Source organism: Leopardus geoffroyi, chromosome B3 (assembly GCF_018350155.1).
Source record: "Leopardus geoffroyi isolate Oge1 chromosome B3, O.geoffroyi_Oge1_pat1.0, whole genome shotgun sequence".
NCBI classification, from domain to species: Eukaryota; Metazoa; Chordata; class Mammalia; order Carnivora; family Felidae; genus Leopardus; species Leopardus geoffroyi.
The window spans coordinates 69634269-69922626 of NC_059337.1; the positions used below are offsets into that span (position 1 = coordinate 69634269).

General features: G+C 39.8%; 9 protein-coding genes across 20 annotated transcripts in view; 3 read left to right on the forward strand and 6 right to left on the reverse strand.

The window, feature by feature from the left end:
* The window catches only part of AVEN (apoptosis and caspase activation inhibitor), a 202019-nt gene extending 197722 nt beyond the window's left edge, over nt 1-4297 (reverse strand). The window contains exon 1 of the mRNA XM_045450803.1: nt 4218-4297. Coding sequence (XP_045306759.1) covers nt 4218-4297 — 80 coding nt within the window. The remainder of the gene's footprint in view (nt 1-4217) is intronic.
* CHRM5 (cholinergic receptor muscarinic 5) overlaps nt 1-16185 on the forward strand; it is a 95882-nt gene extending 79697 nt beyond the window's left edge. Inside the window, exon 2 of the mRNA XM_045450804.1 lies at nt 14506-16185. Coding sequence (XP_045306760.1) covers nt 14587-16185 — 1599 coding nt within the window. The 5' untranslated portion in view covers nt 14506-14586. The remainder of the gene's footprint in view (nt 1-14505) is intronic.
* A 17323-nt stretch (nt 16186-33508) lies between these two features.
* On the reverse strand, nt 33509-49680 carry EMC7 (ER membrane protein complex subunit 7). Its single transcript, XM_045450142.1, has 5 exons — nt 49315-49680; nt 43476-43595; nt 39069-39207; nt 37720-37800; nt 33509-33972 (listed from the first exon to the last, which is right to left on the reverse strand). The coding sequence occupies exons 1-5, from the start codon at nt 49545-49547 to the stop codon at nt 33820-33822; spliced, it is 726 nt and encodes a 241-aa protein (XP_045306098.1). The 5' UTR covers nt 49548-49680; the 3' UTR covers nt 33509-33819.
* A 27868-nt stretch (nt 49681-77548) lies between these two features.
* Nucleotides 77549-143049, reverse strand: KATNBL1 (katanin regulatory subunit B1 like 1). Of its 3 annotated transcripts, XM_045450148.1 has the most exons (12): nt 143006-143049; nt 138380-138579; nt 136115-136325; nt 97676-97806; nt 96714-96754; nt 94998-95277; nt 91648-91766; nt 90462-90512; nt 90283-90372; nt 89828-89917; nt 88927-89020; nt 83371-86950 (listed from the first exon to the last, which is right to left on the reverse strand). In XM_045450148.1, the coding sequence occupies exons 4-12, from the start codon at nt 97790-97792 to the stop codon at nt 86918-86920; spliced, it is 915 nt and encodes a 304-aa protein (XP_045306104.1). In that variant the 5' UTR covers nt 97793-97806; nt 136115-136325; nt 138380-138579; nt 143006-143049; the 3' UTR covers nt 83371-86917. The 3 variants fall into 3 exon arrangements, with proteins under 3 accessions (XP_045306103.1, XP_045306104.1, XP_045306105.1); XM_045450149.1 differs by lacking the exon at nt 138380-138579 and having other exon boundaries at nt 143006-143048; XM_045450147.1 differs by lacking the exons at nt 136115-136325; nt 138380-138579; nt 143006-143049 and adding an exon at nt 130750-130900 and having other exon boundaries at nt 77549-86950.
* Nucleotides 143050-143087: 38 nt separating this feature from the next.
* Nucleotides 143088-148800, forward strand: EMC4 (ER membrane protein complex subunit 4). Of its 4 annotated transcripts, XM_045450150.1 has the most exons (5): nt 143127-143278; nt 143619-143733; nt 147165-147318; nt 147839-147999; nt 148229-148800. In XM_045450150.1, the coding sequence occupies exons 1-5, from the start codon at nt 143193-143195 to the stop codon at nt 148262-148264; spliced, it is 552 nt and encodes a 183-aa protein (XP_045306106.1). In that variant the 5' UTR covers nt 143127-143192; the 3' UTR covers nt 148265-148800. The 4 variants fall into 4 exon arrangements, with proteins under 4 accessions (XP_045306109.1, XP_045306106.1, XP_045306108.1 ...); XM_045450153.1 differs by lacking the exon at nt 147839-147999 and having other exon boundaries at nt 143088-143278; XM_045450152.1 differs by lacking the exon at nt 143619-143733.
* On the reverse strand, nt 148466-237583 carry SLC12A6 (solute carrier family 12 member 6). 4 transcript variants are annotated; one of them, XM_045450143.1, is made up of 26 exons: nt 235432-237573; nt 190061-190105; nt 177357-177454; nt 175742-175873; nt 174490-174636; nt 173105-173159; nt 171472-171602; nt 170540-170781; nt 168372-168586; nt 167411-167569; nt 167153-167251; nt 166825-166882; nt 163833-164007; nt 163228-163346; nt 161726-161824; nt 159934-160053; nt 159044-159148; nt 158450-158618; nt 156717-156912; nt 155553-155722; nt 154271-154402; nt 153566-153673; nt 153168-153352; nt 152643-152776; nt 150921-151707; nt 148466-150858 (listed from the first exon to the last, which is right to left on the reverse strand). In XM_045450143.1, exons 1-25 carry the CDS (start codon nt 235700-235702, stop codon nt 151616-151618), a joined length of 3456 nt encoding a protein of 1151 aa, XP_045306099.1. In that variant the 5' UTR covers nt 235703-237573; the 3' UTR covers nt 148466-150858; nt 150921-151615. The 4 variants fall into 4 exon arrangements, with proteins under 4 accessions (XP_045306099.1, XP_045306101.1, XP_045306100.1 ...); XM_045450145.1 differs by lacking the exon at nt 235432-237573 and adding an exon at nt 216354-216625 and having other exon boundaries at nt 150923-151707; XM_045450144.1 differs by lacking the exon at nt 190061-190105 and having other exon boundaries at nt 235432-237574.
* A 2799-nt stretch (nt 237584-240382) lies between these two features.
* On the reverse strand, nt 240383-241201 carry NOP10 (NOP10 ribonucleoprotein). Its single transcript, XM_045450154.1, has 2 exons — nt 241065-241201; nt 240383-240758 (listed from the first exon to the last, which is right to left on the reverse strand). Exons 1-2 carry the CDS (start codon nt 241116-241118, stop codon nt 240618-240620), a joined length of 195 nt encoding a protein of 64 aa, XP_045306110.1. The 5' UTR covers nt 241119-241201; the 3' UTR covers nt 240383-240617.
* A 443-nt stretch (nt 241202-241644) lies between these two features.
* NUTM1 (NUT midline carcinoma family member 1) lies at nt 241645-253014 on the forward strand. Of its 2 annotated transcripts, XM_045450156.1 has the most exons (8): nt 241645-241793; nt 243215-243309; nt 244934-245633; nt 247584-247712; nt 249071-249210; nt 249722-250011; nt 250281-250397; nt 250748-253014. In XM_045450156.1, the coding sequence occupies exons 2-8, from the start codon at nt 243294-243296 to the stop codon at nt 252758-252760; spliced, it is 3405 nt and encodes a 1134-aa protein (XP_045306112.1). In that variant the 5' UTR covers nt 241645-241793; nt 243215-243293; the 3' UTR covers nt 252761-253014. The 2 variants fall into 2 exon arrangements, with proteins under 2 accessions (XP_045306112.1, XP_045306111.1); XM_045450155.1 differs by lacking the exon at nt 241645-241793 and having other exon boundaries at nt 243185-243309.
* Nucleotides 253015-253580: 566 nt separating this feature from the next.
* On the reverse strand, nt 253581-262008 carry LPCAT4 (lysophosphatidylcholine acyltransferase 4). 3 transcript variants are annotated; one of them, XM_045450159.1, is made up of 14 exons: nt 261328-262008; nt 259902-260044; nt 259346-259566; nt 258857-258969; nt 258680-258740; nt 258336-258394; nt 258111-258145; nt 257503-257557; nt 257270-257352; nt 256886-257011; nt 256213-256345; nt 254978-255076; nt 254495-254651; nt 253581-254239 (listed from the first exon to the last, which is right to left on the reverse strand). In XM_045450159.1, the coding sequence occupies exons 1-14, from the start codon at nt 261439-261441 to the stop codon at nt 254085-254087; spliced, it is 1554 nt and encodes a 517-aa protein (XP_045306115.1). In that variant the 5' UTR covers nt 261442-262008; the 3' UTR covers nt 253581-254084. The 3 variants fall into 3 exon arrangements, with proteins under 3 accessions (XP_045306115.1, XP_045306113.1, XP_045306114.1); XM_045450157.1 differs by lacking the exon at nt 261328-262008 and adding an exon at nt 260563-261202; XM_045450158.1 differs by lacking the exon at nt 261328-262008 and adding an exon at nt 260563-261207 and having other exon boundaries at nt 253947-254239; nt 258336-258379.
* Between the last annotated feature and the right edge of the window lie 26350 nt (nt 262009-288358).

The following is a 288358-nucleotide window of genomic DNA, read 5'->3' on the forward strand; positions in this document are numbered from 1 at the left end:
GCAGCAGGCAGCTGGGATAGCACAGTGCAAAACTGGTGATGAGTGGAAGGGCTCTGAAGTCCTTGCGAGAACTTCTGTAATAATGACTACTTTAGCCCACACCTATTGAGCACCTGAGTGTTCTCCTGGCAGCCCTTTTAGGTAGATACTAGCGTCACTCTTATTTTGCAGATGAGAAGCAACCCTAGAGGTTAAACAACTTGCCTTATGTGGTACAACTGGCATTTTAACTCAGGTGGACTCACTACATTCTATTCAGTGTGTGTGTGTGTGTCATCACTTCTTTAGTAGAAACTTGTGCGACTTACCCATGATTGAATAATTATATTCCTTTTTATTGCTAAGTGGTAGTCCATTTTATTTATCCAGTCTACTTTTTTACCCAGGAGAAGAAGGGCAATTGGTCATATGGATACATGGGAGCCATTTTTAACTTTGTATTACTGAAACCACATAGAATAAACAAGGGCTAACTAAAACTCCCATCATCCAATCAGCATAGCAAAACAATTGTTTTTTTTTTTCCCCTCTTCTCAGTCCTTTCTTATATCCCTATGTACTTAACACTGTTCATTGCTTCTAATCGTCTTCCCTATGCCAGCCACACTGCTTTTGTCCTGGAAATTTACAAAAAAAAACAAAAAACAAACAAACAAAAAAAATCCCTGCCCTCAAGAAGCTCTTTTGTTTTTTTTTTTTTTTTTATGTTTATTTAATTTCAAGAGAGGGAGATAGAGTGCAAGCAAGGGAGGGGTGGAGAGAGAAGGAGACAGAATCTGAAGCAGGCTCCAGGATTTGAGCTGTCAGCACAGAGCCAGATGAGAGGCTCAAACTCATGAACCATGAGATCATGACCTGAGCCAAAGTCAGACACTTAGCTGACTGAGCCACCCAGGCTCCCTGAGTAGCTTGCTTTCTGTAAGGATAACCCTCTAAACAGATGATTGCTCTGGAGTGCTGAGTGCAGTGGGAGGTTCAAGGTGAAGGCCCAAAGGAAGAAAGAAACTAGGCCTAAATGAATAATAGCCCAAGGCCTCATGAGAAATACGACCTTGAACAAAGGCCTGATGGCTAAGCAGAAGTTTGCCTCATTGATAAGTGGGATCTGGGAGCTTTCTAAACAGAAGGAACCACTGAAGGATTGTAAACTGGAAAGAAAAAATCTAAACATAGTGATGCAGAGCATAGTTCAGAGTACAGTTCTGAGTACATCCTACATAGCACCTGATGTAAACCTCACAGCAGCATTAGGAGGTTGTACTAGCGTTGGCCTGGTTTTACAGATGAAGAATCTAAGTAACATCCAAGACTACACAGCTAGTACGTAATTGAAGGATTGGAACCTAGGGCAGTCTGAGCCTATGTTGTTAACCACTGCACTCAGAAAATCATTCTGTAGAGGAGCATTCAGACTCTAGGCAGAGCCATTAGGAAGCTACTAGAATAGTCCCAGCCACAAATGATTAGGGCCTAAATTAAGTTGAGAGCTGAGGAGGCAGATAATGAGAAAATTGATAGGACCCCTTGTCCAATTGTAATTGGGCTGGGGGGTGAGAAGTTGGAGGTGATGCCCAGGTTTCTTTCTTGGTAGTTAATGATGCCTTTAGTCAAGAGAGAATACAGTGTGGAGGGAGATGTGTCACGGAAGGTTGTCAGCATAACTATTTTTTAACATCATATTCTATATTTTTCTGTGTTAATTTGTTGTCTTCATAGTTAACATTTTTTGTTAGTGGACACTATTATGTCTTACACAGTACATCAACTTTTCCTTGTCCACTGATCTCCAGCCTTTCCCCCTTTTTTTTTTATTCCCCCATACCCTATTTTCCTCATTTTTTTCCATGTCTCTATTTGTGAAATGAGGACTGTCAGCACCCAGGATTAAGTTATTCATCCCCATGCTAAACTCTCAAAGTCCCACCTCTGAACACTAAACAGGAAGATGAGAATAGTAACAACAAATGTATCCTTTTCCCTGTGCACCAAAGAGGAGCTAACAGGAGATACAAACAGATAAGAAAGGCTTGTTTTAAGACTCCATTGGTCAGCCTGGACCCCCATCTTTCGTGTAGCCAAGAAATACAATGTTTTGGTACATTATCTCATCCTAATTCTACATTCAGTGACAAAGTTGGTAGCTTGGAATGGGTCACAGTAGGGATTTTTACACCACAGAAATTGGCAAAGTTTTGTACATAATTTGCTCAAACTTATACGTGACAGAACTGGGATTCATACCCATTCAGTCTGGTTGCAGAATCTGTGTTCTTAAGCCTATGCTGCGGATGCCACCAGAGGTCCAGAGCCTATATTACTCCCCTTCCCCTTCTGTCCTTTTGAGTTTTGTTTTGTTTTGTTTTGTTTTTAATTTAGCCAGGAGTATTTAGATATGGAGAATTCTTGTATTTTAATGTTTATTTATTTTTGGGGAGAGAGAGAGAAAGGCAGGGAGGGTCAAGTGGGAGGGAGAGAGAAATCCCAAGAATGCTCCACGACACTATCAGCGCAGAGCCCGACGCTGGGCTGGAACTCACGAACCAAATGGAGATCGTGACCTGAGCGGAAACCAAGAGTCATATGCTTCACCAACTGAGCCACCCAGGCGCCCCTAGATGTGGAGAATTCTGAGATCTCCCTGCTAACGCCTTCTAACTGGAAGGACACCTCTAGCTGAAGTTCTTCTAAGATGTTGACTATGCTTTCCTCATTTGATTCTGATCCACATGGTAAAGAGATCATCAAGGATAAAAAAAAAAAAAAAAAAAAAAAAAAAAATTCTTGCATTGCAAGAACCCAGAGACCTTTTGATTTTATAAATAACAAAAGGAAGGAAAGTTTTTCCTGCTATTGCTTTCACTTGATAGTCCTGATTTTAAACCTATGCCATTGCATGAATAAAAAATTCAGTTTTCCCTTAGGTAGTATTCATGAGATATCAAAAAGAAAATGCTGAATTACATAGGTAGCTCTTTAAGAAAATAAACTGCACTATTTGCATATTTTTTAATATTACATGACTTGATTTATTACAAAAAAAAAGGCAGTTAATTGCTTAAGGCAATAGTTTTCAAAATGTGGACCAGCAGCATAGCATTACCTGGGAACTTGTTAGACATGCAAATCTGCAGGCCTCACCCCAGAATCAGAAACTGGAGATGAGGCCCAGCAATCAGTGGTTTAACAACCATCCCCATCAGGGGTTCAGATGCATGGTCAAATTTGAGAACCACTGAATCAAGGTAGTATTTCAGCTGTCAAATATCACCCGGAAACCTAATTCCTAGCCCGAGCTTATACATTCTCACTGTTTGATAAAAGTGGATGTTATGATAGGACTTAAAACTCTTTTTTAATAATAAATTAAAGGGGCGCCTGGGTGGCTCAGTCAGTTGAGTGACTTCAACTCAGGTCATGATCTCTTGGCCTGTGAGTTCAAGCCCCAGGCTGACAGCTCAGAGCCTGGAGCCTGCTTCGGATTCTGTGTCTCCCTCTTCTCCCTCTCTTTCTTCCCCTCCCTCGCTCATGCTCTGTCTCTCTGTCAAAAATAAATAAAAACATTAAATAATAATAATAATAAATTAAAAAAACACTGTCCCTTTGCAAATAAATGTTCAAGGGATATGCATCTTCCTGATTCTTCTCTTCATAGGCAGATTTTCTAGTTTTGTTGATTTCTGGTGCTTAGTATATAAACAGTATAAACTGGAGAACATTGATAAGGTCTCTCCAAAAGTGGTCTCTGTATCTAGTAGATGTTTTTGAACAGCCACAGCCACTGTGGAAAGTGCTCCAGGACTGCAGGGGGAGGAATCTGGCCAGGAACTCTCCTTTCAGCCCAGAATCCTCAGCCTGGAACCTGGTAAAAAGATAAGAGCAAGTGAACTGCCTGTAAGGTCACAACAGTGCCCAGGCCTCTAAAGCTAGAGTCTCGGAACAACCGAAAATGAATGGGGCAAACTCCCAACATACAGGATTCACGACTTGCTCCCTCCTTCTCTCTCCCTCCATCCCCACTCTCAGCTGCTGACCTTGCTTTCTACTTCACAGAGAAATGAAAGCAATCAGGAAAGAATTTCCACTGCCATTACTCACAGACTACCTACATCAGTGCCCGTCTGCCCTGCCGTGTCCTCTCCGGGTTACTACAAAGAGGTCTCTGCTCCCGTGTGAAGCCTGGGGCCTCTATTACTGCACTAAGTCCAATCCCTGCTCACCTCCTCGAGGACATCTCTCCAGCAACTGCCCCCACTCTGTCCTGCTCGGCAGTTTTTACCTTCCAATGGATCATGCACATTAGCGTGCAAATATGCTATCCCTCTGCCTCTCTAAAACAAAACAAAAACAAGAAAACTCTTGGCCCCATATCCTATTCCATTTTCATAATGGATTTCTATAGCAAAGCTCCTCGCAAGAGTCCTCTGCGGCACTGTCTCCAGCGTCCTCCGTTCACTCTCTAATCCGCTCCACCAGGCCTTCACCATTACCACCTCACCAAATGACCTCCCAGGGTTGTCCGGGAGCCCCATGTAAGTAAGTCCAATTGTCAGTCCCCCGTCCTAGGCTCTTGTTCCATGCACCTCATCTGATACAGTTCATAACTCCCTCCTCCACGGACTGTCTTGCTGCTGCTTCCGGAACAACACACTACCCTCAGAACGCAAAAATAAATATATTCGCCATGGCTTTTAGTCTGTCGGGGGGAAGACTTGGACAATACCATCCGGAGCTCCTGGACTTCCAGATTCTCACATAAACCCGTCTGGGCAGCACCTCCCAGCCCGTTTCATGTCATGGCACACACAGGAAATGATATTATCCAGCACACTGGGATAACAAGACAAGGCTGGTCTCAGCAGGAGGAGTCCCTGCCCTGCAGAGGCAACCTCAAGGCGTGGTGGGGCACAGGCATGCAGCGAATGGCTCCAGATGATGCTGTCTTGTAAAGCAGTCCCACCCGTCTTCCTGTCTTACTCTGAAAATACAGTCATTTGATGTGCTCCATAAGACTTCTGTCACGTTGTCGTGGTATAAAGGCACGACTTCACTCTTCTATCCTCTTTTTCTTAGAACTGTAGACGTCTAACTCCTTTACTGCAAGGACTACTGTATATCCCTTTTATATGCCCCCCTGGAATCTAGCACAGTGGTGAACACAGAATATGTTTTTAAAAACTTATTACGGGGTTGGGGGGAAGGCGCCTGGCTAACTCAGTCGGAAGAGCATCTGACTCTTGATCTCAGGGTCATGAGTTCAAGCCCTACATTAGGTATAGAGATTACTAAAATAATAAGTAAAACTTAAAAACAAAAAATAAAAATAAAAAATTAGAACTTACTGTGTTATTAATAATATTGTAATAACTTTGTATGGTGACAGATGGTAACTATGCTCATCATGGTGAGCATTTCAGAAAATATAGAACTTTCAGATCACTATGTTGTATACCTGAAATTAATATAATATTGTATGCCACCTATGCTTCAAGTAAAAATAATAAATACATGGGGCACCTGTATTTATTGACTGAGGGACACCTCAGTCTGTTGAGGATCCGACTTCTGATTTCAGCTCAGGTCATGATCTCATGGATCATGGGATCGAGCCCAGCATCAGGCTCTGTGCGGACATCACGGAATCTGCTTGGGATTCTTTCTCTCCCTCTCTCCCCCCCCCCCCCCCCCCGATTGTATACACACATTCTCTCTCGCACTCTCTCTCTCAAAAATATTCTTAAATATTATTTTTTTCATATTTAAAAAATGTTTATTTATTTACAGAGCGCCTAGGTGGCTCAGTTGGTTAAGAATCCAACTTCAGCTGAGGTCAGGATCTACAGTTCGTGAGATAGAGGCCCACATGGGGCTTAGCATGGAAGGCAGAGGCTACTAGGCATTCTCTCTCTCTCTCTCTCTCTCTCTCTCTCCCCCGCCCCTGCTCATTTTCTCTCCCTCTCCTTCTGCTCCTCCCCTATTCATTTTCTCTCTCTCGCTCTCAAAATAAGTAAACTGAAAAAAAAATTTTTTTAAGTGTGTTTATCTTGAGAGAGAAAGATCAGGGGAGGGGCAGAGAGAAAAAGAGAGAGAGAATCCCAGGCAGGCTCTGCACTGTCAGCTCAGAGCCCGACCTCATGAACTGTGGTACCATGACCTGAGCCAAAATCAAGAGACAGACACTTAACCAACTGACTCACCGAGGCACCCCAAGAAAAGAAATTTTAAAAGAGTGTGCATTGCATTAAAATTTAGGCCCAGATATTGCTTCAACAACATTAAGAAGTCATTTCTTAATCACCAGAAATCTTTGGACAGCATTCTATTAATTGAAAGAGGTTAGATACACCTACTTTAAAATACAAACAAAAAAGGTAAGTTCAGAACCTCTTTTACTCCTACATTCCATCACTGGAAGTTCTTCCTGACATCTAACCCAATGTTATCATCTGTATTTAAGCTTACTTTCTCTCGATTTATCCTTGAAAAGGAAGGGGTTGGGAGAAGATCAGCTCATGAATACTCTGCATAACAACCTGAGCTGGTTATGATGATGTCCTGATATCACTAGATTGTAGATGCTATTGACATTTTCCACTGCAGTTGCTATAGAAACAGTAAAGCATAGTTCAGACATAAAGCTTCTCAGAGAAAAGGTATTTCAGAAAAGCAAGGTCTAAGCATATCTCATGCAAAACCTCAGAAGTCATCAAGGCCACCAGCAAGGAAAAGAATTAATTTGACACATTGTGTTACCTCTTTTGGTGTTTATGTTGGTTTCCTTCCTTTGTAACTTATTGATAGCAAAGAAGCAAGAAGCAATGTGCCAGAGTTCAAAACAAGGAGACTTTCATTGTTCTGGGTTTGTCTTCTATTTGGGGGTGGAAAATAAACCAGGGGTGACTGCTCTCTGCCTATGCTAGCACCCTAGAAATAAACATACTCTCCATAAAGTTGTGGAAAATGGGAACTTTTAAAATTTGAGTAACCAAAAAAGAGCTCAGAAGAATTCTCACCCCCTTCCCCAGTAACCACCACAACCCCCCAAAACAAGACTTACTCCTCCATAAACATAATCTTTTACTCAAAAACCTTTTAAAGGTTCAAATGTTTATTTTGGAAGACTGTTATGCTTGAAACTCAGTTTTCATACTCAACTATCACCCACACAAAAAAATCAGTCCTTCAAGTCATGGAACCTACCTCATGTCCCTACCTCATATGCCTTTGACTGTGACAAGATCTGTCCATTCCCACCAGCTTAGGAATCAGGAAAGATCACCCTTTCAAACATGAGGCGGGGGGGGGGGGGGGGGGGGGGGGGGGGGGGGAGGGGGGAGGATGGAAAGAACAGAGAAGCAAACCTGGTAAGGAAGTATGTATTAATTTCAAACAGGAGAAATAAAAATAACTCAAATGTCCTTGGAAGGCAGAGGGGGATCCAAATGTTATTGCACATTTCAGTCGGAAAATTCCAATTTTAATAGCACCTGTGTAAAGCTATGGTTGCCCTTTTCTAGGAAGATCAACAATTATCCTCTGTCTGGCTATTCATAGTACAGTTCAGGAACGCCTCTGACTTCAGTCAGTTAAGCCTCTGACTTCGGCTCAGGTCATGATTTTGCGGTTCATGAGTTCGAGCCCGTCATCAGGCTCTGTGCTGACGGCTCGGAGCCTGGAGCCTGCTACGGATTCTGTGTCTCCCCTCTCTCTCTGCCCTTTCCCTGCTCACGCTCTGTCTCTCTCTTGCTCTCTCAAAAATAAATGAACATTAAAAATAATAATAATAATAAATAAATAAAGTACATCTCATGGGTCAGCAGCATAGACAGAATGCTCAGGAGCTGTTGATATGGGGATGATGAAATGTAGGATTTTAAACTTCGCTCTTCTGCAGATTAACTAGATCCTCCAGGTAATGCACAAGCATGTTACATTTTGAGAAGCACCGATTCTAGTCCTGGGGACTTTTTCATTTCCAGCGTGCTCCAGGGTGGTGCCTGGCCATCAATCGACTGCACCTTGAGTAGCAAGGATCTAGAGAGGCCACTAGTGTTCCACCCGGCTTCAGGGGAGAATCACCTCAGGAATTTCAAAACGACATCATGTCCAAGTCTCTCCCACATAGACACCTGTTAACGGGGCTGGGGTGGGGTCTAGACATTAGTATTTTCCAAAAGCTCCCAGGTGGTTCTAATGAGCTGCCGGTGGATGAGATCCACTTACCTAGACTAACCCTTCATTTTATAATAATTACAACCCCAAACCGACATCAGAATAGGACGTGGTGGTTTCCCTACATTACCTCCTTTGGCAGTCCTCAAAACATATCTGTAAGATAAGAGAGAACAGATACTGTTACCCTAGCTTAACAGATGAGAAGACTGAGGACTCCCAAATTCGTTGAGAGCTGCTTACACTGCACTAACTTCCAGACGGTGGCTGACTGCTGTTTCTCTGGCTGACAGTAGAGGGAAGCGGAGGTCTAAAATTCCTATACTGTCCACTATTTCCCACAGCGAGTCTTGAAAGCATTTTAGACGGCAAATCATTCATTCCAATCTCTTAATTTTATATGTAGGGAAACTGAGGCCCAGAGATTTGTGTCAAATCACAAGATTTTAGCTGAAATGTGAACTCAGATCTCCATACTCTTGGTTCAGCATGTTTCCCACTAACATGCATCTCCCACCTGTGCTCCACGGATGCCACAGGATGCTAACAGTTGTTCCTCTGAAAAAAACTTACACTCGAAGCCACCTCTGTGTTAAACCAAATTCAATACTGTCCTTGACTTCAGGACTTCCCAGCCTTCTCTGGGCTCATGTGTCTTTTGAATCTCTGTGAGCTTTATATACTATAGGGTATTTTCTCAGCTTCTTTGACTATGCAATCATATCTTTTTTTAAATCAAGTATCTTGAGGTAGCCCTATTCTAATGAGCAGACTTTGAAGAAGACGGTTAACTTGGCTCTCTTCAAAGTTATTCTGCTTTAGTGGATGGGAACAATTCGTTCTGTCCCTAAAGGTGGAGCACAGCTACCAAAACTAAAGGGAAAGTATCATTAGCACCATGAAGCATCTAAAACAGCCACTTCAAGGTTGTGAGAGTATTGTCTTGTCATTTTATACCACTTTGTCCCTTAGTAGACCATGCCTCAGGGAGACCATGCCCTCTCCCACAAAAGGAAAAGTCATTTTGATGTCCTTCTGCGGGATGGCTACTTTGTAATGAACATTCCCCTGTGTCAGGCTCTATGTGAAACACTTATTGAGGATTATCTTGTTTAATCCTTAAACAACCCAATGAGGTAATAAGGACTCTTAGTATCCCCACTTCTAAGTTTAAAAATATGAGACCTAAAGAGGTTAAGTAACATGTCCAAAGCCATACCGTAAAGAGTGGAACTAGGGGTTTTTTTGTTTTAAAGATTTTATTTTTTAAGTAATCTCTACACCCAACATGGGGTTCAAACTCACAACTCCAAGATTAAGAGTTGCATGTTCTCCCAACTGAGCCAGTCAGGCACCCCTGGAGGTAGGTTTTGAACCTGACACTGCCTACTGCCAGATTCAGTTGTATGATTAAGAGACCACGTTAAGAGACCAGTTGTATGATTAAGAGACCACTATAAATGATCTTTACCCCATTTATCAAAATGTTTATTTCTTTTATGAGAGACAGAGAGAGGGAGAGACTTTTTTTAATTTTTAAGGATTGTGGAGTTTAGCAAGTCTAAAATGTGCAGTGCAGGTTAAAAGACTAGAAATTCCTTGGGGCGCCGGGGTGGCGCAGTCGGTTAGGCGTCCGACTTCACCCAGGTCACGATCTCGCGGTCCGTGAGTTCGAGCCCCGCGTCGGGCTCTGGGCTGATGGCTCAGAGCCTGGAGCCTGTTTCCGATTCTGTGTCTCCCTCTCTCTCTGCCCCTCCCCCGTTCATGCTCTGTCTCTCTCTGTCCCAAAAATAAATAAACGTTGAAAAAAAAAAAAAAAAAAAAAAGACTAGAAATTCCAGCAGGAGTCAGTGTTGTAGTCTTGCATCCAAAGGTAATCTGGAGACAGAAGGAACTCGGCCATTAGCTGATTAGATGAGCCCCACCCACACTATGGAGGATAATCTGCTTTACTCAAAGTCTACTGACTTAAATGTTAGTCACATCTAAAAAATACCTTCACAGCAACAGCTAGTATCAGGTGTTTGACCAAACAACTGGGAACTGTAGCACAGCCAAGATGGCACATAAAATTAACCATCACAACTGTATAACATACAAAATCACGAAAATGTATCTTGCATCCCATTAGTCAAACTTCCTTTTTTTACAAATGAGGAAACACATGGGAGAGCATGAGCCCCTAGTTATACACATGCGTTCACAGAACATGCACTCCCAAATTCCCAGAACTCTTCATAAATTGCTCACTACCTTCCAATAAAATTAGGTGGAAAAATTAAATCCTTCCAAAACACCATTTATTTCTATTTTGAAGACTTGACTAGAAAAAAACCATCAGTCAGTTCATTTTATTTCTTCTCTCCAGACTATCTCCCTCAACACCCTGGATGTTGGGACTACTTTCAGAGCAGATGGGGAGTCTGGAAATAGAAACAGGTGACACAGCTCTCCCAGAAGGTGGACTTCTTTGATCTGAAGTCCACTCCTGTCCCTCCTACCCCACCCCCTCAACCTCTCTAGTCTCACCTCTCATGTCTCTGGCTTCCTCCAGCTTGATGGCTCCTCTCTTTTTAAGTTTTTACTTAAATTCCAGTTAGTTAACATACAGTGTAATATTAATTTCCAGTGTACAATATAGCGATTAAACATTTCCATTCAACACCCGGTGCTCATGACAAGTGCACTCCTCAATCCCCATCACCTATTTAACCCATTCCCCTGCTCAGCTCCGTTAACCATCAGTTCTCTATAGTTAAGAGTCTGTTTCTTAGTTTGCCTCTCTCTTTTCTTCCCTTTGTTCATTTGTCTTGTTTTTTAAATTCCCCATATGAGTGAAATCATATGGTATTTGTCTTTCTCTGACTGACTTATTAGCATAATGCACTCTAGCTCCAACCATGTCATTGCAAATGGCAAGATTTCATTCTTTTTTATGGCTGAGTAATATTCCATTGTGTGTGTGTGTGTGTGTGTGTACATTTATATATATATATACATATATATATATATACATATATATATATATATATATATATATATATATATATATATATACCACCTCTTCTTTATCCATTCATCAGCCAATGTACATTTGGGCTCCTTCCATAATTTGGCTATTGTTGGTAATGCTGCTATAAACATCGGAGAGCATCAGAATTTTTGCGTCTTTGGGTAAATACCTACTAGTGCAATTGCTGGATCATAGGATAGTTCTATTTTTAAACTTTTTTTTTAAGTTTATTTATTTATTTTGAGAGAGAGAGACAGAGAGAGCTAGCATACATGGGGGACAGAGAACCAGAGCCCGACACAGGGCTTAAATCCATGAATCGTGAGATCATGAGCTGAGCTGAAATCAGGAGTCCGAGGTTCAACTGAGCCACCCGGGCACAAATTCTATTTTTAACTTTTTGAGGAACCTCCATACTGTTTTCCAGAGTGGCTGTACCAGTTTGCATTGCCACCAGCAGTGCAAGAGGGTTCCCCTTTCTCCACATCCTTGCCAACACCTGTTTTTGTGTGTGTGTTGTTTTTAGCCATGCTGACAGGCATGAGATGGTATCTCATTGTAGTTTTGATTTGCATTTCCCTGACGACCAGTGATACTGAGCTTGGTATCTCCTTTTGCCCCTGGGCTTACTACAAATAAGTTCATCCCCTCTGAGACTGAAACACTCTTTCCCCTGCCCACCCCTACATATCCCCCTTGCCTAGCCAAAGCCCATTCATGCTTCAAGTCTCAGCTTAGACATATTTTCCTCAAGAAGTGTTTCCCCCAACCCTCACAGGATTGGGTTACATGTCCTTCCATGTACCCTATGGCATGCAGTGCTGCCCCTTACATTTATTACCTGTTTCTTTATCTACAACCCCACCAGTGTCTTGTTCCACGGTACCCCCACCATTGGAGTCTGTCACAGAAAAGACATTCAATGCATATTTATTGGGGGAGGGAAAAAAAGATAGAATGAAGGAGACTGGAAGGAATTTCTGTGGGTCCTTTCTTGCACTGTGAGACTTAGATCTGCCAACTAGAGACAGCCTGGGATGGAATTTGCTCAGAGATTTGTACGGTGTAGAGCAACTTTCAGGTTGCGCCTTTCAGGTGTTAGGGAGTCAGTCTAGTGACCTGGCATCTGACATGCTTTGCCCTCTTTGGAATGTGGATAACAGCAAGGGGTTATCAGTAGAAGGTAACACAAGGCTAAGCCTGGGTGATAGAAGCAGGAACGTAAAGGGACCCATATGAGGGATATTTCATGGGTAAATTGTACTGCATCCGTTGGAATGTGAAGGAAAAGGGTACACGATCAAAAAGTCAGAAGAATCTAGTTTCTGGAACAAGACAATGTCATCAATTCAATTCCATATGGAATTTGAGGCATTAGAAAAACATCCAAACATGCAGTTGAAAATATAAAACAAAGCCAAGAAAATCCAGAACCGTTCACAAATTTGTCATCTTTATAAAAATAGAAGTGTCAGGACTGGTCAGTAGGCAGAGCAGTGATTGTCCACATGGCATGCTTTGAAAGGGTCATCAAGAAGATTCTCCCTTCATCATATCACGCTGCCTGGAATTTTGCAATTAAAATAGTATTTTTCAGGGGCACCTAGCTGGCTCAGTTGGTGGATCATGCGACTCTTGATCTCAGGGTCTTGATCTCAGGGGCTCTCTTATTGAGCCCCACAATGGGAGTAGAGATTACTTAATAAAAAAAATTAATGGTATTTTTCCTATATCATCAAATATATATTGCACATATTATATCTCTGGAAGGAATGATAAGAAATGTTGGTAACAGTGGTTACCTCCACAAAAGGAGGATTAGAAGCTTGGAGGTCAGAGATGGGAAAAAGACCTATCTTTTAGCATTTACATTTTTATACCCACTGAAGCTTTTTGTGATGTACATAGATGTTCAATCTGGAAAAGAAAATTTTCCTTTTCCTTTTAAAAGTTGGAATTTGTCAGTGAGTGTTGATTAAATTATATTACATCCATTAAGTGGGATAATGTGCAGTCATTAAAATGAAAAAAGCGCTTTGATCCAATAGACATACTGATACAAGAGATCTCCATTTGGGTACCTGGCTAGCTTGGTCAGAGGGACATGCATGCAACTCTTGATCTTGGGGTCGTGAGTTCAAGCCCCATTTCAGGTGGAGAGATTACTTAAAAAACAATAAATCTTAAAAAAAAAAAGTCCATGATGAATTGTTAGGTAAAAAACAAAATTCAGAGTGTAAACATTAAGAAGTCACCCATTTAGGGGCCCGGTTGGTTAATCCTCCAACTTTTGATTTCACCTCAGGTCATGATCTCTTGGTTTGTGAGACGGAGCCCCGAGTTGGGCTCTGTGCTGACGGCACGGAGCCTGCTTGAGATTTTCTTTCTTTCTTGCTCTCTCTCTCTCTGCCCCTCCCCCATGCTCATGCACTCTCTTTCTCTCTCTCCCAAAAATAAATAAACTTTTTAAAAAGTCACCCACTTAAAAATAATTGTATTTAACTGTTCGTTAATATGTGCAAAGGAGAAAGCATTGGTTACCTTTGCAAGATGGAGTCAGAGGAAGCTTGTTTCCAAGCTATACATTTTGACATTGCTTGAAATTTTACAAGAAAATATTACTTTGTAATCAGAAAATAATATAATTTAAACCATTTCTATTACATCACAAATAGCTCAAGAATAGATGGGGGGGAGTCAACATCAGCAGGTGGGTCCAATTTCAAACCCTCTAGATGAAAACCAGGTGCATGCAAGGAGAGTTTGTACATTAAGTCAGGGAGGAGTGTCATAATACAGTCTCGGCTCACAGCAGTACCTCAATAATGTTTAATAATTGGATTTGTAATTAAACTCAATAATGTTTAGTAATCAGACTATAGAGTAGATAATACCTGTCTCTTTCCCCAGCGCATGACAGAATAGGTACTTATCACTGGGAATCTAAAAATGAGTTTCTGGCCTCGAAGCCGTTGCAATATAAAGTAACTTCACATCACCTGCTTTCTTCTCTTTATTGCTCCCAAATTACCCAATTTCCTTTCCCTTCCCCCTTGTCTTCCCAGCCCTTTTCTTTAAATTGCCTACTGCAACCACAAGAGGGCAACAGCCTCAAGCACAAAAAAGGCTCTCAGGCACTGGTACTTGTAACAAGCAAAGGGATGATGTGGTTACAAAAATGTTATAAAAACTTTAGGGATTTCAGCATCTTGCTCTGGATATGTGTGTGACAACATTTAATATTCCATTTCAAATGATAAACAATGAGTGGGGAGAAAAATCTGTGCTGGTGAATGGAGCTAATATACTTCCCTCTCTTCCAGATGCTGGCCAAGAAGAGGTGAGATAGAAAAGAGACGGTCTAGAACCCAAGACTTAATCCAAATGTAAATTCTTGCACCAGGATGGAAGGAGAATCTCACCACAATACAACCATTGTCAATGACACCCCAGTAAATCACCAGCCTTTGGAACGCCATGGGTTGTGGGAAGTCATCACCATCGCAGCTGTGACTGCTGTGGTAAGCCTGATCACCATTGTGGGCAACGTCTTAGTCATGATCTCCTTCAAAGTCAATAGTCAACTGAAGACAGTGAACAACTATTACCTGCTCAGCTTAGCCTGTGCAGATCTCATCATTGGGATCTTCTCCATGAACCTCTACACTACCTACATCCTCATGGGACGCTGGGTGCTTGGGAGTCTGGCTTGTGACCTCTGGCTTGCACTGGACTATGTGGCTAGCAATGCTTCTGTCATGAACCTTCTGGTGATCAGTTTTGACCGTTACTTTTCTATCACAAGACCTCTGACATATCGGGCCAAGCGTACCCCAAAAAGGGCTGGCATCATGATTGGCCTGGCCTGGCTAATCTCCTTCATCCTTTGGGCCCCGGCAATCCTCTGCTGGCAATACCTAGTTGGGGAGCGGACAGTGCCACCAGATGAGTGCCAGATCCAGTTCCTCTCTGAGCCCACCATCACTTTCGGCACTGCCATCGCTGCCTTCTACATCCCTGTTTCCGTCATGACGATCCTCTACTGCCGAATCTACCGGGAAACAGAGAAGCGAACCAAGGACCTGGCTGACCTCCAGGGCTCTGACTCCATGGCTGAAGCTGAGCCAAGAAAGCCAGCTCATAAGGCTCTGCTGAGGTCCTGCTTTAGCTGCCCTCGACCCACACTGGCCCAGAGGGAAAGGAACCAAGCCTCCTGGTCATCCTCCCGCAGGAGCACTTCCACCACTGGGAAGCCATCCCAAGTCACCGGCCCAAGCACCGAGTGGGCCAAAGTCGAGCAGCTCACTACCTGTAGTAGCTACCCTTCCTCAGAGGATGAGGACAAGCCCACCACTGACCCTGTCTTCCAAGTAGTCTACAAGAGTCAGGCCAAGGAAAGCCCAAGGGAGGAATTCAGTGCTGAAGAGCCCAAGGAAACTTTTGTGAAAGCTCACACTGAGAAAAAGGACTATGACACCCAAAAATACTTCTTGTCCCCAGGTGATGCTCATAGACCCAGGAGTCAGAAATGTGTGGCCTATAAGTTCCGATTGGTGGTAAAAGCTGATGGGACCCAGGAGACCAACAACGGCTGTCACAAGTTGAAAATTATGCCCTGCTCCTTCCCAGTGTCCAAGGACCCTTCAGCGAAAGGCCTGGATCCCAACCTCAGCCACCAAATGACCAAACGAAAGAGAATGGTCCTTGTCAAGGAGAGGAAAGCAGCCCAGACCTTGAGTGCCATCCTAATGGCCTTCATCATCACCTGGACCCCTTATAACATCATGGTCCTGGTTTCCACCTTCTGTGACAAGTGTGTCCCAGTCACCCTGTGGCACCTGGGCTACTGGCTGTGCTATGTCAACAGCACTGTCAACCCCATTTGCTACGCCCTCTGCAACAGAACCTTCAGGAAGACCTTTAAGATGCTGCTTCTCTGCCGATGGAAAAAGAAAAAAGTAGAAGAGAAGCCGTACTGGCAGGGGAACAGCAAGCTCTCCTGAAAAGTAACAACTCCTCTCAAAAGAGTGACCATGGTCAATTTCTTTTGAGGACGGGTGAGCTGATTCTGGCTTATTTGTTTTCAAAAAAGACATATATCATTTTGAGCGCCTGAGGACTTTGTAAAGGCTTCAGATCTGTCACCGAAAGGGAGGAGTCACAGCTGCCACAAGTGCTGCCATATTGAATGATTCTTGTCTATGACCAAGGTCTCCTGATGCCACTGGAGTTCGCTGTTGAAGTGAGGAGACAGACTTGTGTCCCTCCACAGGGGGAGGAACACTGGATCACAATGAACAGTGACTTAGGGAACTTCGGTCCCCTAACCTCTGCAGAGCAGCAGGAACTGGGTGGAAACCTTCCCTGTGGAAACCTGTATTCAGGTTTTGTGCAATATGTGTGTGTCTGTGGGGTTGGCTCCTGTCAGTGAGAATTGGGAGACTGTAAGTCAGTGTTACCTGTTAAGAAGAGTGATATTCAACTGGCGTCTAAGACTCCATTTCTTTATAAACTGATCAGTATCATGCCGATGTTATGTGTTCTGTACTGTGGTATGTTCTTCTGTCCCTACATCTGAGTGAAGCTTTCACAACCGATGCCAATTCCTGGTACCCACTGAAACCCTGCTGGTCTCCATGGAACCATCCTTTCCCCCAGAATCCTGGGTCTGGACTGAAACCTGATCCCACCCAGTCAGATAGAGGGGCCTCTACTCTGCTAATAAAGATCAAGCCTCGGCAGCTGTTTTAGTTTCTACCAATGGGATTTTTTTTCCTTTCATCTAAACAGATATTGTGTATTCTATTTTGTGACTATTTGGGCCTATTTATTCATGCTCCATTCGTGCATAAAGGTCTTCTCTGGGCTATTTCATCACAATTCTTTTAATTGTTTTCAGAGGCCTTGCTTTCTAATCTCTTCACAAGGCAAACCTGAGGCAAACTGTAGAAAACAAATTTGGTTTCACTCCATGCTTTTGAGCTTCTTCCAAAACTCTTTTGCCAGCCCCCAATTTCCCTCATCCAGAGGCAATTCACAGCCAGGCTCAAGCAGGTCACCATGCAGCCTCCAGCCAGAAGTGCTATTTGGAGGACAGCAGGGGAAAGACTTTTTTTCTTTCTTCTTTATTTTTATAAGTCTTTCAACTCATGGCTCAGAAATGACTTATTCATTCATCTCCAAATTCACCATCAAAGATGAGAAGCTCAGAAAAGTACAGTTAAGGTCCAGCGAAGCTGGCAACAGTCATTAAAAATGAAAGCCTCTTGGGGCGCCCGGGTGGCTCAGTTGGTTAAGCGTCTGACTTCAGGTCATGATCTCACACTCCGTGAGTTCGAGCCCCACATCGGGCTCTGTCCTGACAGCTCAGAGCCTGGAGCCTGCTTCGGATTCTGTGTCTCCCTCTCTGCCCCTCCCCTGCTCATGCTCTGTCTCTCTCTGTCTCAAAAATAAATAAAAACATTAAAAAATTTTTTTTAAATGAAAGCCTCATCTTTAAGAACAAAATGTATATCATAGTAATAAATAAAAATAGAAGTTATCAACATAACATACATTAGAGTATCAAAATGATCAAAAGCAAATTTGATTGGAATTTCTCTTCTATGTATATAAACAGTGTATATAAACAATTTTTTTTGAAAATTCTGAGAATAAACCAATGTGCAAGAAATGGAAACTATAAAACTGCATACAATTAATAAAGTGGCAGTGTAGTAACACAGGGTTTTAGAGATGAAGTTCTCCCGTCAGACAGAACCCCATTATCTAACCTGTTGACAACATCTGCAGTTGTGTTTTAACACCTCCAGACTTCACTTAACGTAGGCCAGTCGTAATTCAATCTCATTTGCTAAGAGGATGTATAAATAGCTGCTTTAGTTGTCCTGGGAATTACATATGTACTTGAGTATAAAAGAACTTCCCCCTACTACAGAAGAAGGAATCAGTCTGTTAAACCAGATCCCAAGACGGCTTCAGGGCGGGACACACAGGTGCACCCAGGTCTCTCCCCCACCCTTATGGGGACTTGATGTTGAGATGAAACATTTTAGAAGCAATGTAGCTGCTGAGACTTTGTGAAGGGCAGGTTGACACCCGCCAAGAATTTCATAAAGAATATTAATTAATTGGCTCAGTTCTCCAGGAGAGAGGCTCCCAGGCCTGCATGATGCTAACAGGGTGTGACTTCATAAGCAAACCTGTTCTACCAGCTCTAGATAGACAGTAGATTCTTTTAGTTTAAGACTTTCATTCCTGACAAAATCGCAAATCCCTCCAAGAGCACTTTGAGCCAACACTGGGCATTTACTGTTCACAGCAGAGAGAGACACAAGCTAATTCAAACAAAAGAATGCAGAGGTGGGGGAGGGGAGGAACACTGGGGCACATTTTTCATATGCCACAATTGCCTAGGACTTAGCCTTTTGGGTTTATCTTTTGTGAAACTGAGAGGGCTATGCTTTCCTTTTTTTGTCATTGGATTTGGGAGGCAGCCCATTTTACAGACTACCAACACCCCTTGACATAGACAAAAAAAAAAAAAAAAAAACAATCTAGGAGAAACTATTCTTTAGAATAGGGCCTATGGTAGGGCCCTTGGAATGAGAAGATCCAATTGTAAACTATAGGGACCTGGCGGGTGGGTGGGTTGGTTGGTGAGGTGCGGGCTGACTTTGGATCTTAGGCTTTTTATGCCCCCAGTCTCCCAAGCTCTGTCTATGGTAAACTGTGTACAGCTTTGACTCGTCACCTATTGAATGCTGCTATGTTGCTAACATTGTGGCTTGTTTCTCCTTGACTGTGAATTTGATAGCTTGTCGAGGAATCTGTTTTCACTCTGCTGTGCTCCTTTAGGGAAATGTCCTTTGACAGCAATGCTGATGTTTGCCTCTTTGTAACTGTGAAATCTGTACCTAATCTCTGGATGGGAATATCCACTTGTCTACTGTAAATACTGGAATTACAACTAACGATGTGGGGACTAGGCTGCTTTTTCTGTATCGTGCTAGTATTACTCTGGATATTAAAGAAATTTAACCGTACACTAGTCTAATGGAAAGTGTTTAAATAAGAAAACGTGGGGCAACTGCCTAGCTCAGTCGGAAGAGCATGTGACTCATGGGGTCTGGGTAGCCCAGTTGGTTAAGTGTCCAACTTTGGTTCAGGTCATGATCTCACTGTTCCTGAGTTCCAGCCACGAGTCAGGCTCTGTGCTGACAGCTCAGAACCTGGAGCCTACTTCAGATTCTGTCTCCCTCTCTCTTCCCCTCCCCCTTTTGTGCTCTCTCTCTCTCTCTCTCACACACACAAAAATAAATAAACATTAAGAAAAAAAAAGGAAGAGCATGCAACTCTTGCTCTCAGAGTCATGAGTTCGAGCCCATGATGGGTGTAGAGATTACTAAAAAAATAAATATACATACATAGGAAAATGGTCTTCATGCCTGGCTGGCTCAGTTGGTAGGGCATGTAAGTCTTGATCTCAGGGTCTTGAGTCTGAGTTCCACACTGGGTGCAGAGGTTACTAAAAATAAATAGATAAAAATGAAAAGTGTTTTTTAAAAAAAGAAAGAAAATGGTCTCAAATTAGCTTGATAGATCCATCTATATGAGAGATCCTACACACACTTGCACATTCTGGTCTTTTAAGAAGGGAGGGTCTAGAGACTCTTTTTTTTTTTTTTTTTTTTTTTAATTTTATTTTTATTAAAAAAATTTTTTTTAATTTGTATCCAAGTTAGCATGTAGTGCAATAATGATTTCAGGAGTAGATTCCAGTGATTCATTGTATAACACCCAGTGCTCATCCCAACAAGTGTCTTCCTTAATGCCCCTTATCCATTTAGCCCATCCCCCCACCCACAACCCCTCCAGCGACCCTCAGTTTGTTCTCTGTATTTAAGAGTCTCTTATGTTTTGTCCCCCTTCCATTTTTATATTATTTTTGCTTCCCTTCCCTTATGTTCATCTATTTTGTGTCTTAAATTCCACATATGAGTGAAATATGATGTTTGATATTTGTCTTTCTCTAATTTTGCTTAGCATTATCCCCTCTAGTTCCATCCATGTTGTTGCAAATCTTTTTTTAAATTTTAAATGTTTATTTTTGAGAGGGAAAGAGAGCACGAGCACAACTGGGGTAGGGGCAGAGAGAGGAGGACAGAGGATCTGAAGCAGTAGAGAGCTCAACTGACTGAGCCACCCAGATGCCCCTGGTGACAGGTTAGAGACTCTTAAAGACAGAGAACTGAGGGCTGATGGAGGGAGGTGGGTGGTGGATGGGCTAGATGGATGATGGGTACCAAGGAGGGCACTTGTGATAAACACTGGGTGTTGTATGTAAGTAATGAATCACTGAATTCTACTCCTGAAACTAATATCACACTGTATGTTAACTAAAATTTAAATAAAAACTTGAAAAGAAAAAAAAAAAGCAGGCGGGGTTGATAGACAGTGTGGATACAGGTCCTTCTTGCTACCCTTATGATTTCCCCCTTTCCTCTCAGCTACCAATGACTAAACGAAGATGAAATAATGATGACAAGATTCCTGTGACTAAAAGTCTTCCCTTTCCCTCCAAGACACGGGAGGTAGGGCAGACCCTGCAACAGAACAGAACAGCAGCATTTCCTCTGCAGCTACTCAGAGCTGGTGCCCCAGTCATTCATTTCCATTATAAATGGTTCTAATTTCCATCTCCCCCACACCATTTCACCAGGAAAGTTTGAGAATATGTGCACTCTTGCCCAATAAGGAATCCAGATTGTGAGTGGGAGGAGAAGGGAAAATTTTTTTTAAGTACCAGGGAAGGAGCCAGAAGGAACTTTAAAAGAAAAACAAAATTTTTTTTCGAAATAATTTTAAACTTAAAGAAAAGCTGCAAGAATAGTACAAAAAACTCCTTAAACTCCTTATTTTTCACCCACATTCCCCAATTGTTAACACTTTGTTACATTTGTGCTCTGTGTGTGTGTGTGTGTGTGTGTGTACACACATGTATTTTTTCCTCAACCATTTGGAGGAAGTTGCAGACATCATGTCTGTTGACTTCTAAATACTTCATTGGCGGGTGGGGCGTGGGGGGCAGGTAGCTGCTTGGGTGGCTCAGTTGGTTGAGCGTCCAACTTCAGCTCAGGTCCTGATCTCAGTTCATGGATTCGAGCCCCTCCATCAGGCTCTGTGCTGACAGCTCAGAGCCTGGAGCCTGCTTCAGATTCTGTCTCCCTCTCTCTCTGCCCCTCTCCTGCTCGTGCTCTGTCTCTCTCTCTAAAATAAATAAATGTTAAACAACAAACAAACAAATAAATAAATACTTCAGTGGCTATTTTTTTTTTTTTCAACGTTTATTTATTTTTGGGACAGAGAGAGACAGAGCATGAACGGGGGAGGGGCAGAGAGAGGGAGACACAGAATGGGAAACAGGCTCCAGGCTCTGAGCCATCAGCCCAGAGCCCGACGCGGGGCTCGAACTCACGGACCGCGAGATCGTGACCTGGCTGAAGTCGGACGCTTAACCGACTGCGCCACCCAGGCGCCCCTTCAGTGGCTATTTCTTAAGAAGAAGATTATCTTATATAACCACAACACAAATATTGAAAAATCAGGAAATTTAACATTGCTACAATATTTTTATGTAATACATAATTACATAACTGTGTAATACATTGCATACTCAAATTTTGGCTGTTGTCCAAAATAATGTTCTTTATAAGAATTTCTTTTCCAGTTCAATATTACACACTGCATTTTGTTCTCATGTCTCTTTAAACTCTTCTAATCTGGAAATGGTCCTCAGCTTTCCATTGTCATTCATGACATGGTCATTTATGAGTGCATTCGATCCAGTAAAAAAAAAAAATCATCATTTCCATCGATTTGGGGTTGTCCGGTATCTCCATATTAGATTCGTTTTAATTTGTCTGCTACTTTTGATTTGGGCAAGAATATCACAAATGGATATTGTGTCCTCAGTGTATCACATCAGGAGGACATGATCTTTTATCCCATCATTGGTGATGTTAACATTGGTTACTTGGTTAAAGTGCTCCCCACTGCCTACCCACCCCAGTTTTCTCTACTATAAATGTACTATTTTTCCCTCTGCAATTAAAAATTTTTAAGGAAGAGACTGATTCTATGTAAATTTCTTATGGATTTTCACCCAATAATGGCAGCATCTACTTATTATTCTCACCCAAATAAGTTATTTCTATAATAGCCAAATGGATGGCATTCTACTATAAGGAAGACTTTTTCCATTTATTTATTTATTTGCTTACTTACTTACTAATACTATGGACTCCTGAACTCATTTTAGTAATTGGTTAAAATCCATTACTATCATTATTTCGGTGCTCAAATTGTCATAAATGTAAGCACTGAGAGCCCCTTCCAGATGACTCCTGTGACCCTTTGACATACCCATATTTATTTTCCAGAGAGAGACAGGGAGAGAGAGCCCCAAGCAGGCTCCGTGCCATCAGCACAGAGCCCGTGTGAGGCTCCATGTCACTAACCATCAAGGGCATCTGGTGGTATGAGGCTTATTCAAGTATAAGAAGATGAGGACTTTTTGGAGAAATAGACTGCCATAAGGCACACTAATGTAGACAAGTCTGGATGATGGTCAAGCCCAGTAAGCAGAACTAGACCTTGGCTTTCTTTGCCTCATCACAAATAAACTTAAGGTTGTAGCACCTCCCCCGCACCCACATTAATTCATCAAAGGAGATGGGGACAAGACAGTTCACTGGGAGGGTAATTTACCCTGCTGGATGTGTCCTCTTTGACTTTAATGTGAATATTTAAGTGTCAGTCTTTTGCCTGTTATTACTTAATGTCTCTAGACATTAATGCCCTTATGTTCCTGCTAAGGGCAGTTCTCCAAAGTTTCACTCCCAGGCGTTGGCAATGATTTTCCACGGAGAGCTATCTTGCATAAATGTATCTGCAATGGTGTCCTCATTAAAGGAATGGGGACTCTTATCTTCAGCAAAGAGCAACTCATACTCAACCCACTTATTGCTAATATCAGTAGCTGGGAGCTTGTGCTTATTTTTTAGTAGTCCCACATATACCCAAGGACAAGTTTACAGTGCAGCCACTTTCCATTACAATCCATGAAGCTATTGACCATGATATGCTAACTATAGCCAAGTCTTCCTACTATATGGTACAGTAGACTGCAGAAGAAAAAGCCACCAGCCAGAAGACGGCAAAGAAGAAACAGTACAGATTACACCTGGGATGTGGAGAACCATTCTTCTCCCTAAAAAACTAGATCACCATGGTTGAACACCTTTTAACAGGTCCTTTATACCCAGAAGTAGGGCCTATGCAGGAGAGTCTGAAACAAAAAATAAGATACTAGGTTGTTGGGTTTGTTTTTTAGGCTTATTTATTTATACTCAGAGAGAGAGAGAGAGAGAGAGACAACAAGCAGGGTAGGGGCAGAGAGAGAAACCCAAGCAGTCTCTGTGCTGTCAGCAGAGCCCCAGTGGGGGCAGAGAGATCATGATCTGAGCCAAAATCCAGGCTGACGCTTAACCGACTGAGCTACCCAGGGGCCCTCTAGGTTTTGTTTTATCATTATTATATTTAATAATATAGTGACTAATAAAATAATACATATTTTCACGGAAAACTTGGAAAATAAATAAGGAAATAATAAAAAACTACCATCAATTCTATAACCTCTGCTAGGTATCTCAGTGTCTGTCCTTATAGTCTTTTCTTCCAAGTATAGACATACACTTTTTAAATTTTTTTTTTCTCAACGTTTATTTATTTTTGGGACAGAGAGAGACAGAGCATGAACGGGGGAGGGGCAGAGAGAGAGGGAGACACAGAATCGGAAACAGGCTCCAGGCTCCGAGCCATCAGCCCAGAGCCTGACGCGGGGCTCGAACTCACGGACCGCGAGATCGTGACCTGGCTGAAGTCGGGCGCTTAACCGACTGCGCCACCCAGGCGCCCCAGACATACACTTTTTAAAACTCACAGAACTGCTATGTATGGTCCAGCAATTTTCATGATCAGATCTTGCAGAAAATATCTGGCGACTCAAGCTTTTCCTAAGCAGAAAATCTCAAGGTTTCAATTAACATGGGGAGCTCCCATCCATAACTAGATTAGAAAGAGGTTACTTCTGTTCTTTTTCATCTTTGATAGATGCACACAATACAGCTTAGTCCTCTACAGTTTGAACTTTGAGATGAACCAATCATTATCCAGAGATATTTTTCTCTAACTTATACAGTCTAATTTTTTAAATAACTATATTTGTTTCCTAGGGCTGCAGTTCGACAAACAAAGTAGCATAAAACAATGGAAATGTGTTATCTCAGTTCTGGAGGCCAGAGATCCAATCGATACCCAGGTGTCAGCAGGGCCATGCTGCTAGGGAAGGCCCCAGGGAAAGATCTGTTCTGGGCCTGGTAACTTCTGGCCTTCCCTGGCTTGTAGGTAGCCATTTTTCTCCCGGTGTCTCTTCAATGTCATCTTCCCTCTGTGTCTAGCCGTCTCTGTGTCCAAATTTCCCCTTTTATAGGCACACCAGCCACACTAGGTTAGGGCACACTAAAGATCTCATTTTAACTTGATTACCTCTAGAAAGATCCCATTTCCAAATAAGGTTATATTCTGAGGTACTGGGGGTTAGGGCTCCAATATTCTGGGGGGACACAATTCAACCCACACAATAACCAAGAGAGAAAAACACTTTCCTATTTTATAGATGGACAAACTATAGACCAATGCTGGGTAGTATCAAATGCGAAATCACTACTGAGAAGATACGTGGCGTCAACTGCCTCAAAGAGGCCTGGCAGGACAAAGTGGTCTTGACTGGCATAGGAGAGTTACCAGTATTTATCTATCTATCTATCTATCTATCTATCTATTTTCCCAGACGTATTTTTTCTTATTTATTTATTTATTTATTTATTTATTTATTTATTTATTTATTTTTATGTTTATTTATTTTTGAGAGAGACAGAGACAGAATGTGAGTGGGTTAGGGGCAGAGAGAGAGGGAAACACAGAAGCAGAAGCAAGCTCCAGGCTCTGAGCTGTCAGCACAGAGCCCGACGCGGGGCTTGAACTCACGAGCTGTGAGATCATGACCTGAGCCGAAGTCGGACGCTCAACCGACCGAGCCACCCAGGCGCCCCTATTTTTCTTCTTTTTAAAATTATTTATTTAGGGCAGCCTGGATGGCTCAGTCGGTTAAGCGTCCGATTTCGGCTCAGGTCACGATCTCACAGTTTGTGAGTTCAAACTTGGGATACATGGGAACCCTGCTCCCCAAGAACACGGACTAACAGAATGGGTTACGGAACAACTACAGTACAGAGAATCAGCCCAGTGATGGCTGAAGGCCCTTCTCCTTCTCAAGCACCAAAGTTTCCCTTCTCCAGCCTTCTTCATCCCTCCTGTTTGGCACAAAAGGGGAAGCTTGCACCTGAATTGCACAGGCTAGACCTTTATATGATTGAAGAGAGATGATAAGTGAAGAATGATAAGATGAATGTGGATTATATCCAGTATTTTACTTAGAAGCTCTCAGGAGCACAATCCTCTGGTCTCTTTTTCCAATGTGGTTCCCAGTTCCTGGGCTACATGCCGAGATGATATGCCTTCTAGAAAGGAGCCTTGCCCTGTCTGGATATAGCCCAATCCTCCTCTTCCATAATCCAACCTCTTCTCAAGGGCAGAGGTCAGGTAAGAATGCACAAATTAGAGTGGTCAGTAGGATCCTGCAAAACCAAATACGTACAATCACACATCTATTTACATACATACAACTTGAAGTAGGGAGGACAGAAAAGAGCCTGAAATTCAAGGTGGGGGCAGCTAGTTCAGAGTGGGAGGGCTAAAAGCCTACCAGGAACTAAGAGCCCTCTGAGATCTTGAAGAAGAGCAGCAACCTCCTTCCCAACCAATCCCCATCAGCTCCAAAAAGGATGAAGCGGAAAGAGAAGTCATCTTCATGCCAGCCTCTGCTGGACTACATCATTTAAAGATTAGAGGTAGGGCCAAATGTGGGCAGGGAGCAAGGCAGGAGGGAAGACCAGGCTTCTTTTCTTCCAATTAACATACTATCTCAATATGTGGGGGACCCTGACATTTCAACTAAAGAGTTTGGGGCGATGATTTTCATGTTCCTCAGTTTGCTCAGACTGATTATCAGTAATAAGTCATAGCCAGGTGCCTGTGGAACGCCGCACATGGGCCTCTCCCTCATGATCTGTCCCGAGAGGAGCAAGCATGTCCAAGGGAAGATGAGGCAAATTCAGGCTGTGACACCTCCAGGCGGCCTCGGCCTACCCAGGTGTCCAGGTGCTCTCTCTTCCCCTGGAAGTGCTTTATCTACATTGTTCTTTCAGTTCCTTCTGGAGCCTACCTCCCTTCTACTTCAGCTCAGGCTGGGAAGCTCCTCACTCTTATCCCCCTTCTTCTCAGCCTCAGCCTACTTAACTCCCACGCAGTCTTTCATCTTACCTCACAGGTCACTGCATTTGCCTTCTACCCTCCCATCCAGGTGCCCGTGTTATAAGCTTTTCTGGCAGCTTGGATTTTCCTTGGAGTACCTATCAAGGTTTTCATTACACATCAGTATGTGTTTTGATTAGTGTCAATTTCTCCCACTAAACTCTTAAGCTCTGAAACCAGAGATCATGCTATTTTGTCCATAACTGTGTTCTCTCACCCAGTAACCCTTGGCACATTCAATAGTATAGATGCTTCGCATATATTCTTGACTAAATAAGTAAGTGCAGACCTTAACATAGGAAATAGTTGCAAGACAAGGTTGCTGGGTTTTGGAGGGGGGCGGGTTCTGGCGTGACTAGCATCTTTGTGGTTCCCTGAGAAGAAGCTTAATTCACCATGAGTCTGTGATCTCTATCTTTGCCTAATGATTTGAGTTGTGATCCCAACAATGCAAGTTGAAGCTAGGTTCAGTTGCAAATGGCAGCCACCACAGAATTATTTTATTTTATTTTATTTTTTTTTTTTAATTTTATTTTTGAGACAGAGAGAGACAGAGCATGAATGGGGTTGGGGCAAAGAGAGAGGGAGACACAGAATCGGAAGCAGGCTCCAGGCTCTGGGCCATCAGCCTAGAGCCTGACGCGGGGCTCGAACTCACGGACCGCGAGATCGTGACCTGGCTGAAGTCGGACGCTTAACCGACTGCGCCACCCAGGCGCCCCCAGAATTATTTTAGAAGAGAAGTTAAGATTCCTTCTACCTTTCCTTGAGGACAGGACTATTACTAATGCCTTACAGTCCAAGCAGCTTAGGGTCCAGAGAGGGAACACAGAGAAGTAAAAAGACAATCCAATAAATTGAGGTGCTCTAATGGCTTAAGCACAGGCAGGAAGGGGGGGGGGGACAGAAAAGAGACTCTTATCTAAGCTTTGGGGGCATCTGGAAGATTTCTGTCAAACGTAATTTCTACACTAAGTCCTGAAGAAGATGTAAGAGGTAGACAAGAGAATGGGATAGGGGTGGGGCATCGAGTTGAGATGAAGAAATACTTGAAAAGGCCCAGATCAGAGGTGAAAGGGAGTATAACGCATCCAGTAAACTGTGGGAAAACTTAAGATGTATGCAGGAAGGAAGTGCAAGAGGTGAGTCTGGAGAAAATGTGACTGGGGGTGGGGGGTTACCTAAAATCCATAGAGTCCACAAAGGATTTTAATAGGGGGGTGACCCTTAAGATTTGCCTTTTAGAAAGATCTTTAGCCTCATGGTGTTGGAAGCTCTAGGCACCAGATACTAGGACTAGAACCGCTTTCTCTTGGAAGTCAATTTCTCTTAACTACACCACGCTTCTCTCTGAGAAGTGTTTGGAAGGAGAAAGGCAAGTCCCTAGATGATGCCAATAAACGCAGGCAGAGGGTGGCAAGTTGGAGTAGATGTATATCTACGTGTTGGTTATGGGTATAGAAATATTTAGTTTTTTAGTTTAGCTTGTGAGAAGCCCTAGAGGAAATAGCAGGATTCACACCAGGGGACCAGTTGGTGAGCCTGGGAAATTTTTAACTTCTGTTTCCTCATCTGAAATATGAAAATACTAATAATTACAAACTTTTACTGAGGACTTAGGCATAGGGTTGGTGTGGATATTAAATAATACCTGCGAAGTTTTCTGAAAAGTTCTACTCATGAAGCAGTTATTTCCCCCATTTTACAGTTGAAGCTTTTGACCCATTTTACACATAAAACTGAGGTTCAGAAAGGTTAAGTAACTCTCCCAAGGTCCGAAAATTAGCAATAGGACCCATTCATTCAAGATGGACCTGGAGGCAACACGGTCAATTTGGCACTGACTGAGGGAAAAGGAGGGGCTTTCAGCAGGCTGGAGATCATTTTGGTCAGTTCTGGAAAAGTGTGTAAATGAGGACACTTGGATTCAAGTGACAGAAACCTACTGTACAACTTCTGAAACAGTAAAACACAGAAACACTACATTATAAGATCCAGCAGAGCTCCGTGGAACCCGGGGACAAGAACACAGGCATCTCAGGAAAGAGTTTGAACAAAGGTTCGGTTCTCAAAATTCATCTTGCATTTCAGCTCCTCTCTGTGCATCTGTTCCTTTCTATTTTTTTCTCTTTGGAACTGTTTTCCCTTTTTGTGTGTGTGGTTTGCATGATAGAATACATAGCCATGAATACCTTGCAAGTTTATACGTTGCCATTTCTTCTCTAGTCTCTCGGTTTTAATTTCCAATTCTCAAGGAACAGCCGTCGGCCTAATCTGGGTGAGATGCTCTTCCTAGAAAAATCAGCAATACCCATAAAAGCAGGGCCACCTGCCACAAACGCAGCTGCTCAGAGAATACTCCTGTGGGCTGCACCCAGTGCTCAGGGGAGAGCCAGTTACAAGGGGCAAAGTGGATGACAACCCTACAGATAGATGTACATTAAAGAAAAGAAATTGCTTATTTTCAGTTTTTCCTCTCCCTTCTCCACAGCCCAATTTTGCTGGTATGTCTCATTTCCTTCTCCATTAAAATATCGATCTTACCGTGCTTCACATTCTGGGGAAAAAGAATTCACTTTTTGGGATAGGGAACTGTCAAGTGGGTATATATATAAGCCATCCTCAGAGGTGACTTTTTGCCCAGTGTGTTAACTCCAAGAAAAGCAAATCTCATAGTCACTAGCATTTCACAATTTCGTTTACCATGCCAAGAAATTCTTCACAACAAATTCCTTCTGCTGCGATTTAAGTTCATTTCCTTTCTCAGACCGCATGGAGTGGTACACAGCTGATTAGAATTGGCTTTAAAGAGATTAATAGGCACTTGAGAACCCCTCAGCATTCTCTTCACCAAACTGCAAAAATTACAGACCCTTCAATACTTCCCAAATTAGATCTAACTGATATAGTCATGAGGTTAGTAGAACCAATATATGAGTATCACTCACTGGCACGTTTTCTCTCAGCCTTCTTTGAGTATCCTATTACAGAGGATAAAACTGCACGCAGGACTCACCTCATCAGGAGAGTTGATAAGTAAGGGGTTAGGGCAGAGGCAGTGAGGGAAGGGATTCAAGAGGCCTTCACAGAATCCACTGCAAGAAGACCAAGTGTGCCTCCATGTACCTCCATGAATCCAGCAGCTACTCTCTCCATCCCTCCCTGGGGGTCACCATGGTCCTGGGCATTTGCTATCCTCTTTGTGGGTCGGAGTCCTTACTTTGGTAGATTCCACTGTTGATTCTGCTTACCTGTGGCTCAGGGTCAACGTACTACTTCCTCTGATCCAGTACCACCCAACTGATTGGCCAAGTCCCACCCTCAGTCCAACCAGCTGTGGGTGGGAAGGCAGGTCCATCCAGTCCTGTGGAGAGATGAGCGCAAAATGGTATTTCTCCTTCCTTCTTATGTGTAATGCACAAGACTCCATGATAGCAGTTTTTTGCAAGGAAGCTTTCCTTATACATCTTCTCACGGTCCTTTATGGATCATCTCATAACGGTTCTGAATGATTCCATTTCTCACTCTGCATGCTGAATTTTCATGATCATTTAATTCTAAATATTTTCTAATTTTTTTAGAAAAAAATTAGTTATTTAGAAGTGTTTTTAAAATACTCAAATTATGTAGTAGGAGCTCATTAAAAGTGAGTACATTATACATTCATATATATGGAAAACTTGATTTCAAAATTACCTGAGGAGGTACACTTATGAATCTTCAAAGTTACTAGTTTACTAAATTTTAGTGGAATTACATGCCCTATCAAACGCTCTCTGTTGGAAATGCTGTGCACAGCTAGTTTTTATGCCTTTACTCATTCCTCTTATTTACTACTTGACCTTCTTAATTTACTCCTCCCTGTTCTCAGGCATGCTAGCCTGGCTGGCTCAATCCTACTGGACTGTAGCCATCATGAATGGCTTCAGTTCCCCTACACTCCCATAATAAAGTTATGTTACAAAGAAAAAAGAGATAAGCTAATATTTGAAGCTATTTGAGGAGGGATTTTTTTTTTTTAATTTTTTAACCTTTATTTACTTTTGAGAGACACAGTGTGAATGAGAGAGGAGCAGAGAGAGAGGGAGACAGAATCCAAAGCAGTGTCCAGGCTCTGAGCTGTCAGCACAGAGCCCAATGCGGGGCTCAAACCTATGAACCATGAGATCATGACCTGAGCTAAAGTTGAACACTTAACCAACTGAGCCACCCAGGGGCCCCTAGGAGGATTTTTTTTTCTAAAATAGTTCTTTTATTCTCACAGACCTTACAAACTAAAAAAAATCTGATGCTAAATGATGACAACAATCATATATACAATGCTAAAAGAAGAGCACAGTACAACTAGGTCCTGTTTCAACATACTCCTTAAACTGAACTAAAGGATTTAGCCACTAGTTTCTATTGTATTCCCTTGAGATTAGTACTTAGAATTTTTGTTGGGTTTAAATACAAAATGGCACATAAATAATTGTAAACATGCAAAAGCAGGTCTATACGTAACCTGGAAGGCAATAAACAAAAATAAAAATAGTTGGATTAATTTTCTAAGATATTCAATAAAAATATTTTCAATAGATTTTTTGAGCACTTCCTGAAAGTTTGAGTGACCACTTAAATGACATTATTGACATTCCTCATCAGGACCTTGAAAGCTTTCCAATTACTGAAAAGTATGGTGAATGGTTGCTTCTTCTCTCCCATTAGAGGAAACATAAGAGAGAAATAAGATATTTTGCTACTCTGGGCAAGCTAGGTAAAATCCTGAATCTTTTCAAAATGTTTACCAGACTCAAGGTGAGTCCTGAGGTTTTGACTCCTAAAACACTGCTTGAAAACTTAGGAGGTATGGATCCTCCCTGGAAGTTATTCTGGGCACTGAGGACTTCCTGGCAAGAAAAGACAACAAAGATCTGTTTTGCATAAAGTCACTACTCAGGTTTAACTTAGTAGATGTGAAAAATTTTAAAACACAAAGCTTTTATTTAGGAGATATATGTAAACTGAATCTAAGAAAGGCCCTAAAGAAGAGCAAAATATTACTTTGCCTCCAAATGATGAATAACAGCAAAAAGAATCAAAGGAAGTGGGAAAAAAAGAAAAATTTGGCACTGATATATGGTTTTTGTGGATAGGAAATAATAGGACCAGGTTAGAACTATAGTGGATTTTTAGATCTTGAAAAGGAATTTACAGGTTTAATCCAAATCCTTCAATTTACAGATGAGGAAACTTAAGGCCCATTATTTTATTCATTCAACAAACATTTATTGTGTGCCTATATATACGCTCAATGCTGGAAATACAACAATGAACAAAATAAAATATGGTTCAAAGAGGGAAGTGACTTGCCCAAAGTCACAAAATGCAAGTTAGCAGCTAAACAGTCTCTTTGCACTGAACCCAATATTGTCCAATAAAATACAATAATTTCTTCACTTGTAAGCACAATAAGCATTTGACGAAGGTTCCATGCAAAGATAAGATGTTCATATACAACTGATATAATAATATTCCATAATATAAGGGATGTATATATATTATATTCAGATGGTTTTAGAATCTATGTAAAATAACCACAAACTTTCTTAATTAAGATATGAAATCATTTCCTTGAAAGTTCTTTTTAATTTTTTGGTCATTAGATATTCTATGTGCAAATTTTGACACCCCAAATTTTCAAATTTTTCAAGATGATTTCCAGTCATATAACTATGACTCTCACTATATCCTGTCTCCTTTAAATTGCAACTTTCATTCAACTAGCATTCTAATATTTAAGTTATTTTCAATAAATGACTCCATTTCCAAAGACCTACCTAGTTCTACCATTGCCCAGTTTCCCCCCTTAATCATTCATAGCTTAACCAGTTTGGTAACTTTAGCATATAATAATACAAACACTATATGAGTTAATAAAATGTCCTGTATCAAAGCTTATGTCTTTAAAAGAAAACCTATGAACCTCATTTCAAAATGAACAATTGTACCTACTACAAAAGGGTAAATACGAGTTTGGAATATTTTTTTGTCATTCTGGCAGACTTAATAACCTTAAGAAAGCAATAGGGGAGTTCTTTATCATAGAAGAGAATAGGAGACCTTTACTACAGTAATACTATAAATAGTCTGAGTTCCTTTTTAATTAAAAACAAAAGGTATGAAATTTTTATAACTTATTGACATAAACTTTTTGAGATAATCCTGATTGGAAAGTAATATTTACACTCCAACAACTCTGAAAATCAATGATGAGAGAGACGAGAGGATTTAAAAGGTACCTGTGCTACACTACCAACGTTACAACGTGGAGCTCTGAGGTTGATTTTCCATCCTCAGTCTCCAGAAGGCTCTCCTACTGCTGCACTTCCTTCCCCTGGCCACGCATTCCCTGTTATTATTTGGGCTTCCTCTTTCCATAATAAGCTCTGTTGAGGACAGCCACTGACATTCTCCATCTCTGAATCCCTCCTTGAAGTACAGCACATAGCTGATACTCAATGAATCCCAATGATGGTAACAAAAACTTAAAAACTGGTAACATCTACTCTAATTCATATATCCATACTCTGAAACTAACTGTAATAACACAAATTAAGACATCAGAATTTGGTTCTACCTCAAACATCAGGAAATGTTAAATGCAGGGCAGGGCTGATAATTTTCAAGGTCTGGCCATTAAAAAACCCAATGGTTCATGCTGCTCTAAAAATAGCAACCACTTCTTTTTAGATAGGAAAGATCAATTTCAAGCTTCATATAATGAAAGAACAAAGCTGTCTGGAATAAAAGAAATATCAAGTAAAGAAGAAATGACAAGATAATTCTATCTCTGGATTAAGACATTTTAATATACATAATGTATAGAACTTCATATAATTTATTAATGTCATTTTCTATAGGACACTGTAATTAATTCAGTGACATCAATATTGACCTTATACAGACAAAAGATGAAAGCTGGGTTTTCTTGTGCACCAAGTACAAAACACGTGCTAAAGAATTACCACACACAACAGTTATAAGAGATCAACTTTAAGGATGACTCAAGTTTACAGTAGTTGCTTCACGGTTTTCCCTCAAGGCTTGGATGTCACCCAGTGTTGCCATGTCTGTGCAAATGCAATCTCTGGACTGTCCAACTACCTCCTTTTGCCAGCCCCACTTTTGCCTGTTTTACTGCTGCCGCTGCTCGATTTGCCAGATGATTTTGAAGAGAAGAGTCTTGTCATGAACTCAGAAACATCAGGCAATTCATGGTTGGAATTCAGCATATTCATTGACTGTTCCATCTCCTGCAAGAAGACAAAGTACAATAATACAAAAGGCACTGGGATCCTTCAAGTCATTTAACAACTAACATTTCCATCAAGGAAGAAGAGGAATAGAACAAGTAGAAGCTACTGGTTCTCAGCAATGTTATACCCAATAGGACTTCAGAAACCACGTTTCTTTCTTTTCTTCTTTCTTTTTTTCTTTTTCTTTCTTCCTTTTCTCTTTCTTTCTTTCATTCACCTAATTTATTGTCAAGTTAATTAACATACAGTGTACATAGTGTGCTCTTGGCTTTGGGAGTAGATTCCCATGATTCTTCGTTTACATACAACACCCAGTGCTCATCCCAACAAATGCCTTCCTCAATGCCCATCACTCATTTTCCCCACCTCCCCAAGCCCTGCCCGCCCCCGCTCCCCCCATCAACCCTCGGTTTGTTCTCTGTATTTAAGAGTCTCTTATGGTTGGCCACCCTCTCTGTTTGAAACTATTTTTCCCCTTTCCCTTCCCCCATGGTCTTCTGTTAAGTTTCTCAGGATCCACATAGGAGTGAAAACATACATCTGTCTTTCTCTGACTGACTTACTTTACTTAGCATAATAACCTCTAGTTCAATCCACGTTGTTGCAAATGGCATGATTTCATTCTTTCTCATTGCTGAGTGGCATTCCATTGTGTATATAAATCACATCTTTTTGATTCATTCATTCATCAGTTGATGGACATTTGGGCTCTTTCAGTAATTTGGCTATTGTTGATAGCACTGCTATAAATATAAGCATTGGGGTACATGTGCCCCTATGAATCAGCACTCCTGTATCCTTTGAGAAACCATGTTTCATACCTCCTTTATACTACTAAGCATTGTGATCCTTTAATAAATGTCCAATAAATCTTGCCTAGGGTTTGATTTGGCTTATGTTTTCATAAACAGTACTTTCTATTATTATATGTGATCATATTCCTGTCATCTCATTTTATGCTTTTCTTTTTTTAATTTTAGAGAGAAAGAGAGAGAGAGAGAGAGAGAGAGAGAGAGACCATGAAGTGGGGAGAGGGGCAAAGGAAGAGAGAATCCTAAGCAGGTCCCGTAAGTTCCATGCTCAGTGCTGAGCCTGAAATGGGGCTCAATCACATGACCCTAGGATTACGACCTGAACCAAAATTGAGAGGTGGACACTCAACCGAGCCACCCAGGTGCCCGTTATTTTATGTTTTCTGATTAAAATGCTTTCTGGGGCGCCTGGGTGGCTCAGTTGGTTAAGCAGCCGACTTTGGCTCAGGTCATGATTTCGCAGTCCATGAGTTCAAGCCCCATGTTGGGCTCTGTGCTGACAGCTCAGAGCCTGGACCCTGCTTTGGATTCTGTGTCTCCCTCTCTCTCTGCCCCTCCTCTGCTCACTCGCTCTCTCTCTCTCTCAAAAATAAACATTAAATAAATAAATATGCTTTCTTACTGTTTTAATGGGTGTTTTCTTTCCTTTTTAATTTTTTTTTTTTTTAACCTTTTGAGAGAGAGAGAGTGTGAGCACAACCAGGGGAGAGGCAAAGGGAGAGACTCTTAAGGGGGCTCGATCTCATGACCGTGAAATCATGACCTGAGCCGAAATCAAGAGTTGGACGCTTAACCTACTGGGCCACCCAGGCGCCCCTAAATGAGTGTTTTCTTAAACTCATGCTTTCTTTAAATGCATATAAATAAGAATATCAGAGGTGCCTGGGTGGTTCGGTCAGTTAAGTGATCAACTGTTGATTTTAGCTCAGATCATGATCTCATGGTTTGTGAGTTTGAGCCCTGTGTGGGGCTCTGTGCTAATAGCACGAAAGCCTGCTTGGGATTTTCTCTCTGTCCCTCCCCTGCTCGTACTCTCTCTCTCTCTCTCACAAATAAATAAAAAATCATTTAAAAAAAGAATATCAATCTTTAATTATATATCAAGGCTATTAGAAAAGTTCGGAAAATAACTACAGTATTTCCAACACTTAATTCCTAAGGCCCTTAGTAGTAAATCTATGAATACTACTATGGACCTTAACAGCATCTAAAGCCAGCAATAAAAATGTTACAAACAAATCACTAGCAGGACCTCATAAGGATCTGGCACTTTTATTTTGAGGTTTTGTCTTCTCTCTATTTAGCCAACAATCAATAAAGTATTGTTCTACCTTCAACAATATTGATGTAACATATGCTACATATGAATTTTATGTAACATTCCAAAAATGAACTTAAAATAGTATTAGTTCACACATGGAAAAAATAGCAAATATTATATTATCTCTCATGTAAAGTTGAACACCACTAGGATATTAGCTTAGGCTTTCTCTCCAAAGGTAGAATTTATACACGGGTTCTCAAGGAGAATGTGCTTTTACAGATATGGACAGGAAAAGAAACATTATAAGCATAAACCAAAAATGCTAACATGCTCCCCCCGAAAAAAAAGTTAACATGCCCTCATAATCAAATATATATCGTAACAAGTCTTGAGACCCTGCAAAAATATATCATCAAATCTATGTTTTAATCTGTTCAATTCTGAAGCTCTTGAATAAAGAACTTTTTATACTGCTTACTATGTGCAAAGCACTTTGCAAGGAATGAACTTTTAATCCAATGTGACCTCTAATGTTTCCTTCTATTGATGCCACAGAGAGTTACCTGGCTTAACAGATACCAGGATTACACAGGATGTATACTTTCTGACCAACACTGAAGCAAAGATGTCAAATTTGGCAATGAGACATCATGAAATATCTTAAAACTTTCTTTAATCATGAAGCTTTTTCTGCTGTTCCAGCTTGGAATAAAATGCCTTGCCTTCTACAGAACTTAATCACCTACTACCTCAGCAAGTATTTTTATTTATTTTATGCATATCTTATTTTCCCATTTAAAACACAAATACACTCCCTCACCCATACACCCACAATCCTCTGACGGCAAGAGAAAGTATTTTATAAAGCCATGCTATTTCCTACTCTTGACTCTGAACTCATTGGCAACAGGGATGATATATAATTCATTTTTGTATCCTCAGTATCCATAACCTAAATACTGATTAATAAATGTTCATTCAGCAAAAATAAGGTGTCAACACATCAATATATTACATACAGTGGAAAAACTCAGAACTCAGGAGGTATTTGTTAATCATTTCCAGGTGGAAGAAAAACAATGGTTTAAAAAAAATTCTGAAGATTTTATGGAAGCCAATATTTCAGAGAGACAAAGTAGTGGCACTAAATTTGAAGCATCTTATTTGGCAATCCTCTGCCCATTGCCAAACCAGTATAATTTGAGGGTAAAGAGTCTGGAAGTCGCTATTCTATTTTCTTCCCTTGGTTATCCAAATTTGTGTGCGTGTGTGTCTGAACGCATAAACTAAATGTGTACTCTGAAGAGTTTTGTAAAGTAAAGGTAAATTGTAAGAAGCTATCATTTTGCAAACTATTTGGATTGGACTACCAGGATTATTATGCATTTCAACTATTTAACAAGTGAGGCACAAAGAGAGCAGTACTAAGCAGTGTTTTAGCTGTACGAAGAGACCCAGGCTTTTATCAGGCAGAACCAACTGAATTTATCTGGTCCAATGGAAACAACTAACTAATACCAGGAACATAATATTGTATTAATACAACCTCTGAATAAATTTGGCTTGGGAATTAGGATAAAGCTAAAAAACCCAAGCCATTCAGCCACAATGAATGATTCAGGCATTGGAATATGGTTCAAAAATTCACAGTGGGGGCAATCACCTTACCCGTCTCATGTCAGGATCACTTGTGTTGACCACTTTGGGCAGAAGCACAAATATCAATAATGGAAGAACCATCATCATAACCTATGGAAGAAAAAAAGAAATCCAGAAAATGTTTTTCCCCTTTAACGGCAGAATAAAATCTGCATTTCACAACCCATGATGAAATTAAAGATTCATATGTTATATACAGAATAAACCTAGCAGCACCACCCCAAATCTACTCACTCAGCCTGTGTGATACAGGCGCTAATCAATGTCTGACTACTGTAGAGAAGAGCCTTATCTATGTGGATTTGGAATTTATAGACACCTCGCTTTATATTTGTGCTTACAGTTTTAACACAAACCGTTTGCAAACGTAACTATCTATTCACTTTCTTCAATCTGCAGTCTGGCATTGGGAATAGCGACTCTGATGGCCAGCTGGTCTCTTTCCAGATGACTTTATGGTTCTTGAAGAAAATATTATATTGCCCCTTTAATGTACATTCTCTCGAGACTGCAATATAGTACTAGGTGACTAGTTTTGAAAAATGACCTAGAAGCTTTAGCACTGTATAGGTTTCCATGAATTTCAGAAATGAGAACATGGAATCTATTTCTCAATAAACTTTGGAATCTCATTGCTGGTTTCTCCTATCCACTCTACCTTTCTGCTTCTTTACTCCTGATAGCAGATTCTAGGTACTATTTATTCCTCTCAAAAAATGTACAGTCCTCAAATATTCCTGTTTGTGATCTAAATAGCCATCAGCAAGGACTATGATCACCACTTAGACAATTACAAGATAATAATTCAACTTCCAGAAGCAGGAAAAAAAAGTCAATTTGTTTCTAAAGAATGTATTCTATTAGTGATTTATTATTAATGGATACCATAACATCATTTTTATACCAGGGATTTAAATTACCACAGAAAAAATTCTCTGTTTACCACACATGTGAAAAAAGGAGAAAGACCCTTACTCAAGCCATCAATAGTAGCTGATTAATAAATGATGGCACATTCATCGGTGGACTTATATGCAGGTAGTATGAAGGATGAGACTGCTAATAGGACTTACCACATACTCTTATTCCATTTAAATTTTAAAACATTTCATCATAAATAAGTATTTATCCCATTTCTGTTGCACATTTCAATATCAAATCTATTGTGCAATTCTCACCATATTCTTTTCATTAGTATTCCTAAAGCTACTATTTTTATGAAATCAATAAACTTCACATTTATCCTTTCATCTAACAATCTGACCTCAGCTTTCTTTCTCAGAGGGGCTAGAAATTTTCAAATTCCTAGATTCAAATTAGAGATTTGTAAAGATGTTTAACTGTAGCCTGATACATACCATTGGGTTCATTAGAAAGTCTGTCCAGCCCCACGATTCCCTTTTAATAAAGTAAGAAGGTGGGCCTGAAGATTTCATTTGGAGAGGATAGGGAAGTCTGACCACTTCTGATGTTTTGATGTAATTCACATATCTTGCTCTGATGAAGCAACATGAAAAAAGCATCAGTAATTTTATCAAAAACATTACTAGTTAAAAGAACTGCTTATATTAACAATGCCTTATAATTACCTTTAAAATTACCATTTTTCTAAAATGCTTTGGCATCTAAACTTTTGATCTTAAAAATTGGATTAAAGCAGCTTTATCTGTATTTCTAAAATATTTAGCAAAATGTAGAGAGAGAGTCTTAGTTTCTAGCTGTAACTCTTGTTATTACCTAGTCCTGTGGGGCTAGACAAGTTCTTCTCTGGATATATCAAAAGCTCTTTTAGAATTCTTTTAACTCTAAAGCTCTTTGATTATATTTAATAATAAATTAATTTTGTTATAAATATACAAAAATGTTGTATTTTATTTCTTTGGCTGTCTGGAGATATGCATTAATGAGCACACCCAATTTTTAAGTCTAAAATTTTGCAGAAAAAAATTATGATTTAAGAAAGTCCTGCAACAGTACCATAGGTAACACTACATTTTCACCAGAGATGTCACTAATTTTAATCAAAACTCTCAACATGTTCATACATGTTCCAGGCTACTTTTTGAAAACTGCCTCCTCTTTTCTCTCTCATTTCCTCCCAGAACTTCTATTTGACACCAGTTAGAACTTTTTCTTTCTTTCTTTTATTAAATTTTTGGCAGAGCACAAGCAGAGGAGGGGAGGGGGGAGACCAGATCCAAAGCCAGCTCTGAGCTGACAGGCTGACAGCAGCAAGCCCGATGTGGAGCTCAAACTCACGAACCGCGAGTTCATGACCTGAGCCAAAGTCGGACACTCAACTGAGCCACCTAGGTGCCTCTAGACCTTTTCATTTTTTACTCTGCATCTTGTTAAATTCTTTCACAGTGCCCATTCCTTTATGTGTACTGTATTCTGGGTAAGTTTTTTCCTATCTGTCTTCCAGTTCACCAAACCGCTGTTCAGTTGTTTAACATATGCATTTAATTTTGTATTCCAAAGCCTGTATTTATTGTAGAAGTTCTATTTTATTCTTTTTCAAATATCAATGGTCTGTTTTTGTAGTATCTTACTCTTACAACAATAGATCTTTTATTTGTTTAGGCATTTTAAATATACTTTAAACTATTTCATAGTCCATATCCAATAATCCTATTATATAAGGTTCTTATATATCTAATTCATCTGCTGACTCAATGTACATTGTTTTCTTGGGTATTTGATAACTTTATTTATGTGTGGGCCTGAATAGAGAATATCTCCCTGCAGAGAGTTTATGCATTTGTCTTCACCAGGAGTTCAGGATTATGACCAGGGATGATCTTGTTAATTACACAGCTTGAAAGTTTCTGGATCATGCAGGAAGTAATAAGTTCACACCCCAAATTTCAGTGAGGGAGGACTGTGACTATCAAATTTCAGGAGAGATTTTCCCCTTCAAAAGGCCAGGGCTAGATTGGGAGACTAGTGGATTTTAATGCCAAGAGTCAAAGGGGGAATCGAGTCTTAGATCTAATTCTCGCCCAAAGCAAGCCTAAGGCTTACCTCTTACCTACATACTGCTAATAAAACCTAAGCATTTTGGTTAGAATATCAAAACCCCCAGGTAGGAAAGTGGTTTATGGTTTGTCCCCCAGGGATTTCCCTTGCTCTTCTGGGAGCTATATATTTAAAAGGAAATGTCTGTCATGTTACCATGCATGCTTACAAAATACTGGGTCAAGAATATGAGGATTTTATATGAATCCCATCTGCTCTCTATTTTGTTCCACCCCCAATTATTAAAATGATAAGAGCCTCATTTTTTTACCTATGCTTCAGGCATCCAATCATCAGGAATGGAACTGAGAATATGAATCCCACTGCTGCAACCAGTCCTTAAATGCTAGAGCAGGAAGTACTCTTTACCCAAAGCAAAAAGCAAAAAACTTTATATACAGAAAAATATTTCTATTTGCTTAAACTACTTAATGCAAAATTCAGAGCAAAAGTAAATAAAAATTATAGGTGTTAACAGACAAATACCCCCTTTTAACAACCTTCATTTCCTCCAGTACTGTTTTCAATATTAAAAAAAAAAAACTTAAATATGTATATAAGTATAGTGCAATCAACACACCGACCCATCTCCAAGCTTCCAATTCTAAAATATATAAAAAGTCATAAGTCCTTTAAAGTTTAAATTTAACATTAGAGAATTTTACCTATATATTTCCTTAAAAATCTTTATGCCTTTAAGACATGAGAAATTTGATACCTAATAAGGTTCATCTACTCTGAAACAATTCATTTATTCTATCAAAAAATATTTATAAACATATTTACAAGACATTACCTTCAATTCAAGTTTCACCCTTGCTCTAAATAGCCAAGAGCAAGAAATACGATTAGAATTTGGACAAACTAGACTATTCTAAGACAACAATTTAACTTCAAATGGGGGGGGGGGAAAGTAATTTGTTTTTAAAGAATGTATTCTTAGTGGCATCATAATATTAGTTTCATGATAATGTCAAGAATTTAAATTACTACCAAATAATCATCTCTGATCACCACACATGTTAAAAGAGGAGAAAGAAAACCCTACCTGTCCATTAATGGGCATCAGCATCAATGGACTAATATTCAGCTGATATAAAGGATGAGACAGTTCTATGTGTGGCTCACTCTATGTGAACTATACCATATTTACATATACTTTTCAAACTTTCAATGTCCAAAAAAAACCAAAAAAGGCAAAGAAAGAAGAAAACATTTTAGGCATAAACATTAATGCCAATGTAAATGTTATGGTACTAACTGACCATATCTCTATTAGATGAGCTCAACTTGGAGTCTCTACAAATCAACCTAAATATTTTTGGAACATATACCAAAAAGGTCAGTCATAAAACAGAGTTCCTCGAACCCCAAAATTATTTTTGCCTTTGCGAGACCTGTGCTTTATTACTGCAACAAAGAGTTATTTTGTGATAATTCAGAGAAGAGACATAACCACTTAAAAATCTTTCATATTTGCCATCATACCTCAATAAAGCTAGAAAAAAAAAGCAAATAAATAAAATTGTTTCATATATTTCCTGGTCATTAGGCCAAAGAGACAACTACTGGCATGGGACAATAAAAAAAAATAAACCAATAAACTGGAGTTACAACAGAAGGAATCTGAACACTGTGGACATCTATACAACGGATTCCAACTGCAAATGGATTTGTGGTATTCCACACACAGCCTGAATTTGTCCAGCATTCTTTTCTCCTCAACTTCAAAGCATGTGTTCATCTACTTAGAAATTCTGAAATTTTTTCCTAGTGTGCCAGCCTCTGATACAGCCCTTTCTTCTCTTCTTATCATGATCCTCACATAGATATAAACTTATATCTTATATATAATCTTATATAAAACTTATAAATCTTATATAATCTTATATAAAAACTTATATATAATCAGTTTTCTCAAACAAAACCAAATTTCCACTGCACACTAAATATTTCAGAAAGAACTGTAGAAATTTCTAGATCAATACAACTATTACATAGGTATTAAGGGTATTATGAAAATATCCCAATGAGAAACAGGGGACGATTAATATTTCTAATTTAGAAAAGTTAAATTATTTCCCACTTTAGGAATCCCATTTCAATTACAACTTCTATAGGGCTTTTGCTCTCATAGTAGGTAATCTTGCCTCTTCTCTATATACTCATATAAAGGAGCTTTAAAATAAATTTTAAAGCAGAGAAGGAGGAAGTTCAACTTTATAATATTATCAATGCACAGATTAAAACAACATAAGGAGGGCACCTGGGTGGCTCAGTCGTTAAGTATCTGACTTCATTCAGCTCAGGTCACGATCTCATAGTTCGTGAGTTTGAGTCCCAATCAGGTGAGCCTGCTTCAGGTGAACACCAGCCCCGCTTTGTTGGGTAAAAGCCGTTTTTCTCTCTCTCTCTCTCCCCCACCCCTCTCTCTGCCCCTCATGGGATTCTCTCTCTCTCTCTCTCTCTGCCTCTTGCTCACTTGCATCCTCTCTCTCAAAACACACACACACACACACACACACACACACACACACACACACACATATCAATATAAGGATATTTTAGGGGGAACAGAGTAAGAAAAATTTTTAAATTAAAAACAATATAACGATATTTTAATTGTTTTAAGGAATACCTGTAATTTAAATGAGAAAACTTTTCAATCCTAACTATAAAATCCAAAAGGAATATAGGAGGTATTCAGTAGTCTATCCTTTAGTAAAAACTACATCAGGTACCCTTACCTCATTTTTCCTTTTGAAGTGATATCCACCCGGACAGGATCAAACCTGTAAGCTGGAGATATAACTTCTACTACATAAGATCCAGAAGGTATATCATGAACCACAAAACTCCCATCTGTCCTAGAAAAATGAAAATCGTATTTAGACACTTTGGATCAATAGCTTGTATTCTTCTTTTAAATCATGTTAACTCCTAAATCAACTCCCCCCAAAATGACGTTCAGAGCAATTAGCAAAAGAAAAAACAAACAGACAAAACCCCACAAAAAACTGGCAAGAATTGTCCCTACACTTCAGCTTCCATAATCACACTGCCAGGCTTCTGAAAATAGCCCAGAGCACTCCACAGGAGCAGAGAATCCTGACATAGAAAATACTTCTAATTCCTTCTATGAGACAGTGATATAACAGGAACACAGTTCCAATTCTGAAGCCATATCTTCATTCAAGGGAAATTACCACTTTACATTATTACTACAGTATTAGGGTTCCCATTTTGCAATACCCTGCAACAACTTCTTAATTAAAAAAAAATGGCTGGCACAAAAACAGATACTCAGATCAAAGGAACAGAATAGAAAACCCAGAAATGGACCCACAAACTAATCTTTGACAAACCAGGAAACAATAGCCAATAGCCAAACAAAGACAGTCTCTTCCAGCAACTGGTGTTGGGAAAACTGGACACAGACATGCAGAAAAATGAATGTGGACCACTTTCTTACAGCACACACAAAAATAAATTCAAAATGGATGAAAGACCTAAATGTAAGACAGGAAGCCATCAAAATCCTCGAGGAGAAAGCAGGCAAAAATCTCTTTGACCTCAGCCGCAGCAACTTTACTCAACACGTCTCCAGAGGCAAGGGAAACAAAAGCAAAAATGAACTACTGGGACCTCATCAAAATAAAAAAGCTTCTGCACAACGAAGGAAACAATCTGCAAAACTACAAGGCAACTGATGGAATAGGAGAAGATATTTTCAAATGACACATCAGGTGAAGGGTTAGTATCCAAAATCTATAAAGAACTTATCAAACTCAACACCCAAAACCCAAATAATCCAGTGAAGAAATGGGCAAAAGACATGTATAGACACTTCTCCAAAGAAGACATCCAGATGGCCAACCGACACACGAAAAAATGTTCAACATCACTCATCATCAGGGAAATAGAAATCAAAACCACAATGAGATACCACCGCACACCTGTCAGAATGGCTAACATTAACAACTCAGGCAACAACAGATGTTGGTGAGGATGCAGAAAAAGAGGATCTCTTTTGCATTGCTGGTGGGAATGCAAGCTGGTGCAGCCACTCTGGAAAACAATATGGAGGTTCCTCAAAAAATTAAAATAGAACTACCCTACAACCCAGAAATTACACTACTAGGTATTTACCCAAGGGATACATGTGTGCTGTTTTGAAGGGGCACATGCACCCCAATGTTTACAGCAGCACTATCAACAATAGTCAAAGTATGGAAAGAGCCCAAATGTCCATTGATAGATGAATGGACAAAGAAGATGTGGTATATATATATATATATACATATACAATGGAGTATTACTCAACAATCAAAAAGAATGAAATCTTGCTGTCTGCAACTATGTGGATGGAACTAGAGGGTATTATGCTAAGCGAAATTAGCCAGTCAGAGAAAGATAAATATCACAGGACTTCATTCATATGAGAAATTTAAGATATAAAACAGATGAACATAAGGGAAAGACGCAAAAACAATACGAAAACAGGGAGGGGGACAAAACATAAAAAAGACTCTTAAATATGGAGAACAGAGAGTTACTGGAGGGGTTGTGGGAGGCGGGGTGGGCTAAATGGGTAAGGGGCATTAAGGAATCTACTCCTGAAATCACTGTTGCACTATATGCTAACTTGGACGTATATTAAACAATAAATTAATTGATTTTTAAAAATAAATGGCTTTTTTTCTAGTTTTTGTTTGCATTTTGTTGTCTTTCTTTCTAAAAAATGGGGTATTAAGTACCATTTGTTCCACTTGTTACAAATAGCTCCCATCTACTTTGGTTACTTTAGTTTGGATATATAAAAGTCTAACGTGTTTATGTAGTTAAAATCACCTGCCTTTTCCTTAATGATTTCTTCTAAGTCTTCTAGACTTAGAAAACCATCCCATCAAGAGCTGATAATTTCAGGTTCATAGATCAAAATTAATTTGTTTTGATAATGAAAACTGACATTCTGAGGAAAAAGAAGTTTCTGTTTTAGGAAACAAATGATCCTAAAAGGATTGGCTTTATCAGATAATTCTTAGCATAATATATTAAATAATCCTTCTTAAATCATTAGACTCTCTCAAATTCTGAGGAAAAAGAAGTTTCTGTTTTAGGAAACAAATGATCCTAAAAGGATTGGCTTTATCAGATAATTCTTAGCATAATATATTAAATAATCCTTCTTAAATCATTAGACTCTCTCAAAGCTAAAGCAGTAATTGATTCTGCAACATGCACAATATTTACTAAAATGTAAGAGGAAAACATATTCCTTGCTACTTCAAAATACAAACTAAACTAAAACAGAATCGAAATAAAGACACCAGCATGCCTGGGTATCTCAGTCGGTTAAGCGTCCAACTCTTGATTTCAGTTCATGTCATGATCTCACTGTTTGTGGGATCAAGCCCCTCGTCGGGCTCTGTGCTGACATTGTGGAGCCTGCTTGGGATTCTCTCTCTTTCTCTCCGCCTCTCCCCCACTCTCTCTCAAATAAATAAACATTAAAAAAAAAAAACGTAAAACATCAAGTTCACTTATTACTAGGCTGGATGTCTTTCATTTGCCCTTTGGACCCACTCTCCACCCTTCTCTTTGCAGACTGGAGGAAGGAAAGAAAGAACATGAGCTTAGCGTATTTTTCCCCAGCTTTCTCCCTGAGAAGCCACCTGTGACTTGTTTTGTCAAGTGACACTGCTCCTCTCAAGGCAGTCCTTTCTTCTACGTCCCAGTAAACTTTACTTCCCCTACATCCTTCAAGCTCAGAGGTGATAACAGCCTTGAGGCTGTAAACTCTAGAGTACTGTACAGTCTGGTTTCCCTACACCATGACTATATTGTTTAATCCTTTCATTCGATTTTCCTGGAATTATTCTAATTTGAGTGTATCTTCTGCTTCTTCACAGGACCCTCAGTGAACAAAATTTCACAGCATTTTTCTAGGTCCAGAAAAAATTAATTAAAGCAATGACTGTGCAATGCAAATAAGAGAACTAACTGCCCAAAGGAAAAAGCAAATCTATTTTTCAACCTACAGTAAATATTTTACTTTAGAAAGATAATATACAAATTTTATAATGAAATTTTAAAACTTGGTTTTACAAATGGACTCTGCAATATGTAAGCCTTGTTGGATCCTGATTTAAAGAATACATAAAAGCATTTTTCAGATAAATGAACGAGGTATTAGATGAAGTTATAGCATTATTATTTACTTTATTAAATCAATAATAGTATTGTGCGGTTTTTTTCAAGCCCTTATCTTTTAGAGACACATAATTATGTTTTTTCACTTGAAATTATATGATGTTTAGGATCATATTTAAATATTCCAGGGAAAAAAATTAAGTACAGAGGAGACACTAAAAAAAAAAATGGTAGACTGGGATGGGTACCTAAGTATTCACTAAACTACTGTTTATTTTAGCGTATGTCTGAAATTTTCCATAATAAAAAGTTCCAAAAAAGTATCATGCAGAATTTTACTATGTCAAAAAACTGAAAACTACCTAAATGACCCCAAAAAGAAGATGTCTAAATAGATTATGATTTATGTACACAGTGATGAGAGCAAGCAGTGGCACGAAGCATCCTCAGTCAAAACTCCCCTCATCTCCATTAGCCAAGACCAATGCCACCTCCAACAAACATAAAACTGCATGCTAGTTATGCATAACATGTACAAGAAAAATTACCTATCCCTCTTTGGACAAGTTCCCACCATAAGCTCCTCACATTAATTTTAAGCTTTCTACATACAAATGGAAGAACATGAAATGGTATCAGAAGCTGCTCACAAAATATTAACTGAAAGAAAAAAAAAACCAGGTTACAAAGTACTATATATTTTACTATTAAAAACAGGTCATATGATTACAAAAAGACTGCAAAATATACACCAAAATGTTAAGGCTTGCTACCCCTAACTTGTTATGTTTTCTTCAATAAACAGAATATTTATACATATTTTAATTTTTTTTAAGTAGGTTTCAAGCCCAGTGTGAAGACCAATGCCAGGCTTGAACTAAGAAACATGAGATCAAGACCTGAGCTGAGATCAAGAGTCCAAGGCTTGTGGCGCCTGGGTGGCGCAGTCGGTTAGGCGGCCGACTTCAGCCAGGTCACGATCTCGCGGTCCGTGAGTTCGAGCCCCGCGTCGGGCTCTGGGCTGATGGCTCAGAGCCTGGAGCCTGTTTCTGATTCTGTGTCTCCCTTTCTCTCTGCCCCTCCCCCGTTCATGCTCTGTCTCTCTCTGTCCCAAAAAAAATAAATAAACGTTGAAAAAAAAAGAGTCCAAGGCTTAACCAAGCCACCCAGGTGCCACAGCATACACATTATTTTAAAATTAAAAAAAAAAAATTTATGGTTTTTAAACTAATTATATTCTGCACAAAAGAGAAGCCAAATGGTCAATTTAGGCTAGTTTTCCAAGGCTTAAGAGAGTTTTTTCATTAAAACATCATTACTTAGGGCAAACTCTAAAGAATACCAAATTCGCAAAGACAAATAGCATCAAAATACTGATTGTAACCTTGTTGTCATTATCTATTAATCTGGGATTCAAATTCTCATTCAACAGCACCTGGATGATCTGAATATCTGCAAATCAGATTCAGAAGTGTCCACATTTAAGTTGTCTGGGTTTCAAATATCATTTGCTGGTGGACAAACCTATCAAAGAAACATTTCCTTTCCTAAATATTTTCTTTCAGTTTGTAGTTTCACCTCCCAAGAAGTGATTGGAAGATACAAAACATCACATTTGTACCTAAACATCTGAAAAGCAGGCTGCTGCAAAACTGGAGTGCTAATAAATTCACCAGGTCCTTTAATATAGGCTGAAATCCTATTCTGCTAATAGCTAGAAAAGACAGAAGCATATAAGCAAATGTAGAGAAACCCCAGTCTCACATAAATACCAGCAAGTGTAATGTTGCAAATCCCTCGATGAATTCAACTGTAAAAAAAAAAGAACAACAATCCCACCTCCAGGCAAAAAAACGGTGCTTTGATTAGGGACTTCAGGGCCCATTAATTTGAGAAGCGGCAACGTTAGCCTCCCAGTCTATGCCATCATAGAAGTCCCTTTGGGCTTTGAGAATTCCCATTTGTTTTTAGCATCTTTCTACACAAATCAAGCTGCCAAAAGACTGAAACGAATGCAAAAAAAAAAAAAAAAAAAAAAGGCCAGATTCCATGGAAGCTAGATGAGATGCAAAGAATTCAGCATGAGACAAATAAGGGGCCCACCTGTCCCCAGTGCCCAAGAGTGGTCGACCCCGTATGTGGCAAAAATGGAATTGAAGAAAACTGACCCCACTGCGCTGGCCCGGGGGCAAGCACCTGCCATCCTCATTTCCGAGGTCCAGGGAGTGGAGTGAGGGGGAAACGGGGGGGGGGGGCGGGGAGAAAGCGTCGGGCTGCCCCCCCCCCAAGGTCTCCCGGCACACACCGCTAACGGCGCCCGCCCCTTCACCCTCTGACAGCGACGTCGTCAGCTCCTGACACCTGGCTCTCCTAGAGGGAATTCCCTTCCGGCTTCCACGCCAACCTCTTTCCCGCTGCCCACAGGATGCTCACTTAAGGAACCCGACGTGCTCTTCTCCGTCTACCAGCACTCGGGCTGCCGAGATCCAATCCTGGGGCTTCACCCCTGGAACAACCGCACGTCCCTCAATCTTGAAGCGATCGCCTATGCCGACCCCAATCCCTCCTGACCCATCGGCCGTAGCCCCAGGCAGCTCCGAGCTCTGGGCATCCCCTGATAGCAACAGCAGAAGGACGAAAAAGAAGCCCCACAGAATGGCCGCCATGACAGCAGCTCTCAGCGGCCAGGCCGGCCCCGGAAGCCTTCCCAGTCTCCCAGTCGTCGCCGCCGCGGCCCGATGTCGTCATCACTGCGCACCGGGTCTTGGCGCGAGCTGTGGGCTCAAACCCGAGGGAAGGACTCTTGGGCCAACCGCTTTGCGAGGCGGAAATGAGGCAAGGTACTACCGCGAATCCCCGCGCTCGAGATTGGAATGCGGTGAGGAAAGTGTCAAGTGCCTTGGAAAGGGGGCCCCCCACAAAGTGAAAGTGGTGAAGTGTGTTGCTGTGGCAGCCGGGGTCGCGCTGGAGTAAAAGACGATAAGACTGAAAGCGACGACGATCTGAAGTAGTGTCTGCAAATGAGGCCCTGGCTCTGGAGAAACAGGCCCAGAAGAGAACGTTTAAAAAAGTTCTAAAAAGGGGCGCCTGGGTGGCTCAGTCAGTTAAGCATCCAACTTCGGCTCAGGTCTTGATCTCGCAGTTCCTGAGTTTGAGCCCTGCCTCCGACTCTATGTTGTCAGCTCAGAGGCTGAACATGATGGGACTTCTGTTGTCTCCCTCCCTCTCTGCCCTCCCCTGCTCGCGCTCTCTCTCCCTCAAAACTCAATAAACATTTAAAATATATACATATTTAAAAATATTTTTTAAAAAGTTCCAAAAAAAAAAAAAAAGAAGAAGAAGAAATTCTAGAGATTCCCTAAGACGTGTGAGATGAAGTCTCCCATTTGTAAGTTTAAAGGAGATAATGTTTCGGCATAGAAAATAGCTAGAAAAAGACGTGAACTATTTGCTAAGGGTTGCCTCTGGTGAAAAGGCAAGAGTTGAGGGACCTTTATCAGGTACTACACCCTTCGTTCTGATTTGAATGCTTTACCGTAAACATAACAGCGTTGGGGGTGAGGGACTGCCAATGTTGATCATGGGGGCTAAACCGAGATTTCAGAGATCATCCGCTCCAATCTTTTCCATTTTCTTGATGGTACAAAGGGAAGGAACTTGCCCACGGTTTCTGTTGGCCATAAACGTTGCCTTCTCTTACAAATCTCTGTTGAAGATTATCGAAGGGAGTGCATGTTTTTGCCCTGTGAACTCTTTAGACTTAGCCTCCCAAAGAAAAATAACAAAAATTGGGGAAAGGGATACAAGAGATGAGTACTCTGAGTCCCTGGCAAGGGGTAGAGACGCAGCAGCTGGGGCCAACCATACTCTGCAGTGTCCTGAGCATCAGCAACCGCCAATTGGAGGTACTTTCCCTCTGAATGTAGCCATTTCTTCACATTTGACCGTTGGAAGAAGCAGGGCTACTGTAAAAAGGTTATCCTGTGCTACAACGCCATCCACTACCACGACGCCTCAAAAATACACTAAACTATGAAATAAAATTTCACTTTTCTAAAATGACACAAAAATTACAAATATGCTGAAATAAAAATAGCTTCATCCCCAAATTTTCTGATAATTCACATATTTTTGGTGACCCTGCTTTGTTGGTGTCTTAGACACATGTTCAATTTGATTAATAAGTAATCCGTGTTGGTCTTCATACCTCAAGTAGGAACCGGGGAGTTTCCTTTTACAGGGAGCAAAGAGTGGAAGAGGACCAGCTGCAAACAGCAACTAAGCTCTCTGCATCCCTTTCCTCTTTGTTCCCCTACCTTATTGTCACTCTAATACCAAACAATCCAGTGATTTGAACCCCTCAAATGCAAGGCTGATATTTTTACAGCATAGATGAAGTAGAGAAGCCTAAACAATGCTTTCTGGCAGTGTGAAATTCTATGGCCTCTGGTGTTTTCCAGGTAGACCACAGGAACTACATAGGTATTCAACTGTATACAAGAGTTATTCCATAATGTATCCCTTGGACTGATGCCTAATAAAAGAAACTATACTTATAATGAAATATTTCAAAAAGATTTTGCACTGGACTTGCTCTGTTTGCCCAGCCAGATCCACTTTCTAGCCTCTACTCTGCTTTGTGCCTTGGAAGGCTGGATCTTGAAGGATTGCAAAAACTTGGTTCCTTTGACCTCTGGAAGCTTCCAGTTGGGTCCGGCCAATAGGAGGTATATGGAGGACACCTTATTATTCAGTTTCCCTTACTTCTGCCCATACTTGCAAGAAACTTTAATGAAGGGATCATTTATAATAACCCCTTCAAGCCTTGCATCTATTTCCTGCCAATATCTTGGCCAATATAGATTTCAGGCAGACCTACTTATCTCAATTATGGAAAATACTGTTAAAGTGAGGTCATCAGTTTATTATCCAGTCCCTTTGCTTTTCTCTCTTCCTTTTTTGTTGCCCGGCTCTTGGCTTCTTCATAGCGTGGCCACAAGGGGGTGAACAAGGATAAGGACAGACACAAAACTCAAAAACTACACAAAGCGTTTTTATAAATAGGGTTTGTACCAGCAGAGGTTAAGTCTGGGTTTTACAGGTGGTATGTATTTTCTTTTTTTTTTTTTAAGTGTTATGTTTCTGATTTTTGGCAATATTTTTGTAATATAAGTGTTTCATCAATATAAATATAAATTACAAAAATATAAACCTATTTTTAAAAATAAAGGGAGAAGCTAGCTAACATTACTATAAATATATAATAGAATTTTCTTTGAATTCTTAATGAACAAGCCAAAAAAAAAACCTGTTGCCATCCTTATCTAGAGTTTTCATAATCACTTTAAGTGGCGTCTTTGATGGTGGTTTTGATCTCTTCCTCCCTCTCAGTAATCTGCTTGTCAGCATCTTTCAGTGTCAAGGTGCTTTTCAAACAATTCTTTATACATTGATTGTTATAGAAGAGGTAATAGGTTATAAGTTGTGACTACAAAGTAATGAGGATCATACCCTTTGCTGCTTCTCTCATATTTAAGCCAATGGGTATTTATTTATTTATTTATTTTCAACAGGTTTGTTTTTAAACCATAGAGTAATAGTAGCCGAATGCTTGGAAAACATCAGCTGTGCTGATCCCCAAACACCCTGCTATTTTACTTTAAGTGATTTTTGTCCTTTGAGTTCTCAAACTTCATTTACCTCAAGTAGATCAGCTAATGTTTTTCACTCAAGTAAACTGGAGCCAATTTCCTTAATATTTAAAAATGCCTGTCATCCACTGGGACTCCAGGTTTGGCTTTCTGAAGTTGCCTGTAGAGTCGTCTGAAATGGGATGCATCATCCACCATTCTCAGAGGGAGTCCCAGAAGCATCTAACTTGCCTTCATGTCCTGCAAAAATAAATCACAACGGAGAGATTTCACTTTCCATTTTACTCTAAATTCTCATCCCTTCCACCAAATTCTGTAAAAAACCATAAGTAAAATAAATTGGAACAGTGTGAAGATAATGCTAAACAACTTACAAGCATGAGGAGGAAACAATTATCTTTAATATTAAGAAAAAAAGGCAAAATTCTCAACATCCCAAGAACTTCTAGGGAAACTACTTTGTTGTGTTTTTTTTAACTTTTTTTTTTTAACATTTATTTATTATTGAGAAACAGAGAGAGACAGAGCATGAGCATGGGAGGGGCAGAGAGAAGGGGAGACACAGAATCTGAAGCAGACTCCAGGCTCTGAGCTCTCAGCACAGAGCCTGATGCAGGGGTTTGAACTCACAAACCGTGAGATCATGACCTGAGCAGAAGTCAGACACTTAACCAACTGAGCCACCCAGGCGCCCCTAGAGAAACTGCTTTGTAAACACAAAAACATAAATATTGTTAGTTGTTGTGTTTGAACACCAGTGAATAAAAAGCTAAAGTGTTAGAATGAAGGAGTTATGTAACACTACCCTCTGTGCATTTGGGCTCTCTAGGCCTGAGGGACCCAGCTTCTCATTGGCCTGTGGCTGCAGGATAGCAATGTTCAATGCACCACAGGGACCTAGGCTAAAGGACTGGCTCCAAAACCAGTCACAGAACTTGAGAAGTACAGTAGTTGAACTCCAGTTTCACACAAGGTATCTCTAAGCCCTCTTTGCAACATCCCTGTTCTGTCTGACATACGCACCAGTGTTTATAAAAGCAATAGCCCTCTAAGTACATCTGTGCATAATAATTGTAAAAACTGGATCTTCTTGATTTGAATCTTACCATCTTTTAAAAAAAGTTGTGGTAGGGCCACTTGGGTGGCTCAGTCAGTTAAGCATCTGACTTCAGAGCAGGTCATAATCTCACCGTTGGTGAGTTCAAGCCCACGTTGGGCTCTGCGCTGACAGCTTGGAGCCTAGATCCTGCTTTGGATTCTTTCTGTGTCTTTCTCTCTGCCACACCCTCCTCCCCCACTCATGCTCTGCCTGTCTCTCTCTCTCTCTCTCTCTGTCTCTCTCTCAAAAATAAATAAATAAACATTTTTTAAAATGTGGTAAAATACACAGAACACGAAATATACCATCTTAACCATTTTCAAGTGCACAGTTAAGTTCACATTATTGTGCAACCAATCTCCAGAACTTTCTCATCATGCAAAATTGAACTCTATACTCATTAAATAAATTCCCATTTCCTTCTGCCCCCAGCCCCTGGGAACCACCATTCTACCTTCAGTTTCTATTAATTTGACTACTCTAGCTAGCTCACAAAAGTGGAATCATACAGTATACATCTTGTTGTAGCTGGGTTATTTTACTTACTATACTGTCCTCAAGGTTCCCCCAAGTTGTAACATATGTCACAATGTCACAATCTTCTTTTTTAAGACTGAATAATACTCCATTACATATTTATACTATTGTTTTTGTGCATTCATCCACTTATGGACATTTGGGTTGCTTCCACCTTTTAGTTCTTGTGAATAGCACTGCTAATACTGCATGGGTGTATAAACATCTGTTCGAATCCCTGCTTTCCCTTCTTTTGAGTATGTACCCAGAAGTGGGATTGCTGGATCATATGATATTTCTATGTTTAATTTTTTGAGCAATCTCCATACTGTTTTCCACAGCAGCTGCATTTTACTTACATTCCTACCAGCAATGGACGAGCGTTCTAGTTTCTCTATATCCATGAAACACTTGTTAATTTTTTTTAATAATAGCCTTCCTAATAGATGAGAAGCAGTATTTTATTGTGGTTTTGATTTGTATATCCCTAATAACCAGTGCTATGATCTGAATGCTTGTGTCCCCTCAAGATTCATAGGTTGAAATCCTAACTCTTAGATGGTACTAAGAGGTGGGGACTTTGGGAGGTGGTTAGGTCATGAGGGTAGAGCCATCATGAATGGGATTTGTGTACTTATAAAAGAGACTCCATAGAGATCTCTAGCCCTTTCCACCACACGAGGACACAAGACAATGGCCATCTATGAACCAGGAAGTAGGCCCACACCAGAATGAGACCATGCTGGTGGCTTGATCTTGAACTTCCTAGTCTCCAGAAGTGTAAGAAATCAATTTCCGTTGAATATAGACTATCCAGTCTGTGGTATTTTGGTAATAGCAGCCCAAATGGACTATGACTACTACTGATGTTGAGCATCTTTTCATATGCTTATTATCCATTTGCATATTGTCTTTGGAGAAGTGTCCATTCAAGTCCTTTGCCCATTTTTTAAGATAGTTGTTATTGTTGAGTTATAGGACTTTTTATATATTCTGAATATTAACTATTGAATATATGATTTACGAATATTTTCTCCCATTGTGTGGGTTGCCTTTTTCATTCTGTTGATATGTCCTTTGTTGTACAAAAGGGTTTTTTTTTTTCGATTTTTATCTAGTACATTCATAAACATCAATGCAATAAAATTGAGAGTACAGAAATAAACCCTCACATTCACATTCACATTATTTTTGACAAATCAATGGGGAAAGAATAGTGTTTTAAAGAAATGGTGCTTAGGCAACTAGATATCCACATACAAAAGAATAAATTTGGACCCTTACCACACACCATATACAAAAATTAACTCAAAATGGATCAAATACTTAAATATAAGAGTTAAAACTATAAAAATCTTAGAAGAAAATATAAAAATCTTCAAGACCTTGGGGTAAGCAATGGCTTCTTAGATATGACACCAAAAGGACAAATAGCCAAACAAAAAAATAGATAACTTGAATATCATCAAAATTAAAAACTACTTTGCTTCAAAGGGCACCAACAAGAAAGTATAAAGATAATTCAAATAATGGGAGAAACATTTGGCCAACTATATATCTGATAAGGGACTTGTATCTAGAATATATAAAGTAGTCATACAATTAAAGATGAAAAGACAAATAATCCAATTTAAAAATGGGCAAAGGATCTAAATAGACATTTCTCCAAAGAAGAAATACATCTAGTCAATAAGCACATGAAAAGATTCTCAGCATCAGTAACCACCAGGGAAAATGTAAATCAAAACCACAATGTGATGCTACTTCACAAATACTAGGCTATAATCAGCGTCAGATAATAACAAGCATTGGTTAAAAATGTAAAGAAGTTGAAACCTTTATATATTGCTGATAGGAATATAAAGTGGTGTGGCCGCTTTGAAAATAGTCTGCCAGTTCCTTGAAATGTTAAACCTAGAGTTGCCATAAGACTCAGCAATCCTACCCCTGAGTATATACCCAAAAGGAATGAAAACATATCTCCAAATAAAAACTTGTACACAAGCGTTCATAGCACCATAATTTTTAATCGTCAAAAAGTGGACACAACTCAAAGTGCATCTACTGATGAATGGATAAGCAAATGTGGCATAGCCATACAATGAAATATTATTTGGCGATAAAAAGGAATGAACTACTGACACATGCTCTAATATGAATGGACTTTGGAAACATTATGCTAAGAGAAAGAAATTAGTCAAAAAGGACCACCGATTATATGATTTCACTTATATAAAATATCCACAGTAGGGGGCGCCTGGGTGGCTCAGTCGGTTAACCGTCTGATTTCAACTCAGGTCATGATCTCACAGCTTGTGAGTACGGGCCCCACATAGGGCTCTGTGCTGACAGCTCAGAGCCTGGAGCCTGTTTCGGATTCTGTGTCTCCCTCTCTCTCTGCCCCTCCCCTGCTCATGCTCTCTCTCTCTCTCTCTCTCTCTCGCTCTCTCTCTCTCTCTCTCTCTCAAAAATGAATAAACATTAAAAAAAATTTTTTTTAATACCCACAGTAGGTAAATCCACAGACAGAAAGATTAATGTCAGGATCTGGGGGGAAGTGAGGAAAGTGATTACTGACAGATAGGAAGTTTCATTTTGGGGTGGCCAAAATGTTTTAAAATCATAGTGATGGTTGCACAGCTCTGTGAATACACCAAAAGCTTTAAGTGGATGAATTGTATGGTATGTGGCATATCTCAGGAAAGCTGTTAAAAATGTTCATGTAGTACAATTTGTCTATTTTTACTTTTGTTGCCTGTGCTGTGGTGACATCTCCAAAAAATCAGTCCCTAATCCAATGTTATGAAGCTTTTCCCCTGCATTTTCTTCTAAGAGTTTTATAGTTTTCTTACTGTCTTTTTATGACTCCTCCTCCTCCTCATTTGTTGGAAGATTCCTCTGCTTCTTGTGGGATCCGAACTACTTATTTTTTGATGGGTTAGAGGTGTTGATCAAGGATTTCTCTCTCTCTCTCTCTCTCTCTCTCTCTTTTCACTCAATCATGTCACTTTTGGAGAGTTCCTCCCTACGAGAGTGCTGAATAATTCGTAGGTATAGATTCTTCTAAAATGTATAGTGCCTCTCGATTTTCCCAAGCATACTTATCACTTGAGGATTTTATAAAAAAAAAATGTGCATTCTGATTATGAATGCAGAATCTGGGTAGGGCCTAAGGTTCTGCATTTCTAACAAACTCCTTTATGCTCCTTTATGCTATGGGCTACATTTTGAGTAGGGAGGTTGTGGGGGAGAGCTGTAATCATTAAACATGTCCCTCCATTCATGGGTGGACTTATAAGTATCCTCCAGTCCAGAGGCTAAAATACAAGTCCTTTCTTTAGTTCTTATGATCACATGGCAAGCAGTTCCATAGGGTTTCGTGTAACACCAAATGCTATATTTTGTAAGTTACTAAGAGCCATTAAAGTTTGGTATCCATGGGCTACATTAGCAGAGTATTCGAGTTTACCACAGGGCCTTATGATCTGGGGACGTCCTAGGCACTTTTGCCTTTGTTGACTCCTTCTTCCATAAAAAAATTGTAAATTTTATTTTATAACTGCACTGGTATAAAGACAAATACAATTTAGGGAGATTCATCATTGTCTTATTTATTTTCTTCTTATTTTAAAAGAAATTAAGGGGGTGGGGGGGCGCCTGGGTGGCTCAGTCGGTTAAGCATCCGATTTCAACTCAGGTCATGATCTCACAGCTTGTGAGGACGGGCCCCACATCGGGCTCTGTGCTGACAGCTCAGAGCCTGGAGCCTGCTTCGGATTCTGTGTCTCCTCCTCTCTCTCTGCCCTTCTGCTCATGCTCTGTCTCTCTCTATCTCTCAAGAATAAATAAACTTAAAAAAAAATTTTTTTTAAAGAAATTAAGGGGTGGGGGTAAAAAAAATAAAAGAAATTAAGGTATTTTTGTGGGCTCCTAAAAGTATCCTGGGCCCTAGGCATTGTGCCTACCGTGCTTAATACATAAGTTGGCGTTTGGTTTGCCAAAGACTCTAAATCAGAATTCCATGAGGACTCCTGGCAGTCATACAATACTTGGCAGGCGGCTGAGCTCCCACAGTTAATGAGCAGTCAGATAGTTAGAATTCCTACAATTTCCAGACAGGATGCTGTCTGAAACAGTGCATCAGCAGTGCTGTGAGTTGGTCATAATTTTCAACTGCTGCTCTTCTTTTTAATTATAAATCACTGCCAGTGTAGTTTATCTGTTAATTTGTGTGAGACTTAACCCTAGGAAGTTCAGTGGTACAAATCCGTGTATGTTTTCCAAAAACCAGACTTTAAGACACGCATTATTGTAGTTCCAAATGTCATTCAGTCCCTTTTGCTGAAACAGATATGTAATTTCCCACAGTGTAACTTTCAGTTGTCAGGGAATGTCTACACGTTCATATTGTTCTCTTATAAAATAAAGACAAATGACCCAGAAGTGGGTTTCTGTTATTGTTGTTCTTTGTTTTACATCTGCAGAATCAACTTGCATGTTGAAGAGAGGTCATCGATGATGATAGGAGTGTGGGTACAACCAGATGCTAAAGAAGGGGTGGCAAAATATCTCGGCTGGCTAAGAGCCACAAAAAGAGATCACAGTGATTTCAGGAAAGGAGATCTATGCTAGAAGGTCAAAAGTCTGGAAGCATCAGGAGAGACAGAGGAGAACGGTGGCCTCTCATTCTGGCCCCAGGAAAAGGATACTGGAAAAATGACTGTCTCAAGTTCTGGTTTGTAGAAAGGATGAGGAAAAGGAAACATACACCTCAAAGGAATGTTAGAGGCAGAAGTTCTTGGGTACTACACACACATAAATGTTCTTTTCCTTTCAAGCTTCAAAGGAGCAAAGCAATCACAGGAAGCTGGAGTATATTATATTTCTCATTTAGAGGAGACCTATTAACACCCACCAGCTTTTTAGAAGATCCTGAACATCTCACAGAGAAAGTAAACAACATCTTAAGCTTCAATTCTGGTGGCTACATCTAACATATCATACTAGAGATATTAATATAAAATGAAACACTTAGAATGCTTTGAGAAAATGTAAGATCACATTCCTTTTTCTGTCCTTTGGACCTCTACACTTAAATAGCCCCCATAAATTTCTCTATATAGAATTACAAAAATTTATTTGTTTGTTTGTTTATATGTGCAGAGGAAAAAATTAGCTTTTTTTTTTTTTTTTTTTTAATTCTCAAGTTAGTTAACATACAGTGTAGTTTTGGCTTTAGGAATAGAACCCAGTGATTTATCTTTTACATACGACACCCAGTGCTCATCCTGAAGAGTGCCTTCTAAAATTTATTATTTTTTAAATAATATGAATCATTAATTTAGTCTAAGTCCTATAATTCTAAGTGCTTCTATCAGAAAATAGCCTGACAGAGAAACTGGCCATGGAACAACAACTTATGTCAAACAGTAAAGGCATCCTGTGAACTTCTAGAAAACAGCAATCAGCAACCTTTGCTTTCTTGAGCAAAGGTTTTGGCTGATTTGGGTGAAACATTCTGATAGACGGGTTAGAACTAGGACAAAGTATGAAAGCTCTCGTGAAATATATTTCACCCAATTAAAGGGAAGAATTTCTAAGTCAGAAGGAATAGACTGTTCCCAGGAAGTCCCAGCTCTGTAGCGGGAATAGACCACTTAGCCACTTGGTAGAGATGCCGTAAAGGAGAATTCAAGTAACATATGGCTGCACATGCTGACTTTAATCTTGGGGTTTTGTGATTCTTTATTTAGAGTCTGCACAGTTGTTGTGTTAAACTGCTTGACATTTTATTCATAGTGGTTACCCGAACACACACAAAACAGAGTGTTAGCTATTATTACCAAACAATTTTTCAACAGGGAAAAGAAAAATGAGGTGACAATCAGTTCCATTGTGATGGGTCATATCATAGAGGTTGCCAATTGACAATTATTCTATAAACTTAGACAGGATGATGGTTTGAAACTTATGTATTATAGGGGCGCCTGGGTGGCGCAGTCGGTTAAGCGTCCGACTTCAGCCAGGTCATGATCTCGCGGTCCGTGAGTTCGAGCCCCGCGTCAGGCTCTGGGCTGATGGCTCAGAGCCTGGAGCCTGTTTCCGATTCTGTGTCTCCCTCTCTCTCTGCCCCTCCCCCGTTCATGCTCTGTCTCTCTCTGTCCCAAAAAAATAAATAAAAAACGTTGAAAAAAAAATTAAAAAAAAAAAAAAAAGAAACTTATGTATTATAATTTAGCCATTCCCAAGCTTCCTGTGAAGCCCTCAGTAACACTATGAACCTGGGAATGATCCTTCCTCAAGAAAGCCCTCCTACTATTCACAGACCTCAGTGATTCTCAATCTTCTATGTGTCAGAAATCAGCTGGGAAGCTTATTAAACGTCAGATGCCTGTTTTCCGCCCATGGGGATTCTGACTCAGTAGGTCTGGGATGGGGCCCTGGGTATCTCCAGGTTTATAAGCTCCCCAGGTGATTCTGATGCACCCGAAGTTTGACCTAGCTCAGGAGAAAGCATTTGCATTAAATAAGTAGTCTAGTAAAGCTTTCAGAAAACCAAGTATAATGTAAATACCAAGCTCTATTTTTAAGCAGAACGCTTCCTGTGTGGCTGTTAGCAAATACCCAGAAGCCGAATTATTATGTCCATATATCAGGTTAGTAACAAATTTCTCTTTAGCTCCAACTCAACCCTTAAAAGTATAGGGGTGCAGAATACACAAACAGGATTTGGAGAGAAACCATGGTTTGAATCTTGGTGGCATCAATTACTAACAGTGAGACCTTGGCCAAGTGGTTTCACTTTGCCAAGCTTCAATTTCCTCAGGTGGAAAAAAAAAAAAATGGAATTAGAGTACTTATTTCACAGGGTTGTTGTGAGGATTAAATGAGCTAATATGGGTAGTGCCTGGGTGGCTCAGTCAGTTGAGCTTCCAACTTCGGCTCAGGTCACGATCTCAGGGTCTGTGAGTTTGAGCCCTGCGTCGGGCTCTGTGCTGACAGCTCAAAGCCTGGAGCCTGCTTCGGATTCTGTGTCTCCCTCTCTCTCTGCCCATTCCCCAGCTTACACTCTGTCTCCCTCTCTCCCTCAAAAATAAATAAACATTAAAAAAATTAAAATAAATAGAATAAATGAGCTAATATGAGTGAGCATGCAGCACAGGTACAGGTATGTGGAAAGCACCCAATAAATGGAAGCACTATTATTATGACTAATCAGTAGATGATTTTAGTGTGACCCTACTGTGGTTAATGCAGGATTAGAAATAGGATCGATTTAATGAGCTTTCTGTGACCATAGATTAGTTCCATGGGAGGATGAAACATACATGTTTCCATTATATACACATTACAATCAATGTTTTATCTATTTTAAAGTCGGTCATTTTATCTAGTCCTTTTCATTCTTCATTTGTTTATATCATTTCGAAGTTAACTCCCCTATTATCACAGGGATATGATTTTAAAGAAAGAAATTAATGCCCTGTACGGGCTGCCTGTGTCATATTCCAGACCACACAGCAGACACAAGCTATGGAAATGCAAGATTTGGATGACTGTTTTCATACTCCACACCATAGCTTTCCCTCAAAACGAGATGCTTTTCTAAAACAAAAAATAAATTAGTTTTTTAGTAGTGAGAAGCGTATGTCCTAACACCAGGCAGAAAAGCGGTAACATAATCAGCAAACAACACTAACCATTGTTCGTTTTGCTGGAGTTCTCTGACCCATTAAATTACAATGAATATGAATAGTTTTCAGATAAATAATCTTCAACAACTCTATTTCCAATAGAGCAGTTCAATCTCCCTATCCCAGACTTACCCAACTCTTATTCTCAAATATCCCTAATCTTTTTCCTTTTGATTTTTTTAATATGTACTTATTTTTGAAGGAGAAAGAGACAGAGCGTGAGCGGGGGAGGGGCAGAGGGAGAGGGAGACAGAATCTGAAGCAGGCTGCAGGCTCTAGGCTGTCAGCACAGAACCCATGAGCTGTGAGATCATGACCTGAGCCGAAGTCAGATGCTTAACCGACAGAGCCACCCAGGCGCCCCTCCCTAATCTTTTTCTATAGGAATAACTTTTCATTTCCCGATACTATGATTTTCTATGGGTAGGGGTGGGGGTGAGGAAACGGCAGAAGAAGGCTCAGAAGCTGACGGTGAGGTCCCTGAACAGAGGCAGACAGTGCTGGCAGCAACATCGCTAACCTCTGTACTCACATTCCTCTCTGGGAACCAGTCAGAGGAGCAACCAGTGTGGTGAGGGAATAACTTTCACACCAGATCCTGATCAGCTGCTGCCAGCCCCCCTGGGTTTTATCGTAATGATCAGCACATATCTATCAAACAATGAAACTGTAAAAGGCACTGTGTTGGGTACCTTACTGAGCAACCACCTGCCATTAAATCTGCAACAAAATAGGCAGTCTCACAATCAATGATCCATGTGTAAGGCAGAAAATCCCAGGCAGTAACAGAGGGTTTGCAGATGTGCTCATTGACAGCACAGTTAGGTCCTGTTACAGGCGCTCGGTTGCTGAGTGAATTGTCTCTTGATAGAAAAACAGGTGTTACCTGGTGGCTACAGCCAAGAATGAATGCCCGATAAACACAGGCACCAGGGTCTTATCTGAATATTCTAGTTTAATAAAAACACCCAGTAGCCCTTTGTTCCTCTGTTTACTCGTTTACTCGACAAATGTGTTGTTGACCATTTCTTCTCTCTCTTTTTTTAAGATTTTATTTTTAAGTAATCTCTACACCCAACGTGGGGCTTGAAGTCACAGCACCGAGATTAAGAGTTGCACGCTCTTCTGGCTCAGCCAGCCAGATGCCCTTGTATCATATGTTTCTTATTTAGGACATACAAAGCTGGGAGGTGGGGATAAATGTTACACTGATCCTGCCTGAGAAGCTGCTGACAAGTAAATAGGTAAAAATGCAGTACACTCAATTATTCTATGTCCCATGACAGGGGAAATACGGAGTACCCTGACGTAAACCAAACTGGAGGACTCAAAGATTCGAGGGAGAATTATTTTAAGAGAATCTGGGGAGGGTGACTGGACAGAAAAGGCAGAGAGGGAGGGAGGCGAGTTCTTCGCAGAGGGAACAGAATGTTTGAAAGCTTGGAATTGAAAATGCAAGTGGTTCGGACATACTGGCTGAAGAGTGCACTGGCTCCCAGGGGTGGAGTGTGCATGTGTAAGTATGTGTGTGTGATGGCAAGATGAGATGAGGCTGGAGAGGAAAGCAAAGCCAAGAACACGAGGGGTCAAGCAAGTCAAGGCACTTTATCCTGAGACGATAGACAACTACTGAAGAATTTCACATCAGGAAATGAATGGTGGCATGTTGGAAAGATCCCTCCAGCTTTTGGTTACAAGGGATAAGGGAGAAGATTTAGTCATTCTCTTAAACCCCGCCTCAAAGACAGCCTGGCAAGTAGGTTCATAAAGTTTTGCCATCCACAAAGAAGTCAAACTTTCAGTCTTTGCAGTTGACATGATACTCTACATGGAAAACCTGGGAGACTCCACCCAAAACTGCTAGAGCTGTTCCATGAATTCAGCAAAGGTGCAGGATATAAAATCAATGCACAGAAATGATCGCACTTCTGTACACCAATAATGAAGCAACGGAAAGAGACATCAAGGAATCGATCCCATCCACAATCAAACCAAGAACCACAAAATACTGAGGAATAAACCTAACCAAAGAGGCAAAAGTTCCGTACGCTGAAAACTATAGAAAGCTTATGAAGGAAATTGAAGAAGACACACAAAAAAATGGAAAACTATTCCATGCTCATGGTTTGGAAGAACAAGTATTGTTAAAATGTCGATAATACCCAAAGAAATCTACACATTCAATGCAATTTCAATCAAAATAGCACCAGCATTCTTCCAGGGCTAGGATAAACAATCCTAAAATTTGTATGGAACCACAAAAAAACCCAAATAGCCAGAGGAATGTTGAAAAAGAAAACCAAAGCTGAAGGCATCACAATCCTGGGCTTTAGCTTGTACTACAAAGCTGTAATCATCAAGACAGTATGGTACTGGCACAAGAACAGACACATAGACCAATGGAATAGAATAGAGAACCCAGAATCGGACCCACAAACGTATGGCCAACTAATCTTCGACAAAGCAGGAAAGAGTATCCAATGGAAAAAAGTCTCTTCAGCAAATGGTGCTAGGAGAACTGGACAGCAACATGCAGAAGCCTGAAATGGATCACTTTTTAACACCGCACACAAAAATAAATTCAAAATGGATGAAAGACCTAAATGTGAGACAGGAAACCATCAAAACCCTAGAGGAGAAAACAGGCAGCAACCTCTTCGACCTCGGCCACAGCAACTTCTTACTTGACATGTGTCCAAAGGCAATGGAAACAAAAGCAAAAATGAATTATTGGGACCTCATCAAGATAAAAAGCTTCTGGGGCGCCTGGGTGGCTCAGTCAGTTGAGCGTCCGACTTCCGCTCAGGTCATGATCTTGCGGTCTGTGAGTTCGAGCCCTGCATCGGGCTCTGGGCTGACAGCTCAGAGCCTGGAGCCTGTTTCGGATTCTGTGTCTCCCTCTCTCTCTGACCCTCCCCTGCTCATGCTCTGTCTCTCTCTTTCTCAAAAATAAATAAAACGTTAAAAAAAAAAAAGATAAAAAGCTTCTGCACAGTAAAGGATACAATCAACAAAACTAAGAGGCAACCAACAGAATGGGAGAAGATATTTGATGAGACCAGTGCTCTAACCCCTGAGGTACGGAGCCTGGGAGAAGATATTTGAAAATGACATATCAGATAAAGGGTTAGTATCCAAAATCTATAAAGAACTTACCAAACTCAACACCCCCAAAACAATCCAGTGAAGAAATGGGCAGAAGACATAAATAGACAACTTTTCCAGAGAAGACATCCAGCTGGCCAACAGACACATGAAAATATGCTCAACGTCACTCCTCATCAGGGAAATACGAATCGAAATCCCATTGAGATACCACCTGACACCTGTCAGAGTGGCTAAAATTAACCCAGGAAACAATAGATGTTGGTGAGGATAGAGAAAGGGGAACCCTCTTTCACTGTTGGTTGGAATGCAAACTGGTGCAGCCACTCTGGAAAACAGTGTGGAGGTTCCTCAAAAAATTAAAAATAAAATTACCCAATGACCCAGCAATAGCACTACTAGGAATTTATCCAAAGGATACAGGAGTGCTGATTGATAGGGACACATGGACCCCAATGTTTATAGCAGCACTATCAACAATAGCCAAATTAGGGAAAGAGCCCAAATGTCCGTCAACTGACAAATGGATAAAGATGTGGTATATACATGCAATGGAATACTACTCGGCAATGAAAAAGAATGAAATCTTGCCATTTGCAACAACATGGATGGAACTGAAGAGTAATATGCTAAGTGAAATAAGTCAGAGAAAGTCAGAAAAACATATGATGTCTATCATATGTTTTCACTCATATGTGGAAGTTGAGAAACTTAACAGAAGACCATGGGGGAAGGGAAAGGAATAAAAAACAGTTATAAACAGAGAGGAAGGCAAACCATAAGAGACTCTTAACAATTTTTCTTTTACATTTATTTATTTTTGAGAGACAGAGCACAAGTGGGGGAGGGTCAGAGAGAGAAGGAGACAGAGAATCCAAAGCAGGCTCCAGGCTCTGAGCTGTCAGCATGGAGCTCGACGCATGGCCCGGTTCACGAGCTGTGAGCTCATGACCTGAGTTGAAGTCGGATGCTCAACCGACTGAGCCACCCAGGCGCCCCAAGAGACTCTTAAACACAGAGAAAAACTGAGGGTTGATGGTGGGGGGGGCAGGAGAGAGGGAAAAATGGGTGATGGGCATTGAGGAGGGCACTTATGATGAGCACTGGGTGTTGTATGTAAGCGATGAGTCACGGGAATCTACCCCTGAAGCCAAGAGCACACGGTATATGCTGTATGTTAGCTAACTTGACAATAAATTATATATATATAAACAAATAAAAATTAAAAAGTATAAAAGTTTTACCATCCCAAATAGTAGCCGGTGGTATTTTCTAAATTTGCTAAAACCACACTGAGGTTGCAAGGTCCAATTGGGTCACTAGCAGCAGTGGGGTAAACTGATTAAATCTGAGCAGATTCTGAGTCAAATTAAAGAGGATTAGGCTTTTTCTGTTTGTACTGCAGGTGTTGGTGCTTTCACTCCATGTCTTTCTAAAGCCTATCTAATCCCAATTAACTGTAAAATTGAAGAGCACATTACTTTGGTTTATGTCAGTAATAAAACTATTCCAATTAGAAGACAAAGGTGAAGACATTCTATCCACAATAAGCTTATAAAGTATTTGAACAAATTTGGCATTTGATATATACTGCCTGAAATTGCTAATTTGACTGCAGACTGAGATTCCCAGATTCCCTCAGGCTAAAGTAACCAATGTCTATCCAACCACATCCACCAAAAAGAAAAATATAAACAAAAACAGTAACACACACAACCACGCCCCTCCCTCCATATGCTTTATGCTACTTATTTAGATTTTTCTCCTGTGTGCTTCCTTCTAGAGTCCACAAAATCTTGCACACAGCAGGTACATACAACAGGGTGTTTTTCAATGAAGATATGTTTTTACACCTGTGCATTTATGTGTATAACAATCTGTTGGTCACAACACACCTGAAAACATAATTCAGAGTTCATACTCTCCCAGACTTTGGTGTTGAATTGGACAGGAAAAGTAAAGCAGTAGGAACTTCTAAACAGATCAACCCAAAAGATTTCATTCCCAACATGAACAAGAGTGTGGCCAAAGGGACCCAGCTGTGCTGATTTCATATGCCCCTCCCATTGGAAAAACTGTACATTTAAAATATTTGAAATTATAATTGCTGTCCTTGAAGGGTAAATGTCAGATTCCTGTGCTTTTCATGGTGCTCTGTGGTACTATGGACTTTACTTTTCTGAAATAGAGGGTTGATGCAGGCTGGCTGGGTCCAAGGACCCAGAGGGGTCCTGCTGGACCAGCCAAAAGGGTTCTTGACTTCTCACAGGATAGAAATCAAATGCAAGTGGAGAGGAAGTGAGAGCAGAGTTCACTGAAGACACAGAGAGAGTACCAAATAGAGACAGCATTTGGAAGAGGTGGAAAGAAAAGGAGAGTGAGTCTCATCTTTGCTTTGGGGCTGGGGTTTTAATGAGGACTGTGGTCTGGTGTACATGTCTTCTCGGGCATCCAGGGACTGGTTAAAACAACGACAGGTACTTAGCTGTCCTCCATAAGTCACTGATGCCCTGGAACCAGGGGGGCTTATGAGTCAGTGGTCTGGAAAACGTACACGATGACCTTGCCAGGTCTCTCCTTAGATGGTACCTATTGTGCTGGACTCCAAAGAAATCATTGACTCCTTGACCTATACAAGGAGGACGTACGTTATCTTAAATATAAGGCGTGTATAAGGTGGAGGTGGAGGTCCTAGCAAGAATAGAGGCAGCAAAAAAAGCAGTCTTCCATGGAGTCCTTTCAGTTTCCCTGTCTCAGGGTCACATGGCAATGTCACATGGAAAACCCATGATGCAGGCTGGTAGAGGGCTGCCTTACTGCTCTATGAGAATGTGCTAGTCTTAATTTTCATTCTGCCCTTTTAGGGAGAGACACAGGTTAACAGCTTATCCCTTAGGTTAAAACCTCAGTTAAAACCGGACAAACAACAAAGCATGAAACAACTGGTGGCTTCTTTTAGAAAGGCTTCTGTTGCCGTTTTGTTTCATTTTTCTTTGTTACCTTGCTCTAATACCAGAATCAAGAAATGTTGATTTACAGCATTTTCCAGGGTCTGTGGTGTAAATATTTCCACCAGGACCAATAAAAATTATCATGTCATGCCACGGAAGGCAGAGTTGGGATGTGCACAGCTGTTTTTCCAAGAAGTTGGTGCAGGCTGGTTTCAGCACATCAGTGCCTATGACCACAGTTGAGCCATACTGGACAACGCTAGCCAGTCAGGTCATTCATTCCAGCTTAAGATCCAGTCATAGCGGAGTAGATATGAGCTGTTCCTGCTGTGCTTTGCCCAAATTCCTGACTCCCAACATTGTGAGCAGCATAATAAAAGTTGGGTTTTTTTTAATGCCACCAAGTTGTTTTTTTTTTTTTAAACAGTTTTATTGCGATATAATTCACATACCATGTAATTCACCCATTTAAAGTGTATAGTTCAGTGGCTTTTAGTATATTTGAATGGTCATGTGTCCATCACCATAGTCAATTTCAGAACATTTTCATTACCACCACCCTTCAAATATTAACTCCTTTAGCTGTCACTTCCCAATCCTCCCACTCAACCTTCCACCCCTAGGCAACCAATAATCTGTTTTATGTCTCCAGATTTGCCTGTTCTAGGCATTTCATATAAATGGGATCATACAATGTGGTCTTCTGTGACTGGCCTCATTCACCTGGCATACTGCGTCCAAGGTTCATCCGTGTTGTGGCATACATCAATACTTCATTCCTTTTTTTTTTTTTTATCAAGTAATATTCCACTATATGGATATACCACATTTTATTTATCCATTTATCATTTGATGGGATTTGGATTGTTTACTCTTTGTCTTAGTCAATGCAGGCTGCTATGACAAAAATACCATAGACTGGGTTGTTTAAACAACAAACATGTATGTCTCACAGTTTGGGAGGCTGGGAAAGTCCAAGATCAATGCCATAACAGATTTGATGTCTGGTGAGAGCCTGCTTCCTGATTCATAGATAGGTGTCTTTTCACTGTGTCCTCACGTTGTGGGAAGGGGTAAGAGAGCTCTCCAGGGTCTCTTTTATAAGCCCACTAATCCCATTTATGATGGCTCCCGCCTCCGGCCCCAATCACCTCCTTAAGGCCCCACCTCCTAATACCGTCATCTTTGGGTCTTAGGATTTCAACATATGAATTTGTGGGAGGATAACATTCAGTCCACAACACGCTTTTTTGTTATTATGAAAAATGTTGCTATGAACTTTTATGTACAGGTATTTTTGTTGACATATGTTTTCATTTCTTTTGCATATAACTAGGAGCAGAAATGCTACATCCTATGATATCTCTGGTTAATTGTTTGAAAAACTACCACACTGTTCCATAGTGGCCCCACTGTTTTGCATTCCCACCAGCAGTGTACAAAAGGCTTTAATTTCTCTATATCCTCACCAACATTTGTTATCTGTTTTTTTTTTTTTTTTAATTTACATCCAAATTAGTTAGCATATAGTGCAACAATGACCTCAGGAGTAGATTCCTCAGTGCCCCTCACCCATCTAGCTCATCCCTCCTCCTCCACCACCCCCCCAGCAACCCTCTGTCCGTTCTCCACAGTCACGAGTCTCCCATGTTTTGTCCCCCTCCCCGCTTCCACATTACTTTTGTTTCCCTTCCCCTATGTTCATCCGCCCTGTCTCTCAAAGTCCTCATATGAGTGAAGTCATACGATACCTGTTCTCCTCTGACTGACCAATCTCACCCAGCACAACACCCTCCAGTTCTGTCCACGTAGCTGCAAATGGCAAGATTTCATTCCCTTTGATTGCCAAGCAACACTCCACTGTATATACACACCACATCTTCCCCATCCATTCATCCATAGATAGACATCTGGTCTCCCTCCATACTTTGGCCACTGTTGATAGTGCTGCTATAAGCATTGGGGTGCATGTGTCCCCCCAAAACAGCACACCCGTATCCCCTGGATAAATGCCTAGTAGTGCAATTGCTGGGTCGTAGGGCAGTTCCATTTCTAGTATTTTGAGGAACCTCCATACTGTTCTCCAGAGTGGCTGCATCAGCCTGCATTCCCATATCTGTGTTTTTGATTACAGCTGTCCTGGTGAGTATAAAGTGATACCTCATTGTGAATTCAATTTGCATTCCCCTGGTAGCTAATGATTTGAGCAACTTTTCTTGTGCTTGTTCACCATGTATATCTTCTTTGGAGAACAGTCTATTCAGATCATTTGCCCATATTCTAATTGGGTAGTCTTTTATTATTGAGTTGTAATAGTTCTTTATATAGTCTAGATACAAGTTCCTTATCAGATACCTGATTTGCAAAAGTTTTTTTTTTTTTTTCATTTGGTGGGTTACTTTTCACTCTTTTGCTAGTGTTCCTTGAAGCATAAGTTTTGATTTTGATAAAGTTCAATTTATCCGATTTTTTTTTTTCTTTTGTTGCTTATGCTTTTGGTGTCATAGCTAAGAAACTACTTACTAATCTAAGACCAATGATTTATACCTATGTTTTCTTCCAGGAGTTTTATAGCTTTGTTCTTATATTTTATAGTTTTTGTTCTTATATTTTTAGACTTTGATTCATTTTATTTATTTACTTACTTGTTTTTAAAGGTTTATTTAAGAGAAAGAGAGGGAGGGAGAGAGAATGTGAGTGTGGAAGGGGCAGAGAGGAAGAAAGAGAGAATCCCAAGTGGGCTCTGTGCACCATCAGCGCAGAGCCCGATGTAGGGCTTGAGTTCATGAACTGTGAGATCATGACCTGAACTGAAATCAAGAGTCAGACGCCTAACCAACTGATCCTTTAAGTTAATTTTTGTAGGTGATATAAAGTGTTCAAATTCATTTTTTTTTTTTTTTTTTGCATGTAGATACCTGATTGTCCCAGCAACATCTATTGAAGAGACTATTCTTTCCCTGTTTGTTTTGGTACCCTTGTGGAAGACCATCTGACCATAAATGTGAGGGCTTTTTTTCCTGGAGCCTCAATTCCATTTCATTGATCTCTATGTCTATTCTTATGCCAGCACCACCTGTATTTTTATTTTTATTTTTTAAATTAAATTTTTTTTATTTTAAAAAATGTACACCCAAATTAGTTAGCATATAGTGCAACAATGATTTCAGGAGGAGATTCCTTAGTGCCCCTTACCCATTTAGCCCATCCCCCCTCCCACAACACCTCCAGTAACCCTGTTTGTTCTCCATATTTATGAGTCTCTTCTGTTTTGTCCCTCTCCCTGTTTTTATTTTTATTTCCCTTCCTTATGTTCATCTGTTTTGTCTCTTAAAGTCCTCATATGAGTGAAGTCATATGATTTTTGTCTTTCTCTAATTTCACTTAGCATAATACCCTCCAGTTCCATCCACGTAGTTGCAAATGGCAAGATTCCATTCTTTTTGGTTGCCGAGTAACACTCCATTGAATATATATACACCACATCTTCTTTATCCATTCATCCATCAGTGGGCATTTGGGCTCTTTCCATACTTTGGCTATTGTTGATAGTGCTGCTATAAACATGGGGGTGCATGTGTCCCTTTGAAACAGCACACCTGTATCCCTTGGATAGATGCCTAGTAGTGCAATTGCTGGGTTGCAGCGTAGTTCTATTTTTAGTTTTTTGAGGAACCTCCATACTGTTTTCCAGAGTGGCTGCACCAGCTTGCATTCCCAACCACCTGTCTTTTTTTTTTTAATTTTAAGTTTTATTTAAGTAATCTCTATACTGAACGTGGGGCTCGAACTCACAACTCTGAGATCAAGAGTCATGTGCTTCTCTGATACAGCCAGCCAGCCAGGTGCCCCAAAACCTGTCTTGATTACTGTAGTTTTGTGGTAAGTTTTGAAATTACAAAGTGTGAGTCCTCCAATTTTATTTTATTTTTCTCAAGATTGTTTTGGCTCTTGCCAAATTCCATATGAATGGAATTCTCTTGCAATTCCATATGAATTTTAGGACCAGCTTATCAATTTCTGCAAACTTAGCTGGGATTCTGAGAGTGATTGCATTGAATCTGTAGATCAACTTCAGGAGAATGGCTATCTTAACAATATGTATTCCAAACCATTAACATGGGACATCTTTCCATTTTTCTAGGTCTTCTTTAATTTCTTTCAACAATGTTTTGTAGTTTTCAGAGTATATTTGTTAGGTTGCATTTCTTTTTTCTTTTTTTTAGTTTATTTATTTATTTATGAGAGAGACAGAGACTGGGTGAGCAGGAGAGGAGCAAAGAGAGAGAGAGAGAGAGAGGGAGAGAGAAAATCCCAAGCAGGCTCTGCACTGTCAGCACAGAGCCCAATGTGGGATTTGAACTCATGAAACCATGAGATCATGACCTGAGCTGAAACCAGGAGTCAGACACTTAACCCACTGAGCCACCCAGGAGCCCCAGGTTTCATTTCTTTCTAAGTGTTTTATTCTTTTTGTGTTTTGTAAATGGAGTTTTCATAATTTCATTTTCAATTTTTTTCATTGCTGCTGTGTATTGATCTTGTATTCTGCAACCTTGTTGATAATGCCAATGTTTCAGGGCAATGGATAACTGGAACACCAGTCATTCACTTATTTCTACAATGTCCATGTTAATCTCGCTCTCATTCTGTTCTTAGTCCATTACCTCTGCTTTAGTTCAGGGTCTCTCCCTTACCAGCCTGGGTCATTCCCTAGTCTTCTCATAGAGCTTCCTGCTTCTGTTGAGCCCCCTGCAACTTATTTTACATCATTGCCAGAATAAGTTGCCTGAAACATAAACTTGTATGCATTTATTTGCTTTGAATCATGAATATTAACTCAAATCTAGGGACTTGGAATGTTATTCTCAAAGCTCACAAAACCTTTTATCTGGTCCCTCATATAACTCTCCTGTCACCTTCCACAGTGTACCTTTTGCTTCAAATCACAATGCCTTCAAATACACTGCTTCCTTTGCCCAGACTACCTTTCTTCAGCTAGCTAGCTAGTTATTCCTACCCCTCTTCCTTCAACTTGGGATAGCTATTTCTATGATTTTTTTTTCTGTTTTTTTAGAGAGTGAGAGGAGGAGAGGGGCAGAAGGAGAGAAAGGAAAGGAAAGGAAAGGAAAATCTTAAGCAGACTCCAACCTCAGTGTGGAGCCCAACTTGGGCCTTGATCCAACCGTGGGTTCATGACCCAAGCTGAAAGCAAGAGTCGGGTCCTCAACTGGTTGAACTACCCAGGTGCCCCTAAATCTTTTAAGGTCTCCTTCCCCAAAGTCTGTTTAGATGTTCTTCCTCTGTGAGCCCATAAAGTCCTAGATTTCCCTCCACTATTAAATTAACACACTATGCTGAAGTTGGAAACTGCTTTGAGGGCAGAGAGCAAGTGTGATTAACACCTAGCATACCAGTAAATAGTGTCCAAATGAAGGAGAAGACAGTAATAAATTGACTCTTGAAAATGGTTGTTTTAACTTCAGAATTCAGTCTCCAGATTCACTTTTGGGGGGAGAGGCAGAAAATGGAATGATTGATTCCTCATCCTGGGGCTTTCTGTGATCAAAAGAGGGAGGCTTTTGTGAAACTGATTTTCACTCGTGAAACATGTGTACTTGGCAATAGATTTCCCAGGGAAATTAGCTTCCTGTTCATTGTAAGGATACTATGGGGGTTGGGGAGAGGAGAGGAGAGGTAGGCAGTCAGTTACATTCTTTGTAGTTCCATTCCCTCATAAGAACTATAGTACCCACCATGCTGTTGAGGACGAATTGAGTTGATACCTATAAAGTACTCAGATCACTGCTTGGCACACAATTAGTATTCAGTAAATGTTAGCTATCATCATCACTGTTAGAAACTTTCTCTTCTGAGGGCCTTCAATTACAGCAAGGACTTCTAAAGAGTTAAATATTTGTGTTATCATTATCTTTGATCTTCAATAACACACAGATATGTTCAATGTCAACAAGAAGTCAAATGATTAGAAAATGTTTATTAAAGTAAAGCTGCAAACACTAATAACTCTTGGGAGAAAAACTAGGAGGCAGGAAGGAGAAAAAAAAATCACCAGATTTTATAAATCTCTGACTTGGGCAAATAGTCTTTGGTAAATAGGTAAAATATGTTGGAGGAGCTCATGAGTCGGCGTCAAGATTTAAATGTAGGAGTCAAAAATGTTCCTGTGGGATATGATTATAGCTTTGCTGGTGCTTCACAGGAATGTTTATGTTCCTTAAAAGTACTGCAGAAATCACATACTGAATCAAGTGACCTGGCAAATCCTGTTAGAAGGCAATGAATTTACTGAGTCCTGTTCAAATAAAGTGTAATGTTTCTATAATTATAGTAACTCAAAGCTTATAACCAACTAGCTGTTGTATATTTATTGAGACCTTTAATACCTTAAGTATACAAAAAATGGGTAGGTCAGACTATGGTGAAAGAGCTAAGCTTATTAAGGAAGTAGCTTAGGGGCACCTGGGTGGCTCAGTCGGTTAAGCGTCTGACTTCGGATCAGGTCACGATCCCGCGGTCCGTGAGTTTGAGCCCCGCGTCGGGCTCTGTGCTGACTGCTCAGAGCCTGGAGCCTGTTTCCGATTCTGTGTCTCCCTCTCTCTCTGCCCCTCCCCCGTTCATGCTCTGTCTCTCTCTGTCTCAAATACAAATAAACATTAAAAACAAACAAACAAAAAGGATGTAGCTTAGCTTTTGGCCCAGCCTTCACAAATTTAAAAAGGTCTAGTTTGATATATTGCCTAAATCTTACCTTCCAAGCCAAATTTGACATAGCTTTATCAAGATACTATTTCTCTGTAGTGTCAAAGCAGAAGTTGTATAGTATGCTGAGGACTTATTACCATGGATGAATTATTATTTTGGGGTACTGAGCTGAAGTCAGACTCATTTATCCTAATCCACATGAGTAAAACCTACCTCACCCGGTAATCTCTCTGAGCTTGTTTTTAGGAGTTTAAAACTCAAGATTCCCTGGTTGTAGTCCTCTCTTTCCCCTCTGTCACACTACTTGTGACTCAGCCTGTGCTAAGGAACAGCTTCCTTCTGAATTCTTAAAAGGAAAAACTCGAATTACCAGAACATATGCAACTTTGGAATTAGAAGTTCAGCAATTTCATTTGAGAAAGTTCAGGGGATATGTTTATTTTAGGCTAACCACACCCCTCGAAGGGCATGCTTTTGACATATGGTTTTATCTCTGCATTAGAAATGTAATCTGCAGGCATTGCATATCCTCTGTACAATGCCAGTTTCACCAGGAAATGGTATTTTAGCTAAAATGGTATCACAGGGAGCAGGCATATTTAAAGGCTATGATTTTACATAATTTATCATTTTTTTCTATAAAAGATACTGGCATCAGAAACCCAAAAGGGATCTACAGTTTTGCTTTTGCATAGAACTTATAAACTGTGACTTTGCCCTGGAAAGCCAAAAGTAGCAATTTAGAATGTTGCTTTAACAATTCAGAAAAGAAAAAATGAAAAACAAATACTTAGAATTTATCAAACAGCCATTTACTCAGTATGGTTCAGGACACGAGAATTGAGGGTGTGTGTTGTCTAGCAGACTTACAATCTAAATTAAATACAAACAAGCGTGTATATGGCATGTAGAAGAAAATAAAGAGGCAAAGTATCATAAAGGAAGGTGAAAAAAAACCCCAATTTTACTATTAGTAAACATTTATATTTGTTTCTTTAATGGAGCATTCACCTTGACTTCCAAAGGTATTGATGGTTTAACAAGGTATTATTATGAACCATAGGCACTATGTTGTACAGCAGGTCTCTAGAACTCACTCATCTTGTATAAATGTAACTTTCTATATATCCATTGAACAACTCCCTGGTTTCCCCCTCCCCACATCCCCGGCAACCACCATGCTATTATCTACTTCTATAAATGTATTTTAGATATCTCAAGAAAGTGGAATCATGTAGTGTCTGTCCTTCTGTGACTTATTTCACTTAACGTGTCTCCCAAAGAGATCCATGTTGTCACAAATGGTAAGACTTCTTTTTTCCCCAAGACTTAATAATATTCCACTGTATGTATATAGAACATTTTAAAAAATCCACTCATCTGTCAATGGACATTTGGGTTGCTTTCTTATCTTGGTTATTGTGAATAATGCTATATTAAACTAAAATATTTTGATGTGTAGATATGGCAAGTGTTCTTACCACACATACACAGAAAAGGACACAAGAAAACCTTGGAGGTGATGGATATGTGTATTGCTCTGTCGTCATGGTATCACGGGTAAACATCTGTGTATATACCCAAACCCATCAAAATGTATGCACTAAAGATGTGTTTTTATCATTTATACCTCAATAAAGCTGTAAAAAACACTAAAACAAGCTTACGATGATCTGGAAATGGTGTAATCAGAATTCTTCTGGCTCAAGGTCTTGTAAGGAAAACTTCCTAGCAGCAACCCATTATGTAAGTCATAATATGCAGGAAAAGCATGGAAAGAGCAAATGTCCTTGAAAATTGTACCTTAACCCACTTGATGCCACTATTCTCAAAAGACATCAGTGTGGATAATAAAGTAGTATGTATGAATATTGTGTATCTAATTTAAAAATAAACAGGGTATACAAAACTGCCTATTAAGCTTATTGAGTTTTGATTATAAAGGCTGGAGTGACTTAACACCAGGGCAAAGAGACTCCCTCTTTTGCAACCAATTATCTAGTAAATAGAGTAACATGCGGTACAGAAAGAAAAAAAAAAAACCTTTAAAATGTTTAGTATAGCACCTTATGCATTTGACTATGAGATTGCTTAGATCTCAGTCTTCCTAAAAGTATAAATAAGAACTCTGGGCTTCCAAAGTCTTTCCCAATAGTATGGTTTTATTTATTTATTTTTTTAATGGTATGGTTTTAGAATTGTAGTTCATTTAGTATTTTACAACAATTCTTTTGAAGACTGTACCTAACCTTTGTGCATAGGACCAACAAGCATATAGCAAGTAATCTATTGATTATGGACAGTCTCCCTAACTCAACCAGTTAACACCTTATAACCCACTGGGTATCTAGTAGCTTAATGTCTCTGTTTAGCAGGAAATAATGACAGGCCATAAACAGAGAACTTTAGACAGAGTCTCAATCATACCTGTTAGCATTCACTGGGGCACAAAACCACCTCCTTAATTTTCCAATAAAAGTTTTGGGAAACTTAACTTGAAATATGACTTTTAGAGAGCTGTATAATCAGAATGATTAACAGGAGAAATTTCTACCAGTCTCACTTGAAAAAGAGGGAAAGAATCCATAGATTCAACTTTTAATTTTGAGGCTCTTTTTTTACAATATACCTGCTAATGACTTAATTGTTAAATATTGAATCTAATATTTCTTTGGGATCTGTCAACATTTGGCTGTATACATATATTTCTAAACTATCAGTGTTAGAGAATTCTTTTACTTAGATCACCGCTAATAAATATAACTAGGATGTAACTGAGGAAGCTCTTCCTTCTATATAGTCAGCTGTCACTTTTTTCTACAAAGATTGATCAAGAGATACAAGTAGCAGACATGAAACTCACACCACACGTGATATAACAAATGGGAGTGTACCAGCTGCTACAAGCAGCTCATGGAGGCCGTGTATATTTTATAAATATCTTTTAATTGAAGTATTTGATTTCAAGGACACAATGCAGTTCCTCAAATATCACACTGGTCGACAGCTGAATTAAAAGAAAAAGCACTAAGTTTTATGTCATTTAAACACAAAACTTGTAACTGACTCCTCCCAAAGCAATTTATATTTTCAAAGAATTATTAGGTCCCACTACCTAAAAACGATAACAGAAAAAGAAAGTCATGTTATTTTCATTTAGCTCAAATTACAAAAGTATATCATTTGCCCAAGAAAACTTTAAGATAAACAGTGTAATACTGCTATTCTAAAACACTGGTTACTCTTTTGAAAACTACAGCAAACACACATCAGTTATCCTAACTGCTATGGCTTTCATTATTTAATTCCCAACTTATGTCAGTATTTAAATAATTTATAGAAAAATACTTCAGATGAATAATTTTACCAAATATAGTTTCTAATTATCATCAAAAGCTTTTTAATTAAAGCAAACTTTTGCTATTTCATATTTTGAAGATTTGTAGGATGAAGTCATTACACACATTAATTACATAAATTCTGAAAAGCAGAAATGATTATTAGACTAAGGCAACAATTGTTCATGGCCCTGGATCAATACTATCAGATGTTCTTCAAAGCCTAACATGTTAGGTTTATTTTGTTTCAACTGCTACATAGTCATTTGTAATTAAATTTATCTTTAAAGTTTATAAATAACCAAATAAATCATTTTAAAATCATCAATTAGAAGGGTGCTAAAAATTTTTGTTGATCTGTTTAGCTGTTAATTGTCTAAGTAAGTTCAAACAAAACTATACCTGGACAAATCACCAACAGTTTTTACAGATAATGTGGAGAATAAAGTTTTGTTGCTGTTCTTTAAAACAAATATTTAGGGGTGCCTGGGTGGCTCAGTTGGTTAAGTGTCTGACTCCTGGTTTTGACTCAGGTCATGATCTCAAGGTTTGTGTGTCCAAGCCCACATCGGGTGCTGTGGAGCCTGCATGGAATTCATTCATTCATTCATTCATTCATTCATTCATTCATTCTCTCTCCCCCTCTCCTTCTCTCTGCCCCTCCCCCACTTGTGTGTGCATGCGCTTTTTCTCAAAAAAAAAAAAAAAAACAAAAAAACATTTAAATGGTTGCAAAAGCAAGCCAATGTAAAGTGTGATCTTAGAATTAACAAAGACCAAGGAATTTTACCTAGTTAGTAGTATAAAAACACTTATATGCTATAGAATTCAGCAAAAATCATTAGTACACCCATTTATAAGAAAATCCACCTCCTTTTATTCCATATAAAGATATAATAATCTTTATGGTTGATTATAGCATTGGATAATAGGTCAATCCCAGGCATAGGAGAATTTCACATTTTTAATACATACGAGTATGTGTATAATTATTAGCTTTACCTACCTCTCTTCCTATTATTCACCTGTTATTTACCATTTTTCTCTATTTCTAGCATTATGTGACTTTCCTCCACAACACTATGCAATGATTACTTTTTAATTAAGAATATAGAATCTTAAAAAAATTAGTCACTAGAGAAAATTATTCAGTTAGAAGCACTTCATTAGAGTCTAGAAAATATTTTGAGAGTCAGTTTATTAGGAATTGATTTATTCGGAAAAGGGCTGAATCTTAAAAATTATATCTTACCTCTATACTGACTCAATAGTCATAGTATTAACATTATCAGTTTCAGAAATAAAGGGTGACCTCATTTAGAAAATTATGTTTGATGGCTAGAAGAAATACACTACAACGGAAGTTGAAATTTTGTTCCTAATTACTTAAAATCATTTATTTACTTTTTTAAATGTTTATTTATTTTTGAGACAGAGACAGAGCATGAACAGGGGAGGGGCAGAGAGAGAGAGGGAGACACAGAATCTGAAACAGGCTCCAGGCTCTGAGCTGTCAGCACAGAGCCCAACGCGGGGCTCGAACTCACGAACTGTGAGATCATGACCTGAGCCAAAGTCGGACGCTTAACCGACTGAGCCACCCAGGCGCCCCTACTTAAAATCATTTAAACACACCTATTCCTTTTCAAAATAGAGAAATTGTTTTTTCTTATAAGCCCTCTTGCTAGCATTTTTTAAATGTTAGCATTTTTAAAATGTTAAATGTTTTAAAAATTAGGTAATAATTAGCAATAGTCAAAGAAAACAGAATCCTATACTAAGAATGCTTCAAAAGTAATTCTCAAAATTCTTTGACTACTTCCAATTTCTCTACAGAAATTAACTGCTCAGAACATATAGCTTAAACAGGCAAAAAAAGTTTTTCAGTTACCTTCAAGCTTTTTCAGTGTATGGAAAGTAGAAAACAAGATGCCAAATATCAGTATATACGGTTTAAATATGTGCATTAAAAATATACATGCACACAGAATATGGAAGGACAGACACATTGGTTCTTCTATGTGGATGACATTATGGATATGGATATTTTTAAAAATAAGTATGAACTTCTTTTGTAATTTAAAAAAGAAACTTATAAGAGAAAAATACTGTACCTCACATGATTCTCAATTATTTTAAGATAAAAGCTGAAGAGAAACACAAAACCCCAAAGAGACCCCCTAAATTCCAAGAAAATGTATGTTTTTACACATTACACGAAAATACCTTCACTATGCACTTTATAGATGGTCCTCTCCCTTTTAAACATTAAATTTATTTGAGAGACAGAGAGAGCGTGCATGAAAGGGAGGAGTGGCAGAGAGATGGGGAGACAATGCCAAGCGGGTTCCATGTTGTCAGCACAGAGCCGGCCAGGGGGCCTGACCCATGAACTGTGAGATCATGACCTGAGGCAAAATCAAGAGAACCGATAGAGCTCCCCATAGATGGCCCCACAGGCGCCCCATAGATGGTCTTCTCTTCCATGGATCTTGTGTGAAAATGTAGAAACCATACAATAGAAAAACAAATGTTACAACCTTTAGGAATCAAACACATTTTAGCTAAGGTTTTATTCTATTGTAGCATGAACATATATAAAGCAATTTCCTAAAACAAAAAGTGAGAAGAAAACTGGATATTTTTCTTCTAAAATTATGTTTAGCTGCTACCACAAATAGCTTTGGATTATTCAATTACTCCCTCATACAATGTATGCCCAAAGGTGCCACATCCTTGCATTTATTCATAAGAATTAATGCCTACTGCTTGCCAGGCTTTATGTTCGGTACTGGAGAGGCAACAGAGAACACAGTCTCTGGCCTCATTAAGTTATCAATATAGCTGGGAAGACTTAGCAATCAGAAAACACTGATGCTTTAGTAGTGTTAGGAGAAGAGGGTTAAGATGAGTGCATAACAGATACCTTTAACAGTTTTAAGAGGTGTTTAAACTGTTTCAGCTGAGACCTGAAGGTTAAGAAATGAGAAATGGGTGAATTTGGGGAAGAATGTTCAGGCAAACCATGCATTTGCAAAAAACGTTTTTAGCATTTACAGTTTTCCCAGAAACTCAAACAAGTTCATTCTACCTGGAGGTGTGGTCAACAGATTGTAAATCATACCATTTGGACTAAGAGGCCTTTAAGGTATAAAATTTGTGCTTTATAGACTATTCTGGGGCAGGGTGTGTGGAGGATAGCATATAGACCTACGGTACCAATGCAAGAGACCAGTCAGGAGGCTGTTGAATAATATAGACTAAGATAATGGCAGGAGAGGTGGAGAGCAAGAGAAAAATGAAATTGAGGGGGTTGCACCAACAGGATTTAAGGAGTGATCTGGAGATGATTCAGAGTTCTGTGGCTTGAGAATTGTTGATATTAGGGGTATTCAGTGAGAATGGAAACCCAGGACCCAAGTAGAATAACTTGTGTCCCTGGAGAGGAGTTGAGGATGAGTAGGGAGAAGGGAGGGGAGTGGAAGTAGAGAATGAGGTCAATTCTGGATATACTGAATTTAATATGCTTAAAAGATGTCCCAACGGATGTTCCCAGTAGGCAGCTGCATATATAATTTATGAGCTGAGAGATTAGGGCAAGATATGTATTTCAGAATAATAAATATACAGTTCAGTGTTTTCACAACCTTAAAAAAAAAACATGTCCATTTGATTGACCAAAAAATTGTCTCCCTTCTACCCCTACAGTGAGAATACTTAATGTAGATAGTAAAGGAAGCCATGGGAATAAAAATGTTTTTCAGGGAACTGGTAGAGTGAGAAGAGACCTTAAAACAAAACCTTGAACACCAACCAATGCCTAAAGGACAGGCAGAGGAGCCTTCAAAAGAAGAAACTGAAAAGTGAGTTGGTTGTACCCTTTACTGATTTCTTATCTAAGTAGAGGAAAAGGAATCTGGATGGCTACAGGGAAAGATAGGCCTCTTCTAAACCTTTTTGTAAGCTTCAGAATTTGCCTAAAGGAAAAATATCAACCTTCACTTCTCTTGCTGTTGAGCCTAAGATACAATTATATACAAAGGAACTGATGAGTGTACTTCAGGGCAATTGAGAGGTGAGTTAGGTCCTCATTCACCTAGTTTAACTAATTTTATACAAAGGGCTAATGAAGTTTTTTCTTTTCTCTTGCTCTTTTAAAATCAAAGCAGAAAAGTAAATGAATGCCAACTCTCCTCCTGACTTCTGGAAGGTCTAATTCTGATCCAGGCTCCATGCTGCAGGTTTGGTTGATAAATACAACACAGTTAATTCTAGAAGCAAGTAATTCTGGCAATTCAGTGTATTCCAGGAGTCCCACTGACAACTCTTTCTTATCCTAGAAAATATTTTGATAACTACTCTCAGACTTGGTATAAATTTGTAGTGACAAAAGTCTTGGCCAGGTTCAGAACATTAAAAAAAAAAAAAATCTGGTTTAAATCTGAATGAAAATACAGAATATTGTAAAGGATAAGTAAAAATCAATACTAGTTCAAGTGTACTTGGGGCTGGATCCTCATCTAGACTCCTGGCATCTATCATTTGAAAACTCTGCAGTTTAGGTAACAGTAATTCTGTTTATCAAAGAAATAAAATATAACAAGCTTTGCTACGAAAAATACTGGCAGTCTGGGGCTGCCCTTTCATACAACTATTGGTACACAGTAATTGTGTTTTACAATTAATTACAGTCTATTAGAGAAAATACTGTGGTATATACTACATTTCGTTTGTGTTACTTAATTTTTACTGAAGTTTGATTTTAGCAGATGCTGTTAGGTCAATGCTCTGACCCAGAGGACAATACGAGTGTAATTTATATATATTTTAATATTTATTTATTTTTGAGAGAGAAAGAGAAAGGGAAGGAGGGACAGAGAGAGGGAGGGGAGAGGAGGGAGAGAGAGGGAGACACAGAATCCGAATCAGGCTCCAGGCTCTGAGCTGTCTACACAGAGTCCCACACAGGGCTCGAACTCACAGACTGCAACATCATAACCTGAAGTTGGACATTTAACTGACTGAGACACCCAGGCGCCCCATGACTACAATATTTTAAATATTATTTTAAGGACTGCCTGGGTGGCTCAGTTGGTTAAGCATCTGACTTCGGCTCAGGTCATGAACTCACAGCTTGTGAGTTTGAGCCCCACATCAGGCTCTGTGCTGAAGCTCAGAGCCTGGAGGCCTGCTTTGGAATCTGTGTCTCCCTCTCTCTCTGCCCCTCTCCTGTTCACGTTCTGTCTCTCAAAAATAAACATTAAAAAAATTTTTAAATATTATTTTAAGTACAGCACTGGAAAATATACTCATTATACTGCGCATATAATACGCAGCGTTTGTTTTTATTGTTATACTTGGTGCTGTTACTGAATCAATCAAGCTATCTTACAAATTAGAAATACAGTGTTCAGGGATGAACTTTTTATTCTATATTCTTGTTACAGAATAAGAAATGAGTGGGAATAGCTGGTCACAAATTTTATGACAGTTTTCATAGTCAGAATTAGAAATTAAGGGAGGAAGAATAAGAGTAAATACCTGCCAACAAATGTCCAGCAATACTATTTCCATTTGAAGTAACAAGAAAGTAAACGTATTGAAAGATAAGTAATGCATCCAAATGTATCAATCAAGTCAGCTGTTTGTGATTTTTTTTTTCTTTCTTTAAATCAACAAAGGCAACTGACATTACCATCTTGTTCTTAAACAGGAAGATAACTGGGAATGACGGCTAAAATATTAACTTAAATTTTGCTTTGTCAAACTCTTTAACTAATTTAAGAAACTAAATATTTAAATATGATTCCTATTATCAGCATTTAATAGCTAATAATCATTACTCAAATTAGTTTTCCATTAATGTTAGTTAAATTAACAACTTGCCAAAAAAAGAAATGTTCTAAGTTTGAGAAAATTACTATTTCAAGGCCAGAAAGGTAGCTCTGAATCCACATGACCATTTTTAAGATTAGGACATAGCAAGTAGCAAGAATGTTTAAAGGCATTAAGATTTAATTCCTCAGTAGCCCTGAGGGCTTAGTGCTAATATTATTGATTCCCCAAAGTGGATACAGTATTTATGTTCAAATCCTCACATCTCAGGATTCAAGTAAATAATCTGTGTCAATTACTTTTGAAATTACTGCCAAAAGATTAATTAAAAAAAAATCTGATTAAGCTTGTTTCCTAACTTTTAACCCTTATTCTGATCATGACCATTCATTACAAAATCCATTCACTTTATCCCTAGTGGAAGCAAATTATTTGATTATAACCCTCTATCACCTAAATACACTTCCTGTCCCTAGACCTGCAAAGTTAGCAACATCAAGTACAGAACACCTAAGAAGGTAGAAGAGGTAAAAAGGCATAGAGACCTTGGGTAGTCCCTCGGTTCTGTATAATTCTTAGCAGCACAATAACAAATGAGCAATGACAGACACCAATTGTCCTAATCTAGGTCAATACAACAGCCAAAATACTTTGTAAACACTTTCTTTGGCTCTTTCTGGAGATCAACACTGTTCTGATTAAATAGCATGAGAAAGACTTAACAGCAACCAAAGTGTTCAACAATATTTACTTATTTAACATCTTTTACCCAAAAATCTAAAAACTGTAGTAAAAATAATACTAATCATAACTCAGTAACTGAGAAGGGTAGGTACTAACAAAAACTGTAAAGGCCAAAAACAGAAATTAGGGGTGTGTGCTACTGAATATTTGTGAGCTAAAGACTCTGTTGCCTTATATAGCTCCGAGTACATAAAATGAAGTGTTCTCTATTCTCCTTTAACAAACCCAAACTTAGGCACAAGAACCCACTGTTAACAGGATATTACCTACTCTTACCATGTTTTAATTTGTTAAAATTTGATTTTTACAAGATAGTGTTTAGAAAATGATCTTACCCACAGAAAATTATAGTGACATAATTACAGTATTAATATTACATGATTAATATTGTTTATTTTAAATATTAGAAGTGTATACTATCACATATACCAATTATTTGAGTTGTCTTTCCATTTGAGGTGAAAGGTTGATGCTAAGCTATACACACCATCTTCCTTGTGACTAAAAGCTGAATTTGAAAGACATATACCTAAGGAAGTTGCAATATGTAGCCACGAATCTGTGTAAGTGTGCCAAGTTAGTGAACCTATGAAAGGACTGAACTCCTGTCTTTAGCCTCCTTAGCACCACACTCCAACTGAGTTAACTGGTTCAAACTGTTAGATAAGACAGTGGTAACTAAAGGAATAGGAACAATGAAAGGTTATATTTCATCATCTTAAGGTTTTACAGAGATGACGCAGGTTTACGATTCAAATTCCCACCTCCTGAAAAACAATATGCTTAAAAAACTCAACTCTCAAATCACAGAAATGCAGTAATCTTAAATTATTCTAAAGACTTAAGAAAATAACCAAAAATGGATGTTCACTGTGAGGAATGCATAGCTATATGAAATACAGCTACACAAAAAATAGAGAATTCAGTAAAACATAACATTTTTAAAGCAAAAAAGTTATTTGTTTTGAATTCACATCAGTAGTGGCTAACTGGATAAATGCTAAAGATTTATATTCAAGTGCTTGAAAGATTACTGCAGAGAAATTCGATTACTAAAAATCTTTGCTCAGATGCCTCTCAGGCTTATAAAGATGAGATGATGCATGAACCACCAATAGTGGTATTTAAACCCCAATCACTTTCAAGATGCGATATATAGCTGTTAAGACATTCCAGAAGTGGGTTCACTGACACTAAATATATAGTAGATATAGTAGATATATACTTAAAAAAAGAAAAAAAAAGACCTCATACAGTCTGCTGGCATTTCATACCAACCATTGGAGGAGGTAGTAAAGTGTTGGAATTTAAAACACAAGGTCAGCACTAACTGTAAACATTTCTAAAGCACTGTATGTAATTCTTTAAAACATGAGTAGTGAAAAAGAACTAGAAGTCATATAAAAGAATTTAAAAAAGCAAAAAATAGAAATATTTAGTGAATTTACTCAAATGAAGAAAGCTTAAATGATACAGAACTGAAAATATTAGAAATCTATATACAATAAAAAGTGAATATAAATTAGCTAACTCCACGGACATTTCTAGTTAAGCATTCATACAAATACATATTCACCTTTTCTTTTATATAGCAATAACACATACACACATGACACAATGATTCTGGCAAAGAAAAATCAGAGATACTAAAAATATTCTCAAGTTTTAAAAATGGTATGGAGTAAGTTTTAGCAACAACGTTCTACATGAATGGAAACCCCTGATTTAATTCCATGATTTTATCATGCCAAAGCATGTTTGATGTTAATTTTTTAAACAGATATTCATATCAGACACATTGGCTTATTAATAATTAAGGCATCTTGTATACACAGTATCTCAGTGTGGACAACAAATTTCTAGTACTGATTATTTTCTATGACGTTTTAAACTTGCAAAGTCTTTTCAAAATAAGAAAATAGCTGCACACACTTAAGTGTTTTCTTATAAAACACAATCTTCAAAAAAGTAACGATGATTGGTCTTTGTGATTCCTAGTGATAAGTACTGTCTTCTTTCTGACATAGTATAAATTATATTCTTATGCAGTATTGCATTAAGACCCAGTAGTTCTTAAACAATGTTACCAAATAACCATATAAGTCCCAAATGCAGCAAAGGGGAACAATCTTCATAGTGCACTTTCACCTCATTGAAGTTGAAGCTGCTCCTTTCGTACATTTTTCCACTTCAATGTGAAGCAGATTGTTAGGGTTTCATTAGTGGTTTCACGTGTGGCTTTTTAAGAAAAAAAAAGTTTTGATTTCTTCCACAGTTCACAGTTCTCAAAGGAGACTTGTTTTTTTTTTTTTTTTTTTGGAAATCTTAGTCTGGGGACGTTTTGAATAATCAAATGCTCTTTTTAGTAGATAGTCTCTCAATGCAACTGCAATAAATAAGCATCTACATCCTTAGGGAAAAAAAACAAAACATTCCATTAGCAGGTATAGTAAATATATATAAACACATCCAATTCTCTTTTTTTTTGTCACTTGATTTGCTTAAGCTTCCTTTCGTGATCTTTTGAGGGTAAAAAAATGGGTCTTACTCAACTTTTAGCTGCATTTGCTTAGCACAGGGCCTGGCACACAGCACATACTCAGTAAGTATCTGTTAAGTGCTGATTGTTTGGTTCCTGTGATCAAACAACTCTGCTTTTATAGCTACGCAAGATCATTAAATCATTCCCAGCAATTCCTTCAGCACCATATAAACCACAGGCCAGCGTGATGACAGCCTTTCTGATTCCCACCCTTGACAAATTACAGTGGAGAGTTTAATATTGTAAAAGAGGTTTTATCATAGGGTAAGGAACTTCACAGAGCTTTCAATCACTCAATATTGTCTTCAATAATAAATACAGTATTGTAAAGTTATATTTACGATAAAGCTTCTCTCTTTATAAAAAATTCTAATTGAAAGCAAATTTCTAAGGAGGTAATATTTTTTCAGTACTACTACTAAGAATGCAAGGTGCCTCCAGAACAAGGTGATATATGATGTATGTTCTGTAAGTACTCCATTTTCTATCAACTTTTACTTCATTTTTCCATTATCAAAAGAACAACAAACTAAAACAACAAAAAACTGGAAAATTGATTTTTATGAGATTTTCATCATTAAGAATTCTACAGAGTAAAATTATACACAGTGGTAACACACTTGTTTGATACATCATTTTGCTTCTTTTCTGAGGGTATCCAAGGAGAATTTTACAGGTAAATCCACAACATAATTCCTCTTATTTAGAATACTGTATTTTTTTTTTAACTAAAGAATGCTTGTATATTTTTGACTAATGCCCATTTATGATAGCACTATGCCCAGTAAAAGGTGCAAATATTTCTTAACAGTGACTTCTTTTTTGCACTTATATTTTAATTACTAATGGTTTCTGGAGTTTAAATGTTAAAATCCAAACTAGCAACATATCTTTCCCTTTAAGAGACAAGCAAAAAAAAAAAAGAGACAAGCAAATAAATAACAATGTCAAATTCATTGTGATTGGAACATTTACTTCCCCAAAAGCAGGACACTTGCAAAAACCAAGTAAAAAATAAGCCTGAAATCATATGATTACATTCCTCACCCCTTGCTTCCTGTGTGTGACTATCTTTTCAGATGCCTTGCTAACTTGGGTTAACTTTTTCTCTAATTGGAACTAGTTCATTAAATTCCCTCTAGCGCATCATTTCCATAGCTGTATCTGAAACACACTGAAAGGCTAATTCCTGTGTCCCTTATATTCATATCCAGATGACCTTAAGCATTTACAAATATGAAATTAACTTTAGACCTTATTTGAATAGTATTGTATTGGATATTTGAAAGACATCATTTATGAATGCATAATACTAATACATCATTTCTAATATTTAATTAAGATTAAACACAGATTTTTAAGCTTAACTTTCTTTTAAAAAAAATTTTTTTTTTTTTTTTTTTAACATTTATTTATTTTTGAGACAGAGAGAGACAGAGCATGAACGGGGGAGGAGCAGAGAGAGAGGGAGACACAGAATCGGAAGCAGGCTCCAGGCTCTGAGCCATCAGCCCAGAGCCTGACGCGGGGCTCGAACTCACAGACCGCGAGATCGTGACCTGAGCCAAATCGGACGCTCAACCGACTGAGCCACCCAGGCGCCCCTAAGCTTAACTTTTTTTTAAGTTTATCCATCTTGACAGAGAGCTCAAGCAGGGGAGGGGGCAGAGAGGAAGGGAGAGGATCCCAAGCAGGCTCCGCACTGCCAGTGCAGAACCTGATGTGGGGCTTGAACCTACAAACTGTGAGATCATAACCTGAGCTGAAATCAAGAGTTGGAGACTGAACCGGCTGAGCCACCCAGCCTCCCCAAACTTAACTTTATAAGCTTAAATGTTGATTACCTTGGCTATGTTACCAGTATATCCTGGAACCAAAGTAAGATGATTTTCCTGTTCCCATAATCCACTTAATTGCTGCTTTAAAATCTGAATATTTCTATGAGGAAAAAAAGAGAGAAAATGCAAATATAAGAATACGTATTTAGTAAATATACTTAATGAACACAGGTTTTTAAGATTTCAAGTATTTATCAGAGAAAATTGTACCGTTTGAAGCCAAGCAACTCTTTACAATGATACTTGTTAGTTATGGAAATTAAAAGATTACTTATTTGTTAAAGCAGGAAAGAAAACTAGGTACTTGGAGCATTTGGACAACCTCTTCCTGGGTATGAAGTGGGAAATTTTTGAGAGCCTAAAGAGAAAATTATGGACTTTAATCAAACTGTTGGGGGGATATTTTTTTGCAGCTTCATGATAATCTAGCTCATTTGGTAGAACACCCACAGAATTTTACATCAAGGCAATATTCAAATTATGATAATTATAGTACATAATCATCCAACTGAATTTTCAGGTTAATGTCTAGGCAGTCAAAAGACGCTACAGGATGCTTCGATCTCTGTGCCTCAATACTTAATCCACCAAAAGTCCTCTCTCTCTTCCTCCCTTACTCATTATAACAGATATGAGGGTTAAATCACTGCTTTGCTTTTTCCTCCTAAAATTACATGTAAGGTTCTGCCAGAAAAAGAGATACATGGGGTTACTGGGCTCTGGAATTCAACTTCCATATGTAATTTTCACATGTGAACACTATTCCAATTTATTATTTCTCTGAAAACGAAGAAAATAAATTATTATTTAATGGTGATCATGGAATAGAATTATCACCTAGCTTAATCAAACTGCTTTTCTGAAAAAATTTTTAGTAGCCAGAATTTATTTTTAAAGATATACTCACCCGTCATTTATAATTTCTGTTTTGGATGATAGTTCTGACCACCACCTTTTTATGACTGCTTGAAGCCAGTTTAAACCAACTATTATATATCTGAAATGACATTTTGTTACAAAATTCAAGTGCTTTCACCCAAGAAGCTTTTACCAAAAAAGATACACTCCCCCCACTTCAAAACACACACACACACACACACACACACACACACACACACACACACTTTCCCCTTTAAAAAATTTATTTTGCTGCTTTCAAAAGCTGTATTTTATGTAAGTTGTTTATAGATGCTTTTGTAATTATTCTTCAGTCATCTCATGTTCTTTTCCTAATTGGATTAAAAGCTCTCTGAAAACAGACACCATTCATGTCTCATGTAGCTCAATCTATCACTATATACACGCAAGAAACAAAATCAAGGATGTTGAAAGAGAAAAGTGAATTGAGAGATTAGCACTTACTCTTCGAATTTGCTTTTAAGTAAGGACTTGACTAGAGGCAACAAATCTACACAGCAGCCAAGTGAGATGTACTGTTTTTCCTCCTGTAAACTAAAATAAATACTAAGTTGTAAAAATATGAACAGGTCATGTGCCCTTCTATTTAAACTTACTTTTTTTCTGAAAAATATTATTTTTACCTATTGGTGAGCACAGGAAGGCAATCCACGACAACTCCAAGATCTTCTATCCTGTGGGTACAAAACTGCTTAGAGAACAGATTTCCTTGTTTATACCCTTCACACTGCTTTTGAGAAATTTACTCATTCAACAAATGATCTGAGTCTCTCTGATGAGCCAGGTGCTGGGGATACAGCAGTAAACAAAGAGAAAGGACATGTATTTCAGAGTAGGATGTGGGAGAGGGCAGAAACAGACAATAAACAAACAAGTAAAATATATACAGCATGTTGATAGTAGTAAGTGCTATGGAAAAAAAATAAAACCAGAAAGATTGGGAGTGAAGAAATGTATATATTTTTAATGTTTATTTATTTTTGAGAGAGAGAGAGAGAGAGAGAGAGAGAGAGAGCAAGAGCAGGGGAGGGGCAGAGAGAGAGGGAAACACAGAATCCAAAGCAGGCTCTAAGCTCCAAGCTGTCAGCCCTGAGTCCAATGAGGGGCTTGAACCCTCAAACTGTGAGATCATGACCTGAGCTGAAGTCGGACACTCAACCAACTGACCCATCCAGACGCCCCAAGAAATGTTTTTTAATAAGGTGGTCAGGGAAGGCCTCATTAAGGTACTGTTTGAGAAGAGACTTGAATACACTGAAGAAGGCCATGATTAAAGTTTTCGCTCAAAGGGGACTTTTTTTTTTTAATTTTTTGAAGTTTTTATTTATTTTTGAGAGACAGAGAGAGACAGAGTGCAAGCAGGGGAGGGGCAGAGAGAGAGGGAGACACACAATCAGAAGCAGGCTCCAGGCTCAGAGCTGACAGCACAGAGCCTGACACAGGGCTCAAACTCATGAACCGCGAGATCATGACCTGAGCTGAAGTCAGACGCTTAATTGACTGAGCCACCCAGGCGCCCCGCTCAAAGGGGATTTTTAAAAGGTTATTCTCCCCATACTGGTATCTCTTAGTTTTATATTGTAAACATTTTAGAGAAGGTAATAGTTTTGTTCAATATGATGAAACCAATGGTTTTCTGTATTTTGTTTACTCTTAGATTGGTGGTAAATGTAATTTAAACTATATTGTTACTAGTGAAGCTAAATATAAGAAGTTTAAAATTTTACCCAGTATAACATAAGAAAGAGGCACTTCAAGACAAAACACTGGAAATTGCTTTAACTGAAAAGCATAAAAGGTCACACTTACCTCACCAAATAGGCTACAAGTTCACTTATACTTCTCTTTCTCCAGAACGTTAAAGCTACATTCAATCTCAAATTCCTGCTGAACAAAACCTGTGCCATTGTTTCATGGTCCTGAGAAACCTGAAAGGCAGTAATCTAATTTGTTAAAAAGCACATTGAAACATGACATGAAACCATTTTTTTTTTCAATTAAATGATTCTGGTAGATATATTTTAAAATTATGCAGAGGTGACTCCTTTTACTGCCCCCTGCCAAAGCAATGTTGCAGTTAAACACAGTAAACAAATGATCTGAATAAATTTAGGACCTGTTCGTTTTTTATGAATACTTTTTATTTGCTACCGTTTTCTTTTTAAATCTCACCAATTTATAAAATAAATTATATTTAGCTCACCTATAAGCCTGGGATTTAATTTACAATGTGGATTAAAGGAAAAAGTAAATATGTATAGGCTAGTCACTATCAACTGAATAACATGAGAAGGAAACCACAAAAATTCAGTCATGACCAATATTTAAATTCATTTTTTCTTATATAATAAAGTAATACATTCCTGTTGTAAAAAGTTCAAATAGCACAGGACTGTATCAAATAAAAAGTAAATAATCTCTATCTGCCCACAAAAAATCTAGTATCACTCCCTAGAAGTGTTAACTGTTAATCACAGTTAACAGACTGGTATGTATCTTTAAAAAACCATTTTCTAGACAGAGACAAATTAGACATACAAAATTAAAATATTACAATATTGTGTTTTTGAAAACCTTGTTTTTCACTTATATGCACTTGTACAAATATTTCTGTAAGATTAATTTTAGAACTGGAACAACTAGATCCATTTTTTAAAAATAACAGATTAAGATATAATTCACATACCATAAAACTTAACCACTTAAAATGTACAATTCAGTAGATTTTAGTACATGCATGGAGTTGTGTAACTGTTATCATGATCAGTTTTTTTTTTTTTTTAATTTTTTAAAACATTTATTTATTATTGAGAGACAGAGCGTGAACAGGGGAGGGTCAGAGAGAGGGAGACACAGAATCCGAAGCAGCTCCAGGCTCTGAGCTATCAGCATAGAGCCCGACGCGGGGCTCGAACTCACAGACCGTGAGATCATGCCCTGAGCCGAAGTTGGATGCTCAACCGACTGAGCCACCCAGGCGCCCCTATCACAATCAGTTTTAATCAACATTTTCATCATGTCTAAAAGAAACCCTGGACTCCATTCTTCCTTCTTGCCAGCCCCTGACAACCATTAATCAACTTTTTGACTCTATGACTTTACCTAGACAGTTCATATAAATTGAATTATACAACAGTTAGCCTTTTTGATATGGCTTCTTTCACAGAATATAATGTTTTCAAGTATAATGAATATATATAGTGTAGTATATGTATTGGTACTTCACTCCTTTATAATGGTCAAATAATATTCCACTGTATGGTTTTACTTAACAATGTTTAATTTTCCATCTTTCTTTTATCTTATCATTATTTTCTACTTGAGAAAGAGTATGTGTGTGTGAGCAGAGGAGAGGGAGAGAGAAGGAGAGAGAGGGAGAGGGAGGGAGAGGGAGGGAGGGAGAGGAAGAGAGGGAGAGGGAAAGGGAGAGGGAGAGAGGGAGAGAGGGAGAGAGGGAGAGAGGGAGAGAGGGAGAGAGGGAGAGAGGGAGAGAGGGAGAGGGAGAGAGGGAGAGGGAGAGAGAGAGAAACAGGCTCCATGCTCAGCACAGACCCTGATGTAGGGCTTGATCCCACAACCGTGGGATCATGACCCAAGCTGAAATCAACCGACTGAGCCACCTAGGCATCCCTCTTCTTATTTACCTGTATTTATTATCCTAAATGCAATGTTCATTTTCATTTACCTACACGCTTAATATCATTTTAATCTAAAAAGATTTTCTGCTTATATGCCACAGAAAATGTTTTTCAAGTTGTCATGCCAGATAGAACAATACTAAGCATACCAACTCATAGTAAAAGAAGTTAATGTTATGTATCCATCAAAAAATTGTAGAACCATTATTTAATTACATGGAAAAAAATCCAAATTTATTAAACTTAAAAATCAAGTAATCAAGCAACATGTATAACATGAAGAGAAAAAGATACATCAAAAATTTAACGTGATTATTTCGAAATGTTGAGATTATGAATAAGTTTTTCCTTTGAGTTTATTTTCTACTACATATACAATACACATGCGATAATAATTATAAACTCATGTTTATAAATTTTATCAAACTATTCCTTCAAATGACTATTTTTTAAGAACTTATTTGTGAAATTTCCTTTTTTTTTTTTTTTTTTTAAGCCTATTTTGAGAGAGAGCAAGCATACCAGCAGGGGACAGACAGAAAGAGGGGGAGAGAGAGAATCCCAAGCAGGCTCTGCACTGTCATTGTGGAGCCTGATGCAGGGCTCAAGCTCACAAACTGTAAGATTATGACCTGAGCAGAAACCAAGAATCGAATGCTCAACTGATTGAGCCACCTAGGTGCGCCTCAAATGATCATTTTTATTTTTTATTTTATTTTTTTCAGTGTTTATTTATTTTTGAAGACAGAGACAGAGCATGAGTGGGGGAGGGGCAGAGAGAGAGGGAGACACAGAATCCGAAGCAGGCTCCAGGCTCTGAGCTGTCAGCACAGAGCCCAACGTGGGGCATTAACCCACGAACCATGAGACCATGCCCTAAGCAAAGTCAGGCACTTAACCAACTGAGCCACCCAGGTGCCCCACAAATGATCATTTTTAAAAGAAAGCTGCTTTGTTTTTGTTTTTGAGGTGTTTTTTCATAAAACTCAACTACTGAAAGTATGTAATACAATACAATTTGTAATAAATTTATAAAATTATACAATCATCATCACAATCCAATTTTAGAGTATTTCTATCACCCAATATTCCCTTCAACCTGTTCAAACAACTAACTTTACCTGAGCTAGAAAAGCAGCAAATCTCAGGGGGTTTGCCTGAATGAAGCTTCCAATGGTAATTTTGAGAGTCAAACAAAATGTTCCTGGATAACTGACTTTGGTGGTCCACTGTTGAGGCAAGATTTCTTCTTTTCCTTTCCTTTAAATCTCTACTGGTCAACTTGCCATTTTGAATATTTATTGCAGCTTGTCAATCATTTCATTCTATCTCAGATATCATGACTTAACGAAATGGAATAACTACTGATTCAAATTTGATTAATCTAGAAAACTGGCTCAGGGAGTTACAATTACTTAAGTCTAAATTCAGTGCGCAGTGAATTACTCTGCTAGCAGAATATGACAAAGGAAAAAGCCAATAGTATAATAGGATAAAGTTAGCCTCATATAAATGACTTACCTCAGAGAAAAACCCACTATATTTTGATGATGGGCTTTCTGTCTGTGAAGAACCAGAATCACTGGAGTTAAGCAAATATGTTCGACTATCATGGCGTAATTTTTCAGGCAGGTGACCTGCACAAGCCAGTTCGTTTTCTTTATTTGCCATGTCACAGCCCCCACTTCTAGGGGACTGTTTTTTTCTATAACAAGGATTTGGAAAAGGATGATGCGCTTTCTTTCTGCGATAGATCACTTTACGTAGTTTATCTGGGCTTTTCACAGCTTGTCCAACTGTTCTGTAAAAAGAATTGATTTTTTTAAAATGAAAAAGAACCACATGAAAACCTTTACAACTTTTTAAGCAGAAAGATTCAATAGGCCACATTTTGTGATTACAATCCACTAAAATTAGAAGAAAACAGAATAAAAAAAAATCTTAACTCTTAGATTGACGAGGAAAATAAAAAGGAAATTACAAACCATCTAGAAAGCAATGAAAAAAATAATACTTTATACCAAATGAAACTGAAAAGGCATAATAACTAGATGCTTTTAAAATGAAATATTACAGGGGTGCCTGGGTGGCTCAATTGGTTGGCTCAGGTCTCGTGGTTCTTGAGTTCGAGCCCTGTGTGGGGCTCTGTGCTGACAGGTCAGAGCCTGGAGCCTGCTTTGGATTCTGTGTCCCCTCTCTTTCTGCCCCTCCCTGACTCGCGCTCTGTCCTCTCGCTCTCTCAAAAATAAATAACATTAAAAAAAAAGGTTTTTTTAAATGAAATATTACAAAGAAAAATAATAAAATGAAATATTAGTTTGAATTGTGCAAATCTGAAATATATTTTAATGTATTATAAAAAAGAATACTTACTCTGATTAAACTTAAGTATATTTAATTTGTTTAAATAAGATGAAACACAATACAGCAAATCTCACAGTTCTGCATGGTGATTCTCAAACGTTTTGGCCTTGGGATGCCTTCCAACTCTTAAAATTATTGAAGTTTCAAAAGAATGTTTTTATGTGGCCAATATCTACTGATATTTACTGTATCAGACTCTAAAATTGAGAATACTTATTGACTCATTTAAGAAATAAGCTTGTCACATGTTAACACAGAGTATTTTGCAAAAGAAAAATCCTATCTTTTCCAAAACAAAACAAAATATAGTAAGAAGAATGGCACTGTTCTTTCTATTTGCTCAAAATCGTTAATATCTGCCCTAACAGAAGACAGCTGGATTCTCATATCCAACTCTGCATTCAGTCTCCAGTGGTATCAAATATGAAAACTACTGTACACTGGTAAGAGTGTAAAAATGAAAACGATGAATTAATGTTATTGTTATGAATATAGTTTTGACTTCACAAATTCCCTGAAAGGGCTTCAGGGAACCCCACTGTTATCGGATCACATTTTGAGAACCAGTAGTTTACTAGAAAGTGCCTTTAGAGAATGAATGCCATTTTCACTACTTTCTGCTGTATGACCTTGAACTAATCACAAATCTTTAGTTTTTCTCATCAACTGTTAGGGGCAATGATACCTCTCTAGTAGGATTGCTGTAAGGACTAGAGATATTACTGATGTGTTTTGCACACTGACTGGCACAAAGGAGCTGTTTGACAATAGTTACTTATAACAATAGAAGAGAATAATTAATGTTTTCCCTATTTTCACTATTACCCAGCTTTCAACATTTCTGTTTCCCACAAACTTTAAAGAAGCTCTTACCTATTTATGTAAGCAGCCAACTGTTTTGGAGATTTCTTAACCTGAAAAATAAAAGTAGATATAGTTATTAACAGCATATTAAAGTTCTTTTGTGAAGCCATGTAAACTTTGTGACTGATATCAACAAATCTGAAATCTAATAGTTAAATTTTCCAGATTAAAGTTGTAGTCTCAATCTTTAGTTACAATACTCTATGTAGGTATATTTGACAAAGCAACATACTCATCTCCCTATTTTCTAGGTCACTAGTCATATATTATATTTGCATGGTACTTAAAGTACACTGACTTTTAATATCATTTAAAAGAAATTCTATCAGCATGAATGAGCCTTGCAGTGGTGAACCAAAAGCACCCCTGGGATTCCTCTTTAAAATTAAACTACCATATTTAAATGATATCAAAAATAGCATACTGTCCATAAAGTTTTTACAGCTTTTGGAATATAAAAAATTTTCAGTATTTCATTAATTCTACCTAATTCTGGGAGACTAAGCAAATGGTCACCTTCCTGTTGTTTAAAGTTTAATCAAAACTATCCATAGACTTAACAGTGTAAACTATCTGATGTACTGAATGACAACGTCTCCCCAGAATTCATGTTGAAATCCTAATGCCCAAAATGAATGATATTAGGAAGTGGGGCCTTTAGGAGGCGATTAGGTCATGAGGTGTCATCCTAATGAATGGGATTTGAGGCCTTGTAAAAGAGACCCCCGAGAGCTCTTTTGCCCCTTCTACCATGTGAAGACAGCAGACAAGATAGACAACTATGAACCAGGAAATGAGCTCTAACCAGATACCAAATCAGCCAGGGCCTTTGTCTTGGAATTCCCAGTCTCCACAACTGTGAGAAATAACTTTCCACTGTTTATAAGTCATCTCGTCTATGGTATTATGCTATAGCACCATGAACAGATTAAGATACTCTCTCACCCATTTCCTAGAAACCATGCACTTACCTCCTTCATGTTCTTATTAGTAAAATTAGAGATCCTTTTTCTAGGAAGATCAGTGGAATGATCCTCAATATTATTACAAAAGGTTCGTTTTTTAACATTGTGGGCCTCAGTTGCCATAATCTCTTAAATACCTAAACAACAAAACAAAAATAATAAATAGAAAATACAAAAAGCAAAAGAGCCTGATCATTTCCTTAACAGACACATAAAAATACAACACTATGTAAAAGAGGTTTATGAGTAAAGCAGAGGACATGGTTCTAATTTATACACTTTTTAACCTTAAACAGAGGAAACACAAGGCAGGGCATTCCAGGAAATTAGGCTCTTTCTGTTCTCATTCTTTAGTTGCAGCCAGTAAACAATAATATGGCATATATTTTTTGCCAATGCAACATGTCAATCTCCACATTTGCCCTATCACTAGTCATATATTAAATTTAAATTTATAGGTTATGAAATCAGGTCTATATAGTAAGTATCAATGACATCCAAATGTATAGATGTCTAGTTTTAGAATCAAAATCAGTGGGTCAAATACAACTATAAGCAGCCAGAGGAATAAAAATCAAATTATATATATATATATAATTATATAATTATATATATATATCTGACTTGTTTTATGTCTATTCCTTAAATTTTTCTTTCATTCTTACAGTTAGGTCTCCAGAGCTTTCCTCTCCCTTTGAAAAGCCATTCCACTATTTCTCAGTTCTTCAATTATATCCAAAGAGGGGGAGGAAATAGAGGCTATTACTTCCTATATGTAACAGAATAAATTACTGATTTCCTGACTTGCACCCAGGTTTCATATAAGAACTTTATTTCAGCCCATGACCTGAATACAAGTTCCTCCCTTGTTCCTTTTTTCAACATTTACTGAGCATTCACTATATACGCCAGGCCCTGGAATTAATGTAGATGATGGACCAGAGATGCTGTTCTCAAGGATCACTTGGGAAGCTTTTAGAAAACATATCTTTCTGGGCCTTAATTTCAGACTGTAACTCAGCAGGTCTCTGGAGTGAAGCCCAAAGCAATTATATTTCTAAAAAAGCTCCACAGCATTTCTGTTGCACCTCTTAGAAGAAAATCTGCCTTAGACAATTTTCCAAAAATACGCACAAACACACAAAAATGTGCAAATAATTTCAGGGTGTTCTATGATCTCCTGCCACTAATCCCTGGGCATCCCTTCTACCTGTAACCTCAGATTAAAAAACCTCTAGGATGTGAGGCGCCTGGGTGCCTCAGTTGGCTGAGCGTCCGACTTCGGCTCAGGTCATGATCTCACAGTTTGTGGTTTTGAGCCCCACGTCAGGCTCTGTGCTGACGGCTCAGAGCCTGGAGCCTGCTTCGAATTCTGTGTCTCCTCCTCTCTCTGCCCCTCTCCTGCTTGCGCTCTCTCTCTCTCTCTCTCTCTCAATAATGAATAAACATTAAAAAATTTTTTTTAAAAAACCTCTACGATGAGACTTTTTAAAAAAATAAATAATTGCAGTAACACGATAAACACCCTGACAGGACACTCATGTGAGGCAGCAAAGCTTCCCTGAGGAGAGACTTAAAGGATAAATAGCACATTGAAAAAATAGCATGAACAGAACTGAAAGGCATGAAGCAACACGGTTTGTTTGGCAATCTCTTAAGTAGATGCATGTGACTGGAGCTTAGGCTGGAGGTGGGTTGCAGCAGAGTGAAAAATGAGGCTGGAGAGATAGAAGCTAGATCATAAGGGATCTTTCGTACAAGGTAGAGATACTTATTAAAGATAATGGACTAAACATAGGCAATTATTTCTACCCTTCCCTGAAACCCCATTACAATGATAGTAAAGGATTTTTAAAGGTATAAAACTCATAATGACAAAGAGGAGTCGAGTCGATGGCAACAACATTTTGAAAACTGCAAAGCAGTTTTCAGACCTGACAAAGCCAAACCCTAAATCAGCAATGAGTAAAGGTTTAAAGCGGAATCCCCCAAAGGCTTAGGAGTTGGCAATATTGAGGACCTCAAGAAGTGAGGATAAATGCAAGCTTAAGAATAAGTAGAATGATTGAATATCCATTTAAGAAACATTTAGATCCCTAGATCCCTTTCCCCTTTCCAACAAAAGTTTTACAGTACAGAAAATTTAAAACAGAGTCCCTGGGATAGGAAATACCAAGCAGAAATGAAGGAGAAGAATATATTCTAATAGGGAATCAAGTGAAAGTTTACATACTAAATACTGAGATCTAACGTTTCCACCATTTGCCTCTCTCAGCCAGCCTTATACACTCCAGGAGGAGTGCAGAAAATCCTTCTTTGGGAAACTCTCATCAAGCCCAGAGGAAAACACACATACCTACACATTCACACATCTAAAAATACTGACATCAGTTTTGGTCAAAGTCCCCAAAGAACTGTTTTACATCTTGATTATGGTGGTAGTTACCTGCCAAAACTAACAGAACTACGCACTAAAAAGGATGAATTTTTATCTTATGTAAATTATATCAACAAACTCAACTGTCAGAAACCCTCAAGAGACAAGAACAAACTGCATACATGAAACACAAATGAGACAGAAAACAAACCAACAAAGAAATTAAAATTTAATTTGGAAATTTAAAATAGGGTAAAATAAGATAGCAAAAAAAAAAAAAAAATCAACAGAAAGTTGGAAAAGAAACTTGAGGGTATCTCCTGGAATATAGGAAAAACATAGGTAAGATTGGCTTAGAGGAAGCAACACCCAAATAAATGGAATTTTAGAAAGAGTACAGAGAAAACAAAGAAGAAATCAAAGATATAACTGAAAATTGTATAGAATTGAAGGACATGAATTTCCACATTGAAAAACACAATGAGGTCCATCATGGTCCATGAAAATAGACCTACAAGGCACATAACTGTCACATTTCATGGCACTAGAAAAGCTGAAAACATGAAGCAAGCAAGCAAGCAAACAAACAAACAGTAAACCCTAAAACCCCAATCAGGTCACACATTATCATGACATAAAACAATGCCTTCAAAATTCTTAAGGAACCTAAGATTTATAACTAGCCAAATTACCAATTTAGTATAACAAAGATATCTTCAGACATTCAGAATTCCAAAAACATTCTTTGCAGTAGCAATCAGAGAAGCGAAAAACAAAAATTAGAAATATAAGAAATGGAAATCCAACAGGAAAGAGGAGAAGGGAATTCCCAGGATGATTATGAAGGAAGATTCCAGGATGAGTGAAGGCTGTGCACAAGGAGTAGAGGACAACCACTGAAGCAGGAGAGCAGGCTAAGGGAAGACGTTTCTACATAAATGAAATAAAACGTGGTGCTCATGAGAGAAGAGATGGAGGTAACTGAAGGAGAGTCACAAGGCAATGGCACATTTGCCAAGTTAAAAGAATTGTCAACCCAGCATCCTATGTGCAGAGGAAATCCTTCAGGAATGAAGGGGAAACCAAGACATTCTTGGGTAAAAGGAAGTTAAAGAAGAAATCTTAGAACATCAGAAAGACAAAAAGAAAATGGTAAACATGTTTGATGGTTGAAGCAAAAATTATAACACAATCTGATGTGGTTCAAAATAGAGAGGAAATATTTAAGATAATTAAACTGTAAGGGGTGCCTGGGTTCCTTAGTCAGTTGGGCGTCCAACTTCAGCTCAGGGCATGATCTCACGGTTTGTGAGTTTGAGCTCTACGTCATGCTCTACAGCTGGCAGTGTGGAGCCTGCTTGGGATTCTCTCTCTCTCTCTGTCCTTCCCCTGCTCTTGCTGTCTCTGTCTCTCTCAATAAATAAACTTAAAAATAAATAAATAAATGGCCTGCTTCAAAAAATAAATAAAGATATATTCAAAAAAATTTTAGGGGCTCCTGGGTGGCTCAGTCGGTTGAGCGTCTGACTTTGGCTCAGGTCATGATCTCAAGGTTTGTCAGTTCAAGCCCTGCGTCGGGCTCTGTGCTGACAGCTCAGAGCCTGGAGCCTGCTTTGGATTCTGGGTCTCCCTCTCTCTCTGCCCCTCCCCCACTTGTGCTGTCTCTCTCTATCAAAAACAAATAAATGTAAAAAAACAAACAAACAAAAAAATTTTTTTAATCTTAAGAAAGAAAAAAAAAGAAATCTTAAATATGTGTGTACCAAAGAAGACAGTTGAAAAATACATGAAGCAAAAACTGAAAGGGGCTGAAAGGAGAAACAGGAAATTCCACAATAATCTTAGAGATTTCAATATCTCCTCCAGATAACTGATGGAACAAACAGACAAATTCAACAAGGCTGTAAGACAAAACCATCAACCAACAGGATAAAATCAACAATGACAAAAAACTCCACCCAACAACAGCAGAACAAGGACATGCCATTTTAACTAATGATGCAAGCTACAACCACAATGACATACTATTTCACAACTATGAGAAGGGCTATAATAAAAATGACATATAATAACAAATGTTGAGAAGGATATGGAGAAACTGGAACCCTTACATTATTGTAGGAATGTAAAATGGTATAGTGACTCTGGAAAATAGTTTGGCAGTTTCTTGAAATGTTAAATACGGATTTACCATATGATCCAGCAAATCTACCCCTACATATTTACTCATGAAAAATGAAAGTTTATGTCTACACAAAGACCTGTATGCAAATGTTGATAAAAACATTATTCAGAATAGCTAAAAAGTAGAAACAACCCATGGGGCACCTGGGTGGCTAATTTGGTTAAGTGTCTGACTCTTGATTTTGGCTTACATCATGACCTCACAGTTTGTGAGTTTGACCCCACGTCAGGCTCTGTGCTAACACAGCATGGAGCCTGCTTGGGATTCTCTCCCCCTCTCTCTGCTCCTCCCCAGGTTATGCACCCACGCACAGCCTCTCTCTCTCTCTCTCAAAATAAAAAAAATTTTAAAAATGTTTTTAAAGACTGGAAACAATCCAAATGTCTACCAACTGGTGAATGGAAAAACAAAATGTGCTCTATCTGTTGGGAATACTACTCAACAATAAAAATGAAAATAATACATGCTATACAATATGTATGAACATCACAGTTAAGTGAAAGAAGACAAACACAAGAGATATTATGTAATTTCACTGATATGAAATATCCATAAAAATAAAGAGCACAGACAGAAAGTAGATTAATGGTTGCCTAGGGCTGAGGTAGGAGTGAGAATAACTGCAAATGGACACAATGCTTCTTTGGGAGTGACGGTGACAATGGAATGTTCTAAAAATAGATTGTGGTCGATAACTGTAAAATTCTGCATATACTCAAAATCAGTGAACTCTACATTTAAAACAGGTGCATTTTATGGTATATAAGTTATAGTCCAATAAAGCTTTAACAAGTAAATTATCAAGGGGCGTCTGGGTGGTTCGGTTGCTTAAGCATCCCACTTCAGCTCAGGTCATGATCTTGTGGTTCACGAGTTTAAGCCCCGTGTTGGGCTCTGTGCTGACAGCTCAGAGCCTGGAACCTGCTTCAGATTCTGTGTCTCACCCTCTCTGCCCCTCCCCTACTCATGCTCTGTCTTTCTCTGTCTCTCAATAATAAATAAACGTTAAAAAAAATTTAAAAAATACACTATCAAAAGTGTAATTGGTGAAGTTTTGTTACAAAGGATTTTTACACTACAGAGTCCATTTTGCTTTACATCGGATACATTTGCTATTACCCTTCTTGGGCAATAATGTAAGATTATCCTTTCCCCTCCAGAGCATTTCATAGTGCTACTAAAACAGTTTAAAGTGGGGTGCCTGGGTGGCTCAGTCAGTTAAGTGTCTGACTTTGGCTCAGGTCATTATCTCACAGTTTGTGAGTTCGAGTCCCACGTCAGGCTCTGTGCTGACAGCCTGGGATTCTGTGTCTCCCTCTCTCTCTCTGCCCCTCCCCTGCTCACACTCTGCCTCTGTCTTTCAAAAAATAAATGCATGTTAAAAATTTTTTTTCAGATAAAAAGACGGTTTAAAGCAATTGTTGAGGCTCCTAGGTGTTTCCACAGTGCTATTTGCTAATATACAAAAAGAATAATCTGAAATAAAATTAAGAGTGGATGAAGACCATGATTACAGAAACCAGAAAGGATAATCTTTTAATTCAAAAGGAATAAAATGAAACAAGGCCTAAACGGAATGAAAGCAAGGGTTAGGAGATACTGAGACTGAAATACTAACTTTACCCATAATTGTTCTGAACATTGGATATGGCGCATATTTTCTTAAATAAAGATAAAACAGTGATTGTTGGGGCGCCTGGGTGGCGCAGTCGGTTAAGCGTCCGACTTCAGCCAGGTCACGATCTCGCGGTCCGGGAGTTCAAGCCCCGCGTCGGGCTCTGGGCTGATGGCTCAGAGCCTGGAGCCTGTTTCCGATTCTGTGTCTCCCTCTCTCTCTGCCCCTCCCCCGTTCATGCTCTGTCTCTCTCTGTCCCAAAAATAAATAAACGGTGAAAAAAAAAAAAACCAAAGTGATTGTTATGGGTATTTTCTTGAGAAGATAGAACAAACTCTGGTAGAAGGAGTTGGAGGGTTGAATTCCCCTCATACAGTAGTTATCTCTCATCGGAAAGATGAAAAGGGATCTATTCATCTACAATGGCTGCCAAATTAAGAGATTAAACAGCTCTATGTGTTCACATACTCCCTACCTACTCACAACGATGAGAAAAACTCATCATACAGGAATGAAACGTAAGAAAAACTCATCATACAAGAATGAAACACGTCTGGACTTTTGACTCTAATAACTTCTTACAGCTCAAGATCAAATTAATTCAAGCTTTTTACATCAATACACCACAGTATATCAATTACTTACAATGTATTTAACTCTGCAATATCACTAGGCAATTTCATTCCTCTTCTTAAAAAGCAAAGCATGGTTGTGAACAAAGAATTACAATAATTAATATTCTTGGTATCAAGTATTCTCCTCCAATCACTACCACAGACTTCCTCTCACAAAGGGCTTGACTTCAACCCCAAGTCATGAGGTTGAAAACTGTTTATAACCATTATCATATAATAATAAGATACACAAATAAAAAATAAAGAGGTTTTAGAATTTAAAGCTTCAGTGTAACTTTTTTTTTTCTCTTAAACCCAGGAGATCAAGTAACCCAAAGACGCTAGGCTAGTGACAGAGTGTAGGGCATAAAATCCATGCCATTCCACATCTTTATTTTCATTAACTGAATGCAACGCATTCCTAACCACATGAGAGTCAACATTTTCAATCTTGAACAGGCAAACAAGCAAATAAGATGGTAGTACTAATTCTTCTGAGGAGCCAAGAGAGAGACAAATGAACATAAACCAAAACGGAGTCTTACTTCCCATCCTTTCCTTACCCTATAAGGGTAAGCTTTTCTTCTCTCTTCTAAGTCCCACCAGGGGATTTACAGGGCTCAAAGAAAACTCACAGGTTTCTTAATAAGACAGCAGCCACACATAAAAATAAACGCGAAGGATGAACATGGGCTTTTTTCTTCAAAATTTCAACGAAGGGGAGAGGAATAGAAGGTAAAGATGAGATTTTTCTGGTACAATCTTAAGGACCTGGGGATATAGATTCCTAAATTCAGCTACCGGGCACTCAATAACTGCTTTGGTATCTGCAGCACAAACATTTAAAAATGAAATTTGGATCAGGTTTAAAAACAAGGTGATAAAAAGGGAATTGATAATGCTAAGGTTGATCCAAATGGGATCAGGGTCTACAACGGAGTATTAAAAACACTACTTTCAAAGAATGTTTTGTGAGTGGAAGAAGGTTAAAAAAATAATGGCATTGGGGTGCCTGGGTGGCTCAGTCAGTTCAGTGTCCAACTTCGGCCCAGTTTGTAACCTTGCGTTTCATGAGTTCGAGCCCCATATCAGGCTCTGTGCTGAGAGGTTAGGGAGCGTAGCCTGCTTCAGATTCTCTGTCTCCCTCTCTCTGCCACTCCCCAACTCAAGCTCTCTCTCTCTCAAAAATAAATAAAAACATTAAAAAAATTGAAGAAAAAAAGACAAAAAAAGGAATGGCATTACAAAAAGCAGGTTAAAAAAAATAAAGGTGTAGTGTAATCCCGGTTTTTTTTTTAATTTATTTTATTTATTTTTTTGTAGTTTCATTTTTTATTTTAAAAAATTTACATCCAAATTAGTTAGGATACAGTGCAACAATGATTTCAGGAGGAGATTCCTTAGTGCCCCTTACCCATCTAATCCACCCCCCCTCCCACAGCCCCTCCAGTAACCCGCAGTTTGTTCTCCATATTTATGAGTCTCTTCTGTTTTGTCCCCCTCCCTGTTTTTATATTATTTTTACTTCTCTTCCCTTATGTTCATGTGTTTTGTCTCTTAAAGTCCTCATATGAGTGAAGTCATATGATTTTTGTCTTTCTCTAATTTTGCTTAGCATAATACCCTCCAGTTCCATCCACGTAGTTGCAAATGGCAAGATTTCATTCTTTTTGATTGCCGAGTAATACTCCATTGTATATATATACCACATCTTCTTTATCCTTTCATCCATTGATGGACATTTGGGCGGTTTGCATATTTTGGCTATTGTTGATAGTGTTGCTATAAACATGGGGGTGCACGTGTCCCTTGGAAACAGCACACCTGTATCCTGTGGATAAATGCCTAATAGTGTAATTACTGTGTCGTAGGGTAGTTCTATTTTTAGTTTTTTGAGGAACCTCCATCCTGTTTTCCAGAGTGGCTGCACCATCTTGCATTCTCATAATCCTGGTTTTTCAAAAGCTATATATGTGTGTGTGTGTGTGTGTGTGTGTGTGTGTGTGTGTTTAAATGATCAATGTATTCATAAGAACTCTACCAAACCACTAACAAAAGTTACTTATTGCTAGTGAAATTACAGGTGATTTTTCCCCTTCATTTACAGGGTTCTCTACTTTCTTCAAGGAACATGAATTATTTCATAATTTGAATAAATATTTTAACTTAATGAGGTCACTGTCTTATAAAAGCAGCTTAATTGTACAACTCCCTTATAGTAAAAGAGTGAAAAAGGTATAAATACCAAAACAGAGAGGTAACATTTCATCGGAAAGATCTATTTTAACTTCTCCAAAATTAGGGCAATGCTATCTAATTTTCTCAGTTCTTGCTTTCTCACCTCATTTGGGACTTAGCTTCCCCCCCTCCCACCCTCCATATCTTCAGTTTCTCCCTTTGAACTGATTCCTCCCCTTCTGCTTTCAAACATGCTCAGGTTTCCTCTATCAACTCCTATACCCTTTCTCTATTTCTCTTTCCTGCCAAATTTCTACAATGAGTGCTTTTTAGTTTCCATTTTCTCTTTAACCCTTTATAACCTTGATTTCGTCCTCTCATTTGAAAAAAATTACATCTTCAAAGTCACTTGAAGCTTATAAGGGAGCCTTTTATAACACTGATGATGCTCATATCAAGGTCAGCCCAGCCAAGTCTAAAGACTTCTGCTCATTCTTCCTCACCATTTAGCTTCTTCATCCCTTCACTGTACCCCCAATACACACACACACACACACACACACACACACACAATTTTTCTATTCATAGGACAAAGCACTACAGTACCTTGACTCTCTTTGCTCCCTTACTAACCCTTTTGGTTCCTTTTCCTTCAACAACTCTTTTATCTCTACACTAAAATTGGAAAAAAAAAAAAAAAAGAAAGAAAGAAAAAAACCATGTTTTCACGGCTTCAGCTATTTCTCTAAACCCAGTCTCTCCTTTAACTCCTATTTATTTGGCTTCCTGATCTGGCATTGATTGGTCCACGTCAACACATCTAAAACAAACCTCTTCAGTCTCTTCCAATGTCAAACCAACTAACTGCCCTGCCTAGCTACCACATGCCTAGCTGGCATCAAACTTCTCCCAAATAAAAACCTAGGATTTATTTTGATTCTCTCTCCTTTCTTCTAACGGATTACTAAGTCTTCTTGAATCTTTCTTCAAAATATTTCATGGATCCATTCTGACCTTACTTTGTCCACTTTCAGCCCTATCACTTCAAGCCTAAATTACTATAACAATTATTTGACTTTCCTGTCACCCTCCCTTCCTGGTCCCTGCAAAACATTCTTTACAACCTACAGTGTTCATGGCAAAATCCCCATATCTCCAGTAGTTTCTTACTGTTTACTACAGGATTTGCTGAATTATGTTTAGAGTATCCACATAGATTTAATAGATGTTTTACTCTGTTCACATAAGTCTGGATAAGCTGCATATTAAATTATTTCTGGGAATTATTTAAATACATTAACAAGGTTCTGAGAAGCCTGTATAATCTTATTTCACTCCGCTTCCCAAACTTGGCCACCATCCTACTTTTTAAAATGTTGATACATATAAAATTTGAAAGATGCAGATGTTCCAAGGACCATAATTTGTGGAATTGATTTACTACACCCAAAACTAAACTATTTATCTAAATGTTGAAGACTTTCATAATTGGGTACCATATTATTAAAGATTAATAATTTCCTTTTAACTAGAAAGAGAAAAGAGCAAAATGCTCCCCACTTTTTTTTTTTTTAATATGGTGGGAACGGAGGTTTTTGTTGAGGGACAGAAGTTCCATTGCAATGGTGTTAATCAAATAACAATATCATTAAAAAATAATAGGTAGCCTTTAGTACAAGCTTACCATATGCTACCCATAGGCATTGCAGATATCATATTATGCCCTTTTAATAGATGATGAAACTGAGGCACAAGAAGATTACATAATTTGTCCAAAGTCAAACAGCAAAAAAATGGTAAGAGTTGGGACTGGAATTGAGGCCTTCTGCCACCACTGCCTCCATTCTTAACTAACACACTGTACTGCACCTCAAGTAACAGGAGAGATTAATGGTGAATATGTAGATAAGACAATGCAGGTTTTATCACCTAGCTCATGATTTTTGGCAGGTCATTTATTCTATTCTGAATCTGTTTTTTCAAATGCAAAATGGGGATGCTGTTGAGATCAAAATGATATTACATGTAAGTAATTACTGCTATTATCACAATAGTTCTAAAAAATATAAATATATACAATTCTGGTATTTTGGAAGGCAAATCTGACAACACTGCAGAGCAAGTAAACTATGATCGTATCATATCAACCATATAATTTATCAACCAAACCAGGACATATTTGAGAATGAAAGGAAATACTATTAAAAATTATGCTGGGTCTTTCATCCATTTTGAATTTATTTTTGTGTATGGTATAAAAAGTGGTCCAGTTTCATTTTTCTGCATGTCACCGTCCAGTTTTCCAGCACCATTTGCTAAAGAGACTGCCTTTTTTCCACTGGATACTCTTTTCTGCTTCATCGAAGATTAGTTGGCTGGTGGGTCCATTTCTGGGTTCTCTATTCTATTCCACTGATCTATGTGTCTATTTTTGTGCCAATACCATACTGTCTTGATGATTACAGCTTTGTAATACAGTTTAAAGTCCGCAATTGTGATGCCTCCAGCTTTGGTTTTCTTTTTCAACATTACTTTGGCTATGTGAGGTCTTTTCTCGTTCCATACAAATTTCAGGATTGTTTGTTCTAGCTCTGTGAAGAATGCTGGATGACCCAGCAATTGCACTACAAAGAATATATCCAAAGGATACAAAAATGCTGATTTGACGGGGCATATGCACCCCAATGTTTATAGCAGCACTATCAACAATAGCCACATTATGAAAAGAGCCCAAATGTCCATCGACTGATGAATGGACAAAGAGATGTGGTATATACATACAATGGAATACTACTCAGTGATGAAAAAGAATGAAATCTGGACATTTGAAACAATGTGGATGGAACCAGAGTGCATTATGCTAAGTGAAATAAGTCAGTCAGAGAAAGGCAGATATCGTATGATTTCACTCATGTGTGGAATCTGAAAAACACAACAGATGAACATAAGGGAAGGGAAGGAAAAATGTGATAAAAAGAGAGAGGAAGGCAAACCATAAGAGACTCTATGTACAGAGAACAAACTGAGGGTTGCTGGAGGTGAGGTGGGTGGGGGGAAGGTTTAAATGGGTGATGGGCATTAAAGAGGGCACTTTTCAGGATGAGCAGGGGGTGTCATATAACAGATGAATCACTGGATTCTATTCCTGAAGCCAAGACTATACTATATGTTAACTAACTTGAAAATAAATTTAGAAAAAATTATGCTGGGTCAATAGGCATAAACCAAGTTTGTCAAACAAATTGGGATATATGGTCACCCACCTTAGTTAAAAGGTTTACATTCCTAGACTGAATTTTCTGTAGTTCCATAAAAATTATCAACTACTCAGCAATAAAAAGAAACAGGTTACTAATATACATGACAACATGAATATGTCTCAATCCCATTATGCTAAATGAGAGATGTGAGACTCCAAACAGCATACACCATACAACTTCATTTTATGATATTCTCGAAAAGGCAAAATTATAGGGAAAGAAAAATAGCAACTGTTGCCAGAGTCTCGAAGAAGGGAGAAGGTGACCACAAAAGGACAAGAGGGAACTTTCTGTAGGGAGAGACATGTTCTATTTCTTTTTTTTTTTTTTTTTTTTTTTTAAGTTTATTTATTTTGAGAGAGACAGAGAGAGAGAGAGAGAGGGAGAGGGTGGGAGAGGAAGAGAGTGGGGGGGGAGATGGAGAGAGAGAATCACAAGCAGGTTTCACACTGGCAGCACAGTGCCCAATGAAGGGATCGAACTCATGAACTGTGAGATCCTGACCTGAGCCGAAATCAAGAGTTGGATTCTTAACTGACTGAGCCACTCAGGCACCCTACATGTTCTATTCCTTGACTGTGGTAGTGACTAAACACATATAACTCTGCATACATCAAAACTCATGTCAATGACACCTCAATAACCTGACTTTAAAAAAATTGGGGTGGGGGCACCTGGGTGTCTCAGTTGGGTGAGTGTCTGAGTTCAGCTCAGGTTCCTGAGTTCAAGTCCTGCATTGGGCTTGCTGCTGTCAGTGCAGAGCCCATTTCAGATCCTCTGTCTCCCTCTCTCTCTGTCTCTCCCCCCCACACCCACTCTCTCTCAAAAATAAACATTAAAAAAAATAAGAAAATAAAAAATTGGGGTGCAGAGCGCAAGTCTTTCATAGCTTTTCATTAGGCTCCTTGGACACTTGACACTCACTTGACAAAAGTGAGAAATGTGGTTTCACTAGGCCCATATCCATTCTTTTTTTTTTTTAAGCTTATTTATTTATCTATCTACTTATTTATTTATTTAGAGAGTACACGTGTGCAAACAGGGGAGGGGCAGAGAGAGAGGAAGAGAGAGAGACAGTCACAAGCAGGCTGCCAGGGCAGATCCCGAAGTGGGGCTCGAACCCACAAGCCCTCAGATCATGACCCAAGCTGAACCAGAGTCAGACACTTAACCGCTTAATGGACTGAGCCACCCAGGAGCCCCATCCGTTTTTTTTTCCTCCAGGAAATTGGTCCATATTTCAGTGGTGAACGTTCTAGAAACACTGCTCCAAGTATCTGAAATATGTACTGTTCTGATTGGTGATTACTAAGGCTCACTTTTCTGGCTCTCTCCATGTTCTACTCATCTGTGTGGGTTGTCTGGCCCTGAGTATGGGAGATGCCTTCAGTGTCCTCTGTGTGCAATGATGAAGGGTGAGTGCTCTCATTTGGAGGCCAGTGGGAGTTAAAAGCTTAATCTGCAAAGACTTCCAGGCTTCTCTGGTCTCTCCTAGCTCTCTGGAAAGCTTTTTTGCTCACCATGCAGTAGTTATCAAAACTCACTAACTGGGTGAAAAATTAAAGACTCAACCAACCTTAAAGTTTAGCGTAGCTAAAAGATTAGGTCAAATAGTCCCATGTTCAAATCTCTAGCTTTCCCATTTAACTAGCTATGTGACCTTGGAAATAACTAAGTCTCATTTTCCTCATCTTTAAAAACAAAGATGTTTGCATATTTATCCTGCCCCACTCCAAAAGTAGAAGAAAACCTGCAGACAATAAAACAGTTTGGTGGCTTTTTTTTTAACATTTATATATTTTTGAGAAACAGAGAGAGACAGAGCGTGAGCAGGGGAGGGGTAGAGAGAGGGAGACAGAATCCGAAGCATGCTCCAGGCTCTGAGCTGTCAGCATGGAGCCTGACGTGAGGCTCAAACTCACGAACCAAGAGATCATGACCTGAGCCGAAGTCACACGATTAACCGACTGAGCCACCCAGGCACTCTGGTTTTGTTTTTAAATAAAGGAAGAACTAGGATAAAGAGAATGGGGGGTAAATAAGTTAATTACCTGCCAAAACTTAAGAATATTTTAACTGACTAAAGTGATTTCAAAGCAGTAGGCCAACTTTGAAGACAGAAAGCAGAGGACTAACATTGGAACTTTACAGAAGGATCAAGGGCTGTTAAGTGTATGAGAAAATGATGAAAATGTAAGAAACTAACCACATTAAAGCTTTCACAAAAGGAGGGGCACCTGGATGGCTCAGTAGGCTAAGCGTCCGACTTCAGCTCAGGTCATGATCTCACAGTTTGTGAGCTGGAGTCCCATGTCAGGCTCTGTGTTGACAACTCAGAGCCTGGAGCTTGCTTCAGATTCTGTGTCTCCCTCTCTGTCTCTCCCTACTCACATTCTCTCTCTCTCTCTCTCTCTCTCTCTCTCTCTCTCTCTCTCTCAAAAATAAAGAAACATTGAAAAAAAAAGCTTTCACAAAAGGAAATGAGAAAAGGGTATGGACTTCTAAACTCACTGTAAGCATCCTTAAACACAGAAAACACTTTATAACATTAAGCCTCATTTGTTTTGCTATTAATACTTCCTGCCTCCCCTGATGTTTCGTTTTTATGGAAATGAAATGTTTCTTCTTTTATAGAAACAGAAATGTCCCTTTCCATTCCAACATGGCCTCTGACCATAAATGACTGAATTAAAAGTTTCCTCTCCGTATCATTTCTTGATTCCTATCTTCATTGATCTCTTCCTTCACCACTTTTTTATGGCACTTAGTAAATTAACATCACATAGTTTAGGACTTTAACAATCAATAAATAATTGAGGGTTTAAATGTAAGACATGACTGAAAACTAACTGATCCAGGTGTGTCTCCTCTTGCCAACTAGACTGAAAAATGAGATTCTCCTGATCAGGGGCTGCATTTCACACCTTTAGATACACAATCTAAAAAAAAAAAAATTTTTTTTTAATGTTTATTCATTTTTTGAAAGAAAGAGACACAGAGCGCAGGTGGGGGAATGGCAGAGAGCGTGGGGGACACAGAATCTGCAGCAGGGTCTAGGCTCTGAGCTGTCAGCACAGAGCCCAAAGCAGGGCTTGGACTCACAAACCACAAGATCATGACCTGAGCTGAAGTTGGATACTTAACCAACTGAGCCACCCATGCGCCTCTTAGTTACACAATCTAAAAGGTAATTCAACAACTCTTAATTTAAATATATACACAGACGTATATGTGTGTGTGTATATATGCGTATATCCTCCAGAACAAATATCATCACAAAGTACTAGTATTTTAAAGTTCATTTTTTAAATGATTAAAGAAAGCACATGTATTCAATTCAACATGCATTTACTGAGCGCCTACTATGTGTCAAGAGATGAGTAAGAAGTACACATCTTATTTCTCAAGAAGCTCATGGCCTAGTGGGGAAGAAAAGAAAAAGTCAACAAATATAAAATAAGTGCTATAAAAGAGAAATACATACGCAGGTTGCTAAAAGAGCAGCAGCAGTGACTCTAATCTGAGAGTAAAGTATCCAGAAATATATCTTATGTCATAACCTGATCTGATCCCTGAAGACACAAAGGAAATTGTACAAATGAAATGAGGGAAAGCTCGCTAAGCAACCACAGCAAAAACTCTTAGGTACTCAAAAATCAGAATCTAGAGCTTTCCTGTTTACTATATTTTCAGTTCTTCTCCAGAAATCGTTGTTCAATTTGAGCACAAATACAAAGCAAAAACATACAGATGGTGATGGGGAACTGTATAAAGAATAGATCAGACTGACAACATCCAAACCACTTATTAACTTTAGCATCGCAAACAAGGACAAAATCAGATATTACATGCCTCCTGGTGTGATACAACAGGAAATACACTTCACAACACTATTATTAAATATTCTTGCCAAAAAATCTAGCCTGAACATAATCAAGTTTCAACTGTTTGTTACAAACTATCAGTTTAAAGGAAATACAGAAGACAAAGAGGGCCTATTAAGCACTATCGTGGGGGATATAGTTTTAAAAATCCAGAAAACAGAAATTCTTTGGGACACAAAATTCAGTTTCCTCAACAAATACTTCACAAGAAAGAAAAATAAAGAAGAGAAAACTATATATTAAAAGACACTGCATCAACTAAATACAATGTATGGACATTGCTTAAGATTCTAGTTTAAAAAAACTGGTAAAATGTGTAATTAGGGAAATTTGAGTATTGAATGAATATGTGATATTAAGGAATTATTTACAACTCTAAAGTATAATAAATAATATACTGTACATAAAGTGTACTTCTGTACACATACATACATATACACCCATTAAACCGTTACCACAATCAATATAGGGAACCCATCCATAATCTTAAAAAACTTCCTGTGCCTCTTTATAATTCCTCCCTAACCACTTGAACTGTTTTCCATCAGTATACATTAGTTTGCAATGTCTAGTATTTTACATAAATAGAATCATGTAGTATATTCTCCTTTTTTGAGGGAGGTATGATTTCTTTCACTCAACATAATTATTTTGGTAATCATCTATGCTGTTACATGTATCAATAGTCCATTCCTTTTTACGGCAGAACAGTATTCTATTGTGTGAATATATCAAAATTTCTTTATCCATTCATCTGTTGATGAACATTTGGGTTGCTTCCAATTTGGGCTATTACTAATAAAGCTGCTAAGAATAGTCCTGTACGAGTCTTAGCATGAGAAGATACTTTCATTTCTCTTGGGTAAATACTTAGGAGTGGGATGATGGTAAGTATATGTTTAACTTTTCAAGAAAGCTGTCAAACTTTTAAAAAATTGTACCATTTTGCATTTCTATCAGCAATAATATGAGAGTAAGGAAGTATTATTAATCATTGTTAATTACTTCTAGTTGAATGGTATTTTATCTTTCTTTGTTGTTTTCTTAAGAGTCTTTTAGAGATGCATCTACATACATACATCATACAGATGAAAAGAGATATTTAGGATTTGCACAGAGTACGGGAAAATCACTGAAACAAGGAACGCTGATAATGGCTGAAGCTGGGTAATTGGGATGTTCATTATACCATCCTCTCTGTTTCTCTATATGGTTAAATATTTCCATAAGTTAAAAGAAATAGATAAGATACTAGAGTACTTCAATGAGTAAAGCTTATTTGTGGGCTATATATAAATATATATAGCAATGTTCTGCAATAATATAGTTTAAATGGCATGTCCTTGCTCTTTGGGCTAGAGGTAGTGTTCCCCTCAACGACTGTAGATGCAGTGAACTTTGTCTCAACAAGAGTAATGTGAAAGTAAGGGGAGGGGGGAAAAGAGAGAAACAAAAACAGATGTGGGCAGGAAGTCTGGGTCCTGTCCCTCTCTCTCTAACTCCATATCCCTGGATTTGGGAACAGAAGAAGTGTGTCGCATAAAAGGGGGAAATAAACATGAATAAAAGTTATCTCTCTCACATTAAAATATCCCAAGAAACACTGAATGCTTCTACAAAGGTGAACCACAAAGGTGGAGAACAGTAGAGAAATTTTTTACTTTATGCTCTCTTTATACAAAATTTTGCATTTCATACAAGTATTACTTTTAAAATAAGTCAAATTATGGGGCGCCTGGGTGGCGCAGTTGGTTAAGCGTCCGACTTCAGCCAGGTCACGATCTCGCAGCCGGTGAGTTCGAGCCCCGCGTCAGGCTCTGGGCTGATGGCTCAGAGCCTGGAGCCTGTTTCCAATTCTGTGTCTCCCTCTCTCTCTGCCCCTCCCCCGTTCATGCTCTGTCTCTCTCTGTCCCAAAAATAAATAAACGTTGAAAAAAAAAAAAAAATTTAAAATAAGTCAAATTAAAAAAATCACCAGTAATTCAACCACCAATACTATTCTGGTGCTTTTCCTGACAAGCAGCTTAGTTTTATATACTGCATTGTGTCATCAACATTATATTTTCCTACATATTAGAAAGTCTTTTGAAAACGATTTAAACGTATATTATTTTATCACATGAATTTTATTTTTGCTTTTACAGAAAATACTTTAGTGGATATAAATATAAATATATTTGTACAAAATAGATTTCCTCTAGATAACGAGTGGGTCAAAAAATACGATTATAGAGCTCTTGAAATATATGATAAAAATATTTCATATAATGTGACTGGGATAGTGGTTACTCAAAAAATCATTTGAAATGAGATTCAAAAGAGAGATGTACACATGTACCTTAAAATGATGCATATGCATCAATGATTCCTACTTTGGGTTTCTTTCAAGTGGCCCAAGAACTAATGACACTCACAAAGCATTATCAGTACAAAATTCTAAATTGTTATGGTTTTACTTCATTTACCTTTAGCTTTCTAACCTACACCCAAGTTGATACGAAGTTTTTGAGTCACTTGCCTTCATGTAGTCTATCTAAACCATTCCAATTAGTTTTCACAGAAACAATGTTTTTAAACTCCTGTTTTAAACTTCAGCATATTTACTAAGCTGGGCAACCGTGTAAGCCTGGCAAATGGGCAGATGGACAATCGGCACCCCTGATGACAGAAGATTCTGTATTATCAATTTCTGCCTTTACAAATTTGGTAGATGTTATAGAAGATCATGTTTTAGTTTGCATGTGAAAGCAGTAGTATGCACTTGTACTTTTCTTAAGTGATTAAACTGAAAGGACGAGGCAGTGTGTCATAACAGGGAAACACAAGTCCTAGAGTCAGACTTCCTGGGTTTGAGTCCTGCCTGAACCACTTATTAGTTACATGATCTTAGGCAAATTACTTAGCCTCCTATTTTCGGAGTGGTGCTGTGAGGATTAAATAAAATAATCCACTTGCCACGATGTCTGGCACATGGTTAATCGCTCTATAAATGTTAGCTATCATTAAGTTATATATACATAGACATCACCGATGAAGCAAGTTGTCTTTCGTATAAGAAACATGCTTTATGGTGTCAGCAAACTTTAACACCAGTTCCTACCTGTGTTATAGGTTTCTGTGTATGCGTACATGTAGCATAGGAAAAAAATAAACACGAGACCAAAAGGACAAAAATTCTTTATTAAGAGTGGTATTACAGTTGAATCCTTTTTTCCTGTTTATTTTTTTACGGTATTAAGGTTGAATCATTTTCTTCAGCTTATTTTTCTGTATCAATTTTCTACAGTAAAAAACTGTATATTTTATTTTATTTTATTTTATTTTATTTATTTATTTAAGTTTATTTATTTTTGACAGAGACAGAGTGTGAGCATGAGCTGGGGAGGGGCAGAGAGAGAGGGAGGGAGACACAGAATCCGAAGCAGGCTCCAGGCTTCAAGCTGTCAGCACAGAGCCTGACGCGGGGCTTGAACTCATGAACTGTGAGATCATGACCTGGGCCAAAGTCGGACGGTTAACTGACCGAGCCACACAGGCGCCCCTAAAGATCTGTATATTTTAAATAAAAGAATTAAGTTTATTTTTTAACATAAGACAATACCTTAATAAGAAGTGATAAATTAGTTTCTTAAGCCTTAAAACACGTCTTTGTTATGTAAAGGAACACAAAAGAATTGTAAAATTATAAAATTCAGTGAACTGAATCACTTCAAAGTTGATGAATTTTGGTGTTATATATATATAGCTACATTATGGCAACTAGTAGTTTCCTGCCTCATTTCTGCTCATACCCTTAAGCTTCCCAACTTTTCCTCTTATAAAATTCTCACCTTCACAATATTCATAGTGGGAGAAACACAGAAAAGCCATTATAATAAAATATATTAAGCATGGCAATTATCTCCAATGACTTATCAAATAGTTTAAGGGGAAAAACTGCTGAGCTAAATTAAATTATTAAATAGAAAAAAGTGGCTTAGGGGAGCCTGGGTGGATCAGCAGTTAAGGATCTGACTTCAGCTCAGGTCATTATCTCACAGTTCATGGGTTTGAGCCCTCTCTCTCTCACTCTGCCTCTTCTCCGTGTGTGCACTAAGTATTTTTTTATTTTGAGAGAGCGAGAGAGCGAGCACACAGTTGGAAAGGGTCAGAAAGAAGGAGGGACAGAATCCCACGTAGGCTCTGTGCCATCAGCGCAGAGCCCAATGCAGGGCTTGAACTCATGAACTGTGGGATCATGACCTGAGCTGAGATCAAGAGTCTCAGGCTTAAGTTACTGTGCCACCCAGCTGCCCCTTAAAGCAAGTATGTTTAAAGAATCATTTTAGGGGCGCCTGGGTGGCTCAGTCGGTTAAGCATCCGACTTCGGCTCAGGTCATGATCTCAAGGTTCATGAGTTTGAGCCCTGCGTTGGGCTCTGTGCTGACAGCTCAGAGACTGCAGCCTGCTAAGGATTCTGTGTACAACCCGCCTCTCTGCCCCTCCCCACTCGCACTCTGTCTCTCTCTCAAAAATAAATAACATTAAAAAAATTAAAAAAAAAAAGAAAAAAGAATCATTTTATAGAGTAACAACAGCTTCTAGTCCAACAGGACTCACCCAATGATTCTCAATGAAGAGTTTCACTAAATTTTAATGTGTAAAATTTATTTTCATAACTATTACAGGGGTGTCCAAAACAAATGTTGGGCTGAACAGATTATGTGACCTAGTGTAGAGCAGTCACAACTTATCATAAGAACTAAACACATGTACTTTAATATCAAGCCAGATTCCAAAAAAAAAAATTCCATGATTTCTTAAAGGCACATTTGGACAAGAGGGGTGGAGTGGCTTATAAAGACTGCAGACACTTGTACTCAAAAAGTGACAAAGTGAATGGCATGTTCACTAGTACACTGGTAGAAAAATGATACATTCTGTTGATTAGTTTTCTTTGGAGCCTTTTAATCCCTTCTAGATTCTAATCTGATTGAGGGTTAACATTTTGAAAGAATGTCTCAATTACATAGGGCATGGATTGGTGGGTAGGAGGTGAAGAACAATGGAGAAGAAGAAAAAGAAGCACAGAAATAAATATAGGCAGTACTTATGTATGCACCACCCAGGGAAATGGTGCCCCATCAAATTACCTGGATGTCTAATGCACTTGCTAGGTTTATTCCTATTGAGGAAATGGATTTACCAAATTATCAGAGCCTGATATTAAATACTCAAATCATGAAACTAAGTACCCTCGTTCTGATTCCATGTTCAGAACAACACAAAATCCCTAGGACCCAGAATAAATCCTAAGGGCTTTTTACTTGCTGCATTGATGATTTATCACACCATCTTCTATTAACTCAGTCTGCCAGGCATGGAAGGTTGGTTTGAGAAATAACATCAAATTCAGGAAGGCAGATCAAGCATGAATATACAGATTTCTGCAGATTCAATGGATACAAGATGATAATATATCATTTCAGTCCATTAGACCAAACTGAATTCCAGTTCTCTTATGACTGAGTTACCCTGAAACGAAAATTTAAAAATTGATGCTAAGTGGGAATTACCATTCCCACCACCTCATCCTTATTTTTAATAATTAAGTCCACTGAGTAGTCTACATTAAGGGATTGGTATTAATAATGAGAAAAGGAAGTTAGCTAAATTCTGATTACTTGGTGGCTATTTATCATCATCTTTACCAATAGTTCTGGACCCACAGACTTGTTTTTTTCAATGCCTTATAAGTGGAAAGTGGGCATGTGGGGGGAGGTAGGTGCAGAAAAGTATGCTACCACTTACATAAAGACTAAATGCGTCGGGGCACCTGGGTAGCTCAGTTGGTTAAGCTTCCAACTTCGGCTCAGGTCATGATCTCACTGTTCGTGAGTTCGAGCCCCGCGTCTGGCCCTGTGCTGACAACTCAGAGCCTGGAGCCTGCTTCAAATTCTGTGTCTCCCTCTCTCTCGGCCCCTCCCCTGCTCACACTGTGTCTGTCTCTCTGTCAAAAATAAATAAACATTAAAAAATTAAAAAACAAAAAGACTAAATGTGTACATGAGTGATTGCCTGTATATTCCTTGAACTTCCTTTGAAAGGATACACAAGAAAATGGGGACAAAAGTCACTTCTAGAGAGAGGATAGGTGTAGCTGGGGGATGAAGTGAGAAGGAGACTTTTTCCTTTCGGGCTTTTGGATTTTGTATCAAACGTAAGTTTTTTGTTTTTTTTTTTAAGTTTATTTATTTTTGAGAGAGAGGGAGGGAGGGAGGGAGGGAGAGGGGAAGGGACAGGCAGGGAGAGAAAGGATCCCAACCAGGCTCTATGTTGTCAGAGCTGAACCCGATGTGGGGTTCGAACTCATAAACAATGAGATCATGACCTGAGAAGAAACCAAGAGTCTGCTGCTTAACTAACTGAGCCACCCAGGTGCCCCAAATGCAAGTATTATTTTTTAACTAAGTTAAAATGTATTGTTAATGGGACTCCTGGCTGGGGCTGGCTCAGTCGATAGAGCATGTGACTCTTGATCTCAGGGTTGAGTCTGAGGCCCACGTTGAGGGTAGACATTACTTAAAAATAAAATCTTTATCCACCTCCCCTCCCCATACACTCTTAACTACAGAGAACAAACTGAGGGTTGCTGGAGGGCAGGTGGGTGAGGGGATGGGTTAAATGGGTGATGGGCATTAAGGAGGGCACTTGTGATGAGCACTGGGTGTTGCATGTAAGTGAAGAATTACTAAATTCTATACCTGAAACTAATATTACATTGTATGTTAACTGTAATTTAAATAAAAACATGAAAAGAAAATATTTTTAAAAAATAATAAAATGTATTGATAATATAATATACATCTCTTCTTCAATGGCTACACAAACACATGAATCTTTAGGAAGACTTAGGGTTTCCAAAGCCAAGTAGATGATTATCTTAGCATGTTTTGGTGAATAGCTCTCTTCTCCCTCTTAGAATATTCAGCTTTTTCTGGAAATATTCATAGGGAAGAAAAATAATCCTTTCTAATTGTCTTCTTAAACTCAGAAATTTTTATAAACATATATAAAACAATGTCACCTTAAGGATCCTTTCTGACCCCTTGTTTAGCTACTAAACGTATTTCTGATGCTTTCAAGATAGATTATGTATGAAAAGATATTGCAATAAGATATACAACTCCAAAAAAGACCAGCTAACATAAGTTAACTTTAATGTTCTATCTTCATGATTTGGACTAAGGTTACAAATCTGTAACACTTGTGCCTAATTTTGAAGTAAACAGGGTAAGTACTCCCTAAGACTTTACAAATAAGGGTAGACTGCCCTTTAAGAATTAAAGAAATCAACAAAAGATGATGCTAGAGCCCTTTTATAACAATGGTTCTTAATCTTTCTTACACTCCAACATGTGCAAGGATTACCACACATCCCTCCCTGTCCATTACAGTGGTTTGTTATCACTATGTCTCCTGGGCTGAAATTAGAATATATACTGAAATCTGAAAATGCCCCCATCTCTTAGAGAGCACCCTTCTCCAGCATAAAAATCCCACACTGCCTTAATGAGGTATAATGAAACTCAGGTCCAAAACTGAACTGTAACCAAATTTAATGTATTAACCGCATTAAAAAAAAAAAAAAAATCGCTCCTCTCAATGATTCTCAACTCTGAACTCAAACCTCCAACTGCCTGTGAGCAGCTGCATATGGATGTCAATTCTACAGTCAACTATTCTTGAACTTAACATACTGAAAATAGAGCCCTTAATATCCACCCTCTCAAATCTGATCCTCTCAACTGTTCCTTTTTCTTTTTTCAAATTTTTATTTAAATTCTAATTAGTTAATATATAGTGTACTATTGGTTTCAGGAGAATTTAGTGATTCCTCTCTTACATATACAACAACATACAACAAGTGCCCTCCGTAATGCCCATCACATTCAACTGTTCCTAATCAAATAAAATGAACCATCATCATCCTCCCAGTTGCTGAAAGCCCCAAAGACTCATTCTTATTTTCTCTTTCATAAATTTCCTACTTCAAATCCACTGATTCTGCCTTTATAACATATTCCCAAACTATTTCATTTCTCTTCATTTTTGTAAGCATTATCCTAGACAAAACCACCATCATCTCTCCCTTGGACTATATCTGTTTGCTCCTAAATGCTCCAGCCACATTGGCCTTTTGTCCTTAAACATGCCACGGTCATTTCCATCTTGTGGCCAAACCATTCCTTCTGCTTAAAATATGCCTCCCATATACTTTCAGGGCTACTGCCTCTCAAATCAAATGTTACTCACCCAAAAGGATTTCCTGACCATCCAATCAAAAATAACACCAACTTGGGGTCTATTCTCTATGCCAGTACCTTGTATCTATCCCTCTCCATAGCACTCATCACTATTTGAAGCAAGCTTATTTGCTTATTGTCCACATCCTCCCACTAAATTGTGAGCTCCATGAAAGCAGGAATCACGTTCACTATCTAGAATAGCCCCTGGCATATAGTGAATCGGTGCTTAATGAACAGCTGCTGAATGAAGGAACCTATCTAAAAAAAGACCATGAAAGATAATGGTAGGCTGGGAGGAGTCACAAAATATTTTAAAATGTCAAGGGGAGAGTGCCTAACTGTGGTAAACATTAAAACCGTGCCATGACATTCCAATTCTCCTTTCAGATACATGATTGGTTTACACTTGCCCATCATCTTGAAGCTAGGTAATGGTCATATGACTTGCTCTTGCCAGTGAAATAAAGAGCCACTCTGTGTGATTCACTTCTATTACCATCCCTCTATTATGGCAAGCAGCAACAGGACAGAGTAAAGTTCCATCTGTCCATATTCCTTAACAAGGACAACATAGAGCAGAGCCCCGAGATAACTCACATGTAAGATGAATCAAGGAGAAGTAAACCTTTGTTATTTGAAGCCACTGAGATTTGGGGGTTGTTACTGTAAAACAGCCCATCCAGACTGATAAACCATCTAAACAATGCTGTGGGCACAGAATAATGTGGTCAGTCACACTAAGTAGTCAAGTGATGCCACTAAATATACATAAATAATTTCCTTCTAATTATTAGTTTCCAAATAGGTCTGCCAACAAGAAGAGAAAAAAATATTTATGTGGAGTTTAAGAATTCTTGTTCCGGGGCACCTGGGTGGCTCAGTTGGTTGAGCGCCCAACTTCCTCTCAGGTCATGATCTCCCAGTTTGTGAGTTCGAGCCCCACGTTGGGATTTGTGCTGACAGCTCAGAGCCTGAAGCCTGCTTCAGATTCTGTCTCCCTCTCTCTCTGCCCCTCCCCACTTGTGCTCTGTCTCTCAAAAAATGAATAAATGTAAAAAAAATTAAAAAAAAAAAAAAAAAGAATTCTTGTTCCTGACACTATTTTTCAGTAAATATTCCCCCAAATAATGAATGTCACCCTGTACAGGCATACCTACCAGCCTTTTCTTACCTGGAAACATACTTCCTAGGTGAGAATAACCCAGCTTGTTGTTTCATTATTATCTACCCCAACTATTCAAATAACTAAATAGTTACTCAGTCCAGGTCACTGTGGAGGAAACAGACTAGAAAAGTAGATTGGATAAAATGCAGAAGTCCCTCGATACTGGGCTAGGAACCTGGACTTAATTTTGTAGACAAAACAGACTTACTGAGAAGCTTTGTGTATGAATCACATAATTAAAAACTATTCTTGGGGCACCTGGCTGGCTCAGTCAGTACAGCATGCAGCTCTTGATCTCGGGGTCATGAGTTTGAGCCCCACGATGGTGTAGCAATTACTTAAACTTAAAATTCTTTTAACTTTTCAAGATTATTAAAATTAAAAAAAAATTTTTTTTTAATGTTTATTTATTTTTGAGACAGAGAGAGACAGAGCATGAACGGGGGAGGGTCAGAGAGAGGGAGACACAGAATCTGAAACAGGCTCCAGGCTCTGAGCTGTCAGCACAGAGCCCGATGCAGGGCTCCAACTCACGGACCGCGAGATCATGACCTGAGCCGAAGTCGGCCACCCAACCAACTGAGCCACCCAGGCGCCCCAAAAAATTTTAAAAATTGTTTATTCAATTTTGGGAGAGAGAGAGACAGAGAGAGAAAGAGACAGAGACAGGCATGAGCCAGGGAGGGGCAGAGAGAGAGGGAGACAGAATCTGAAGCAGACTCCAGGCTCTGCGTGGTCAGCACAGAGCCCAACGCAGGGCTCAAACCTACAAACTGTGAGATTATGACCTGAGCCAAAGTTGGACACTTAACCCGCCCCTCTTGAAGATTATTCTATATGAGTAAGAATTAAGATGACTGGAACAGGAATGCCAAGAGTACTAATTTCCAACAGCTGTGCCATGAGTCCTCTATGGATGAGAGGACAAATTTTAATCAATCTATTGATTTATTTTGGCTACAACATTAAACATACTGTTATTGGTGATATTAAGTGGTGTAAGGAATAAGCAAGGCATAGGTTTTCGCAAATAAAAGGCACACTCAAAAGTCAAGCTGGCACTAAAGTAAGATCTGGTAATGGACAAAACTGCATTTATTGAGTATGAAGGGCAATCAGGGCAGTAATTACTTAATAGTTCTGAAAGGTAACCAAGTGAACAGTGGATGCTTTACCATCACTTGTAGGTATTTTTACATTCTAGGAAAGACTAGGTTGTAATCCTGTTGGTTTGTATTCCGAGTTCTTTCAAGATACTCAGAATATCTGTGCAGTCCTCCTCAACACCAGTCCATTCCTTCCTTCCTTCAGCAAATACTAAGTACATGTTACAGGCTAATTACCATTCCTGGCACTAAGGAAACATCAGTGAACAATGCTCCCTGCCCTCCTGAAGCTTATATGCTAGTGGCACTTAAATTCCGTTCTAAAATTTCTTCCCCAATCCTATTACATGGGAGTAGCTTTTACAAATGCCTTTGGGAGGTATCATCTAATTAATGCACACTAAGATGTGAAAGACATCTTAGAATGTCTTTAGAATAGTCTCAGCAGAGGCAATTACCCTTGAAAAGTAAATACTTCACAGATTCACAGACTCTTAGAGCTGGAAAGGACCTTGGAGATAATTTCAATTTACAAATGAGATTACAGGATCTGCCCCAGAACACTCAGTCACCAGCAGGAGAGAGAAGCTTAGAACTGTGACTTGCAGTGTTAATGCCTTTCCCATATAACACCAAGCTGCCTGTTTTAAGATTAGTGAGAAGAGATGCTAGCATGGACACTCCTGGATGACTGTTCAAGGCAAAAAGAATTTGAGGCAGTGTGTAAAACTGAAAGAGAGAGGGGTGCTTGGGTGCCTCAGTTGGTTAAGTGTCTGATTTCGGCTCAGGTCATGATCTTGCAGTTCGTGAGTGAGTTCGAGCCCCACGTCGGGCTCTGTGCTGACAGCTCAGAGCCTGGAGCCTGCTTCGGATTCTGTATCTCCCTTTCTCTCTGACCCTCGCTCATTCACGCAGTCTCTGTCTCTCTCTCTCTCAAGAGTAAGCATAAACAGGGGCGCCTGGGTAGCTCAGTTAAGCACCTGACTTCAGCTCAGGTCATGATCTCACAGTTCATGAGTTTGAGCCTGCATTGGGCTCTGTGCTGACAGCTCAGAGCCTGGAGCCTGCTTCAGATTCTGTGTCTCCCTCTCTCTCTGCCCCTCTCCCACTCTCATTCTGTCTCTCTCTCTCAAAAATAAACATTAAAAAAAAAAGTAAAAATAAACATTAAAAAAGTATTCTTAAAAATTGAAAGAGAGTGAGGTGGTCAAGGAGAAGCAAACTAGGGGTACTTTCAGAAGACTCTTTCTCCCATCTCTACCTTCATCATGTCCCAAGAACAAAGATGGGAATACAAAACTAATGGATATTAGAGAAGATACTCGGACATAAGCACAGAGTAGTAAACACAGCATTTGAATCCAGCAAAGTCAAACTATATCTTATCCAATCCGAAAAGTGTATGTTGCCAGTAAAGGCACCATTTGTATTAGTTTTAAGCTTTTTAAAAAAAATTATTTCCCTAAAATACATTTTCCAGAAAGCACTAAACTGATATAGATCAACAAGTATAATGACTCATAAAACAGTAATGTAATATTGAGTGGGTTGATGTTATCAGGCACTGGGCAAGCATTTTTTAAAAATTTTTTATTTTATTTTGAGAGAGAGAGGGACAGAGAGTATCCCAAGCAGGTTCCATACTTCTCAGCACAGAACCCAATGCAGGGCATGATCTCAAGACTGAGAGATCATGACTTAAGCCAAAATCAAGAGTTGGACACTTAACCAAGCCACCTGGGCACCTCTAGGCAAGCATTTTTTAAAATTTATTTATTTATTTATTTATTTATTTATTTATTTATGTTTTATCTTTTATATTTGAGAGAGAGAGAGAGCGCGAGTGAGCAGGGGAGGGGCAGAGAGATGGAGACAGAATCTGAAGCAGGCTCTAGGCTCCGAGCTGTCAGCACAGAGCCCAACACAGGGCTCGAACACATGAGCAAGTGAGATCATGACCTGACTTGAGCTGAAGTCGGACGCCTAACTGACTGAGCCACCCAGGTGCCCCTGGCAAGCATATATTTATATATATATATATATATATATATATATATATATATATATATATATATATATATTTTTTTTTTTTTTTTTTTTTTTTTTTTTTTTTTGAGAGAGAGCGAGTGAGAGCTAGAGCAGGGGAGGGGCAGAGAGAGGGAGACATATAATCCAAAGCAGGATCCAGAATTGCAGCTGTCGGCACAGAGCCTGATGTGGGGCTCGAATTCATGAACCGTGAGATCATGACCTAAGCGGGAGCCAGAAGTCGGACCTCAACTGACTGAGCCACCCAGGTGCCCCTGGGCAAGCATTTTTAAAGATAATTCCTCCTCCTCCAGAAAAGAGTTATACTCACCTCTTGCTTATAAACTGTACCAATCTATACATTCAAAAAACCCAAGTAGTCCTTTAATCTCTCAAAGACTCATGACCAACAAACCTGAGCCTTATTTAGTATTCTAATAGAAAGTAAATTATTAAAAAACTTTTCAAGAAGAGGAAAAATGAAAACTCGCTAGGAACTGAAAAATAAGCTTAGCACAAAAAAAAAAAAAGGTAAAAAAAAAAAACAAAAACAAAGATAACAAAAAAAAAACCCAAAGAAAGACTATTATTGTTAAGAGTTTTAGGAAGAATGTAAGCTGATAGGCAGCAAAGGTCCTTATTAAAATCTCTTTATGGGTCTCTGTGATGGCAGTTTACATACCTAAGATGGATATTATTATGAGAATCCCCTGCCCCCCCCCAAATTATTATGAGAAACCGATTTATTTCAGTAGCCCTGCCATTCTTTTAGCTTCCTAGGTTTAAAACCTTGGAGATACCATTGACTTTTACCCCTATTGATTTCTATAGTTAATCAGTCATCATATTCTATTTCTTCCTTCAAAGTGTCTCTCTGGAATATAAGCAAAATTCCCAATTTCAAAAGAACACACACACCAAAAAAGATTGTGACCATTAAAAAGAGCATTTTTCAAGGAATGGGAAATACTCATGACATGCTGAGTCAAACAAATAAACACACCAAACAATAAAAGCCCACAGGGAGAAAAATGTATAGTCCTAGTTTTTAAAAGATTTGAAAAAAAGATTTGAAAAAAACCACCACATGAAAATGTTTAACAGTTGTTGTTTCTGCCTGGGGTAGGGAGTGGGAGGGTTATAAGTGCTTTTAATTTTTCACTCTCTACATGTCCAAAATTTCCTATAATGAACATGCATTATTTTCAGTGAACATGCATTATTTTCAAACTTAGGAAAAATTGTTATTTAAATAATTGTCTCATTTTATCACTGCTTGTCATTCTCATTGCCCTCATCCTATTTCCTTACAATCTCCCCCTTCTTCGAGGACTCCAACAAGAGCCTCCTTCTTGAGGTCTCTGAGCCAGCTTCCCCCAGCTTTAATATTGTTTGTACTCATGCTCCTAAAATTCATCATTCATACTTATTTTACAGCACATGGAAGCAGAAGCTGGCCATAAAAACAACCAACTCACAACAGGGTCTCAACCTCAGCACCGCTGACATTTTGACATTTGGGGTAATTATTTCTAATGGAGGGGCTGTCCTATCGTAAGATGCTTAGCAGCAGAACTCATGGCCTCTGTCAACTAGATACTAGTTAGCACCTCTCCCCATTCCAGCCATGACACTGCCAAATGTCCCAAAGCAGACAAAATTGTCCCCAGTTGAGAGCCACTGATATAAGTTCCAAAACTTCCAAAATCATCTCTCTGTGTATATACATATACGTTAAACTTAAACTTCTCTGCCATATGTGTCTTATACAACACTCCTCAGTCCTGCCCACATAATCTCATTTTTCTCAATAGGAACTTTCCAAATAGATCAGGTTTGCTGTTCTCAAGAAAAATCATTTTTATTCTCACTTCCAAGTCTTTTTTTTTTTCCTTCCAAGATTTTATTTAAATTCAAGTTAGTTAACATATAGTTTAACATTGGTTTCAGGAGCAGAATTTAGTGATTCACCACTTACATACAACACCCAGTGCTCATCACAAGTGCCCTCCTTTATACTCATCATCACCCATTATCCTATTCCCTCACCAACTCTCACTTTGTTCTCTATGGTTAAAAGTCTCTTATGGTTTGCCTCCGTCTCTGATTTTCATCTTATTTTATTTTTCCTTCCCTTCCCTCATGTTCATCTGCTTTCTTAAATTCCACATGAGTGAAATCACATGGTATTGGTCTTTCTTGGATTTATTTCTCTTAGCATTATACACTCTAGCTCTATCCACATGGTTGCAAATTTGCCATCATTCTTTTTGATGGCTGAGTAATATTCCATTATATAAATAGATAGATGAGATACAGATATATAGATAGATATATGATATAGATATATATCGATGTATCAGTCAATGAACATCCTCTTTATCCATTCATCAGTCAATGGACATTTGGACTCTTTCCATAATTTGGCCATTGTCGATAATGTTGCTATAAACATTGGGGTGCATGTGCCCCTTTGAATCAGTATTTTTTTTATCCTTTTCACTTCCAAGTCTTTGAACACACTGTTTCCTCACTAAAATTCCCCATTCACACTTCTATTCAATGCCCTAGATCCATCCTTTATGTGTTGGTTCTCTGCAGAAGCATTACCGATCAGCCCAGTTCAGTTCACCATACACCCTCTGTACTAAAGAAGAGTATTTTATATTGTTGTTGTTAATCTCACATCCCAAACTAAGGTTTGTTGCCCTGGCACATTTCTTTTGTATAACCAACTGTACCTAACACTGCTGGGCATAGAGACAATCAAAAGCTTAATAACTGATGAATGAAATTTAACTGCTCTGCTGTAAATCACCACAAACTGCTGATTTCTTATGAAATGATTTTTTTTTGAACCTTTATTTCTTGTCATGGAGCTGTAAGTATAATCATTCCAAGAACAGAGTAACCACTCAATTAAATTCTCAGAATAAAAATATATAAAGGTATATTTTAAAGAGTATGTAGGTTTCAAACTGTTGTTCTCTACACTTTCAGGACATGATACAAAGGAACTAACATTATAAACTACGACACAAACATGAACTTTATGAACTCCATTTATCTTAAAATATCCAACGGAATTTTTGCTAAGTACGCAAAACTTACGTACGGTCAACAAAAGCAGAGAGCTGAATTTAATAGTGTGTGAATGCATATATACACAAACACACTTCACACATTTTATACCCCCAGTTAAGAGAAGTAAATGAAAGAGCTTTGTAAACTAAAAAAAGCCATATATAAAGGAAGCAGTAAAGAAGCATAGGTAAAAGCACGAAGCCAGCCTGCTTGGGTCCCAAACGTATTAGCTGTGTAACCTAGTACAAGTTGCTCAACTTTTCTGTGTCTCAGTTTCCTCTTTGTCAAAATGGGGATAATAATAGTACCCATCACAAAGCAAAGCTCTCAAACAGTGCTTAACACCCAGAAGGCCCAAAATAAATATTTAGCATCGCTAACACTACAGTGCTAGTTATTAGCCCAGTAAAAGCCTCAACGTATAAAATTCTGATTCAAGTCTGAAGCAGGTTCAAACAAAAACAAACAAAAAAACCCAGAATAAACTATTTACACAAGTTGAAGCTGTTAGGTGGTCTAGTTTCTCAGATTTTTTGCTAGTGCTAAACTGGTAATTACACACCTAATTTTTGTTACTGTTTTTTTTTTTTTTTTCCTTTTAATCTGTAAAGAAACTGACATAGACACCTCTGTTTTCAAAGAACTTTACAAGCTACAAGAAAACAACTGAACTCTTTGTTATCTCCATATTTACGCCAATTTAAGAGCGTGGTAAAAGCCTAGGTACTGTTACAGAACAACTTTTCAGCAAGTACAATGAGGTTTTTAAAGTTGCAATCAGCAATTCGTATGCAGTTATGTCAAGTTTCTGTCCTGCTAAACAAAAGCTTATCTGTCAGGGAACCAAGGACCCGTCAGAATATAAGGAAATACCAAGGCCCGGCCTAGGCGGCTCGGGAAAACCAGCCCTCAAACAGATCGCCGCAGACGCGTTCCGTCCTTCCCCCTCCCCGGCGTGCAGATGTCGGCTCCACCCGCAGATAAATAAGTGACAGCTGGTCGCGTCCACGCCTCTCCCGGCCCGGCCCCGCGGCGACCCCCAGTCGGCCTCCCGCGCCCGCTGTCCTGACCCTCCCCGCAGCGGCCGGGCAGGGGCTACTCGCGGGAAACGGAGGTCTCGCCGCCCCGCCCTTCCCCACCCTCAGACCCCGCAGCCCCGCCGCCGACGGGCTCCGCCGAGCGGAGGCCGCCGCGGGGCCTGCAGGTGGGCCCAGGGCGCGGCCGGACCGGAGGAGACGCGCGGCCTCGGCACGGCAGCTGCGGCGCAGGGCTCGCACAGGCCCGGCCATCACTTACCGGCGCCTCATGGTACCGCGGCACCTCAGCCCTGCCCCGGCGCTGACGAGCTGCGCCCGGCAGCCTAGACCGTCCCTCGGCTCCCGGGCCGAGCCCCACTCTGAGCCATTCAAACGCGGCCGCGCGCGCGGCCCGCCGGGATAGCTCCCCCTTGACGCTTCTCCCAGGCTCCGCCCAACGCTGGCTCGGCCCCCCCTCAGGTCGCGCAGGACTGGCGGGAGGAGGGAAGAGGACGTGTGCCCATAGTGCCCCCTGGTGGCCACGCGCACGCCCGGTAGTCTTGCTATGGCGCGGCAATCAAGCTCTAGGAACTGAGGGTGGACAAAAGTCAAAGAATGACCCTGAGCTAGTCACAGTCTGGTGGGGGAGACTGCCTTAAGTGTTGTCCCGGGAGAGGAAAACATCCGCTATAAAAGTATGGTGCAGGGAGAGATTTATTCCTTCACTCGCATTTAAAGGTGCTAAGGCAAAGTATTTAAAAAGCATGGACTCTGGAGCTATGTGACCTTGCACAAGTCATAAAAATTCTCGTGTGCTTTGGTTTGCCCATCTGTAAAATGGGGATTATAATAGTATCTGTCTCATAGTTGTGAGGATTAAATGAGTTCATACATATAAAATGCTTAGAGGAATGTGTCTGCCATATGGTAAGCACTCTATAATTATTAGCTATTATGTTTCAATTCCTAATATGTGTCAGACTCTGTGTTAGACTCTTAAGAACACAAGAAATATGTCTGATGCAAACCCTATCCCAGAAAGCAAACTCAGTCTCTCTGGGACTGGAAACACTAGAATATGAGGTTAGGGTTGGGTCTGTCCCTCACCTGCTTTTAACTACTGAGGAAATTCTCTTCATCTTAGTAGACACAGAGTGTACCCATCTTCAAAGGTAAGCCACTGGTCAAGGTTAATCAAATTGTGATGGGAGCCCTTGCAGAAGCCAATCAAGTGGTGTATTTGAAAAAACATTTTCTCACTGCAAGACTATATTCCTCCACTCTTGGGAGGTGGGGGGGAGGGGGCTCTTTTTTCCAGAACTCTCCAGGGCTTGCCTAAGGCATGGGTTGCTTACGTCTGGTTCAGCAATATTTTTGAGGGCCTACCATGTACAAGGCTGACATTGCATCAGCTGCTACAGATAGTCCAGAGGAGCTCCTAGGGGGTTGGATAAACAGGGAAAGGGATCATTCGAATAAACTGTGGTGAATGCAATGACAAAAGGTATATCCTAAATGCTGTGGGAGTTCAGAGCAATGAGAGGCCTCACAGATAAACTAATCAGAACTAAGATGTCATTAGATGATAAAAGCAATATATTTTTCCTCCCTGGTAACTGGGTCCTTACCTACTTAATACAAAAAATTAAGTAATGGTGAGTGGGTCACTACTTTAGGTTGGTGGTAGAAATATTTTAAGATATATTTTGCATTGGCAATGCCTTTAAGAGCCAAGCACAAGCAGGCACATGCCTATGTGTGTGGCCACACCTGTAACAGGTGGGACTGTTGAGAGAGGCCAGTGGGGTGAGTGAGGGGAGGGAGCAGGACCCCTGGGCTCTAGGGGTGTTGCAACATAGAACATTCCTTGCGTATGACCTCCACTAAGTAGGTATGCTAATTTAAAGAAAAAAAAAATTCAACACACATGGATGAAGTCACTTTCTTTCAAGCTGTTTCTTCATCACTACCATCATAAACAGGAATTTCCTGATAACCCACAAAAGGCATCGGTGGGGCCCTCATAGGAAGAGGATGAAGAGTGTAAGACATGGGACTTTATCTCAAGGGAGGCTGGATGTTGAGAGAAGACAAATAACGGAGTCCTAGGACTCAAGGAATGTGCTGCGTTAACACAGAGAGATGTCAGCCAAAACAAGGCCTCGGGTTGTCTGAAGGCCAGATGCGAATCCCGATATTCTCATTTCTAGGTCTTCTTAGGGCACAGTGTCTCAGGCAGTCCATCCCCAGACTCAGGTTCTAAAGTTATACCAGCGAAGAGCAGCCCTGGCCTATAGATCTCATGTCCCTGCCTGGTGTAGACATAATTTAAAGTGAAAATAAAGAGATTTGCCTTCATGTTGCAACTTTCGAAATATATACATTTTAGCGATGAGACTGCAGGTTCGTCTTCTTCATTGACACTTTTGAGTCAACCAAAATTGAATTTTTTTCACTTGGAGCTCAATCAAGCTTTTCTCTTTTTATGGATTTAAAAAAAAAAGAGGGACTCTTGGTTGGCTCAGTCAGTAGTAGAGCATGTGGCTTTTGATCTCAGGGTTGTGAGTTCAAGCCCCATGTTGGGTGTAAAGATTACATACATACATACATACATACATAAATAAATAAATGTCATCCCATAATGTTTTTAGTATCCCTGCACGAGTCCTTGAGCATAGAAAGGTGGTTCGTGGCTAGCCCTCCCAGTGAGCAGTGTCTGAGGGAATTACTCCTCTGGTCATTCTGTTATTCCTTCCTTCTGAATACCTTATATTCCTTCTATCTGAATGAACAGGCAGCTGAGTTAGCATTTCTGCCCCCACCCCATCTGCTTAAGGGTATGGATGTCATTCAGGGACAGTGCATAGCATACACCCTGAACATAAGCACCCGCGTGAGAAAAGAACACTCCTGCAAAGTCTTACGTACACTTCTAACTGGACAGCTGGGGTGGGGGTGGGGGTGGGGGTGTCATGGAGGAAAATTTGAACCAGGCCTGACAAGCTGGAGAGGATTTTTGACAAGCAGGGTAGCAAGAGCAAAGCCTGAAAACGTACGTGGTCACTTGACAGGTTGTGAAAATCTGGAGCGATGAAGCAAAGGTTTTGGGGAAAGAAAAAGATCACTAGAAACACTTAGAAGTCTATTACTCATGAATAAGCACTATTTCCATCTTGAATATATGGGGTTTTTTTTCCTATGCAAATGTAACTGTATCTAGGAACAGAGGTGAGATTATATCCTACCTACAACTCTGTAAACTGTTTTTTATAATAAATGTCATATCCATGCCAATTAATATAAATGCGCATAGTAAAAATGTCAGTTAAAAAAAATGCATAGACATCGAGGGAGGAAGCTTGATGGTTAAATCAGTACTTCAGGAGGATTAAGCCCTTCACCAGGATACAAGATGGCTGGTGGGAGGGAGGGGGGACTGCTGGCAAGAACCTTAGGTATGAAAGTGCTGTAGTTCACGCCAGCGGTTCAGGGAGCCACAGCTTTTACTGTGGTGTGTGTCATTCTCATCAGTGCAGACTGATGAAGGGCAATGCCTAAAGAGACCTAAATACAAGACAGCAATAGCTCATCCATTCCATAAATAACTGCATCCACTGCTCAGCCTTCACAGCCTTTGGAAAATTCCAGGCACTTGACTTTGGCAGTCCAAGTTGGGAAGTCAATCCCTTTTTTTCTGCTCCTCCCTTCCCCACCTTCCTGTGTAGACTGTGGAAGGAAGGAATGGCATTAGGGAACATTTCAGATAAGGCAGTAGCAGTGGAAAAGAGCAGATTTCGCTCCCAGTTTACAAGGTTTATGATTATTTCAATCACCACCGCTGTACCGATGCCCTCCGTGGTTCAGAAGCAGCAAAGTTTGTGTGTGTGTGTGTGGCAAGGGGGTGGGGTGGGGGAGAGGGGGGTTTGAGGGCTGCTGGAGGGTGGAAGTGGTGGGGACTGTAGGATAGTAGGAGATCCTCCTGTTAAGACAGTTTCTGGGGGCACCTTGGTGGCTCAGTCGGTTGAGCATCTGGCTTCAGGTCATGATCTCGCAGTTCATGAGTTTGAGCCCTGCATTTAACTCTGTGCTGACAGCTCGGGGCCTGGAGCCAGCTTCAGATTCTGTATCTCCCTCTCTCTCTGCCCTCCCCTACTCGCACTCTGTCTCTCTCTCTCTCAAAAATAAACATTAAAAAAATTTAAAAAACAAAAACAAAAAGAGGTCTCTGATGCAGCTCTCTGTTACAACTCAAGAGCTGGACAGTAGGTAACATTTGTTATTTATAGATTTTCAACTCTGAATCCCAAGAGACTATTTTCCTCCTTCCCCAAGTAGACTTCCAGCAATTAGGGTACACTGTTACCAACTGGAAGATGGTAGGCAGCAGCATCTTAGAGTGGAAAGAACACTAGCCTTGGAGAGCAAAGCTCATCTCTATCAGAAGCCTGGATCACTGCTTTTGGACCCTTTCTGCTCTATTTTTACCTTAACTGCACAGTGGAGATAATAATATTCTTCCCTTGGGGATGCTGGGAAGTAGGGTAACCTATGTAAAACACTTCAGTAGTGCCTAGTGCACTGATTGTGTATCTCCTTGCAGAATATCCCCCAACTCCGAACTTTACCTGTTCAGTGATCTTTCCAAGAGAACACAGTATGGTTGAGTGCTGCCTTGGAAAACAGAGTCCTGGAATTACACCAGCTCTAGGAGCGGGACCAGTGGTGGGAAGACAGACCTGCTGTGGTGCTGATGGCCTGGTAATCGGTACACAGCATCTGAAAGCTATGCCATATGCAACACACATCCAACCATGGGGGCTCAACACTGCTGGTGCCTCATAACAAACAGACCTTATAGAGGGGAGTTCAAGGGCAGGGTGGCAGGCAGGAAAGAAACAAAATGGGCAGGACAGCAATAATCAGAAGCAGGATAATGTCCATGGAAAGGAGACGTGAAAGAGGAAAGCAGATCCCCAGCCTCAGGAGATGGGGGCAGTAGGAAGATTACAAGACTGAAGTCCACCTCTCGGAGCTGGATGCAAAGGCAAAACTACTCCTACAGTGACAAAATTGAGTCTGAACCTAAACTAGCTCAAGTTCCTACCCCAAATCAGCTCTGTTCTTCACAATACCAGTTATATAAGCTGTTGATAGATTGAACAAAGAGGAAAAAAGAAAAAGAAAAAGTCTTTCTTGGACACAAAGTTTGGCAACTTTGGATTAAACAAATATTAAATAAGTTATTTCTTTACTATAGCACTTTTCAGTCTTTAAAATACTAACTTTAACAGATGAACACAGGGGAAGGGAAGCAAAAATAAGATAAAAACAGAGAGGGAGGCAAACCATAAGAGACTCTCTCTCTCTCTTTTTTTTTTTTAGAGACTCTTAAATACAGAGAACAAACTGAGTGTTGCTGGAGGGGAGGGGAGCGGGGGATGGGTTAAATGGGTGATGGGCATTAAGGAGGGCATGCATTGGGATGAGCCCTGGATGGTATATGTAAATGATGAATCACTAAATTCTATTCCTGAAACCATTATTACACTATATGTTAACTAACTTGGATTTAAATTAAAAAAAAAATACTAACATGAATTGTAAATCTCTAAAAGAAAGTTATATGCAGTGCTGCCCAAACTTACCTGAACTCTGAATCCTTTAAGGGCGAGAAAGCCAATATTCTAAAAAAATCACTCTTATCTAGAAAGAGTAGTCGTACCAGCATAGGTCCTGGGAGATGGGGTGTGGCTCCAGCTGCAGGCTGGGTGGAGAGGAGTGTGGAAGTCTGGTGGGTGCCTCATGATCTTGGTCAGGGTGGGATGGGAGCAACAGAGCCTGAACATCTGGCAAGAGCTATCAGAGACATTAAAAAACACTGAACCAGGTCACGATCTCGCGGTCCGGGAGTTCGAGCCCCGCGTCAGGCTCTGGGCTGATGGCTCAGAGCCTGGAGCCTGTTTCCGATTCTGTGTCTCCCTCTCTCTCTGCCCCTCCCCCGTTCATGCTCTGTCTCTCTCTGTCCCAAAAATAAATAAACGTTGGAAAAAAAAAACAAACAAAAAAAAAAACACTGAAATAAAGATTAAGCCATACTTTTTTCTTTGCCTTTTTAAAAGATGAAAGCATGGCTCTTCATGAAACAGCATGTTATAAAACCGTATAGTCTTAGTAAGTCTAAATATAAATCAAAAAAGTCTGGAAGAGTTGAACTCAAAATGTCTATGGGAAAAAAATTTTTTTTGTTTCCATGGTATGATTTATTACCTTTTTTTGGGTTAGTTGCATTTTCCATTTTATACAATAATTGTCCTTTTGTAATTAATTTCTAAAAATCACTTTATTACAGGAACTAATCATAAGCAAGTAGGAAATTAAATAAAACTTCTCGTGCAAATTTCTGAAAGTTTAGAATTTAATTTGGCAGCTTTGGCGATACTGTTTTATTACTTGTTATATTTTTTTCCCACTGAAGCTAGCTAGCCCTGGTTGTTAGCTGGATTCATTTGAATGGACCTCTTTTAGAAAGAAACTTGTTTCCATTTCCTAGGGCTCCTGTAATGAAGTATCAGAATCTGGGTGGCTTAAAACAACAGAAAGAGAGTCTCCCTTAATTCTGGAGACTACAAGCCCAAAATCAAGGTGTTGCCAAAGACCATGCTCTCTGCAGGCTCTAGGGAGGATCCTTCCTTGCCTCTTCCGAGCTTCTGGTGGCTCTGGCAATCATTGGCTTGTAGCTGCATTACTCCAGTCTCTGTCTCCATTATCACATGGACTTCTTCCCTGTTTATCTGCGTGTCTTCCTCTCTTTTTATGAGAACACCAGTCATTGGATTTAGGGCCCACTGTCATCCAATATGACCTCACCTTAACTAACTAAATCTGTGAAGACCTTATTTCCAAAAAAAGTCAGGTTCTGAGTTTCCATCTAGATGGATGTGAATTTTGGGGGGACGCTATTCAATTTACCACAAGACTATAGACATAATTTAGTCCACCAACCTTCTCCTATAGAACCATGTTGACAAGGACCCTAGGGATGTTCACAACAACATTTTTTGTAATAGTGACAAAAGGGAACAACCTAAATGTCCATCAACTGGAGACTGGTTAACTAAATTATCATACATCCTATCCTATGTATACTCTATAGCCTTTAAAAAAATGAGGCAAAACTGAGTGACACATATGGAAGATATCCAAGATAAGGTGAAAAAAAAAGTCAGTGGACAGTGTTGAGTATGTTTACATTTATACAATAAGCTCCTACAAATTAAACACCCCTACATTTATGTTTATGTTTTAGGGGATGACTTTGCCTCCAAGTGCCAAAAGGTACTTATTCAATTTTTCTGAATCCTACTTAATCCTCACATTAATTTGCTCAGGCTGCCATAACGAAATACCACAGAGTGGGTGGCTTAGACAACAGAAATTTATTTTCTCACAGTTCTGGAGGCTGGTCTGAGATCAAGGTGCTGGCTGATTCAATTACTGAAGACAGCCCTCTTCCTGGTCTGTAGAGAGCCACCTTTTCACTATGTCTTGATATGGTGGAGTGAGATAGTGAGCTCTCTTGGGTTTCTTCTAAGGACACTAATCCCATTATGAGAGCCCCACCTTCATGACCTCATCTAACCCTAATTACCTCCCAAAGGCCCCATCTCCAAATACTATCATGTCGGTGTTAGGGCTTCAACACATGAGTTTAGGGGAAACATAAACATTCAGTACACAATAATCTTCCTTCCAAAAAATTCAGGCCATAAAGCAGTGCTTATATCTGAACGAATTGAGGCTTTTAAAAATTAGCACATAGGAAAAAGTGCCATGAAGGACCTGCATTGGTCATTCAGATACCTGATGTAGAGACAAGTTAGCCCACATCCAAGATAGCTGAAATTAATCACCAGAATGAATCCAAAGTAATCACGCTTGAAGAAGCATCCTGGGCCATCAGTAATGTATCATCATGACTCATGCTATGGTTGTCATTCTTATCCTTTAATAAGATCTGTGGGAATGGCAATCCTCCCAGTTTCCTAAGCAAGTGCTGGAGGGAAGTGCTATAATGGGAACTTGTTAAAACGTGAATTGCACAACAGCTCTCCTGAAATGAAAAAAAGGTAATTGTTAGGGAAGAATGGTATTACTAGCCAACATCTCCCAGCACTGTCTAGTTCATGTCACTGCTGACAGGGGTATTTCATGACACCCGCAGAGCCATAAACCAGAAATTAAAAAAAAAAAAAAAAAATGTAACCCACATAGAAATGACGCAGAAACCCAACAATAACTAGGAAGGTAGTATTTTACCGCTCCCCACTCCCCACCAAATTGTTTTTACACTAAAGGGGTTTGAAATTGCAAACAGACAAAATGGAGGAAAAAAGTTTCCTCTCATTAAGACTCTTACTGACACGGAATAAATCGCATCTTGAATAAAATAGTGTGAGGTGGTCCTTTCCAGAAGGCAGTGATGATAGGAGAGTTAAATAACACAAATAAACTGGGGATTTGCAATGGAAACCCATTTTATGGAAGCTACAGGACCTTTTAGAACAGCATACTAGGGAAGCTGGTTGGACCACGGAAGAGGGCAGAACAATTATTGTACAGACATTAAGTGGCATACCCCAGAATGTAAGACATTATCTATGAAAGCTTTTTTTCCCCTTTAGAGAGATCCATTCTTGCAAATCTGGTTGTTTGAATAGAAAATTTTCAAGGTGCCTGAGTGGGTCAGTCGGTTAAGTGTCTGACTTAGTTTCAGCTCAGGTCATGATCTCGCAGCTTCATGGGTTCCAGCCCCGAATCGGGCTCTGTACTGGCAGCTTGGAGCCTGCTTGAGATCATCTCTCTCTCCCTCTCTCTCTGCCATTCTCCCACTCGTGCTGTCTCTTTCTCTCTCAAAATAAATAAATAAACTTAGAAAAACATTTTTTTCTTCGGGGCACCGCTCTGGTAAAGCATGTGACTCCTGGCCTGCAGGTCGTGAGTTTGAGCCCCATGTTGGGCATGGGGCCTACTTAAAATTAAAAAAATAAAATAAAATAAAAATAAATAAATAAAAATATCCTTTTCAAGTTTCAATCCAAATGCAACTGCTCAGAAAATGGCATAAAGTATTAGAAACAGATAGCATCTCAGACGCCTAAAGTGGTGGTGGTGGTGGGGGGGTGAGATTCAAAAACAAATACAAAAACTGTGTAGACAGCCCAAATATAAAGTCACTTGAGGCAACTCACAAGACCTATGGAATCATGGTGTGGGTCTTCTCAGTTTCTTTAATTAAAATAGTATTTGCTCAAAGTCACAAAAGGAAGTTTAAGATTTATTTTTACAAATTGAGTATTTCCATTATTGTCTTATTCAAGGTTAGTCCAGTGGGAGGCATACAAGGAGGCTCTCAGAAACCACTAACTGTTTGCTTAAATTACTGTGTTAAGTTCACACCTTTTAGAGCAGCAAAATGCTCTGGGTCAGTGATTCTTAGTACTTGCTGCACAGTAGACCCATGCTCTACCCTAAGCAAATGAATTAGAATCGCTGGAGTGTGGCCCAGGCATCTATATTTTTAAAGAGATTCCAAGGTGATTCTCCTGTGAATCCGGGACAGAGAACCATTATGCTTCTAGGTTTGGAAATGTGTCATATTATTAACATTTATACTTTTTCTAAATCCAAAAATGGTACCTGCACAATGCAGGTAACTAGGAAAAGTATGGGAAAGCACAATTTAAAAAAATTATCTGAAATCGCATTACTCCTTTATGTGTTCATCATTTTTTCTATGTCTATGAAAGAATAATATGCAAAGTGTTTTTTTAAATGTTTTTATTTATTTTTGAAGGAGAGAGAGAGAGACAGAGCATGAGTGGGGGAGGAGCAGAGAGAGAGGAAGACACAGAATCCGAAGCAGGCTCCAGGCCCTGAGCTGTCAGCACAGAGCCCGACACGGGGCTCGAACTCAGGAACCGTGAGATCATGACCTGAGCCGAAGTCGGAAGCTCAACCAACTGAGCCACCCAGGCGCCCCATATGCAAAATGTTTTTGAAAAAAAAAAAATGTATTTTAGAATTAGAAGTTACCCTTAGAAGTCATCTAGACTTCTAAGTCATCTTATTTTAGAGATGAAGAAAATAAAGCCAAGAGTTCCTAACTCAAAGTGGAGTTCATTTGGAATCAGGATCAGAATTTAGGTTTCCCTTGACTTTTCTTGCAAAACATAATTAGTAAAAACAAACAAACAAACAAACAAACAAAAAAACCCTGAGTCCTCAAGTTTAAATCCAACTTGAAATTCCATTTCTATAAAGGATCTATTATTTCTCATGGTATTCTAATAATCTTAAAAAACAACAACAAGTAGAGCTTGTCAGGGAGTACCTTCATCTTTCTCAAGACTTCTAAAGTATTCTATGGAACAATGACTCCATAGGAAGTTAATAGGTGTGATAAGGAAAAAAAGGGGGGACTTCTTATTTAGGTGGATGGGAAATGAAGATTCATTACTGAATCATTTCTCATGGTTTTAATATGTTATATTAATCACACTGAGACCCCTAGGGTGTGTGTGCAGAATATCATCTACAGTTTTCCTCAAGTGTATTTGACCTTGGAACACTTTCTCAGTTCAGTCTCATTGTTCACCTCAGTCTTCATGCTCTTTGGAACATGTTTTAGCAAATTACACTATGAGGATTCCTAGGATAAAGGAATAAATGACCTGGATTTACCTACTGAGGCCAAAGCAACCTCGATTTGGGTTCCAGTTTAAACATTTTTATAGTAAGTGGGGGAGTACTTTAAAAGGGACGGAATATATGATTCAAATGACTAACAATGTTTTCAAAAGTGCTCCTTTACAATTTATTAAAGAAACTTGAACTCAAAAAAAGAAAAAAAAAATCCATGAAAACCATTAATTGGATACAATAGGTAACGTTCTAAAACGTATTCCCTTCTAGTTTTTACATTTTTTCACATAAATGTAATTATAGTATATTCAGTTCTGTATTATATTTACTTTCAATTAATTTACTCACATTCACTAAACAGTTATTCAATACATCATGTTCTAGGCAGTGGAATCAAATATAATTAACACATACCTCCTACCTTTAAGGAATTTAGCGCAGGGTGCAGCAAGAGAGGGGGTAGATATGTGCTCAGGGGATGTCAACAAACATAAATGCAATGCAGTAAGTGCTGTTACACAGATTACAGTGGGGACAAAGAAGATTGCCCAATAGGGCCAAGACCCTTGTGAAGTCTGAGATGAATCTCAAAGGTTTATCAGAGATAAGAGATAAAGGCAGAAAAGTAGAAAAAAAGCAGGAAAGCAATCCACAAGCTGAGTCTTCCTAAGATCAGATAAATATTTTAGAATGAATTGGAAGGGGAAAAGTGTTTCTTGTTACTACCTTATTCAAACAGTCTATGAACACACGATACTTTTAAAATCAGAAAACAAAGTGGGGATGGAAATCTTCAGCATCTCCAGATCAGCATCATCTTCGAGGGCCCAAACTCTTTAATTGGCCCTTTTCAATCTTAGCTCTTGATTATATTCTCACCTCATTCCTCCTCCTCCCTCACCCCTAAGCCGACCATATCAAGTAACTTGGGAGTCAAAGAAAAAAAAAAGTTTAAAAATACAGTACCATTTTCAAACCGCCAATTAAAACACATTATAATGCTGGTAGAATGCAAATGGGTGCGATTTTGCTAATGAGCATTTAAAATGAAAATTCCTTAAAAATGTGCATAGTCTTTGATCCAGCAACTGCGCTTCTAGGTATTCAACTTAAGGAAATACAACACACACAACAATGTTCACATTCAATGGTTATAAAAGGGGTAGAAACGTGAAACAACTTAAATATCGAACATCAGGTTAAATTATATAAGTATACAACTGAACACAAAATCCAATCACTATTGTGCTTTTTTTTTTTTAATTAAAAAAAATGATGCATACGTAGCGGGCACTCCATTTAACCTCAGAACCCTGGAAAGTAGGCAGATTATCCAACTTTTACATATGAAAAGGTTGAAACACAAAAGATTTAACTTGTCCAAAGTCACATAAGTAAAGAAGCCAGAATTCAAAAGAAGGCCATCTGTATCTCAGGCCCAGGAGCCTTCCCACTTCTACACTGCCTCCTAGCATTGGGCGGAATGAGCATAGGACTATTCACCGCGCAGGGTTAACGTGACTTCTTAAACACAAAGCTCCTGGGACGTGGAGGGCATTTTCAATACTCGGAAGCTACTAAATAACTTGCTCAAGGTCACTCAACCCGTGGTGAATACAGGTTTTAACGCAGATTTGAATCTCGTCTTCCCGGGAGAGCGTAGGAGCTCAAGAAGGATTTCTAGGCTTCAATTCCTAACAGGGTCAGTAAGGACTTTCCCTCTGCTAAGCGCACCTCAGAGGTCAGGGAACACACAACAGGCCTCTTCAGAGAGGAGGAAGCGCTCGGGGGTCGTTTTACGGAGCTAAGTACGGTCTGACCTTCACGACACCCACCTTCTGCACTTCCAAGGACTCTCTCTTCCACCCTCCGTCCGCCAATTTCCGGGTGGAAGTGACGTTTACGTTACGCGCCGGAAGCGGGCTTGAAGAGTAAGACAGAGAAGTAGCGGGTGTCAGTGGGCCTGGGTCCCGACCCGCTTTACAGTAAGGAGCTTTGCAGCTTTGGTAGGTGGCCGTTGCCATGACGGCCCAGGGGAGCCTGGTGGCTAACCGAGGCCGGCGCTTCAAGTGGGCCATTGAACTGAGCGGGCCTGGAGGAGGCAGCAGGTGAGGAGCAGGGGCCAAGCTAGGTAACAGAGCCTTCACCCCAGTACTGCCGCAGAGGAATAGGAACTGACCTCTGAGGCACAACTCTCTGAAAAGGACGGGTGGCATAAAGACGACTCCTGGGGAGCTAGTGGCTTCTCTGCCGCGGAAGTTTCTAATGTTCAAAGGATGTTTATTTTATTCCTCCCAATAGACAGAGGTCTGACGAACCCACGAGAGGGCTTGGTCTAATCTGGGTAGGTGTATCTGAGGCTCTTTGTTCCTATGATTAATAGAACAGGAAATGTGGGATTTGAAGTGTGGAAGGCTGCAGCCTTAGTTTCCTGCTTTGGTTCTTTAGGAGCCGAAGTGACCGGGGCGGTGGCCAGGGAGACTCGCTGTACCCTGTTGGCTACTTGGACAAGCAAGTGCCTGATACCAGCGTGCAGGAGACAGACCGGATTCTGGTGGAGAAGGTACAGAGGTATAGATGTCACAGTAGTTCTTAGGACAGTCCTGACCTACACAAGCACCCTCCTCTCCCAGGCAGCATATGACTGACTTACTGTAGGAGTCTTAACCCCAATATTGGTAGATAAGCCGATTGAGATTAATTTACAGTAGTAAAAGTGCTTAATAGTTGGAAAAACAAAAGGCGTTTGAACGATGTAATAAGAAAGTAGGTGGAAAATTATCTACTGGTGCTGCGCCTAACAGCTGAAGTCCTCCTTTTACTCTGGTTCCCTTACAACCACAACTCTAGTTCCCTGACACAACCAATGTGTCAGATATCCTTTTGGCTTTATCCTCACAACAGATGAGAAAGTTTGTTACTTATTACTATTTATTACCTTACCTATCATTCGAGTCTGAGCGACTTCATCTTCTGTCACTTACCCCTTTGTTCTTCATTCCACTCTAGTCAGAATGGCCTCCTTGCTGCTTCTTGAATATACCTGGCAGGCTTCCATCTCAGACTTTCCTACATGTTCTTTACCTCTTCCTGGAATACTCTTCCCCCAGATACTTTTATGACTTGCTCTCCCATCTCCTTTAGGTCTCTCAAATATTACCTTCTTAGTAGGGGTGCCTGGGTGGCTCAGTCGGTTGGACGGCCGACTTCGGCTCAGGTCATGATCTCACGGTCCTTGAGTTCGAGCCCCGCGTCGGGCTCTGTGCTGACAGCTCAGAGCCTGGAGCCTGTTTCAGATTCTGTGTCTCCCTCTCTCTGACCCTCCCCTGTTCATGCTCTGTCTCTCCCTGTCTCAAAAATAAATAAAAACGTTAAAAAAAAAATAAAAAAAAAATTACCTTCTTAGTGAAGCCTACTCATGGCACTCCCTATCCTGTTTTCCTACTTATCCTTTCCTAGTTCCTATATTTTTCCCATATCATTCATGTATATGATATAGTAACTTTATCAACTGTCTTTTTTACGTTGGTAAGCTCCAGGAGAGCAGATTTTTGTTTCCTGACAGCTAGAACACAACCTGGCACTTTTTTTCATCTCAGCCTTAATATTGTTCAATACCAAATGATCTTCATTTCATGAAATGCAGTGATTTTTACAACATGAAAATGACAGCTGGTATCAGTGCCTTTCTTGATAAGTATATCACTTTTCATCTTGGTACATCAAATTGTAGTATTATGAATAACATGAAAGTATTAAAATGGCCTGATTTTGCAGGTAGATTATTATACTTTAGAACACTTCTGTTGTATGGATGGTTTGATCTTTAAACTCCAAGATAAGTGGGGCGCCTGGGTGGCTCAGTCGGTTAGGCGTCCGACTTCAGCTCAGGTCACGGTCTCGCGGTCCGTGAGTTCGAGCCCCGCGTCAGGCTCTGTGCTGATGGCTCAGAGCCTGGAGCCTGCTTCCGATTCTGTGTCTTCCTCTCTCTCTGCCTCTCCCCCATTCATGCTGTCTCTCTCTGTCCCCAAAATAAAATAAATGTTAAAAAGAAAAAATTTAAACTCCAAGATAAGTGATCTTTTATGTAAGTGACACATCAGGAACTGCTTACAAATATGGCCATTTATTCTTTTAACACGAATAAGCTCAATGCATAGTGATATATTCTTCTATTACTAGATTTAGTTAATATTTTGTTTAGGATTTTTGCATTTAGTTTCAGGAGTAATATCAATCTATAAGCTTTTCTCATAATGTCCTTGTCAGGTTTTGGTATTTATGGGGCCCCATTTAATGAGTTGCAGAATGATCATTTTTTATTTTCTGAGAGTGTGTATAAGATTGGCTTAATTTTTTCCTAAAATGTTTAGAATTTGTCAAGGAAAACCATCTGGGCTTAATTGAAGATTCAGTTTCTTAAACAATTTGAGGACTATTTAAAATTTCAATCTAATATATTATGCTGTTAGGTAGTTCTTCTAGGAATTTATCCATTTCCCAAAATTCATAATATGATCACTTTAATACACTGCAAGAACTATAGAGATGTTCCTCTTTTATTCACAATGTAAAATATCTCTTCTTTTTCCTTCGTCAGGCTCTCCAGTATTGATTTTATTAATCTTCAAAAAAAAATGCCTTCAGCTTTGTTTACTTAAAGAAAATTTCATTAATTTCTTTTCTCATTTTTATTTCCTTCTCATTTCTGTGGGCTTTATTCCTTTCTCTGACTTCTTGAAATAGATGCCGAGCACAATGTGGATGGAGCTAAGGAGTATTATCCTAAGAGAAATAAGTCAGAGAAAGACAAATACCATATGATTTCACTCATATATGAAATTTAAGAAACAAATGAGCAAAAGGTGGGGAGAGAGAGGTGCAAACCAAGAAACAGACTCAGAGGGGAGGTGGGTGGAAGCATGGGTAAATAGGTGATGGGGATTTGGGTGCACTTGTGATGAGCACCTTGTATGAAGTGTTGAATCACTATAATGTACATCTGAAACTAATGTTACACTCTATGTTCACTGGAATTTAAAATAAAAGCTTTTTAAAATTTTTAAAAGAGAAATAGCTTTCTAATACGTATTTAATTTCTTCTTTGATTTGTTGATTATTTAGAATACATTTGTTAATTCTAACATGTAGGGAGTTTTGTTTTCTTTTTGTTACTGATTTTTAGCTTAATTGCATCATAAGCAAAGAACATGCTTTGTAGGATTTGGGTTCTTGTGAGCTGACACTTTCTTCATGGCTCTGCAAGTGGTCAGCTTTTCTAAGTGTCTCAAGTGTGTTTGAAAAGAAAGTGAATTCTACAGGTGTTGGGTGCGATGTTCTGTATATGTCAGTTGGGTTAAGTTAATGTCATTCAGGTCTTCTGTATCTTTTTTTTCCTTTTTTATGTTTATTTTTGAGAGAGAGCGTGTGAGCAGGGGAGGGGCTGAGGGAGAGGGGGACAGAGGATCTGAAGCGGGCTCCGCACTGACAGTAGAGAGCCTAGTGCGAGGCTTGAACCCATGAACCGTGAGATCATGACCCAAGCCAAAGCTGGACGCTCAACTAACTGAGCCACTTAGGCACCCCCAGGACTTCAATATCTTGATTTGTCAGTTTGTTTTTTTAGTTATTGATTGTGATGTGCTAACTCCCATCTTGTGGATTTACCTATTTCTTCAGTTGTAGATGGGACAATGATAGATGCAGAAGTATAAGAACCAAAGTAGGGAAGTCTTTCTTTTTAGTTAGATCATGGGGGGAAAATAACATCTGGAAAACCAATGGGGAAAAATATTACAAATGTTGAGGATGAAGCCTTATCTTTAGTGGAAGAGAAAGCTTCTTGTGGCAACATGAAGGGCAAAAGTGGTGGAACTGAGGAGTTGGTTCAGAAGCACAGAATTGGGAATTGTGTTCACTTCACCTTAACATCAGTGATCTGACAAATGTGGGACAGAGGATACAGATCATCAGTTAAAACTGTGTTTGTTTTAGCGCTGCTGGGATATCGCCTTGGGTCCCCTCAAACAGATTCCCATGAACCTCTTCATCATGTACATGGCAGGCAATACTATCTCCATCTTCCCTACTATGATGGTGTGTATGATGGCTTGGCGGCCCATTCAGGCACTTATGGCCATTTCAGCCAGTAAGTATTCTTGATATAACAACCCTTCCTTAAGTTTTAAGAATTGAAGACATATTCTTAGGTGAAACTCATGAAAATCTTTAGTACTGCTGTTGGCTAGTTGCCAGTGGGGTGGAGGGGGGTGTACAGGGAGGTGATGATAATGGTGGCAGCATGGAGGGGAGGGAACTTATCATGGTTTTTTATTCACCTTCAGTGGTCCTATTTGCTCTCTTTCTTTGGGTCTATATTGTTTTTTTTTTTTTTTTTTCCAACGTTTATTTATTTTTGGGACAGAGAGAGACAGAGCATGAACGGGGGAGGGGCAGAGAGAGAGGGAGACACAGAATCGGAAACAGGCTCCAGGCTCTGAGCCATCAGCCCAGAGCCTGATGCGGGGCTCGAACTCACGGACCGCGAGATCGTGACCTGGCTGAAGTCGGACGCTTAACCGACTGCGCCACCCAGGCGCCCCTATATTGTTTTAATAAATGACCTGATTCATATTGGGGAAAAAAAACTTGGTTTGTTCTCTCAACAGCTTTCAAGATGCTAGAAAGTTCAAGTCAGAAGTTTCTGCAGGGTTTGGTATATCTCATTGGAAACCTCATGGGTTTGGCACTGGCTGTTTATAAGTGCCAGTCAATGGGACTGTTGCCTACACATGCATCAGATTGGTTAGCCTTCATTGAGCCCCCTGAGGTAAGCCAAAAGAAAAGTTAAATTTGGGGCAGTTGTAAATAGTTGAGCCATTTGAGGGTGGAGGATTTGAGTTGGTACTAGAGCTTATTTTTTAAGAAATAAGATTCCTTGGGAGTTTGGAAGTTGTTATTTTTTAAGGATAAAGTGAAATAGAGCCTGTGATTAAATAAAGTAACTGTACTTGATTCCAGGAGTTAGTTCAACACCCCTTCACCTTTTCTTGTTTCAGAGGATGGAGTTCAGTGGTGGAGGACTGCTTCTGTGAACCTGAGAAAGAAGTACCTGGTGCCTTTGTATCAGGATCCCATTTACAACCTTTTCATGTCCAGTGGCTCCTCCTTCACATACTTACTCTTCACATGATCACTCATGCCAACAAGAACCCAAAGCTCTCTTTTCTCCATGGTGAGGCCCAGAAAGACAAGTATGTATCACTACACACACAAACCATACTATAACCCTTGACTGAAAATAATGTAGAAAACTTTATTTATGTTTCCAGTACAGAGCAAAACAACAAATAAAACTGTAATTCTATGTAAACAAAAGAATGGCCGCTGCTAAATCGAGAACCACAGCAGCAGCTCCTTTCAATAAATTAAATGGTCGAGAACAATGCTTAAAAAAAAGTTGCACAAGTTTCCCTTAAATCTATTTTCCTTAATATTTCACTTCTATTTAACACAAGCTGGAACATAAAAATTCTGTTGGAGACACTTGTGGAAGATGTAAGAAACTAATGCTGGATTCAGATTATACATGATGAAAAGAAAAATAAACCAGACAAAAAGGGCACGTAAATATGCTTACAGTGTAATCGCTACTTTAATATCCACAATAATGGATTTTTAACACATGTAGGGGGCGTGAGGATTGGCGGGATAGTCGGGGCCACAGCCATCTGAGGCAAGGGAAGATACACAGTAATGATCTTTCCCCTGCCAAGAGGAACCTGGCATCTGTCAAGCAGATGCTGCAATTCAAACCTCAGCTTTTAAGATAGCTTTAGAAGGCAGAGGGCCAGCATCTGGAGAATGGATATTGTCATAATCTGCCCTGGTAAATCATAGCTGAGACTTAAAAGCTGAATCTTACTCAAAAGGCAGGAAGAGGTCTTTCCTTTCTCTTCCTTCTTGAAACATAAAAGCCCCTTCCCCTAAGGTGCATTCTCTTATCAAGTTTTCAGTATTGCTTTATTTGCAGTGATTAGAAGAGACAAGACACTTTGCAGACAAACAACATAAGCAACACACGGACATGAAATGCTCTAGACGGAGATGAGTTTAAATCTGGCCTAATAACCATTTTCCCACATAATGGTGATTGTATGTTTTAAGGGCTGAAGTAGCGGCTGTTATTAGTAGCCACTAACTCCGTTATCCCTTTTAAAAGATTCTTATAGAGCTCCAACCACAAAAAGCTCTTCTAAAACCTTGTTTTCTGCCCATATTTTTTCTATATGGAAAAAAAAAAAAGATCAACTACTTTGGCCAGAGGATGTGTGTAAATGTAGAGGAATTCCTGGGTAGGCTGACCTTTAAAGACTGGGGTGTCAATATCTTGGGTCGTAAGGAACCTATTCCACTACTGTGGACTCAATTCAACAATGGAGTATTACGGTGAAAATTGTAAACAATGCTTCTACCCTCTGCAGGAAGGAGCAGGAAAAAGACTTAAAGATTGTGTCTGCTTTGCTACCCTGACTGGGTCTTGAGGTTGAAAAAAGAGCAAAGGGAACAAAATGACTCAATTTCTGAAGCCATACTGAAGAATTTTCTCCTCTGCCCCATAACAGTCAAATGAATAGTCTGCTGATACCTAGGTTTGCTTCCTCCAAATCCTATTGGGTAATCAAAAAAGAGTGGCACTATTTATTATTAATAAAGTGATTCAAAATCAGTCATGAATACAGTTAAGATAGTTTCTCTAAATACTTATCCTATAAAAGAAATGAACATTTCACATATTTGCAATTACTACTCAAGGTGGTTTCCCTATGCTTGAAAGCCAGGTGTTTTAATGACCAGTAAATGAGCAAATAAAAAGCTAAGCTTGCACAAGTATTTCCTTGACACATTTAGAGCTTTCTGAAAACAACTGTTATAGCAGAAGACTGTTGGCTTGGATACTCTTAGTTCAAAGCCAAGTTTCTGCAGTCACAAGAATAGAATTGAGAAAAGAAAACTGCTCATACTGTGGGCATTTAGGTGAGTGCCTCAAGTCTTTGCTATGGCTTTGGAAATGAGTCCACAGGATTCTTAGTGAAAGAAGTTTCTTGAATCAGGCCAATGCCAATCATATGCCACTTTAGTGAAGCAGGTAGGGAGAGGAGCAGCAGCTCAATCTTTGGCACTATGGAAGGAGTATGGCTCTGGAACTTCAAATCCCATTGCTAGATTCCCCCTTTAAAAGACAGTCCAACGCTTTTAGGGAAGGATTTCAGCCAGTCTTCCTAGTGTTTGTTCCTGATTTTTGACCTATGCCTGCCTACCAACCCAGAGGGCATAAAAAAAGAGAGGAGAAACTGTTGGGCACTATGCATCATCATCTAGGTTTCCTAGATAACAACTTCAATGTTTGCTCTTGTCGCATAGGTAACCACAGACTGTGTTTCAGTAGATCTTAACAGCTACCATTTGGAGTTACCTTAATTTGGCCATTTGAACACAGCCTGAAAGAAAATTTTCCACTCCAACTTTAAAAAATAATTTCCAGGATAATAATGCCTGTATTACAATCTTAACCACAGAATCGATTTTGAGAACCAGCTGATATGTATGTGTGTGTGTGTATACATATACATATATGTACATGTATATGTATACACACATATACATATATATGCATATATATACACACCTACATATATATGTGTGTGTGTGTGTGTGTACACACACACACACACACACACACATATATACACCAACATAGTATATGTACTTAAACCTGGTATTTGGGGAGAATCTTATTTTGGAGGAAGAAGTAAAGGCTGCAGCCATGTGTCGGTTTTTGTATATTAGTACCCTAACAGAAAATCAGAGTCCTGGAGAACAGTGGATTCATTAAAGAAAATTAGCTAAAAAAGGTTTTCATCTTGGTTTGCCACAGGTTATCTCTACAAGGATGTTAGGTCCCCATATACTTGGCTGTGATTTCTTTAGTATGATGAAGCTGTGTCCTCTGGCTGTTACCCCCATGGTGTCATCACTGGACCATGACTTCTGAGACTTCCCTTTAATGTTGGACCTGTACTTGCTTTCGGTCTTCAGTTGAATTTCTAGCATCCCTTTTGCCAATTCATTTTTATTGGTTTAGCTTGTTAATTCTAACTTGACTTCAACTGGGACAGACATGGCTTTTAGGACTTGACCAGTGTTCCAATGTTGAGGGAATATTTGCTTCTTCTGTAAGGATGGCAGATCATATGACAGCAAAGAGCAGAACTATTTGTACTTTTTTTTCACAAGTACTTGAGGCTCAGCCTGTCAAGAGTTCACTGTGATGTGTACAGAACCCAGGCCTACTTGATGGGAGTAGTAGTAAAGAGCTGGCACTTCCACGAAGGATGGAAGCCTTTTAGGAAAGGTGAGGCCAAGCAGAGTCACTCAGGAGTAGATTATGAATAAATGGTGATCACTTCACTGCCACCACCTCGGACAAGGAGGACTCGCTCTAGTCCCTCGGTGAGCACTTCTAGGAATTCCATGTCTTCAGAATTTGTCAAGGGGACAAACAGGTGGGAGAAAAGCACATTTTTATAACCTGACATGATAATCTGGGTTTATCTGACTACAAACTTGCAAAATCAACATGCTTGTTTTACTTACTATATACTAAGAATTGGAGAGATCTGAACTCTGGAGTCCATTTAACCCTGTGAAATAATCCAGGAATCTAGTCCCTTTGCATATATAATACAAGATCTCTATTTGTTAGATTTTTTTCTAAACGTTACTTAAAAAAATGGAGGAAAACCACAAATAACATGTTCATACCACATAGCAAAATAAGCCAAAAAAGAAGAAACAGTCACAACAGGGCAGCTTAGAAGACTGCTAGAGAGAACCCAAGTAATTTCTAAGTGAAGCTGCTCAAGTCAGATTTTTCTGCCAATTCTTTTTTTCTTAATCTTTTTTTGCTTAGTGGTACTGGTGCAAATGGGCCAGTCTACACCATTGCCGTTCTGAAGGGGCTCCATGAAAACAATCCTGGGATGAGGGTCTGAGGAAAAACCCTTATCTCTTTTTTCCCCTTGAAGGAGGTTCCACTCCACTGCTTCTCCCCTAACTCCATCCACAGGAGCTTTGCAAAGTGGGTAGAGCTTGAAAAGGAGAAAGGATGTGGGTACTCTGTCTCTAGGACTGTCAGAAAGCGTTCTATACCATGAAATATTAGAAGTCATGATGCAAATTTACCACCTATAAAATCTTTTTAGGGTTCAGAGAGAACATATACACCCACCTCCCCAAAAGGAGATTACTGTCACTACTTTGTAAGAATCCTTGCCTAAGACTTTTAACAGCCTTCCCTCCTCAAGAGGGAAATGTGGGCACAGACAATGACTTTTAAGGTTACCTAGTGGTCTCATCTAAGAAACAGGCTAAGATTTTCCTTACTGATAACCCCACTCTTGGAAAGGATACAGTTTTCATCACCCTCAGGGTTTCGAGGTGGCCCTGGCATATTCAACAAAACAAGCTTTGCTTCATGGGACTTGTTAACTATAACCTCATTGAGTTTCACTGCTGTATGCATCCTCCTCACATTGGACTGGTCCCTGGGCAGGTGGAAGGGAGAAATAGAGGTGGTTAAGGCAAAGAGAAAGCTAGACATACAGTTAACTTTAAAAACCTTGAGATACAGAGCTTTTTTGCAATGACTATGAATAATGCAATGAACAAATGATTTCTTTATTTTAATATTCTGGCCTGGGTTTTCTCATTCGACGTTTGCTTGTTTTATGCTGGGAACAGAACATGGTGAGGAAGAAGGGTGGTTAGCTTGTGTACAATGTTAACTGGTAGCTGGTATGCACAGGGAAATAACAGAGATGGCTGGATTTGGTGTGGAATGAACAGACTTTATCCTGTGTATCCAGGCAAAGTCACATGTATGCCACTGACTGGGATACCATGTTATGTGAGAAGCTTGTGAGTTGGAAAACTTACGGACGCATGTTAAGCAGGTCCTGGAATCCTTCCATCGACTTGGCCTTTTGTCCCCGGGATGCCATGTACTTGTCTTTTGTCCAAGTCATGTGCACCTTCTCCTGATAGGTTTCTGTCTCTTCATCCTCATCAGAGCCAATGCTGGTCAATCGCAGCATTGAGTTCCGGTCTTTCACCAACTGTGCCTGAGGAGGGCCCAACACAGCTATGACCTCTATACCCAAATCTCTCTCATGCTTCAGCTTCAATTATTTTCAAACAATAATGTAGGGTTACAGTGGAAGAACTGATAAAGCGGGAAGGAAAGAATCTGTCATCCTAGGAGAACAATAGAGGATCATCCCTTTCAGTGACAGACTTCACAGGGCCAGGATTCAATGAATACAGGAAGGTCTCACCTCTCTGTCCCGCTCGGTTTTGGACAGTCGCATGTGCCGGAGCATCTGGGATCTCTGCTCCATCATCAGGGTGCGCTCATAAGTATAAGCTGAAATGTCACTGTCATGCTGCCACGGATCACACGCAGCATGGGCAATAAGCACAAAGGGGAAACAAGGATCAGCCATAGTTTTCTTTTCCACTCACTAAACCAGAGAAAGTATCACAACATCAACCTAAGTTTCACCCCTGTTTTGTCCAGGCACTGAGCTATGTAATTTTATGGACTGTAGATCAAATATAGAAGCCCTGAGAGTCTTCCATAAGCTAACCATTACATATGTTTCCAAAGCACAAACTCTACTTTAAAAAAATTTTCTTTTTACTGCCAGGTTATTAAAACAAAACAAAACAAAACAAAAAGCTATGTGTGACTTTACCACGCGTACATAAATTAAAATTTAAAAAAACCTGTATTAAGCAGACAAGAATCTGGCCAAAATACAAAGAATGTGTCACAACTAAGAAAGCAAAAATTAAAAACACCACCAAATACACATCACACACATAGTCACTTCTCTCGATCACTATATTAGGGGTTTGTTGGAACTAAGGGATTAATTCACATTTGCAGCTGAACAAGTTCCCAAACCAGAAAAAGCTCTAGGAAGACAGGGTAGGAAGTGGGGGAAGGGTGGTCTTTGTGATCTCAAACTCTTTCTCACCATCTCCACCACCTCCACCTCTGCCTCAATGCGCAGGTGATAGAGGAAGGTGGCCAGGTCCTTCTTCATCTGAATACTATTGTCTTCTAACTGGGCTACTGTGAAGATCCGTATGCTGCATTTTCGCCACACCTGAGAAATTACCATACAGAAATGGAAAGTGAGAGGCAAGAAGGCAAAAAAAAAAATTATTTCCTAAAACACAAGCCATTTTTTTAGACAACCTTGCTGTAGTATCAGGGTATTTGTTTCCAGTTTCTTACTTGCTAAATTATGGTACTGGGGCAAAAGCTTGACTAAGAAACACATTTAAAACATTTTAAAGAAGTTCTTAATTTCCTAACAAGAAAAAAACTGGCAAAAGATGATAATGATACCTTAAGAGGGTGCTGTATTCAGGTAGAATACTGATGGTACCACAGAGACTATAATAGCTAACTATTTTTTTTTAAGGTTTTTTTTTTTGAATGTTTGTTTATTTTTGAAGGGGAGAGAGAGAGAGAGAGAGAGAGCGCGAGCGAGCAGGGGAGGAGCAGACAGAAAGGGAGACACAGAATCCATAGTGGGCTCCAGGCTCTGAGCTGTTAGCATTGAGCCTGACACAGGGCTCGAAACTCCATGAGATCATGACCTGGGCCAAAGTTGGACGCTTAACCGACTGAACCACCCAGGCGCCCCTTACTATTTTTAATTTCAGTTTAATTAGTCTTACCAAAGGATGAGCATATATATAATGTTTATTTTTTTTATTTTTGAGAGAGAGAAAAAAAAGTGCAAGTGGGGGAAGGGCAGAGAGAGGGGGACAGAGGATCCAAAGCGGGCTCCGCACTGACAGCAGAGAGCCCCAGGTGGGTCCCCAACTCACAGTGAGATCGTGACCTAAGCCGAAGTTGGATGCTTAACTGCCTGAGCCACCCAGTCTCCCTGAGCATGTATATGAGATACACACACACCCATACACCTGTATGTAGGTTTCCAGTATTTGAGAGACTTTGGTATTTTTTTTTTTTTTAACAGATGTGTTCATTTGTTAATGTTTTTCCAGCGGCTCATATGGAACTTTATTAATTTGCTGAATTTCATGTGGAAATAAGTAGGTACCAACTACAAAACCATTTCTCATAAGGTTGAAACTGGGATCATGGGAAAGCTAAGAATAATCCCCAACTCTTCTGATCCTAAGCCCCAACACTATAGAATCAAAGAGGAAGGATCTGTCTAGTGAACCAGGACAAAACTTAATTAAGGGAGATAGACTTTTTTCAAAAAGTGTCTAAAATACCTTGTGCTGTTTAAGTAGGAATGGTAAGAGCATGAGCATCCCCCCATCATGCACAATCCACCATACATCAATGTTGCCCTCAGAAAACTGCTCCACGTTGCTGGGAAAGAAGGAGATGTTTTTAGCCACCAGCAGGGCCAGATGGGCAGCAGTTGTCACTCGAACTGTGCCTAGGGAGAAAACAGAATCAGGATCAACAGAGAGGCCTGCCTTGCTTCCCACCATGTCAGATTGTTTATTTATTTTGAGAGAGAGAGAGAGCAAGAGAGAGAGCACAGGGGAGGGGCAGAGAGAGAATCCTAAGCAGGCTTTGAGCTACCAGTGCAGAGCCTGACATGGGGCCTGATCTAATGAACTATGAGATCATGACCTGAGCCAAAATCAAGAGTCAGCTGCTTAACTGACTGAGCCACCCAAGTGCCCCAAGGATAATGCTTTTTTTTTAAATTTTTTAAAGTTTATTTATTTTGAGAGAGGGAGAGAGCATGAGTGGGGGAGGGGCAGAGAGAGAGGGAGAGAGAGAATCCCAAGCAGGCTCCACACTCTCAGCACAAAGCCCGACATGGGGCTTGATCCCACGAATCGTGAGATCATGACCTGAACCGCAACCAAGAGGTGGACACTTAACTGACTAAGCCAAGCAGGTGCCCTTACTTTTTTTTTTTTTTTACACTTCTTTAAGCAAGGTGTTCTGTTTACATAGTAGGTTATACCTCATCGAGCAACAACAATCATTGAGAAAAACCTGAATAACACAATTAGATTCAGAACCATGATTTATGTTACTAGATATATTCTGATCACTACATTTCTGGGGAGGAGGCAGGATATGTGAATTTTGGAGATTTTGATTAAAGACGATCCTTCCAATTCCTGTGAGAATGTCAATGATAGGAGATCGTAAGTGAAAATATGGCAATTTCAGTAATAACTCCCAACATAATACATGACAGAGATAAACAATTCATGAACATAAGGTAAAGGTGGAGGGGTGAGTAGAGTAAGGTTATTACTGTTAGCAGTCATTTAGGTGCCCTTATAATACTCTGCTTCAACAATGGCACAATCTCTACTTTAGGAGGCTATGGGGTGGGGTTAAGGTAACAGGGATATAGGTCTATCCCCTCTTTGGGCCCTCAGGATAAAATGAAAAGTGTTCTGTACCAATAAAAGTCTTCCAAGCTCGAGCATCTTCACTCTGGCGCCAGCCATTAGGCCATCCCATCACCACGGTGTTGTGCTTCATGCCCCCAAGGCCACATGACTGGATGAGGTGGGAAATGCCCTCTCTCAGCTTGGCCGCCACCACCAGCTGGCAGAACCCTTTCACCTTCTCTGCCTCCATTAGATGCTTTATGGTCTGGAAAACATAACCTCAACACTGAATTGCTTCACACTGAACGTTTTTATTTATTACTCTTCTCTTTATTATATTCTCCTCCTCTTTAACAAACTCTGCATAAGACCATATCTCCTACAGAAACGTCCAAAAAGTTAAAATTAATCCGATGGAATTTCATTATCCTTTGCCTTTTTCTCTAAGTGCTTACTACACATACTGCTGGTTGACTACAGGGAGTTTCTGCCTTTTCCTTCTCTGTAACATACAAGACAAATCAAGAACAGGGGTTTCACAAAGCGAATATTCAATACTCTTTCTTAACCGACTAGGGTGAGTGTAAACATGATCTCCTTCTTTCCTCAATTGCCGTGATACCCTGACTCATATTACTAGAAATTCAATCTGATGATTCAGTTTCACTTAAGAATTTTGTTTTCTTTTCAGGTATGTTTTCTTTTTGGTTTCTCCTATTTCTGTATCTTTTTTGATATTTTAAAAATGATTATTGATGACACTTGTCTTTGCTTTACTATTATTTATTCAGGCCAATTTGGAGATAATATTTCATTTACTTTTACTCTGCTCTCCTGGTGGAAAGGTGAAGGGAATAATGGTGCAGAAAGAAGAAATGATTTTCCCAAAGGCACAGATTACATCAGTGGTGTAGCTAGGGTAATATAAGCAAGGTCTCTTGATTTCCAATCCTGTGCTTTTTATTTATATTTATCATCCTGCACTAATGCTTCCTCATTATTTCTAGTTTTTAGGGTTTCAAAGTATTCCAAAATGCAACCCAGTAAAATTTTTGAAATGTAATTGAACATCTGTCCGAACAACAGGGTTGGTTCTATCAATTATAATAAGCATTAGAGTGAAAACTGCTTTCTTCTTTAAGGAGAGCTTATACTTGGCAAGTTAACCAGAAGTAAAGCAAAGGAATCTTGCTCACAATACCATGTAGACTGCTAAGGAGGAAAAAAAGTTGTTTACCACTCTTCGTTGTCACCAGATTGAGCAGAACCATCTCCACAGTTCAAGGGACAGACTTATTTAAAGGACCTCTCTGAGGCCTGACTCAACCAATGTTTGGAAATAGTGCTCAGCCTTAATAACCTTAAGAGTTTAGTAGTGCTTTTTATTTTTATTTATTTATTTTTAAATGTTTGTTTATTTTGAAGGGGGGAGGGGCAGAGAGAGAGAGAGAGAGAGAGGGAGAGAGAGAGAATCCTAAGCAGGCTCCATGCTGTCGGCACAGAGCCCGATGATCTCATGAACCCTGAGATCACGACCTGAGCCAAAATCAAGAGCTGGATGCTTAACTGACTGAACCACCAGGTGTCCCAGTAGTGCTCTCTAAATGGAAAGAATAAATTACCGTTTTCTGGTTCATCTTATTATTTGGGAGAATATGATTGTTCGAAAGCAAGCACCAAGAAGGAAACAACCTGGATCACTCAGGAAAGGGATTAATTTAGAAATACAACATCTTATAACTTTACATCACAAAACCATAAGCTACATTCCACTAAGTCAGTAGGCCTTGACTCTTTCTTACCTGCTCAGCAGCTAGAGCTTCCCCGTAGTTCTCCAGGAAGTTCCCCACGATAACAGAGCCCACAATAGTGAGGCCCTTTCCTGCTTTAAGCTGTGAAGCAAAGGTGAGGAGGCGAGGATGCTTGACGTGTAAGTCTTCATCTAGTTTCAGCAATACAAGCAACTGAGGCCTGTAAAGAGGTTGGCAGGAGGGGTGGGGTGGGGAAGGAGAAAAGACTTTCGGTTTGGGGAACAGAATGAGGATTCTAGCATTTACTTGAGGAGATCTGGATAAAACATGTAACTGGGCAGAAGGGAGAGATTAAAGGAAAGGAAAGGACAGGATGAGGGTATAGTGATTTTGAATCCTGTATCACTGCAGTATCACTGCAGATTGATCAATCTGCAACAAACAATAAAAATGGTAGAAGTCTAGATCAGACATCACAAGAAGAAAAGGGAATCAAGATGAAGGATTTGGAATTGTTCAAAACAGATATGTTACACCAGTTCTTTGAGCCGCCTCAATTCCTTATCCTGTCATCCTGAAGCACACGGTTGGGTGTGTTAACCATGTGCCAAACACCACACCACTAGGCTCTGTTGATTTCTTTACCTCCAGTTTTTAGTGTGTGGAGGTCCTTCCTCCAGCCGAAGCAAAGCAAATCGGGCTGCACTGAGGGACAGCCCACGGATTCCATCACCCCATTCTTTCTCCGCTCTGGGAGAAAAAAAGAAAAGAGTAGAGACAGATTTAAACTACAGGAAGTACAATTTCAAAACATAAAGTTTATTTTTTCTTTATCTAAAAGTAACATATGCACAAGACAGAAAATTAAAACTCATATTAACTAAATGCTCTTTATTAACATAATGAACCCGCTATAAGCAGATCCGCACTGCCCTTCAGTGATGGACTGCACTGCACAATAAATAGTTCAAAATAAAGGCTGGAAGGATCACTCATTTGTTCTTCTATGTACCTGTTAAAAGCAATAATGTAAAATAGCAATTTGGAGAATAAAATGACTGCAGACCCAAAGTTCAATTTACTCTGAAAATAATGGAGAGAAAGTGAAACTCAATGTAATCTTCTGAACCAGAGTGTAATTTACTCCTAATTTTTGGAAACTGTTACTGAAGTCTTAGTTGTTACAGTTTTTCAGAATTAACTTCTTTTTCATTTCAAAAACAATACCTTGACTGAGGCGATAAGCAAAAATATTTATATTTGTGTTATACTTTCATACTTATCATTATTATTTCGACATGTCCTTTTAGTTATTTTTTTTCGCTGATCTGTTCATATTTTCTCAATAGGTTCCCTTTGTTGTATCTGTAAGCTTGTGTCTTGTAAGACGGGTAGGAGAGTCGGGGATACAAAATTTAGTTACAGATGAATGAGGTTATCTGGATCCTTAATGCAATTTCCATTGGGCTGGCTCTAACCAAACTAGTTGGTGTGGATACTTTTATCAGTAATCAAGGTCACATCCACAAACTCACCCTTGGTACTCGATGTACTTGTAGATCATACCAGCTATCACCATAGCTACAATAGCGTAATACCAGGAAGAAATGAACATCAGAGCCAGACAGATACTCATTCCCATGAAAGAGAGGGCCCTAGAAAATTAAAAACAAAAACACAAACGAAAAAAGTGCTTTCCTAAGCAACTAAAAAAGAAGCCTATGCTAGAGGTGCTTCTCAAACTGGTGAGAAATTGTTATTAATTTTTTAATTCTAATATATTGCAGAGTGAACTTTTGTAAAATGTAATAAAAAGGATTTGTTAGAAAAATTACCATATGCCTGGATGCTATGACAATGTCAAATTGCTATAAAAGTTTCTAAATGATTTTTCTTAATTTTTATAGTTGTTTTATCGTGGCCTGCGCTGAGGCCCAAACCATCCTTTGTGCTGATGTGTCCCATTGCTGGAAAAGCAGATAAATAACCATGATTCAACAAAAGTTATCTGTAGTTGTGAGGATAATTAATACCTACTAGGTGAAACAGGGATGGGGCATATAGTCAGAATTATTAACGTGATGATCTCTAAAAAAAGTATTTCATGTAGATATTGATCTTTACCTTATGAATGTTTATTAGCATACGTGTAGAACCCACTGAAGGAAAGCTGGTGTTAGTTTTCTTACTTTACATAAGAGAAACATGGCAGAGAATGATAAAATGCTTGTTTTAAGCAAATAGATTAGGTGAACAATCATGTTTATTGCAGTTCTTCTGTGTATAGAATGAACTTCTTAGCTCTATGATGAATCTCAGAGAATGAGCAGGAGAGCTCAATCTGGAAAGATTAGGCTCCAGTAAAAACAGGATAAAGAGAAAACAAAAGCAAAATAGTAACACAAAAAAGTTCACAGTGAACTTTTGATTAAGGTTAAAGCTAGAAATTGGATTAGGGGCGATAAAATCAGTGAGGATCTAATTTTCTGCCAGATAAAGGTCACATTACTGCTCATCACTGGTAAGTAAAGCCAGGAAAGGGTCAAAGAAAAAGCAAAGAGGAATGTAGCAACAGGTCCATATGGGACCTATTAGAGAAACTTTAGCCATGACAGAAAAGAAATGAGGAAGAGATGGGATGGCAGCGAAAAGCGTAATGACTCCTTTAGGACTGAGGAAGATGCCAACACAGCAGCAGCGGCTGTAGTGACGTTTCCACTGAGAGTTTCACCACGTAGCAGGCACTGTGCTGAGCACTTCAGATCATCTCAAAGCAACCCTGTGGGATACGTAATACTATCAGTCCCATTCTACAAATGAATAAACTTGAATTCTGTGTGGTTATGTGCTTTGTTAAAAGTTACAAAGCTATGAAACAGTAGAGCTGACATTAAGCTAAGGTCATCTGACGCTATAGCTCGTGCTCTTACCTGCTAAATGAAACTGTCAAAAGAGAGTTCGAGAATGAAAATGGATGACAGTATGAGAATAAAGATAGAAAGGGATGAAGTCCAGTGCTTAGCTAAGAGGTAAACAGAAAACAGATCTGCAAAGGGTAGGTTGGTTTAACCTGAAGAATGCAGCAGGCTGGAAATATTTATTTCATAGTTTTGATCTTTATCCTCAAGTGGGTGTTAGAAGTTATAAAGTGACCTATGAAGAAAACATGGTAGGATGATGGAAATTCAGGTAAGCACTGCAAGTCGCAACAGTATGGAATGGCTGACCAAGAAAAATTATACTGACAACCCAGAATCTCCTAGTTTCCTAGTTCAATGATGGGTTCTCTCCAAATGTGGGAAAGAAGAAGAAAAAGAGCAGACTTACCAGTGGTAGTAGCGAAACCGGGGTCTCCAGTTGGGTGTTCGAAGTAATGTTTGCAAGGCACATGCCAAGTTCACAAAGAGGTAACACATGAGGAAAAACCTGGCAGATTAAACAAAGTAAGAGGCATGAATATTACTGTAAAATGATTCTTCAAGGGTTATTTTATTTTTTTGAGTTTATTTATTAATTTTTGAGAGAGAGAGGGAGACAAGAGAATCCCAAGAAGGCTCCATGCTGTCAGCATGAAGCTCAATGTGGGGCTGGAACCTAGGAACTGTGAGATCAGACCCTAAGCCAAAACCAAGAGTCAGATGCTCAACTGACTAAGTCACCGGGCATTATTTTAAATGGAGACCTTTGTTGTATTTAAGCCTCTGTTCTAGCCCACTAGCCCCTGATTAAGACTAGGATGTAGAGAAACTTAAACTTCTCCCCACAAACTTGCTCATTTTCCTGTGTTCTCCTTCAGTGAAGACACAACCACTCTTTACCCAGTTGTTCCTGGAAAAATCCCAGTGTCCTCTTTGTTACGCATCCTTGTTCCAAACTGACTTATCAAGTCCTGTGGAGTCTACCTATTTACACATTTCTAAACCTTTTCCCTCCTTCCCATCTCTATTACTATCATCTTTGTTCAGGCTATCATTTATTCCTTGCTGGATTAGTTAAATAAGCTTCCAGCTAGCATTCATTCCCAGCTCAATTTTAGCCTCCTTCACACTTATCTTTTATACCAAATTGATCATTCTAAACCATAAATATGGCCATTCTCTTCTCAAAGGATCATTCCCTCCCTCCAGGTAAAAGTTCTGGGTCTTTTGTGACCTGGCTCTACCTACTTCTCTGCTCAGCTAGCTCACAACAGGCACCCTCCATTCTATTAAGCCAAACTACTTTCAATCCTCAGATGTGCTACATTATCTCATTCCTCAGTTCCTTCACACACATTCCATGCCTGGGACATCTCAGTATTCAGTTGCTGAGTTAATCACCAGTCCTCCTTCAAGATGCAAGTAGTAAACCTTTCTTGAGTCTCAGTCCATTTAGGTGCCTCCCTTTAGAGTTCTTATGACGCTGTTCACCTTTACCACAGTTCTCATCACACTGTACAAAGATCACTGGTCTCTTTATCTATCATCAGTTTCTTAGGATTGTGTCATTCACCTCTGTATTCCTACCATGCTGCCCAGTGCCAGGTAGGGATTAAGTCAACACTAAGTCCCAGCTAAAGGATCCAACCTAACAGTAGCAGTAAAAACTACAACTAGTTGATGATGAATCACAAAGGAAGGAAAAGAACTTTTCAAGTTATACAGGTAGGAAGAAACCATGACAATTTATAAAAGCCTTACACGAAACTTCTTAGCAATATATACTATTTAGGTGAAATTATACCAGTACTTGGCTCACTCTTTTACCACAACTGTTATACACCTGATGGAAATCAACATGTATTATGTATCATTTAAGCAAGAAAAAGTGAAGAGAGGAACTAGTCTTACATAGAAAGAATTGGGGCCACAAGATCCAGGGAGGCGATAAGGATTCCCAGCTCTGCAATGGCGGCAGTTAGAAGTAAAGCCCAGGTAGGTTCCCCATTGGCTTTGCTGTGACCAAAAACCTGTACAGAGAAGGGAAATATCAGACACAGGAATGTGGGAGGTGTTTGAGTCAATGCTCCCTGATTCCTCCATGTTACAGTTTCAGATATATGAAAGATGATGGTGTTAATGACTGTTGATATTTCGGGGTGCCTGGGTGGCTCAGTCGGTTGAGCATCCTACTGTGGCTTGCTGCTGTCAGCACGCAGAGCCTGATTTGGATCCTCTGTTCCCCCCTCCCCTCTCCCTGTCCCTCTCCTGCTTACGCTCTCTCTCTCAAAAAAAACAAAAAACAAAAACCCCAAACCCAAACTCCAACTGTGATATTTTTAAAAATACCTTTACCCACTCACATATAAACTCATCCCTCATAGAGATTTAGAGTGTTTTGTACTAAAAACCCAGGTCTTCGTATTATATGCTCTAATAATTCGTAAGCATATGAAGATGACAGTTTCTCATAAAATCTGAGAAAAAAAGAAGAGGGCATGGGAAAGATCACTCACCCTCAGAAAGGGTATGATGTTATCCTTGGCTATAGCCTGGAGCAACCTTGGTGCACCTGTGAGACTCTGAAGTCCAGCCCCACATGTGGAGAAGAAGGAGCCAATAACAATCACCCATGGGGATGGCCAAGATAAGGTACCCACCACCAGATTACCTTTCACAGCATCCCCAAACCTGGGAGAGAAATAAGAGTGGGGAAATTTAACTGGGAAGTAACTACAGACTGAAAGCCTAGAAAAGTATCACCCAATTTTTTTCTATTTATAATTTTTAGAGAACTGAATGGAGATAGACATGAAAATTAAGAAATGTAAAGGTGGGTAGATTTGATCAAAAGGCTAATTATTAACCTATATTAAGAAAATAACCTGAAGAGCCAGAAAATAAGCTAAGCTTCAATTATAGCTTTTCCCTTCAAAATATCAAAATATCTGCTCTTTGCAGAAAAGTTGGAAAAATACAAAAAATAAAAAGCAGGGAGGAAATCCATCATGATAACATAACTGGTAATATTTAGCACACTTTGTACATTGTAGTCTCTTTACTATATTTTTTAAGATATAGAGGAGATCACACTATACCTATAATTCCATATTCTTTTTAAACTTACATTTTCCTATGTCATGAAAAGCTCTTTATGAATGAAAATCTTAGTGGTTTTAATAATATTGCATCATAATTTACACAGTCCATTCCTCTAGTGGTTATTTTGTATTATAGAAAATACTGTGATTAACATCTTTGTGCACATATCTACATTCGCACTTCAGGTTTTTTTTCCTTATGGCAGATTTCTAAGAGGTAGTCATCGCAATAAAAAGGATGAAATCGCATTTCAATATCTTAAAATATTTCAAAATCACTATCTAACTGCTTTCCAGAAAGGTTATAATAAATTTTATTCCCACTGGAAGTATATGAAGGTTTAAGTTTTATAGCATGTATCTATTTCACACCAGCCTTATATTAAAATTTTAAAAGTCAATGCTAATTTGATGGGTGAAACATGGCATCTCATCTGTTTATTTTTGGTTTCAACCATTTTTATTAAGAATCACACACAAAAAGTAATGTGCAAAAAACAAATGTACATTTCAATAAATTTTCACAAACCATCTATGTAGCTACTATCTAGTCAAGAAATAGAAAACTGCCAGAACCCCAGTCTCTCTTATGCCCACTTGCTATCACTAGCCCTTCCCCCATCACTATCCTGTTAATACTATGTAGTTTTACCTGTTTTTAAACTTTAAATAAATGAAACACAATATATGTGTTTTGTGCTTGGTTTCTTTCACTTAACTTTCTGAAATTCATCCTTTTGTGTGGGTGAATATATAGCTGTGGCTTATTTATTTTCATTGCTCTGATTTCCCATTGCATGAATACATAACTTATCCATTCTACTACTGATGACATGTGAACTATATCCAGATTTTGACTATTAGTAACAATACTGCTGTGAGAATTCTTGTGCATGATTCTTAACGCACATGTGCATGAATTTCTGTTGGATCTACCTAGCAGTGGAAGTGCCAGGTCATAAGGTACATGCATGTTCAACTTTAGGAGACAATGACCAACAGTTTTCCAAAGTGGTATTCCAGCTTATACTTTCAATACTTTTTATATTATGGTGTAATTTACCAAACCTCTACGAACCCATATATTTTCAGCGACAATAGTATAGTAATAGTAAACTGTGCTACTTATTTTTGTCAGCAATATGTATATATTGGACAGGACTGGGGTTCCTGTCCTAAAAGAACTCAATCTAGTCAGGGAGAGTGATATGAAAAGCTACAATACATATATATGGTAAGTGTAATACTGTAGTGGCTAAACAAGGAGGGGAGTGGGTATGTCTGCTGGGTAAGTATGGGAAAGCTTCACAGGACAGAAGACATTTAGTCTAGTCTTCAAGGATTCATGTGGCTGCCAGGCGGGAGTTACCCATTCTAAGCAAAGGAAACTGCACAGACAAATGTGTGGCTGGATGGGAATCTGAAACAAGGCATATTTAACTTCAAGTTATGGCTAGAGCACGTGGACTTTATGAGGGAATGATGGGAGATGACATGAGAAAAAGGTAAACAGGGCCGGACTGAAGTAATGGGCTTGGCAGGCTGTGAAGCAGGAAGGTTTGTATGATCTCATTTTGTGTTGTAGAAAAATCATTCTGGTGGCAGCATGAAAGAAGGATTAGAAGGTGATAAAACTGAAAGAGAGGTAATTACAATAATCCAGGAAAAAGATCCTGAAGGTCTGTGCAAAGGGATGGGGATAAAGAGCGAAAAGGAGATCTATTAAGATGAAAGGTGGAATTCACAGGGCTTAGAAACCAACTGGATGAGGGAACTGGGGAAAGTCTAGGATGGCACCTACATTTCTGTTTTGAGAAAGGGTGAATGGTTAGGCTTGTAATTCCTCCAGACGGGGAAAATGGGAAGAGATCTAGCAGATTTTAGGGGAAAGATTTTTCTAAGAATCTCTTACAAAAACTTGTTTTTTGCTCATAGGAGTGAGGGAAGGAAAAACACCCAGCAGCCTTCATGAACGAAATGAAGAAAATTCCAAGATTTTATTTAGAATGCTAAACAGACACATACTTATATCTCATAGAAGAGATGCTAGAAAGAGATGCTAGAGACACTTCAAAGTTTTTGTTTTGTTTGTTTTTTTAACGTGCTTTCCTCTACTTTTGGTCTTAGTTTTCCAACAGCTTTTAATGTACTACAGACAAGCCCTTGTTATTCAGACAAATTCACTACTTCATGAAAGAGCTATATTCATGGCATCTCACTTATTTATAACAATGTAACTAGTACTTATTATTTACTAACCTTTTTGGGAACTATATACATATATTTTCTGATTGTTAGTCACGATATAAACCTCAGGTTAGGTTTTGAGTTTATGACCATCTTGGGGCAGTGATCTGATATACTGGAAGACAGACACACAAATATTACAAAGAAATCAACTACTCACTTGTCTCTGAGAACAACACCTTCAATACAGGCACCAAAAAGGACAACATTGCTTAAATCTACCATACTGAGAGTCAAGGAAACTGACCGCTAACCCTCTGAAATAGTAAGCAGACACATAGGATATTTCTTCTATCAGTAAAATTAGTTGGTAGATTCACTATTGTAAATTTTTCCTTGAATTTTAGAGATGCGGTGGGTAGATTATCTAGTGAGAAGTGAGCTGATAGAAAGCAGACATCTTTATTACTAGGATAAAAATATTGATGGCCCTCATTCCACAGATGTGCCTATGACTAAAACTCAAATTGGATTCATGACAAGGATACAGACAAAGGAGGTGGTCAGGATGGCGAGGATAGTGCCAATGGGAATAGACTTTTGAGCATCTTTCAGATCTCCAGATCTGTTTGATCCAGCCATGATACCTTTAGAGAAGGAAAAAAGAACAAGTTAATTTCTTAGTTCCTGGACACTTTGATATTCATACTGATACCAAAGACTGGTATCTGAGAAGCGTGTGTCTTAAGAAAAATCACTCTCTGGGTCTGATAACTTCTAAAATAGATAACAGCCCTTCTGCTTACCTGTGACAGAAGGAAAGAAGATCCCCACCAGAAGGGTAAAAGAGGTGGTGATGTCAACAAGGACATACTCATGGTTTAAGCTGCCCAAGACATCAGAAGATTTGGCTGAGGGCTTTTCAATGATCTCTCCCTTTGGTAGGTAGTTACTCCAAAGATTCTCTGTAGAGGGAAGAAAAAGGTATATAAGCAACAGAAGTATGGAAAGAAGGTAATTCATTTTCTACCTAAACAACATTCTAAATCAGATTCCTCATTTCTAGTGTTTGAAGGTATGTTTGTTTCTACATGAACACATGTATATATTACATAATAAAGCACAAATAAAAACCTAATGCTCTTTCTCAAATGGTTCAAATGTAATTTGACAAAAGGCTTTGGTACATACAAATACAGTTAAATTTACAAATGCAAATTAGTAAAAGTTAATCAGACTGAAGATGGGTGCCCCGCAAAGCCTATTTTCTAAAAATTAGTAATCAATGCTATTTCTAACACCTTAGTGTAAACCTGCTTACATGCAAAGAAATTGTGGACCAAACATTTAAGACAGAAGTCACTTAAGCAAAGAGCTTCAGAAATCGGGCTGAGTTAGGAAAACACACATGTGCATGTGGGGGCACTGAAATAGTTCCATTCTAGCTGTCACTGTGGGAAGAACATTGGCAACTTTACAGTAACACAGAATATTTTATTACTTTATCCCAGTTCAAAAAGCGATTGGCTTAGCTCTGCTCTCTAAAGGTGGGAAATTTTAACAGAAAACACCGCAAGGAGTCCTGAAAAAGGAGAAGTTCACTAACAGAAAAGCAGAAAGAAGCTGAATTAGGAGCTGTGGCTGAGCTTAAGCAGGGAAGTGATACAATGGCAGCGAGGCGTCATGGACAATATAAGAGTCTAAGATTGAAAGGCCCGCTTTCCTCAGAAACAAATAAAAAACTTGTTCAAATACCTCCTAACTTACCTGTAATGACACCACTAGCCAATCCAGGAATGCCCTGGATTGAAGTGACATTATTGTGAACAAAGTATTCATCACAGGTGGCATTGAAAAACTGACTTGAGTTACAGAAGAAGCCCCATAACCTTGATGGTACTGTCATGTTGTTAATTTCCTTGGTCTTAGAGCAAATATCAATGTGTCTTGATGAAAGGGTGCGGTTACCCAGCATGCAGACCCTAAGTGAAAAGAGAGAGAAAGATGAAGCAAGGGGGCAAAAACGTTTAAGAAAAGAAGATAGGTTAGAAATAGGTTAGTAAATTAGATTAGCAAAGTTAAAAAAAAAACAAAACAAAAAAAAACCACCTCATCTCTAAGAGCTTTTACTGTCATGGATGGGAAAAGAACTAACATTTATTGACTCATTCTGTAAATGGGGATTTAAATTTTCTGCAATTTAATCCTCACAGCCGTCTCACAAAATATGCATGAGTATTTCCATGTTGTGGATGGAGGAACTGAAGTTTAGGGAGATAAAGCAGTCTACTCGAGTGGTAGTGACAGAATTCAAATATAAAAACTATCTGAAGACACAGTACTTACTCATCTTCCAAATTTTCTAGGTTATTAACCAATTGTTAGGCCTAAAAGAATCCCAGAGTCCTTTTGTTCTTCTGACAAAAAAAATTTTCCCCTATTTTTTTGGCCTAGAAAAGCCTTATGTTCCTAAAAACCCCTTTGAAAATGTTCTGCTAAAGGTCAAACTTTCTGGCTACCGTTTTGAGAAAAACAGCTTGGCTGAAATAGAAGGCACATCCCACTATGGCCTAAGAGAAAACTATTTTTGAACGTAAGCCTAGACCCAGTGGGAGTGAGGGTATTTAAGGATATTACAAATAATAACTGCTGATTTTATTTTTTTCTTTAACCCGGAGCTATAAATATGAACAAAAGAACAATACACCCACAGTTAAAGTAACTCTCAAGAGGAACAAAGCAACTTTTCAAATCTGCAAAATGACAGCATACATGCATAATGAGCCATGTACCCATTACTCAGCTTCGATAACTCAACACTGCACAGTCTGGTTTAGTGTTCCTCTAGGGAATTCTGTCTTGTTTTGCTGGAATATTTTAAAGAAAATACCACACATCGTGACCTTTTACCCACCAAAAGAGAGAAGAATCAAAGAAGAACTTAAGGCAAAGTGGAATTTCTCAAGTGAAGACATCCAGTAGCCTTCAGTACTTTTGGCTAGTTGTAGCCCATAAATGAGCAGACTAAAAACTGATGATGGAATTTATCACTGACATCATTTAGCATAGTAGAAGAAATACTGCACCAGGAGTTAGGAAATCAAAGTGTTCATGTTTGTGCTCTGCCATTAACTAACTTTTGGGCAAGCCATTTAATCTCTATGGATCTGTCTTTTCATCTTGAAAAAACTATTTTTCTGTAATCAGGTTTAATGAACATAGGACTGATAAGTTTGATACCTAATAATCCAGATGCTTCTTAAAGACAATCTCTGTAGCAAGATTACAAACACTCAGTGCTGGTTAGTCCCTATGCCACTAGTCAAACAGAGAACAGGTGACCTGGGAGTCACCTATCTGTACAAATCCACTGCTACTTCAAAAAATATACTTTAATGTACTTGTACTACTTATGGTAAGGAATACAATTTCTCTAGAGAGATATATATGCAAATGTGACATGTATTCCTCTTTATTTTATAAGTAGAAAGTCTGCTATGATATTAACAGCAAAATAAAAAGGGTAATTACAAATATTTAAATAGGAGCTAAGGTTTCTTTGACTCTCTTGATATTTCATTAATAACAGGAATCCAACTTTTGAATACTTTACAAAGCTTGCCGGTAATAACTATATTATTTGTAAAGCTCTTCATGAATAGTTTAAGCAAGCACAACCATTATAAGGAAGTTTTAAAACAAAACTCAGTATCTACATCCAAATGATGGTTACAGCTGCCAGTTCTATGCCTGGGACATAAGGAAGAGGATTGACGTGACATAGTTTGCGGGGAGGCTTCCTGCCTAGATGCTAACTGAGCTTATCCACAAGTGAAATCTCAGGGACACTGTGAAATTGTACTTGAAGTGGTCACATCACCAGATATTGTCAATGACTACCCAGTAATGATGGCCGGTAAGAGGCAGACACGTACGGGAAGTGTGGAGGGGCAAAAGAAGACTTGATGGCTCCAGCATAGATGGCCAAGATGGACACAATGACACAGGCCAGGAAAAGTGAGGCAAACTTGTTCACATAGCGCACACCGATGAATACCACCAATACCATGAGAACCAAGAACGCGGTGCCATAGACACGCATGTTATTTAGCATGGCTGCTGATTCCTTGAGTGCATCATCGCTACGAAAGATGGCAGCTCGGGGGACAATATATACCTGTTAAGTGAAAGAAGTAGAAAATGAGGTCATTTTATAGTCATCAAGTAAAAGGGCTACTGTAATTTGCATTTATTTTCACAAAGTAAAGAAAAGCTAAGATAGAAAATGACTGGAGACTTAACCTATTCCTGCAAAAACTGGATAGCATTGATCTTTTTTTTTTTTTTTTAAGGCTACATGTTGTTCTGAATATCTGCATTTCCCAAAGGAAACAGCAAAGAATGCATTAATAATTTATTCAAAGGGTTATGTAAAATAATTATAATGATTACCTTAAGTCCTACCTTATTATTCCTACTTACCTATCATTTTAAACAGTAAAAAATAATAATAATAATAATAATCCAGTGAATAAAGAAATGAAAAACATTTTATTTTTGGGGGATAAAGATATGACAAAAGATAAACTTTACTTTTTCCCTGTTAGTGTGTCTTGCCTCACGACTTCCACTTCTTGGTGAGGTGGGTAGGGTGTTAGTAAACGGGTGGAAGGGAAGCAGTAGGCAGGCAGTGGATACTTTCAACCATTCTGACTTACACTCACAACAGGAAGTCAATGACAAGTTAACAGTGAATCACTTGTTTGATTCTACAGCGGATCTCTCAGAAGTTTTGCTATCAAACAACAAAATAAATCCAAATCTCTATCTTTTCTACACTGTAGACCACAATTAAGCCATTACTCACCAGAAAAATTTCAATGGCACCAAGGATATACATGGCTGCTGCAAATGTGGTACCAAGATAAAAGCAGAGGCCAACAGCCCCACCAAACTCTGGGCCCAGGGCCCGGGAAATCATAAAGTATGAGCCTCCAGCTAAAAGACAAAACAGAATGTAAGCAGGATAAAGAAAGTACACCGGTAAGAAGAATGTAAACAACGTCATAAATAAGAATAAATGCTTCAAGCTTTTGAAAACTCTCAATGTTTTGATAAAAAGTATATTTGCTAACGGGAAATAAAGGATAAAACCTTTCTAATATACTGCATAGCTAATGCTCCACACCAACTAGTTCAACTTGTCAGTATTACTTAGATAAATATCAAGGAATATTTACTACAGGCATGAGACAGCCCCATAATATATATCCTAACTAAAAGAATATAGGAATGTGATACAAATTAAGACTTCTAGCTTAGAACATGATGAGATTTTTTTCCTTTTTATTTTAATTGAAGTATGGTTGACTTTAATAAATGGTATAGTACAACATCATAGTGGTTCGACAATTCTGTACATTAAGCACACCATAGTAAGCACAGTTACTATCTGTCACCATACAATGTTACTGCAATATTATCGAGTGTATTCCCTATGCTGTATTTTTCATCCCCATGACTTATTTATTTTATAACCGGAAGTCTGTAATTCTTATTCCCTCCCTCTCACTTATTTTGCTCATGCCTTTACTCTTCTTTTCCTGGACAACCACTAGTTTGTTCTTTGTATTTATGAGTCTCTGTTTTTGTTTGTTTATTTATTTATTTGGATTCCACATATAAGTAAAATCATATGGCATTGGTCTTTCTCGGACTTATTTCATTTGCATGAGTGGATCTCTAGGTCCACCTGTGTTGTTGCAAATGGCAAGATTTCATTCTTTTTTTAATTTTTTTTTTTTTTCTCAACGTTTATTTATTTTTGGGACAGAGAGAGACAGAGCATGAACGGGGGAGGGGCAGAGAGAGAGGGAGACACAGAATCGGAAACAGGCTCCAGGCTCTGAGCCATCAGCCCAGAGCCCGACGCGGGGCTCGAACTCACGGACGGCGAGATCGTGACCTGGCTGAAGTCGGACGCTTAACCGACTGCGCCACCCAGGCGCCCCAAGATTTCATTCTTTTTGATGGAAGAGTAATATTCTATTTTGTGTGTATGTGTCCACAACTTCTGTATTCATTCATCTATTGATGAACACTTAGGTTGCTTCCATATCTTGGTTATTGTAAATAATACAGCAATATACATAAGGGCACCTAGATCTTTTTGATCTAGTGTTTTCATTTTCTTTGGGTAAATACCCAGAAATGAAATTACTGGATTATATGGTATTTCTACTTTTAATTTTTTGAAGAACTTCCATACTGTTTTCCAAAGTGGCTGGATCAGATTCTATTCCCACCAACAGTGAGTGAGGTTCCCCTAGTTTAGGACATAAAGACACTTAAAGAATGTATTCTAAAGTCAAAGAGTGTGAATGCCTATGACCAACAGACTAAATAGTATTCTGTTCCTTGGAAGTTTGCACCTCTGGCTTCACAGCATAAACATACAGTAATTGTTGACAATCCCTGAAATGCAATCTTAGCCAACTGACCTGGCACCACTCCATTAGTGGCAATGGCACTCATGGAGATAGCAGTCAACATTGTCTGTAAAGGAAGTGAAAGGAGAAGACTGTTACTGTTACAAAGATGACATTTCTGTACTATCTTCCCATCTGTGGAATTCAGAGCACTGTTTGAATAATTAACTCTACATACTTTATGGACAGAGTTGGATGTCATACCTAATAGCATGGAAATATGATGTGGTTCAACTCATTGCACTAGTCAAATTACTATCATCTTGAGTATTCTGTTAAAATGGTTCTATGTCATAATCAGTAGGTTAGGGGCTAGTAGAAACCCCTGATCTCACCCTGGTCTCCTAGTTAACTTGGAAAACAGACTGGAAACTGACTAAGGACTAGATATTACAAGAACAATATTCAGTAAGGAAGGGAACCACTGAAGACTTCTGAACTAATAAAAACTATATTTTGAAAACATTGCCTGGGAGCAACAGAGTATAGAATGGACTGCAGACAGGGAGCAGATGAAGACAGAGTGACTTGTTAATAGGCTATTACAGTTCAGTGAAAAAACAGGAATATAAAGGAAGGGTTGTAGGTAAGAGATTTCAGAGGGAGACTTGATTGACACTGGTAGCTGATTAGATGTGAGAGGTAACTAAGGAGCCAAACATGACCTTGAAGTTTTAAGACTAAGAAAACAAAAAGGGGCGGGGGGGGGGAGAAGGTAGTACTGTTAATTTTAATTTATTAATGATAGGAACTATCTCTGCTTATCCTGCTTTGTATGTACTCAGTGAGCCTAACGCACAAGGAGGGTATAATAATGATAGTAATGAAAGAGGTCAGCAGGTAACAGAACAAAAAAATACATTTTTTTATAATAATCAACTTATAATGCATAAGAGGAGTTTAAATTCAAGGAAGATCAGAATGTTCTCAGTACAGTGGGGAGAGGACCTGGAAAACACACCTGAATTTCTAGGGAAGGGAGAACAGATGAGACTTGAAAACAAAACAAACGCCCCTCACCCTAAACAACAATCCATTTTGTTCCTCCATACTATACTGGAGTAGTGCGGCATCATTTTCTATCATAACTTTGGTGCCATCAATACAAGTGGTTTGTATTCTGAATTCTTTGAAGTCAAGGACTACATCTCCTACTCCCTCCAGAAAGAAGTCTTCCTTTGTAATTTCTAGTACATCATATTATAGATCTAAGCAGTGAAGAGTGGGCCCTAAATAACTGAAAATCCTTCAGATTTTAATATCAAAATAATCTCTCCTTTTGAGATCATGAGTCTTCCCCTACTAGCCTTTGTTTTATTCTCAAACAAGTCAAGTGCATATAATCTTGAGCTCTTGCAACGTTCCAGGTGATTTCTAAGAGCCAACTCAGGACTTACACAGCAGCAGCAGATAAGGACGATTGCGAAGGCCTGAAGAACGCCAGCCGTGCCCACAACCCATGTAAGGCGTAGAAACAAGATCACTCCAAAAATATTTTGTAGACAGGGGAGGTAAACACCCATGAAAGTACCCATTTGAGGGGTCTGGAAAGAAAGTTGACAAAAGAAAAATTATATAGTCATCTAGAAGCCATGCTTTTATCCCTTTACTTGTGTATAAAAACTTGTTCCCAACTACCATATTAATTATTAGGCAGAGATAATCAGAATATCCTAGAAGAGGCACATATAAAATCTCCATCTAATAAATGTCAATCACCATACTTTTTAATAGTCCTAGAACTATACATTTTTACTTTACACAGGTCCCCATATGTTTTTACATAAGTATTTGACCACAATCCCCCCCTTTTAAAATGTTCTGTAGTTTGAAGCTATCAGCTTTCCCTTTTCATCTAAACTGAATAATGACTTGATGGAATTCCTTTAGAATGTGGTATAAATCTTTCATAGTAGCTGGTAAATACAGTTGGTAAAATGAAGATCTGAGGGTCATTTCATTCCTGAACAACCAGGAAGCTACCTTGTTCCGTATTTTCATTTTGAGAAAAACTGAAATGCAGTCTTTGAAAAACCCAACCACTTCACCACACAGAGATGGCATCAGCAGATGGGCGTGGACACTCCTCTTCTGAAGTGCTATTTCCTCTCCCTGCAACGGTCTTCTCCCAACCAGGCTCACTGTCTCACATTGGTTAGGTCTCTGCTCAAATATCACCATCAGAAGGGCTTTCCCTGACTAACCTCTCTCCAACAGGAACCCCTTCTGCCCTGGCTTTCTTGCTGGCCAGTTGCAGTCTCTTTAGCCTGCCTTAAAAAAAATTAATTACTGAAGTATAGTTGACACACAATGTTACACTGGTTCAGGCGTACAACATAGTGATCTGACAAGTCTCTGCCTATGATATACCACAAGTGTAGCTACTATCTGTCCCTGCTTATATTTTTGTTAGAGCACTTATCAACATCTAATATACAGTTTAACAACTATCTCTTCACACCAGAATTCGGACTGCATGAGAGCAGGACGTTGTAGGTTCTCTTTTTGCTGTGACCCCGGTGCCCAGAACAGTGCCTGGCTTAAAGCAAGCATTCAATAGTTACGGAGCACAGAGTGATGCCCTGGATAGTTCCTCCTTTCTTATATATGGGACTCTTTTTATTTATCATTGTTATCCTAAGGCCTCACCTTGGTGGGCTTCTTTTTCCCCTCAGTGATGTTCTCTGCCTCTTCATGTTCCTTCGCTCCTTGTGTCAGATTAGTATAATTGGCCATACGGTTGAGGAGAGAAGATACCTTTGGTCTTGTGTCCATTTCTTCCTATAAAGTTGTAAACATGGAAGAAATGAGTAATGAAGAACACTGGAAGCATAAGCATCAAAATGGCCCATGTATCAGAAAATTGCAAATTAAATAAGAAAATATTTCACAGATAAATATTTTAAGACAATTCATCAGTGAGGCTTTATTTTCCTCCCAAGGTAAAATATCACTTAATCAGGGCTACATGAATCCTTATAAGATTCTTAAGTGAAAAGCTTTAGGATTCTTTCTAATAGCTTAACTTTACAGTAAAAACAAAATCACACTGGCCCCTACAGACAGCTGTAACCTTGTAAAAAATGTTGGTAATATTATCTTTAACTACAGTGCCCCTTTCTTTAGGCTACCAACATTCTAACAAAATTTAGGGCTATTATTTATTGCAGCACATATGGATAGCTCATTAAAAAACTTTTGTGACTGAGGGGCACCTGGGTGGCTCAGTGAGCTAAGGGTCCGACTCTTGATTTCAGCTTAGGTCATAATCTCGTGGTTTGTGAGATCGAGCCCTACATCGAACCTGCTTGAGATTCTCTCTCCCTCTCTCTCTGCCCCTCCCTGTCTCGTGTGCACAGCTGTGTTCTCTCTCAAAAATAAACAAACATTAAAAGAAAAAAACCTTTTGTGACTGAAGTAAATATTCACCACAGATCTTTTCTTCAAGTAAGCTGAAAGAAAATATCATTTAAAAGATAAGTATGCTGAGAGAACTAACATTCACATCACTGTCCAAAGCCAGAAACAAAGGCAGTGTGGGACTAAAGTAGGTTCCTTTCAAGAACCTGCCTGCAGATGCCGTCAGAGTCTGTAGGGTCTCAGGTTAAGACCTACAAGGTCCTCTTAATCTAGCAGCCTACTTCCTACACTGATTTTTGATTTAGTAGTTCTTTAAAAAAATTTTTTTTTCAACGTTTATTTATTTTTGGGACAGAGAGAGACAGAGCATGAATGGGGGAGGGGCAGACAGAGAGGGAGACACAGAATCGGAAACAGGCTCCAGGCTCTGAGCCATCAGCCCAGAGCCTGACGCGGGGCTTGAACTCACGGACCGCGAGATCGTGACCTGGCTGAAGTCGGACGCTTAACCGACTGCGCCACCCAGGCGCCCCTTGATTTAGTAGTTCTAAGGTAAGTGATAGTCCTCCCAAACACAGATTGAAAAACTCACTATTTTACACTTTGTAGATAATGCAAATATTCACATCCTAGTTGAATTATATAGCAAGGTCCCCCATATTGAGGAAGAATGTCAACATTCTTCCTCAATACTCAGAAATTTGATTTAATGGTACTTATTAGTGATCATTAGATTACATAAATAAATCAACTATAATGACAAGTTATCATAAGTATTATACTTTAACAATTAATTCTTAAAAGTATCCAGGCTGTACTGTTTTAAAACTAAATGGGATAGAAAACAGCGATCTTGAAATCTCTATTCCTGAAATCTCTGCCCTAGTCTTCTCCCAAATATTACCTCAAAGAGTGCCAGGTTTTTATCAAAATATTCATCTCCTTCTTCATAATTGGAATTATTGAGATAAGCATTTCGAGCTTTCTTATTATGCCCATCATCTGGAAAAAAAAAAAAAGTAAACCAAGTCAGTTTCTCAGTGGTATTAAAGAAGTATCAGCACCAAATAACTTCATGTTGCCTCTGTATTAACAGAACCCATTTTCATATTCAAACTACTTTATTTTTTTATTTTGAGAGACAGCGTAAGTAGAGCAGGGAAGGAGCAGGGGTGAGGGTGGGGGTGGGACAAAGGATATGAAGAGGGCTCTGTGCTGACAGCGGAGAGCCCAGGGCAGGGCTTAAACTCACAAACTGTGAGATCATGACCTAAGCCAAAGTGAGACGCTCAACTGACTGAGCCACCCAAGCACCCCTCATATTCAGACTTTAATCTGAGAGTGGGAGAACTCAATTAGCGTTGCTTGGAGAATGTGGCTCCCTCTAGAAAAGGAGCAAAAATAAATTTCTAAGAGGTAAACATAGGTCATTGCTTTTCTTAATACAAAGGCCTCTGGACACACTATTCTTTTAGGATTCTAACCTACAGAGACCCTACACTTAAAGTCACCCAAATCTAGAATAAAATTTTTTTAAAAAGTACTTATTGAGTCCTTAGTATATAATACCTTTATACACTATTGCTGTTGAACAATGGCAGCAAAAGCCCTCTACTTACAGATGTCCAACCTTTTATAAATGATATTAGGTAAAAAAACAAAAAAAAAATGACATTAGGTCATGTAACCAAGAATTATTTTTGTACAAACTCCTGCCACATATTTTTTTTCATCCCACAAGCATTTGGTGAACCAGCTATAAAGAAAAGAAAAAGAGAGAGAGAGATAAAGAGACTGGGTTCCCTAACACAGTAAAGTTTGTGTTGTATCCTTAGCTTTGGTTCTGTATTGTGTAAGAGTTATATAATTATAATCACCTTGTAGGAGAGAGAGAAAATAAAAAAATATATAAATGTCATTAAGAACTAAGACTTTAGGGGCGCCTGGGTGGTGCAGTCGGTTAAGCGTCCGACTTCAGCCAGGTCACGATCTCGCAGTCCGTGAGTTCGAGCCCTGCGTCAGGCTCTCGGCTGATGGCTCAGAGCCTGGAGCCTGTTTCCGATTCTGTGTCTCCCTCTCTCTCTGCCCCTCCCCCGTTCATGTTCTGTCTCTCTCTGTCCCAAAAATAAATAAACGTTGAAAAAAAAGAACTAAGACTTTAAATATTGATAAAATAGACACTAATATAAAATTTAAAGAAATTAACTTAAAGTCCTATAACCTTAAATGTAAGTTTGGGAAACAGTCAACAAGCTATGAATCATGTCAAAGGACAGAAAAGCCAACCTGATGGGATCCCTAATGGCTAAAAATGGGATAATATGAGCACTAAAAATAAATAATGCAATGAATTGAAAAGTAAGTATGTGAAATATCCAATATATTAAAAAAAAAAACAACTAGTCACCTTTGCAAGTTACTAAGAAAACAACACATATGAAAAACAATAAATGGAAAGAATCAAGCAATTATCTTGCCTTTCCTGTACCAACTATATTTCTAGGTGATGAAAAAGTTAAAGAAAATTTCTTCATTATAGAAACATTCTAGCTAATCAATGTGGAATTTAAAAAACAAAACAAACAAGTATAGGGAAAAAAGAGACAGACAAACCAAGAAACAGACTCTTAACTACAGAGAATTGGTGGTTACCACAGGGGAGTTGGGTAGGGGGATGGGTGAAAACAGACGAAGGGGATTAAGAGTACACTCATCATGGGGTGCCTCAGTGGCTCAGTCCATTAAGGGTCCAACTCTTGATCTCAGCTCAGGTCATGATCTCATGGTTTGTGAGATCAAGCCCTGCACTGGGCTCTGCGTTGACGGAGTCTTTCTCTCTCTCAAAATAAATAAACAAACTTAACAATTAAAAAAAAAAAAGTACACTCATCATGATGAGAATTGAGTAATGCACAGAATTGCTGAATCACTATACTGATCCACCTGAATCTAATATAACACTGTATGTTAACTGAAATTTAAATTAAAAAAATTTTTAAATGCAGATGGATTAGGAAAAAAACCCACCAATTTTCAACCCCTAATGAAATAATGGATCTAGGCAATCATCATCAATGGTTGCTAAAACCATTAGATGAAAGGCTAAGACATAACTTTATAATGGATGGATCAGGGTGATCTGGAACTCAATGATCAATGTTAACAATGCTTGTTGAAAGTAGACGACACAAACCCCTACTGTAATACAATAAAAAGTACCCTGTGCAACCTATGATGTATTCTTACCAAAAAAATGGAAGTTGAATCTAATTAAGCTTCTTAAATCTATCAGTTCACAAAAACAAAACAAACAAAACAAACAAAACAAAGCAGAGGAGGAACACGCTAAACATCACCACAAAGATGAGGCAATCACCAAATTCAGAATGTGAGAAATTCTACATGACAAATAATCTGACTTATTCAATAAATAAATGGCATAAACTAAGAAAGCAGAATTCATAATTTGAGACTTAAAATGACATACCAACCAAGTACAAGGTTTGAAACTTGTTAGAATCCTGACTCTAATCAAATGTAGAAAACAAAAACAAAAACAACAAAAAACCCCCCAAAACCCCACCTTTGAAACAGATAAATTTAAACTTTTTTTTTTTAAAGTAAATAAAATCATGTGATGTCTGGAATTTTAAGATATTCCAGGAAAAAATTAAGTGGGGATTGAAAACAGATTCTCAACATTGTTGAAACTGAGTGATGGCTTCATGGGGGTTCACTATCCTATTCTATTTACTTTTCTATATCGTTGGAAATTTCCACAATAAAAAGTTACTAAAAAACAACAAAACAAAACAGGAAAATGATAGCATGGAGCCTGCTTCGGATTCTCTGTCTCCCTCTCTCTCCATTCCTTCTCTGTTGTGCACGTGGTTTTTTTCTCTCAAAATAAACATTAAGGAAAAAAAAAAAGAAAGAAAATGAAATTCTTTTCCTCTAATGGTTCCGGAAAATTCTAAAGAGAGAATGACACAGCTTAAAATTATCACCGCTTTTAAGTAATCCATTTATTCAGTTAATTCAGTAAGCATTTATTAGGTTTTTAAAAAAATATTTATTTTGGGAGAGAGATAGTGTGCATGAGTGGGGAAGGGGCAGACAGAGAGGGAGAGAATCCCAAGCAGGTTTTGCGCTGAGGGCATAGCCCGATGTGGGGTTCGAACTCATGAAGCCTGAGATCATAACCTGAGCCGAAATCAAGAGTTGGACGTTCAACCGACTTGTACCACCCAGGCACCCCACATTTATTAAGTTCTTATGATGTGCTGGGCACAGTTCTAGGTCCTGGTGATACAGCAATAGACAGAGCAGTTAAAGATGTTGCTTTCATTGTGTGTATATGAAGTCACAGAAGACAGTTAAAAACATACACACACACACATAAAACTGATTTATAGTGGTTGTCCATTTCCACAGTGTAAATACTCACACACGCCAATTGTAAACTACTAATGTGTTGGGGTGTCTGGGTGGCTCAGTTGGTTGAGCATCTGACTCTTGATTTCAGCTCAGGTCATGATCTCGCGGTTGTGAGAAAGCTCCATGCTGGCAGTGGAGCCAGCTTAAAATTCTCTCTCCCTCTCAAAAAAAAAAAAAAAAAAAAAAAAAAAAAATCTCCCTCTTTCTCTCCCTCTGCCCCTCTCTCCTGCCCGCGTGCTCTCTCAAATAAAAAAATGAAATAAAATAAACTACTAATGTGAAGTCACTGAGAATGGTTTTGGGAAGAGATGCATACAATTGGTTCTCAGGAATTGGTATGAGCTGGCTGTAGCACACCCTTGACATAGAATGTTCAGGAAAAGACTGCATTTCAAGCAGAGGGAACAGTAATTTTAAAAAATCCTAAAGCAGAAACAACCTTAATGCAGTCATAAAACAGAATGAGTAACATGGCTGAAACAGAGAGAGGAAAGGAGAGAGCGACTGGAAAGATAGGATTTTAAAATTTCTATTTGGTCTTTTTTTATGATTCATTCTCATTTTCTCTCTCTGGGATTTCTCTCTCTTTTAACGTTCATTTATTTATTTTTTAGAGAGAGAGAGCGAGAGCACGTGCCTGCACAAGCTGGGGAGGGGCAGAGGGAGAGACAGAAACAGAATGTGAAGTGGGCTCCAGGCTGTGAACTGTCAGCGCAGAGCCCTACTCAGGGCTCGAACTCATGAACTGTGAGATCATGACCTGAGCCAAAATCAGACGCTTAACCGACTGAGCCACCCAGATGCCCCTCTCCCTGGATTTTTTTTGGTTTGTTTTTCCCTTATTCCATTTGTTCTCTTTCCTCTTTTGGAGTTTCCACATTCTATTTTTTTCAGTAATTACTTTTGAAGTTTTACCACATATGTTACTTAAACTGTTAAGTGAGTTTAATCAATAATCTGTCATCCTCACAAACAACACACTTGAACGCTTCAGTTTCAACTGTCCTCTGATTCACATAATATTACTGTTCTGTCCAATATTTCTAGTAGTTAATTTTACTACACAATAAGACACTAAAAATATTTCAGAGACAAAACACTGACTTGGGTCAAGGTCAAGGTCACTGTTCTTCTGGGATCATTTCCCTTTTACTTGAGGTCCCTTCTTTACAATTCCTTTAGAGTTTCTCAAACTCAGCACCATGAAATTTCAAGGCCACATAAGTATTTGTTGTAGTATATCATACAGTTACATCATAGGACGTTTAAGAGCATCCCTAGCTGCTAGTCACTAGAGGCCAGTAGCATCTCCCACAGTGACAATCATGAAAAGTCTTCAAACATTTCCAAATGTCCCCTGGGGGACAAAATTGTCCTCAGTTGTAAACCACTAGCTTGGAGCAAGTCTTGCGGTGAGAAACGTTCTTGGCTTTTATTTAGCAACAGTTGCCTGTATTTTGTCCTAATTATTACTGAGTATCTTGCCAAGCACAATTCTAGGATAATAAAAGCTTTGCAAACGCTTTAAGACATCATTTGCTATATATTTCGCTATGGAGAATTCTGTCATTCTGCTGTTCCGGGGAGGATCTGTACCTCTGGTGGATCTCAAGATCTTTTCTTAGGTGTTCTGCAGCATCATTAAAGATGTGTCTAGGTATAATTTTCCTTTTGTTCTGTTCACAAACCCCTTTTACCTGTTTATAACCCGTTAATTTTATTTTTTGTATCAATAACTATTTTTTTTTTCTACAAGTTCCATTTGTTCTCCTCTCTAAACAGTCCTTCATTTCTGGGTAATATGCTCATCTAACTGCACCTTTTACTGATGAAAACATTTGATAGTTTTGTATCCCAGGCTCAGAACCACTTTATCCCTCTTAAGGGTTATGTGACTAGGAATCCCAGATCCAACACCCTACTTTCCTGCTGGTTCAAGAGTCTCACAATACTGTTGCTATGAAAATCTGGCTTCAGAACAATCCTGTCCCATCCTGCTGCCTACTGGTCCAAGCCACATCCTAAAAGCTCTGGCTCCCCTTGCTGCAGTCATGGCACCTCTTTCAGGGCCTCTGTATTCTCAAGTTTCAGGTGCAACCACCTTAACTTTTAGACACTCTGGTCGTGGATGTTTCTGGTCCAACTTCCATTTGCTTGTTTATTTCGAGATGGAAGAAATATCCCTGGAGACATTGCCTACCTTTACAAGACCAATGATGCCTCCAAGATTATATCTTATTAGGGTCTACCTGTGGTGGTGGTAGGAGTGGGAGGGTCCCGTAGAGATCCTGGTCAATCATGAAAGATCAAGGCCTTCCAGGCAAGGAACAAAGTTCTCATCAGGAGTGGTTAACTGAAAGGCATGGATCAATTCTCAATCTCAGTTTCTTGGTGGGAAATCATGCTGTTTCAAAAGTACAGCCTTCAGAAGTCTGGGTCATTACTGTAACCCCAGGAAATCCCAAATGGAATGGAAATTCTAGAGTTTCTGAATAACAAGTAAGTTTTACTCTGCAGCAACTAAGAACCAAATGCATGTCCTAGGGCTGTTTTATGATTATCCAGAATCCTAAGAGGATTCCTTTGAAGGATACCTACTGACACTATCAATTAAACAGCCCAACAGATCACTATGTTTTGTTTTTCCCCATTTTACTATCCAGATAATGCTAACATTACTGGGAACTTACTGGTGTTTCACTGCACAAGTCAAACAGAAACTGATAAGTGCCATTGATTCTACTACAAATTTCAAATTTCCATTTTTTATGGCATACTTTTTTTGGTAAACATAAAATGGTATATCAAATGTCTTGCTCTTAATAAAAACTTTATTCTTGTGGTGCAATTACCTCCATATTGCTGCTTTTATAATTTGCCACTATACTACAATTGGGGGCTAAGATAAATAAATCTCACATTCCTCCCTTAGTCTCCTGATCTCGTCAAATGATGTTTGCTGGTCTGAGCTAGGCAGAACAAGAGCAGTAAATGTATTTAATTTCCTCTGGCACAGGCTTGGGTCTGAACTATGCACTGTGTGAACATGAAACGTTGTCTCAAATGTTACAAATTATGTTTTTGATTTTATAGTTTGCTTCAATCAGTAGCCAAATAAGAGGCATGCAGTATGATTGACTGCTGTATCTCCTAAGTCAAGCGTCTACTCTCTTTTTCTTCACTATTTACTTGTTGAAGAAACCATGTCCGGTGTTCAGTAGAGTTTCTGATTTTGATGATGACATCCATATGATGTTTAAATGTTGTTCGGTTTTTGTAGTTCCTATAAATTGCTAATTAGGTCTAGAGGCTTAACCACATCCAGTATTTTTAAGGAAGAGGTAGGAAAACTCCTTCACAGTGGTATTTTGATCTTCTGTCAGGAGGTTTTCTTTCTGAGATACTAGCAACTGTTGGTGATGAATGCCTAGATCCATTAATTTATGAGGGCTTACAAAATGGTGATATTCTTTTCTATTATTCTTCCTTAACTTACTAGCTGAAATACTTTTATAAAGAGATATTCCCTCTAATATACTATTTGGTTACCCATTAATACAGTTAAAAGCATGGCAAATACTTCATTCTTTCCCTTTATTAACCAACTTCGTTCACCAGAATACTCCAGTGGTGACTAATTAGCTTTTTAAAGTCTCAATATGAACTCATGAATTTAAATATTGGATATATTTCAAATGAAATTCTTTTTCTGCGTCAGTTAAGATGATTAATCCTTTAATCTCCTTTTGTTAATACACTGAATTATATAAATTGATCTTTAATGGTAAACCAACAATGTATTTCTAGCAGAAACCCAATCTGGTCAGGAGTAACTTAGAAAAATATATTGCTTGATTTAGATTGCAAATATTTCATTTAGGACATCTGTATCTGTATTCATAAGTAAAACTGGCCCATACTTGTCTCACACTGGCATTAAGTTTTGGAATCAAAGTTATGCAATCCTCAAACGGAGCTGGGGAGTATTTACTTGTTTTTCTATTCCTTGGGAGAAACTGTAGAAGAGGAATTACTGTTCCTTGGGTGTTTGGTAAAAATTGTTGTAAAAATGCCAGGGCCCACTGCTCATTTGCTTACTAAAATGTTTTAAATTAAAAATTACACACACATATACACAGCAAAATTCATTACAGCTTAATTATTTCTCACAACAGCAGTTTCACTCTTCCATCCATCTCCTCAGCCTAACCCTAAGTTTTGTAAGAGATCTGATGAGTCAGTGCCAACAACAGATACATTAAAATAACTGCCCCCTACTGACAGGAAGAAACTTAAAAGGTCTGAAAGATACTATTATAAATTCTACTCAGCAGGCAAAGCAATTGTAGTTTTTAACGTACTAGGCCTAATTATCCTAAGCAAGATTATTTTTTTTAAGTTTTTAAGTAATTTCTACATATATGGTGGAGCTCAAACTGACGACCCTGAGATCAAGAGTTACATGCTCCACTGAGCCCTCCCGGTGCCCCTAACCAAGATTTTTATAGAGAGCTGGCAAGATTTTAATTCAAACTACCAATGCCCTCTCTGAGGAACTATAAGATGGTTAGAAAATATAACCCAAGAAAATCACCTTTCCGTCTTCTGCAAACTTCTTTAAAATTTTTTTTTTTAATGTTTATTTATTTTTGAGAGAGAGACACACACACACAGAGTGTGAGTAGGGGAGGGTCAGAGAGAGAGGGAGACACAGAATCCGAAGCAGGCTCCAGGCTCTGGGCTGTCAGCACAGAGCCCGAAGCAGGGCTCGAACCCACACACTGTAAGATCGTGACCCAAGCCAAAGTCAGCTGCTTAACCGACTGAGCCACTCAGGCACCCCAACTTCTTCTTTTTTTTTTTTTTTTTTTTAATTTTTTTTTCAACGTTTATTTATTTTTGGGACACAGCGAGACAGAGCATGAACGGGGGAGGGGCAGAGAGAGAGAGAGACACAGAATCGGAAGCAGGCTCCAGGCTCTGAGCCATCAGCCCAGAGCCTGACGCGGGGCTCGAACTCACGGACCGCGAGATCGTGACCTGGCTGAAGTCGGACGCTCAACCGACTGCGCCACCCAGGCACCCCAACTTCTTCTTTTTTTTAAAATAAACCAGGCTTTGAGGGATTTTGAGGCTGTAGCTTAAACAAAGATACTCAAAGGGGCACCTGGCTGGCTCAATCAGTACAGCATGTGACTCCTGATCTCAGAGTCATAAGTTCAAGCCTCACATTAGGTGTAGAGCTTACAAAAAGGAAAGGAAAGGAAAGGAAAGGAAAGGAAAGGAAAGGAAAGGAAAGGAAAGGAAAGGAAAAAAAGAAAACAAAGAAACTAACTGAGGATGGGGCACACAAGATATAGTTATTAAGAGCATGAGAAGGAAGAACATAATCTCATCTAATGAACCTCGGAGGGAGAACCCAGGGTAGCAGGATGAACTCACCTGAGAATCTAGCCAAAAGACTCTGGACACATTCCCAGGTTTGTTTAAAAGTGAATGCAAATGTAGGTTGCCAAACGAGAGTAATGTCTGTAGTAGTCTCTTAGCAGATATTAGGGTTTTCAACTAATAATACTAAGAGAAGTCTTTTTCACAATCATATACTATTTCTTTTTGCCCACAATTTGTTTACTATCTTTTACTTAAAGTGCTTCATTAGAAACAAAATCCAGCTTGCACTGGAATGATACCAACTCCCCTGACTGTCCACTTCATTAGCTAAGTCCTTCCCTACCTCTATTACATACATGTTCCTGGCCAGAAGATAAACTACCCTCAAACTCCTCTACCTGTCGGCACGTATCAGAGACAGAATTGTTTTAATAGTTTAGGGGGAAAATTTACTTTTCATGGTCTGCCTAAATATTTCAATGAAATCTTAACCATTCCTGATCCAAATATGAAATTTTTGTACAGAGAAGAATAATTTTGAACAGTCTAAATAAACTATCCAATATAAAAGTCTAAAAAAAAAAAGAGAATAGTGACAACCCCAATATCACAAGGCTAGGACCCTTGTGATCAGATTTCTAGCTATATGTTTATGTCAAACCATTTACCTAAAAAATATTTATGGAGTGCTTAGGGTGTCAGTTACTCTTCCCGCACATAAACTCTCTCAAACAAATGAGAATTATCACCAGAAACTTAGGTTCTTAACAGAGGAAGATCAGAAAAGGAGTATCCCAGTTTCTTCAATACTCTGAACCTGTAATGAGCAAACAAGTCAAGTACTTTCCTTACTGTCAACTTTTTGATAGCTTATATTTTACATAGCTGCTCTGCACTATTCAAAGAGCTAAAAGTTCAGCAATGTAAAAATCAAAATAAGCCTCAAATCAAACCTCATGCACTGTTAGTGGGAATGTAAATTGGAGCAACCACTGAGTAAAACAGTATAGAGGTTCCTCAATATATTAAAAATAGCATTACCATATGATCAAACAATTCTATTACTAGGTATTTACCCAAGGAAAATGAATTTGAAAAGATATACTCACCCCTGTGTTTACTGCAACATTATTTATAAAAATTTTTTAATGTTTTTATTTATTTTTGAGACAGAGAGAGACAGAGCATGAGCAGGGGAGGGGCAGAGAGAGAGGGAGACACAGAATCTGAAGTAGGCTCCAGGCTCAGAGCTGTCAGCACAGAGCCCGACGTGGGGTTCGAACTCACGGACTGTGAGATCATGACCTGAGCTGAAGTCGGACGCTTAACTGACTGAGCCACCCAGGTGCCCCTATTGCAACATTATTTATAACAGCCAAACTACAGAAGCAACCCAAGTTTCTGCTGATAAGTGAATGGATGAGGATATGCTATACATATATAATGGAATAGTCAGCCATAAAAAAGAATGAGATCTTGGGCGGACCTACAGGACGTTAGGCTAAGGCTAAGTAAAATCAGGCAAAGAAAAACAAATACCACATGATTTCACTTACAAGTTGTATATAAAAAGAAAACAAACAAGCAAACAAAAGACCTTTAAAAACAAAGAACAAATGTTGACACAGAGGAGGTGGGTGGGGGGATGGGTGAGATAAAGGGGATTAATAGCATAAAGTATACAGAAGCAGAATCACTATGTTGTACAGCTGAAACTAATGTAACATTGCATATCAACTATATTCAAATTTAAAAAAGATTTAAAATTCTTTTGACATTTAAAAAGATTTATTTATTTTGAGAGAGAATGCAAATGCGAGGCAGGAGGTGGGGCAGTGAGAAAAGGGGACAGAGAATCCAAAATGGATTCTGTGCTAAAAGCAGACAGCCCGACAGAAGGCTTGAACTCACGAACCGTGAGATCATGGCCTGACCTGAAGTTGGACACTTAACTGACTGAGCCACCCAGGTGTCTCTAAATTCAATAGGAAAAAAAAAAAAGAGACTGATACAAACTTCCAGTTATAAAACAAGTAAGTCATGGATATCAGTAGTATAGCATAGGAAATATAGTCAATAATACTGTAAATAACGTTGTATGGTGACAGATGGTGACTACACTTATGGTGGCAAGTACTGAGCAATGTATAGCATTGTCCAACCAATACGGTATACGCCTGAAATTAATGTAACACTGTATGTTAATTATACTTCAATAAAAACAAAACAAAAAACCAACAAAAACTCTAACAACAAAAAGTAAGCCTCAAATCAAAAGACACACACATATACAAAATGGCTGTCAGTGTATTTAAAAAGCACTTAACCTCATTCATAATTAAAGAGATACAAATAAAAACTAGACATGCCATCTTCATCTAGGGAAAAAATTTTTTTTTAAGATTGGTTATCTACTTTTTATGATAGGGAGCCCAAGTATGCTTCCACACTCCTAATTGGTAGAAGTCTAAGTTGATGTATCCTTTTGAAGACAGGTATTCCTTTTGATCAAAGAATTCTACTGTTAGGAATTTTTCTTTCAAATATACTGGCAATGAGATTGCAAGAGTATACGTACAAGATGTTCACTGTAACATAATTTTTAACAGTAAAACACCTGGGAATAAATGGTCCAGAATAGGGAACTGGCTGTGTAAAATTAAAGTACAGGAATACAATGGAATACTATTCTAAAACAGAGGAATAAGGCAAATCTTTATGTACTGAAATGTCACAAGGTAAAATGTTAAGTCAAAGAAAGGAAGTCATAGTCTGTAGAGTATAATTCCATGGAGAAAAAAGGAAAAAAGATAGTCATAGATGGTAAGAAAATGTGTAATTAAAAATTTCCAGAGAATTTCCAAGAATAAGTACCTCAGGGGATAGAGGTAAGGTGGTGAGGAGAAGAGATAATTTAGAGGACTCTACTTTCTGTACATATACTCTTTATTGTCTGAATCCTCACCAGAGTATGTTTCCTTTCTTTATTTTAATTTTTTATCAGTCTTGTGATGCTGTGAAATACCTATTAAATTACAAGCTTACTGAAATTTAAATATGTGATAACTAGAAGACATAAATTTATTTCCAAAACTTATTTAATAGATAAAGAACTGGAACATCAACTTCTACAGCTTAAGGTCATGCTGTTTATGAAGTACTTTCAGCAATTAAAATGAAGGCGATTAAAGACCAAGAAAAATAATAAAAAGGCAAAGTAGCTGCAAAGCCCAAGCTTATAGAATATTATAGTTATCTTCTTGACAAAATTATCTTGGAAAAAAGATCTAATTTTTACAGACTAAAAAAAAAATTTTTGTTTTTAATGTTTGTTTATTTTTGAGAGAAAGAGACAGAGTGTGAGTGGAGGAGGGTAGAGAGAGAAGGAGACACAGAATCCGAAGCAGGCTCCAGGCTCTGATCTGTCAGCACAGAGCCTGATGTGGGGCTTGAACTCACAAACTGTGAGATCATGACCTGAGACGAAGTCAGACGCTTAACTGACTGAGCCACCCAGGTGCCCCTACAGATTTTTTTTTTTTTTAACACAAAACCATGTAAATTATTTTTATATGTGACTACATTGAGGCTCAACAATCAATTGTACAAGTAGTTTCCTAAAACTTATCAAATTAGGACCAGAAATACCAGGAAAAAATGTTGAGAAGTGAAAAGCAGAAGAGGGGATAGAAAATAGAATTAGAAGTGGGAGTAATGTCTGTTAGTATACGCAGGAAAAGGGTGACTGTAGAGAAAGTCAATCCCATAGTAATACTATACCTAACAGCTGGCTGTGTTCCCCTGTGATGGAGTTCTGACTCGGGTCTGAAAAACAAACAATTGAAAAGAAAAGAAAAAAATGAATGACCAAAACAAATAACTTCTTAAAAATCAGCAACAAAAGTCAACCAAGGAAATAAGCAAAAAAAAAACCCCAAAAACCAAAAACCAAAAGTTTTTTAGTGATCAAAATACATTAATGAATGGATAATAAAAACAGAATAAACTATTTTAAAAAATAATCACACAGCTTCTTTGAAAAGTTAACTAACAGAATTACCATGAGACCCAGCAATTCCACTCTTAGGCATATACTCAAAAGAACTTAAAACAGGGACTCAAACAGATATTTATATGACAACGTGTATAGGAGCATTGTTTACATTAGTCAAAATGGAAACAACCCAGTGTCCTTCAACAGATAAATGGATAAACAAAAATGTGGTATATCATACAATGGGATATTATTCAGCCATAAAGAGGAAACGAAATTCGGATACGTGCTACAACATGGACAAACCTTGAAAATATGCTAAGGGAAATGAGCTAAGAGCAGAAGGACAAATATTGTATAATTCCATTTAAAAAGAAATAACCAGAAAAAAGTAAACTAACAAAACAATCACATAAATTTGACCAAGCAAAAATAGTTCCGTAAAGTAGAAGGATGATTCGGGGCTTAGGACATGGGCTACATTTTCTCTTTAATGACAAAGGAACATAATGGCCATAGCAGCTCAAAGTCAAGACACAAGTAAAGCACTCATTACTAGATATGTCCTGATTCGACTTCATGATAAAATAACTAAACAGGCTTTTAGAAATATGTTTCTTCAGTAATCTATAATAAAACTAGTGGCAATAAGCCAAGTTCCTAATGCAAGAGGTATTGACAATCACCATTTAACAACTAACCACTTGCTTATTTTAAAGGCTTGAAAAGCATTAAGGGCTAAACATGGAAGACTTTGAGCTCCAGTTTCCTCAAAGATTAAGTGTCTTGAGATATGAGGATTATATCTGGCTTCCCTGTGTCTGGGAAACAGAAATAATTTTAGATGAGGGTGTCTGTGAATTATGGGGGGAAAGTTAGTATTTTCTCCAAGTATGATGTCAGCAACAAACTACATAAAAGTACCTGTGATTTTTGTTAACAATAAATATCTGGTATTTTCATATCACATTATAATTGTTGCATGTATCTCATAATATGATTTAGGTGCAATACTACTTTGAAATTATGGTAGTTATTAAATGGCTTCTAGATCTTTTTCGATGCATTGATAAAAAAGCACTTATATTAGATCATGAATTTAATATTTTGATAATTGTATTTCAATATAATAGGGTTCTTTAAAAAAAAATCTATTCTTGAGAAAGGGAGAGAATGTATGTGTGAATGGGGGAAGGGCAGGGAGAGAGGGGGGTAGAAAGAATCCCAAGCAGGCTCTGCACTGTCAGTGCAGAGCCCGATGTGGGGCTCAAACTCCTGAACTGTGATATCATGACCTGAGACGAAATCAAGAGGCAGATGCTCAACCAACTGAACCACCCAGGGGTCCCTAACAGGGTTCTTTTTAATGCTATACCTATATATTTATATGTGTGTATAATCCTTTACACATTAAAAAAGGTTATTCTGAAAAGGAATTTGTAGACTTCAGACTGCCAAAAAGGTCCCAGATACAAAAAAGATTTAGAATTACTGTTTCAAACAAAATTCAAATAATATTTTCAATGGTGCTCATAAATGTTTTTTACATATAATTAAATATAACACTTTAAGCATCCCAGACAGAAAGAACCACTCAGAATCCTTAACAAATTCTGGTCTGATGAACAGCACATACTCTGATCGAGGAGGAAAGAAACCTGATTGATACAACTGAAGTTTAAATGCTATATGAACATTTTAAAATATATTTTTAGATTTTCTTCCTTAATTTGGTTTTGAAAAAGAGATATTCTCAGATATTTTCCCCAACATACCATCAAGTGGGTTGTCAAGTTTTTAAATTTAAACTCATCTTATTTCCCATATACATAAACAATATGGGTTTGCACATAAGACAAAGCAGGAATAACAGTTCTATAGTACATCAGTGTATTAGATTGATCCTGTTTCTCCCTCTCTCATACATGCACACATAACACACACACATATAACTGATAAATTAGGCCCTGTCAATACAGAGAAGCAGGTGTATAGGTAGCAAAGAAAGAAGAACAGAGAAAGAATCACAGAATTTTAGAACCAGAAGAACTATGGTCATCATCTAGATCTATTCTAGTGATTCCAAAGGAAAAGTTGGAGAGGAGCTATCAGCATCATTTATTTTTCTCCTTAAAACCATACCAACAACCCTTCTCAAGATTCTGATTCCCAGGGGTGCCTGGGTTGGCTCAGTCAATTAAGCCTCTGACTTCAACTCAGGTGATGATCTCATGGTTTATGGGTTCAAGCCCTGCAGGGGACTCTGTGCTGACAGCTCAGAGCCTGGGGCCCGCCTTGGATCCTCTGTCTCCCTCTCTCTCTCTGCCCGTCCCCTGCTTTCTCTCTCTCTCTCTCCCCCCTAAAAACACACATTAAAAAATAAATAATAAAAAAACAAAATCACCAAAAACTATTTATTTAATTTATTTAATTATTTTTTTCAGTGTTTATTTATTTTCCACAGAGAAAAAGACAGTGTGAGCCAGAGAGGGTCAGAGAGGGAGATACAGAATCCAAAGCATGCTCCAGGTTCTGAGCAGTCAGCACACAGCCTGATGTGGGGCTCGAACTCACAACTGTGAGATCATGACCTGAGCTGAAGTTGGACGCCCAACCGACTGAGCCACCCAGGTGCCCCAAAAGAGTATTTAAAAAAAAAAAAAAAAAAGATTCTGATTCCCAGATGCTGTCATTAATGGGAATGCCTTTTATGTATGCCAGGATGGAGCAAAGGTGAGAACCTCTTAATACTTATAGTCGAGAAGATGAATGGTTGGTTAGTAAGTGGCCAAAGACATGGCACACTATTGCCAAAAGAGAAAGCTCACAGAGACAGTCTTGATCTTTTGGGAACTTATGTTCATGCTTCTTGATACTCTGTAATTCTAACTTTTTTTGTCCGAAAATGAAGCATAATAGCCTAAAACAAGTAATTTGGAATTGCCAGGGAATCTATGAATAGAAGAACAACTCAGATAACTCAGGCAGAATAGGTATGATTTTAGATGGGGGAAACAAATGATTTTCTTCTTAAACATTACCTCCTTCTATACTATCTACTTCCTTGCCTTCTGAGCTGTGCACACATGCCGTATGTACGCTTTCTAGTGAAGCCAGGACTCTTCCTTTGAACACCCTCTTGTATTTGAGATGAATAGAAATAAGTGTTTTGTTTAGTTCTTTATTCAACTTAGATTTTTGTTTTTAATTTTTTATAATTGAAGGAATGCAGGGCAACCTTTACTTGATACTTACTTGGTAATTTGAAGACTAACCTCCAAGAACCTGCAAATACTTCACTGATACATGTAAAACTTGAAACAAGGGCAAATCTACGAGTAAACAGGTTCATGAACCTACTAGAATGAAACTAGCCATGCATGTAAAAACCAGAACTAGTAAATGGGTTTAAGTTGAGGGGTGTTTCTGAGTGTGCAATCCAAATTGTGTAATCAATCTGGTAACACTGCTCTGAGATATGTCTAGGCATCTTTCTATTGTCTTATGTCTGAACTCTCCCATTTAATATTTTTCCTGCCTACGTCTGGTGAGGGCACACCTAAGTTTGCCGAAGAATGGGAGTTGTCCTATACGTTACTCAAAATGACATTTATTTTAAAACTGAATTACTTCCTGCAATAGAAACAACTTGCCAATAATGTAACTATTTTTACATTTGATGGCCTTCATAAACTAAGCTATTCATAGGTTATAACTCAAAAGGTTATACACCACATTATACTCAAAAGCCTATGATACTCTACCAGTCAAAATGGCAGTTGAAATAGAAACATGTACCTTTTCATAAGTAAATGCAATCAGAAAAATGACCTCAAAGTATTTCCTTGTAACAGTAATGATATAGTAGTTTTACAAATGGGCACTTGCTCAATATATTTTATCCTGGGTAAATGGTAAAGAGTGGAGATTTTATTTAGTTTCTTACCATATGCCTTAAAGAATAGAGAGAAAAATGATTGTGGGTGGTACTCGCTTGCAAAACTGCCTCTGTAAATAGTTTTTCTGAAGAGTCTAATTATCTCCCTTGGTTTGCCCATAGCAATAGCCTTTAATCACTTCATCTACCATTCTTGGTAGAGAATTTGAAGCAAATAAAAGCTAGCTTGTATCTTGCATCTAAAACTCAGTGTAGGCTTTAGTCTTTACTAAAGATAGAATTAGTAATTTCATTAAAAGACACAATCAATAATGGGAACTGTTAGGCCTAATTATTTTAGAAAAAGAAGTGGGCATGACCAAGTGAATACACATGAGGACAATTAGCTTATTATGCTACTGTCTATATTATCTAGACACACTTCAAAAACCTCTTTCAGGATACAAAATATCTGAAAGCACCAGTCTTAACACATTCTTTAATTTTCTGGACTCCAACTTTCAAAAAACCAAAGTTTCTTAGCACCAAGAAAAACCATTTTGACTCAGTTAGGCAAAGGGGATTAAAAACGGAACACTTACTCTTAACATTTCACACTTAGATTCTGCCTGTCTATATGGTTACTTATTGTGGTGGGGAACCCAAGGATGAAAACAAGTTGAAATAAGGTACAATCTGAAGAAGCATATCCTCCTTATATACATTTTGAACTTACTGCAATGAGACCAGAGTGACATAGAAATATTTACATGTGATTAACTGGGCTTAAATAAATAGATGGGTGAAAAACATAAAGCAATTTTGGTGAAATAATTTAGCTGTAAGGTGGAAATGTAAAGTAATGCATACAAAAGTTAATAAATCATTAGTTCTTTATGTTTCTAGTCTATCCAACAGTCAAAAGATCCTTACCTGAATTTTTATTATAATAAGAACAAAATTTTAAGAAGATATTTAGAACATAGTTCTGCCAAAATAGATAATTTCTGCTAGGACTTACAGTTTTGTCCAAACTATCAGTCATGCAAGTGAACTGTGTCGACAGCTAGCCATGGAGAGAATAAGCTATGGTAGCAGGGAACCAAGGACTGTACTTCTTGTACTGGGTATATTTCTTAGTATATTAATACAGATTTGGTGACAAAATGATTGGGGGCAGGGATGGTAAATCACTTGGCAAATATATGTAACAGTCAAGTAGCTTCCTATAATGTTTAATTTCTCAGACGCTTCAATATGCTAATGACTGCCTACCTAATCTTCAAAAGAAGAATATTTGGCATTCTTAAATACATCAGAAAACCAAAACTCATTTTTCATCAAACATCTTATGTAATTAGTTTTCTATTGTATACACTTTGGGAAACATTCAACCCATTCATATCAATATACTAAGGTTAAAAGATAACTCCCTGAATTATCATTCTCATTTATTCATTCATTCACTTAGCAATAGTTCTGTTAAAGCAGTATCCTCCAAATTTGCCCAGTCCAAAGAATCATCTGGAGTTATTTGCTAAACTGGAGTTATTTGCTAAATTGGGTCACATAAGTAACCCTAATAACTTGATCTTATGGGAAAAACCTGAGATTCTGCATTTTTATGAAGTGCCCAGATGACCACTACAAATCTTCATTCACTGATTTCAAGTATATGACTAATTAAGTCCTAGGCATGGTTCTATGTGCTGAAGATTAAGCAGTAAATAAGAAAGACAAATTTTCTGTTCTCATGCAGACATGAGAAGATAAAGAACAAAAGAAAATAATCAAGATTATTTTCTTTATAACATTTATCAAAAGCCAAAAAGTAAATAGAGGACCACCTGGGTGGCTCAGTTGGTTGAGCATCCAACTCTTGATTTTGGCTCAGATCATGATCCCAGGGTTATGGAATTGAGCCCTGTGTTGGGCTCTGTGCTGAGCATGGAGCCTCCTTAAGATTCATTCATTCACTCTCTCTCTCTTTCTTCCCTGCTTGTGTATTCTCTCTCTAAAATAAAAATAAATAAATAAAACAAAAGTGAGTAGAGAGGCTATTTTGGATCGGCTGGACAGTAATGGCCCGAGGCCTCACTTTCTGAGGAGTTAACCTTTACGATGAGATCTACATGTAAAGGAGACAGACATGTGAGGATCTTGAAGAAGACTGACCAGGGCAGAGAAGCAGCCATGCAAACGCCCAAAGATGGGAATAAGCGAAACATTAATGTAGCTAAAGCACAATGAGTAAGAAAGTGGTTTAAAAAAAAAAAAGTCTTCAAACTAGGTAGCAGATACATGCCGGAGTATCGCAGACCGTGGTAAAGAGTGTAAATTTTACTCTAAAGTGAGGTGAAACAATGGGAAGGTTTTATTTATTTATTATTATTATTATTTTTTTTTTTTTTTAGTAAGACAGGGTTTTTTTTAATGTTTTTTTAAACGTTTTATTTATTTTTGAGACAGAGAGAAACAGAGCATGAGCAGGGGAGGGTGAGAGAGAGAGGGAGACACAGAATCTGAAACAGGCTCCAGGCTCTGAGCTGTCAGCACAGAGCCCGATGCGAGGCTTGAACTCACGGACTGCGAGATCATGACCTGAGCCGAAGTCGGACGCTTAACCGACTGAGCCACCCAGGCGCCCCATTGGGAAGGTTTTAAATAGCAGCAAGACAAGTCTGGTTAAATTAAAAGATGCAGGCTGCTGGTTGAAGAATGGATTGTGGAAGGAACAAGAGCAAAAATGGGGGAAGTAACTGGGAGTCTACTGCAGAAATCTTAGGAAGATATGGTAATGGCTGTACTCAAGATGGTGAAATCCATGGTGAGAGAGTGATGTTATCTTCCAGAAGAACTCTTTAGTCTTTAGAGACAATATCCATGTTACTCTAAATCTACAGTTCATCTTTTACTCAACAAAATTTTTTGAGCACCTTCTACATATGAAACATTATTCTAATTACTACAAATGCAGTAGCAAAATCCCTGCCATCAAGAGCTTACATGATCAAAGAGCAACATATATGTCAAGAGTGAGGAGTTATAAAACAAACCAAAAAAGCAGAGTAAGAGAATGCAAAGGATCAGCAGGGGGGATGGTTTGTGTACTAGTTTAGATACTGAGTCTAAAAAGGTATTTCATGGGGCACCTGGGTGGCTCAGTCGGTTAAGTGTCCGACTTTGGCTCAGATCATGATCTCATGGCTCATGAGTTTGAGCCCTGTGTGGGGCTCTGTGCTGACAGTGCAGGGTCTGCTTGGGATTCTCTCTCTCTGCCCCACCCACTTGCTCTCTCTCTCAAAATAAATACACTTAAAAAAAAAAAAAACAAGAAAATTAAAAATGTATTTCAGGGGGCACCTGGGTGGCTCAGTTGGTTGAGGATCCATCTCTTGATTTTGACTCAGGTCATGGTCTCACAGTTCATGAGGCTGAGTCCTCTGGTGGTGGACTCTGCACTGACAGTGTCAAGTTGGCTTGGGATTCTCTCCCCACCCCCCGCCCTTACTCGTGCTCGCTCATATGCACACTTTCTCTCAAATAAACATTAAAAAAATAAATAAAAAATTCACATTTGGCCAGCAACTTGAAGTGAGGCATCTAGGCATACACATATCTGTAGGAAGAACACTCCAGGCAGAGGAAATAGTGCAAAAACCCTGAAGCAGGTGATGTTAGCATGTTCAATGAACAGCAAGGTGGCAGGGTAAAAGTGATAGGACACGGGATAAGAGATGGACGTGTGTGGTGGAGAAGGAGGCATACATCACATGGGGTCTTATAGGACACATTAAGGACTTTGGGTTTTACTTTGTGTGAACTAGGAAACCATTGGGAGGTTTTGATTTATGCTTTAACACAATCACTCTAGCTGTTGTCTGGAGAACAGATTGCAGGAGGCAAGGGAGGAAGAGGAAATAGAAGGCTTTTGCAATGGTCCAAGAAAGATAATGGTAGCCTGGATCAGGTCAGAATTATCAGAGCTGCTGAGAAGTGGTCAGAGGCTGGGTATGTTTTAAAGGAAGGGTTCACAAGGTTAACATACTGATGGACTGGAGGTGGTCGGGACTGGGGGCAGAGGGGAGAAAGGAGTCGAAGATTTTTCTAAGAACAAGGAGACGAAAAGAGATGCCGTTTCCTGAGTTGTGGGAGACTGGGAGAAGAGCGATCTTGAGTGGAGTGGGTCAGAGGAGACATACTGTGACAGCTGTGCAGCTATTCTGGAGCAAATAACAAGGCATAGTGAAAAGAGAACATAGGATCTGGAAGCAGATAAAGCTCAGGTGCAATCCTAGCTCTGTATACGCTATTCATGTAATTGCCAAAATGATTTAATATTCCTTAGCTGTAATTTACTATCTATGCAACAGGAATACTACACTACAGAAAATTACCGTGAGGACTACAGACTGTAGATGCTCATTAAATGGTAACTATTAAGAAAATTGAGATGATGGGACTCCTGGGTGGCTCAGTTGGTTGAGTGTCCGACTCGTGATTTTGGCTCAGGTCATGATCCCAGGGTTGTGGGATCGAGCCCTGCATTGAGCTCTATGCTGGGCATGGAGCCTGCTTGAGATTCTGTCTCTCTCTGCCTCTGTTCCTCTCCCACACTTGCACTCTCTCTCTAAAGTAAAAAAAATAATAATAATCAAAAAAAGGAAATTGAGATGAGCCATGGAATGATCCTTAAGAGAAATAACTGTGATTAAATTAGAATTTAGGTAGCTGGGGATATTTCTTAGAACTTTAAACATTTTGCAGTACAGCAGTACTTAGAAAAATGCAAAAGTTAATACAGGTGAATCCTTGGACTGATCTACACACTGACTTAAAATTGTGATACTAATAGTTTGAGTCACTTGTCTTATTTCAAACTTAATACATTTATAGTTTGGACTAAATATGCATTAACATAGGATTTGGAATTTTTTGATAAAATAATTACAATAGTAATTGTCCAGGAGCGTCTGTGTTACATTCCCAGTACAAGTTTACTAATATGACTCCTATTCGAATAAATAATGTAACTCAGTAAGTTTTAAACACACCTAAAACTGTGTTTGGATACCGTGAGGAATAAAAGAATGAGTGTACGGTATTTCCTGACATGAAGCAGCTCACAACTCACAATCTAGTTGAAGGGTCAAGTTCAAAATAAGAAACTAAAGAAAGAATGGTAGTAGTACTTCACATTTAGTAACATCTAACAGCTTTTAAAATGTCTTCCCATATTTCACTGGATTCCCATGATGATTCTGTGAAACAAACAAATAAGCAAAAGCTAAGTTGGGCTCAATGGTTTGGCCAAGGTATATACTGAGTGTACATTTCAAAGACTGGCTTGAACCTGGATTCTGATTTTTCTATTACATGATACTGGCCATAAAATGTAGGTACAAGAATGAGTATTAATAATATAGTCAACCCTTCATTATCCAGAAAAATATATTAGGAATAAAATAAGGTAAAAGAAATTATAACAAGGTATTTATGCAATAATTACAAATCAGAAAAATAGGTATCTAATGTGTGGCACAGTGATCATTAAAAAACATAACTTATCCCAGTAAGATGAAACTCTCTCCTTGATCTCTTTTTTTGACAGGCTGAGAGCTTCTGCTTGGCAACAGTATCTAGCAAGATTACTGCCATTTATATTATACCTATTTTTAGTTTATTCTCTATTTATAGAGTGGCAAACACTCTGGTATTTCATTTAATGATAAAGTTCCTTTTGTAAAGGAAACTAGAAAATCAGTCACTCAATTTAAGAAAAAACATTAAATAAATGCAAAGATGATACATAAAAATGGAAACATTATAAAGGCAATCTCTAAATGACTCCATTTAAGGGAACATTTTCTACTCTCATCACACCAAATCACAGCTATCCTCTGAGGGAAAATTATTCCCATGTTCCAGAAGAAACTAGCTCAGAGAAAGCTGGAATGATCTGCCCAAGGAGGTAAAGCCAATAACCTGTGGTATAGCCTTTAGTGCTGTTAAGGTTCCAAAGAAGTAGAGGAGCAACATAGATCGAGGAAGTATAAGCTTTATGTAGATCTTTTAAAACCTTTAAAAATCATGGAGAACTCTGGGCACCTGGGTGGCTCAATTGGTTAAGCACCCGACTCTTGATCGTGGCTCAGGTCATGATCTCGTGGTTTCGTGGGTTCGAGCCCCACATCAGGCTCTGCACTACTAGTGCAGATTCTCTCTCTGCACCTCCCCCAACTTATGCTGTCTCTGTCTCTCTCAAAATAAATAAATAAACTTTAAAAAACAATCATGGAGAACTCAAAATTACAGGAGGAGAATAAATATGGTACATGTCTGGGATGGTCTGCTTTGGGTTGGGTCATATTAGCAAGTCTTGGGAGTCTAAAGCAGATGGAAAACAACTGAAATTCTCTACACAGAAGTCTCAAAAAGAAAGCAGTGTTTTAGACAAGGAAATAAATGCAATATACAAAATGAAATGGATGCCAAATTATTAGAGACAGGCAGGCGTAATTGTTATCAGACCACTGTAATATATCCATGTGCTAACAACCACCTCTAACATGGTCTCTAGGATAGCATAAGGAGGGGCGCCTGGGTGGCTCAGTGGGCAAAGCATCTGACTTCAGCTCAGGTCATCATCTCACAGTTCATGGGTTCAAGCTCTGCACTGGGCCCTGTGCTGACAGCTCAGAGCCTGGAGCCTGCTTCAGATTCTGTGTCTCCCTCTCTCTGCGCCTCCTCCACTTGTGTGCACATGCTCTCTTTCTCTCTCAAAAGTAAATAAACATTAATTTTTTTTTTAAAAAAAGGATAGCAATAATGAATAGCTGTTATTATTAATTCAACCAATACTCTGAAATTTGCCTACCATATATTAGGTACTGTGCTAGGCACTACAGATACCAAAAGAGTGATGACCCTTTCTTCTCAAGAAGTTTGGAGAGGAGTTATGCAATTATGAAACAATAAAAATAATTGTTCAAGTGTAGGTACAAATACTGTGGGAATCAAAAAGGAAAGAAAACAAAATAAAGCAGTCAGGGATGGTGTCAAAGAAATACGTGAGCTAAATCTTGAAGAATGGATAGTTTATCAAAAAGCAAAAGGGTGAGAGAAATGGAGGAGAGACATTCTAGACAGAGGGATTAGCAGGTAGGACATAGATAATGGAGAAGTTCTAGAGATATAATAGGAACTATTATACCTAATAATATACCTTTATATAATATTAAGTGTATAATAGAACACATAATGATATAGAATATATTAGCCTATAATACCATACATACAAATATAGTGTACCGAATATATAACATCCATGTAAATTGACAGGAAAGAATGCTGTTGTCATTGACCCCCCCCCCAAAAAAAAACAAGTGGGTAAGAAGAACTGGTCAGCATATGTGTTACCAACTTTTGATTCTTCCCCTTCCCTCATTAACCAAAAATCCAGTCAATTGTGGCTTCTATACCAATCTCTTCCACTGCACTGCCATCATTTAAATTCTCATCCTTTCCAGTCCAGACCATTGAAATAGCTTATTTCGATGATCAATTATTCCCCCTGCCACCAATTCTCCCATCTTCAAACAATCCTGCATTTTCCTTCATATTAATAATCCTAAAATTCTGCCTTTATCAGGTTGCTTCATTGCTTTAAAACCAAAACACTTTCAAAGTTCTCCTAATGACTGTGCTAGGTGTCCCCAACCATTCTGTTAAGAAATGATCATTCTCACTTATTTATATTGAGACATAATGTGAGCGGTACTGGTTCAAGTCCCTCCAAGAAAAGGAAAGGGGCGCCTTTGGAGGTTCTGCCTCCATTCCTACTGTGAATTCTCAGCCCAGGCATGAGGGTGGCGATGGCAGAAGTTACTGGTTTAAATACCAATACATAGACACTGGTTTACTTGTTTGGATTCCCGGGCTTACAGGATGAGCTCCAAAAACCTCACCCTAGCTTTCAGGTCTGTTTATAATCTAACGCTGTCTTACTTCTCTCTAACTTTATCATTTGCTGTTCTTAGTCATGAACCCTCTGCTCCACACTCTGGAATGCTTTGTGAGCCCTGATTCTAGAAATACACAACTCTGATTAAACCAATTTCCATTGAAAATTTCCTTTTCTTTCTTTTCTACTTACCTGACTTCTACATCCTTCAAAGGGCCAACTCAAGAGCTTCTTGGAGTAGGCCTACCCTGAGGTTTAATTTTCTATCAGGTTTAACTCTCTTCTGAACTGTTGGGCATATACTGTCTCTTATGATCTTTTCATTAACCAACTATTAATTCAAAGAATATTTACTAAGCACTTGTAAGTGTCAAGACTATATGACAGGCACCGGGGATACACAAACAACAGAACATAGTAGCTACCCTTAAGGATTTATAGCACATATGGTAAAACAATTATATAACGGCGATTAAAACACTATATAATAGAGGTACAAAGAGATATGAGAGTGTATACAATACATTACATTCTCTGAAGAATGTAATGGAGAAGCCATTAAGGAAGAAGTGAAGTTTGAACTCAGTCTTAAGGAGGCTGTTAAGTTGGAATGTTCTAGGGGCGTCTGGGTGGCTCAGTTGGTTAAAAGTGTCCAAGTTCAGCTCAGGTCATGATCTTGCGGTCCGTGAATTTGAGCCCCACATCTCCCAAATATTTCTTTCTTGAGAAAGAACTTGAGAGAAAGGAGGCTAACTAGGATTACTTAGAAGAATTTCTGAATAGTGTTAACAGTACGGTTGAAGTTGGAAATGGTAATGTTTGGTGGCACCAATTTTTTTTTTTTTTTTTAACATTTATTTGAGAGACAGAGAGACAGAGCATGAGCAGGGTAGGGGCAGAGAGAGAGGAGACACAGAATCTGAAGCAGGCTGCAGGCTCTGAGCTGTCAGCACAGAGCCTGATGAGGGGCTCGAACCCAAAAACTGTGAGATCATGACCTGAGCCGAAGTCGGATGCTAAACCGACTGAGCCACCCAGTCGCCCCTATGGTGGCACCAATTTTCATAGCTGTGAGATAACCATCCCCGTGTCCCCACCCCAGCAACACAGCTGCCAAGACTGAGAGTAAAAACTCAATGAAAAAAAAATGTTTTTAAGGAAAAGAGAATGAGAGGAGGTCCAGTGAGTCAATCCAGGGTTGAGGGTTGAGCACTGGGAGGGGTGGGGGATGGGCAGGGGCAGGGTCCTATCTACCCCATTTTAAGTGCTTTGAGGGCAAGAACTTTGTTTTGATGTTGCTGTGACAATTATAGCTTTTTGTAACACAGAGCTTGGTACATGCTATAAAATACTCAATGTATGTTAATTGATGATGAGCTGATTTCAAAGAAAAATATCTAGAGATAGAAATTCAGGACTAGTTTCAGTAAAAGTTAATGATGGAAATAAAAATTTTAAAGTCATCATAAAAACACAGAGTTGAAGATAAAGGATATGTTTTCCTAAAAGTCAATGTAAAGAGAGAGGAACTGAGATCATCCTGGAAATAACAGTGAACACGACAAAGTGCAACCAAAAAGGAAACAGAGAAAAAAAAATCGTTGAAAGAGCTATGGCTGCAATGCTGTAACGCAGTCTTCCCCAACCAATCTAGACACTAGGGAAAGAAAGGGAAGGAAGATGGGAAGTAGTAAAAATGCAGAGTCAATGGGAGCAGAGAACACTATACCCAAGCCCTGAAAAAATGTATGATAATTCACTTAGCAATCCTCCCTCTGACCCATCAGACTTGGTTTCAAGAGAGGTGGCAAGACCACAGCAGCCTGCAGGCAAGTAGCTGAGGCTGGAGGAGACCAAGAACCAGGCCCAGTCAAGTCTCATCCTGACTTGAGGCCACGCAAGCCCAACTCTTGGAGCAGGGGCCTGCTGTGGTGCAGGGACAGGGACAGCCGCATGTTGGCAGTGGAGAAACTGACGGCACTGCGGGGCAATGGGCTCTCAGAGGCAGAAGATGTGGCAGGAGACACTAGGTTAGACAGGCACATCTGCCACCAGTGCTGGATGCTCATCAGCAACATCCTTCAAATTCTGATGTGTATGCTAAGCATAAGCATTAGATTAATAGAGACCCTTGAGGAAATATATTTATAGGAGTAAACCCACCAAAAGTTGAAGAACTCATCTATGAAGAAGAGAGTTGTGCTTTTAACACCCAGTAAAATTTGGGAGACAGCAAGCATAATAGCAGAAAGCAGATTTAGTAAAAGCCCACAGTATCATAGAAAGATGATTTCCCGAGCCAAATCCACAAAGAAGAGGGCAGAACTTACACAGTTAATAAAACAGAAAAATCTCACCAAGAAATCATTCTTACTTAGGATTTGGGGATTGTTGCGAACATTCAAGACTCTTGATACCTTATATCCTTCTTTGGCATTGTGGGTGACCCAAATTATTTCACTCTAGAAAAACATATTTCATGTTTCCTTCATTTTAATAGATGGTATTCGAAGACCAAGCCTATCCATATAGACTACCTCTTTAACAAGGAGGGTAGGAAATTGACACAAACACTCAAATTCTAAGGAGCTAAAGAGCTAAGAACTAAGGAGCTAAAAATTCGTGTTATGTGGACTAAGAGGATACAGTAAACGTTTCTGATATTTTAAGACCCTGTACGGATTTCATGTCACAAAGGCTAACTGCTTAATGCAAGCTAAATTTAACATTTTCTAAATTTTCAAACATAAAGAGAAGTTAAAATGGAAACAACTGCTGTAAATGTTGTATATTGAAATTTTAAGAAACATTGTTTTTATAGTACGTATGTGAATAAACACATGCACACAAACATGTTTTGATTAATAAATGTGTCATGATCTTCCATAATTAAAAAAGTACATAAATGTAATCTTATAGTATATAACCTTTTGAGACTGGCTTCTTTCATTCAGCACAAGGCCTTGGAGATTCCTCCAAGTTTTGCACATACTGTTACTTCGTCCTTTTATTTAAAAAGTTTTATTGAGTGGGGGGGCTGGGTGGCTCAGTCGGTTAAGTGTCGACTTCAGCTCAGGTCATGATCTCACGGTTTGTGGGTTGAGCCCTGCATCCGGCTCTGGGCTGACAGCGAGGAGCCTGGAGCCTGCTTCAGATTCTGTGTACCCCTTGCTCTCTGCTCCTCCCGGCTCATGCTCTTGCTTCCTCTCTCAAAAATAAACATTTAAAAACATTAAAAAAAAAAAGTATTGAGATATGATTTACATGCCATGAAATTCACGCATTAAGTGTTCAATTCAATGTTAATATGTTCACACTGTTGTGCAAGTATCATCACAATCTAATTGCATACTTTGGTCCCCATACCCATGAGTAATCTCCACTTCATTCCCCCACCTTATTCAGTCCACAGCTACCACTTTGGTAGCTACTACTTTCTGTTTCCTAAATTTGCCTATTCTGGACATCTCATATAAATGGAATATGTAAAACGTGGTCTTTTGTGACTGGCTTCTTTCACTTTGCGTAACATTTTCAAGGTTCACCCATACTATGGGATGTATCAGTACTTAACCTGATTTTTATTGCCAAATAATATTCCATTAAGTGGATATACCACATTTTATTTATCTATTAATTAGTGAACAGTTGGATTATTTCTATCTCTCTTTTTGGCTATTGTGAATAATGCTGCTATGAACATTCCCATACAAGTTTCTGGGTAGATACATACTCTCATTTCTTTGGGGATATATATTTAGGAGTAGAATCACTGGGCCATATGGTAACTATTTCTTTTTGTGGAACTGGCAATCTGTTTTCCAAAGTGGTTATACCATTTTATGTTCCCACCATAAGTATATGAACGCTTCAATTTTTTCACATCTTTGTCAACACTTGTTATTGTCCACCTTCTTATTAGAGCCATCCTTGTGGATGTGCAGTGGTATCTCATTGTGGTTTTGATGTGCATTTCCCGATGACTAATGATGTTGAACAGCTTTACATGTGCCTACTGGTATTTGTTCCTCTTCTCATCTCCCTTTGGAAAGCTTTTGCCCCTCTACCCCCGCCCCCCCCCCCACACACACACAGAATTTTGAGGTTTTGCTTTGACTCATTTAGTACTTCTACATTGTAATTATTGTTCCCTGAAGCATGGCCCTTTTGGTTAGCATTTACACAACACATTCCCAGGAGAGTCTGTCATTCTACTATTTCTATTCCTTTCACCCTGTGATCTCTGTTCCGGCTCATTTATTTGGTTAAAAACCTTTCTTAAATATTCTCAGAGGGGTTAAAGTGGTAACATATTCTCTAAATTTTCTCATACTATGTAACTCATTTCCCCCTTATAGTGGGGATATCTTCACTGGAAACAGGGGTTGGGGATTAACAGTCTTTTTTTCTTGGTGATCTGTGGATACTCTTCCACTGTCTCCTAATTTCCAGTTCTGTGGATTAGAATTATGATGCCAGTCTGACAATTCATAGGTATACCATCCTTTTTATCTGGAAGCCTCTAAGATGAATCCATAGATATCAAAAAATTTATCAGGATAACCCTAAGTATGTTTTTTATCACTCGTCTTCCCTGGAACTACTTTCTGCATGTTGAAGTCTTTAACTCAGGAAGTTTTTTTCTATTTGTTTAATTAGTGCTTCTCCTCCATTCGTTCCTTTTTCTCAAACTAATATAAACCACATTAGGTGCTCTGAATCTACCCTCCAAATTTCTTATCTTTTTTTTCAATCTTTTGTATTTTTGTGCAATGAAATATTTCTTCCATTTGATCTTCCAGGCCAATAAATGATCATATTCACTTACTCCTTCATTCAGTGATTATGCACTGTGTGCTTACTATGTGCAAGACAGTGTTCTAGGCATTGGGTGTTGACAACAGATTAGCAATGTATGCAAGAGAAAAAGTTCCTGCACTTACAATGCTTACATTTTAGTGAAGATAGTAGATAAAAAAGTATCTGTGTATGGATTGAGAGTCAGATGATAATAAGTATTTAGCTGCGAAATCACATATTTTGCTCTGCAAAGTCTTTTTTTGTATTTCACTTGAACTTCCTTAAATACTATTATTTTCATATTCAAGTTACTGTCTCCCCCAGCATTTCTCTTTAGCTAGTCTACCACATTGTTTATTCTAAGCGATTTTTCTCTTTCTGGTTGCCTGGCTTCCCTACATGGGTTCTTTTCCTTTATGATCTCAGAAGAGCTTAGGTTTCATTGTTGGAGGACCACAAGTAAGTGGTAGCAGTCTCAAGAGAATGGACAGACAAAGCAGGCTCTATGCCCGTAGGGGACAGTCCAGCGGGCAAGATGACAGCCTTGCAGAGGCCCAGGAGGAAGCCTCCCAGCTCTCCGGTATCCTTACATCTCCCAGTCTCAGAGACAGAGAGATATCAGTCCCCTGGTTCTGTCCCTTTCTTCTCGCCTCCAGGAGTCCAAGGATCTCTACCAAACCAAGCTCTTTCTTGGAGCTGCCATTGTTATCCTCACCCCAAGGCTCTTGACCAGCCCTTGAGGAACAAGTCCTTTGCCACCCCTCCCTGACAGAGCTCCCACAAAGCCCAGGCCTCACTTGCACCTAACTGTTCATTGGATCCAGGGGCCATTTGGCTCAAATAAGGCAGACACAGGCTGGAATCAGGAACAGAGGGATAGCGAGATTTCACCTTCCCAGAACCCACTCTGAAAAGGAAGGTCTGTTTACAGACTAATACTAAAAACGTTCAAATCCTGACAAATGGGTCAAAATTTTTAAAAAGACTCTGTTAAGTCCAAACATCTGTGGGTTCTATCATTTTCAACTACTGCCCTAACGTTAAGCTCTGAGAAATAAGGAAGATCTTAATGTTACTTGGACTTGAAGGATATTGACTAGGTGGATGAATTGTAAAAGTAACTGTTACGTAAAAGTCAAAAGAGAGTACATACTGTATGATTCCATTCATAGAAAATTCTAGGAAATGCAAACTAATGTACAGTGACAGAAAGCAGATCAGTGGTTGCCTGGGGACCAGGCACAGAATTAGGTAAGTGGCTTACAAAAGGATACAAGGAAATTTTTGGAGGCAATGGAAATGTTTATTATCTTGGTTATGATAACTGTTTCAGAGGTATATACAGATGTCAAAACTCACCAAAATGTACACTTTAAATATGTGCAGTGTATTTTACATCAATTATACCTCAATAAACTTCTAAAAGAGGGGTGCCTGGGTGCCTCAAATGGTTAAGCATCTGACTCTTGATTTCAGCTCAGGTGACGATCTCAGGTTGTGAGATCAAGCCCTGCGTTGGGTTCTGTGCTGAGCATGGAACCTGCCTGGGATTCTATTTTCTCTCTCCCTCTAAATGAATAAATATTAAAAAACAAAAAACAAAAAACAAAAAAAACAAAAAAAACTTTAGAAGAAATATTGGCTGGGAAAAATATTTGCAATTTATATCACAAAGAGATGATATTCCTAAATATAAAGAACATCTAAAAGTAAAGTAAAACATCAACAGGGAAGAGGTATGAACAGAAAGTCACTGAGCTTTTGTAGGTTTGAAATTTTCCATAATAAAATAAAAATATATAACGTTCAAAATATATTAAACACTATCCCTAGCCCTCATATAATTCACAATACAGCTGAAGATACAATTATAAAGCCACTGCAAGTTTGGGCCACACTGCAAAGTATATGTGATGTGCTGATCAATGTGGATTGATGCAATAATCAAAGTTGGGATAGAAAATCAGGCAATTCATCTTGGAGGAAATGAGTATGAGCCTGGTCTTGAGATGATGTGGGTTTGCACAATTTTTGTGGTAGACAGGGAGCAGAAGGCAGAGGAGAAGAGTTCAGATGAAAAACATATGAACAAAGGCAGTAAGATGGGAAAAGAGAAAGACAGCTTTTTAAAAGGACTCTTATCATAGGTTCACCATTCTTTTTTTAAGTTTATTTTTATTTATTTTTTGAGAAAGAGAGAGCAAGCCAGAGAGAGGAGAGAGAGAGAGGGAGACAGAATTTTAAGCAGGCTCTGTGCTGTAGTGCAGAGCCTGAAGTGGAGCTCAAACTCACAAACTGTGAGATCATGAGCTGAGTCAAAGTTGGATGCTCAACTGACTCAACCACCGAGGCACCCCTCAGTATTCTCACAATCACCATCAAAATCTCCTGGGTGGCTCAGTCCGCTAAGCCTATGGTTTCATCTCAGGTCATGATCTCACGGTTCCTGAGTTCAAGCCCTGAGTCAGGCTCCACACGGACGGTGGGGAGCCTGCTTGGGATTCCCTCTGTCCCTCTCCCTCTGCATCTCCCCTGCTCTTGCTCGCTTTCCCTCTCTCTCTGTCTCTCTCCCAAAATAACTAAAAAAAAAAAAAAAAAATCTCGTCACCAAAAGGTTAGATGTCACATTGGAAAGAACCCATGGGAAAAGAAAGGAAATCTAATTCACTATATGAGGGCTTGGAATAGATTAAAATCATTTACACTATTCATGCAACCATAGTCAATCTTTACTATGTTCTACCTATGTTAGTATTTTTCTCTAAATAGAATTGTGTTTTCACCTGGCTTCATTCTAAGAATAAGATCATTAAAAGAAATATAACTTTTTCTTTTTTTGTTTTTAATGTTTGTTTAAAAAAAATTTTTTTATACAATTTTGATAGACAGAGAGAGCACAGTGGAGGAGTGGCAGAGAGAGAAGGAGACACAGAATCTGAAGCAAGCTCCAGGCAGAGCCCGATACGGGGGCTCAAACTCACGAACCATGAAATCATGACCTGAGCCAAAGTCGGACACTTAACCGACTGAGCCACCCATCTGCCCCAATGTTTATTTACTTTTGAGAGCAAGAGACAGACAAAGTGTGAGCAGGGGAGGGGCAGAGAGAGAGAGGGAGATACAGAACTGGAAGCAGACTCCTGGCTCTGAGCTGTCAGTACAGAGCCTGACATGAGCTTGAACTCAAGAGCCGTAAGAACATGAGTCGGAAGCTTAAACTGACTGAGCCACCCAAGCGTCCCGAAATGTAACTTTTTCTAATACGCTAAAATAAACACATCTTTCATACGTTCAGTATATTCTTAAAAGTTATATTAAAATTATTTCACTAATCCCTATGCCCACCATTAACATTTGGTTTTTAATGAAGCCTTTATTCCTATCTCACTGATAAATGTACATCTCCTTAGAAATCTGAGGAGCGGGGGTGCCTGGGTGGCTCAGTCGGTTGAGTGTCCAACTTCGGCTCAGGTCATGATCTCACGGTCCGTGAGTTCTAGCCCTGCGTCGGGCTCTGTGCTGACAGCTCAGAGCCTGGAGCCTGCTTCAGATTCTGTGTCTCCCTCTCTCTCTGACCCTCCCCCTGTTCATGCTCTGTCTCTCCCCCATTCATGCTGTCTCTCCCTGTCTCAAAAAAATAAACATTAAAAAAAAATTAAAAAAAAAAAAAAGAAATCTGAGGAGCAGAGGACTAGTAAAGGATTGTTAGAGTAAACTAGGTTCATTGCTTGTTCAGACTTCTCAATTTTTAGCATCATTTGTAAGAGTATTCTACATTTGGAAATATTCTACACAAAATTAAAAAAAAAAAAAAAAATCCAGCACATGAAAACGTAGAAGCAGCAAGTAACTTTCCATTAATTTTGAGAACTACACACAGAAAAGACTTAGAACCTAACAGGAATTAGGAACTACTGAGAAAATAGAACAGCCTAGTTGAGAAAACAAATAAGGTGTCTGTTTAGAGGGATAATGTGGTGTGGTGAAAAGAAAAAAGGCTTTAGAGTCACAGAGATTCTAGTCTGAATTCTCCATCTATCACTTTAACAGCCTATCTAATTTCTTGGCACCTAAATTCCCTCACCTGTACAATGCTGATAATGATTGCCTGTCTTGGCTGTTGTCAGGATTCAATAAGCCAATATTTGTAACACACTTAGCATACAATAGGTACTCAACAATTACTACTATAATGTTGATGACATTTTGTAGTGTAAAATCATTGCCACTTTCAACCTGGCAAAACCAAGAAATGCTAAAGTCTTTAAAGTTTATCAGCTTACAATCTATTTTTGTAACGTATGCCAAATGTCCAAATTCAGTCGGAAATTTGAGAACTTTGAGTATTTTACAATATGCTACAACTACACTTAACATTTTTATAATCCTAAACTAAATGCTGCTTGGAGTATAGATTATAAGAATATTAAGCAGTAAGAATGTATATATCTTTTGGAGAAATATTATATTTACAGAATCAAATCAGTTCCAATCTGGTATATCCCCTGTTGGGCAAAAGCAGCAGATGGTATACAGAGGATTGCACACTAAGCAAGGAAAATTTGGGGAAAGACTACAAAACTGGTGATAAGAATACTGAAATAGGGAATGAAAGAGTTCAATACTGCCAGAGTATAAATAAAGGTTAGCAATCTAAACAAAGTTTTAAGATGTAAAAAAACTGAAAAGACTCATAATCAAATTTGTATTCTTGTATTAAGGTCTCAGGTACAACATAAAAATACACAGTAAAAAGAACTGGCAAAGTATTTCAGGGAGGTGTTCTTTCTGACGATGATGGAATATAAGGGGGTAGGAAGGGAGGCAGAAAAACATGTCTCACTGAGTCACCTTTAAGGATAAACTTTTGAGGGGTGCATAGGTGGCTCAGTCAGTTAAGCATCCAACTCTTGATTTCAGCTACAGTAATCTCAAGATGATGAGATCAAGCCCCATATTAGGCTCTGTGCTGGGTGTGGAGCTTGCTGAAGATTCTCTCTCTCTCTGTGCCCCTCCCCTGCTCCCGCACTCTCTTTCAAAAACAACAGAAAAAAAAATTTTAAATAAAAAGGATAAACTTTTGAACTTAAACTTAATAAACTTTTAAACTTAATACCTGAGGATATTAAGACAGCAGATGTGAATTTTTGTTATTTGGCTTTGTAAAAGCCCCACGTGAATAGTTAAAAGGACACACAAAAAAAGCTTTAAATCTTTACTACAGAAAAGGTTTTTTTAATTTTTTATTTTAAGCAGGCTCCACACCAGACACAGGGCTTGAACTCACAACCCTGAGATCAAGAGTCACAGGCTCTACTGGCTGAGCCAGCCAGGTGCCCTAGAAAAGATTTTTTTTTTTTTTTAAATCAATACAAAGAAATTCTTCAGTTGTCTATTTCAACTTATTTCAGTGTTAGTCAGTAAAGAAAGTACTAATAGCACTAACAGCAGAACTAATAGCAGTCTAACTTCTCGTGGGTTAATAAAATTTAAATTCTATATAACACAATCTCTCTCATAGTATGCTCTCATACCATCTGGATTACTTGACAGTTAATATCTGGACATGCTATTCAATACCAATATAGGTTCCTTTCTTTTCTGTTACAAGTGTGTTTCTGAACATTTCCTTAGAATCCTATTTCAAAGAAAGGAGAAATCTTCAATCTGCTCTCTGTGTATATCAAGTGAAAGTAAATTCAGTAGCTGAAGTCTGCCTAATCTGCAGACACTATAAGAAGATCTGAGGAGTGAGGGGAAGAACAATTATTTCACAGAAACACTTTAACAAACTCAATAAACATTTAAATACATAATGAATGAAACATTTACACCTGATTAAGTAAATGTAATAAATAGTAAAATTCAATTGCGTTGTTCCTATAAAACCCATCACAGATCTGATGACATGAAATCCTGTGGACACATGAACATTAAGATATAAAGTAACTTACTCTTAAAAAACTAGGACTTCCCATCATGGTGTGATGGGAAGCACATAAAATTTACAAGTTTGAATACTGCCTCTGCTACTACTCCCATGTTGCTCGAGGCATGTTCTTACTGTCCACAGACAGACTGGTGTAGCTCTAAAAAGGCATTAACACCCACTATTCCCACAGAGTGAGGAGAAGATGAAACTGATAATCCTTCATTAAGTAGTCTCATCTCTTAGCCCTCTTCACCTTATGTCCAGTGTGCTGCCTTAAACTTTTGTTTTGCACAGGCTCTCTACCTTCCTCTCATACCTGCTATTGTTTTACTCTTACTTGTAATCTTCTCTAGATCTCCCTTCAAGAATCAGTGGTGTTCTCATCCTCTGAGATACCCATCTAGGGTCCCCTGTAGGCAGTATTATTATTCTCCCCATCATTTGGTACCCAAAGCTGTTTCTTTTTGCTCTTATTAAACGACTAATCACAGTAAGTAAAAGATGGCTCTTATTTTTGAATGCTGTGTCACACATGGAGTAAGTGCTTTACATTCATTTTCCCATGTAATTCACAACCAGCATGTAAAGTAGGTACTGTTATTCCTACTATATCCTTTTGTTTTATCAAAGAGCAAAGTAAGGCTTTGAGAAGTTAAATAACTTGCCCAAAAGTCACTCAAGTAATAATTAATACAAATTATCACTACTTTTAATTAGTAATAATTAGTAGGACTGGGATTGAAAGCCAGGTCTCTGGCTCCAAAGCCATTCTGCTGCCTTTGGTGGGGATCTTAAGGCATTTGTAGCCTTAAAAAGAAGGTAAAACACCTGGCATGATATTTGCACTGAACATGTGTTTAGTGAATTAAAAAGGCAGGAAAAAGGTCTATTCACTCAATAGGCTCTTGTGTGCAATTCACCTGGATCCGGAGATATAAAAATGTCTGACAAAGTCTCTATCCTCAACAACTACAGTTAGTCTACTGGGGGAAGAGAGACAAGTGTAACAGGTGATTGTAATACGGATGGTTCATACAATTTCTATGGACAGGTTGCTGAGAAAACATAGGATGGGGCACCTAAACTGGATAGGGAAAGAGGAAAGCTGTCAAGAAAGATGTTAGTTGGGAGAGTCTGAGTTTCTGCTTTTCCTTTCAAAGCCAATTAAGCAGGGGCGCCTGGGTGGCTTACGCGAAATCAGCTCAGGTCATGATCTCAGGTCATGAGTTTGAACCCCGCATTGGGCTCAGTGCTGACAGCTCAGAGCCTGGAGCCTGCTTTGGATTCTGTGCCTCCCTGTCCTGCTCCCACTCTCTTTCTCTCAAAAATAAATAAACCTTAAAAAACAAAAATTAAAAAAAAAAAAAAATTAAGCAGGTTCTACTAGATTGGTAGCCAGCATGCCAAGGATTAATGTATTTCTTAGAATTAGTTTAGATTATATCTATACTCATATTTCTATTTTATCTCAAATTATATGCCTAGTTCAAATAAATCTCACCTCTGAAAAAACACATTGTAAAGAATGATTTGCTTTCTAAATATGTTCCATTTATATGAAACTACCTATTTTTCTCTCCTCACAGATACAGACAGAAAAACATTAAAAAAGTGACTGGTTATACAACTGGCTAGTGTTAGCTTGCCACAAAACCACAATCAATTTAGGAGATTTTTTGACTCAGAAGACCAAGGGGCTAAAACTTACTACATTTCAAGCAACTGCTCCCAAAACACCATCTATCATCAAGAATGTTAGAATCCAAAAACAAAACAAAACCCAAAACAAAAAAAACCCCTTCTAATTAAGTTTTTCCCATATGTTTCCCTCCTTCCCCTCTAATTTAACCCTACAATAAAGAAAATACAATTTAGGTAATATATTCCCATCAGTTGTTCACTTACCAAACAATAGTTCATTCAAGTGGACACTTTCGGGCTGTCATGGAAAACGCCAAAATAAAAAGCCTTATTAAATTCAAGTTAGATTATATCTGTAACTTCTTTGCCCAAAGCAATAACTATGGAAAAACATAAATTAAGCCTAGCAATGTCATTTTATTACAAAGTTGGCTGCTATCAAAATTTTTTTACAGCTCTTCTAGGTGGTTGCTAATAGTTTAAATGATTTCAACGCTGTGGTAATTCGAGGAAAGCAGATTTCACCAAACATGATGAGACCAGTAAAGATGAAATAATAGAGGTGGTGAAGAAAGGAAATAAAAAACAGTGAGAAGTCAAATGAGGTACAGATAGACTTCACTTGTTTACATCTTGTGAAATTAATTGAGACAATAGCAAAGCCAAAAGCCTAAAGGGATTAAAATCTGACGACAGCAAACGTAAACAACTAAGAAAGTGTAACTTCAAACACACACAATCCAGGGAAGAAAACCTAACTTCTTTGAGATAAAGTTGCGGAGAATCAAGTTCAAAGTAGGCTAAATTTACTTTCAATTTACCACCCTTGACTATTCAGCAAAATGAAAACAACCTGGCAAACAGTTTCCATAAAATCATACCTCCCCCAAGTAAATTTTCTCACTAAAAGGAAACAATAAACAAGAAGAATGTTTTTTGTAGTCCTTTGTTTTTACGTTAGAGATTCTTAAAAATTCATACAGGCATGGTAAGACAGAAGACAGTAAACAGTTTACAGAAAGGAATTATGATGTCTTACTTGCTATAGGAAAAATTAGATTCATGGAATTTTGAGAGATTATTTATTCCCTTAGCCTTTATTCATATATTAGAGTTTTTTTTGACAATTTTTTTTATAGAGGGTTTTTTTTTTGACAATTTGTGAAATTTATAGACTTAAAAAAATAAAGGGCTTCAAACTACTTCTATCTTTAATATAGTATTAACTAACATTTTAATTGCATGTTTAAAAATTCAAAACCACAATCCCGCCAGCAATTCTAACTGTTACCATTTAGAGAAAATAATAGGGATAATGACATTCATCAAATTTACTAAACCTGATGTTATGCTAGTCACCATAATGACCTACTGTACTTCTTTTATTAAAGAATTCTTAGACCATTTGCTACTGAATTAATGTTTAACTGGTAAACTGAGGCAAAATACTGGATAATCTGAGAAGGCACAAGTGCAGAGTCCACTGTACAAAACTACTGAGCCATGCTTTCCCACTTTATGTGCTTTTCCAGATACATTTTAAACTCAGCAGAAGGTAAAATTTAAATTCGGCATAATTAACTTTTACTGTGCGTTTTCTTTTTGCTTGAAAACTCTTCTCATACACTGCCACCGATTCAATTTCACCTGTAGGTAATGAACACAGAACTCATTGTGGGGAAAATAAACCAGAATGGGAAAAAAGAGAAGTTATCAGATACACAAAAGAGTGAAACAGCTGACTGAAAAACACCTTAACCACAATACTTTCCCTCCATCCTTAAGGAGGTATTTTTAGTATTTTAGTCACCATTTCTTTCAGGAAAGACCCCACAGGTTCCAGAAGCTCCCAAGTTGAGTACTCACCTAGTTCATCTGAATGCTGAATCAGGGCTTTTATTTCTGCTAAGCTGGTCGCCCCCTCTTGGGAGACCGAAGCTGCTGCCCCCTCCTCTGGGTCCTCCACCTTAGTCACGGTAAAGTGTGGCATTGTTACAAGTAGAAATCCCGTGCTCGTTCTGTATTTACACTGCCCTCCACTCTACTTTCCTTACCTACCCCTTCCTTACTGTGCCCCTTTCGCACTCAAATCACTGCCTACGGGAGACGAAGGCTGGGAAGAGGGAAGTACTTTCTGCTCACGTGACCTACAGCCCCAAGGGAGTGGAACGCTGGAAGACACGCCTTCCACAGTGTTTATCATTCACTCGAAAGGATTAAGCACTCCACCCCTTGCTTATGGTTGTTAAGCTCAAGAATCCCAAGAACTTCTTAGACCGCCTTTCCAGAGCTGCCAAAAGCTGCGAGTGGGCAGAATTCATGACCTGCCGCCCACTGTGTACTCACCCGCTCGTTTCCTTCACTTATTTCCATCCCTATGTGCACGTCGTGATCTCAACCTCTGCCCTCATATTTCACACGAGAAAGATTAGGGAACAGTTCATTGTACAAACTTTCCTCTTTAAAGAGAAACTGGCACCACATAAATTTAGGAAATGAAACAAACTATTTGTAAGCTTCTGTTGTTGCTTTATTTCAAAGCATATGAAAAATAGTAATTTCTTATGGTTCCGATGAGAACATTCAGCAAGTATTCAATGAATGCCTACATATTTCATACAAGGCATAGTTGTAGATACTGTAGTGTATACCACAACTTCCAAGAAGAGACATTAATATTCCCCGAAGTCCAAGTTTGTTTAAAAGAGCAAAATATTTTTAAAGAGTTCAGACTTTTTTTTTTTGTACAGAGTTTAAACATCGTGTTTTAAAGAAAAAAAATTCAAGAAAATCCCTCTGATTAGGTGGTGTATGGTTCCTTCAACACATGCAACATATTTAAATCTTGGTATATTTTATCACATAACTGTGTCCAGTGCTCAGTTGATGGCTTTAACTATAGAGTATGAGGTCTATCTCTGCACTGATAAGGGACTTCAGTACATTGAGCCCTGTGGTAACTTCTATGTTGATGATAGAATATAAGGGCTTTGTTGTTAGTAACACCTGACATATAAGGCTGCACTAAATTTAACAAAGAAGGAATGATAGTTTATAATCCTCATTTATTCCTATACCATTTCTAAAAGAAAAGGAAACCAATAGTTGTTAAAGATCCACTTTGTACTCTGCATCGCACTAAAAACTTTTCATTATGATTTCATTTAATCATCACAGAAACATTAGGCTAAGGAACTTGCCCAAAGTCACAGAGTCTGTAAACAGCAAAGCCCAACCTAAAAACCTGTAACACCCTTGTTAGTAAGCAACATAGAAGTTTCACAGAAAGAAAACACACACACGCCCCTAAATTTTATTTCATGGGTTCCCATGTAGCACTGATTTGTAATCTTAGCTGCACACTGGAATCACCTGGGGAAATTTACAAAATACTGATGCCTGGGTCCTATCCCAGATACTGTAATTTAATTGCTCTGGAGTAGAGCCTGGGCAATAAGGCTTTTAAAAGCTCCCCTATTTCTCACTCTCAGATGGTTCAAACAAGCAGCCAAGATTGCAAATTACTACTATATGGGGGGAAAAAAGTTTATCACCTAAGAAGTCTTCGTAACTATTTCATTTTTGAAAGAAAATTAAGCGTGGTAGTGCTTTGGGTGATTTTCCCATACTTACAACTCAGGAAGCTACTCTACTAATTTATTCAAAGGAACTTTACCAAATTGTCAAAAATTTCAATAGTAGATTCTGGGTTCCAAATTCTTCAGTGCCACTGGATATTTCCAATAGGATCTTGCCTTTCATACTTATTATAAAAAGAGAGTTGAACTAGGGCTAATCTACAGTTGATGGATAAGAACAATGACTTGTGTTATACATCTGTGCACAGCTTGTGCATATAAGTCTATGTACAAATGTTATCCTGTCACCTCTCCCCTCTAAAAATATCTGCAAACCAAACAAGTAGGAAGGCAAAACATTCCTGCTGATCTATGATAGGCGTATTTATTTACCAAACTCGATGATTTGATACCACAGTGCTCAGCAATTTTAAAATAGTTCTCTCCTAGAGTGGCCTATAGATAAAAGTGCAATGGCAAAAAAAAATTGAAGGCAAAGTTAAAGTAATACAGAAAAAGCTGGGGAGGGGGGGCAGTTCTGGTAAAGCTGAGGGCAGTGCTGTGTAGACAGTGATTAGATAGGGAAGGTAGGATATAAGAAAATGCTATTTAAAGTACAATAAACTACCACAATGGGGGCACCTGGCTGGTTTAGTTGGAAGAGCCTGTAACTCTTGGTCTTGGGGCTGTAATTTGGAGTCCCCCATTGGGCATAGTGACTACTTAAAAAATAAATAAGATAAAAACATCAATAAACTACCACAATGAAGTACCACCGCATATCCACACTAATGGCTAAAACTGATAAGACTGGAAACACCAAATCTGGTGAGAAGTTTAAACAAAAGATACTTTTATATATTGGCGTAAATTGGTTCACCCAATTTAGAGAAAAGTCTAGTACTCTCCCCTATAACTCAGCAATTGCACTTCTAGGTATTTATCCTCCCCAAATGAAAACATATTCCCACAAAAAGACTTGTCCAAGAATATTCATAACAGCTTATGAACAATAACCAAAAACTGGAAACAACCCAGATGTATATCCATAGCAGAATGGGTAAACCAACTATGATGTATTCATACAAAAGATTACTATTCAGATAAAAAAAGGAATGACTCAGTGATACAAGCAACAATCTGAATGCATATCAAAACATCACGCTACATGAAAGTAGCCTTAAGAGTGCACAATATATGAACCAACTATACGAGTTTTTACAACAGGCAAAACTAATCTATGGTGCAAAAACAAACAAACCAGGACAAGGGCTGCCTCTGGGGGAAGGGGGACTCAGGAAAACTTCCCAGAGTGATAGTAATATTCTACATCTTGTTAGAGTTTAGGATTCCATAGGTGTATGCATTCATCAAAAGTTAGCTGATGTTCACTTCAAATTAGTGTTATTCATTGTATGAAAACTTCACCTAAAAAAAAAAAAAAAAGCTACAGGGGTGCCTGGGTAGCTCAGTTGGTTAAGTGGCCGACTCCTGATTTCAGCTCAGGTCATAAGCTCCAGATCATGAGATCAAGCCCCACATCAGACTCTGTGATGACAGTGCTGAGCCTGCTTGGGACTCTCTCTTCCTCTCTCTCTGCCCCTCCCCTGCTCTTTCTGTCGCTGTCTCTCTAAATAAATAAATAAATAAATAAATAAATAAATAAATAAATAAATAAATGTATTTTTTAAAAAGCTACAAACAAATACTGAATTCTAATAATATGCATTTTGAAGTATCTGGGAGAGGTGAACTGATATCTGTAATTTACCTCGAAATGCAGTAAGATAGATGGATAAATAGGTGTTAGGAAAAGTACAATAAAATGTCAATGATAGATTCTGAGTGGTGGGTGTACAGGTGTTCACTTATATAAAAGCCTTCCAACTTTCTGTATGTTTGAAAATTTTCATAATAAAACACTGGAAAAAATACAAACTGACACCATTATGAAAATAAACATACAAGTCAGAGACTGGGAGAAAATATTCATAAAACATGTACTTGACAAAGGACTTATATCTTAAATATATAAAAATCCTCTACAACTCAATAAGAAAAAAACTGACTACAAAATAAAAAAAGATTTAAATAGACAATTCACAAAGGAAGTTATATAAATGGCTAATAAGCACTGGAAAAAGTGTTCAACATCATCGGCTTTCAGGAAATGCAAATTAAAATCACCATTAAAACTGTTGGCAAGGATGTAGAGCAAATGTTGGTGGGAATATAAAATAATACAACCACTTTGGAAAAAGGTTTGGCAGCTTTTTATAAATTTTGTCTTTTTTTTTCATTTGAGAGAAAGAGAGAGAGAGCAAGAGCAAGGAAGAGGGGCAGAGGGGGAGGGGGAGAGGGAGACAGAGAGAGAGAGAGAGAGAGAGAGAGAGAGAGAATTTTAAGCAGGCTCCATCACCATAGGACTCAATTCCATAACCTTGGGATCATGACCTAAGTTGAAATCAAGGGTTGGACAGATGCTCAACCGACTGAGACACCCAGGTGCCCCTTTTACAAATTCCAAACAAGTATGTTTATAAACCTTTATTCATAACAGCCCAAATAGGAAACAGACAAGTTATCCATCAATAAGATAAACAACCTGTAGTATATTCATACAATAGAGTATTACTCAACAATAACCAGGAACAAACTACTGATACATTCAACAACATGGATGAATCTCAAAAACATTTTAAGTTATATATTACATATTAATCATATGCATACAAAAGTGTTTAGAGTTGAAGCATAACTGATGCCCGCAACTTAATTTGAAATGCTTTAAAAATAGATGGATCCAATGGAAGGGATAAATATGTGGTAAAACAAATAGAGCATAATGTTGATTGTAGCATCTGGAGGATAAAGATGGTTGTTTACCAAAAGTCTTACAATTTTTCTGTATGTTTGAAAATTTTCTTAATAAAATGTTGGAAAAAATACAATGAACTGAAGTTCACTGAAATCTTTATAAAGATCTTTAGGTGTGAGTATAAAGCAAAGCACTTATGGGTCAAATTCCATTTCACGTAAAATTTAAGCAGTTACATAAATGCTAGTCCTGTACTTTGATTTTATAGTGTTGAATGCTGTTTGAAATGAATCATACAGGTTTGAAATATTTAGTTTTACATTTAAAAAAAACTATAGTTTTTTTTCAAATCTTTTTTTTTTTTAAGTTTATTTCTTTAGAGATAGAGACAGCATGAGCGGGGGAGGAGCAGAGAGAGAGGGAGAAGAGAGAGAATCCCAAGCAGACTCTGCACCGTGAGCACAGAGCCCGACGTGGGCTCGAACCACGAAACTTCGAGATCATGACCTGAGCCAAAACAGAGAGTTGGAAGCTTAACCGACTGAGCCACCCAGGCGCCCCTATGGTATTTTTTAGTAGTAAGACATAAGCCCAGGCTAGGACAAAAGCGCATTTATAATGGCATTACTCCCATAGTGCTTTGTACATTAGGCCAAATATTATACATTATTTATATTACTAGTTTCAGTAAAACTTTTTTGTGACATTATGTTTGTTTGTTTTTTTATTTTTTAAAAAAAATTTTTTTTTCAACGTTTATTTATTTTTGGGACAGAGAGAGACAGAGCATGAACGGGGGAGAGGCAGAGAGAGAGGGAGACACAGAATCAGAAACAGGCTCCAGGCTCTGAGCCATCAGCCCAGAGCCTGACGCGGGGCTCGAACTCACGGACCGCGAGATCGTGACCTGGCTGAAGTCGGACGCTTAACCGACTGCGCCACCCAGGCGCCCCTATGTTTGTTTTTTTAAAAAGCATGCCCATTCTTTAGAAGAATGGATCTACCATGGGTAATATTTTGGAAGTACAATTTACTGTTCTACACTATCCAATTACTTATTTTTAATCAGAGCTAACAACTCATGACAACCAGCATTTTGTTTTATTCAAACCATTTATTAAAAAAACAAAGACAAATTAGATTTAGTGAAAAGACTTGAACAATTAAGGGAAAGTAAGTGGGAAATTATTTTCAACATAAGGATTCTCTTCCAGGTTGTACTATACTGTTATACTACATCACTCAATTTTAGAGCAAATCATATATGCATTTCCTCTTCATTCTCAGAACCTGAGAACTGTATTGTACAAAAGCCATTCACAAATAACCTAGAACCACACTACATCCTGCTGAAGTGATTCTTAAGAATCTAGTAATGCATGCTAAAAATGAATTCACGATGCAAGAAAACTTCTATAAGTAAGCAGCAAGCAAAATCCCTGGAATTAAAAAGCCACATACATTTTGAATACATGAGTTTTACCAAATGTCATCCTGTCCATTTCTGAGAGCAGTTTTTAGATATGATATTAAGGATTTAGTAACATATTAAATAGTATTCTTTCAAAAAACTTAAACATGCAACTAGAGCTTGATCAAAGGTACCAGCACATGCTATTAAAAAGCTGGAAAAATATAAAATAGAACAATAGCTCCCATGACACACACAATGTAGACTTAACTCATCTGTCTACACCTTTTTACAGAATTCTCTCATAGACACACACACACACACACACACACACACACACACACACTTGATGGGGATGGTGTGCAAAGAAAAAAGGATTCTGATTTGGAAAACAGCTTCAAATCTTATGAGTCTCTCCTAAACTCTTGTAGTTTGAAGATACCATTCAGAGTGCTTTATCTACTATTGAGATCCAGCCACACTTGAGAGAGCCTTTAAAATTGTAGCCAATTGACAGTTTTGTGCTTACAGCATTTGTTTTATTACAAATGGTGTTTTTACAACAAATAGTAAAGAAAGTGGAATCTACTTCCAAGTAGTTGCTTTTTCCCCCCCCCAAGCAGTTGCTTCTAATGTAGTAAGTTGTTACTTCAAAATATTTAGGAAAGACATTCTCATCAAATCGTTGTAACTGCCAGCCAGCAACTAAATATAAATAGGAAATGGCATTATGCTTTAATTTTCTTGATTAAGGTAAATTTATGATGAACTTTGAGCAACAAAGGTTAATTATGTTTTATCCTCAGTAAATTCTTCATGAAGTTTACATAGAAGTAAACCCTTCATACTCTTCATTCTATAAATCTTTCTAACAATAAATTCATCTTATTAAGAGATGTTGTTTGACAGGAAAAAGATCTGAATTATAGGATTTCATTAAAATGTCTGAATTATAGAACTTCTAAAAAAGCACACAATTTCCAAAAATTTTAACTTACCTTCAAATATTAAGAAAAGAAAGAGGTCATGTGTTAGAGCAGGCATTCTTAAGGAAAATATCAGACTTGCATAAAGGACTAACTTACTCCGTGACCCCCATTCAGTTACTCAGGCTTTAAAGGGCCACTGGTAGGGAAACACTACCTCATGAGGTATCATTCAGAAGGTTAGGCAAACATTCAAAAGAACAGTGCTTTGCAAATGATTGCTGGTAAAGGAATATTTTTCTTTATATTCAGAATTCATTGAGGACTGAAAATCTTATGAATTACTAGAAAAATATACAAAACACAAGTTCTAATTTTTATTATTAGATTTGACATAAAATTGCTCTATCAAACTGCTAACCAAGTTTTTTAAAACTTTCAATTTCTGAACTTACCTCCTCACACAGGTTAAGTAGACAGCTGATGGACCAGCACCATTTACATACTACACTCCATGGCTGTGTTACGGAATACTGTAAACATTTTACTGGCAGTTCACTACTTAAATTTAGAGCTATAGCTGGAAAAGTATACAGACTCTCATTCTTAAGTAGAAATATATATATATATATATATATTTTTTTTTTCCTTAATATATCAGCAAACCCTCTTTCCCCTTCAGACACTGGAAATAGTGGTTTAAAATACTGAAATGATCACAAATTCTAAATATTGCCTTATGTAAACAAGTACAGAAAGAATTAAAGAGTTAATCAATTACTCTGGTGAAGACCAACTACAATGGATAGTAAGAACTTAAAACCCTTAAATCTCAGAATTACATAAAATTGTCCATGAAAATGGGTTTTTATAAAATGGCATCCGTGATTAATATATAACATATGTTGGGGCTAACAACTGAAAGATAATAAATACCTCAGACATTATTTTCTGATGGATTCATAATATTGCATTGTAAGAAAGGCAGAGACTTCTCCAAATAAAAATGTCAGGAAAATCTCATGCTTTATTGAAGCTGAAGAAATCATGCATTATTCAATACATATTTGAGTAACCATTATGTGCCAGGAAATAGGAATACAATGGAGAACAAGACACTGTTCCTGCCCTCAAGGAGCTCACAATCATGTTATCTACCTCACTATATCATAAAAGGCAACATCAGACCAATTCTGTAAGTACAATATAGTGTAAACATAGAACCTTGAGGGCACAACGCACTACTACCTTGCCCAGTTACTTCTTCAAGGACCTACAGGTGTGAATCTTCACTAAAGAAAAGAACAAAGTAGGAGGATAGTTGATGGCTGGCCAATTTGATAGTTACATCACCCATTTTGGTTGATATTAAAGAAGGCATTATCAAAACCCTTTGTGTACCCAAGAGTCCTCAGCTTCCACTGTTTCCTTCTTAACGATATTACAACTCCCTGTATAAGGCTGCCCATCTCTTTCATTAGTCTAATGTGATTATAGCCTAGATACTGTAAGACCCAAGAATCACCAACCAAAAACATAGCACTGGCACTATGAACATAGACTACTCAGTACCTCACTCAGAATTTCATTTTTGATGTAGGATGTTCCATTCTATATTATGAAATACTTGCTAGATAGGTTTCTAGTCAATACTACGAACAGTGCATAGAAAATGAAACTGCAACATATTGTCAAAACTTAAGACATATTTCTAAAAATATAAAGAAAAATGAAAATACAATTCAAAACAAAATTTTCTTGTTAATTTCACCTCAGAGAACAAGTTTTTGTTTTTAAAGAAGTTATTGCTTCCTTCCTTCCAACAAAACTCCCATGAGAGAGAGACAGTGCGTATGCACAAGTGGGAGAGAGGGGCAGAAGACGGGGGGGTGGGTGGAGAGAGACAGAGAGAGAGACAGAGAGAGAGAGAGAGAGAGAGAGAGAGAGAGAGAGAGAATCTCAAGCAGACTCCACGTTCAGCACGGAGTCTGATGCAGGGCTCCATCCCATAATCCTGGGACCATGACCTGAGCCAAAATCAGGAGTTGGATGCTCAACTGACTGAGCCACCCAAGCACCCCCAAAACTCCATTTTAAAATAGATATACCACGAGGTGCCTGGGTGGCTCAGTTGGTAGAACATGTGATTACCAATTTCAGGGTTGTGATCTAGCCCCACGTTGGGGGTAGAGATTACTAAAAACCAAAACCAAAACCAAAAAACAAGTAGATCTACTGAAACTAGAAATACGAATATTAACTTTCAGGAAGATGAACTAATGTGCCTGATAACTGTATAACTCAGCACTACCAAATTGCCCTGGGTATTTGCAAGCCATTTATTTAAAAGACACTGAAATAAGGGCACCTGGCTGGCTCAGGTGGTAGAACATGTGACTCTTGATCTCAGGGCTGTAGGTTTGAGCCCCATGTTGGGTGTAGAGATTACTTAAAAATAAAATCTTAAAAAAAAAATACATACTTTTAGGCCAGATTTCCTTTTAGGAACACAGAACCTTAAAATTACTCAGGAAACATGTCATTTTACTACCTTCTTTTGAAAAAACAAAAACCCCTATTTCCTTTCATGCCCCCAATCCAGACAAAAAACTGCAAAAATGTACACTGAACATAACAATTCTATTTCTTTTATACTTCTTGTACTCTACCTTTGCTGCTTACTAAATGCTTCAATACAGCCAACTAATGTTAGTAGAGGAAGTGTAATAACAGGGATACTGATACTAAAATCACACACACCTGGGTTTAAGTTACTACTCTTCAGTTTATTACTTGTATGATCTTGGGCAGGTTACTTAACCTTATCAGTTTCAATTTTCTCCTGGATGAGAAATCCCATCATAGCTCTGAAGAAAATGACTTTATTTTAAATGAAAAATATCAAAACATGATTTTTCATTTAATAGGGAAGAATGTTTTCTATTTCCTAATAATTCTTAGAATTCTATTGGAAATGAGTACACTGCAAAACTAAGAAACAAATTTTTTATTTTAAAAAAATGTTTATTTTGAGAGACAGAGTGTGAGAGTGTGCACGAGCAAGTGGGGGATGGGCAGAGAACAAGGGAGAGCGAGAATGCCAAGCAGGGTCTGATGCAGGACTTGATCTCATGAACCGTGAGATCATGACCTGAGCTAAAATCAAGAGTCTGATACTGAACCAACTGAACCACCTGGGAGCCCCTAAAAAAATTTTTAAATAAAAAATTTTTTTTTAATAATTTAGGATGTAAACTAGCCAGTTGTGAAAGTAAGTATTCTTTCTGGATATATATATATATAAAAGCTTGGATGTTAAATGCAAATGCTCTCAAATAAGATAAATTTCAGTTTGGTTCAATTTCTCATAGCTCCTCAAAGTGATAATGTACATATTTATACAAGAGTTTTAAAAAGTTTTTTAAGTTTATTTATTTTTAAATAATTTAGAGAGAGAGAGAGACTGAATCTCAAGCAGGCTCTGCACTGCCAATGCAGAGGCCAATCGATGCAGGGCTCAAACTCCCAAACCGTGAGATCATGACCTGAGCAGAAATCAAGAGTTGGACACTCAAACTGACTAAGCCACCCAGGTGCCCCAATAGATACGAGTTTTTAAACTGTTTTGTTTTTAAACTAGCTGTATAAAAACGGAATAGTTTTACCCCTGAGTAAAAGTAGATTTGTCTGGTGAAATGGAGAAAATGAAGAAATTCAGGTGCCACTTGGGCAAAAATTAAAACTATTAACCAAATGGTTCTGACTATAAAAAGAGGAATGCTGTGGTGCTTGGGTGGCCCAGTTAATTGAGGGTCCGACTCTTGATTTCAGCTTGGGTCATGATCCCAGGGTCATGGGATGGAGCCCTGCATCGGGCACTGTGCTGAGGTCGGAGTCTACTTGAGATTCTCTCTTTCTCCCTCTGTCCCTCTGCCCCACTTGCACGTGCTCTCTCTAAAATAAAAAAAGAAATAACATAAAAATAAACAGAGGAATGCTACCAATTGAATATCTTGCATGGATTTCTCAAGACCATTAGAAAAGTATAAGGCTGAGCAATGCAGTAATAAAAATGCAAAGCCAAAGATGCCACTGACTAATTTAGTAGAGAAACTGGAGACTGAAACACAGTTCTAAAAGAACAGGAAATTTTAAAGTGAAAAACACAAACAAACAAACAAAAATACAACAACTAAAGTTAGGATTAAAACCCAAACACAAACACACCTCTTATCTCTTAATTACTTATACACACTTTTTGTTTTCTATCTCTGGCTTTTCAACTACAAAAACTTCCATTTTAAGACTAAAATAAAGCTTCAGCCTTCACGTTTTTTCAGTAGACATCCAAAGGTAACTTCAAAATTTCAGATTGTGGACAGCCTTTCAGATTGATTTATTCACAATAGTGACTGGATTCTGAAATTTTGTTAACTGTAAGTTCCACCAATGATTTAACAGTAGCTTAAAATTCTTCAAAAGTAAAATGCACCTAAATGTCAGAAATGTTAAAAAGATGACAAGTGTACGCCTTAGAACTGAGCAAATATGGTAATAATATTTATTATTCATCAACTATGGAACTTCTGCATTTAAAGCAAGGTGCCTTGTGTGTCTGCTTGTGTGTGTGCTGTATGTTCTGCTGTTTTGTGCTCACACCTTCATTTATAATTGCTGGGGTTCTACACAATACACCAAAGCACTAATCACAGGATTGTAATGAGGAAAATCTTCTTATTTCCCTATTTACTTACAAAACTTCATTAAAATAACACATTTATACATTCACAAAATAAAATGCTTTCATAATTCCTACAATATACCCCTCCAAAGTTTCGTATGTGCTGCTAAGAAACTCATCACCATACTCTGGTTTCTCTTCATATCACATAAATCTTTCACCTTTCTTTACAAAAAAGAAAAAGAAAACAACAACAACAACAAGAGACCTCGCCAAGAACTCAAACACATATAATTTGCATTATTCTGATTCAGCAAACCCACCAGGTGCAGCTGCTGTGCAGACTGTGTCACACCAAAAGGGCAGGGGTTGAGGGTTGAAATCCAGTTTGTCCTTCTCTAGTGAAGCCTGGAAGGGCTGTCTTTTTTACAATTTACATAAAGGTTGGGGCGCTTGAGTGGCTCAGTCAGTTAAGTGTCTGACTCTTGATTTCAGCTCAGGTCATGATCTCATGGTTTGTGAGTTTGAGCCCTGTGTTGGACTCCACACTGACAGCACAAAGCCTGATTGGGATTCTCTTTTCCCTTTCTTGTCTGCCTGTCCCCCACTTTTGCTCTCTCTCTCTCTTGCTCTCTCTCAAAATAAATAAACAAAGTTAAAAAAAAAAGAATTTGCACAAAGGTCTTGCTATTTCAGAGTGCAGGCAGAGGGGACAAGAAGAGAGGCAGCTACAATCCAAAAGTTCATAGCAAGACATCATCCGCATAGGTCATTAAAAATTATCTCATGGCGCCTGGGTGGCGCAGTCGGTTAAGCGTCCGACTTCAGCCAGGTCACGATCTCGCGGTCCGGGAGTTCGAGCCCCGCGTCGGGCTCTGGGCTGATGGCTCAGAGCCTGGAGCCTGTTTCTGATTCTGTGTCGCCCTCTCTCTCTGCCCCTCCCCCGTTCATGCTCTGTCTCTCTCTGTCCCAAAAATAAATAAACATTGAAAAAAAAAAATTAAAAAAAAAAATAAAAAATAAAAATTATCTTAAATGTCAGCGTTAGAAACATTACTCTTATTCTAACAGTCTTGAAATGGGAAGTATAACTTTTAAAGGTGCCCAGGAGTGTCCTCTTCCTTCTTTTCCATTCCAGTAGAGATAATATCAAAGCAAGGTTTATGAGAATCTGGAAGCAAGAAATATGCCACTGACAGGCAAAGAATAAGGCCTTTGGTAGAAAAGAATTAGTGAGGACATAGAAGATATTACCAAAAATAAAAGACACGAAGTTGAAGCATCACTTTACCAACTGCTGAGTCAAAACACAGAGTATGCTAGGACAGACTCTAAAAGAAAGTCCTTTCTATCAAAGCAGCTTTCTTACACACAGTTCAACCTTTTGAAAGTTTTTATTATAGATATTTTCAAATATACACAAAAGCAGAGAAAACAGTAAAATGAATCCCCATGCACCTTTTACTTCAATTCAAAATATCAACATTTGCCAATATTCTCAACTTTTTGCAGGGGGGCCTGGGTGGTGGAGTACATTTCATTTCACTTGTAGATACTTCAATATGTATCTTTACAGACAAGGACTTTACCACAATGTCTTAAATATACCTAAGAAAATTCACAATAATTCATTAAAATCATTTAATACCAAGTACATTGTCACATTTCCCCGATTACCCCAAAGGTATCTTTTACTCTTGTTCACATCAGGATCCAAATAAAGCCCACACCTTGCATTTGGTTGGTCTGCTTTTTGTCTGTAACAGCTTTCCCTCTCTTCCCATCACTCCTCCTCCACCCCATGCCATTTATTTTTTGAAGAATCTGGTTATTCAGTAAAATTTCCCATATTCTGGATTTGGCTGATTGCTTCCTGTGGTGTAAAGTAGTATATTATAAAGTTTAATCACCGGCTGTAAAGTATGGCAAAGTGGACCAAAACAGATGTGGTCTGTGACCAAAATGTTCAAAATGTTTCAGAGAATATTGGAAACCCTTAAAAAATACATACATACATATATATATATATATAAAATCAGAGGATGATATCAGATGAGCTAAGAAGGTACCAAATCCATGTATTTTTATGAAACTATCCATCTTACTACCTTCTACAATGTTATAGCTCACAGAGTGCCAAAGTAAAATGAACAATATTCAAGAACCACATACACTTGACCCTTGAACAACACAGGTTTGAACTGCATGTGTCCACTTACACTTGGATTTTTTTCTATAAATAATACAGAATAGTAAACACATTTTCTATCCCTTATTATTTTCTTAATAACATTTTATTTTCTCTAGCTTACTTGATTGTAAGAATACAGTCTATAATATGTACAAAAAGGTTAACTGACTGTTTATATTATTGGTAAGGCTTCTTCTGGTCAACAGTAGGCTATTAGCAGTTAAAGTCTGGTGGAGTCAAAAGTTACATTCAAATTTTCTACTGCATGAGGGTTGGTACCCCTAACCCCTGGGTTTTTCAAGGGCCAAGTATAATATGAAAAATATATTTAAAATAAGGGTAATAGTCATTGATTGGCAATACAATGTAATTCACTTATTTTGGTTTGGGACAAAAACTTAGAAGTTTTTTGGAAAAGTACAGAAAAGTACTTGGTACTTTGAAGTATGTTCTTATGGGGGAAAAAAAAAACAACTAGCTAGTTCTCCAAGTTGCTTAGTCAATCATTATTCTGATTTAACCCTAGATCAGCTGAATACACTAAACGTAAGTGTGTAGTGTAATGGCTCCATGGGCAGATAAATATTCTACTCTATAAGACCTCCTGACATTTAAGGAAAGGCCTGCTGTGCCTATCTGCTCACAGTGAAGTCCTAATCAGGTGGGAAAGTTCTTCTCAAATGCACAGCATTAATCACGCTTCTCTTCCGGGCTATGGTCTTCAATGCGGGCTTTACATTAGAATCATCTGAAAAGCTTTTAAAAACTACTGATGCAATTAAATCAGAATCCCTGGGAAAGGGGCAGAAGTATTTTCTAAAAAGATCTCTAGATCATTCCAATATGCAACCAGATGAAGCATCACTGCTCTAGTGGGTACATTTCATTTGCCTTTACCATACTATGTTTTTAATTTTTGTTTACATTTCTATCCTTTTTTTTAAGTTTATTTATTTATTTTGAGAGAGACAGACAGCACAAGTGGGGGAGGGGCAGAAAGAGAGGGAGAGAAAGAGAATGCCAAGTAGGCTCTGCCAGTGCAGAGCCCAATGTGGGACTCAAACCCACGAGATTATGACCTGAACTGAAACCATGAGTTGGACGCTTAATTGACTGGGCCACCCAGGCGTCCCTATTTCTAGATCTTTTTTTTTTTGGCTTAGAAGATCTTCAACTCAATATGTATTTTATTGAGTGCAAATTATATGTGGCATGACACACTATACTAGGTGCTGATGATACAAAGACAACTTTGTGTTCCTGTCCCAAGAACTTTGCTGCCTAGGTGAGAAAGATAACGTACAAAATCAACAAAATTAAGTGAAATAGGTATTATAGTAACAGTCTGCATAAGGGATACAGGGACATGAAGAACTTATCTATTTTATCTGGGGGTGGGGGTAAATCAGAGAAAGTTTCAGACAGAAGGTGACTCTTTGAAGGAGGGACTTATCTAAATTACTTTTGCATCTCTACCACCTAATGCCCCCCAATAAAAACCTGTTGACAGTCACCCTTGGAATTGGTATATTTAGAGCTCCTTGACTTAATGGATTTTAGTTTTACTCCATTTCAGAAACCCACTCCCAAGGCTGCATATTAGATCATCTTAACACTGGACCTGCCCCACCTCTGAAACAATTAACTCCAACATTCAACTCTCTGAACACAGTCTTTAATCCTTCTACATCTTTCACTACAACTTTACTCCATCAGGACCTCCAGTCTCTAAATGTCTCCATTTTTATCTCAGTTCATCATTTTCCTTTGCTAGATTTTTCTATTGTATTATTCTAAAATTTGCTGTATTTTTCTTTTTTTGGTGTTTTGCTGTATCTTCATTTTTGTATTTATCACACAGCATTATAATTTATAGGAACATTTGTTTGTTTTCTCTGTTAGATCATAACTTTCCTTACAACAGTTATTGGGATATTTTTTCTTGGTCCTCCTGCATCCTTAACACCCAGGACAGGGCCTGACTCCTAAGAAGTGTTCAGTAAATGTTTGGTGAAGAAATGGATAAAGTATTCTGGTCATTTTCAGCACTAAACTATAAGCTCTCCAAAGGCAGAGACTGTCTCATATGTATATTTCCTATAATTCCTACTGGAGTGCCTTATACATAGCAGAGCCTCAGGGAGCATTTGTTCAATTGTAAAAGGGTGAAATGTATCAGAACCTGTGTAAGACATATAAAAATATGTCCCTTGCTCTTTTTGGGTATTATTATTTTAACAATCCTTTAAGATAACAAAATAGTTACAAGGCAAATGTAAATAATGTTCATCATGACAGAGACAAAATGATATGAGCACTGGATATGTCAGGAGGCCTGCACTTTTCAGTCTTGGCTTTCCCACTCTGATCTACAAATAACCATCTCTGTAAGCCTTCGTTTCCCCATTTTTATTTTAATGCTTATTTATTTTTGAGGGAGAGAGAAAGACAGATCATGAATGGGGAAGGGGCAGAAAGGAGGAGACACAGAATCCGAAGCAGGCTCCAGGCTCTGAGCTGTCAGCAGAGTCTGACACTTGAACCCAAGAACCGTGAGATCATGACCTGAGCTGAAGTCTGACGCTTAACCGACTGAGCCACTCAGGTGCACTCCCCTCCCATTTTTTAAAATAGAGTTTGACCAGAATTCAATTCTTGTTCTTCTTCAGAATTCAATTCTTGGTCATCTGAGGTTCCCTAACATGCTATGCCTCTTAAAATTTTTATTATTAAAGTGATACATCCTCAATCTAAAAAATTATACATGCCCTTCTGAATTGTTTAGGTAAAGGAAAGTTCCCATTTTCCACCCTATTTTCATAACCCACCAGAGGTATCCACTCTCAACAGTTTCTTCTGTATCTTTAAGGCATTCTTCATGTAAAAGCAAGTACAGTCTAAGATTCTTGTTTTTATTTACCAACTGCACAATCCTATAAACTCTAATGGAACCTTAACAAAATGAAAGGAAAATTATAAATACTTTGATAGCAGAAAGAATTACCTACTCAAAAGGCCGACAGGAGAAAAACTTAAAACACAGACAGAAATACAAAACTTCGTGTTTCACCCCTGCCCCCCTTGGTTGTACAATGTAATGTGAATAAAAAGTGTATGATGAGAAAAGAAATTTAAGGTGGGAAGCTAATATATGGAAGAAATGTGAGAGGCATGGGAATTGTGGAGAAAAGAGAGATAATCATACCAATGTCACAACCACAGAAGGATGTATATATAAAAGGCCAAAAAAAAAAAAATCACAGAATTCTAAATATTAAAATAGCAAACAATTCTGAAGTATAGTATGAGCTTAAGGACAGAATCACTTGCGGAAAATGCAGCGTTGTTTTCCAATACTGATTCCAGTCCAGAGACAAATGTAGATTAGTATGTCCTTGATTTTCTTGACAACAGGATCCTGTGAAGATCTATATCTAAGTCTAACAAGGGCATCCGTGTATTAAGAAGCCAAAGATGAAATAATTGTATTTTTGATCAGTCCCTCTAATAGTGGGGAAAATATATCATAGGATTCTGGTTGTCATAATTTTTTAGAAGACAGAGAAAAAAATAGGTCATTAGTAAAATACAGAACTAGTTTCCTGAGAATATAGTGGAAATTGCAATCTAATGGCTGGACTGTTAATTTCTTTCATTTGGTATCATAATATTTACACATTAAGGAGTATGTTAGATAAAGAGCCAAGCTTTAACTTCTATACCCATCTAAACAACATAGATTTCACCTAGATAGGTCCCCAGTTTTACCTCTGTAGTGTAAAACGATACCATTCCATACTGTAAATAATGCTTGTAAATAAGGGAAGAACAGCCTGGATAAGGATCCTGTTCCACAAGGCTAACACATTACAGAAATAAGTTCACTTTTTAAACAGAATAAAAATACAATTCCAAAATATGTAACTACAAGACTAATAGCAGTTAGCTGTAAACTGCCTAACAACAATTACAGCATTAAAAAAATTAACACTGTTATAGTCTTTATCTGGTATTTTTACAACCTAAATATAGTATGATGGATACAGACTAAAACTACAATTTAGAACTAATTTGGAGGAAGAGAAAATGATAAATTATTTCTTATTCCATTCCATGGTATAAAGTGTGTCAAGAAATTGAAAATAGTTAAGTCCATATCTCCATAAAATAGTCAAGGATAAGTGAATTCTAAGACTACAAACTTTACCAAATCTACCTTGTTTCCAGACATTCAGAAACACAAACACAAATAAGGAACTAAAATCATTCTGGTTTCCTGCACCCTTTCGGTTAAGAGGAACAATACTTCCTGACACCGGAAAATGTCAAGTCAGTAGCTGAAGCTATGGTTTTCAAATTTGGGTAGAATACCATTTTAAGAATCTTTAAGAGTTTTAAGAGAAATTTTCATTACTAGACATACCTACGTTATAATTTAGCACAGAACTAAACATATAAAGCAGTACAGCAATTCTCAAACTTTTGTACTTCAGAGTCTGAAAAATGTTAGGACCTCTCATCTCCTTTCTGTCTTTTCATCACCTCTTCCCACTAAATCCTGTAAAAACTTACAAACCAGCTAACACAAATTAGTGTAGGCAGCTTAAGGTCTGTAGTGGTCAAGGTAAGTCAGAAAGTGGCTTGTGTACTACTATTTCCTGACTACAAAGACTCAACACATTCCATCTAATGTTCAAAGTGAATAAATTATGTAGAAATCAGACCCTAAAAGCCTCTCTACAAAATTATATGGGAATTAGGCCCTAAAAGCCTCTTTACAATTTCTCCATTCGATAGCAAGGACAATAGATCCACCAGCCTCATCCTGAGTAAGCTAAGCTTCTTGAATTGCTGTCTCTGTAAAATATAATTTTTTACAAAGAATTCGGTGACATAATATCTGAAATCTTTGTGCGAAAACGGTAACTAAGAGATGATCAGTAACTACTCCTGGTAACTAGCCTTAAAAGCCAACTGTAATATTCTGACCCCAAAGCTCTCCACTGAATTTCACCATTTAGGATTCTCTGTGCTGAAAAACTATTAAATTCTTTGATATCTGCCCTAAACCAAAACACTCATTTCAATTCTAAGGAGGCAAAATGAAGAAGTCGAAATATAAATTTGCTTTCCTTCTTTCCATATACCTTCCCACATGCCAAATTATTGCTGCCGAGAGTCACTGTGCTGACCATTATTCCAAAGGGTTCCTTAGGCATTTCAAAAAGAGGTACCTTGGTTCCTGAAGATTACTGTATAATGGAAAAGTGATTTTCCAGTAGACAACCAGATAAACAAGCCGGTAATGAAAGTATCCTGTCATCTGTGTTTCTACTTACCCTCCGTGACATCCTGGGGGTTAGAAGTCCGGTCACTAGCCGGATCCAGTGCAACAGTTGCCAGTGAAGTGGTGGCTCCGGACATCTCACTCATGGGCTCACTCCGGCTTGTTTCCGGCACACTTTCCCGTGAGCTAAATCTTACTCGGGAACTGGACCGGGAGCTGAGGTCCGGGCTGGTATCTGACAAACCAGGAATGTCATCGATCTTTGTTGGTGTCACCATGAACCGAACTGAAGCCATCTTGGTGGTGGTTTCTGGAGGATGCATTATTCTTTCTCTTTTCCTTTATAAGAACAAAGAAAAAAGGAAACCCCCGCAAAATCCTTCCTCCTACGCTAGCTACTTTTGATTGTAAAATAGAAAAGATAACTTAAAAAAACCTTCAATAACCTTGATTTACACCACAAAAATTCCTTCTCAGAATTCAAACAGACTATCCCAGAAAGTGCACTACCATTAAATATTTAAGGAGGAAAAAAGACAAAACGATGCCAAACTCGTGTAACTTCATTTCTTCAGGGGGAAAAAAAAAAGTTATCTAGCTATCTCCCCTGGTCCAGCACTGCGGCCCCAGCGCCATGGTCTCAAGAGAAGCTGGTGAAGCGTTTCTCCCCTCGACCCCCAGGTTTCCGCCGAGGTAGTTAAGTCTTTTCTATCTGGTAAATGTCCCACGGTTCTAGTTGAGCAAAGTGCGCGCAGGCCCACCCTTATCAGGCGAATACAGCACAGATCAGATTGCGAAATGGTGTACACCCGGCCACCTGTTGTGTATCAGGTGAATACCCCACAGGTTTGGCTGGGAGGTGTGTGGAGAGTCACCCGATGTTTTTGAGGCCAATAATCCACTTGGGTCTGGTGGGAGAGATGAGCATGCATAACGAGAAAAATACCCCACACTACTGGATACAGGAGAATGAGGAGAAAAGGGTGAGCAGAGGATGCAGGGGCAGAGCGGATTCTCGTCTCCAAGAGGTCTGCGGGGGTGGCCCGCCCGCTCTTCGGGCAGAACGGTCCCTCGGATCTGGGAGGGGGCGGCTAGCGAGCGGATCGAGACCCCTCGGACTGCAGCTCAGGGTCGTGGCAGGTCGTTGCTAGTCCATCGAGCCCACGGTCTGCTCGCTGGGTTTCTCCTGCGTGTGACAGGACGGGCCACCCCTTTGCCGGAGGACGCCTTCTCCCCGACCAGGGCCGCGGCGCAGGTCAGGCCCTCGCCGTTCTTCCTTCGGGTCCTAGCAAGAGAGGAGACGGCCCCGTAGGCTGGCCCGGGCTGAACAGGAGGGGGCAGCGGGGATGAGGGGAAGAGGAGGTCGCAGGTGCTGAATCCCGGCGCCAGCTGATGCGGGTGCGCGCGCAGCTGTTGTTTACGAGCCGGTAACTGTTTCGGAGCCGCGCGCAGGAGGGCTCCGGCTGCCGGGGAGGGCGCCCCCTCCCCGGGCAGACGCCAGAGCAGCCGTTACGTGACCTCGCCGCCCCCGGCCCCGGGCCCGGCGGGCTGTGCCAGCGCCGCCGCAGCCCCTCCCTTCCCTCTCCGCTCGTTCCTCATTCGAGGTTAACGGTCCGAAGAGAAGCCTGGGGGAGCGGTCGGAGGGCGGTACCGTCCCGCGAGTGCCGAGGAGCCCCGCCCAGCCTCTGCAGTCTGCGAGGCGACGTTAAGGGCTGCGCGCATGCGCTGCTGAAGTCGCAGCGGGACTGAGGGGCCACACGTGGGAGGCCCGGAGGACGATGGGCATTGTAGTTGCGTGTTGGGGCCTGAGCAACGAGCACGGGAGAAAACAAATCCTTTTCCTTCTCAGTCTTGCTGTGTTGCACAAACTCAGGTCTGGAGGCGTTCGGGGGAGCAGACAATGCCGTTTGCCCTCAGAACCTGAAAACCCATCTCTTTTTAATAAAAGCGTCTCTGAAAATACCGTTCACAATTTCTTTAAAAAAAATCACAAACCTCCCATACCATACACCTACGTATGACCCTTACTCAAATTTTTGAGATGTGTTTTTACAGCACTGTATCCTCACATTTTGTGCTACATTTCCCCCCCATCCTTAAAATGTCTTTTACCACATGCATAGTTCATGCCATCGTGTACACAATGTATACAATTTGGTCAATTATACCTCAATAAAGGTGAGCGGAAATGCTATTTTTCGCTTTCTAGTTAGACGGAAAGCTCCATTAAATAAAATGTCTTCATAATTTTTTTTTTAAATGTATTTGAGAGAGAGCACGAGAGAGCAAGACAGTGAGAGAGAGAATCCCAAGCAGGCTCTATACTCAGCGCAGAGCGCAACACGGTTCTCCATCCCACAGACCTGGTATCATCTCCTGAGCCGAAATCAAGAGTCAGATGCTTAACCAACTGAGCCATCCAGGCACCCCTATATAAAATGTCTTTAATTTTAAACCTGGGGAAAACAAGAGATACTTTTTTGTTCCAATCCCAGTGTTTTCCCTACTACTGCCACCAGAATATTTTTCTTAGCCTGTTTATTTAATACCTGAATAGAGTGTTCAATAAGTTTTGACTTATCAATGCTTTTGTTTTAAAGTTACTTCCTATAGCTTTAACAAGACATTTAAATTTAACAATCTGTGCCCTGGCTTTGCCTGGGTCCTTATACCTCCCAGGGTAAATGTTTAAGCATCATTCTTAGCACTAGGTCAGAACTATACTGAAAACCTGAGCCAGGAAATCCCTTTTTAGCAAATGACACACAAAGTCCAAAGTCTGGTTAAAATGAACCAGGTTATAAAAAAATAAAACAAAACCACAAAATAAAAAATATCCAGGTAACAAAATGAGAATTCCCATTTAAAATGTAAACCTCCTTGAAGCTTGATTCTTTCAAGCTTGATTCTTGCTCTTCAAAGCTTGTGACTATTAACTCAGGTTCACAGCTTTCCTGAGGAAGAAATTCACTTCCTGAGGGATGTCTTTCTCAGGCAGGCCTGCTACAAATCTCATAGACTTTCTCTTTATAAAGAAATGGTGGATTTCTGCAACATCCAATTTTGTTTCATACCACAGTGTATTTTCATTCACTTATATATACTACCTAATACCAATAGACTATAACTTTTAAAATTCTGCAGTTTTTGAGCACATCTCAGAAGATATTAATATCTAGAGAATCTCTTAAGGAAAAAGCCCTGGGTATATTCAAACCAGTCTGCCTTTTCTCCTCTGCTTCAATTAGGAATATTTCCAGGTCAAAGTCTTTTCATTTCAGTTTACAGAGCAGGTAGCATGGAACAATGGTAATCCTTTTGGGGGGCGGGGCATGGGTAGTGGGTTACTTATAAAAACAAAATTACAGTCAGTATTATAAAACATTGGTAGAATTCATTTACCGACTTTGGTGCTTAAGAAGGTTCCATAGCAGATCCTTTTTCTAGTTATTTGCAGAATTAACATTTCTTCCATCATTATCCCCTTAACAGGATAACACTTTAAATGTTTTTATTTATTTTGAGAGAGGAGAGAGAGCGCACATGCAATTGGGGGAAGGGCAGAGAGAGAGAGAAAATTCCAAGCAGGCTCTGAGCTATCAGCGCAGAGCCCCACGAGGGGCTCCACGATCATCACAATCAGATCATGACCTGACACCCAGGAACCCCAGGATAGGGTAACACTTTAAAGTCCCTCAGCTTCAATGCTAAGACCCCGGAAGTGAACAGGCTAAGAAATTAAAAATTGCTTGACAGGAAACAAGTATCTCATTTTACCATTCCTATAAGTAAGTAATTGATTCAACAATCATCTGTCTTCTATTAACTATGACCCAAGTAGAAAGATTTTCTTTTTCTCGGCAGTCACAATTATCCCTAACTTTTTTACTGAGATCGTCAGACATCACAGTCCAAGAGAAACGTAATAATTCCTTTCCAGGACCAGTGATGATAAATCAAATTTATGCTGATTTAAGTTGCATCTGCTTCTAGAGTCTAGAATCTTGATGCAGTAGAAGAAGATTGTATAATTAGAACACAATCTCCATAAAGCAGTTTTAAAATCAGGGGCACTAAGTATTCAAATCCAATGTAAAAAGCCACAAATGGGAAAAGTGGGAAATAATGAGTTGATTAACTTGACAAAGACAAGAAGAAGCAAGCTAGCATTTCTTGAAAGCTTAAATACAGCATTTTCCCTCATCATCCCTTTACTATGAATTGGCTGAAAAATTTGTGGTTGCCCCATAAAAGCAGCTTAAGTCCTAAGAAATCTTGCATTTTTTTTTTAATTAACCCCCAAAGTAGCTTAAAAAACCAGCAAAACCCTGCTTGAATCTCTCATACCCGATTTTCTAAATTAAGATCCATGTAGAATTCCACAAAGTAGCTGCCTGCCAAGGAGAAAATAAAGTTAGGTGTATGTGAGAAGGCAATTCCTTGATGGAGAAAATGAAAAACCTGGGAATATTTTCAGAGGGCCAGTAAATATGCATTCATTGATGCATATTATTCATTTAATGAATAAAGGCATTCATAATCACAACGGTTCTATTTATAACACACTGTCGCTATATTAAGATCCACCACTGAACTCTATCAAATTTAGAGTTGGAAGAGAATTTAGAAATGAGAAAAGTGAGACTAAACAAGTGACTTTCTCAAAGGCACGCAGAGGGGAAAATCCTGGTCTCCCGACTTCCAATTCACAGCATCCCCTCTACAATATAGCTGCTGTTATTTTTCAAGCAACTCCTCCGAGTCAAAACGTCATTTCAAGGGGCAAGGAATGACTTAAGTGACAAGAGGGGTACTTTTCAGTGAATGCTGACGGTTGTGGAAGAGTCTCAACCATTCTTCCCGTTCCCCGACACCCCATCGCGCGCAGCACTACCACTCCTGCAGTGACTGAAGTTTTTCTTCCAAGTACCACTTGTTGTACCCCTCAGGTGCTCTTCCCTCTCATCTCCCTCCTTTCTTCCCACAACGTACAAAACAAGAGCTCTTTCAAATCAATTTAATAACCTGGCAGCGATTCAAAATATGGAAAGATTCAAACTTGTTCCCTTAAGAAGTATGCTACCATGACTGTTTCACACAAACATGAACAATGGCAACGATGAAACCGATTCCAAAGAGTAAGGATGATAAGAAGGCTTCTAGGCTCACACACTGGAGAGCTTGGTTTCAGAAAGTCTCTTGAGGGGTAGCAGAGGAGACATGAAATTTAAGGGGCCCTCAGAGGACAGGGCGCGGTTGCTGGGTCATGAGCACCTTGAAGCGTTTCTTGATGGTGATTCGGTGTCGAGAGTATTTGTCATCTGGGGAGAACCGAGCAGGATGAGCCGAGCAGGTCTGTTGTCCCATAGGGTCAAGCTTCTGCTCGAGGAAGAAAGAGAACATAAACTCAGTACAGGAGTGGTGGGAAAACTCAATCCCTGGAGTCATAAGGGAGACAGAGGCTGGGATGGGGAGGAGGCTGCGCGAAAAAAAAAAAAAAGATTAACAGGAAGACAGGAGACGCGACAGTTAGATCAACAAGTCATACACTCCTGCCTCCATCACTCCTGGTTTCTGGGCTTTCTACTTCCCCTCACCCACCTAGGCAATTCGGTGGCTGGTCTCAACCGCTCCCCCACCCATGTGTCTCGCCATAACCGTTTCCAACCTGTTTTCTTTTCTCACCTTCAGCGTATAGACCCGGTCTCCCTGATCGTTGAGGTAATACTGGAGAAACATGACCACACCGAAGCCAGAAGTTCCAATTCCGTCTGCACCTCTTCCTAACCACCGCCAGTCTCACGTGTTTGTCGATTTCCTTCCCCTGGAGCCGGAAGACTCTCTCTTTCTCTTTCCCTCTCAAGGCATGCCGGGAAATGTAGTCCATTTAGGTCTTTCTCCAGCTGGCCAGAAGGGGGCGAACTATTGCAGGATCTGGCCCAGTTGCAACCCAGTTGCAACCTTGCAGGAGTTGGCTTCCAGTTGCAACTTTGCAGGAGTTCTGAGATAGGTGGAGTGTGCCCACTGTGTGCAAGACACTGCTAGGAATTAGAGGGGGGTAGGAATGGATATGGCTTGAACACTGATTAATAGAATCCTGTCTTTATATTGAGATGTACACCCATTTCACAGGCAGTGGGTTTCTAGTGCCTGGAGAAACAAAGGCTCCAGGATTCAGAGCCCCTTTACCTTATGGTAGAAGAAGAAAGTTTTCTTCTCTCCCCTCTTTTACATCCGGTTCCTCCGCCCTATTTCAAAGTATTGGCGGTAAAGAGTGCATGATGGGTATTCGATATTGTGTACAGCGAAGAGAGCGTGAAGTTATTTTATGAAACTGGTGAAGTAGATTTCAGTGGTCAAACCAAGATTTAAACTCAGGTCTCTACCACAAATTCAACGCTCTTTCTAATAGTGGTGAGTAGCTAATAATAGCATAATAAGATGCACCTCATAGGGTTATTTCGAATTTTTAAAAGAATATAGAAATTGTCTTCATAGGAACCTGGTTTTTAAAAAATGATAGTGGAACCCAGATATCATTACAAAGATGATCATTGCAGTATTATTTATAATGGCAAAGATATTGGAACATAGGTTAATTTTATAATCGAGAAAAACCTGAAGGCTTTCTTCTTTTTTTAAGAATATAGTTTGTATTTAATTGTAGTTGCATAAAATACAAAATTCACAAGAAGCATACTATTGGTTTCCTCTGAGATAAAGAACTTGCTTCTAAAAAAAAAAAAAACAAAAGAAAGAAAGAAAGAGAAAGAGAAGAAACAGAGAAAGAGAGAGAAAGAACTCAGTTCCAGAGGAAAGGGGAGAGAAGGAGACTTGCTGTATATTACATGTGGCATAATTTGACTTTTGAAACATGCGGATGTATTACCCATTTCAAAAATTAAAATTATTTAACAAAAATTTAAACAAAATAACAAAAAGCAGGACTTTTTGCTTTTGGAATTTTAGACTGAATAGCAGTTTCTGATAGGGTGGTGCTTTTCAGCCAAGGCTAAGGCTGAACCTTCTGTGGACTGCAGACCTGATGGTACTGGACTGTTTGGGAACTGCAGGACAGCTTTTTAAGGAAATGATATGCATATAGCCCATCAAACCCGGATTTTCTGAGACACCCTGATTTCAAACATTCTGTTTCTTTGATCCTTAAGTACACAGACTATAATGCTCTGAATTTGGTTTAAAAAATATATGGGGCGCCTGGGTGGCGCAGTCGGTTAGGCGTCCGACTTCAGCCAGGTCACGATCTCGCGGTCCGTGAGTTCGAGCCCCGCATCAGGCTCTGGGCTGATGGCTCAGAGCCTGGAGCCTGTTTCCGATTCTGTGTCTCCCTCTCTCTCTGCCCCTCCCCCGTTCATGCTCTGTCTCTCTCTGTCCCAAAAATGAATAAACGTTGAAAAAAAATTTAAAAAAAAATAAAAAATATAGCCAACATTGAATTAAGTCAAGTGTATGCCACAACCTGCTATTAATAGGAAGTCAGTTACAGAACTGGATGGGATTGAAGGGCACAAAACTATATATATTGGTGAAGAAATGTACAGGTAACCGAGATGTAAAACTTGTAATATTGGGAATCAGAAAGAATTTACAAATTCCCCTAAAAAGAAACTCAAAACTTGTGTTGTGGTACTTTGGTTTGGAGGGAATTCCTGGTTACCGCCTACTTACTAGAGCCCGTTGGAATCTCTCTGTACCTCTACCCCAGCTCCTCTCCCCTCCCCCACCGCAGAATGCCTCAGTCCTAGATTCTAGTTCTGTTTTGATCTGATCTTTGTCTTCCCTTCCTTGGATCCCTGTGTATCTGCTGGGGCCAGGTTGCTCTCTGGGTCCTGGACCTGACTGGCCATTCTGGAGGCTTCCACAGAGCCACAGTTGGAGCCCAAACCTGAGAGGATGGCTTCAGATGGAGGTAAGTCTGAAAGTGGTGGGGAAGGTCCTGGCTACCTGCCCACATCCTTGGGGATTCAAATTTGACGTTTTATCTGGGGACCAGCTTTTGGGGTTCACCTAGAGGGATGTGAGAGCACTATCCCAGCAAAGTCATCCGTCTTGGGGAGGCTGGGGAAGGAGGTTGTGCTATTAACACCAGGCTTAGGGGATGAAGAGAGCTTCCTGGGACGTATATAAATCAGAGCCCCTCAGAGGAAAGTTAGCAACTCATTTCTCTGGAACAGGGACCGCCTTCAACATGTGTTTGTGTGGCCGGGTTATGTGTGGTGCGAATAGCTCAGAGAGGGCTCAAGGGGAAGGTCCAAATTCCTGTGTCTTCTTCATGCGATTGGAGCCTGCTCTAGAATTTTGCCCTGAGAGAACCGGGCTGGAGCCACTCCCCATCTTATTGAGTGAGGTGAATGGAGGGAGACCTTAGCTGGAAAACTGTTCTGCTGGGTTATCTGTTGCCTCGTCTGTAAAGAAATGTTCTCCCCAAAGCCAGACTGGAAGGTACTATATAAGTGCCTCTGCTCAGAGCCTTATGACTCCTTTTTGCCTGAGAAGTGGCCTCTCTTCCAGTTCAGGGAAGCAGTTTTCCTTGATTTCCCAGGGCCAGGGGAGGTGGGTAACTCCAACCAGAATGAGAGCTGGGGCTTCCCTGAGTTGCTCTCAGTTTTTCTACGTTTTGTGGAACTCAGGCCTTCAGACACATTTCACTGTCCACACTTGGTGGAAGACTCCTGGCCTTCTGCTGTGTGGTTGAGATGAGGGGTTTGCTCTTATTCCATGTCTCCTTCATGGTCAGGAAGCGGAAGCTGAGTGCCGTTAATTTGCCACTGGAAACTATTTATTAGAGGGGGAGGAGAGTCGTGTGAAATCAGGAAAATGATCTTCTATTATTATAACAAAAAATCCTAAGAAACACATGTCCTGATTAAGTACATATTTTATGTATTTTCCTTGGTCCCTTTGACTAGACTCCACATAGCTTCTCATCAGCAGGTACTGTGTTTCCGACTTCACCGTCTGTGCCTTGTTCCTAGTGGACCCTAAATGTCTGCTATTAGGAGTTCCAAGCAGGACCACGGATAATCTACATCACCAAATTTTAGCATGTGCAGCAGCTACTCTGGGAACCTCTCTTCTTGCACAGCCCTCCCCTCACCCATTTCCTGGCCCTTATCTCTAGTCATTCCTAGCTGTTACATAACAAGATTTCTGGAAACGAGACATCTAATCCACACACCCTCTCCTGGAAACAGTGCTTCTGTGAGCGGTGGCAGGGACCACAGAGTAGCTGGGAGCAGGTCTCAGGTGGTTTGAATGTGTTTGGAGTGGGTGAGAATAAGAGATGTATGCTGGGTGGCACGTGTTATGGAATATGAGTTATGGGCCCAAGGGTCATTGCACCTCTTATGGTGCGAGAATTCTCAAATCAAAATCACTTGGGGGACATTTGCAGACTATGCGAGTTCCCCACCATAGCCCCTCTCTCACCTGTTGAGAATCAGTCCTCTGATGGTTCAGGGACTAAATGGAACTCTGATGACCTACTTCTGACCTCCCTTCTCCTACTCCATTCCCTCTCTTTGTCTCAACAGCATCTCCACTGCCAGGACCGGATATAACCTTGAAACCTGGTACCACCCTGTCTCCTTTCACTGCACTTCCCTTTTCCCCACCTGCTTCTGGCCCACCAGACCAGCCACCCTGGGAGCCGCCTCCACAGCCTCCCATGCCTTCAGCATTCTCTCCAGACAACCCTCTGCTGCTCTCTGCTCTCCCCAGCCCGTTGTTGGTGACAGGGGACGGGGGCCCTGGCCCCACTGGGGCTGGAGTCATTGTCAAAGTCAAGACAGAAGTGGGGCCGGCTGAGCCCTCTCAGACTCAGAACTTTATCCTTACTCAGCCAGCCCTCAACTGGATTGCCTCAGGCAGTCCCTGCGGGGCCCCTGAGGGTCCTCCCCCGCGATTCATGACAGCCACTAACATGAAGACTCTTCTGCCCACTAAGGCCGTTGGGGTCAGCCAGGAGCGTCTCCCGGGCCTTCCTGCTCGGGCTCCACCACCAGCTGCCCAACTGGCCCCCATTGTGTCCCCGGAAAAGGCTTGGCCAGGGCCACACGGGGCAACTGGAGAAGGAGGTCCTTTGTCCACCCAATCCAAGCCTTCACTGGGTGACCTCTCCTGTACCTCCAAGGGTGTGTATGAGAACTTCCGACGCTGGCAGCGCTACAAAGTCTTGGCTCGGAGGCATTTATCTCAAAGTCCTGATGCAGAAGCCCTTTCCTGCTTTCTTATGTAAGTGGGGAGATCTGACATGGATTATCCTAGCGATTTTCAACAGGGAGGACTTTGGGGTGGGCAAGAGGTTAGGCTATTCGGGAATGCTTGAGGGCAGGTCATGAGGGTGCTAGAGATGCTGTGAGAATGAAAAAGCATAACGAGGATGATGATACACCTCTTTATGCACTTTCCAGAGTATAACAAGCTTTCAGGTGTCTTCTCTGAAGTGATCCTCACAACCTGTGGGTTGAGGCAGGCATTTTTATGTGGTCCTCATTTATAGATGAGAAGACCGGAGCTCAGAGGTTCCCTGTCATAGAGCGAGGAGCCATGGGTGGAGCTGAGGTCTCTGACACTAAGTACAGGGGCCTCCATTCTGTTTTATTACCACCCGACATCGAGTTGGGCCGTCCAAACCAGCAGGATGAGTGCTGGGCCCTGAGCCTTCCTGGAGGAGTGGAGGATGGTGTGGGGCCTGGCGAAGGACCTTGTGTGTGCCACCCCCACCCCCACTAGTCCCTATTTTAGCCACAGTTCAAGTTGAACTAGGGAGTTGGTAGAGCTTGCCTAGTGACCAGTGACCTAGGCTCCACCACTTGCTAGATTGGTGATCCTGGGCCCAACATTTGCTATCTTTGCCCTCAGTTTTCTCACCTAGAAAGGGGATGATTATACCTACTTCAAAAGGTTGCTGAGAAGATGAATTCATATCTGTGAAGTACCTAGCAGTGTGCCGGGCACAGAGAATGCTTCATTAAGTGGTAGCTGCTGTTGTCATTACTATTGTTATAAAAAAAACAAGGCAGTCTAGTAGAAGAAAAGAATTCACAAAAGGCCAGAATGTTTACGTGAGGGGACGCTTAGCCAAGGACCTCAGGTGTCATAGGCTGTCTGTTGTGTTTATCAAGCAGAGTCATTAGCCAGCCATCTGGGGAATTTTCTCTTCTTCCCACCCAGACCCACAGCTGCTCCTAACTGCACTGCACTCTCAACATCTTGTGTAAACCACTATGTAACACATACCACATTTTACTGGACTTAAAATACAGGTACATTGTTCTCGCCGTCACTGAACACCTAAAGGAATCTCCCTTTCCACCCTGACTCTGGAGTGAATAAATCAAGAGCCTTCCCCCAAGTCCTTGGTGTAGATCAGCTTACCAGCTCCCTGCTTTCTCCAGATGGCTCTGAGTTCTCTTGGAGCCTGGCAGGCTGGATTTCTAACTCCTGGCCTCTTCCTGCTCTCCATGCTCAGGGGCTCTGGGCAGGGTCTCCTCCGCAATGCAGTTCAGACCCTCTGCAACAGTCACCCAGGAGGCTAGTAAAATACTTAGTCAAGAGATCCTGGGGTGCTGGAATCCATAATTATAACAACCTTCACCAGGTGATTCTAGGCACAGTGCTTGAGCACTCTGGCAAGTCAGAAAGGCAAAAATGAATCATAAAGAGCTTAAAGAGTACTGATATTTGACTGACTGTGAAGGGTGTCCTGGAGGCAAAAAGCACTTAAAAACCAACAAATAAAAACACCACACAACCTTTAATTAGAGATTCATTTGGGTTAGGTAGTGCCTTTCTCCAAAAGCAAGAGCCTTTGGGCAGGGGTAAGCCTGCCTACTTTATAACAAATCCATTAATTTAACAACATGAGTGCTTTCTTCCTAATGTTTAGTTGAGGACAGCACTGTGAGAATTAAAGGTGGCTGATTTCAAAAGGTGGGGAGCAGAGCCAATCATCTGATTTTGCATGCGATTTGAACATTTCAGTGGGAAGTCCAGTGTGGTAGAGGATGGATGGAAAGTTGGGGGTCTGGAAGTCTAACCGGAAGTTGGGATGTGACAAGGATTGGAGGGCAAGTTAGATCTGTTGAGGGGACAAGGGGGTATGTGTTGAGGTGTCTGTCAGGACAGATGGATGAGTGGGGCATGCACTGTAGACCATGACTGACCCAGTGGGGGTTTTAGCCCTGTGCTTCGCTCTCTGGCTCGGCTGAAGCCCACGATGACCCTGGAGGAGGGACTGCCAAGGGCTGTGCAGGAGTGGGAGCATACCAGCAACTTTGACCGGATGATCTTCTATGAGATGGCAGAAAAGTGAGTCTGACCACCCCTCATTCTCCTGAGGGGTGCTGTTTTCAGCTGAGGGATGGGGTCAGGTCTGAACATCGTGAGTCTGGGTGTGGGGGGAATTATTATTCAAAGGGGTGCTAGGAGGAGTGTGGACTAGAATGGGGTCTCCTGGATTCTCACTGCTTCCACCACCTTGACTCTTGAGTTTTCCTGTCCCTTGGAAGCTGTCCCTCCTCCAGATTCTGAATTATATAGGTCCTTGATACTGAAGTTCTTAGAATGGGGTTGGAACCCAATGGGTATAAAAATTCCTTGCTAAAGGGACCTAGCAATGGGGAGGTAAGCCCTACTAGGCGGGTTCTTTCCTATCTCACTGACCAGGTAGCAGCAAGTGGCTATTGATGCAGACTTTGAGACCATGCCTCCTCTGGAAAGAGTATATATCTGTGAAGGACTTATCACAGAAATCATTTACCCTGTTATCCCAGGGAGGACCTGGTGCTTGCATAGGTTGGTCAGAGGAGGGTCCTGGGTGCCCAGAGTTGTCTCCTGGCTCATATTCCCCATTTTTCCATGATAATCTCCTTGGTTAAAGAAGTAACTCTTAAGGAAGATGAACTCTTTCCTCCAAAGCTTAGCTTCCATTTCCAACCCCCAAATTTTCTGGACCTGTATCTCCCAGAATTACTCTTGTAGGGTCCCAGTGCAAGGCTGAGGACTCAGATCTCAGTACTGCCTCCTGGTAGGAACTGCCTTAAATTGCAACCCCAGGCCCTATGGGCTGGCTGGTGGGGTCCTGCTAGGCTTTGGCAGAGGCCTGACTGGCTGGCTTCAACAAGCCTGAATTAATTGCTGCTGTATACCCTCCATGATGCTGGGCGAGATAGGGTATGAAATAGAAGTGAAAGCCATGGTTCTGTCCTGGAGAAGCTTTTCAAGTTCTGGACCATTCATTTTCTTTTTATGTATGTATGTATGTATGTATGTATTTTTTACTTAATTTTTTTTTAACGTTTATTTATTTTTGAGACAGAGAGAGAGCATGAACAGGGAAGGGGCGGAGAGAGAGGGAGACACAGAATCCGAAACAGGCTCCAGGCTCCGCACAGAGCCCTGTCAGCACAGAGCCCGACTTGGGGCTCGAACTCACGGACTGTGAGATCATGACCTGAGCTGAAGTCGGATGCTTAACCGACCGAGCCACCTAGGCGCCCCTAGACCATTCATTTTCTTAACAAGCTTCCTAAGTGATGATCGCACATAAGGGACTTTGTGGAGACCTTGTGATGTTTCTCCAGAATTGTTATCTGGCCATCTGTGAGCAACCCCCTCCCAGTGTCTGACCTTCTGAGAACTTTCCAGGCCTTCCTCGCCCTCTGCAGGTTCATGGAGTTTGAGGCCGAGGAGGAGATGCAGATTCAGAACACACAGCTGATGAACGGGTCCCAGGGCCTGCCTCCGGCAGCCTCTCTGAAACTTGATCCTCCAGGGCTCTTGGCCCCTGAGGCTAGTCAGCAGCCAGGTAAGGCTATCCAATTCCAAATAGGAGCCTTGGGCCAAAGGCTCAAAGGGAGGCGTACACAGAGCAGTCATGGACTAGGGAAGGCATTGCCCTTGCTTCTGTCACTTTCCCTCCAGGGAGTGCCATTGATGTTCCAAACAGGACATACATAGGAGGCTGGGTTCTCCGTTTCCCTTTGTCCCAAACTTTGATCTTGGCCAAAGAGACCAACTAGTCTCTAATTGAGACTGTACATAAATGAGGCACATAATACTTCATCTGCCTAAGAAATGGGGGCTGGATCAGAGGACTTCCTGGAATTTCAGAGGTTTCCAGATGCCTCATACGGTGATCCTCTTAGACCTTCTAGCTCCACAGTCTTCTCCCATGGGCTGGTACCATTTCAGGCCTCATCTAGCCTATAACCATTTCAGTGTACCCAGGTTGCTGCCCTTTACAAACACAAGGTCGGGAGGCAGAAGCCACAGTCTCTGTGCCACCTTGTGTTCCTCCTTTCCGTTTCTTCCCTTAGCATACATTCCCAAAAAGGTGGCTTCCAAGGCCCGGGCCCCCCGTCGGCGGCAGCGCAAAACCCAGAGGCCTCCGCTTCCTGAGGTACCCAAGGAAATCCCACCAGAAGCTGTGAAAGAGTATGCTGACATCATGGAAGGGCTCGTGGGGAGTCACTTGGCCAGTGGGGGGTCAGATGGAAAACAAGAAGAGGAAGAAGAGCAGCAGCAGGAGGAGGAGGGGATGTATCCAGATCCAGGCCTCCTAGGCTATATCGAGGAGCTTTGTTCTCAGGAGGTCTTTGTCTCCAAGGTGGGTCGGACCTGGGTATCTGGTTTCTAATAGATCCTGGGGTGGAAACACCAGGGCACCAAAGACCTAGGGTTTTGCCCAAGGCAGTTAGGAGCTAGGCTGTCTTCCTACTGTCTTCCTAGGTTGTGAACGTGCATAGCTGGTGGTGGTCGCGGTTAATAACAACCCCAGGGGAGGAGGGGTGGAGACATGGCTTCTTCTCCAGAGCTTCTTGGTTCACAGGTTACTTTCTGTCAAGGACTCAGATCATTTTTCCTTCTGTTCTCCAGGTGGAGGCCGTCATTCATCCTCAATTTCTGGCAGATCTGCTGTCCCCAGAGCAGCAGAGGGATCCATTGGTCTTAATTGAGGAACTAGAGCAAGAAGAGGGGCTCAGTCTTGCCCAGGTAAACCTGGGAGGTAGGGAATAACAGAATAAAAAGCTTGTATAATTTTATCGAACTCTACACGGTCTTGGATGGTATGGCTTCTGGAGACAGCTTCAGGATTGAGGTTTGGGTGCAGAACAAGTAGGCAAGGGATTGTGGAAACACAGGAGAAGGGGAGCGAGCATAAGGGGTCAAAGCATGGAAGGAAGGCCCGAGAAGGGAGAAAAGAGCGACGGTATCTGTTTTTGATACTGTGACTTATACCACCTGTTTCCATTCCCTGCCCTAAGTACCATCTCTTCACCACCCCCTCAGCTACTCCTTCTCACAACCATTTACAGAACAATGTTTGTCCATTCTGCTTCCAGCTGGTCCAGAAGCGACTCCTGGCCTTGGAAGAGGAGGCTGCAGAGGCATCTCCGAGTTGTAGCGGAGCTCAATCGGACTCCAGTCCTTCCGTTTCTGATGAGGATGAAGATGGAGGTGGGCGGCTTCGGCCCTCAGTTGGGCCTCGGGTGGCGGGGGACAGCACCGTTCGCCTTGGAAAGGCTGTTTTCCCAGGAAAACGGGCTCCGGATGGCCGGAGGGGGATGCGCAGAGATGGGACTGCTCTGCCATCTCCCAGCAGCTGGGACCTGCAGCCAGAACTTACAGCTGCGCAGGGATTTCGAGGGTCCCTAAATATGGAGAGAAGAGGGTCTGGGAAGGTGACAGATCAAATACGCCCACATCAGGATGACCACTTGGGAGGTGCTAGGTCTCCTGGGCACTCCCTGGTGGCGGACAGCACTTCAGAGACTCCGCCCCTTTGTTGGCAGGAAGGCCCCCTGCTGGAGATGGTTCCCAGTTTGGATGTCGGATTTGCAGGGCTGGCCCTTCTGCAAGGACAGGGGTTAGAAAAGCGGGTTGTGGGGTTGCAGACGGGACAGCAGCTAGAGGGGCTCGGAGCGCTTCCTCAAGGGGAGGAGCTGTTAGCAGAGTCCCAGGAGATGACAGAGTGGGGAGACGACAAAGGTCCTCCTGTAGTTCAGAGTTATGATCAGAGCCCTTCCCCTAAAGAAGCTGGGGATGGGGATGGGGACAGAGCCTCTCTCAGTCCAGGACTTTGGCTGAGCAGTGAGCTGGATGCTGTGGGCTTGGAGCTGCCCTTAGAGATTGAGGAGGTTATAGAGAACTTCCATGTGAACTCCACTTCCAGGGAATGTGTCACTGAGCATCAGGGTGACTGCCAGGCACTGGGCTCCAGAGGCAACATTTCTCTGGGTCCTGGAGAAACCACAGCACCTGGGGAAGGGGGGAGCACTGCAGTTCCCCATGGAGGCACAGATGGCACAGCAGCTGTGCACAAGAGAAACTACAGCAGCCTGCCCAGACCTCTGAGGGCCAACAGCCCGTCCTTGGGGTCTAAAGGAAATAGAGAACAGAGCCCTGAGGCTACAGGGGATCCCAGTGAGTTGTGGGCTAAAGGCTGTCCCCCAATGCTGGAGAGTAGTATCAGCACCCCCACACTGGGGGCTCCCAAAGAAACCCTTCAGCCTGCATGTCAAGGCAATATCTTTATGCTGGGGACCCAGGGGATCTCCTCCTTCCCTGAGGTCAGCCTAGAGGCGGGGAGCAGTGGCAATTCCCTCTCTCCTCTGTTGGAAACCATAGAACAGGTCGACATACTAGATATTGGAGATGCCTGTGGCCTCCATCTAGGGGTCAGTCAGGATACCTGCCTGCCAAATGTTAATTCTTATGACCCCCAAGGAGAGCACAGGGAGGATACTGATGTATCCAAGCCCCAAGACCTTGCTCCCTTACCAGGGAATCAAGACTCTTATGCACATGGGACCCCCAAATCAATGTCTCCTCACCAGGGCATTGAAAGCATGTTCTCTAGATGGGGAGCCAGGGATGCCTTAGTTCTGAGAGATGCTTCTCCTGTCAGTGAAACATGCAGCTCAACAGATGGGGCCAAAGGAAAGGAGGAGGAAGAGCAGAAGGAGAAGGGGGTAGATGAGGAACTTGCCAGCTTTGCCTACCTCTTGGCTTCTAAACTTAGCCTGTCTCCCAGGGGGCCTCCCTTCAGTCCTCACTCTGCCTCAGGCCCACTGCCCTCCACAGGAGGACAGGGGGTCCAGAGAGCATCCAGCTCCCTCTCCGCTGAGGTGAGGGGCCTTGGCCAGCCTCCATATCCTGTGACCAAGTCTGGGAAGAGAACACTCAGTGGAAGTTCAGCTCCTGCTGACAAGAGGCCCTACAAGACACCTACTGATCTTGGGGTCTCTGGGGAGAAACCCCTGGCTCTGGAGGTGGTTCGGGCCTCACAGCCCCGTAAAAGGCGGCGTGATACTTTTGTTACTGGCAGAAGGAAGAAACGACGACGCAGCCACTAGGGGACAGCAGGACCAAACGATCCCACCTGCTGATCCCTTGAAGGTGGGAGCCCCAGAGTAGATTTCACCCTGGCTGCGTACCAACAGACTGGTTCTCAACCCCATGTTATTTCGTTGTTCTGCAAAAGTAGTGAGTGTGGGAAGGGAGGCCACACTGGCTAGGTTGAAGGTGGTCCCCTTGGTGGGAGGTGAAGTACCTTTGAAAGGAGTTGTATGGGGAAAAAGAATAAAGATTTTCCGGTTGTTGGAAAATGCTTGCAGTGTGTCCTTGTGTATTTGCGTGTTCCCTGCTAGATGGGGTGTGGTGCTGAAAAGAAGAAAGGAGTGGAGGTGGCTCCAGATTCACCGGATCTAGATACCACTCCCGCCTCCAGCCATATCTAGGCTCCCTGACAAGCTCCAGGAGTGAGAAGTCCCAGTGATCACTTTATCCCCCCACTCATGAAAAGCCTAGACTTGAAGCTGGCAGTTCTTCCCAGGACAGGCCATCATTATCCATCTCCCTTTAAAAATCTGTAAGATGGAAAGATTTTTTTTTTTTTTTTTTTTAAACCTGTCAGGTCTCTGGGTTAGATATCTAATTTTCTGAATCTAATTAATTTTCCACACCATCTTTTTAAGGGGTGTGGGGGTTGCTTATTGTTCCCCCGCCTCAAAAAGGGGCTGGAAGGAAGAGACTTTACTGTTTATCCTCTGGCATAAAACACCCTCCTAAGGCTAGTCTCAGCTGCAGGGAGGAGGCTTGGCTGCTACTGACACAGCTCTCTGCTCCCACCACGGGGGGGGGGGGGGGCATCATTCTCAGTAGGATTATTAAATGTAAAATGGTAGTCAGCTATTTTTTAATTTCTAATGAGGACAGAACAAGAGGGAATAGGCTGAAAAGAGGTTCATGAGGAAGCCTGTTAAAATGTGCATATGTAAGGTTTGACAGCAGGAGAGGAGGATGTGAGATTTGCAGGATTTCTGTGCAGGAAAAAGCTCCGTCCAGTCCAACTGGAAGTGAGGATTCATTCAGCAGTGGCCAAGAGGACTGACCCTGGGAACCTTTGGGATCTTCCAACGGGCAGCCTACAACCATTAATCCCTTTTGTTCCCAGCTGATATCACCAGTGTAACAGCCTTACTTTTTTTTTTTTTAAATAGATATAGATATATATTTATATTTATATATAAAATAGTTTCTTACAAAAAAAAAACCCAAACAAACAAAAAAAAAATGAAAATCAAATTAAAAAAAACAACAATAACAAAAAAACCAAGCAGGAGCAAATGGGTTTGAGGCACAGGGTAGGCCGGAGGCAAGCTGGGGAGGTCGAGGCGCTCAGTCGCCCTTCTGCTTGGGAGCTTGCACAGTCCCGTTGGCCAGAGCAGTGGGGATGCCTGGGGATGAGGCATGTGGTTTCTGGGAGGGGCGCAGGTAGGTGCTGAAGAGCTTCCTGTGGAGCGGATCGTGGAGGGAGAAGTCCTGGAACTGACCTGATCGGGTAAGAAAGAGTGAGAAGGGCAAAGGTGGAAAGGTAAAACCATCCAGGAAGGAGAGGAAGAGGGAGGTCAGCTCGTTTTGGGAACTGGTATGTCTTGTCCCTCTCCTTTCTGCTTCACTTCTCAAGTCCCAGCTTATGCCTTCTCTGCCTTCCCAGCCTCACATCTTGTACGGGGATCCCCAGCACCCTCTCCCAGCCTGTGCTGATGATGGCCCGAGCCGTCCTGGCAGAGGAGGCAGTGACTCACAGAGGGAGAGGCCCTGGTGGGGTCCCCCCTGGCACAGCTCAGCATGCAAAGTCGCAGCAGCAGGGCGGGGTGACCCTAGCAGCAGGTGCAGGATGGTGCTGAAGCCGTCTTTGTACAGCAGGCGGTCGGGTGCTTCTACTTGCTCCTCGGCAAAGAGCTGGGACAGAAAGGGACAGCAAGTCAAGCACTGTCCTCAGGCCATAGCTCCACACCGCCCTGCAGGTCTGCCTGACAGGCTCCCCCGTCTCCCCTGCCACCCTCACCCTGGCCCTTTCTGCAGAAATGTAAACTTCACAGCTGTTGCCCTTGCCCTGTTCCCAGCAAGGCTGCGACATAGAGGCACTGGGGCTCTGTAGGTGAGACAGGGAGGCACTGCGGTGCATAGCCAGCACCTACTATCTAGAAGGTACTGGGAGCAGCAGTGCATACAGGCCTCTGGGTGGGGTAGCATGGCCACCACACGTCCCTCCACCTTCCTGATACCTCAAAGGCCAGGCGAGTCAGCTCCTCCAGGCTCCTGCCCCCATCCAGAGCTGCCAGTGCCAAGGCTACATCTCTAAAGTCCACCAAACCCTTGGCATCCTAGATGGTGAAAGAGAAACCAGGGCAGTATGAGGACCAACCCTGTGTCCTCCCTCTTGCCCTGGGTTTTGGCTCCTCCCTCTTCTCAGCAGGAACAAGGATGATGATCTTCTGTCTGCCTCCCTCAAAACCCGAAGCCCTAAACTCACCAGGATTCCCAGCATTTCTCTTGGTCATGCTCAAGCCACCCCCAAGTCACGTGGTGACAAAACTCTCCTCTAGGGAATCTCCTATGAACGTGAGGGAATCCCTCAGGAATGCTGAAGTTACCACCAAGTTTCTGACATATGCTAAGCTGGAATAACTGGTTCTCTTCTGACTCAGCCAATGCTGGAGAACTGGTCTGACAGACTGACAGGGGGCCACCGGCATAAAAAACCCCAAGGAGGATGCTGCCCCAGCGGAGCCATGCTATTCAGCTATGCTAGAGACTAAGCAGAGAAGCTCCTTTCAGGGAAAGTCTGCCCCAGTCTAAGCAATCAACACACCTGGGTCACTCTGTCCCTCTCTAGAGGGTGTTGAGAGCCACGGTTTGCATCTTAGACCAAAAAGAGCTCTTTGGGGCCAGTGGTGGCTGTTTGCAAACATTAAGAATCTTTTGGGATTATTATAATTCAACAGGAAAACCTAGTTAAGTCCCAGGAAATATATAGAGTACCAAAATTCTTGAGATAGTTCAGGAATCTCCTAAGCAGCCACGGGCTATCTTTAAAAAGTATCGCTGAGATCTGAGGCTCCCACTCGTCTCTGTCTAACCTGTCCCATGTTGTCTCCTCCATAGGTCACTTTCCCATCCAACCTTCATGACTCTTCCCTGAAACTCACACAGGTGCCCCACAAGGTCATCTGGTCCTCCATCTTGGCCAATCCCTAAAGTGGCTTAAAAAACTTATGGACCTCACTGACCGATTAGTTCTCCACTGCTCCTTTCCACAATGATTAAAACATTGTTCCTCAATGCACTGGATACTCTACAAAAAATGAATCCCCCAGCAGACCTCAGGAGATGGCCATCCAACAGTGCAGATTCCAAACTGGCCACCCATGGGGCCAACTGGATAGTGTCCTGAAGTCCTGAGCACATCAGCCCGGAGGGCAGTGCCCGGGCTCTGGCCTCTGTGTCCCAGCTCCTTTACCTGCTGAAAGTAGCTAAAGGCTCCAGCCACCGTCTGGGGGTCAGAGAGCTGTAGCTGCCTGGCAAACTCCTCCTGGCTGATCATTCGACTCCGGCCTGGCTCTGCCCCAGCGTCCACGTGACCAGGGGACAGCCTACAACAGAATTGTTGAAGGCAGACAGCTTACTCATCTTCTTCCTGGACACACGACCTTGGCCACAGCCCTCCCACCACAGACATATCTGGTGTTTTTCTAAGATGTACTCTCACTCACAGTCCGTTGAGAGCCATTCCTCCTTTCCTCACTGGGGTTATTAAATATCTTTCCCTTACTTTTTACCAATTCTTTTACTCCATTATCTTAAAAAAAAATTCTTCTACCTTCCCTCTTATTTATTATTATTTTTTAAAAGATTTTCCTTCCTTGGGCGCCTGGGTGGCTCTTTTGGTTGAGCATCTGATTCTTGATTTTGGCTCAGGTCATGATCTCATTGTTGTGGGAATGAGCCCCGAGTCAGGCTGAGTGTGGAGTCTGCTTGGGATTCTCTCTCTCTCTCTCTCTCACTCTCTCTCAAAATAAATACATAAACTAAAAAGAAAAAAAAAAAGACTTTCCTTCTTCCCATTTCTCCCTCTTCTTTTTTCTCTATCTATAAGTGACACTGACCATACTTTTATATTCAAGGTCACTTACCCAGCCTTCCGAAGCACTTTTCCCAGTTCCCAGAGCTGTGGCTCCAGTGCTACCTTCAGCCGGCCCACCACGATCACAGGCAAGCTCCCTACAAACTCACACTCGGTGGCTGGAATGCCCAGGGCCCTAGAGGATGAAGAGTGACGGAATGGAGGGGGAGCAAGGAAGAAGACTCTTCTGAGGGGTCACTACCGAGTCTGGGCTGCTGAACAGGGAGAGGAGACCAGGCCCCTTTAACCGCCCCCCCATCCCAAGTATCAACCGTTCAGAATCCATCCCACTGCCCACTCCCCCATCTTTGCCTTGGAACCTCAGCCCTCCACCCCTCTTGTGGTTCCTATGCCCTGTGTATCTGCTCCAGGAAATATTTTGTGGGTAACTCACTGTGCCATAACCCTCTGGACATTGTTGGCATAGAGGGTGGGGTTCCTGCTCTCCTCTGGGCTGGGGTGGTACACAGGGAGGAACTGAAAGACACCACACACACACACACACACACACACACACATCAGGACCTCAAAGCTATGGGTGACCACTCCCACTCTCATCCCCTTTGGCCGATGCCCATTCCCCTATCCCACCCATGGTGGTAGTAGGGGGGGTAGGGGATGTCATACCTCCACGTCCACGATGCTGCAGGGCTGAGAGGCTGTGAGCCAGAGGACTTTAAGTCTAAGAGAAGAGAGACCTCAGATGCTCACCAATCTCTAACTAGGGGTCTTGCCACCCTGAGGAGGGGAGTGGGAAAGTTCTGCCTATTCATATAAAAACAGACTCCTAACCACACAGTCAGCTGGATGAATATGCAGTAGGGAGACAGAGGAAAGGGCCAGAAGGTGGTAGGGAAAGAGAGAGCGCCAGCAGGCATATGCCTGAGGAAGAGCTGCTGGAAGAGGTGTGAGTGACTGCACAAAAGGTGAGGCACACCTGCTGGTTTTCAGGAAGGGATGGCTGATGGAGAAGATCACTTAGAAACATAGGACAGGAAGTTAAAAGGAGCTGTAATCACAGCAGGAATGATTAGGTGGGATGGCTGAAAGCACTTCCAGGTTATACCTGGAGATCAGAACAAAAGAGGGAAATGGGCACGCCCTTCTCTAGAGTTCTCTCAATCTGAGAATGAAGAAGGTCCATTGGCCTTGTCTGGAGATTGGAAGGCGGGCCAGGAATTCTCTGATGGGCCCTGCTCCCCACCCTCACCCCAGGAACCAACACCAAGACTTACACTCCAGGGCCCCTCCATGCCCAGCTGGTGGTGTCCTACAGGAGAAGCAGAGGTGAGGGGAGAAAGGCATTCCTTTTCTTCCCTGGGAGCTGGCCCATTCTCTTTGGGCAGAGGCCCTGCCCCAGCCCCACATGCACATCCCACCATGACACTCGGAAGTTTTCACTGATTCCCATTTAGGGTGGATTTGTGCATCCCACCCTCCATTCTTAGACTCAGACTCACCAGACTGTTGGGGTATCGGATGAGGACAGGTTGCACAGGAACCCCTGCGATGAAGGCTCCTGAATCCCATTTCCACCCCCCACCCCCCCAGGCAGAGGTTAGTTCATTCAGATAGCTAGAAGGCATGAAGTGTTGGGGTCTGGGACAGGTCTGAAATAACACCTGGCCTTGCTCCATTTCATTGATAAGTTTCTTTCTGACTCCTGGAGACTTTTCAGGGTTAGCTAGGAAGTCTCCCATCTCTCTTCCCTGCCATCCCACTCCACTTCTTGGGTTGGTCCAGACTCTCTAAATCTGGGGCTACTTTTTTCCTACCACCCTATCACCCACTATCATTTATTCACCTGGTTTGAATTTAAGCAAAGCCTTCTTGTTGGAACAGGTGCCCTCAGGAAAGAATAGTACCTGGGGGAAAAAAACCAGGGATCAGAATGAGGAGGGGTAGCTTGAAGGGGCGAGAGGAGAGAGAAGTCTCTTTGGGAGTATATAAAAGGCCAGAAGCTCTTGAGACCCTTACCCACCTGGGGCCACTTGCCTCCTGAGGTAGCCCGCCTTCGGACCTCCTCCACTACTCTGCGCCGAGAAGCCGGGTCGTGCCGGGATACTAGGATGGCTTGGTTGAAGCGAAGAAGGGCTGGGATCCAGACAGGATACAAGGAATCATTTGGTTCCTTCCCAGGGGCATTTACACCTGCACCCTCCACTCCCTCAACAGTATGGAGATGCTTCTCAGTTGTCTCTTTGCACAGGGACATTCCTTTTATTGCATATTGTCCTTTAGGGAACTGATCAGAGATCCCTCCAACCCTCTAAGCACCAGCCCTCAGCATCTAAGAGGTTGGCTCACAAAAGGTGTCCATTTGAATCTCACTGGCCAGCATCAGTCCGTATCCCTTCTAACTTCTCCCTTCCCCCTGGAGGCCAGTTCTCTCCACAGCATCTCTGATTCTTGCCTTTTTTGCTCAGAGTGGTCATCTCTCCCCTTTACCCCTCTTATTAAACTCTCTCACCTCCAATGACAGGCACAGAAAGGTTCTCAGCACGGGACACAACCTTGGGCAGGTCACAGGGCAGCAGGACAATGGGGTCGAAGAAAGTAGAGTGGGGAGCGGCAACAAGGACGGGGGCTTGAAGGCGAGAGGCCCGCTGGCCCCGAACTCGAATTCGAAGGAAGCCCAGCAGGAAAAAGAGCAGGCGGCTGAGACCCAGCACCCCATTGTGGCACACGGTCCTGTGGGGCAAGGCTGGCCATGAGCAGCGGCAGTGATTCTGTCCCTTCCCTCACTCACTCCCAGGCTTGGGCACACGGAAAAGCAGCTGCCCTTCTTTTGTCCTCTATCCTCTGCCAAGGGCTGAAGTCTGCCTCCTCTGGGACACATCAGGGTGCCTCACTTAGAGCTGCGGTCCTGGGGACCAGGTGTGAGCCTGGCTGACTCATCTTGCCTACCTAAGATGGGTAGCAGAGCTTCAGAATCCTCCCTCCTTTTCTTCTCAAAGAGGGAGCAGAATGGGTAACAGGGAAGAGAAGTGAGAAGTAGGGTCTCCGGGGGCTGATGCTCCACTTACTTCCGCCATCCTGTAATTGGTTCCTGAAGCTGCTCCTCGGTGAGACCAGCTACTTGAAGCCAGGCAAAGGGCCAGAGGAGAAAGAGGACGATAAAGGCTAGAAGCACTCGGATGGGGGCCAGCAGTGCCCCCAGGAGGCAGAACTGCAAAGGGTGGGAGAGAATGCCACTTCAGGACCGGGAGACACGCTCCCCACTGCTTCCCTTCTCCCACAAGGATGGAATAGAGAGCTGTCACCGCCTGCAGATCAGGAGACAGGTGGTGTGGGAACAGAAGATGGATTGGAATCCAAGATGAGATGAAGATACCAGTAAGGGCAAAAGGGAAACAGATAGGATTAAGGGCCTCATTAATAGGATCAGACCTAAATGTTTTATATCTTTTGGTTGGTCCCCACCCTACCTAAAAGTCATAAAATGCACCTGGCACTTGGTAAGGCTGTTAAGAGCATTTAATGATAACCCCTATGGAAGGGCCCAGCACAGTGCTTGATGTAGCGTAGGCTGGAGACAGTCCCTCCCCCCCACGTCGCATTCCATAAATAGCTACTCTGTCCAACAGAAGCCAGGTGCACAGTTCTTTCTACTTTGGCCCTGGGAGGTGTAGAGTTGGAACACACAGAGGTCCACTTTTAAGCCCAGGCCAGACTAGTGCAACTCACCAGCACTCCCCCAGGGCTGGAGGATGGGGGAAACAAGAGCTTGGCCCTACTCCGCAGGGTAGGGGTTGCCAGGAGCCAGGGTGACTCCTTGGGCTGCCCTAGGGAGAGCGCAGGTAAACAAACCGAGCCCCAGGAGCCAGCCTTCGGGGCGGTGAGGGCAGCAGAAACCTTGGACACTCCCTTCCCACACCCTTCCCCAGTTCCCCCTAGGCTGGTGCGGCCCTCCACTTCCTGTAGCCTGCCCATTTCTCAGCCGCCCTACCCCCCACCAGGAGGTGCTGCAGTGCAGGGGTGGGGGGAGTGGGAAAGGAGGGGGGGTGTTGGATGGCCAAAGGGGCGCAGGCTCTGGGTCTAGAAACCTCTTCCCTCTAATTCCGAGCCTCCGAGAAGCACTCAGTACGCCCCCACCCCCACCGCCGGCTTTCCGTAGCCTCCACCTCCATCCTAGTTCATCGGCCTCCGCAGGATGTAAACCGCATTCCCAGTATCTTCCGTCTCCCCTTCCCCCGGGTCCTCTGCAGTTCTCCGTCCTCACCCTGTCCATTCTTCCACACCTTCGAGCTATCCATCGCCCCATCCCGCGCCCTCTCCAAGGACTCCTCGCCCATCCACTGCCGCCCCCACGTGTGCTCCCCCGAACTCCCGCCCCCCAAGCTTCTCACCCACCTCTTTTCTGGATCCCCATCCCCATCTTTTCCTGGGCTTTAAACAACCTCCTTTTCCTACCTCCACGAGTCCTCCCGACGCCCACCGCTCACACTTTACCTTAACCCTCTGGAGGCGGGAGAGATGTAACTCATGCACGAAGGGGTTGGGGGGCGTCGGGGGTCCCGGGGTAGGGTCGAGGGGGGCCCAGTCCCCCGGACTTCCCTGGCTCATAGCGGCGGGAGAAAAGTGGGAACGAGGGCGCCCCGGCCCCGACCCCGGGCCCCGCTCTGCAGAGCAGCAGCTGCGGCTGCAGCGCTCCCACCGGGGCCCCGCCTGGTGCCGGGCGCCGAGGGGCGGGGAGCAGGCGGCGCGGCCCGGCCCGCGTTGTCAGGGAGCCGGCGGAGGGGCGGGGCTTCCAGCTCCCGGGCGCCCGGGCTCCTCGGCGCCCGCCGCAGCCCCTCCGGCCATTGTTCCGCGGCGGCCGGATGCTGGGGTATGCTGACCCCCGGCCTGGCCTCCGGGCGTTCCTCTCGGAACACGGGGCCACCGCCACCTCCTCGCAGTCCTCCGGCTCGGAGAGGGCTTGGGATCGCGAGGTGGGCGCGGAGCTGACAGCGTCCTCCGACCCCGCCCGGGAGTCGAGGTCACCCTCCGAGCGCGGATCGGGGCCCTCGGGCGGCTAGGAATGGAGGAACTGTGCGCGGTGCGCCGAGGCCTGCAGCTCGGGGGCGGGTGGGGCCCCGCTCTCCCCGCGGGCTCGCTGGCGGACCACCTTCCCTGCTTGGTGGTGGCGACGCCATCGCGGGAGGACTTGAGGCGCCCGTGCCCTCTGGCGGCTGCGTTGTGCCTCACACCTCTCCGCACCCGCGTCCTGCCTGCGCTAAGCGGGGCCTCCTGTTCTGCGGGGTGGACCCCTTGTGTCCGCCGGACGCCCGCAAGCTCTTAAAAGGCTGGCCCGTGTGCTTCCTGTGAACCCGCAAGGCCCGGCTGGGGAGGGTCAGTAGGAACCGGGAAGGCTGGACGATCCCAGCAGCAGCTTTCTTTTTCCATCCTTGTCTCTTTTTCTCCGTTTGCCCCCCTCCTGCCTCTCTGCCCTTAACGCCCAAGCCCCAGATCATCCTAGAACACTCAATGGTGAGATCAGAAAATGGGGTGGACTTTGAGATCCACAGCGAGTAACAAAATCAGAGTGGTAATAACGATAAAAAGGGAAAGAGGACCTCCCTGCTTGTGGAAAGAAGGAAGCCTTGGGTTCAGCTTGTTTTCTCCCTTCTGCATTCCTGTCAATCACCATTTCCTGAGGGCAATGAGGACAAGTGGCAGGTCATTGAACACCATTAATCTTTCATTGGAAGGGGGACCAGGCAAAAGCCAGAAGACTACTGTCTAGATCCCCTTCTCTCCCTCCTTGCCCCATCATTTACTCACTTAATTTCTACCTGTATTCTTCAGAGCGTCACCATTCTCAGGGAAACAAAGGGATATTCTAGTCAAGACTTATTTCTTAAACGTTCTTAAGATTCAATAGCTCACTTTTACCTATTAAAACAATTTAAAAACCTTTTTCAGATTTATCGAGATGACACTGATATCAAAGTTTAAGGTGTACAATGTGATTGATGTGGGGAAACAAAGGCAAAGAAATGCAGATAAATTTCCTTATAACCTGCACCCCACTGACAAATACTTGAAACAAGGAGAGTAAGACATTCTTCCAGGAACTCCCTACTGTCTTAAAATTAATGCTTTTCTAGAGCGGAAAACAACCTTAACTTGACAATAGCTAGGCTTCCAGGATGCTCTGAGCCTTCTTCAGCATGGTGAAAATCCCTTTGGAAAGTTTCCCTTACCTTTACCTCCCCCAACTCCCAAGTATATAATCAGTAGCCCCTCACAATCCCAGTTCAGCTCTTCAGTCCACAGTCCTGTCCCCTGCTTTAATGAAGCCACCTTCGTGCATGAAGATGTCTAAAAATTTACTTTTTTTTTTTTTTTTTTTTTTTAGAGAGAGAGAGAGAGAGAGAGAGGGAAGGAGGGGGAGGGGCAGAGGGAGAAGGAGAGAGAGAATCTCAAGCAGGCTCCCTGGCCAGTGCAGAGTCAGAGCCTGACATGGGGCTTCATCCCTTTATGGTGAGACCATGACCTGAGCCAAAATCAAGAGTTGGATGCTTAACAGGCTAAGCCACCCAGGTGCCCATAAGAATTATTCTTGGCTGTTGGCTCTGCACCTCTACATTTCCACATCGCGATGATAAGATACAGGTATATCTTCTACCTCCTATTTAAGGGAGAGCAGGTTTCTATATATCTTGCGTTTTCCAGAATAGCTAAAATATTTTTGCAATTTCTTGTTCTTCAATTCAGGCAATTCATTAAATGTATAGTTACACATAATTTACTTTTTATGCCTTTAATATTTTATCATAAATTATCTGTAACCATACCAGGAGGAGTTATGAAGCTTGGGACACAGACCTATATAGCAATAATAATTGTATGCAAATTACTATGTCATTAAATTGTACATATAATCAGTGATGCGCAAAGTTTTGATACGAATTTCTTTTTTTTTTTTGTTTATTTCTGAGAGAGAGAGAGAGAGAGAGAGAGAGAGAGACAGAGCATGAGCAGGGGAGGGGCAGAGAGAGAGGGAGAGGGAGACACAGAATCCGAAGCAGGTTCCAGGCTCTGAGTTGTCAATACAGAGCCCGATGCAGGGCTTGAACCCATGAACTGTGAGATCATGACCTGAGCCAAAGTCGCATACTCAACTAACTGAGCCACCCAGGCGCCCTGATACTAATTTCTAATTCTATGGAATTGATGGAAAACCCTTAGGCAATGGGTCTGGTGTGGATATCTCTTCTCTCATCATTTGTTTTGTTCACCTTGTATGTCTCTTGCAATGTTCTTGCTCCTTGCTGCTCTCCGACATGTTATTACTTCATGTCTCTGATTTCTTATCACTGATTGCAGAGCAATCTCAGTGTTTGTGGACATTTCATACTTCTGTCCTTTTTTTGTAAACTCTTTGATTAAGGGTTGTAGTGGACATGTTAGTCTTTTCTCCCCATTTCTCCTAGTCCTTTTCACCCAGTCAGTGACTGATTTGGAATGGGCATGTGGCTGTGGACAATGAGACAGGAATGAAAATCTGAGGAGCTTCTGGGAAGTTTCCTTACTCTTTCTGAAAATGCCTTACAAATTAACACTCTTTTTTTATCCTCTGGATGTTTCTGAATGTGACACCAATATGACTACTGGAGCCATCTTGCAACTATCTGAAGATCAAACATCACTTAGGGTAACACAGTGGTGGGATGCAAAGAATCTGGATCTTTGATGACAGAATACAGCCTCTGAACAAACCAAATTGAAGTCTGAAGTACTTTTGGACTTCCTGTTATATGAGAAAATAAATTTCTTTGCTCATTAAGCCAGTTTAAGTCAGAGATTCTGCTATGTACAAAAAACTGCTGTTACTGGTTTTCTGTTGCTGTATAACACATTGCCTTAAAATTAGCAGCTTATAACAGCCTCTCTTTATTATCACAGTTTCTCCAGGTCAGAAGTCAGAATTTCCAAATGAATGGGAATAGCTACTGAGTCTGCTTAGCTAGGTCCTCTGCTTTGGGTCTCACAAGGCTGAAGTCAACGAGTCGCAAGGGCCATGTTCTCTTCTGGTGGCTTGACTAGGCAAAGATCTGCTTCCAAGCCCCCTCAGTTGTTGGCAGAATTCATTTCCTTGAGGCTGGAGAATTTATGGTAATTTGATTTTTACTGCCAGCACCAGAGAGAGCCTAACTTCCAGACTCTCTCTTACAGGGCTCAGCTGATTGGGTCAGGCCCATCCAGGATGATACTACTTTTGATTAACTCGAAGTCAACTAATTAAGGACCAGGCATGTGGCTACATATATATAATGTGAGTTGTATTATTTATTAATACAGATAACACTTGCAGATATTTGCAGGTATTTGCAAATACATATGCTTGCAGATAACATTTGGCATTTGTATTGATTTCTCAATCCCTTGGAATTACTTCATGCATAGTATACTTAGCATATTTGACCCTTGGGTGGGGACTTCATGCCAAAGAACTTGTGGTCTTTCTCTCTGACATGTGAGGGCACAGTGAGAAGGCTGACATCTGCAAGCCAGGAAGAAAGCCCTCACTGTAAACGGACCATGATCTCAGACTTCCAGCCTTCAAAGCTGTGAGAAAATAAATTTCTGTTTTTCAAGCCACCCATGGTATTTTGTCAGCTGACTGAGACACTATCACTATGCTATCATTGTTTAGGTCAAATCTGTTTAAATGTAGAAATACAAAGTACCACAGAGGCCAGAGATATGAAGGGTGCCTGAAGTAGTCTGGAATGATTCTGGACCTTTGCAAACTTTCTAAATGACGGGTAAAAGCTACTGAATCTGCTTGTGTCTGGGGGCAATTGTACAACTGAGAGTCCTTTGAGTTAAATTCCATGCAGATTACAATGTTTATTAAAGGCAAGTAATAAAAACGTCCAACTTGAAGCTTAAATAAATATTACCAAAACTCGAAAGTAACCACAGCAATTGTTTAAAACTTGGATTCATTGGATATTTTTTTTGGAGGAGTATTTCATCACTGGCGTTGTTCAGAATTGCTGATGCATTGTGATAGTGAAACGCTGACTGATTTTGAGGCACTTTTAGTGCCCTGCACCTGGCTGGGGCTGACCCCATCATTGACTTGCACTTGGTACCCTGCTGACTCCATGATCTGTTAGGTGCTTGTTTCATAGGTTGGAAACCACTGGTCTAGCTTGGGAGACCAGGAAGATTTGGGGTTGACATATTTATTGGGAGGCACCATCCAGATCCAGGCATTGTCTAGTGGGCTTTTAAAAATGTGGATTTGGAGCTCGGGGATGGAGATAAAGATTTTGGAGAAGTCTGTGCATGTGGTAGAGAAATCAAAATCAGGAGTGTGTTTCCTATATACTTTTGGGATGTATTTCTATTTGTTTCAGAGGTGCCTTAAATCAGGAGGGAATTCTCCTGACAAACCATCTTGTCTGCTTTCAATTTAATGAAAAAATGTTTATTGATAATCCCTTTATACCAGACACCATACCGGGTGCTGGAAACACACAAACACACACCCACACCCACACACACACACACACACACACGCGCACTGACGCGCACACATGCGCGCGCCCACACACACAAGGTGAGTTGGCCACAGTCTCTATTATGGTTGTGGAACTTGAATTCCAGCTTCTTCATTCCATCTTATTCTTGAGTCAGGACCATTGGTCCATTTTATAAAATCTCAATAGGCAAGGAGCTCATTTAATACCAAGCCAGATTCTTTTTTTGGGAGCCGAGAGATCAGCCTTCTCCTTGGTAGGGATAGCACAGCTTTTACGCCTTCATTCTAGGTTTACCCAGGATGTCCTTGGGGGAATTAGAGATTGGGGGGAAAAATCACAGTTAAACTTCAGCATATTCAAAAATACTCAAGATAAGATTGAGATGAGAAAAAAAGTTTTGTTTGCTTTTTTTTAAAGTTTATCTTGAGAGAGACTGAGAGCCAGGGAGGGGCAGAGAGAGGGAGAGAATCCCAAACAGGTTCCACACTGTCAGTGCAGAGCCTCATGTGAGGCTTTTCACTCATGAACCACGAGATCATGACCTGAGCCAAAACCAAGAGTAGGAAGCTATAACCAACTGGGTCACCCAGGCTCCCTGAGAAAAAAAAAGGGGGGGGGGGAGTTTCCTGCATAAGGGCACGTGTGAGCAAGGGGAAAAGGCAATTTCATCTCTGTGGCCCTGAGCATACCATAGTGCTGAATACACCTAAGTTTAATAAATATTTTCTGGTGTTGGAGAGTCTCAGATTTAAAAAAAAAAGCTCACACAATAGCTGATACAGATCTCAGATGTCCTCTTTTCCTCTGTGAGTCCCTCACGTCTAGGGGCCTGGAATAATGGCTATTGATCACTGTATCTGAGCGACTGCTCTGAGATCTGCATTCACAGTGCACTTCACAGAATGGTAGGCTGCTAAATAAAAGAATGTCTTTGGTATTTACAAAGACAACACTACTGTCTGAGCTATCTTTTACAGCTTGGGTATTAGATTTGCGCTGATCCTTCTTAGGAATAATGGTAGGGATCTGAGTTGCCAGAGTGAGATCAGCACAGAATAAACAGCCTTGAATTTGGCACCACAATATAGTTTATGGGACTGTTGTTCAGTAAGTCCTTTGCTTGGGACACACGCCCACCCACTGTTCCCATATCCCCTGTCTAAATGTTAGTTTCTCTGCAGTCATTCCCTCCTCCCTCTTTGTCCTGAGCCTTCCTCCTTTCTGGGGGCAACCAAAGAGTTCTGCTTCCTGCCTTTTTCTGTTCCTCTCAGAAATTCCATTTAAGTTCTGATGAAAGATCCAAGAGCAAGCATTGAAGTGTGGGAGAGAACTAGCTTAGGGACTGTGTGTGGAGGCAGGGAGGCGTGGGGGTGCAAAGAGGCAAAGCAGAGCATGTGTTCAGGTATTAGTCATGTCCACAGGGCCTCACACAGTGCCTGGGGCTTTGTCATTGTTGGCTAAATGCAAAGTCACACTTACTGCGTTTTCATGCCATATTTCACAAATTCGCTTTTGGGCTCACAATCAGAACACACAGAATAGGGTCTAAACAAGATAAAAGAATCAGAACCAGGGAAAAGATAAGTGAGATTAACAAGATACTATATTCATTTCCTCTTGTCAGTTTTAAAACAGACTTTATTGAGGTCTATTTTACACTGTAATTTTTTTCTTATCTTTTTATTTTGAAACAATTATCAAGTCACTTGAAGTTTCAAAAACAGTGCAGAGAAGTCCACATACCCTTCTCCCAGTTTCCCCCAAGGGTTACAACTTATGTGACTAGAGTACAATATCAAAATTAGGGAATTGGCGTTGATAGAATGTGTGTGTATAGTTCTATGCCATTATATCTCATGTGTACATTGGGATAGCAGTCACAACAATCAAGATGCAGAACTACTCTGTCATCACAAAGATCTCTGTTGTTTACTTTTGTTCCTTTTTTTTTTTTTTTTTTAATTTTAGAATGAGAGAGACAGAGAATCTTAAGCAGTTTCTATGCTCAGTGTGGAGCCTGACGTGGGCCTCCCACGGCCCTGGGATCATGACCCGAGCTGAAATCAAGAGTCAGACACTCAACCAACTGGGCCACCCAGCTGCCCCTCCCTTCTGTTACTTCTCTAGAGTTACACCTGCCCCTCTCCTCCTCACCATCTCTCATTCCTGGCAACCACTAATCTGTTTTCCATCACTGCAATTTTGTCACACTGAGAATGTTATATAAGTGGAATCCTACAGCATGTGACTTTTTAAAAAAAACTTTTCAGATTCGCATTTTTTACTTAGCATAGTGCTCTTGTGATCCATCCAAGTTATGTGTTTCGCTATTTCATTCCTATTTATTGCTGATTAGTATCCGTGCAGTGGATGTAGCACAGTTTATTGTACCATTCACCTGTTGAGGGACATTTTGGGTGTTTCCAGCCTTTGGCTATTACAAATAAAGCTGCAATGACCATTCATGTACAGATTTTTGTGTAGAAGTCAAATTTCACTTCTCTGGCATAAATGCCTACGAGTGTGATTGCTGGGTTGTATGGTAATTGCATGTTTAGTTTTTTAAGAAACTGGCAAACTTGGCCACCCATTTTACAGTTATACAAACAACGTGTGGGAGATTCAGATATCCCACATTCTGAATAGCATTTGCTGTTGTCACTACTTTAAAATTTTTAGCTCTTTTAATAGGTGTGTGATTACATCTCATTTTGGTTTTAATTTGCATTCCTATAGTGGCTAGTGATGCTGAACATCATTTTTGTCATTGGTTTTTAATCTTTCTTCAAAGGCTTCTTCTTCTTAACCATGGTACCAACTGAGACCACATGTTAGTGTTCATGTTTGGTCCTAATTAATATCCTTCCTCCTTTTACTCTCTGTGGGAGGGTGCTTGTTTTTTTGTAAAAGTCTCTGTGTTCCCCTGTGCTCTAGCATTACCCAGGGTGAACACTAATAAGGCTGTACAGGGCAAAGTGTTTTGTTTAAAAAAATTTTTTTAACATTTATTTATTATTGAGAGACAGAGAGACACAGAGCATGAGCATGGGAGGGGCAGAGAGAGAGGGAGACACAGAATCCAAAGCAGGCTCCAGGCTCTGAGCTGTCAGCACAGAGCCTGACGCAGGGCTCGAACCCACAAACTGCAAGATCATGACTTGAGCCGAAGTCATGATGCCCAACCGACTGAGCCACCCAGGTGCCCCAGGACAAAGTGTTTTTTTTTTTTTTTAAAGCCCTGGGTTTGGAGATGTTGTCTGTAGATGACAAAAATGCTACAGTAAAGTCATTTGTTCATGTTCTGAATACATTATCTCTAGGAATGTTTTTACTCTATAACTGAATATCTTGGGGCATAAGTTGGCCTTGGTCAGAAACTTTGTCATATAATACTTAGGAGTCAGGCTCCAGAATCAAACCAATATAGATTTATTTATTTTATTTAATTAACATTTTTTTAATTTAAAAATTTTATTTTATTTATTTATTTATTTATTTATTTATTTAGAGAGCAAGCAAGACTGGGAGGGGCAGAGAGAGAGAGGGAGAGAGAATCCCAAGCAAGCTCCATGCTGTCAGTGCAAAGCCCAATGCAGGGCTTGATCTCACAAACTGTGAGATCATGACCTGAGCCAAAACAAAGATCAGGATGCTTAACTGACTGAGCCACCCAGGTGCTCCAAACCAGTGTAGATTTTAATTCCTGGTTTTGCTACCTCTGAACTTTATAATCTTGGACAAGTTATTTAAACTACCTAAGCATTAGTTTTCTCCTATGCAATATGAGGATAATAATGGCAATTACCTTATAGGGTTTTTATGAAGACCGTACGGTTTCAGTTATCCGTTGTTGTGTTATATGTCATCCCAAAGCTTAGTGGTTTCAAACGAGAATTATTTAATACTTCTCATGAGTCTGTGGGTTGACTGGTGCTACAGACTGAATGTTTGTGTTCTTCCCAAAATTCATATGTTGAAGCCCTGAAGCCCAACATAATGGTGTTAGGAGATGAGGCCTTTGAAAGGTGATTGGGTCATGAGGGTGGAACCTTCAGGAGTGGGATCAATGCCCTCGTAAACGAGGACCCGAAGACCTGTCTTGCCCACTCCCCCCCCCCCCCCCGCCCCACTATGTGAGGACACAGTGAGAAGATGGCTGTCTGGGACCCAGGGAGCAGGTTCCTCCAGACACTGAAACTGCCAGTGATTTGATCTTGGACTTCCCAGCCTCCAGAACTGTTCCATCACTTTAGCTTTCCTTTTTTTATGACACATTTTTTCTTTCCTAAAAAGTCCAGGCCAATTATCTCTTATTTATTTATTTATTTATTTATTTATTTATTTATTTATTTGAGAGAGAGAGTGAGTGAGAGTGAGAGAGAGCCCATGCGCACATACACATGCACGCATGTGAGCTGGGGTGTGGCAGAAGAAGAGAGAGAGAATCCTAAGCAGGCTCTGGGCACAGTGCCCAGGTGCCCTCAGGCCAATCATCTTATAAAATACTTATTTCTTCATGCTGCCATATCACTGTTTTTCTTTCCCCTGTTTTCCCTATATGCATGACTGGTGGTTTAGAGACCTGGTTAGATTCAGCTTAAACAATTTTGGCAAGAATAAATTATACTTGATGTATTTGATATTGCATTGCCTATGGAAACAATAATGCTAGCTTGTTCTATCTACCACCAGTGAGAGTTAAGGTGGTCAACATCAGATCACTCCACTGAATGGCACATATTTTCACCTTTGCAATTAGTAACAAATCTATGTGGTTTTACATTATTGTTGCATGACAAAACAACTCAAAACTGAGTGGCTTAAAATAATGATTTGTTTAGCTCAAGATTCTGAGGGTTGGCAAATATTTATTTATTTATTATTTTAAAAAATTTACATCCAACTTAGTTAGCATATGGTGCAATAATGATTTCTGGAGTATAATCCAGTGATTCATCCCCTACATATAATCCCTAGTGCTCATCCCAACAAGTGTCCTCCTTAATGTCCCTTGCCCATTTAGCCCATCTCCCCACCCACAACCACTCCAGCAACCCTCAGTTTGTTCTCTGTATTTAAGAGTCTCTTATGTTTTGTCTCCGTCCCTGTTTTTATATATTTTTGTTTCCCTTCCTTTATTTTCATTTCTTTTGTATCTTAAATTCCATATATGAGGGAAGTCATATGATATTTGTCTTTCTCTGACTGACTAATTTCACTTAGCATAATACCCTCCAGTTCCAGTCACATAGTTGCAAATGGCAAGATTTCATTCTTTTTGATTGCCGAGTAATACTCCATTATATATATTTACCACATCTTCTTTATCCATTCATCCATCGATGGACATTGGGCTCTTTCCATACTTTGGCTATTGTTGATAGTGCTGCTGTAAACATGGGGGTGCATGTGTCCCTTCGAAACATCACATCTGTATCCTGTGGATAAATGCCTAGTACTGCAATTGCTGGGTAGTAGGGTAGCTCTATTTTTAGTTTTTTGAGGAACCTCCATACTGTTTTCCAGAGTGGCTGCACCAGTTTGCATTCTGAGGGTTGGCAATTTAAGTTGAGTTTACAGGGTGGTTCTGCCTTCAGCTGGACTTCCTCATGCATCTGTGGTCAACTGTGGATTGGCTAGGTGGCTTTGCTCCTGAGTGTTGATTCACTGTTGCCTGTGGCACGTTGAATCTCCTCAGCAGGCTAGTCTGGTCTTATTCTCATGATGATGGTAGGGTTCTAAGAGAGCAAGTAGAAGTGAGTGACATCTAGGTTAGGAACTGACACTGTCACTTCTTCCGTATTCCATAGGTCAAAACAAATCACAAGGCCAGTTGAGATTCATAGGGTAGAGAAAAATAGGCTCCATCTCTTGATAGGGGAGCTATAAAATCATGTTGTAAGAGACATGGCTAGAGAGGGGAGGAGAATTGAGACCATTATTTACAATCAGACTATCACAGGCATCATGTTTCCTCCCAATCTTTCCTGATGATTTTGGCATCCATTGATGATTCCCACCTGCGTCAATTATCACATTGTGGTGACAAAAGGGTGATTTCTTTTTCTTTTTTTTTCCTCTCTTTTTATTTTATTTATTATTTTTTTTAATGTTTATTTATTTTTGAGAGAGAGAGGCAGACTGCAAGCAGGGAAGGGGCAGAGAGAGAGGGAGAGATGGACTCAGAAGCAGGCTCTAGGCTCTGAGCTGTCAGCACAGCCTGATGAGGGGCTCGAACCCATGAACTGTGAAATCATGACCGGAGGCAAAATCAGATGCTTAACCGACTGAGCCAGCCAGGTGTCCCATCTCTCTCTTTTTATTGAAGTATAGTTGGAACACAATGCTACAAAAAGGGTGATTTCTTAATTCAGTCATTTGTCTATATTTCCAGGTAGCATTCATCTGTAAAAAGAACCTTCCTCAACACCAAAAAACAAAAACAAAAACAACAATGGGCAGAGGACCTGAATAAACATTATTTCCAAAGAAGGCATACAGATGGCCAACAGACACATGGAGAGATGCTCAACATCAGGGAAATGCAAATCAAAACCATAATGATATATCACCTCATACCTGTTAGAATGCCTCGTATCAAAAAGGTAAGAGGGGGGCCTGGGTGGCTCAGCTGGTTAAATGACTAACTCTTGATTTCGGCTTAGGTCAGGATCTCATGGTTTGTGGGTTCGAGATCTGTCTTGGGCTCTGCACTGACAGCCAGGAGTCTGCTTAAGATTCTCTCTCTCTACCCCTCCCTTTCTCTCTCTCTCAAAATAAATAAATAAACATTAGCAAAAAAGAAATAACAGGTGTTGGTAAGGATGTGGGAAAAAAAGGAACCCTTGTGCACTGCTGGTGGGAATGTACATTGGTGCAGTCACTGTGGAAAACTGTATGGAGGTTCCTTAAAAAACTAAAAATAGGAATACCATACAATCCAGTACTTTCACTACTGGGTATTTACCCAAAGAAAGTTTAAACACTAATTGGGAAAGGTTTATGTGTCCCTATGTTTATTGTAGCATTATTTACAATAGCCAAGATATGGAAACAACCTAAGTATCCACTGATAGGTGAATGGATAAAAATGTCTCTCTCTCTCTCTGTCTCTCTCTCTGTCTCTGTCTCTCTCTCTCTCTTTCTCTCTCTCACACACACACACACACACACACACACACACATATATACATATATACACACAGACTCCACTGGAATATTATGCAGCTATAAAAAGGATGAGATTATCCTATTTGTGACAACATAGATGGATAGAGAGCATTATACTAAGTAAAATAAGTTAGGCTGATAAAGACAAATACCTTGTGATTTCACTTCTATGTAGAATCTAAAAAAAACAAAAAACAAAAAACAAAAAAAGAAAGAAATGATGAACAAAGAAACAAACAAAAAATAAACAAAAAACGAAAAAAACCCCAGATTCTTTTTTTTTTTTTTTAATTTTTTTAACGTTTATTTATTTTTGAGACAGAGAGAGACAGAGCATGAGCGGGGGAGGGTAGATTCTTAAATACAGTGAACAAAATGATGGTTGCTAGAGGGGAGGGATGGGGGAGATGGGCAAAATAGGTGAAGAAGATTGGAAGATACAGGTTTCCAGTCATGGAATGAATAAGTCATGGGAATAAAAGGCACAGCATACGAAATATAGTCAATGATATTGTAGTAGTATTGTGTGTGACAGGTGATAGTTACACTTGTGACCATAGCATCATGTATAAAATTGCTAAATTACTATTCTACACCTAAAATTAATGTAACATTGTGTCAACTATACTCAAATAAAAAGATTTTAAAAAAAGAGTAACTACAACATGCACACACACACACAATCTTCCTTTATTCTTGTTTTCTTTTTTATTATTATAGGCAACATTTTCATAATTATATAAAAATATATGCTCATAAAAACTCAATGCAGAAATGTGCAAAATAGGAACAAAAAATCTGCAGTCCTACTTTCTAGAGGGACCCATTATTACAATTTTGTACATATTGCCTCATATATACAAAAATACATATAATACATACAATATATAATATATACATTAAGTACATAATATATATTTGCATAACACTTAGATTTCAGATGTTTTTGAAATAGCATAATAAATATCTTACACTAGTAAAAATACTAATATTTGAAAACAGAATGAAGTGGCAAAACACTTTCCCAAAACTTTTCTTCCTCTTATAATCTTAGTTTTCCTTAGAAATATGTATTATAAATTCAGCATGACCAATCACCACTTCCACATCCAGTTAGCCAAATCCCATTTAAATCTTGTCACTGTCCTTGGATTACAGTATATCATCCTGAATTTGGCCTCTAGTGACTACTCAATTTGCTCACTCCTATCATCCCCAACCCACTCTTTCTGCCTCAGTTATGCCAATTTCTTTCAGTTCCTTGAATTCACTACACCCTTCTTGGGTCCTGGTCTTTGAACATCTGGTTGCCTCTCCTGAAGCACTTCCCTCCTCACCAACCCCTCCCCCCCCCCCCAGCCCAGTCTATGTCCGACAACAACTTGTTCACTCTTCAGCATCAGCTCAGATAGTACTTTCTCAGAGAAGCCTCTGACTCCCAAACTGGTTTATGTTCTCCTGTTTTGTGTCCTATAGTGCTTGAGAATAATTTAATGCTTCTTTTCATCGTCAGACTATAAGTGCCAAGAGGACACAATAACTGTGTCCCCATTGTCCGTCTTTGGATCCTCAGGGCTGGCATAGCATTTGGCACATTATGGGTGCTCAATAAATGGTTACTTAATGAAAAAAAAATGGGTTTTAGAATACTAGAAACCTATCACAATCCTATTTCTAGCCATTCCCTCTGCCCCTTCCTAGCCATTTAGTTCCTAAACACACTGCAGGGGACCCTGTCAGTGCTCTGCCTAGATCCTCTTGGACTCCTTAGTGAAATATTTTTTAATGTTTTTTAATAGCCAGTACCGGCAACTCTCTTAGGAGGACTGTCTTGGGCTATTACAACTGCTTCCCCCACCCCCAGCCTTTTATTTTCACAATAAAAACCCTCTCTATATAGTGTATACAATGGGATGATTTGATATATGTATACATTGTGAAATGGCTACCTGATTACCACAATCAAATCAATTAACATATCCATTATCTCACAAAGTTAGCTTATTTTTTAAAGGATTTTATTTTATTTTTTTTAAACGTTTTTTTTAACGTTTATTTATTTTTGAGACAGAGAGAGACAAAGCTTGAACGGGGGAGGGTCAGTGAGAGAGGGAGACACAGAATCTGAAACAGGTTCCGGGCTCTGAGCTGTCAGCACAGAGCCGGACGCGGGGCTCAAACTCAGGGACCGCAAGATCATGACCTGAGCCGAAGTCGGATGCTTAACCGACTGAGCCACCCAGGCACCCCTAAAGGATTTTATTTTAAATAATCTCTACACCCAACATGGGGCTCCAACTCACAATCCTGAGATCAAGAGTCACATGCTCTACTGAGCCAGCCAGGTGCCCCCAGCTTTTCTTTTTTGTAGCAAATTTCAAGTATATAATATAGTACTATTAACTATAGCCACCGTGCTGTACATTATATCCCCAGAACTTATTCATCTTAAAATTTTTTTAACGTTTATTCTTTTTTGAGATATGTAGAGAGACAAAGCATGAGTGGGGGAAGGGCAGAGACAGACACACACACACACAGAATCTGAAGCAGGCTCCAGGCTCTGAGCTGTGAGCACAGAGCCCAATACAGGCCTGGAACCCCTGGACTGCAAGATCATGACCTGAGCCGAAGTAGGACGATTAACCGACCAAGCCACCCAGGCGCCCCAACTTATTCATCTTATAAATGAAATTTTGTACACTTGACCAACCTCTTCCCATCTCTCTGGTCTCCAAACCTTAGCCACCACCATTCTATTCTCTGGTTCTATGAATTCAGCTTTTTAAAGTTTCACATATAAGTGAGATTTCACAGCATTTGCCTTTCTGTATCTGGCTTATTTCACTTAGTGTAACTTCTGGGTATACAGCCAAAGGAAATGAGATCAGTATTAGAGCTGCTTTGCTCAGGCAAAGGCCAAAGGAAGTGACTGGGGGTTTACATTCCTCCTCACCAACGCCCCCAGTTCTTAGTCACTGCAGAAGTATGAGAACTCAACTCCTTTGACTCCAGTTGGGATAGAGTCTAAACTGTGAGCAATCATCTACATTCCAGAAGTCCCCTGCAGGATCTGGCTGGACTTTGCATGAGATTGCACTCTTTCTTGGCTTTCTCCCCGCCTTGTCCAGCTTCCCCTGACTAGTTTTGGGAGAATTTTCTTTCTTTTTTCTTTTCTTTCTTTCTTTCTTTCTTTCTTTCTTTCTTTCTTTCTTTCTTTCTTTTTTTTTTTTTGCAGGAACTCAGGAAATACTGCTCCAGTGAGTCATTTTTTTTTGAAATTTAACTTTCTGAGAAACTAACATATAACATTGTATTAGTTTTAAATGTACAACATAATTTAATTGTATTTTTAAGCAGTTGAGGTATAATTGGCATATAACATTAGTTTCAGGGGTACAACATCATGATTTGATATTTGTATATATTATGAAATGATCACCATGATAAGCTTAGTTGACATCCATCAACGCACGTAGTTACAAGGTTTTTTTCTTGTGATGAGATCTACTTTTTTTTAAAGATCTCTTTTAAGATTTACCCTCTTAGCAATATTCAAATATACACCATGGTATAGTAAACTATAGTCACCATGCTGTACATTATATTCCTAGGACTTGTTTTTATTTTTTTAATGTTTATTTATTTATTTTTGAAAGAGAGAGAGAGAGAGAGGGAGAGCAAGAAGCTAGGGGCAGAGAGAAAGGGAGAGAGAGAGAGTATTCCAAGCAGAGTCACAGTCAGCACAGAGCCCCACACGAGGCTCGAACCCATGAACTGAGATCAAGAGTCAAACACTTGTCTGACTGAGCCACCAAGGTGCCTGAAGACTTTTTAATCTTATAACCAGAAGTTTGAACTTTTTGACCACCCTCACCCATTTTCCCACCCCTCCTTGCCTCTAGCAACCAATAATATGTTGTCTATATCAATGAGTCCTATTTTTTTTTGATATTCCACATATAAATAAGATCCTACAGTATTTGTTTTTCTGTCAGACTCATTTCACTTAGCAAAATGCCCTTGAAGTCCATCCATGTTGTCAATTAGTGGTAAGATTTCCTCTTTCTCCTCCTCCTTCTTCTTTTTTTAAAAATAGGCTCCACGCCCAGCATGGACCCCAACATGGGGCTTGAACTCACAACTCTAAGATCAAGAACTGAGCTGAGATCAAGAGTTGGATGCTCAACTGATGGAGCCATTCAGGTGCCCCCAAATTTTCTTATTTTTTAATAGCTGAATAATATTCCTGTGTGTGTGTGTGTGTGTGTGTGTATCTATATATGTCACATTTTCTTTATTCATCCATCCATCAGTGGACACAGGTTGTTTTCATGTCTTGGATATTGTAAACAATGCTGCAGTGGACACCAGGTGTGGATATCTTTTTGAGATAGTGATTTCTTTTCCTTCAGATAAGTATCTAGAAGGGGGAATTGCTGGATCATATGATAATTCTGTTTTTAATCTCTTGAGGAAACTTTATACTATTTTCCGTAATGGTTGCACTAATTTACACTCCCACCATGAGTGCATAAGAATTCCCTTTACATCCTCGTTAACACTTGGGGAGCATTTTCTCAATAAATCACCTGAATATGAATCTTTATCTCAGTCTGGTGCTATAAATCCTGATCTAAGTCTCACAACAAGCTTGCTTCTGACTCAGGGCACTTGACTTTGCTTTGGCTACCTTCCTTCCTTTACTAGGTCTCTACTTATTTTATTTTATTAAAAATGTTTTTTTATTTTTGAAAGTTCATTTTATTTTTTGAAACTTTATTTGTGTGTGTGTGTGTGTGAGAGAGAGAGAGAGACTGAGAGTGAGTGGGGGAGGGGCAGAGAGAGAGGGAGACACAGAATCCAAAGCAGCCTCCAGGCACTGAGCTGTCAGTACAGAGTCGGATGAGGGGCTGGAACTCGTGAACTGTGAGATCATGACCTGAGCCAAATTCAGATGTTTAACTGACAGAGCCACCCAGGAATTCAGAAAGTTTATTTCGAGAGAGAGAGACGGGGTGAGTGGGTGGGGGGAGAGGGGTCGAGAGAGAAGGGTCGAGAGGGGTCCCAAGCAGGTTCAGCACTGTCAGTGCAGAGCCCAATGCAGGGCTCAAACTCATGAAATGTGAGATCATAACCTGAGCTGAAAGCAAGAGTCAGATGCTTAACCAGTTCAGCCACCCAGGTACCCATCACTAGATCTCTATTTAAATGCTATCCCCTCAAAGAGGCCTGCCTGAACCCCAGATATAAAATAGCACCACTCCTTCCTTCCCATCCTGCCCCTCTTGCCTTCCATCTCAGTAACTTGTTTTATTTTTCTTTCACAGTAGTATTCTCCAAAGTATATATTTATCTTTTTGTTTGCCATTTCCCTGTTTCCTTGGCGTCTGCCTCCATGAGTGCAGGGACTTTGTTTTCTTTTGCTATTGCTGCTCTAGAACAGAGTACCTAGCGGGACTTAAAAATCACTGGAATGAATTTTACTCTTTTTATTACAGCAGGGAAATGTAGTAGTGGAAAGTTGGGGTCAAAGGAATGAAATAAAACTCCACTATTAAAACTTACATTTTCTTGAAAGTTGTATATAATATTTAGAACTACTCATATCTTTTTTTTTTTGGTTACTTTTTTTTTTTCATTTTGCAACTATTTGTCAGAAATGAATATTTTAATTAGTGTTGCATGGCCTCCCTGTAGGAACCTCAAAGACTAGTGTCATTTTCCAAGTTCTCCCTGAGACCTTAACTCCATGTTAGATGACACAAATGAAAAAAATTCGCAATGGAATGAATATGAAATGGTAGTTGTAGTTCTCGTTTCTTGCCATCTAGCTCTGTAGGCTTGACCATCAGGCGCTGCCTATAAAATGAAGGCTGGGCTGGATCAGTAATTATCAAACTCTTGTGTGCTTTCAGGTAGATGAAAATTTCCTGGCTCATCCTGAGAGATTTTAATTCAGGAGGTCTGGGGTGGGCCTCAGAATCTGCATTTTCCCATAATTACAACAGGTAACTTAAGAATAGATATAGTCTGGGGATGCCTGGGTGGCTCAGTTGGTTAAGCGTCCGACTTCGGCTCAGGTCATGTTCTCACAGTTCATAGTTTGAGCCCTGCATTGGGCTCTGTGCTGACAACAGCTCTGTGCTGTTGTAATTATGGGCTCTCCTCAGAGCCTAGAGCCTGCTTCAGATTCTGTGTCTCCCTCTCTCTTTCTGTCCCTCCCTTGCTCACGCTCTCTCTCTCTCTCAGAAATAAACATAAAAAAAAAAAAAAAAGAGAATATAGTCTGTATACCATACTTACAGAAAACTGGGGGAAATGCTCCTTTATTATGTCAATCATTCCACAAGCTTTTTAAAAAATGTTTATTTTTGAGAGAGAGAGAGAGAGAGAGAGCGCATGTGCCTGCACAGGTCAGGGAGCAGCAAAGAGAAAGGGAGACAGGGAATCCAAAGCAGCCACAGCGTGCTGTCACAGCAGAGCCTGACATGGGGTTTGAGCTCACAAACTGTGAAATCATAACCTAAGCCAAAATGAAGAGTCAGTCACTTAGCCGGCTGAGTCACCCGGGTGCCCCACATTCCACAAACTTTTATTGGGCATCTACTATGTACTCTGCTGTGTGTTGTAGATTCTGGAGATACAACCATGAAAAAAGGAGACTAATCTCTGCTCTCCTGGAGAAGAGAGAGAGAAAGAGAGAGAGGCCATGAATGAGAGGAGACACAGACAAAAACCATAAAAAAATGTATCTGGGGCATCTGGGTGGCTTAGTCGGTTGAGTGTCAGACCGACACTCAGGTCATGATCCCAGGGTTGTGGAATTGAATCAGGCTCCATGCTGAGTGTGGTATCTCCTTAGGATTCTCTCTCTCTCCTCCCCCCACCCCAACTCTGCCACTCTTCCCCACTCATGCTCTCTCTGTCTCTGAAAACAATTTAATATATGTGTGTGTGTGTGTGTGTGTGTGTGTGTGTGAGATATGTTATATGTTATATGTTATATATGTGTGTGTGTGTGTATATATATGCACTAAAGAGAAAACAAGTGAGGATGGGGCATAGAGTGCTCAACAGGTTGGGGTGGTGGTGACTGGGGTTATAATCAGGCAAGACCCACTGAGATGGTGACGTTTGAGGAGAGGGAGTTAATGATGTTGCTATCTGGGAGAAGGGCATTCCAAACAGAGGGAAGTGCAGGTGTAAAAGGCTCTGAGGAGGGAGGCTACCTGCATGCTGGAGGGGGGCAAGGAGCGCAGCGATGGGGGGAGTAATAGGAAATGTGGTGGGGGAGATCCTGAAAGGTCAGGTCACATAGGGCCTTGCAGGTCATTTTATAGTCTTAAGTTTTACTCTGAGCAGAATCAGAAGCCAATGGACAGTTTTAGGTAGAGAAGAGTTTGTTCTACTCTTAAAAAAAATTCAGTCCACAACGGGGGCGAGGATGGAAATAGGCAAGTGCTAAGTACTTTATATTTTAGCTGGTTGAACTCTCATGACAAAGAGCTTTTTAAAAAGTTTTTATTTTAAAGTTTATTTATTTATTTTTAGAGAGAGCACAAGTGGGGAAGAGACAGAGAGAGAGGGAGAGAGAAAAATCCCAAGCAACGTGGGGCTTGAACTCTGGAACCTCAAGATCATGATCTGAGCCTTAGTTGGACACTTAACCGACTGAGCTACTCAGGATCCCCAAATATGATTTTCTTTTATTAAATTTTTTTAAAAAAAACTTTAAAAAATGTTTATTTAATTTGAGAGACAGAGAGAGAAAGAGAGAGAGAGGAAGAGAGAGGAGAGAGAGAATTCTAAGCAGGCTCCACACCATCAGCACAGATCCTAACTTGGGGCTTGAACTCAAAAACCATGAGATCATTATTTTGGCCAAAATCAAGAGTCAGATGCTCAACTGACTAAGCCACCCAGGCGCCCCTCACAACAAAGAGCTTTTAACATTCTATTACCCATTAGTTGTCTGACTCAGTGAAATATTTAAAAATTAATTTTATTCAGTTCTTTGTCCTTCCTACTATTACTGTTTATGTAACTTATTCATTCTCAAACATTTATAATTTTCTTGCCTTTTTAAGGTAGGGAGTGTGGTAGGATGGGAGGTGGGAGGGTCATTCCTTCTTCCCTCCTGACATCTCCTTCCTTGTGGATGGACATATACTCACCAAACATTGTGGGGATGGGAGATATTGTACCCTATCTGCTGGGTGAATTTGGAGGGGGAAAGTGGACATGCCTCTCTCTCTGTCCTCAGGCAGCTTTTGTTCCTCTAAGTTCCTCTAGGCGCTAAGTTACAGAAGGACAGGCTTCCACTTGGGAAGGGTTGTGGTGGTTCAGCACTGCTTGTATCTGGCTGAGTCTAATCTGGGGTTCAGCACTGGAAGCTTATGTAGCTCTCATATCTCTCATACAACATTTTCTGATACCAGCTTTATCACTAACACAAGTGATATCTGTCCTCCAACCACCTTGTTTATTGTCTCCATTCTTATCGGCGGTGAGGTAGAAAAGGGGTTAATTCTGAGGCCATCTCAAACACTAGCAATATTTTTTGCAGCACTTTCTCATAGTTCTTGGAACAGTGTTAATGGAGTTTTATTCCAAGTTTTTCTTAGGTACAAGCACCTTGTTGGCTGGTCATTCACAAAAATTACAGTAGGTGGCAGACACACTCTATCAAAATCAACCTCCATCACAGTAGTTCTATTAAGGAACTAGCCAGTTTTTTGCAATGTCCCGTTAGAAACCACAGTGTCTTTGTTTAAACTTCTGTAACAGAGTACCACAGACTGGGTGGCTTTTAAATAACAGAAATTTATTTCTGCCAGGTTTGGAGGCTGGAAGTGCAAGATCAGGGGACTAGCATGGTTAAATTCTGGTGAGGACCCTCTTCTGGTTTGCAGACTGCTGACTGCTCACTGTATCCTCACATGGTGGAAAGAGAATGAAAAACATTCTCTGGCTTATTTTAAGGACACTAATCCCATTCATGAGAGCTCTACAATGGTGACTTAACCACCTCCTAAAGACCCCACCTCCAAATAGCATCCTGTTGGCATTAAGGTTTCAACACACGACTTTTGGGGGGGAACACAAATGATCAGTCTATAACACAGATCCACTTGGTAAAGCATCTAGGTTAGGCTATTTAAGAACAAGTCCTGTTGGTTCTTATCTTGGAGTTGGCAGTCTTTTGTTTGTAAAAGATGTTGAAAGGATTAATTTAAAATAGTCAAAAGGTGTTCAGAGCCAAGTCTTTCAAATAAGAAAAGCTATTACATTGAATTGTTTGATGTGTAGCAGGATAATTTTTTGGAAGTATTAATTTGTTTTTTGCCATACATTTATTTCTTTAAAAATTCTTTTTATGTTTATTTTTTTGTTTTATTTTTAATTTTTAAAAAATTTTTATTTATTTATTTTGAGAGAAAGATAGAAAGCGAGCAGGGGAGGGGCAGAGAGGGAGAGAGAGAATCCCAAGCAGGCTCCTCAGCTGTCAGCACAGAGCCTGACATGGGGCTTGAACTCATGAACCATGAGATATCATGATCATGACCTGAGCCAAAACCAAGAGTCAGATGCTTAACTGACTGAGCCTTCCAGGAATGCCTTTGATTTTGTTTGTTTGTTGGGGGGGGGGGGAGGGGCAGAGAGAGTGGGGGAGAGAGAGAGAGAGAGAGAGAGAGAGAGAGAGAATCTTAAGCAGGCTCTCTGCTCAGTGTGGACCCAGATGTGGGGCTGGATCCCATGACCCTGGGATCATGACCTGAGCCCAAATCAAGAGTTGGATGCTCAGCTGACTGAGCCACCTAGGCACTCCACCATATATTTATTTCTGCTTCTCCAATTCAAGTGCTTAGCTAAGCCCTTGAGAAATTCCTTGTTTCAGATATTTTTGTAGGATATAAATACAAAATTTGATGTCAATAAGTCTTTTTTGATTTTGATAAGATATTACCTTCACTGAATATAATTTATATCCTGAGTGGGTAAGAAAAAGAAAAGAATAGACAAACAAAGAGAGATAAAAGATACTACAGACCGGGAAGAAGATAAAAGTCAATGGGACTTGTGCTTGTTAGAAACCTGGGCCTGAGGCACAGGACCCCCAGCCTAAGACTTCAGTGCTCTGAGTATGCACAGAAGAGGTGAAATGCTGGACAGGAAGGGATCACAATTCACTGGGGCAACTGACTTCTTGGCAGTCTGGATAGATGACTGACCCTCTCATGCTTCAGTGCCAAAAGATCCCACAATCTTGGCACAACTTGGAATTGGGAACCCAAATAATGGATGGAAGTGCATATCTCCAGTAGCATGGCAGAATGGGGTTCAAAGTCAGATTTAAGATGATTAGAAGAAAATAAGGCAACACATTATTTCTTGTATCCCTGAATTTGTGAACCTAGAGTCATAACTGCTACAGATATTTTTGGTAAATATGGATATAACCTGTAAAATAACCAAATTTACTTTTCATCTCTAATGTTTTATAGGTCTGTGAGTACCCACATTTTCTGAACAAGGAAAAAGTATAAAATATTCTACATGGCCATTTGAATGTCAGTTTTCTTTTGCCTCTATAGATTAAAAAAATTGAAATATAACTGACATAAGGCCTATATACATTATTAATAGATAAAACTGTTTCATTACTTTTAATTATTTTGTTTTGTTACTTTGAATTCCTTTGTCTATTATGACAGACTCTTGGGAAAAGCTAAAAATTAGGTTTGAGATCCTGTAGTATCTCCATGTAATGATATTTATTTCTTACAGATATGGATGAGACTGATAGATTATGAGGCAGTTAGCTTGGCCAAGATCATATTGGTATAATAATATTAGCAATAATAGTGTTGATGCTTATTATAATGACAAACTAATTGAAATGATAGAGACAAATTAAAAGGCTACTTAATAAAGTCAAAGAAATATAGTATTTTTGGATATGTTATTGTCATTTAACTATGCAATGAACACTTTTATAGAACTTAATATAGGTGCTGTGTACTTTTTGAAGCACTTTCCAATATTAACTCAACTTAAGACATATTAACTCAATGTAAGACATATAAGAGTCTTTTTAGGTAGACATTAGTATCTTCTCTATTTTATTTTTAATTTTCTTAAAGTTTAAAAAAAAATTTATATATTTGAGAGAGATAGAGCATGAGTGGGGGGGGGGTGGGCAGAGAGAGAGAGGGAGACAGAATCCCAAGCGGTCTCTGCGCTGTTAGCATGGAGCCTGACGCAGGACTTGAACTCACTAACTGTGAGATCATGACCTGAGCTGAAATCAAGAGTTGGACGCTTAACTGACTAAGCCACTTAGGCACCCCTCTTCTCTATTTTAAAGATGAGGAAATTGAGGCATTGAGAGCTTAGGTAACTTGTTTAAGGTTATGCAACTTGTGATGGAGTCATGGTTTCAGTGCAGGCAGGCTAACTCTAGAGTCTGTGTTCTAAACCACTGTGCTACACTACCCCTCTCTAACAGGGTCTAATGAGCAGCTGAGAGCTTCTTTTTAGGAGAGAAATAAGAAGGCATGGGTGATCTGTGGCAATAGGAAGAAACAGCTCATTCATTTATTCATTTGTTCCTAGGCTTAATTGGTTATTTTCTCAAGCTCAATTGCTATTCCATATAGTTCATGAAATCCATTCAATTTTCTTACTTTCTAACCAATTGTCCCAATTTAGTACTTAGATGATGGCTCTGTTCATTAACTCTGCAGTCAATTTATGGCTTCATTGGTATTACTGAATGATTTTCCTTTGTCACATAAAGAACAAGAGTGATATTTCTGTCTATGGATTTACTGTGCAGTGAGCAAGATAGAGACCATCTTTACTCACAAGAGAATCTGTATCTTTACTCACAAGAGAATCTCCTCAAAGATCGCATACTAAACACCTGAAATGTTCGGTTACCTAATCAAGGCTAGGAAAATCACACCAACCATGTGCTATTTTGCTACGAACTGAAATTGCTTCCATTGACACAAGTATTCAACTTGCTATAAACTCTAGAACCTCCTAATTTTTCTATGGTTTGATACTTATTTCTGGTTGGTTGTTTATCTGTAGGTAAATGTAGAGTACAATGGACGTTCCTAAAGACATAGTTTTGCTTAAGTCTCAAGTTCCTAATTAAGTACTTGCTCTTTTTGAAGACATCTTGAAACAAAGGAGAGGCTTGATGTACCATGGAGACCCATAGTCTCCTGGGACGCTCAAATCAGGAAAACAGGAGAGGACAGCTCTAGTCAGAGGCCGGGGGCAGCCGGAAAGGGGTAAACTAGGCACACAGAGGGTCTTGGGGCTATTCTCTACTAGACAGTTTATTTTTCTGTGAGTATATATGAGGTTGACATGAACTGTTAGTGATTGCAAGGAGGTCTCCATCCAGTCTCTACCATTGTAAGCAAATGTGCTGCACATTGTCCCTTTCTTGATAGCCAGGGAAGTACCTACCTCATCTCAGACACAGAAGGTGTTTGTTCTCTGTGTACTTCATTCCCAAGTAAATAAAAACCTCGGATGATGACATGACATAATGTAGTCTCTGTAGAATATATTATTACTTATATCCAGAACTGTTAATTAACAACTTTACCTACCAGAATAGAAACTTTTGCAGCGATTAATGTCCAGGACAATTGTGACATTTGGTTAAATTTGGGATTTCTAAGATCAACGTATATATTATGCATATCTTGGCTATCCCTTATATCATTTTTATTTTTATCTCCTTTTCAACTTTCTTAGGGTTCTTTTCCTTATAATTTCGCTCTTTCCCTGTCTCCTCTTTTCCCCATTTTTCTTATTTAAAAATACTTCATGTTTTGAAATTCTTCTTGAGTCAGGTCTCAGCTTAAATGAGTTTCCCAGGGAAACCTTTTAATGCCCAGATTAGATTAGGTAGCCCTATTCAAAGTATTCATAGCTCATACAATCAGTTTACTCATTAACTAATGGTGTGAATGGAATCATGTTTATTGTTTAATGTTTGTCCTCCTCTCTGCCATTAAAGTTGATGAGGGCAGGGACATATTTGCTTCTTTCATTGCTAAATCCCCAGGGCTGGCACTCAGTAGTAGGTGTCAATAGTTAATTGTTACCTTTCTGAAGATTTAAAAAAAAATCTCCTGCTTTTTTTTCCTATTTCATCAGATACCTCAAATATATTTATGTACAATACAGAATGTTAAACCTGAAAGAGACTGTCAATGGATATGTGAATATGTCATCTAATTTTCTACTCTTTCCCCTTAATTGAAACATGAGAGACCTAAGGCTCAGGTGCATGAAATGACTTCCACATGGTTACATCAGATACAGGTGACAAAATTAGGACCCTCAGTCCAAATCTCCTTCCCTATATTACATTGATTCCCCTCCTGCATTCTCCTTTTTGTTAATCCAAGTATCTAATAAGTAAAGAGAAAATCTGTCCAAGATAAAGGAAATGTTTCTCTTCTATTTAGTTCAGTCCAAATATCTTAAGTTTTCAAAGCATCATTTGGGGATGACTTAAAGATATTTTTTGGGGGGCCTGGGTGGCTCAGTCGGTTAAGTGTCCGACTTTGGCTCAGGTCATGATCTCATGGTTTGTGAGTTTGAGGTCCTGCATTTGAGGCCCTGCATTGACAGCACTTGAGCTTGCTTTGGTTTCTCTGTTTCCCTCTCTCTCTGCCCCTCCCCTGCGTTCTCTTTCTCTCTCTCTCTCTCTCTCTTTCTCTCTCTCTCTCTCTCAAAAATAAATAAATAAACATTTAAAAAATGAAAGTATTTTTGAAGCATAGGAAACAGCTAAGTGATAAAGTTTTTTTTTTTTTTTTTTTTTTTTTTTTTATCATTTAACACTAGTGGGCCAGGTATACATAAAGACATCAACCTTGAAGGTGCACTTTCCCTTGGACTCACACTGTTATGATGGAAAGGAGGAAAAGGGAGGACAAGGATAGTATCTGGCATGCTAGAATAATCTGATATAGCATTCATAATCCCATAGATCTCTGAGGTGGATCTGGTTAGCAGGCAAATAGTCTTCTCTTCCCTTAACAATACATGAACCTTCCTAAGACAATACAACTTGCTTAGAGAAAAACCCTTCACCCAGAGAAGGAAGAAGGGATTTGAAAAAGCCATCTTGAGCAGGAAGAATTATGAGGGGAAGTAGGACCATAGGTATTTCAGAGAGGTTATTAGCCTTATAGCCAAGGGTGTTGCTATTAAAAAAGTTCTCATTCTCAGATGCAAATGAGTAGTTAGTGGGAGTGCTTGTATGGGATTGTGATGTCTTAATAGGATATCACTTGCAAGAACCAGGGAGGCATCATTTTTTATTCAGTCCTAGTTTTTACATTAATAGACTGCTGCTTTGTATTCTTCTTTTTAAAAAAGAATGGGTTAAAAAAAAGAATGTGGTTTAGAAAATATATGGAGAATAAGTAGAGATGTGCAATGCAATAACAGAAAAGATGAAAACAGGTTTTAAAATGTTTTGTTTATTCAAATGGAAGAGTTGAAGCTAAAGAGTGAACAAGAGACATTTAAACAGAACTGATCCCTTGTTCTCAATGTATACATAACACAAGTGAGACAGTCAGTTTGTTACATAAATGGAAAACCAATTACGTGGTATAAAAAGATTTGGTCTTGATATGATTTTAAAAGCACTAACTAGCTACTTGAATTTAATGTTTCAGGGACTGACTTTTCTGGAAAGAAAAGACTGGTTACATGACCATTGGCAGCCCTTGAAACGTGAAAGATTTAATCTCTTGTTTTGTTAATAACCATGGCTGGAATATATT

Bases quoted from the DNA above. Each gene is read 5' to 3' on its own strand.
- EMC7 (XM_045450142.1), bottom strand. From the start codon at position 49,547: ATGGCGGCCATTCTGTGGGGCTTCTTTTTCGTCCTTCTGCTGTTGCTA. The intron at 43,596-49,314 runs GTGAGCATCCTG...TCATTTTTCTAG, and splicing joins GAGCACGTCGGGTTCCTTAA to GACAGATGGGAGTTTTGTGG. The intron at 39,208-43,475 runs GTAAGGGTACCT...TTGCTTCATCAG, and splicing joins ACTTCAAAAGGAAAAATGAG to AGCAAGATATGTGAATTACA.
- KATNBL1 (XM_045450147.1), bottom strand. From the start codon at position 97,792: ATGGCAACTGAGGCCCACAATGTTAAAAAACGAACCTTTTGTAATAAT. The intron at 91,767-94,997 runs GTAAGTCATTTA...ACTGCCTTTCAG, and splicing joins ATAGTGGGTTTTTCTCTGAG to GTTTCTCAGGACCATGAAAC. The intron at 89,918-90,282 runs GTAAGTGCTAAT...ATGTCATTTCAG, and splicing joins CTTAAAAGCAAATTCGAAGA to ATATATAATAGTTGGTTTAA.
- EMC4 (XM_045450150.1), top strand. From the start codon at position 143,193: ATGACGGCCCAGGGGAGCCTGGTGGCTAACCGAGGCCGGCGCTTCAAG. The intron at 147,319-147,838 runs GTAAGTATTCTT...TTCTCTCAACAG, and splicing joins ACTTATGGCCATTTCAGCCA to CTTTCAAGATGCTAGAAAGT. The intron at 148,000-148,228 runs GTAAGCCAAAAG...TTCTTGTTTCAG, and splicing joins CCTTCATTGAGCCCCCTGAG to AGGATGGAGTTCAGTGGTGG.
- SLC12A6 (XM_045450143.1), bottom strand. From the start codon at position 235,702: ATGCATCCTCCAGAAACCACCACCAAGATGGCTTCAGTTCGGTTCATG. The intron at 159,149-159,933 runs GTGAGTTTGTGG...TTTTTCTCCCAG, and splicing joins AAGTACATCGAGTACCAAGG to AGCGGAGAAAGAATGGGGTG. The intron at 155,723-156,716 runs GTACAGAACACT...TTTTCTCCCTAG, and splicing joins AGCTTGGAAGACTTTTATTG to GCACAGTTCGAGTGACAACT.
- NOP10 (XM_045450154.1), bottom strand. From the start codon at position 241,118: ATGTTTCTCCAGTATTACCTCAACGATCAGGGAGACCGGGTCTATACG. The intron at 240,759-241,064 runs GTGAGAAAAGAA...TTCCTCGAGCAG, and splicing joins ACCGGGTCTATACGCTGAAG to AAGCTTGACCCTATGGGACA.
- NUTM1 (XM_045450156.1), top strand. The intron at 245,634-247,583 runs GTAAGTGGGGAG...TGGGGGTTTTAG, and splicing joins GCCCTTTCCTGCTTTCTTAT to CCCTGTGCTTCGCTCTCTGG. The intron at 250,012-250,280 runs GTGGGTCGGACC...TCTGTTCTCCAG, and splicing joins AGGAGGTCTTTGTCTCCAAG to GTGGAGGCCGTCATTCATCC.
- LPCAT4 (XM_045450157.1), bottom strand. From the start codon at position 260,808: ATGGGCAGGCTACAGGAAGTGGAGGGCCGCACCAGCCTAGGGGGAACT. The intron at 259,567-259,901 runs GTAAGTGGAGCA...CTTGCCCCACAG, and splicing joins CCAATTACAGGATGGCGGAA to GACCGTGTGCCACAATGGGG. The intron at 258,146-258,335 runs GTGAGTCTGAGT...CTTCTCCTGTAG, and splicing joins TCCGATACCCCAACAGTCTG to GACACCACCAGCTGGGCATG.